This window comes from Heteronotia binoei, unplaced genomic scaffold (assembly GCF_032191835.1).
Source record: "Heteronotia binoei isolate CCM8104 ecotype False Entrance Well unplaced genomic scaffold, APGP_CSIRO_Hbin_v1 ptg000881l, whole genome shotgun sequence".
Lineage (NCBI taxonomy): Eukaryota > Metazoa > Chordata > Lepidosauria > Squamata > Gekkonidae > Heteronotia > Heteronotia binoei.
This window is the reverse complement of record NW_026800117.1, coordinates 1-276623: the sequence shown is the minus strand read 5'-3', so window position 1 is coordinate 276623 and position 276623 is coordinate 1. Positions and strand designations below refer to the sequence as shown.

General features: G+C 55.2%; 10 protein-coding genes across 11 annotated transcripts in view; 6 read left to right on the top strand and 4 right to left on the bottom strand.

Annotated features, from left to right (window-relative positions):
• The window catches only part of LOC132590857 (axoneme-associated protein mst101(2)-like), a 4417-nt gene extending 4209 nt beyond the window's left edge, over window positions 1-208 (top strand). The window contains exon 1 of the mRNA XM_060263787.1: window positions 1-208. This exon is cut by the window's left edge and continues 4209 nt beyond it. Coding sequence (XP_060119770.1) covers window positions 1-208 — 208 coding nt within the window.
• Window positions 209-8505: 8297 nt separating this feature from the next.
• Window positions 8506-21066, bottom strand: LCMT2 (leucine carboxyl methyltransferase 2). The gene is made up of 11 exons (XM_060263789.1): window positions 20881-21066; window positions 20414-20570; window positions 19295-19484; window positions 17065-17172; window positions 15124-15220; window positions 14114-14356; window positions 13034-13267; window positions 9893-9990; window positions 9543-9730; window positions 9310-9445; window positions 8506-8931 (listed from the first exon to the last, which is right to left on the bottom strand). The coding sequence occupies exons 1-11, from the start codon at window positions 20912-20914 to the stop codon at window positions 8764-8766; spliced, it is 1653 nt and encodes a 550-aa protein (XP_060119772.1). The 5' UTR covers window positions 20915-21066; the 3' UTR covers window positions 8506-8763.
• A 41581-nt stretch (window positions 21067-62647) lies between these two features.
• Window positions 62648-117636, top strand: DCHS1 (dachsous cadherin-related 1). Its single transcript, XM_060263794.1, has 20 exons — window positions 62648-64390; window positions 85237-85425; window positions 85631-85862; window positions 86219-86455; window positions 90910-91914; window positions 92038-92225; window positions 92604-92700; window positions 94498-94655; window positions 95187-96024; window positions 101083-101322; window positions 102532-102657; window positions 103059-103268; window positions 103507-104374; window positions 107135-107244; window positions 107949-108160; window positions 113030-113184; window positions 113504-113634; window positions 113990-114276; window positions 114701-114839; window positions 115088-117636. Exons 1-20 carry the CDS (start codon window positions 62648-62650, stop codon window positions 117634-117636), a joined length of 9714 nt encoding a protein of 3237 aa, XP_060119777.1.
• Window positions 117637-127446: 9810 nt separating this feature from the next.
• TPP1 (tripeptidyl peptidase 1) lies at window positions 127447-141099 on the top strand. Its single transcript, XM_060263786.1, is given in 19 exon segments — window positions 127447-127466; window positions 127609-127695; window positions 127800-127977; window positions 131249-131439; window positions 131527-131651; window positions 131809-131832; window positions 131873-132012; window positions 132638-132691; window positions 132693-132837; window positions 138635-138678; window positions 138680-138824; window positions 139186-139258; window positions 139794-139828; window positions 139831-139919; window positions 140151-140303; window positions 140399-140536; window positions 140957-141010; window positions 141012-141056; window positions 141058-141099. Coding segments are annotated over 19 exon segments (1782 nt in total).
• An 8960-nt stretch (window positions 141100-150059) lies between these two features.
• On the top strand, window positions 150060-152742 carry TAF10 (TATA-box binding protein associated factor 10). The gene is made up of 5 exons (XM_060263795.1): window positions 150060-150279; window positions 150333-150508; window positions 150597-150661; window positions 150858-150972; window positions 152085-152742. Exons 1-5 carry the CDS (start codon window positions 150060-150062, stop codon window positions 152172-152174), a joined length of 666 nt encoding a protein of 221 aa, XP_060119778.1. The 3' UTR covers window positions 152175-152742.
• Window positions 152743-153973: 1231 nt separating this feature from the next.
• On the bottom strand, window positions 153974-161451 carry ILK (integrin linked kinase). The gene is made up of 12 exons (XM_060263790.1): window positions 161280-161451; window positions 160698-160863; window positions 160426-160521; window positions 160224-160320; window positions 159996-160079; window positions 159772-159857; window positions 159498-159607; window positions 159279-159406; window positions 155088-155209; window positions 154907-155006; window positions 154574-154704; window positions 153974-154479 (listed from the first exon to the last, which is right to left on the bottom strand). Exons 1-12 carry the CDS (start codon window positions 161366-161368, stop codon window positions 154330-154332), a joined length of 1359 nt encoding a protein of 452 aa, XP_060119773.1. The 5' UTR covers window positions 161369-161451; the 3' UTR covers window positions 153974-154329.
• Window positions 161452-161586: 135 nt separating this feature from the next.
• Window positions 161587-163770, top strand: RRP8 (ribosomal RNA processing 8). The gene is made up of 5 exons (XM_060263785.1): window positions 161587-162266; window positions 162433-162562; window positions 162747-162853; window positions 163399-163495; window positions 163594-163770. The coding sequence occupies exons 1-5, from the start codon at window positions 161587-161589 to the stop codon at window positions 163705-163707; spliced, it is 1128 nt and encodes a 375-aa protein (XP_060119768.1). The 3' UTR covers window positions 163708-163770.
• Window positions 163771-163919: 149 nt separating this feature from the next.
• On the top strand, window positions 163920-174799 carry LOC132590854 (F-box/WD repeat-containing protein 7-like). Its single transcript, XM_060263784.1, has 13 exons — window positions 163920-164048; window positions 164844-165011; window positions 165108-165323; window positions 168399-168481; window positions 168591-168729; window positions 168974-169108; window positions 169833-169956; window positions 170036-170172; window positions 173053-173166; window positions 173240-173421; window positions 173500-173725; window positions 173812-174022; window positions 174370-174799. Exons 1-13 carry the CDS (start codon window positions 163920-163922, stop codon window positions 174636-174638), a joined length of 2133 nt encoding a protein of 710 aa, XP_060119767.1. The 3' UTR covers window positions 174639-174799.
• Window positions 174800-174829: 30 nt separating this feature from the next.
• On the bottom strand, window positions 174830-269957 carry DNHD1 (dynein heavy chain domain 1). Its single transcript, XM_060263783.1, has 42 exons — window positions 269816-269957; window positions 262092-262764; window positions 261787-261972; window positions 261201-261404; window positions 261007-261117; window positions 260757-260913; window positions 255143-255394; window positions 254824-254967; window positions 254338-254730; window positions 252305-252548; window positions 252057-252214; window positions 249046-249171; window positions 247039-247315; window positions 246815-246942; window positions 246254-246452; window positions 244692-244783; window positions 244375-244588; window positions 242903-243028; window positions 242543-242640; window positions 239327-242391; window positions 239150-239266; window positions 237546-237738; window positions 221412-221703; window positions 219471-221262; window positions 219157-219380; window positions 218871-219075; window positions 216172-216274; window positions 209262-209411; window positions 209001-209183; window positions 200770-201201; window positions 200236-200677; window positions 199998-200144; window positions 199718-199885; window positions 183829-184007; window positions 182783-183745; window positions 182525-182699; window positions 176899-176985; window positions 176511-176712; window positions 176323-176414; window positions 176065-176217; window positions 175254-175978; window positions 174830-175177 (listed from the first exon to the last, which is right to left on the bottom strand). The coding sequence occupies exons 1-42, from the start codon at window positions 269955-269957 to the stop codon at window positions 174830-174832; spliced, it is 14361 nt and encodes a 4786-aa protein (XP_060119766.1).
• A 2787-nt stretch (window positions 269958-272744) lies between these two features.
• On the bottom strand, window positions 272745-273924 carry TIMM10B (translocase of inner mitochondrial membrane 10B). Of its 2 annotated transcripts, XM_060263793.1 has the most exons (3): window positions 273839-273924; window positions 273640-273735; window positions 272745-273543 (listed from the first exon to the last, which is right to left on the bottom strand). In XM_060263793.1, the coding sequence occupies exons 1-3, from the start codon at window positions 273884-273886 to the stop codon at window positions 273385-273387; spliced, it is 303 nt and encodes a 100-aa protein (XP_060119776.1). In that variant the 5' UTR covers window positions 273887-273924; the 3' UTR covers window positions 272745-273384. The 2 variants fall into 2 exon arrangements, with proteins under 2 accessions (XP_060119776.1, XP_060119774.1); XM_060263791.1 differs by having other exon boundaries at window positions 272745-273735; window positions 273839-273906.
• Between the last annotated feature and the right edge of the window lie 2699 nt (window positions 273925-276623).

The following is a 276623-nucleotide window of genomic DNA, read 5'->3' as shown; positions in this document are numbered from 1 at the left end:
TCCTGAGGAAAGCAACATGATTTCCAAAGCAGGTCCTAAGGAACCAGAAAGCATGCAGAAGCAAGGCCCAGAGCACAGCATCATTTACAAAAAGATCTGTATCGAACAAGCCAAGAAAGAACAGCCACAAGCCAAGAAGGCAGCAGAGCTTGGAAAGAGTTCAAGACCTTTAGCAAAGTCCGTTTTGGACTTTCTTGACACTGAATGAGCTCCAGGCTCAGGAAAGCAAGGAATGCAGCCTTGGAGGTCACCTACAAGCCTTTGTGTTCATGAAAGTAAAATTGGGAAGGAAGGAATGGAAAGAGAGTTATGTCTTTATTTTATTATATTCCGTTTTTATTCCTTGCAAGCAGGGCTCAGGACAGTGTACAACAGCATGTTAAAACAATGTATCCTATTAAATAAACACAGTAGGGAGGGAAAGGATCAGTGTTAGAGGCAGCAGTGGTCATAACAACTATGTTTACCGGAGGTCCTTTGCTTGAGTCGCAGTGGCCTTGGTCAGGAATTTCCCCTGCCAGCATTCGATGGAGTGCTGTTGAAGAAAGCCTGGGGTTACTATTGCTGTTGATGAAAGCCTGGGGTTACTATTGGAGCCGCCTTTGACAACGTAGGCCCAGATAGCAGCCACTGCCAAATCGGCCTTTTATCATCTTCGGCAGATAAGGCAGTTGGTCCCCTTCCTTGAGTGCGGAGACCTGGCAACTGTGATCCCTGCTACAGTCACCTCAAGACTGGGCTACTGGTTGCCCTTGTATCAAATTCGGAAGCTGCAGCTGGTGCAGAATGCAGTAGCTTGACTGCTGCTAGGGCTCTCCATGCAGGACAACCTGGATTGAAAGCGCTGCACTGGCTGCCTGTTGCATACTGGATTCGCTACAAGGTGCTGGTTATTACCTTTTAGGCCCTATATGGCCTGGGACCTGTCTACCTTAGGGACCGCCTTTCTCCACACGCTAGCCACAGGGTACTACGTTCACAACATTTGATGTCAATCCCCAGGCCGAAGGAGGCAAAGCCATGAATTGCCAGAGCTTTCTAAATAGCCACCCTGTTGGCGAAATGAACTCCTGGATGATGTCAGAGCCTTGTGGGACTTTCCCAGTTCTGCAAGACCTGCAAGAGTGCACTTTTCTATCTTGCATTTAACTGCTAAATACAGAACCAGAAGAAGCGATTGTACAAACTACTTGAGGGAAATATCACCTAGCACTAGGCCACAGGGTGTCAACTGTGATCATAAAGATACCCCTGGATCCCGCCTAGAGGTCCCTTTTAACTCTATGATTCTATGATTTTAACTGTAAAGTAGCACAAACTGTAATTTGTGTTTTATTGTCTTATGTTATTATATGCACTTGTTTGACTATTGCTGTTTTTATATTGCCAACTGGCCAGTGAGCTGCTTGGAGCTTGCCTTGGTGGGAAGGGCGGGATGTAAATCAAATAAAATACAATAAACACAAGTTAGCTAACAAACCAGGCCACAACTAGGCCTCAGTAACGCTAATTCCTCCTCCAGTTCTGGTCACAAGAGCTGAGCCTCTCCTTTCCAGAGAGCCCTGGGACTTGTCTGAAAGACCACAAAGAAGGCATTTCTATTTCCAAAGCGATTTCCCCTGCAAAAAGCATTTCTGTTTGTTCTTGAGGCTCAGGAATCCCCCTTTGCCCAGGGACATGCCATGATGGCTTTTCGCCATGGCATCAGGGGTGCTGATTCCTGGGGGATCCCTTGCCTCCCACTGGAACCCCCCCCCCAACAGTGACATTATGTGGTGACATCCGCAATGCACTGGTGCCACTCAGAAGTGATGTCATCAAGCTGATGCTGATCATAGAATCATAGAGTTGGAAGGGACCTTTAGGGTTATCTAGTCCAACCCCCTGCACAATGCAGGAAACTCACAAATACCTCCCCCTAAATTCACAAGATCTTCATTGCTGCAATATGGCCATCTAGCCTCTGCTTAAAAACCTCCAAGGAAGGAGAGCCCACCACCTCCCGAGGAGGAAGCCTGTTCCACTGAGGAACCGCTCTAACGGTCAGGAAGTTCTTCCTAATGTTGAGCCGGAAACTCTTTTGATCTAATTTCATCCCAATGGTTCTGGTCCTTCCTTCCGGGACCACAGAAAACAATTCCACACCCTCCTCTATAGGACAGCCCCTCAAGTCCTCGAAGATGATGATCCTATCACCTCTCAGCCGTCTCCTCCTGATGATCATGATTTGCTTTTGGGGCAAAACTCTGTGGTTTGAGGATGATTGTAATAGTCTTTTGCCCCAAAAGCATAATGTCCCCATGCAATGCCCCCGATGTGATGACTTCACTTCCAAGTGATGTCATGTGATGTCCCCGCCCCCTTCAGGAATGTCCCCCAAATCTCCCCGCTGGTGTGAAGGCAGGGTCTAGAAACCCTGGCCAGGGCTCAGCTCAATGCAGGATCAGCCTAGAGCAGCAGTGGCCAAACTGTGGCTCTTGAAGCCCCCACCACCCCATTAGAGAAGGCATTTCTCTCTTTAAATCACTTCTCCAAGCCAAGCCAGTCTGCAGCTTGGAGAATGCATTTACAGTTGCTTTCTTTCCACCTCTCCTTCCTTCCATCTAGCTGCCTTTATTCCTTCCTTCTTGTGGCTCTGACATCTATTCTATGTGGCTCTTATGTTAAGCAAGTTTATCCACCCCTGGCCTAGAGGATGCCTGACAAGTGTTAATCCAGCCACTGCTTCAAGACTGCCAGGGAAGGGGCGGGGAGCTCACCCACTCCTTAGGCAGCTGATTCTAGTGGTGAACAACTCTGAATGCAAATAAAGTTTTCCCTAATATCCCAACCTTCATTTAAGCCCATTCTTGAGTCCTCTCCTCCTCTGCTGCCAACAGGATCAGCTCCCTGCCCCCCTCCTCTAAGCGAGCCATTCTGACCCCCTCCACCTCCTCCCAGACTGAACCTTCCCAAGTCCCTCCCAGGGCTGCTTGGTCTGAGCAAACAGACACAGCTCCTCCTTCCTGAACTGCTCAATAGCACTCCTTGACATCATGTTGTGGTTGGCTCCGCCTCCTGTGGCAGCCATTTTACTTATTTGTTTACTTTAGATTTATATGCCACCCTCTCTGCAAGTGGACTCTGGGCAGCTAAGTCATAGCAAAAACAATTCAAATTACAATTATAAAAGAACAAAATTATTAGGTGCTATAAGATTTCATAACAAAGGCGTTCTCCATATCTCAGTTCTTTATTACTCTATTAGCGGTCTTACAGATGATCTTATTCAGCGACAGCCTCCTCCCATGTTAGTTGTTGTGAGCCTGACAATAAAGTTCGGTTTTGCAGGCCCTGAGGAATTGGGAGAGGTCCCTCAGGGCTCTCGTGGCCTCTGGGAGAGCATTCCATAACATTGGTGCTGCCACCAAGAAGGCCCTAGCTCATGTAGAACTTAGTCTGGCCTCCCTCGGTCTCAGGATAGAGAACAGATTTTGCCCTCCCGAACGCAGTGCTCTCTGGGGTATGTATGGGGAAAGGCGGTCCCTTAGATAGGCTGGTCCTCGACCATATAGGGCTTTAAAGGTCAATACCAACACTTTGAAGCGGATTCGGTACACAATAGGCAGTCAGTAAAGCTCTTTTAGCACCGGTTGAATATGCTCCCACTGAGGGAGCCCCAATAACTGCACTGCACCATTCTGCACTAGCTGCATTTTCCGAGTCAGTCAAAGGTAGCCCCATGTAGAGGGCATTATAGTAGTCTATCCTCAAGGTGACTATCGCATTGCTAAGTTGTGGTGCTCCAAGAAAGGGGCCAGCTGCAGTACCCACTGATGGAAAAAGGCGGACTTAGCAGTAGCAGCTACCTGGCCCTCCATAGTCAACGAGGACTCCAGGACACTCCCAGTCTCCTGACCTTAGGGGTCGGAATTAGTGGGGCCCCGTCAAAGGCTGACAAGGGGATCTCTTTTCCCAGGACTCAGAGAACCTCCATCTTTCTGGATGCGCCCACCACTCTGAGTGGATAAAACAAAATGATTTAACTTTTTATTTCGAGTTCTTTCCCACATTGCTCTGTGAGGATTCTATTACACAAGCCTGCAGAATACGGCTTGTTGTTCGCCTTTGCACCTTTTAATCTGGGCCTTTTGTTGCTAGAGTTGCCAGCTATGGGTTGGGAAACATCTGGGAATCATAGGGGTGGAGTCTGAGGAGGGCGGGGCTTGCGGCTATGATGGACCGTGTCCACTTCCGTCCCTCAGAGGCTGCGTTTCCCCTTTTCCTGTCTCCTCACTGACTGAGCAGCCCTGCTAACATGCTTTCTTCTCCTTTGAAAAAACTTTGGCCATCCCACCCTGGGCCAGGAAAGTATAGCAGCTAAATGCTCAGCCCCAGGAACCTGAAGAGACAATCACCCTTTACCTTAAATCACTGAAAATGGCACTTGAGACGCTTGTTTGGTATCGTGGTTAAGTGGGTGGGCTCTTATCTGAAAATAAGAGAAGCCATGTTGGATCAGGCCAATGGCCCATCCAGTCCAACACTCTGTGTCACACAGTGGCCAAAAATATATATATATATATATATACACACACACACACACACACTCTGTGGCTAATAGCCACTGATGAACGTCTGCTCCATATTTTTATCTAACTCCCTCTTGAAGCCGGCTATGCTTGTAGCCGCCACCAACTCCTGCAGCAGTGAATTCCATGTTAATCACCCTTTGGGTGAAGAAGTGCTTCCTTTTATCCATTTTAACCCGACTGCTCAGCAATTTCATTGAATGCCCACGAGTTCTTGTATTGTGAGAAAGGGAGAAAAGGACTTCTCTACTTTCTCCATCCCATGCATAATGTTGTAAACCTCTATCATGTAACCCCGCAGTCGACGTTTCTCCAAGCTAAAGAGCCCCAAGCATTTTAACCTTTCTTCATAGGGAAAGCGTTCCAACCCTTTAATCATTCTAGTTGCCCTTTTCCCAATGCTATAATATCCTTTTTGAGGTGCAGTTACCAGAATTGTACGCACTATTCCAAATGAGACTGTACCATCAATTTATACAGGGGCATTATGATACTGGCTGATTTGTTTTCAGTTCCCTTCCTAATAATTCCCAGCATGGAATTATTTATTGCAATCGCACACTGTCTTGACATTTTCAGTGATTTATCTACCACGACACCAAGATCTCTCTCTTGGTCAGTCTCTGCCAGTTCACACCCCGTCAACTTGTATTTGTAGCTGGGATTCTTGGCCCCAATGTGCATTACTTTGCACTTGACCACATTGAACCTCATTTGCCACGTTGACGCCCACTCACCCAGCCTCAACAGATCCCTTTGGAGTGGCTCACAATGCTCTCTGGTTCTCACCACCCTGAACAATTTAGTGTCATCTGCAAACTTGGCCACTTCACTGCTCACTCCCAACTCTAAATCATTTATGAACAAGTTAAAGAGCATGGGACCCAGTACTGAGCCCTGCAGCACCCCTCTGAGAGAACTGGGTTTGATTCCCCACTCCTCCACATGCAACTATTGGAGCAACCCTGAGTCAGTCATAAGTTCTCTCAGAGCTGTTCTCTCAAGAGCAGCTCTCAGAGCTCTCTCAGCCTCACCTACCTCACAGGGGGTCTGTTGTAGGGAGGGGAAAGGAAAACTGAGATCTGAGTGAAGGGCAGGATAGAAATCCAATCTATTCTTCAAAAGTTCAAAAATAGCAAAGGTTAGGTATTATTTAACACCCAGGGGAAATTGGGGGTTGAAAATACTGATGTAAAACTAATATAAGCACAGATTGTTGTTCTTATACATCAGAATCACAGAGCTTGAAGGGGCCAATGCAGGATCAATCTAGAGCATCCAGCAAAGTGTTTACCCAGTCCCTACTTGAAGACTGCCAGTGAGGGGGAGGGAGCCGATTCCACTGCTGAACAACTCTGTGAAAAATGTTTCCTAATATCCAGTCAATACCTTCCCACCCTTAATTAAACCCTCTTGTGAGTCCTCTCCTTTGCTCCCTGCCCTCCTCTGAGTGACAGCAGGCCTTCAAAGAGAGCCCCCCTGCCCCCTCTCCAGACTGAACCTTCCCAAGCCCCTCCTCCGCCTTCCCTGCTGGGGCTTCTTGGTCTCCAGGCCCCTGAGCATCCTCCTGGCTCTCCATCCTGCCCACCTCCTCCTTAGAATGAGGTTTCCAGAACTGCACACGAGACTTTGGGGGCTGTCTGACCCATGCAGCGCAGTGGGATCAGGAGCCTCCCTCTCAGCTGCGGAGTCTTGTGAAAAAAAACTCCCCTTTCTGAGCTCCTGCATAAATTGGTTTGCTCTGGGGTCCTCCTTTCTGAGCTAAGACAAAAATGTGTGATCTGGAGGCTAAAAAACTGTGAGCTAGCTCACCATAACTCAGCTTAGCGGGAACACTGATTAGGAGAACTTGCAGCGCAGCGGGATCAGGAGCCTCCCTCTCAGCTGCGGAGTCTTGTGAGAAAAAACTCCACTTTGTGAGCTCCTGCATAAATTGGTTTGCTCTGGGGTCATCCTTCCTGAGCTAAGACAAAAATGTGTGAGCTGGAGGCTAAAAAACTGTGAGCTTGCTCACCCTAACTCAGCTTAGTGGGAACACTGATTAGGAGAACTTGCAATTTGGATCTTGTGCCTCAAGAACATTTTAGCCTTTAACTCACGGCCCACCCACGCCCCAAGATCTTGTTCACACCCACGGCTCCCCAGAAGTGCATCTTCCATCCAGTCTGCACGTTCTTCCTTCTTGTCACCCAGATGTAGAACTCGACACTTATCCTTGTTACATTGCATCCTGTTCACATCTGCCCACTTTCCCAGTGCTCAGATCTCACTGACTCCTCTCTCTATCTTCTGGTGTATTCGCTGTTTGGTGTCATCTGCAAATTTAATTTAATGAATCATAGACCCCAGAAGGTAGGACCAGAACCAATGGGTTGAAATGAAATCAAAAGTTTCCGGTTCAACATTAGGAAGAACTTCCTGAGTGTTAGAGTGATTCCTCAGTGGAACAGGCTTCCTCCTCAGGAGGTGGTGAGCTCCCTTCCTTGGAGGTTTTTAAACAGAGGCTAGATGGCCATCTGACAGCAAGGAAGATACTGTGAATTGAGAGGAGGGCGGTATTTGCAAATTTCCTGCATTGTGCAGGGGGTTGGACTAAATGACCCTGGAAGTCCCTTCCAGCTCTATGATTCTAACACTGAAAAGTACAGGGCCCAGAACTGAGCCCCGTGGCCCCCCACGGACACCTCCCTCCCTTCAGACACAAGGCCATTGCCAACTACTCTTTGAGTGTGGTTCTCCAATCAGTTCCCTACCCACCTCACTCTCCTAGAGTCCAGTCTACAGTCCTCTACAGGGGGACCCTGTCAAAAGCTTTACTGAAATCCAGGTAAACAACATCAACAGCATTCCCTTGATCCAGTGAGCTCATCACTTGATCAAAGGAAAGGAGGTTGGTCTGGCAAGGCGTGTTAGGGAAGAATCTGTGCTGACACCTCCCCCCAGCCCCCGCCCCAATCACCAAGTTCTCCTTTAGGTGCTCACAGATTGATCCCTTTAAGATCCGCTCCAGGATCTTCCCTGGGACAGAGGTCAGACTGACTGGCCTGCAGTTTCCTGGGTCTCCCTCCTCCCTTTTTTGCAAACTGTAACCTCGGCATTCTTCCAGTCTCATGATGGCACAACTCCCATCCCCTAAGAGAAAAAGAAGATATTGGATTTATACCCCGTCTCCACTCTGATTCTCAGAATGGCTCACAATCCCCTTCATCTTCCTCCCCCACAACAGACCCCCTGTGAGGTAGGTGGGGCTGAGAGAGCTCTCCCAGAAGCTGCTCTTTCAAGGACAGCTCTGCGAGAACCATGACTGACCCAAGGCCATTCCAGCAGCTACAGGTGGAGGAGTGGGAAATCAAACCTGGTTTTTCCCAGATAAGAGTCCACACACTTAACCACTACACCAAATTGGCTCTCACGAGGTCTGGAAGATGATGGACAAAGGTTCTGCAAGCTCTCTAGAAAGTTCTTTGAGCACTTTGGGGGGCATGCCATCCATCCAGCCAGGTGCTTCTCAACTACCTCTGCCCACATCTGTCTACTAGCAGCCCAGGTGTTCCTTGCCTACTACCATTTCTAGATGAGCCTGTTCTCTTCTTTAGGGAAAAGACTGAGCCCCAATAGGGGCCAGAGGGAGTATGGCGGTGGGAGGAGGACTAAAATTGGAAGGGGAAGGAGATACGGTCATGCATGGTCCCTTTCTGGGATGTTTCCCATCAGGTGGGGCCTTAGGCGCTGGCAACACCTTCCTTTGGAGGGAGGGGCCTCCAGCTCAGTGTAGATCCCTTGGGCCCCTCCCGTGGCAGGCCCCAGCTTCTGGGATGGACTGGCAGGAAAAGACATGAAGGCAGCTTCTCAGACTCCCAAAGTCAAACAACCAGCTAGAGGCAGAGCTTTTGGAAGCTTCCTGCCATAAACCTTTCTCTTTCTTGCACGTGGATTAGTGGTAACAGTCAACAATTTTAAAATGGAATGTTTCAAAGGATTTTAAAAACCCTGTATTGATGTGAAACTGTGTGCGTTTCTCTGCATTGCACTGTGAGCCATCTTGAACACAGGGAAAGTGGACAAGAAATAAGCTACCCAGCTGTTGCCCAGAGGCTCACAATATATCCTTGGCCAGCAGTTATGCAGCAGAGACCCTCTCCAGCACACACACTTCAGCCAAGCTGATCCGGTTCTGCACTCTGCAAAGGCATCAGGGCCCACTCAAAATGTCCCCGAGGGCCAGGCGGACAGGATGCCAGTTCAGATGACTCCCAAAGGAGAAGCAGTTGCCGCCGCCACCAATCACAAGAACCTCCTGCTCTTCTGGCATAAAGACGCTGCTGTGGTTGTGCAGCATCAGAGGCCACTCCAGTGCTGCCTGGAAGAGAAGAGGGACAGGTGAGCGCAGCAAGGAACCCAGGCCTCCTCTTCCACAGACAGACCTGCTTCTCTGCACAGGCCCTTCAAAGGGAAAGGACGTTTCCCCAAGCAGCAAGGGACTGGGATGGAAAGGCAGCAGAATAAGGTTTCCAACAAAGAGAAATTAAATAGCAGTGAATACAGCTTTGGAAGTCCCAGAAACAGAGTTTGGAATGCTGCAGTGCCTGCAGAAGTCCCCGATCAAACCCCACCCACCCCATGTGAGGATCCGGCACGGGGGCCACTTGAGGGAACAAAGACCGGGGTCTAGAGCTGAGCACCTGGGCCAGAACACGGAGAGGCCCAACGGTTCCCTCTCCACATTGCTGCCACTCACCCTGTCAACGCAATATTCAGCGGTGAAGCCGGTCGTCAGATCAATCACGGCCACCCCAGGCACCGAAGGAGCCTGACGCCACACTCCGCCCACCAGCAGCAGCTTCCCGTGGTGCACGTGAGCTGTGTGCGAGTACCTGAGACACAAGGTGAGGACAGGGGGGTGAGGGCACTTCCTCAGCTGGGTAGCCACAGCCCCACAGCAGACGGCTGCCTCAGATGCCAGTCACTGACCGAGGGGTGAGCGGGGGACGGGTCTCAACAGGGCACCACTGGAAGCCCCTCTCGCTGGGCTTCAGGTAGAGGACGCTGCCCAGGGCACGTTCGCCTGCATCCAGACCGCCTGCAACGACAGCACCCCCTGCCCAGCCACAGGCACTGTGAGAATGGCGGCCAACCGGCAAAGGACCCCCCACAGGAATCTGAGGAAGAGGAGGAGGAGGAGGTGAAATAGAGGCGGGGGGACATAACCTGCTCCCCTCCCCTCCTCCCAGCCAAAAGACCCCCTTCCATTGAGCTGCTGCCCCCCCCCCCGCCCCGCATCCCTCCAGGGCAGGAGGAGGAAGAGCCGCCTGGCCTCATACCTCTCGACAACGGAGCTCCTCCAGGTGCAGGAAGCCCCAGCTTGCCCAGACAGCCTGCCCAGGCCCACAGCCACCATAAATGAACAGGTATCTCTCACCTGGAAGAAGAAGACGATGATAACACTGGATTTATATTCCACCTTCCACTCAAGAGTCTCAGAGCAGCTCACAATCTCCTTTATCTCCCTCCCCCACAACAGACACCCTGGGAAGCAGGTGGGGCTGAGAAGGCTCTCACAGCAGCTGCCCCTTCAAGGACAACCTCTGCCAGAGCAATGACTGACCCAAGGCCATTCCAGCAGCTGCAAGTGGAGGAGGGGGGAATCAAACCTGGTTCTCCCAGATAAGAGAGCTCTGGCTGACCCAAGGCCATTCCAGCAGGTGCAAGTGGAGGAGTGGGGAATCAAACCTGGTTCTCCCAGATAAGAGAGCTCTGGCTGACCCAAGGCCATTCCAGCAGCTGCAAGTGGAGGAGGGGGGAATCAAACCTGGTTCTCCCAGATTAAGAGTCCGCACATTTAACCACTACACCAAACTGGCTCTCTCACAACAAAGGACAACAAAATGCAGCGCCAGTGGAGTCCAGTGGGAAGGGGGCACAGGCCCGTCCCACCCCCTTGTATGCGCCAGCCACAAATCCCCACCTCTCACCCCCCAAGGCCACTCTTATGCCAGCACCTTACGATGACACCGTCTCCTGCAAGTCAGAGGACAGGTCTGTCAAGGTCGTCATCGTCTCCTTGGCCTGAGAGTGACATGACCCAGTACCTGAGCCTTCCCACTGGAGAACACCTTCTGCAGGCCAAGCAGAGGCTCTTCCACTGAGCAGCCACGGCCCTGCCCTTCACAATGCTTCCTCCTGCTGGGTCAGGCCGCTGATCTGCCAGTGCTCACGTTGTCGTCCCCTCCTCCTCTGGCTCCAGAGTCTCAGGCAGAGGTCTAGCACGGCACCCCTTCCAGAGGTCACCAACCTTTTTGAGCCTGGGGGCACCTCTGGGATTCTGACACAGAACGGTGGTGGGAGCAGCTCAAAATGGCTGCCACGGAGGGTGGAGCCAGGCACAAGATGGCTGCAGCAGCAACAGCGGACTTTCAGGCACACCCTACAGAACTCTGTGAAGTGGCAGCAAGGTCTTTAAAAACCTGCACAACCAACCAAATCTCCAACAGTGTGTCAGAAGACTTGCTCGCTAAAAGCCCCCTGGCCGCATCCGCTTCCTAAAAATACCTGGCAGGCACCAGGAAAGCTGTGTGTGTGTGCCCCAGTGCCCCCAGACCTATTCCTTGACTCAGCCTGGAACCTTCTGCAGGCCAAGCCAAGCGGAGGATTTGCCACCCAACCCACACGTGCGACTCCGCTGTGAACATAAGAACATAAGAGAAGCCATGTTGGATCAGGCCAACGGCCCATCAAGTCCAACACTCTGTGTCACACAGTGGCAAAAAATGTTATATACACACATACACTGTGGCTAATAGCCACTGATGGACCTGTGCTCCATATTTTTATCTAAACCCCTCTTGAAGGTGGCTATACTTGTGGCCGCCACCACCTCCTGTGGCAGTGAATTCCACATGTTAATCACCCTTTGGGTGAAGAAGTACTTCCTTTTATCCGTCTTAACCTGTCTGCTCAGCAATTTCATCGAATGCCCACGAGTTCTTGTATTGTGAGAAAGGGAGAAAAGTACTTCTTTCTCTACTTTCTCCATTCCATGCATTATCTTGTAAACCTCTATCATGTCACCCCGCAGTCGACGTTTCTCCAAGCTAAAGAGTCCCAAGCGTTTCAACCTTTCTTCATAGGGAAAGTGCTCCAGCCCTTTAATCATTCTAGTTGCCCTTCTCTGCACCTTCTCTAAAGCTATAATATCCTTTTTGAGGTGCGGCGACCAGAACTGCACACAGTACTCCAAATGAGACCGCACCATCGATTTATACAGGGGCATTATGATACTGGCTGATTTGTTTTCAATTCCCTTCCTAATAATTCCCAGCATGGCATTGGCCTTTTTTATTGCAAACGCACACTGTCTTGACACTTTCAGTGAGTTATCTATCATGACCCCAAGATCTCGCTCTTGATCAGTCTCTGCCAGTTCACACCCCATCAACTTGTATTTGTAGCTGGGATTCTTAGCCCCAATGTGCATTACTTTGCACTTGGCCACATTGAACCGCATCTGCCACGTTGACGCCCACTCACCCAGCCTCAACAGATCCCTTTGGAGTTCCTCACAATCCTCTCTGGTTCTCACCACCCTGAACAATTTAGTGTCATCCGCAAACTTGGCCACTTCACTGCTCACTCCCAACTCTAAATCATTTATGAACAAGTTAAAGAGCATGGGACCCAGTACCGAGCCCTGCGGCACCCCACTGCTTACCGTCCTCCACTGCGAAGACTGCCCATTTATACTCACTCTCTGCTTCCTATTACTCAGCCAGTTTTTGATCCACAAGAGGACCTGTCCTTTTACTCCATGATTCTCAAGCTTTCTAAGGAGCCTTTGATGAGGAACTTTATCAAAAGCTTTCTGGAAGTCAAGGTAAACAACATCTATCGGGTCTCCTTTGTCCACATGTTTGTTCACCCCCTCAAAGAAATGCAACAGGTTAGTGAGGCAAGATCTTCCCTTGCAGAACCCATGCTGAGTCTTCCTCAATAACCCGTGTTCATCAATGTGCCTACTCATTCTGTCCTTGATAATGGTTTCTACCAACTTTCCCGGTATTGAAGTCAGACTGACTGGCCTGTAATTTCCCGGATCTCCTCTGGAACCTTTTTTAAAGATGGGGGTGACATTTGCTACCTTCCAGTCCTCAGGAATGGAGGCAGATTTCAATGAAAGATTACAGATTTTTGTTAGAAGATCCACAAGTTCAACTTTGAGTTCCTTCAGAACTCTCGGATGTATGCCATCCGGACCCGGTGACTTATTAGTTATTAGCTGTGCTTCTGGACAAGCGGGCTATTGGGGGAGGGAGACCGGACTGCCCCCTCCCATCCCCTACTGAGCAGAAAGCAACACGCAGGAGCCTTTTAAATCACGTCCCATCCGGGCTCGCTTCACTGCAGAGATGTGATTACACAAAGCACCACTCAACCGTTCAGCAAAGGGGGTGGCCGGCCATTTTTACCTTGATGCACAACTTCCGTGGCTGTGTGTCTCCAGCGTGGCACAGCCAGGTCCTCAGCAGGTGGCAGTCGAGTGAGCTCCACAGCCAGGCCGCTCGAGGGAGCTGAGCTGCGGCCAGCCTCCAAAAGCCTCAAGCAACGAACCTCCAGAGCAGGGCTTGCCGGAGACAGGCGCCCCCCCACCACCACCGCCCAGCCGGCCTGCAGCAACGTCACCGTGTGGAACAGCCGTCCATCTGCAGAAAGGAAGGAAGTTCCTGGTCACCCGGGCGGCAGCTCCAGGGAAGGAGGCCCTGCCCCCCGTGGGGCCCAGGCGTAGCCGCTCCAGCAGTTGTGGTCTGCAGGGCCTGAGGGGCCCCAATCCTTCCCCACGCTTACAAGGAGGCCCTGTGGGCTAGCGGCTCCCTCCTGGCCACGCCCCCACCCTGGCACTCTCTGAGGGGCTCTCTCCTCGGGAGCCAGGCCAGGGGAAGGGCAAAGGGCTGGTGCCCCATGCAGGGCAGACAGCACCGCGCCAGCTGCACTCACACCCTGCTGGGATACGGACAGCTCCCTGTCAGGCTCTTCTGTGTGGGGGCGGGGGTGGGGGCAGGGTCTTGCTTGTTCAGCCATTGTCTTTACTTGGCATTGCATCCCAATATAACCTGCACTAAGTAGCCAAGTCACACTCCACTCAAATGTGTCTCTCATTGAACATGCTTTGGCATTTTGCTTGCTGTAACTTTCTCAAGACGCACAGGAGGAAGACACAGGAAGTAGGACGTTATCTAGTAACCGTGGCAGCATCTGCCTTCGGCCAGACGACCTTGAGCATCCGGCTTGCTATACTGCCCGCCTAACCCTGGGAACCTGACTGCTGGGGCGGCTTAATTTATGTGCCTTTCTGCCGGTCCTGTTCATATGCAATCCTCTTCTCCACAAAGGGCCCTTGCTCTGTATTGATCCTGAATAAACAAGTGACCATTTCCATATGGGACTGCTCACTGGCAACCCTTCAGTCCCCAGAGCATCCCTTAATGAAAGCCGATCTCAGGGAGGAACCGAGGCCGTGGCCCACAGCCACACGCCATTCCCAAGCTTACCCCAGGCTCCCCCAGACTGGGCCCAGCAGACATCGCCGTTTGTCCATGTGCCTCCACGGCTGACCAGCGCATGCAGATCAGTCAAGCGGCAGTGACGTCCACTGCAGTCGCCAAACCCTCCTGTAGTGAGGATCACGTCTGGTGCAATGCGTACAGAGCGGTGGCCATATCGTCTCAGGCCGGTGACTCCAGCGTCCGCGGCGCCGACCGAGGCAGCAACTGTCCCAGCAAAGCCTGAGAACGCTGCAAGCAGGAGAGAACCAGGCTGTCAAACCCCACCCCCCCACCATCACTTTGCCTCAGGTTACTACTAAGCACAAGCCCCGTCCCTGTCCCCCTTCAAAATCAAAGGCCATTGCGCTGTTCTTTCAGGGTCCAACAACACTCCGCTCTCAGGCCAGGGAGCGACATCCGGAAGGTTTCCAATCAGGGCCCCGCCATGCATTAAAATGTCATCTCAGCCGCAGCCCAGGAGAGGAGAAGTGAACTGTTACCACACGGCTTTCTCTTGTGGCTCCCTTCCAAAGTCACCCTCTGCTAGTCCTGGCCACAGTCCACCACCATGACACCCCTCAACAGGTCTTGGGCATTTGCTGTGCTGCTCTGTGCAGGACAGACACATCCCAGCACCTCAGAGCCCTCCAGCGATTCCAGGCTACAAGCAGCTCTGAGGAGTCAATGCTTCCTCCTCCATCGCATCCCACATGCCTCTGATAAAGGCCCCCTGGGGGGGGCAGCTCCCAGGGTAGGGGAAATGATGGTACGGAAGGGCTGGAGCTTCTTCACCACTTGAGTGCCAAGTGAGGATCCTGCTGGGGCCTCCCATCCCAGCCTTCCTCGACTGAAGTGGAGGCCAGCCAAGGCCTTGTTTGCCTAGGGTGGGGCTGCCAGCGCTCTCAGCCAGGAAGGGAGGGGGAGACCTTCCCACCCACCCCCCACGCCCACGTGGAGATGGCATCGCTCAGCAGCTCTCAGCCTCACTGACCCAATGAAGCAGCAGGTTACTGCACCTTTTTCTTCCACACCGGGAAATGCAGGAGCCCGACACAACTCCTCTCCTTTCGATGCAACCAGGATGAAATAGTGGGAACATTTCAAGTGCCATTCCTGTCAGAAGAGAGAGGGGGGGGGGGGCTTCTGTCAGCACCCGAGATCCCCGGCTTTGCTCCGAGCTCCCTCTGGGAAACTTTCCACTGCCACAAACAAATGAATTGGCAGCTTGCTTCCATGAGACCCCCACCCCTTGGCCTGCTCTGAACCCTCTTACTGCACCAAACACACCCTCTGCAGCAGCCTGGAGGGGCCTCTTCTGCTAACTGAAGAGCCTGCAGCCGACTGAAGGCAGAAGTGCTGCCAGTTAGAGGAGGCTCAGCCAGGGCTCCAGACCTCATCTGTCAAGGAGGGCTCAGTGGGAAAGAAAGCCAAGACGTCGGCACAACCACATCACACAGACACACTGCCCCCCTCCCCAAAACAAAGTGGCCGGAAATCCTCAGACTCTGCCCTGTGGCACAGTCGGAAGGCGGCAAGCACAGGAGTCCCTCTCCAGATCAGTTCTAGTCTTGCTTTGGCTGTAGCTGCCCAAACAACTCTGGGGAAGCTCATCCGACTTCTAGACAGACTCAGAGGGCCTTGGCTGGTTTTGCTGCAGGACAGGAAGGGCTAAACAAAGGACAAGGCCTAAAACTGAGGACACGAGGCTGGCTGAAACTCCAAGGTCACTTTGAAACGTCTTACACCTACACATTTAGGCAATTATAAGAGCCAGGGGCAGCGAGTTCTCTGGTAAGGCAAAACCTTAGGCAGGTTTTTGGAACAGAAAAAGGAAACACGAACTGCAGATAGGGTTTAAGGGTCCAGTTTTAATTGAAATCTAAATTTTTAAGCTGTCGGGTTTTTTAAAGGGGGGGGTTTCCTACAAAAAACAATCCAAGCCTAGAAAGGCTCAATTACGGTAACATTTGGAATTAAAGGAGCCTCTGAAGTGAAGGCAGCCTGAGAAGGAGAGAGGTCTGAGCCTCCCCTGTTTCGCAAGAAAGAGCTGCTGCTCCTCCTCCTCCTCGATGAACAGCCATTCAGTGCGATTGGCTGGGTGGGGTGGAGTTTTTGGCCCAAGCTACTTACTTGGGGTTCCAATGAGCAAAATCAGGTAGCAGGCTATGCTCCACTGATGAGCCGTCTCAGCTCCAGAGACAAAGTGTCTGGAACAAGGGAATAAAGGGGCGAGTTTAGCAATGCTGATTCTGCGAACTTCGGCAGATCAGATGAGGAGGAGGGCAGGGGGAGGTCCTTGTGATTTTCCTGCACTGTGCAGGGGGTTGGACTAGATGACCCTGGAGGTCCCTTTCAACTCTAGGATTCTAAACCAAGGAACTGCTCTGTCAGGAAATTCTTCCTAATGTCGAGATGGAAACTCTTGATTAAATTTCAGTCCTTGGTTCTGGTCCAACCTGGGGCCACAGAAAACAACTCTGCAGCATCATCCAACATGGCTTCCCTTGTGCTTTTATGTTCAGAGAACTTACACAAAACTCCTCTGCTGCCACACCTTAAGGCACACACGTAGCAGAAGCACAGCCCGTGAGCAACTGAACACCAGGTCAGAAGCCGAGTTTCCTGATGTTCCCACCCATTCTGCATCCCACGTGCCAAACAACTGGATCATCTGAGAGGCTCCTTGTCTGGACAGCTTCAGGGCCAAAAGATGAATTGTCTGAGCTCCAGAAACATCCAGCCACCAGAACAAAAGACAGCAGGGCAAAGCATGCAAGCAAGGGCCAGCCGTGGCCAACACCGGAGCTTCACAGGTAGCATAGGTGATGAGCCACCACCCCCTTCCTTCAGGAGCACCTGCTCTGTCGACGACAACCGCCCCAACGGACACCGGGGGCCACATCCCCCTGGAAGCCCAACCTCAGCTGCAGCAGGGGAGGGGGGGGTAGAAGAATCACCTCAAACTCATCAAAGGGCTCCAAGGCCTGGATCCTCCGTCGCTCATCTCCAGAGACAAAGCAGTCGTAGAACTCATTCATGTCAATGGCATGACATTCAGCCCAGCCCTACAGAGAGAAAAGTAGGGCTCTAAAAAGTGAAGTTTAAGTGGGAAATGGGGAATGAAGGGGGATAAAACGTCCCAATTTTGCTTTATGCAGATGATGCGGCCCTATTGTCCCAAGTAGGTTTACTTCGGCTATTAAATCCCTGTCAAGAGTACAGTAAAATCAACCAATTAGAATTAAATTATGAGAAATCGAAAGTATTAGTCTTCTCCAAATCTAGGAAGCAATTTACTTGGAGGGTGGGTGATCACGAGCTCCAACAAGCAAAACACTTTAAGTAATTCGGTTTGCATTTCCAGGCTACCACATCATGGACCCAACAACACAAAGTAACAATAATAATGCTAAAGCAAATGTTAACGCACTTCTGCACTTTTATTTCTCTGTAAGAGGGAACCAATATGTTCCAGCTGCGCTAAAAGTTTTTAATTTGAAAAATGGCCCTCATTTACTCTATGGAGTCCCTATTTGGAGTGATTCAATGGATAAAGCAGTTGAAGAGGTACACTCAGGCTTCCTATGGAAGATCTTAGGCGTCTCATCCCATATGCAGCCTTATGCCTGTAATGTGGCCAGACTCTTATGACCACAAGAGCATGGTCTATGACCTTTAAATTCTGGCTTCAATTGCACTACAGATCTGAGCCCTCTAGTTACTGCGCCCAATTTTTGACAGCATCTAACTTTTCCCCATAGCCGGTTAATATTGAAAACAAACTAAGAACACTGAATATCTCCTTGGAATCTCTTCTCTCCCTTTCAGAATCAGAGGCAACCAGAGGCAATAAGGGACAGATTAATCGAGGTAGAGCTATCTGAACTGTACAATGCAGCTAACAAGACAATTCTCACAATGGACAGAAACAGCAGTGGAGTCCCACAAGGATCGGTATGGTGGCCCGTACTGTTTAGTTTGTCCATAAATGATCTGGAACTGGGGGTGATCAGTACAGTGGCCAAATCTGCAGATGACACAAAATTATTTGGGATGGTAAAAACCAAGGCTGACTGCAAAAAGCTCCCTTCAAGAGAACTTCCACAAACTGGGTGAGTGGGCGCCAATGTAGCCAATGCACTTCAGTGTTGGGAAGCGTAAAGTGATGCCCGCATGGGGACAAAACATCGCAGCTTCAAGTGTACTGGCTGAGCCTGAGCGGAAAAGGGACCTGGGGGTCGTGCTGGATAACTCAATGAGAGTGTCCACCCAGTGTGCTGCAGTGTGTGTGTATGGCGGGGGGGGGGGGGAGGCAGACTCTGGGTCAGGAGTTATTAAGAAGAGACGGAATAGGAAATGGCTGCTGTTTTGCTCTCAGCTGAGGCCAGAAAAGCCGTTCACCTCCATGGACTGGCCTGAGGTTCCTGAAGTAAGATGTTCCAAGAGAAACCAAACGTTACTATTTTTCGGTCAGAACCACCCACACGGCGGCCATGAGCTCCTCCTCAGGACCTTTTGTTCTTGTGCTTGTCTCCGTAAATAAAACAGTCCCAATGTCCTTTGGTATTGGAAAGGACAAGATCCAAAGGCCTCAACCTGACCAATCCGACAGACAGCAGCCAGTGGGCAGGTGTGCTGACCGGCAGTGGAGCATCTGCAGGAGGAGGAAGCACCTTCATCCCCCACGGGGCAGGGCACAGCAAGAGCTTCCCAGAGGCAAGCCTCCCGAGCCTGGCCCACCCTGGAGGGAGGAGCCCTGACTCCCAAAAGCCTTCGCCTTAGAAGTCCTGCTGGTTGGTCATCCAGGCATGACTGGACTCCAACGGAGCTCACTGTGCAAGTCAGTGTAGAAAAACCCTTTCCTGGGTCCAGGTGCATCCTGCCCCATCAGTGATCAAACCTGATGCACCTCATTGGGGAAGATACAGGCAACGGTTTTTTTCCTCTCACGTTCCTGTTATCCTGGGAAGCAATTTTGAGGCTTCTGTGCCCTGGATTCTGTGGTGGACTGGGCACCAGTTAGGGGGTAGGCCCCAGGAGGGGGAGGCCCAGGCGTGGGATTTGTCCTAATCCATTCACTGACTTTGTTATGCTCACCATTATGGCTGCCCCACCCCTACAAAACAGAGTCTCCTTTGAAAAGGGCACCCTCCTCTTCCAGACCCCAAGAGAGAACCCTGCACCAACCTTCTGCACAAAGCGTGTCTGCTGGGCTTGGAGGTCAGGGTACCGGGCCAAGGAGCAGAGCTGCGAGTTGCACCGTCTGAAATGCTTTTGCATCACATGTCCAAAAGGGTCCTCCGGATGGATCTGCTCATACAAGACGAACCAGGCCTGTGAGAAATGCCTGGCTGCCCACTGAATCAGGGCATCTGATCTGGAAGATGTCACCATGCAAAGAAAGAGAGATCCCAACCAACTTTTAAGACAAACTCTTTAAATGTAGCAATAACAGAAGAAAGCAGCACTAAATGTAAAATGCTTCTATCAGAAGCAAATAAAAATAACCAGATATAGCAATCCCTGTTCTATTTATTTAAAACGTTTTAATGCCACCTTTCCACACCATCAGCAATTACAAAGACCAGGCAGGGGGGTGATATGAAAGACCTCTGCCTGAGATTCTGGAGAGCCACTGCCAGTCAAAGTAGACAATATTGATCTTAACAGATAAATGACCTGATCCAGTATGAGGCAGGTTCATGGTTTCACTGCTTTGATCCAGCAGGGTTCTTTTTTAAGCTCTTGCATGTTTAGCCAACACGTATACAACACCCCGAACAGCTCTTCACTTTCACCCAAGAAATAGTCCTACCTGCTAAACACTGTATGCGTAAGTATGTATTTACACTGGGCTTTTTTTGAGTAGGAATGCAGTTCCGGTTGACTGGGCAGGAGGGGGTGTGGCTTAATAAGCAAATGAGTTCCTGCTGGGGTTTTTCTGCAAAAAAAGACCTGAATCTGCATAACATCGCTGTTTACAAACTCAGCAGTTTCTCTGATGATACCAACAACTCACACTGTCTCTCTCTTTCCTTGGGTTTTTCTACAGCTTTCAGACTAAGCAGAACACACAAAGTACTTCTGCAGCTCTTTCAGGACACTCACAGCAGCACACTAACTTCACTCTGTAGTACCAAGAATGTATCTGTGACAATGCCAGCTAGCCTATAAGAACATAGCCAGCATCTGACAAAGTCTGACCACTCAAATAGTTCAAGTTTAAGTTCGACTTTATTTATATCCCGCCCTTCCCACCGAAGTGGCTCAGGGTGGCTCACAACACGCGTGCCCAACACTCCATACCTTTCGACTTCCATATATGTAAGCACCACTTCTGCCAGCAGCAGGGTGGGCACTTGGGGATCGAGGCCAGCACAGCGCAAGGCTTCCTCCAGCTTTGGAAGCTCAGCAAGATCCACTCCCAGCAGCCTGTAATCTTCTCCTGCAAAATGAACTGCTCCTAGGAAAAAAGGTCACAGCGTTATCAACCTTCATGACAGCAACTTATGAGCTGAGCTCAAATTGCTTCCCAGTATTCTCAGCACTAGGAGACATCTGTCACCACAGAAGCAGAACAGCCCAGGGAAAAGCCACATTCCTCTGGAAAGAAAACTTTCAACCTCTGCACACGGGAGTGCTTGTCAGCAAAGCAGCAACTTAACCACGCATCCATGACCTATGCGGTGCATTTACTAATTAAAGTAGCTACTTCACATTTCATGCTGTTCTGACCAATACCAACACCTTCTGTTCCAATCTTTTCTTCTTACCAGACTCTTGCTCCCGAGCTCTGTGCCCAGCCATGGTGGCCAACTCCTCCTGCCCTGTGATCAGGGCTGCTTTGTGGGCTGCCACGTCCGCAAAGTCCACTTCCAGGAAGGTGGCCTGCCCCAGGAGGCCCTGGTCCTTGAGGCAGAAGTACAGCGAGTCCAGGCCTGCGCCCAAGGAGAGGACCTGCGAGGAAGAAAGGAAAAAAAGAAGGAAGGAGAGGCAGCCTGGCACAGTGTCACCAGCTCACGCCCAGCCTCCCCACACCGGCCCTGGGAACTCACCTGCCGATGGCCTCCAGGGGCCTGCAGGAAGGCGGCCGCACAATGGCCCACTGCTTGGGCCCGGACATAATAGCCTCTGCAGCAGGAGAGCAATGAGAGGAGGCTCAGGGGGCAGGTGGGTGGACAGGGGAGCAGCCCTACCCGGGCCGCCACCACTTCTGCCCACCCTCCCGGCTCACCGGTGGATGGCTGGCGCCCGTCGGCCGGCTGGGGGCACGAGGCGCAGGATGAAGCGGTCCTCTGTGTAGCCGAGCTGGGCGGCTGACCTCTTGCTGCTGGCGCTGCTGCCCCCTGTGCCCCGCACCTGCCCCGGGGGGGAGTAGAGGTCAGCGGGGGGGGGCTCTCCTCCCCCGCCCCATCCCTGCTTCCCCCACCCCATCCCTGCTTCCCCCACCTCCATCCCATCCTCACACCCCAGACCTCTTGCTGCTGGCGCTGCTGCCACCTGTGCCCCGCACCTGCCCCGGGGGGGAGTAGAGGTCAGCGGGGGGGGCTCTCTCCTCCCCCACCCCATCCCCGCTTCCCCCACCTCCATCCCATCCTCACACCCCAGACCTCTTGCTGCTGGCGCTGCTGCCCCCTGTGCCCCGCACCTGCCCCGGGGGGGAGTAGAGGTCAGCGGGGGGGCTCTCTCCCCCCCACCCCATCCCTGCTTCCCCCACCTCCATCCCATCCTCACACCCCAGACCTCTTGCTGCTGGCGCTGCTGCCCCCTGTGCCCCGCACCTGCCCCGGGGGGGAGTAGAGGTCAGCGGGGGGGCTCTCTCCTCCCCCACCCCATCCCTGCTTCCCCCACCTCCATCCCATCCTCACACCCCAGACCTCTTGCTGCTGGCGCTGCTGCCCCCTGTGCCCCGCACCTGCCCCGGGGGGGAGTAGAGGTCAGCGGGGGGGCTCTCTCCCCCCCACCCCATCCCATCCTCACACCCCAGACCTCTTGCTGCTGGCGCTGCGGCCCCCACGTGCCCTGGAGGGAGGGAGGAGAGGTCTCCCCCCACCCCGTCCCCGCTTCCCCCACCCGGTCCCTGCCCCGAGTCTCTTGCAGGTGGCGCCCCCGCCCCCCCCTCACCGCCGCCTGCCGGGAGCGCCGCTTGGGCCGGCCCATGAGGAGAGCGGGAGAGGCGGGGCGGAAGTGGGCGGCCTCACGTGCAGAGGGCCCGCGCCATAGAGACAGGCTGCTGCGGCCCAGAGCGCTTCCGGCAGCGCAAGGCGCCTTTCCCAGAGTCTCGCGAGACTCTCCCTCCGCCGGCGAGATTCCGAGGCCAGAGCCAGGAGAGGGCGAGTGCGCCTGCGCGCCGCTCCAGCTCCCGCCCCGCCCCGCCCTCCTCGTCCTGGGCGCCGGGCTGGGGCGTGGCCTCTTCTCCCGGAGGTCCCCCAAAGCCCCGCCTGGCTGCCTCCGGGAGCGGCCTGGAGATCTCCCGGGCGGGGCTGGCCCGTCTATTGTCTCCAGTCCCGCGTCACTCTCCCCCCTCCCCCGAATTAAATCCAAGCAATGGCGACCTCACAACCCGCTTGGCTTGCTCTCCCTGCCCGCCCCTGTCACGAAGCGCCTTCATTCTGCGGAGGGCCGGGAGTTCCGCTTCCTTGTATCTGCCCGCCTGCCTGCTGCACCTGCCATCAGCTCAGGCCCACCTTGAATAAAGCTGGGTTGGGCTTCCAGGTGCCCCACTGAACCTGAGCTTTGTTCCTCTGCTCCTGCGGGCACTGGCACCACGTCTTGCAGCAGTGAATTCCACCGGTTAATAATCACCCTTGGGGGAAGAAGGACTTCCTTTCATCTGCTCCACACCTACTGCTCATTAATTTCTTTGTGTTCTCACAAGCTCTTGTATTGTGAGAAAGGGAGAAAAGGCCTCCTTTATCTCCTAGTCTAGAGAGGGAAGAAAAGGCCCTTGCCACTTGTGTTCTTGTCATGCAGTTAACAGCACAGCAGTGCAACCCAGAGCGAACAATGGTCATGGCACCCTGTGAAAAGGCAGAGGAAGGGGTGTTTCCTTTTGTTGAAATACAAGGTATTCCTTTCCTTCCAGAGGCATGGGGAAAGAATGTGCCTACAATGCTATGTCAGAAAAGAAAAGCTTTTTTTCAGGATTAAAACCCAAAGTTCTTAGTGGGCAAACTCACACCATTCACAACTTGTGAATGACAAGAGCTGCTGATCCCTGAAAAGCCCTGTAGAATCAGCCAGAAGGGTCTGTGGAGAAGATCTGCAGTTGTACATTCACAAGTTGTACAGGAATGGAGAATGATGTTGAGTGGAAAGAAGACAGAAAAGGCACGTGATGACAAAAGGCACGTGATGACAAGAAGGAGGGAGAGGAACGACCAGACGGACTGCTGAAGGGCGAGGGGGGGTTCTGGTACTATGAAGGGAAACTGTACGTCCCCAAGAGCTTGGGCTGGAGGTTTTACAACACTGCCACACTAACAAGCTCTCCGGTCACTTTGGTTACGTAAAAACCCTCCACCTAGTGAACCGGCAGTTCTGGTGGCCCCAGATGAAAAAGGACATCTCCGACTTTGTGCAAACCTGCCCAACATGCCTCATGGCTAAAAGAAGGGGGGGCAAAGTGCCTGGGCAACTGCAGCCCCTCCCCACGGCGGACAGGCCCTGGTCAGTGGTGTCAATGGACTTTATTGTAGAGTTGCCCCCCTCTCAAGGGCGGACGGTGATCCTTGTCCTGGTGGACACGTTCTCTAAGCAAGCTCACTTCGTCCCGTGCCGCAAACTACCCACGGCTAAGGAATTAGCGAACCTATTCTTCCTGCATGTGGTCCGGGTCCACTCATTCCCTGACAAGGTCATTAGCGACCGCGGGCCGCAGTTCGTTGTCAACTTCTGGCGGGAGTTTTGCAAATTGACAGGAATGGAGCAGGGACTAAGCTCAGCCTACCACCCGCAAACTGACAGATAAAGTGAGCGGGTGAATGGGTTTTTAGAACAGTACTTAAGGTGCTACATAAACTTCCAACAGTCCAATTGGGTGGAGCTGCTACCATTTGCCGAGTATGGATACAACAATAGCCTTCACAGTTCCACCAATATGACTCCATTTCAGGCGGTTAATGGCTATGAGGGGAAGCCGTTCCCTTAGCTACCAGGAGGGGCGGACAACTCCAAGCCCACAGACTGTCAGCAGTGGTGGGGCCGCCTGGAAAAAACTTGGAAAGTAATCCAGGAGAACCTGGAAATGGCAAAGAAGGATTACAAAGTTCAGTTTGACAAAAAGCACAGCCCAAGCTAGGATTTCAAAGTGGGAGAGACTGTGTTTCTTTCAACTAAAAACTTACCGTTACCACAAGCCTCCAGGAAACTGGCTTACAAGTTCCTGGGGCCCTTTAAAATAAAGAGAGTGATCAACCAAGTGACTGTAGAACTGGATTTGCCCAAACTGTTTCGTAAAGTGCACCCTGTTTTCCATTGCAGCCTTTTGCGTCGTAATCCGGGTGGGTCGAGGTGGCACCCTCGTGGCCCGGAGCCTAAGCCCATCTTGGTGAAGGGGCAGAAGCACCACGAAGTCAAGGAGATCCTGGACTCTAAGATCCAGAGGGGAGTGCTTTACTACTTAGTACGCTGGCGCTACTTCCCGCCCAGCTGCGACGAGTGGGTTAAAGCCTCCGATCTAAACGCTCCGCAACTGCTTAAGCAATTTTACCTACTGCACCCAGACAAACCCCGAGCAAGAGCTTAGGAGGGGCAGTATGTCAGGCTCTGTTCATTTATGATATTAATAAAAGCTGCTACTAATCATATTAAGTAATGCATAGAAATGCCTACTAACATAGAAGCCGGGGTAGTAAGGAGGGAGGGGGAAGAGGAGAGAACAACTTCCCAGGAATATCAAAGGTTGCCAAGGTCTCTTTGAGGTAGACAGTATGTGCCAGATTCTCACCTCCTCTCCGGAGGCCCCAAGGACATTGCCTCCGAGAAAAGTAACCACCAACTGAAAAAATAAGGGGTAGAAATGATTGCTTTGATGTAGAAGGTTAAAAGACAATGGTTCGAGCTGATCTCCATCAGTTCCAATGCCTGCCTTGCTGGAGTAACTCTGAAGTATCCAATAAATGCAACTTTGTTTCAAAATACTAAGTCTGCTTACTTGTGAGCTTCAGTCTCGCCACAGTGTTTTGTGCCATCTGCCACTTTCAAGCGCTCTTCAGGGAGGGCCCAAGGAGAGTACTTTGCATTAGGCCGGCCTAGAGGCAACTAAGGCATGGCTCACTGGGGCTAGGCCAGATTGCGCAACTGGTGCGCCAGCCAAAGTTGGGCAAAAGCAGCCACCTGGTTTCCTAAGATGACTCCTGTGCCCAGCACTGCAAACCTTCTCCCAGGCAGTAGGGCACCGGTGCCCTGACTCGGTAGCCCAGGCTAACCCTGTCTCCATCCTTAGGCCTCGGAAGCTGCACAGGGCTGGCGCTGGGCAATAATTGGGAGGGAGACCACTGAAGAAGACAACCACTTGCCTCGAAAGCCCTTAATGGGCTGCTATAAGTCAGGTGAGACTTGATGTTAAAAAAAATAAAAGCAAAGATCCAAGAAAGGATAAATCTTTTCCCTGCTCTGTCATCTGGGAAAGGATGGAGAGGAAAGGCATAGCATGGTCATAGGTGTGCATGTCACCCGAGTAGGAGGAGATGAGATTTATGCCCCGCCCTTCACTACCCGAAGAAGAAGTCTCCTTCCTTCCCCTCCCCACAACAGACACCCTGTCAGGTGGGTGGGACTGAGAGAGCTCTGACAGAAACTGCTTAAAAGAGCACCTCTTCAAAAACTGTGACTGTCCCATGGTCACATCAGGAGGTGCATGTGAAGGAGTGGGAAATCAAACTTGGTTCTCCCGGATAAGAGTCTGCACACTTAACCACGACACCAAACCCTAACCCTAAAAGCAGAACTGGAAGGAATATCAAGGGTCATCTCGGCTAACACAGGAAATTCACAGCCATCTTCCCCAGCAAGCCTTGCTCTATGCCCAGAGAAAGGGGGGAGCCTCCGTGATCCCAGGGCCACCCTGGCCCAGAGGAAAATCCCTTCCTGACCCCCGAAGTGGCAACCAGCATTTCCCTGGGCACGTAGGAGGGGTGAGCACGGATGCAACCCTTCCTGCCCTCCCTTTCATGCAAAGTGAATGGGCTGCCAAAAGTGACTAGTGCTTGCGTTTTATCGTTTCACTATCTGATATTGCTGTCCTTTCACTTTCCTTTGCTATGCTGTATCTGGGCTAGGAGAATAAAGTTATTTTCTGTAGGAGCAGCTGTCTCTTCTCCTCTCACACCTCCAGGCTGGCGTGTGCCTTGACACAGACAGGGACCGCGTGGAGTCTGGCATGTGCCACAAGACAAGGCCCATCTGCCAGCCAGGTATGGCGGGGGAGTTCCGGTCACCCGTAAAGACTTTTCAAAGGCGGCCACTAGATGGCAGCAGAGTGCACGGGGAGACTTTGGGCGGAATTCTCCGGAAAGTGTCGTCGGCCCGGGGCAGGCGGAGCTGCTGCCAGGCCTGGCTTCTTTTCTGCCTCTCATGGAGACCGGGGGGGGGGGGGGGGGGGGGAGGCGGCCTTTCCTAGCTTGCGGGGGGTGGGCTGCACCTGCCTGCCTGCGCGTGGCCTGGACGTCCTTCCCCGGGAGTCTCTGCTCGCTCGCTCGCTTCCCCTTCCAAGCAAAATGGTTGCCCACCTGAAGCAGCATCAGCCGGTTCCGAGGCAAGAGACTTGGCTGCACTGCGCTGCTGTTTGAGGCCATCGCCCGCGCCCCCCGCCTCGCTTCCCTTGGCCAGTTCTCGGCGCAGGTCCCTGAAAGGCCAGCCGGCCTCCTTCCACCCCACCCCTAGTGTGTGTCTCCAGGCGGGCCCGGGAGGCGGGCGGGGGGGGTCAGTCTCCCTGGCTGGGATTTGCGCCAGACGCGCGTAGGCTCCACCCCGTCTGACTGCAGCGCTGGCAGGAGCGCGGGGGGGAGACTGGCGGAGCTGCAGCGGGCCCGTTTCCCGCCACTGCCGGGCTTCTGCCTCCGGAGGAGCGCGTCACCCCATTGCCCGCCCCGCCGCGGTGGCATCCGGGGGAGAGGGGAGCGCTGCCAGGCTGCGGGCGTTGCTGCCCAGAAGGGGGGAAGCCGCCGCCGCCGCCGCCTCCTGGTCGGAGAGGAAAGGAGAAGCAGGAAAAGGCTTGGCTGCCTTCCCCTTCCGCTCGGCCAGGCCGCCGCCGCAGCTGGCTGCTTTCCTCATCATCCCCGCTTCCCCTCCTCCTCCTCCTCCTCCTCGTTCAGCTGCTGAAACCGGAGCATCCCGGAGCGAGCAGCAGGAGCCGCTGGGCTGGAGTTTCCCCGGCCTCCCTGCGCGCGAAGGGCCTTTTGCAGCTCCAGAGTTCCAAGCAGCTGCCAGCACGGGCCCGGAGCCTGGAACTGAAAGGGTCAGGAGGCGTCCATCTTGGGCCCTGAGCTTCCACTTGCTGGACTGGCCGGTGAAGGCATCTCTCATGCTGTGCTGCTTCTCAGCACATGGGGCAGGAGGACTCCGTCGGTGGGGCAGCTTTCAGGAGCCTCCTCCTGGGCGCCTTTGGGCAGGCCCGCAGCTAGGGGGGTCCGTGGGGGTCCAGGCCCCACCATTCAGAACCTGGATAACGTTTCTGACCCCACCGTAGGGCTGAGGCTTACTCCCTGGCTAGTGCTGCCCTCAAGTTCTTTGTGCAGGGGGTGGGGGACAAGGCTGCCCCCCCCCCCAGAAGCAGGCATGGGGCAAGTGAGCCAGGCTGCCTCCTCCTGCACTCTGAGATGCTGGCTCGCCCACCCGCCTCCCTCCCTCCAGCCTGCCAGGCAGCAATGGGGGCACCAGGGCAGAGGTGCAGGACTGAGCCCAGGAGAGGTGGAAGAGGGAAGGGGCAGAGGCAGCCAATGAGAACAAGGCCTGCATGCTGACCTGGCAGTTGCCGAGTGGAAGAGCCCCAGAATGCAGCCGGAGCAGCAGCAGATGGGAGGCGAAGTCATCCCAGCAGCATCTTGTTTCCTGTGCTGCTCCTGAGACCCCTGGGGAGGGAGGAAGGGCTGCCTTCTGGGGCTCTGCTGCTGGAGGAGGTCGCTCTCTATGGCACTTCTAGTTTGGCACACTCTCTCTATGGGATGTCATTTTGACCCCCATGGCCTCCTGGCCCCCCAAGCAAAAATGTTGGCTGTGTGCCCCACCAGATCTGAAATCCTGGCCCACCTTTTGAAGACGAGCAGCAACCTAATTGGCCTATTAGGATCACCATCTTCAAGTCCTTGAAGAGCTGTCCTATAGAGGATGCTGCGGAATTGTTTTCTATGGCCCCAGAGAGTAGGGCCAGAACCAACGGGTTGAAATTAAATCAAAAGAGTTTCTGGCTCAACATTAGGAAGAACTTCCTGACCGTTAGAGTGGTTCCTCAGTGGAACAGGCTTCCTTGGGAGGTGGTGGGCTCTCCTTCCTTGGAGGTTTTTCAACAGAGACTGGATAACCATCTGACAACAATGAAGTTCCTGTGGATTTAGGGGGGGTAGTATTTGTGAATTTCCTGCATTGTGCAGGGGGTTGGACTAGATGACCCTGGAGGGTCATGATTCTATGGACAAGCTGGAACGGATCCAGAGGAGGGCGAGGAAGATGGTGAGGGGTCTGGAGACCAAGTCCTATGAGGAAAGGTGGAAGGAGCTGGGGGTGTTTAGCCTGGAGAGGAGGCGGCTGAGAGGTGATAGGATCACCATCTTCAAGTGCTTGAAGGGCTGTCATCTAGAGGATGGTGTGGAATTGTTTTCTGTGGCCCCAGAAGGTAGGATCAGAACCCTTGGGTTGAAATTAAGACCAGAACCAATGGGTTGAGTTTCCAGCTCAACATCAGGAAGAACTTCCTGACCATTAGAGCGATTCCTCAGTGGAACAGGCTTCCTCCTCAGGTGGTTGGCTCTCCTTCCTTGGAGGTTTTTAAACAGGCTAGATGGCCATCAGACAGCAATTAGGATCCTGTGAACTTAAGGGGAGGTCTTTGTGAATTTCCTGTATTGTACGTGGGTTGAACTAGATGACCCTTGAGGTCCTTCCAACTATGATTCTATGATTCTAAAGCTTTTCCCTTTCCCAAGACTGTAAATTCCAAAATCACATGGTCACTACTGCCCAGGATGCCCACTACTTCCACCTCATTGACGAGTGGTGAGAATCAAATCCAGGATAGAAGATCACCTTGTTTCCTCCTCCACTTTCTGGAAAGTTGTCAGCAAGACAAGTCAGGAATTCATTTGACCTTTCATTTTTAATAAAGTTGGATTTCCAACAGATGTTCGGGTAATTGAAATCTCCCATGACCACTGCATCCCTTCTCTTGGAGAACTTTGCAATGTGTTGTAGGAGTATCTCATTCAAGTCCTCTGCCTGGCTTGGTGGTCTATGTCAAGAGTCTACCCCTACACTGTATCCTCTTGCCATAAACTACTCAGACAATGTATATCAGTAACCCTGAACACTTTTGTAACTGATGAGTGAAACTGCCTGCATTTCAGTCTGAAATATATCATTGCTGCTTTGCTTTGGGGCCACGGATGCATCCCCAAAAAGCTCACGCTGGAGGAGATCAGGGGAGCTAGCAGATAGAGCACCTGGACTGAAGGGGGAAGGAAGAGGGATGTAGAAAACCCACCAAATGTACCCGCTATTTTTTGCCGCGCTTTGCTTGAATTCTTAATGGTCCACCAAGGATATATAGGTGATGCCTCTAGGCTGAGATCTCAATTTCAGCAACTTCTTGTATTGCCTAAGATGCTTGGAATAAATGTCTGAATTCAGCCTCTGAGTGTTCCTTGACTCTGGGGTCTGACAGTCTATAGCAGACCTACACAATAATAGCACTGTTATTTCTTACTCCTTTTATTTTTACCCAGACACTCCCAACAACTGCCATGCTCAAATTCACACATTTCCTCACAACTGTAATTCTCCTTCACATATAATGCAACTCCTCTGCCTTTCCTTATTTGTCTGCCCCTTTTAAATAAGTTGCACCCCTCAATCCTAATATTCCAATTGTGTCAGTAAGTTTCAGTAATCTTTAGTCAGAAAGTACTTAATGTAAACCCTTTGGTTCTGGTCTGACCTTCTGGGGCCACAGAAAACAATTCTGCACCTTTCTCTACATGATAGCCCCTCAAGTATTTGAAGATGGTGATCCTATCACCTCTCAGGCATCTCCTCTCCAGGCTAAACATGCCCAGCTCCTTCAACCTTTCCTCAGAGGACTTGGCCTCCAGACCCCTCACCATCTTAATTACCCTCTTCTGGACACATTCCACTTGTCTATATCTTTCTTAAATTATGGTGCCCAAAACTGAACACAATACTCCAGGTGAGGTTTAACCAGAGCAGAGTAAAGTGATTCCATCACTTCACGTGATCTGGACACTAGACTTCTGTTGATACAGGCCAAAATCGCATTGGCCTCTTTAGCTACCACATCACAATGCTGACTCATGTAAAAAGCACAGCAATAGCAGCAGAGAAGAAAACCCTTCTCCATCAGCCTCCCTTGCAGATGGTGTCCTTAACCACACCCAATTCATAAAGAGAGAGCCAGGTCATAGAGTTGGAAGGGATCCCCAGGGTCACCTAATGCAACCCCCTGCACTCACAACCCCCCCCACACACACACACACCCTAGCGACCCCTGTCCCACGGCCAGAAGATGGTAAAAAACCTCCAAGATTCCTGGCCAAACTAGCCTGGAGAAAAATTGCTGCCTCCCCGCCCCTCCCCCCACACAAAATGGTGGACAGCATTTCCCTGGGCATGTCAGAAAGGGCCACGAGAACTGGTGAATTAAACATTCCTTCTTATGATCTGCCTCAGTTCACAGGATCCTCATTGCTGTCAGACGGCCATCTAACCTCTGTTGAAAAACCTCCAAGGAAGGAGAGCCCAGCACCTCCCGAGGAGGAAGCCTGTTCATAGAATCCTAGAGCTGGAAGGGACCTACAGGGTCATCCAGTCCAACCCCCTGCACAATGCAGGAAACTCACAAACCCCTCCCCCTAAATTCACAGGATCCTCATTGCTGTCAGGTGGCCATTTAAAAACCTCCAAGGAAGGAGAGTCCACCACCTCCCGAGGAAGCCTGTTCCACTGAGGAATCGCTGTAACGGTCAGGAAGTTCTTCCTCATGTTGAGCCGGAAACTCTTCTAATTTAATTTCAACCCGTTGGCTCTGGTCCGACCTTCTGATACTTTCTAGTGCTTTCTAATTTTTGTAATCCTGGTCCTACTGTATACTTATTGGCTTCCATGCTATTTGATTATATTATTTTAAACCAGGGAATCTGTTTTGACTCCTTGTGTGAAAAGCAGACAAAATGAATAAATTTCACTGGGGTGGAAGGGGTGGAGTCGTCCAAGTGTGTGAGAGACTATTTTTACATTTAAGGTCTGTGTTTGGGAGTGGAGATACTGGTTTGCAGGGGCATCTGTTTTGTGTATAGTCATCTATTTTAGGTTTGGAACATCTGCTTTCATTTGGGCTCCATGACGCAAAGCAAAGCTCTTTTCAGGCTGCTACAAATGTCAGGAACTTCGCAGCCAGAGAGAGCATTTCTTCCTTGCCAAGGCCCCGAGATGCCATGAGCCGCTCCAGAGGGTGGAGGGACAGCTGAAGGGCAGGGAGAAGGGGGTGGGTGGGGCCTGCCTGCTGCAATGGGAGTGAGGGTGGGGGCCAACCGCTGAAATGCTGCGATCCCCCCAAGGCGATTTCCTCCTCTCTTCATCTGGAATTGCTTCCATTTCAAGGATTGGGGGGGCGGGGTTGCAACCTTGAGTGGGAAGTGACTTTGGAGGGGAGATTCAGGAGGTGAGGGACAGTTCAGGAGCCTCCTCGCACCCCCCACCCATGCTGCCCTCCCCGGCATTTTCTCTCCCCTCATATTAACAGCTGATGGAGAGAAGAAGCAGGAAGTCCCATTCTTCCAATGACGTGAGGAGGGTCGGATTCCCTTCTGGGTCGCAGGGTCTTTCTGAGAACATGCTGGTTTGATCTCCTCCTGCTGCATTCGTGCCCAGTCGCTGTCAGTCTGGGTGGGAAATGGATGGGCTCTGGAAAGAAAGAAGTCCACAGCGAGGGGGAAATGTTGCTCAGCATCACCGAGGGGATCCCAGACAGAAATGTTAGAAATGAACACCAGCCTTACACGGAAGTGCTCATTCATTCACTTTTGCATGACATTTTCTACTCCCAAAACCCTAAAGGGTAAACAAAGAATCTATTGTGAAGATGTGCTGCTTTTAAGATCTGGTCCGCGGGAAGGGAGAAGCGCCTTCCTTGCTTCATTTGTCTTCTTTGCAGTCCGCCCTTCTCCCTGAGTCTGGAGGCGGGTCACACTGCTGGCAAGACAAGCACAAGCAACGATCCAGTGAGCAATGGGGGAGGGGGGGAGTTGCAGCAGGCGTCTGAAAACTGTCAGGGATCCGATACGGGGCTGCAGGAAACCCTAAACGCGGCTCCAGCACCTAAACAGGCGGCGTTAAAAAAAACGAGAGTGCCCGTAGTAGGAGCATCCATCCATCCCGGAGGGCAACGCAGGAGTACAGACCGGAGGCCCCCCCCCCCCCCCGTCCCTCTGCTCTGAGCCACTCCCTCACAGGACAGCTCTCTTCCTCGGCAGAGTTGACAGAGAGCCAGGCGGGGAGGGGGGAGCTTTCCTGACCCCTCAGGGTGGGGGGCCCAAGGGAGAAAACGCCTGGAGGAGGCCAGGGGGCAGTCGCTGACTTTGCCCACCACCCTGAGGACCTGCCCAACACCATTGGTTGTCGTTTTTCAGGGCCGTGTGGCCGTGGTCTCGGCATTTGACCCAGAGAGAACTCCAGTTTCCTGGGTCACACCTCTGAGGATGCCAGTCACAGTTGCTGGCGAAACGTCCGGTCTCACCATGCCAAGGCCACACAGCCCGGGGAATCTACAAGGGCCCATGATGGACTCCCGCCGTGAAAGCTTTCGAGAAATTACTGCCCAAGAACCTTCTCCGATGAGCGAGGCTGTGCGGGGGGGTGGGGGGGGGGTGGGGAGCGGGGACGGACAGCCCGGTGCTGAGAGGCGGGCAGCCCCGGTGAGATTCGCCCTCTGACCGTCTGGCCCCGCCCAGTAAGAACCCAGCTGCAGGATTCTGCTGCTGCTGCGCCAAGTGCTGAAGTCGCCTTCGAGGAGGAGAAGACTGAGCAGCGGGCAGGCGGGTGGAGTCTCAGGGGAGGGCCCCCCTTGCAGGCTGTGCTGGGGGCGAAGGTGACCCTTCCTTCCTTCCTTCCTTCCTTCCTTCCTTCCTTCCTTCCTTCCTTCCTTCCTTCCTTCCTTCCTTCCTTCCTTCCTTCCTTCCTTCCTTCCTTCCTTCCTTCCTTCCTTCCTTCCTTCCTTCCTTCCTTCCTCCCTCCCTCCCTCCCTCCCTCCCTCCCTCCCTTCCTTCCTTCCTCACCCGCCGCACCAGCCCTCCTCGAGGCCTGTGCAAGAAAAAAGCGGAAAAGGGTAAAAGTCGGATCTTCATGAATTCATATGATTTTTACATTGAAATGAAATCCAACCACTTGCTGCCTGGCTGCATTCGCGCTGTTCTCGGCCTGACACTGAACGCACAAGGAGCTCCTGGCGGGTGCTTCCCAGGCCCGCTCTTTACCGGGAATTGCCGGCTGTTTCTGCCGGCCTCTTGGGTACCTGCCCGGCCATGCGCGACCCCGAGCTCTTCCCGCGCGAAGGGTTGAATCAGAACCTGGGCGGGGGGGCAAGGAGAGCACGGATGACGTCAGCAGCACAGAGTAAGAACATAAGAACATAAGAGAAGCCATGTTGGATCAGGCCAACGGCCCATCAAGTCCAACACTCTGTGTCACACAGTGGCAAAAAATGTTATATACACACATACACTGTGGCTAATAGCCACTGGTGGACCTGTGCTCCATACACTGTGGCTAATAGCCACTGATGGACCTCTGCTCCATATTTTTATCTAAATCCCTCTTGAAGGTGGCTATACTTGTGGCCGCCACCACCTCCTGTGGCAGTGAATTCCACATGTTAATCACCCTTTGGGTGAAGAAGTACTTCCTTTTATCCGTCTTAACCTGTCTGCTCAGCAATTTCATCGAATGCCCACGAGTTCTTGTATTGTGAGAAAGGGAGAAAAGTACTTCTTTCTCTACTTTCTCCATTCCATGCATTATCTTGTAAACCTCTATCATGTCACCCCGCAGTCGACGTTTCTCCAAGCTAAAGAGTCCCAAGCGTTTCAACCTTTCTTCATAGGGAAAGTGCTCCAGCCCTTTAATCATTCTAGTTGCCCTTCTCTGCACCTTCTCTAAAGCTATAATATCCTTTCTGAGGTGCGGCGACCAGAACTGCACACAGTACTCCAAATGAGACCGCACCATCGATTTATACAGGGGCATTATGATACTGGCTGATTTGTTTTCAATTCCCTTCCTAATAATTCCCAGCATGGCATTGGCCTTTTTTATTGCAAACGCACACTGTCTTGACACTTTCAGTGAGTTATCTATCATGACCCCAAGATCTCTCTCTTGATCAGTCTCTGCCAGTTCACACCCCATCAACTTGTATTTGTAGCTGGGATTCTTAGCCCCAATGTGCATTACTTTGCACTTGGCCACATTGAACCGCATCTGCCACGTTGACGCCCACTCACCCAGCCTCAACAGATCCCTTTGGAGTTCCTCACAATCCTCTCTGGTTCTCACCACCCTGAACAATTTAGTGTCATCCGCAAACTTGGCCACTTCACTGCTCACTCCGAACTCTAAATCATTTATGAACAAGTTAAAAAGCATGGGACCCAGTACCGAGCCCTGCGGCACTCCACTGCTTACCGTCCTCCACTGCGAAGACTGCCCATTTATACTCACTCTCTGCTTCCTATTACTCAGCCAGTTTTTGATCCACAAGAGGACCTGTCCTTTTACTCCATGATTCTCAAGCTTTCTAAGGAGCCTTTGATGAGGAACTTTATCAAAAGCTTTCTGGAAGTCAAGGTAAACAACATCTATCGGGTCTCCTTTGTCCACATGTTTGTTCACCCCCTCAAAGAAATGCAACAGGTTAGTGAGGCAAGATCTTCCCTTGCAGAACCCATGCTGAGTCTTCCTCAATAACCCGTGTTCATCAATGTGCCTACTCATTCTGTCCTTGATAATGGTTTCTACCAACTTTCCCGGTATTGAAGTCAGACTGACTGGCCTGTAGTTTCCCGGATCTCCTCTGGAACCTTTTTTAAAGATGGGGGTGACATTTGCTACCTTCCAGTCCTCAGGAATGGAGGCAGATTTCAATGAAAGATTACAGATTTTTGTTAGAAGATCCACAAGTTCAACTTTGAGTTCCTTCAGAACTCTCGGATGTATGCCATCCGGACCCGGTGACTTATTAGTTTTTAATTTGTCTATCAGTTGTAGGACCTCCTCATTTGTCACCTCAATCTGACTCAGGTCTTTCAACACCCCTTCCAAAATTAGTGGTTCTGGGGCGGGCAAAAAGTTCTCGTCTTCTACAGTGAAGACGGAGGCAAAAAATTCATTTAGCTTTTCAGCCATTTCCCTATCCTCCTTCAGTAATCCTTTTACCCCATGGTCATCCAAGGGCCCCACTGCCTCCCTGGCTGGTTTCCTACTTCTAATATATTTGAAGAAAGTTTTATTGTTGGTCTTTATGTTTTTTGCAATATGCTCCTCATAGTCCCTTTTTGCCTGCCTGATCACAGTCTTGCATTTGATTTGCCACAGCCTGTGTTCCCTTTTACTAATCTCACTTGGACTGGTTTTCCACCGCTTAAAGGAGTCCTTCTTACCTTTTACAGCTTCCATTACTTTATTTGTTAACCACGCAGGCCTTTTCTTATGCCTGTTTGTGCCTTTCCTAACTTGTGGTATGTATTTTATCTGAGCTTCTAGGATTATAGTTTTAAATAGCGTCCAAGCTTTCTCAAGGGTTTTGACCGTATGTACCTTTCCTTTCAGTTTCTTCCTCACATGCCTCCTCATCTCAGTGTATTTACCCCTTTTAAAGTTAAACGTGGTTGTGGTGGTCTTTTTGGACAACTCCCTATTTATACAAACGGTGAAATCAATAACATTATGGTCACTGCTCCCAAGCGGCGCAATCACTTTTACATCTCTCACCAAGTCTTGGGCATTACTTAGGACCAAATCCAGGATCGCCCCACCCCTGGTAGGTTCTGAGACCATCTGCTCCATAGCACAGTCATTGAGAGCATCAAGATGTTGGAGCAAGAATCTACATAAACCCAGTCTGACAGCCACAGTATGACAGCTGGTGATCTAGCTGCCAGGCTAGGTCACAGTGACCTGATCAGCAGACCGGCTTGAGCCGGCAGAAGCCAAGTGATGCAATCTGCTGAGTCAGCACGGCCAGGATTGGCTGCTTGGACTATATATGATCTGTGTGTGCATCACACAGGTCTCTCCCTGTGAGATGGTGGTTAGGCGAAGCACTTTGTCCGTGGAGGTGATATTGTATAGACTGCACAAGAGAGCACTTGTTGTGTATATATGTTAATACACCTTTTGGCACTAGTTGCACGTGTCTGCCTGATTTTATTTCCTGAAGCCCTGTGTCGGGCAAGTCATCTCCCTCACTCTGCTACTCCCGCTCCGACAGGGTTATGGGCCCAGGGCGGTTCCGCTGCGCGGAGGAGAGAGTTGAGAGTTGAGCTGACTGTGAGTTTGGAAAGAGCCGGAGGCGAGGAACGCCGGTGAAGGACACAGAAGCACCACCGTTCTCTGTTTGAGAGCCAGAGGGACGTCGGCAGCCAGCTGTGAGGAGGAGTCGGCACGATGGCTCAGCAACAGCTTGGAGTAGCCGTTGAGAAGCTCACCTCAGCCAACTACGCGGTGTGGAGCCTGAGAATGCAACACTACCTCAAGCGTGAAGGGCAATGGCTGTTCGTGAGTAACCCCCCTGCTGACTTATCTCCTGCCGAGACTGTGTTATCGGATAAGGCACTGGCCAACATAGTGCTGTCTATAGGAGATGACCAGCTGGTTTATGTGCGAGGGAAGGACACTCCCAAGGCTGCCTGGGACGCGTTGAGTGCGGTGCATGTTAGCACCACTGCTGGTTCCCTCATGGCCTTGACAAGGAGGATGTTCCGCACCGTTATGCCGGCTGGAGGGTGTGTGAAAGATCACATCAAACGGCTAACGGACTGTTTCGTTGAGCTGGAGGCAAGAGGCAAGACTGTAGCTCCAGACGACAGAGTGTACATTTTGCTGTCGTCGTTGCCACCTGAGTACACTCCCCTGATAACTTCTCTGGAGACGGTGGACGTAGCGACCCTGACCATGGAATACGTCTGTGCCCACCTGCTTGACTTCCAAGAGAGAATTGCGGCCGTGAGCTGTCCGGGGGTGTCGGCCGGGCAGCGTGCTGTTATCGGTGTGTCCGGGAAGACAGCCAAGAATGAGCCAGCTTCTGCTGCTGGCAGGCGTCCGAAGGTGGAGGAAGTGGAGCCGACTGCGTTTGCAGTCCGTCGCTGCTATGGATGCGGGTCGTCGCAGCACCTGCTCCGAGCTTGCCCTGAGAGGGAGAAGAGGCGGGGGCGTGTGCGGCGAGAGCGGAGGACCGCCAGCCCGTGTGAGGAAGCAACCCGGCTGGTCACGTCTGCAGTAGAGAGCACAGGGTCTGCTTGGATTTTAGACTCCGGGGCAACGAGCCATCTCTGCTGCGAGAAGGAGTTGTTGAAAAACATTGACAGTCCTGAGCATAAGCATGTGAGATTGGCTGATGGGACCACTGCCAATTCTGTTTGCTCAGGCAATGTGGAATTTCCTGCACTGAAATGTATGTTGCAAAATGTGTTGTATGTACCCTCACTGCAGTCTAACCTGTTGAGTGTTAGCACACTGTTTGACCAGGGATACCAGGTGAGATTTGAGAAAACCTGCTGCAAAATCCTGGGAGGTGGGGGAAAGTTGCTTGTGACAGGAAAGAGGGAAGGTAAACTGTATGTGGTCCAGAGTGATTGTGCCCAGGTGGCTCAGGTGTCGAATGAGCCTGTGCACAATAATTGTATACATTTGCTCCATAGGAGACTCGGGCACTGCGGATTTAGGGCGTTAAAGAAAACCCTGGAGCTTGTGCCTAGTTTGAAAGTAAATCCTTGCAAATGTTACTTGGATTGCCAGGTCTGCAAGAAGACCAAAAGCAAGGCGTGTGCTGTTGCTAAAGAAAGCTCAAGGGAAAGCACACGAGCCCTGGAACTAGTCCATTTAGACGTTATTGGCCCATTGCCAAAGAGTCTGTCGGGGAGGAGATACTGCTTGGTGGCCACCGACGACCACACGAGGTACGCGTGGGTTTTCACCATGGTGCATAAGTCTGAGGTGTATAAGACATTCACCAAGTGGGTCAAAGCAGTGGAGAGACAATTAGGGGTTAATCTCCTAGCTGTACAAACCGACAGAGGGGGGGAATTCTTATCTAACCAGATGAAACGTTGGCTGGAAAACAAGGGCATTGCCCACCGTCTGACGAACCCAGCAACGCCCCGAGAAAATGGGCATGGGGCTGTATTGCAGAATGTGATGTATTGCATGTTAGAGGATGCACAACTGCCAATGACCTATTGGGCAGAAACCATACATGCAGCTGTTTTTTTGCAAAACAGGGTTTGGTGTAATACTGTGAAAAATGTGCCTTACAGGTTACTGTTGAACAAGACCCCAGATTTGAGTTCTTTAAAAGTCTTTGGGTCACGGGCTCGGGTTGGCATCCACTCCACGAGTAGCGGGGAGGGGGATGTCCGGGCAGAGAGCCTAATTTTTCTGGGCTACAAGCCAAGGGCCAGGTGTTATCGTTTCTGCAATAGCAAAAGCAAGATAACACTTAATAAGAGTGCCCAGTTCAATGAAGAAAGCAGCTGGCCAAGGTTGCACTCCTTGCAGAAACAATTTGTCCTGCTGCCAAGTAGCGATAACGATGTTGGAGCGCAGCCCAGAACTCCAGCCCAGGAGGTGGCACCCAGTGGGGCTGGAGAAGGTGAGCCGAATGCTGGCACAGAGCCTGACGAGCAGAGTCAGGAGGCAGAGCCCCAAATGCAGGAACTGGAGGTAAAGTGTGAGAGTCAGGAGGTTCAACACCCAATTACAGGGGCAGAGCAACCAGCCCAGGAGGTGGGAACAGAGCAACCCGAAGAAGACAAAGCTGGTCCAAGCACAGGGCCACGGGTGTCTGCCAGGTCCACCAAAGGCCAACGTCCCGCTAGGTACAAGTGTCCCTATGTCACTCTGACTGTCAATCCAGACCCACCCGGATTTGAGGAAATGTTAAAAGAAAAGGCTAAGAAATGGAAAGCCTGGGTGGCAGAGTGCGAGGCAAGGGAGAAGGAGGCTGAAGCCAAGCGTCTGAAAGAGCTGGCTGAACAGGAACACGATGATGTGTTTTACAATCATGATGAGTTCCTGAACGAATTCCGGAAAGGGTTCCGAGCTACGTAAATATGAACTGTAATGTTGCTGGTGGACATGTATGTAAACTGTGTGAAGTGTTTTGGTGCACTGGGTTTAAATAGATTAGGAGGTGTGTTGGAGCAAGAATCTACATAAACCCAGTCTGACAGCCACAGTATGACAGCTGGTGATCTAGCTGCCAGGCTAGGTCACAGTGACCTGATCAGCAGACCGGCTTGAGCCGGCAGAAGCCAAGTGATGCAATCTGCTGAGTCAGCACGGCCAGGATTGGCTGCTTGGACTATATATGATCTGTGTGTGCATCACACAGGTCTCTCCCTGTGAGATGGTGGTTAGGCGAAGCACTTTGTCCGTGGAGGTGATATTGTATAGACTGCACAAGAGAGCACTTGTTGTGTATATATGTTAATACACCTTTTGGCACTAGTTGCACGTGTCTGCCTGATTTTATTTCCTGAAGCCCTGTGTCGGGCAAGTCATCTCCCTCACTCTGCTACTCCCGCTCCGACACAAGAAACTCAATCTCTTTCTCTCGACCAGAACACATATTGACCCAATCAATCTGCGGGTAGTTAAAATCACCTATTACAACACAGTTTTTACGTTTAGCCGCTATCTTTAAGCCTTCCATCATATTATAATCGTCCTCTCTCTTTTGATTTGGTGGGCGATAACAAACTCCCATAGTTAAATTTCCTTTTGGGCCCTCTATTTCAACCCAAAGCATTTCTAAAAGTGAATCTAATTCTCTGATCTCAGCCTTACTGGACCGTATATCCTCTCTGACATACAGAGCCACCCCACCTCCAACCCTTCCCTCCCTATCCTTCCGATATAGCTTATATCCAGGAATCACCGTGTCCCACTGATTCTCCTCATTCCACCAAGTTTCTGAAATTCCCACAATGTCTATGTTTTCTCCCAGCACTAAACATTCCAATTCACCAATTTTACTTTGAACACTTCTAGCATTTGCATACAAACATCTATTATTTCCCAGGCGAGCTAGGCCCGCCACCTTCCTCCTGCCGCCTCGAGACACTGGCAGACAGTCCATATTGTTTGTCACCTTCACAGTGGACAACTCCGGTCCGTTACCCGGTAGAAAAATAGCAGCTAACCCTTCATCTCTTTGAGACGAGTCCTCCCGAACCAGAGACATTTCATCTCCTGTCGGCTTTCCCCCAAGATTTAGTTTAAAAACTGCTCTGCCACCTTTTTGATTTTAAGCGCCAGCAGCCTGGTTCCATCCGGGGACAAGTGGAGACCGTCTCTTTTGTACAGCTCCCGCTTGTTCCAGAAAGCATCCCAGTGCCTAACAAACTTAAACTCTTCCTCCTTACACCATCGTCTCATCCACACATTGAGACTTCTAATTTGTGCCTGTCTCTCCTGCCCTGCACGTGGAACAGGTAGCACTTCCGAGAAGGCTACCTTGGAGGTCCTGGCCTTAAGTCTCCCGCCTAGCAGCCTAAATTTTTCCTCCAGGACCTCACGACTGCATTTCCCCACATCGTTGGTGCCAACATGCACCACGACCACAGGCTCCTCCCCAGCACTGTCTATCAGTCTATCTACTACACGCGTAATGTCCGCTACCTTCGCACCAGGCAGGCAAGTCACCATACGGTCAGTACGCGGTTTCGCCACCCGGCTGTCTACTTGCCTAATGATCGAATCACCAACTACCAATACCCCCCTCTCCCCCTGCTCAGGGATGGTTCCTTGGCGCGAAAGGATTCCCGCTCACCGACCGAAGAAGAGGTCCCTTCTGAGGGCGCATTCCCCTTATCCTCAGCACGGTGCCCTGTTCCCTCTCGACCCTCACGCTCTCTGGCAGCAACGGGGCTGCTACGTTCAGAGCGGGGCTCATCTAATACGCCCCCGAGAGTCTTCCCCAAGTGCCTAACTGACCGTCTCTGCTTCTCCAGGGCAGTCACCTCGGCCTCAAGGGTACGAACTCGTTCCCTGAGGACCAGGAGCTCCTTGCATCGAGCACACACCCAAGACTTCTGTCCTTTGGGCAGATAGTCATACATGTGACACTCAGTGCAAAACACTGGAAAGCCCCCAACCCCCTGCTGGCATTCTATCTTCATTGTATATATATATATATATATTAAAATATACAGTCCTCTTTAAATGCTGTTTAAGTGGCTCCCCTTCTGGCGGGTCAACTTACCTAAACTTACCTTATTGGGAACTTACCTTATTTGGAGAACAAGGAAGCCAGGGATCTGGGTTCCTGCTCCTTAGAGAGCCCCTAGGCGAAGAGCCACAGGCCAAGAGCCCTTTAGCTCTCGCCCTTCGGCTCGCGCCAAAGGCTCGCGCCTTTGGCAAGGCGCAGCTTAAAATGCAAAGAGGTGGAGCAGGGCACTCCTCAGCAATCACTCTCAATCAGCAGCAATCACTCTCAATCTCTTTCACCCTTAAGGCAGTCAACCAAACAAAGAGCAGTCAACCAAACAAAGAGCAGTTCCCCAGCTATCACACCTTAGAATTTTAGGCAGCCCCACAAACCTTAGAATGTAGTCCTTCAAAACTCAGAAATTCTCAGCAATTTCTCCAGCTGTCTCAGCTATCAGAGCTGCTCTGCTCCTCCCAGACCTCTGTGAGATGTGCTCAGCCTTTGGCAAGGCGCAGCTTAAAATGCACTTAAACTGCACTCCCCCCCCCCCGCAAGTTCTGGAGGCCGCTGGGGTCTCTCCCCACCCCCCACGCGGGCAGGAACACCTCCCCCCGCCCCCGCCGCCTCCTGGCCGGCTCTGGGACGCCTCCTTCTCAGTTGGCCCCGAGACCCATGCTGCAAATCCGGCTCTGCCCCCCTTCCCCCTCCCGGTCACCTGGGGTCTCCTTCGCCCGCGGCCCAGCAGTCCATCTGTCAGGCGCCTCCCACCCCCGCATACACCCACACCTCCCACGTGTCACGACAGCTCCGGGGAAGCCAGTACGCGCCCCACGCCAGCCCTCCGGGCATCGTCTGGCCTTGGGCGAACCTGTACTGCAGGGACCTCCCCCAGACGACCCCGGTGATAGGGGGGAGGGGAGGCGAGGCCAGGGGGGACGGCAGAGGGAGGGAACCTCGCGGGACTCCCCGCCCACTCTGGGCTCCTCCGATGACCCCCCCCCCACGGAGAGTCCCCTTCTGTGACAAGGCGGGGGGGGGGCTGAGTTTGCCCAACTCAGTCCTTTGGAAACTCTCAGCCCCCCCATACAGAGGACACGGTCCTAGACCCCCCCCCCCGGTCATCTGATCCTTCCGACCAGCCCCGCAAGGTAGCCTAAGGGGAGAAGGCGGAAGTGCGACCCCCCCCCCCCGGTTCCGCGCATCCAGCCTGCTTCAGAACTGGGACTTGAAGCCCCCCGCCCGCCCAGCCCCCTCCCGCGGCTTCTCCTCCCCCTCCCCTCCCCTCCATCGGCCACACGCAGGCCGGCAGGCTGAGTCAGGTCCCCCCCCCCCCCCGCCCAGTCCGGGCAGAGCAGCAGCGGCAGCAGCAGGGGGCCCGGAGGGGGAGGGCACCGGGCGCGCCTCTGGACCAGAAGGAGCCGTCGCGGTCTGACGCGGAGCGCCGGGCCTGGGTGGGGGGAGGGATAGCGCCACCCCCCCTCCCTCCCTCTCCCCTGCCCGGCCCGGGCTGCCCAAGGGCGACTCAGGGGGCAGACTGAAGCCCAGACACCGAGCCCCGCCCCCGCAAACTGGGAGAGAGCCCAGCTCCTGCAGAAGGGGGGGGGGGGGTGGCCTCGCCCACGAGGGGGTTGTGCCAGCAGAGGGAGGCGCAGGGGAGGGTGCCGAGGTCTGGGGCGGGCCAGGCTGCTTTCCTCGGGAAGCCCATCCTCCACAGCTTCCCCTTCCCTCCTAAGAAGTGCCTCGGGCAGGCTGGCAACCCCGAGGGGTGGGGAGAGCAGCCGGCCTGACAATCAGTCCAGGGACACAGGCTTCCCTTCAAAGGGGGGGTTGGATCCCCCACGCCACTCCTCCTTCACATGCACCTGCTGGAGTGACCTTGAGTCAGTCACAAGAGACTGTTTGGTGTAGTGGTTAAGTGTGTGCACTCTTATCTGGGAGAACCAGGTTTGATTCCCCCCTCCTCCACTTGCACCTGCTGGCATGGCCTTGGGTCAGCCATAGCTCTGGCAGAGGTTATCCTTGAAAGGGCAGCTGCTGTGAGAGTCCTCTCAGCCCCACCCACTTCACAGGGTGTCTGTTGTGGGGGAGGGAGATAAAGGAGATTGTGAGTCGCACTGAGACTCTTGAGTGGAGGGTGGAATATAAATCCAATGTCTTCTTCTACAAGTTCTCTCAGAGCTGTTCTGCTCAAGAGAACATAAGAGAAGCCATGTTGGATCAGGCCAATGGCCCATCCAGTCCAACACTCTGTGTCACACAGTGGCCAAAAAAATTATATATATATATATATATATATATATATATATATATATATATATTTATACAGACTGTGGCTAATAGCCACTGATGGACCTCTGCTCCATATTTTTATCTAACCCTCTCTTGAATCTGTCTATGCTTGTAGCCGCTGCCACCTCCTGTGGCAGTGAATTCCACACGTTAATCACCCTTTGGGTGAAGAAGTACTTCCTTTTATCCGTTTTAACCTGTCTGCTCAGCAATTTCATCGAATGCCCACGAGTTCTTGTATTGTGAGAAAGGGAGAAAAGTACTTCTTTCTCTGCTTTCTCCATCCAAGCATTATCTTGTAAACCTCTCTCATGTCACCTCGCAGTCGACGTTTCTCCAAGCGAAAGAGCCCCAAGCATTTCAACCTTTCTTCATAGGGAAAGTGCTCCAGCCCTTTAATCATTCTAGTTGCTCTTCTCTGCACCTTCTCTAAAGCTATAATATCCTTTTTGAGGTGCGGCGACCAGAACTGCACACAGTATTCCAAATAAGGCTGCACCATCGATTTATGCAGGGGCATCATGATACTGGCTGATTTGTTTTCAATTCCCTTCCTAATAATTCCCATGTTAGCCAAAATGCCCTCAAAATGAGGTTGGGGAATTAGTTAGCTGAGCACCTGGCTCACTCGGGATCTTTTTACCCAATGTATACAAGGATTAGCCAACCAGAGAGTGATGCTTAAATAATGAGACTCAAATTAGTAAGAAGAAGAAGATACTGGATTTATATCCCGCCCTCCACTCCAAAGAGTCTCAGAGCGGCTCCCAATCTCCTTTACCTTCCTCCCCCACAACAGACACCCTGTGAGGTAGGTGGGGCTGGAGAGGGCTCTCACGGCAGCGGCCCTTTCAAGGACAGAGTCTCAAAGCGGCCCACAATCTCCTTTCCCTTCCTCCCCCACAACAGACACCCTGTGAGGTGGGTGGGGCTGAGAGGGCTCTCACAGCAGCTGCCCTTTCAACAACAACCTCTGCCAGGGCTATGGCTGACCCAAGGCCATTCCACAGCAGCTGCAAGTGGAGGAGTGGGAAATCAAACCTGGTTCTCCCAGATAAGAGAGCTCTGGCTGACCCAGGCCATTCCAGCAGCTGCAAGTGGAGAAGTGGGGAATCAAACCCGGTTCTCCCAGATAAGAGAGCTCTGGCTGACCCAAGGCCATTCCAGCAGCTGCAAGTGGAGGAGTGGGGAATCAAACCTGGTTCTCCCAGATAAGAGAGCTCTGGCTGACCCCAGGCCATTCCAGCAGGTGCAAGTGGAGGAGTGGGGAATCAAACCCGGTTCTCCCAGATAAGAGAGCTCTGGCTGACCCCAGGCCATTCCAGCAGCTGCAAGTGGAGAAGTGGGGAATCAAACCTGGTTCTCCCAGATAAGAGAGCTCTGGCTGACCCCAGGCCATTCCAGCAGATGCAAGTGGAGAAGTGGGGAATCAAACCCGGTTCTCCCAGATAAGAGAGCTCTGGCTGACCCAGGCCATTCCAGCAGCTGCAAGTGGAGGAGTGGGGAATCAAACCCGGTTCTCCCAGATAAGAGAGCTCTGGCTGACCCCAGGCCATTCCAGCAGCTGCAAGTGGAGGAGTGGGGAATCAAACCCGGTTCTCCCAGATAAGAGAGCTCTGCTGACCCAAGGCCATTCCAGCAGCTGCAAGTGAGGAGTGGGGAATCAAACCCGGTTCTCCCAGATAAGAGAGCTCTGGCTGAACCCCAGGCCATTCCAGCAGCTGCAAGTGGAGGAGTGGGGAATCAAACCCGGTTCTCCCAGATAAGAGAGCTCTGGCTGACCCCAGGCCATTCCAGCAGCTGCAAGTGGAGAGTGGGGAATCAAACCCGGTTCTCCCAGATAAGAGAGCTCTGGCTGACCCCAGGCCATTCCAGCAGCTGCAAGTGGAGGAGTGGGGAATCAAACCCGGTTCTCCAGATAAGAGAGCTCTGGCTGACCCCCAGGCCATTCCAGCAGCTGCAAGTGGAGGAGTGGGGAATCAAACCCGGTTCTCCCAGATAAGAGAGCTCTGGCTGACCCAAGGCCATTCCAGCAGCTGCAAGTGGAGGAGTGGGGAATCAAACCTGGTTCTCCCAGATAAGAGAGCTCTGGCTGACCCCAGGCCATTCCAGCAGGTGCAAGTGGAGGAGTGGGGAATCAAACCGGTTCTCCCAGATAAGAGAGCTCTGGCTGACCCCAGGCCATTCCAGCAGATGCAAGTGGAGAAGTGGGGAATCAAACCCGGTTCTCCCAGATAAGAGAGCTCTGGCTGACCCAAGGCCATTCCAGCAGCTGCAAGTGGAGGAGTGGGGAATCAAACCCGGTTCTCCCAGATAAGAGAGCTGCTCTGGCTGACCCCAGGCCATTCCAGCAGCTGCAAGTGGAGGAGTGGGGAATCAAACCCGGTTCTCCCAGATAAGAGAGCTCTGGCTGACCCAAGGCCATTCCAGCAGCTGCAAATGGAGGAGTGGGGAATCAAACCCGGTTCTCCCAGATAAGAGAGCTCTGGCTGACCCAAGGCCATTCCAGCAGCTGCAAGTCGAGGAGTGGGGAACCAAACCCGGTTCTCCCAGATAAGAGAGCTCTGGCTGACCCAAGGCCATTCCAGCAGCTGCAAGTGGAGGAGTGGGGAATCAAACCCAGTTCTCCCAGATAAGAGAGCTCTGGCTGACCCAAGGCCATTCCAGCAGCTGCAAGTGGAGGAGCGGGGGAATCAAACCCGGTTCTCCCAGATAAGAGAGCTCTGGCTGACCCAAGGCCATTCCAGCAGGTGCAAGTGGAGGAGTGGGGAATCAAACCCGGTTCTCCCAGATAAGAGAGCTCTGGCTGACCCAAGGCCATTCCAGCAGCTGCAAGTCGAGGAGTGGGGAACCAAAGCCGGTTCTCCCAGATAAGAGAGCTCTGGCTGACCCAAGGCCATTCCAGCAGCTGCAAGTGGAGGAGTGGGGAATCAAACCCGGTTCTCCCAGATAAGAGAGCTCTGGCTGACCCAAGGCCATTCCAGCAGCTGTGAGTGGAGGACTGGGGAATCAAACCCGGTTCTCCCAGATAAGAGAGCTCTGGCTGACCCAAGGCCATTCCAGCAGCTGCAAGTGGAGGAGTGGGGGAATCAAACCTGGTTCTCCCAGATAAGAGAGCTCTGGCTGACCCAAGGCCATTCCAGCAGGTGCAGGTGGAGGAGTGGGGAATCAAACACAGTTCGCCCAGATAAGAGAGCTCTGGCTGACCCAAGGCCATTCCAGCAGCTGCAAGTGGAGGAGTGGGGAATCAAACCCGGTTCTCCCAGATAAGAGAGCTCTGGCTGACCCAAGGCCATTCCAGCAGGTGCAAGTGGAGGAGTGGGGAATCAAACCCGGTTCTCCCAGATAAGAGAGCTCTGGCTGACCCAAGGCCATTCCAGCAGCTGCAAGTCGAGGAGTGGGGAACCAAACCTGGTTCTCCCAGATAAGAGAGCTCTGGCTGACCCCAGGCCATTCCAGCAGCTGCAAGTGGAGGAGTGGGGAATCAAACCCGGTTCTCCCAGATAAGAGAGCTCTGGCTGACCCAAGGCCATTCCAGCAGCTGCGAGTGGAGGACTGGGGAATCAAACCCGGTTCTCCCAGATAAGAGAGCTCTGGCTGACCCAAGGCCATTCCAGCAGCTGCAAGTGGAGGAGTGGGGAATCAAACCTGGTTCTCCCAGATAAGAGAGCTCTGGCTGACCCAAGGCCATTCCAGCAGGTGCAGGTGGAGGAGTGGGGAATCAAACACAGTTCGCCCAGATAAGAGAGCTCTGGCTGACCCAAGGCCATTCCAGCAGCTGCAAGTGGAGGAGTGGGGAATCAAACCCGGTTCTCCCAGATAAGAAAGCTCTGGCTGACCCAAGGCCATTCCAGCAGCTGTAAGTGGAGGAGTGGGGAATCAAACCCGGTTCTCCCAGATAAGAGTCTGCACACTTAACCACTACACCAAACTGGCTCTCTGGACCAGAAAAACCAATTACAATTTATTGAGAAAAATATAGTCTTCCATACAAGATAAAAATACACATACAATCATACACACACACAGTCCTAAGAAATATAGATAAATGGATAGGGAAACATATAAGGGTAGACACACAGGGTGATATTACCTATAGTAGGACCTGCCTGTCCCGCATTGGTCTTGTCAGCCACCAGCGAGCCTGCAGCAGACGTGGACTATTGCACCCTTCTTAAATCTTCCTTCGCGAAGCCAAGCCGAGAGAGAGAGAGAGTCTTTGAGGAAGGCTCCAATTGGCGACAAGCGAGGGAATGGGAAAGGGACCCGAAACTGATCAGGAATCGGGGATGGATCTATGCAGCGGAAGGTGGGTTACTGATAGAAGCACACATGAGTGGAGTTGGGTTAGAGGTTATATAGGCTCCCTTAGACCCTACAGGGGCTAGGAGGGAGGAGAAAGGGGAGGCTCTGCAATGACCATGAAGGCTGGACATTTGCAGAGCCAATGGCAAGTTCCTTGGTTGCACCTAATTGGGTGCCTGTCTTGACCAATGAGCTTGCCTGGATCCTGGGTACCTGAAAGAATCTTCCTGATTAGAACAGGCCATGGGGTGACAGTTGGGAAAATGAATAGAAGTGATTACTGGGTGGGGAACACTTAAGATTAGATGGACTTATCTGAAAAGGTGACAATAGGGAATCAAATATTGACCTAGGTATCCCCCCGGTTTAGACAAAAGACTTGACTCTGGACGGAGATGGTCTTCCTCTTTTTCTGTTTTCTTCCTGGCACCAGTCTTTGTTCTGGGTTTCATTAGACAAAGGCTTGAGTGGTCTGGCAGGGTATGCTTGGATAAGCTTATGCAAAAGCTGAAGCAGATGCTGGAGATGGAATCAGGAAAGCAAGATGGATTCTGGTGGTGTTAGCCCTTGGTTCATGGAATCAGGCTGGAAACATGGTGGCCTGGCTTCCCTTACTGCAGCGGCCAAGACTGGGCACACAAGGAGCAGAGTTCTGGCTAACACCCATCCAGATGTAGAATGCTGCTGCAAAGCTGAGGCTTATAGTATCCACATAAGCCTTAGAAACTGTAAGCAAAGTCCACTTCTTAGAGCAGATGTGTGAGAGACAAAACTCCAGGCACCCTGGCAACCATACTGGTGATCACGATGTCCATATGTATGAAAAGTAGGGGGCTTTCCTTACACCAGCATGGCGTTGGCCTTTTTTATTGCAATCGCACACTGTCTTGACATTTTCAGTGAGTTATCTACCACGACACCAAGATCTCTCTCTTGGTCAGTCTCTGCCAGTTCACACCCCATCAACTTGTATTTGTAGCTGGGATTCTTGGCCCCAATGTGCATTACGTTGCACTTGGCCACATTGAACCTCATCTGCCACGTTGACGCCCACTCACCCAGTCTCAACAGATCCCTTTGGAGTGCCTCACAATCCTCTCTGGTTCTCACCACCCTGAACAATTTAGTGTCATCTGCAAACTTGGCCACTTCATTGCTCACTCCCAACTCCAGAAGATCCACAAGTTGAACTGAGTTCTTTCAGAACTCTTGGATGTATGCCATCCGGACCTGGTGACTTATTAGTTTTTAATTCATCTATCAGTTGTAGGACCTCCTCCAGGCACCCAACAGCTGTATTTGCCTTTACTTAGAATCATAGAATTGGAAGGGATCTCCAGGGTCATCTAATCCAACCCCCTGCACAATGCAGGAAACTCACAAACACCTCCCCCTAAATTCACAGGGTCTTCATCGCTGTCAGATGCCCATCTAGCCTCTGTTTAAAAACCTCCAAGGAAGGAGAGCCTACCACTGCCCTAGGAGGAAGCCTGTTCTACTGAGCAATTGCTCTCACGGTCAGGAAGTTCTTCCTAATGTTGAGCTGGAAACTCTTTTGATTTAATTTCAGCCCATTGGTTCTGATCCTGCCTTCTGGGGCCACAGAAAACAATTCCACACCATCCTCTATAGGACAGCCCTTCAAGGACTTGAAGATGGTGATCTTATCACCTCTCAGCCGCCTCTTCTCCAGGTTAAACATGCCCAGCTCCTTCAACCTTTACCCTCATAGGACTTGGTCTCCAGACCCCTCACCATCTTCCTCGCCCTCCTCTGGACCCGTTCCAGCTTGTCTATATTTTTCTGCATCCACTTGCAACCATTATTTCGGTTTTGCTAATTTGTTTAAATTGGGCTTGGAATGTTCCATTCAATACACATTTCCCCAGAAAACCCACATCACTGAGGCTGAGCGGTACCCCCAGAGAAGAACTATTCCTACAATTCAGCTACGCAGCCAGAATGCCTGCTCAGGAAATGGTCTGGGCTTCTCTGGACATCCCCAAGGTATCTTCTGAGTCCTGCTCCACAGTTTTCACAGCCATAAGAACATAAGAGAAGCCATGCTGATCAGGACAACGGCCCATCCAGTCCAACACTCTGTGTCACATAAGAGAAGCCCTGTTGGATCAGGCCAGTGGCCCCTCCAGTCCAACACTCTGTGTCACATAAGAACATAAGAGAAGCCATGTTGGATCAGGCCAATGGCCCATCCAGTCCAACACTCTGTGTCACACAGGGGCCAAAAAACCCAGAAGCCATCAGGAGGTCCACCAGTGGGGCCAGGACACTAGAAGCCCTCCCACTGCACCCCCCCCCCACCCCAAGCACCAAGAATACAGAGCATCACTGCCCCAGACATAAGAACATAAGAGAATCCATGTTGGGCCAATGGCCCAGCCAGTCCAACACTCTGTGTCACACAGTGGCCAAAAAACCCCAGGTGCCATCAGAAGGTCCACCAGTGGGGACAGGACACTAGAAGCCCTCCCACTGTGCCCCCCAAGCACCAAGAAGACAGAGCATCACTGCCCCAGTCAGAGACTTTTATCTATACTTTGTGGCTAATAGCCGCTGATGCACCTCTGCTCCAGATGTTTATCCAATCTTCTCTTGAAGCTGTCTATGCTTGTAACCGCCGCCACTTCCTGTGGTAATGAATTCCATGTGTTAATCACCCTTTGGGTGAAGAAGTTCTTCAGTCTGGTGTAATGGTTAAGTGTGCGGACTCTTACCTGGGAGAACTGGGTTTGATTCCCCACTCTTCCACTTGCAGCTGCTGGCATGGCCTGGGGTCAGCCATAGCTCTGGCAGAGGTTGTCCTTGAAAGGGCAGCTGCTGTGGGAGCCCTCTCAGCCCCACCCACCTCACGGGGTGTCTGTTGTTCAGGAGGAAGATAAAGGAGATTGTGAGCCGCTCAGAGTCTCTGGGATTCATAGTGGAGGGCAGGATATAAATCCAATATCTTCTTCTTCTTCCTTGGTTGTTCGGAAATGCATTCTAAAATTCAGAGGTGTGGAGATGGCAATAATTGTAGATGAGGCTTAAGCTTATCAAAAGAAATATTTTACTATAAAACATCAGGAAAAGGTACTTGGAATAAAAGAAAAATAAACATTGCATTCTAGCATGGCTAACTACATCCTATCTGCTTCATGGCTACATTTACAACATCTTTGTTAGCTGGTTCTTCTCCCCAGAGAACTTTGTGACAGGAAAAAGAGCAATTCAACTTGCATATAACATCAAAGGAGTTTTAGGCACAAGGTGCCAACTGACCTCCCCTCTTAGAAGAGCCAGGACCTAATTGGGTTTAAGGTACAATACATCACTTCCTCTTTTACAGATAAACAACAACAGTTAACTCTATAATGGTTGGAATGTAAATAACTTGTATTCCAACACAGGTTCTCACCACTGAACAATTTCGTGTCATCCACAAACTTAGCCACTTCACTGCTTAATCCTCACTCCAAATCATTAATGAACAAGTTAAAAAGCATTGGGCCCAGTACTGAGTCCTGCGGTACCCCACTGCTTAGCACCCTCCCCTGTGAAAATTGCCCATTTCTACTTACTTTGTTTCCTATTAATTAGCCAGTTTTTGATCCACCGGAGGACTTGTCCTTTTACCCCAGGGGTGGGGAACCTCCATCCCGAGGGCCGTATGTGGCTCTCAAGGTCACTTGGTGTGGCCCTCGGGGATTGCTGGGTTGAACCAAGCCATGTGGCAGCCTCCCTGGGGCCTGGCTGGCCAGTGAGAATCGTGAGGCCCAGCCGCGCTGTGCAGCAGCCTCCCCAGGGCCAGGCAGGGATCACAGGGCCCAGATGTACTGTGCAGCAGCCTCCCTGGGGCCTGGCTGGCCGGCCAGAATTGCTGCAGGGCCTGGAAAAGTTACTGCCACAGTTCAGTTTGCACTTGATTATCCCAGATGGTGCAACCTAATATGCTAATGTCTGTGACCTAATATGTTAATATTAGGAGATGTGGTCTAATATGCTACTGAGTTCCTGCTGGGCTTTTTCTACAAAAAAGCCCTGGACCTATGCATTTGCCTAGGGCAGCGGGCTGGGTGTGTGTGTGCGCGCCAAATTAGGCTCTCCCCACATGACTTCAAATAGAAAAACAATTATTTGCATTAATTTTTCTGGCCTGAATCATTCTCCCTTGGCGGAGCACTGTTTTTTAAGTTGATAATTTTTTATGGCCTGTGAATGATGTTATAAATATCCTTATGGCCCTTGGCAGAAAAAAGGTTCCCCCCCCCATGTTTTATCCCATGACTCTTGAGCTTACTTACAAGCCTTTGATAAGGAACTTTATCAAAAGCTTTCTGGAAGTCAAGGTAAACAACATCTATATCAGGGGTGGCCAACGGTAGCTCTCCAGTTGTTTTTTGCCTACTACTCCCATCAGCCCCAGCCAGCATGGCCAATGGCTGGGGATGATGTGAGTTGCAGACAAAAAACATATGGAGAGCTACCGTTGGCCACCCCTGATCTATATGTTTATCCAATCTCCTCTTGAAGCTGTCTATGCTCTGTATCTTCCACCACCTCCTGTGGCAGTGAGTTCCACATGTTAATCACCCTTTGGGTGAAGAAGGACTTCCTTTTATCCATTCTAACCTGACTGCTCAGCAATTTCATTGAATGCCTATGAGTTCTTGTATTGTGAGAAAGGAAGAAAAGTCCTTCTTTCTCTACTTTCTCCAACCCATACATAATTTTGTAAATCTCTGTCAGGTCACCCTTCGGTCGATATTTCTCCAAGCTAAAGAATCCTAAGTGCTTTAAATTTTTTCATAGGGAAAGTGTTCATAGTTCCCCTTGTCCACATAGTTGTTCATCCCCTCAAAAAACTCTAACAGGCTAGTGAGGCAAGACCTTCCCTTACAGAACCCATGCTGAGCCGTCCTCAATAACTTTTGATCATCAATGTGCTTACTAATTCTCTCTTTAATAATGGTTTCCACCAGTTTTCCTGGTATTGAAGTCAGACTGACTGGCCTGTAATTTCTTGGATCTCAACTGGAACCCTTTTTAAAGATGGGGGCGGCCTTTGGCGGGGGAGGGCGGGATACAAAAATAAATTTATTATTATTATTATTATTATTATTATTATTATTATTATTATTATTATTATTATTATTATTATTATTATTGTTATTATTATTATTATTATTATTATTTGCTACCTTCCAGTTCTCAGGAACGGAGGGAGATTTCAATGAAAGATTACATATTTTTGTAAGGAGATACACAAGTTCACATTTGAGCTCTTTCAGAACTCTTGGATGTATGTCATCTGGGCCTGGTGATTTATCAGTTTTTAAATTGTCTATCAGTCATAGGACCTTCTCTCTCATCACCTCAATCTGACTCAGGTCTTTCAACACCCCTCCCAACACCTAGTTTTGGACTGGACAAGCACTTCTCGTCTTCCACAGTGAAGACGGAAGCAAAAAATTCATTCAGCTTCTCAGCCATTTCCTTATTGTTCTTCAGTAATCCTTTTACCCCTTGGTCATCCAAGGGCCCCACTGCTTCCCTGGCTGGTTTCCTACTTCTAATGTATTTGAAGAAATGTTTATTGTTGGTCTTTATGTTTTTTGCATAATGCTCCTCATAGTCCCTTTTTGCCTGCCTGATCACAGTCTTGCATTTGATTTGCCACAGGCTGTGTTCCCTTTTATTAACCTCACTTGCACTAGCTTTCCACCACTTAAAGGAATCCTTATTACCTTTCACAGCTTCCACTTCTGTTAACCACACAGGCCTTTTTCTTTACCCATTTGTGCTTTTCCTAATCTGCAGTATATATTTTATCTGACCTTCTAGGATTGTAGTTTTAAACAGCCTCCAAGCTTCCCCAAGAGTTTTTATGCTTTTTACCTTTCCTTTCAGGTTCCTCTTCACTTGCCTCCTCATCTCAGAGAAGTTACCCTTTTTAAAGTTAAAAGTGGTTGTGTTGGTCTTTTTGAGCAACTACCTATTTATACAAATGGTGAAATCAACAACATTATGGTCACTGCTCCCAAGCAGTGCAATCATTTATATCTCTCACCAGGTCTTTGGCATTACTTAGGACTAAGTCCAGGATTGCCTCTCCCCTGGTAGGTTCTGTGACCATCTGCTCCATAGCACAGTCATTAAGAGTGTCTAGAAACTCAGTCTTTCTCCTGACTTGAACACATATTGGATCTATCTACATATTGACCCAATCTAGCCACTATCTTTAATTATTTTGTTTTATAATAATCCTCTATCTTTTGAGCTGGTGGGTGATAACAAACTCCCAGTTAAGCTTTCTTTTTGGCTCACTATTCCAACCCAAAGCATTTCCAGAAGTGAATCTAATTTTCTGACCTTCTCAGTCTTACTGGACTGTATACCCTCCCTGACATACAGAGCCACCCCACCTCCAACTCTTCCCTCCCTATCCTTCTGATATAATTTATATCCAGGAATCACCATTTCCCACTGATTCTCCTCATTCCACCAAGTTTCTGAAATGTCCAGAATGTCTATATTCCCCCCGCCCCCCAAACACTAAGCATTCTAACTCCTCAATTTTACCTCGGACACTTCTAGCATTTGTATATAAACCTCTATAATTTCCCAGGCAAGCTAGGCCCGCCACCTTCCTCCTGCTGCCTTGAGACTTTGCCAGGCAGCCCATACAGTTTGCCACCGTCTCAGTGGACAACTCTGATCCATTGCAGAAAAGAAACAACCACCCCTTCATCTCTTAGAGATGAGCCATCCTGAACCAGAGACATTTCATCTCCTGTCAGCTTTCCCCCAAGATTTAGTTTAAAAACTGCTCTGCCACCTTTTTGATTTTAAGTGCCAGCAGCTGGTTCCTTCTTGGGACAAGTAGAGACTGTCTCTTTTGTCAAGTGCTGCTTGTTCCAAAAAGCATCCCTGTGCCTAACAAACTTGAACCCTTCTTCCCTGCACCATCATCTCATCCATGCATTGAGACTCCTAATTTGTGCCTGTCTCTCTGGCCCCGTGGCGCAGAGTGGTAAAGCAGCAGTACTGTGGTCTGAACTCTCTGCTCACGACCTGAGTTCGATTCTGGCGGAAGCTGGTTCAGGTAGCCAGTCCAAGGTTGACTCAGCCTTCCATCCTTCCGAGGTCAGTAAAATGAATACCCAACTTGCTGGGGGGAAGTGTAAAAGACTGGGGAAGGCAATGGCAAACCACCCCGTCAAAAGTCTGCCGTGAAAATGTTGTGAAAGCAACGTCACCCCAGAGTCAGAAACAACTGGTGCTTGCCCAGGGGACCTTTCCTTTCCTGTGGCCCTGTGTGTGGAACAGGCAGGACTTCTGAGAAGGCTCCTTGGAGGCCCTGGCCTCGAGTCTCCTGCCTAGCAGCCTAATTTTTTCCTCCAGGACCTCACAGATGCATTTCCCCACATTGTTGATGCTGACATGTACCCTGTACCATGACCACTGGCTCCTCCCCAGCACTGTCTACCACTACAAACTCTTGTGGATTTCTTTTTAGGGTTGTGGATTCTTGCATTCTAATTAAAGCAGTGGTTTTATTCAATTTCCACATAGAGTTTTATTGTAAGCCACCTCCCTCCTGAACTTTTTTTTCATGGGAAGCCACATAAAATTGCATTAAATAAATGACCATGTGAATACCCAACTTCCTGCACCTGACAGAACATCTAATGGGACGTCACTTTGAGCCAACCAACATACTTTGCTTGGGAAAACTCCGGCCACAACCCATGCGCCATTTTTATATTTGATACAAGGACCCAGTCCAGGACCACCAAGCTTGCTTCTGCCCCAGATCCCACCAAGGCAAAGGGCAGCCCCAAATCACAGGGCACACAAGGCAGCAAGGGATGGAGACGGGATGGGAGGGGTGCCAGCAGCCCCTATCCACCCTCCCTTTGGCTAAGCAAAGGCTTCTCAAGCACCCCGGAGCAGTTTTTGCAGGATCTGGACCCTGCTGCTCCAAGCACCTCCAGAAGAGACTGCGTGGGCATCAGGCTTCTCATGTACAGCAATAGAAGCAGAGAGAAGGGAGAATCCTCAGGTCCCCAGGGCGGAGGAGGCGAGGTGGCGGTCCTCCTCCTGTGATGAAGCAGGGCTTGGGCCCAGAAGGAGGAGGGAGGGAGGGCAGGCAGCAAAAAGAAACAGCAGCCAGGGGCCAGATCCTGCCGAGGAGCCCTACTGGAACTGAGGAGCCCAGGCGCTGTGCCACCCCCGGCCAGGGGGAATGTGGTGGGCAAGGCAGCTCATCGGAGAGGAGAGGAGAGGAGAGGAGAGGAGAGGAGAGGAGAGGAGAGGAGAGGAGAGGAGAGGAGAGGAGAGAGAAAGGGCCTCTGCCTGTGAGGACAGCAGCCGCTTCCTTCTCAGAAGCAAGTTGGCGAGGGCTGCAATGATGGCGACTAAGCAGAAGGGTGCTGGCTCTGTGGCAGAGCTGCTGCTTGGCATGCAGAAGGCCCAGCCAGGGCCAATCCCCGCTGGTGAGAGGAAAGACCTCAACCACCAACCCTGGAGTGCTACTGGTGACCTGAGCAGACAAAGCTGATCGAGACCAGGGGTGTCAAACGCATTGCCAGTGGGCTGGATCAGGCCCCCAGAGGGCTCCTATCAGGTCCACAAGCAACTCACTGCTGTTTGCTTCTTCTCTCTCTCTTGCTTCCTTCTGCATCACAGCTTGCTTTGCCAGGCTTGCTCAATTGCACAGGAGCTACAGAGCAAAGCCTCTATTTTCTCCATTGGCTGACCAGCACATGAAGCAACTTATATACAAAAGCTTGCAGTGCCCAGCCATTTCATGTTTTCCTCTGGGTCTTAGGCTCCAAGCGCTAACCTTGAGATTTCCGTAATGAATGTCAATAACTCAAAAGTAGGTTTGCAGCTTACAGGCACACGCCTGAACAGCATACTCAACATTACTACACCACAGACATTGTATCCAGGGGTGTTAGCTATCAGAGACTGCTAAATAAACAGAATATTGCAAAAGTGCTAGTCTTTTAAGCATGTTTTAAAGTTTTTTTAAAAAAATTAAAAATCTTTAATTGTGTTTGCCTGTGTCCTTTATAAAGCTTATATCTCTGCTCCGTGGCATTACATTTTATGACACACGTGGCCCGGCCCGGCAAGGTCTCATTTATGTCAGATCCAGCCGTCATCACAAATGAGTTCGACCCCTGATAGACAGACCAAAAGGTCTAATTCAGTAGAAGGCAGCTTTGGGTGTCCAGCTGTGTCCAATATGCTGGTCGGTAGGATCCAGGCTCCAATTCTGCCTCTGCCCTGGGGGCTCACTGAGTGACCTCTACTTTGCCTACCTTGCAAGGGGGTTGCAAGACCTCTACTTTGCCTACCTCGCAAGGAGGAGAGGAGAATGACTCTGGGATAGTGAGGTGGGCAGGGAACTGGTTGGAGAGCGTCAATCAAGGAGGAGTTGTCAGCGGCATTTCCTCTGCATGAGCTGGAGGGAGGTGCCGCAGGGTTCGGGGTTGGGCCTGTTTCTTTCCCATATTTTCACCAGCGATCTGGATGAGGGTGTGGAAGGTGGAGGAATATTTGCAAATGGCACCAAATTGGGAGGCACACCAGAAGATAGCAATAGAACTCAATGAGAGATCTGAACACACTGGGGAAGTGGGCAGATGTGAAAAAGATGCAATAAATAAAATAAAATTTAACAAGGATAAATGCCGAGTTCTACATCTGGATAACAAAAATGAGGAACACGCATACTGGATGAGGGGGTACACATCTGGCTAGCAGCGTTAGGTAAACAAGATCTTGCGGTGGACTGTAAGTTAAATATGAGCAGTCAATGCGATGCAGCGACAAAAAGCGCTAATGCCATCTTGAAGCGTACCAACAGAGGCAGGACATCCGAATTGCAAGCTGTCCTGCTGAACACTGCATTCGTCAGGCTGCCCCTGGAGTCTTGTGTGCAGTTCTGGAGACCCCACTTCAGGAAGGAGGTGCGCAGGATGGAGCACGTGCAGAGGAGTACAGTTCTGTACAATATGGAATACTGTGTGCAATTCTGGTCACTGCACCTCAAAAAGGATATTATAGCATTGGAGAAAGTGCAGAAAAGGGCAACTGGAATGATTAAAGGTTTGGAACACTTTCCCTATGAAGAAAGGTTGAAACGCTTGGGACTCTTTAGCTTGGAGAAACGTCGACTGAGGGGCGACATGATAGAGGTTTACAAGAATGCATGGGATGGAGAAAGTAGAGAAAGAAGTACTTTTCTCCCTTTCTCACAATACAAGAACTCGTGGGCATTCGATGAAATTGCTGAGCAGACAGGTTAAAACGGATAAAAGGAAGTACTTCTTCACCCAAAGGGTGATTAACAGGTGGAATTCACTGCCACAGGAGGTGGTGGCGGCTACAAGTATAGCCAGCTTCAAGAGGGGGTTAGATAAATATATATATATATATATATATATATATATATATATATATATATATATATATATATATATATATATATATATATATATATATATATATATATATATATATATATATATATATATATATATATATATATATATATATATATTGGCCACTGTATGATACAGAGTGTTGGACTGGAGGGGCCACTGGCCTGATCCAACAGGGCTTCTCTTAAGTGACACAAAGTGTTGGACTGGATGGGCCATTGGCCTGATCCAACAGGGCTTCTCTTATGTTCTTATGTGACGCAGAGTGTTGGACTGGAGGGGCCACTGGCCTAATCCAACATGGCTTATCTTATGTTCTTATGTGACACAGAGTGTTGGACTGGAGGGGCCACTGGCCTGATCCAATAGGGCTTATCTTATGTTCTTATGTGACACAGAGTGTTGGACTGGAGGGGCCACTGGCCTGATCCAACAGGGCTTCTCTCATGTTCTTATGTGACACAGAGTGTTGGACTGGAGGGGCCATTGGACAGATCCAACAGGGCTTCTCTTATGTGACACAGAGTGTTGGACTGGAGGGGCCACTGGCCTGATCCAACAGGGCTTCTCTTATGTTCTTATGTGACACAGAGTGTTGGACTGGAGGGGCCATTGGCCTGATCCAACAGGGCTTCTCTCATGTTCTTATGTGACACAGAGTGTTGGACTGGAGGGGCCATTGGCCTGATCCAACAGGGCTTCTCTTATGTGACACATAGTGTTGGACTGGAGGGGCCACTGGCCTGATCCAACAGGGCTTCTCTTATGTTCTTATGTGACACAGAGTGTTGGACTGGAGGGGCCATTGGCCTGATCCAACAGGGCTTCTCTCATGTTCTTATGTGACACAGAGTGTTGGACTGGAGGGGCCATTGGCCTGATCCAACAGGGCTTCTCTTATGTGACACATAGTGTTGGACTGGAGGGGCCACTGGCCTGATCCAACAGGGCTTCTCTTATGTTCTTATGTGACACAGAGTGTTGGACTGGAGGGGCCATTGGCCTGATCCAACAGGGCTTCTCTTATGTTCTTATGTGACACAGAGTGTTGGACTGGAGGGGCCACTGGCCTGATCCAACAGGGCTTCTCTTATGTTCTTATGTGACACAGAGTGTTGGACTGGAGGGGCCACTGGCCTGATCCAACAGGGCTTCTCTTATGTTCTTATGTGACACAGAGTGTTGGACTGGAGTGGCCATTGGTCTGATCCAACAGGGCTTCTCTTCTGTTCTTATGTGACACAGAGTGTTGGACTGGAGGGGCCATTGGCCTGATCCAACAGGGCTTCTCTTCTGTTCTTATGTGACACAGAGTGTTGGACTGGAGGGGCCATTGGCCTGATCCAACAGGGCTTCTCTTATGTTCTTATGTGACACAGAGTGTTGGACTGGAGGGGCCACTGGCCTGATCCAACAGGGCTTCTCTTATGTTCTTATGTGACACAGAGTGTTGGACTGGCGGGGGCATTGGCCTGATCCAACATGGCTTCTCTTGTGTTCTCTTATGTTCTTATGAGAGCGAGGAGGATGCTCAGGGGCCTAGAGACCAAGGAGGGGCTTGGGGGTGTTCCGGTTGGAGAAGAGGAGGTGAGGTGGGGGGGTGGGACAGGATTGCTCCTTATGAGTCTTTGCAGGGCTGTCCCTTGGAGGAGGAGGAGGGCAGGGAGTTGATCCTGTCGGGAGCGGAGGAGGGAGACGACTCACACAACGGGTTTAAATGAAGGGTGGGAACTTGGTCCCAACTGAACACCAGAGAAAACTTCCACAGTCAGCGTTGTTGACCAACAGCCTTGAATCAGGGGTTGTCAGGGATGCTCTTCTAGGCTGCTCCTGCATTGAGCAGGGGGTGGACTAGGTGGCCCCTAAGGCCCCTTCCAGCTCTGGGACCTGGGTCAGCTGCTTTGGGGCTCCACTGGGAGGAAAGGAAGGTTGGGAAGGGAGGCAATCAACCAGCTCCTGTGTTCAGAGCCTGCGACTGATCGCCTAATTCCAGCGCAAAGGGCCCCCTCTCTTCCAGCAGCATCTTTGAACTGGGATGCTGGATGGGTGGACCTCGCCCCCTGCAGGGCCCCTTCTGTGCTGGCCTCCTCCTGGGCCCCTTGGCTTTCTAATTTTACAGGGGCCCCCCGCACACGCAGGGGGGAGAGGAGGCAGGGGCTTGTCTTCCTTCCCCGCCCCGACCTGTGTGTGCGGGGGGGGGGGGCTCCAGAAGTGCAAAGGAGGCGGCGGGTGGCTCCCTTTAAAGGGGGCGGCGATGGGGTGGCGGGAGGCGCTGGCTGGCGGGGAAGGCCCCCCTCCCAGCCCCGGAGTGCGCGAGGGCGGGGGGGGGGGGCTCCTGCGTTGCAATCCCGGCTGGCCGGAGCGGAGGAGCGGAAGGCTCCGGGGCTGCTGCTGGCGATCCCTCGGTGGCTGGCCGGGTGGGTGGGGGGAGAAGGGGGCTGTCGGGGACGCGCCGAGGGGAGGGGAGGGGAGGGGGCGCGGCTGGGCCGAGCGCAGGAAGGGCCGTGCGGGAGGGAGCGGGAGCGGCGCCGAGTTCCAGCCCGCCCGCCCGGATCGGGTTTCAGGCGAGGAGCCTCGGCTCGCTGCAGCCGCCCATCGCAGCCTGCGCATCTCCCTCCTCTCGGGCTGCCCGCCCGCCCGCCTCTCGGAGACCCCCCCCCCAGCTCCGGATGGCCAGCGGCGGAGATGGACGGAGGTGACCCCCCTTGGGCCGCTCGGGAGGGAGGGGGACGGGGGGAGGGGGCTGGCCCGGCGGCCGCTCGGAATCCGGGGGCGGGGAGGGGAGCGGCGGCGCCTCCCCCCTCCCCCCCGGCTCTGCTCTGCTGAAAGGACCCGGGAGGGGGGAGCGGGGGCGCCGGGCCTGGGAGGGAAGGGGAGCCCCCGACTCGCGTTTCAGAAGCCGGTCCTCGCCCCCCCCCCTCCCGCGTCAGGCGCTGCGCAAATTGGAAGCAGCTGTGGCGACGCCGCCGCAGAGGGCGCCCCTGCCTGGCCGCCCCGTCTCAGCCAGGCGCCCGCCCGAGGGACGGAGACAACCTGAGCCTGGCCCGGGAGGGGGGGAGGGGCTTCCTTCCGTCGAGGACGCCTCCTTCCCGGCAGGTCAGAGCGGAGCCGCGGCCCCATGCCCTCCCTCCCTCCCGGTGCGCGCCCTCCAGTGGGAGCTTCTGCCCGCCTCCCCCCGCTCCGTTGCCGCCGGGGAGCTGTCGGGGGGGGGGGGGGCGGCAGAGGCAGGGGCAGCGGGAGCGAGCGAGGGGCGGGGCGGGGGGAGCCCAGAGCCCGAGCCGAGGAGAGCCGCGGCGGAGACAAAAGGCGGGGGGGGGGGCAGAAGGAGCGAGGCAGGCAGGCAGGCGAGGAAGCGGGCGGGGGGGGGGCGGGAGGCGGAGAAGGCAGCGGCGGAGACAAAGCCGGGCTGTGGCCAGCGCGCTCTCGCCCGCGCCCCCCCCCCCACCCCGCCGCCGTCCGCGGCCTCTCCTGGGCAGCAGAGCAGCGGCGCCCCCGCTGGGGTCTCTCTTCCCTCCGTGGTGGAGGAGGGGGGCGGGCAGGGCGGCTGGGGGGCATCTCCCTCCTCCCCGCGGCATTCCTTCCCAGCCCCTTGGGCACCAGGCCCCGGGGTGCTCCCTGCCAGCCCGCCCGCCAGACCCCCTCGCATCCCGCAGTCCCCGGCTCCGAGGGCGGGAGGGGGGAGCCTGGAGGGGGGGCACTCAGGGAGCGGGTCTGGGCAGCTTCTGGCCCTTTCTGTCTCTCTCTGCCCCCCTTCTTTCCTGCATTGCTGACCCCCAGCTTTCCCTGCGCTTTCCTTGCAGGGCTCAGGCAACTGCTGGGCAGAGGAGAGGCCCCGATCCGGGCATGGCCCCGCTTGCCCTGCTGCTGCTCTTCCTGCTGGGGGGCCTGGCACAGGGGGGGCAGCAGGCCTCAGCCACCGTGGGGACCCTCGACCTGCAGATCGACGAGGAGCAGCCGGCGGGGACCATCATCGGGGACATCAGCGCGGGCCTCCCGCCCGGCACCCACACCTACATGTATTTCATTTCCGCCCAGGAGGGCAGCGGTGTGACCACAGACCTCGAGATCGACGAGAACACAGGCATCATCAAGGCGGCTCGGGTCTTGGACCACGAGAGCCGGGACCACTACAGCTTCATCGCAGTCACCCCGGAAGGGGCCACCGTGGAGGTGCATGTGCAGGTCAATGACATCAACGACCACGCCCCCACCTTTCCCAAGCAGTGGGGGGCCCTCCAGATCCCCGAGCACACCCCTCTGGGGAGCCGCTTCCCCCTCGAGCCAGCCTTCGACGCAGACAGCGGCCTGCTGGGTACGCAGGGCTATGCCCTCAAGGGGGGGGACGTGGGCCAGGCCTTCTGGCTGGAGACCCGCCGTGGGCCAGACGGAGTCCTGCACCCAGAGCTGGTGGTGGCCAGCATGCTCGACCGGGAGACCCGCTCCGCCTACACGTTGCTCCTCGAGGCCTACGATGGCGGATCCCCCCCTCGGAGCTCCCAGATGACCCTGGCCGTGTCCCTCCAGGACACGAATGACAACGCCCCCGCCTTCAACCAGAGCCGCTACCACACGCTCATCCCGGAGAACCTGCAGCCGGGAAGCAGCATCATGCAGGTCTTTGCCGTGGACATGGACGAGGGGGACAACGGGGCCGTGGTGTACGAGATCAACCGTCGCCAAAGCGACCCGGAGCAGTACTTTGTCATCGATGCCTCGACGGGGGTCATCAAGCTCAACAAGGGCCTGGACTACGAGCTGCGGAAGGTGCATGAGCTGGTGGTGCAGGCCCGCGACAAGGCCCTGCACCCGGAGGTGTCCACGGCCTTCGTCACCATCCAAGTGCGAGACTACAATGACAACCAGCCCACCATGACCATCATCTTCCTCAGCGAGGACGGCTCCCCTCGCATCTCCGAGGGGGCCCAGCCTGGGCAGTTTGTGGCACGGATCTCCGTCTCAGACCCGGACTACGGCGAGTATGCCAATGTCAACGTTTCCTTGGAGGGGGGCGAAGGCAAGTTTGCCCTCACCACCAAAGACAACATCATCTACCTGATCTGTGTGGACCAGCTGCTGGACCGCGAGGAGCGGGACTCCTATGCGCTGCGGGTGACGGCCACGGATGCAGGGACGCCCCCGCTGCGCGCTGAGTCTGCCTTTGTGCTCCAAGTGATGGATGTCAATGACAACCCTCCCCTCTTCGATGCCCAGGAGTACGAGCAGACGGTCCCCGAGGTGGTCTATCCGGGCAGCTTTGTGTTCCAAGTGACGGCCCGGGACAAAGACCAGGGTCCCAACGGGGAGGTCTTCTACAGTATCCTGCACACGCCCCACACCCACTCCCACTGGTTTGCCATTGACCCTGCGACGGGCATTGTCACCACGGCCTCCCCCTTGGACTACGAGGTCAATCCCCAGCCCCAGCTCACCGTGCTGGCCACTGACCGGGGCAAGCCCGCCCTCTCCTCCACCGCCGTGGTCCACGTGGCCCTGCAAGACGTCAATGACAACGAGCCCCTCTTCGAGACCCCCTTCTACAACGTCTCCCTGAAGGAGGACGTGGCCCCCGGCACCTGCTTCCTCCAGGTGAGTGCTGCTGAGGGGTGTCGCACTCAGAAGGGCCTGATGGGGGGAGATTTGGTGGGGCGGTCTGCCCCGTCTCCCCCTGTCTTACTCTAGAGATCTCCTCACAACCTCTGCTCCTCTCTTGGCACACACCAGGTGGGTCTCTGGTCAGGGCAAACCCCTCTGTTGCTCATGACCCTGCATGCTTTGGGTGGTGTGTGGGAGACCTCTGGGGGGTTCACAGAGCCCTGGGGGAGGGCTGAGGGCTGTCATTTAGAGGATAGGGCAGAATTGTTTTCTCTGGCCCCGAAGGTGGAAATTAAATCAAAGAGTTTTTGACTAAACTTGAGGAAGAACTTCCTGACCCTTAGAGCAGTTCCTCAGTGGAACAGGCTTCCTCCTTGGGAGGTGGTGGGCTCGCCTTCCTCGGAGGTCTTTCCACAGAGGCTGGATGGCCATCTGACAGAAAGGCGGATCCTGTGAATTAGGCAGATCATGAGAAGGACGGCAGAAGGGGTTGCATCAGGGCCTAGTTCTTGTGGCCTTTCTTAGAGACCCAGGGAATGCTGATTTTCACTCTGGGGTCAGTCAGCAATTTTCCTCCAGGCCAATTTGGCCCCAGGGATCCTGGAGGGTTTGTTTGCTTTGCCATATTCTGGACATGGAACAGATGTCAGTTGGGTGGGTGTGGGAGAGTATTTGTGAGTTTCCTGCCTGGTGCACGGGGTTGGACTAGATGTCCAGCACCTTGATTCTATGAGGGTCTGGCCCCCCCTCGGAAGAAGGCAGCTTCAGAACCAACCGGGAGGGGCCGGTCACACAAGTGACTCCCCCGAAGGACAGAAGCTGTGTGGGGTGGTGGGATTACTCTGCTGGGGTTCCTTCTGCTGCTGGACTTGCAGCTTTTGTCACTGTCACCTCAGACGGTGCCCATGGGTTTCCTCCAGGTCAGGAGTGGTGAGAAGAGTAGCATGTTCCTGCACACAAAGGAGTGACACGGCTACACTCATGCAAGGGACTCATTTCAGGCGCCTTGGCGTCAGGGCCCAGGGCAAGAGGGGGGAGGGCTTTGGTGCTCCCTGAGTCTGGCTGGGGGCTGTGGCCAAGGCGACAGGAGAGAACTTGTGAGGGGGCTGGCTCATGATGCGTCCTGCATGGATCTCGTGGCTTGCACCTGGGGAGTGTTTGGTCCAAAGCAAGAGAAATATTTCTGGAGGTGTTGTCTGGTCCTTTGGTGGTGGCGGCCACAAGTATAGCCACCTTCAAGAAGGGTTTAGATAAATATATGGAGCACAGGTCCATCAGTGGCCAATTTGGCCCCAGGGATCTTGGTCCATCAGTGGCTATTAGCCACAGTGTATGTGTGTATATAAATTTTTTTATATACAAAAAAATATATAAAATTTATATATAAAATATATATAAAATTTAATATATAAAATTTTATATATAAAAAAATATATAAAATTTTTTGCCACTGTGTGACACAGAGTGTTGGACTTGATGGGCCGTTGGCCTCATCCAACATTGCTTCTCTTATGTTCTTATGTTCTTATGTTTGTGCCACTGTTGATAGCTTGACCCTCCCTTTACTTCCTGTGCCTTTCCCTTGCTGGTCAGGGCATGTGGGAGTGCCTCTTTCCATTCTTTGCCTCCTTACCTTTATGTCATCAGCGCCTGCCCCTTGCTCCAGGCGCTTCCTGACCCCTGACCTTGAAAGCACCTTTTCTGGCCAGCAGCCAGCAGGGGGGGCTTCCTTGCATGGTTGTCATCCCTCTGACAAAAAGGGACTTTCTGGTGAAGGAAACCCCCCCTGGTGAATGCCCCCCCCCCCTCTGCAACAGCTGCACCCCAGCACTGTCCCCCTTAGATGTGGCCGTGGCTCTGTCTTCATAGATGCCTCTTCTTTTAAAGAGGGGGGGACACATTAGACCACAGGAGGGGGGCACAAAGGCCCTTTAAAAAGGAATTTCCAAAGAGGCATTTTCAAATGAACTGTCTTGAGCTGCTCTGGCTTCTGTTTTGCAGAGCCCAGGACAGTGGAGGGCAGTGGCCAATACAGAAGCCACATTCTGTTCTTTTGGATTTAGCTGTTCCTCCCCTGCTCTTCTCCTTGGGGGGGGGGGGGGGCAAAGCAGCTGGCAGCATCCTCCTTCCTCTTCCATTCTCCTCTTGACAACAGCCCTGTGAAGTGGCCTTGTTTGAGAGGGCCCAGGCACGCACATGCGGGGTGGGGGCAGCCTTTGCAGAGTTCCCAACATGAAGATCCACACATGAGTGCATTGGCAGGGTGGGGGGGACTGTATTGGCATTGCCATGCCTCGTGCCCTTCTGGCCCTGCCTTCCTCTTTAGAGCATTGGGGGGGGGGGGGGATGGAGGACATGTTGTTCCTGGATGAATCCTTTTGGGGTTTTTTAAAAACCCTTGTGATGGTGTGTGTGTGTGTGTGGGGGGGGTGAGCAGAGACTTGTTGGGGGAAGTGCTGTTGTGGTTTGGGCCCCTCAGAAGGTGCTTTCTCCCCAGCACAGGAACTGTCTTCTTCAGGCACGACGGACGGCTGGGTTCCCTCGGAGCGCAGCCAGAAACCGATTTTGGGAAGGTTCTCAGACTCCGCGAGCTCTTCCCTTTGTCCTCCTCCCCATCCCCATTTTCTCAGCTGTCCCATAATTCTCTCCCCTTCCCCCTCCTTCCCTGAAACGTTTCTCCTCTTCGTGTCCAAACCCACAGCTTGCTCCCCTGGCTCCCTTCCCGCCTGGCTCTGTGCCTCTCCTCTCCTCTCCTCTCTTCTCCTCTCCTTCCCTCCCCGGCCCATCTTCCTTCCCTTGCAGACAGTCTGCATTGAGAGTCCCAGCAGCAGCTGTGTCCTGCAGCCTGTGCTCAGCATCAGGCAGGAGCTGTGAGCCGTGCAAAGGAGTGACTAGTAGAGCCTCTGGGCCCGTGCAGAGTGCCTTGTCTCAGTGCTCAGTGGCATAATCATTCAGCCCTGCCCGGATCCCTGTGGGTCTTCCTGCCCTTCTCCTCTTTCTCCACGGCCAGTCCCACAGAGATGGCCTGCCTGGTCAGTCTGTGGCCCTCCTCAGTGGCTCTCTTGTCCCTTGGCCAAAATCCAGCTGAAGGGAAATTCTGGCGAAGGAGCCACCCACCATGGTGGGGTCACGTTGTCAGACCCGGGTTCAAATCCCCTCCCTGCTGTGGGCCTGACTTATCTCACAAGGTTGTTGTGAGCGTGAAGTGGAGGGGGGGGGGAAGGTGTAAACTGCTTTGGGACTCCACGGGGAAGAAAAGTCTCCACTGGGTAGAAATGGAGCCAAGGAGAGGTGAGTTCCAGACGAATTTATGTGGAGGTCTTGGGAAGAGGCCAGGCGGTCGTCACATGGAAGGGGGGGCATTGTTTGTTCTTAACAGTTTATCTTTATTCTTTTAAGTAGTTGTACCCAGCTTTTCACTCCGGTGGGGACTCAAACTCGCTTCTCACTTTGTTCTCCCCTCCTGTGTTTTATCCTCAGAAGAGCCTCCAAGTCAGGCAAGTTAGGCTGAAGGGGAGAGGGAGAGAATTGGCTAGGCTCACCACCAATGAGCTTCCATGGCATGGATTTGAATCCAGGCCTCCCTGGTCTTAGCCCCGCCCTCTGATCTCTGAGGGTGTTTCCACACAGCTGGTTTGTTCTGCCTGGATTTGCTTTCAGCAGCGTCTTGGGTTGCATGTTGGGGAAGCCGCTGTGTGAATGCTCTGTGCATTTGCATTTGCAGCAGCAACGAAAGCCACACAGGGAACTAAACACCACGGGCCAGAAGCGGCTTTGGAGCGGTATGGTTTACAACGAGGTTATTCGTGTTTAATCTTTCATGTTTGGCTTTGAGGCTACTCAAAAGCCTCTTGTGTGTTCTCTGCCCAGACTTGTGCTTGCAGTGACAGCAAAGAGCCTCAGAACATGTGCAGAGTGCCTTGCCTCAGTGCTCAGCCCCTGTGAAACATCAGATCTCCCCTCTCCTTTGCCTTTGCCGTGGGGAAGTGGTGGGTTTGCAGCTCTAGGGTGCCCAAGAGGACGACAGCTGGGGGTCCTTGGTCTGGAAGGCAGAGAGTGAAGCTGAGCTTAAAAAGGTGGGATCTTCAGCAAAAGCCTGAAGGAAGATCAACACTTGACTTCCAGGCTGAGGGGCCACCACTAGAAGTCTTGCCTGCGGCCACCAGCTAGGGGCACAGAGCTTGTGCGGGGGGGATGGGAGGAGGCAGTCCCTCTGGGGTCTTTGCCCCAAGCCGTTTAAGGCCTGCAAAGTGAAAACCTGCCCTTTGGATTGGGCCTGGACACGGGTGGGCAGCCACTGTACAGTGTGCAGCACGGGGGCAATGTGATCCCAGCTCTGACAACAGCCTGGCCACAGCGCTTTGAACCAGCTGGGCAGTTGTCAAGGCAGCCCTCAGAGAGAGAGAGGGTGACAGTCGCCTAACCTGAATGTGCTCAGAGTGTGGATTACCACGGCCAGGTCCCGTGGCCATTTCTGTGTGCTGCGGCAGCACATTCTGTCATTAGGAGAGCAGTCCTCAGCAGCTCTGCTCCCACGAAAGCGTTCTTACCACAGCAACCTCGATTACTCCATTTACTAACATTTCCCTTTGTCTGTCTTTACTGGATCTGAAGAACAAGACCGTAGTTTTATACCCAGCCCTTCTGTCTGAATCAGAGTCTCAGAGCAGCTCACAATCTCCTTTACCTACTGCCCTGACAAAAGACACCCTGTGAGGTGGGTGGGGCTGAGAGAGCTATGACAGAAGCTGCCCTTTCAAGGACAGCTCTGCGAGAGCTAGGACTGACCCCAGGCCATTCCAGCAGGTGCAAGTGGAGGAGTGGGGAATCAAACCTGGTTCTCCTAGATAAGAATCCACACACTTAACCATGACACCAAACTGGACTTCCTGCCCATCAGCTTCCCTGGATGCTCCGGAGTTCTAGTATGAGGAGAGACAGAGAGAAAGCCCTTTCAGCCTGCTTTCCTTCACACAGTGCATAGCTTTATAGACCTCTGCTGGATCAGACCAGTCCACCTGGTTTGCAAATGTAGTGATCAAGAACTTTGCACGCAGCCTTGAGCTTTCCAAACCCCCCCCCCCCATAGATCTACCTATTTGTTGGTAGCCTGTTTTTCTTCCTGAGGCTCAAAGCAGAATACAGGGTTTAAAAGAGTGCCCCAGAGGCCAAGTGAGACATGCCCTAAGAATGGATTGTAACATTAGAAAACAATGCAAGAAAAAATATACAAAGCATGACATACATACGAAATAAAAAGCCCACTGCATGTCCAGGAATGGGAAAACAACGCAGTTGCACATCAGCAGCAGCAGCAGTGTCGTAAGCGAGAGCCTTTGTCTCCTGCTAAACAATTCCAGCTCCCCACAGCTCAATTCCCTTCCGAACATTCCTGTTCTGCACATGCCGTAGGATGATGGGAGGGGGGTGGGGGGCTCCTCAGGCAGGCCGTTCCAGAAGGTGGGTGCTGCCAGGTGAACCGGCAGCTGCCAGTTTTGCCCACTGGCAGGGTGGCACCTTCAGAGGGCTGCCGTAGCGAGTCAGTTGGGTCTGTGGGTTGAAGCCATGCTGGGATTTGCTTGCTCAGTGCACAGGACGGTTGCCAGCTATGGGATGGGGAAGAGTGGGGGACTGGGGGTGGAGCCTGTGGAGGGTTGGGGGAGGAGGGGAGGGGCGTCAGCGGGGCACGATGCCCCAGAGTTCTCCCTCCAGTCGTTTTCTCCAGGGGACCTGCTCTCTGCAGTGGAGGCTTGTCTGAAGCTAGCCCTGGCTGGAGGGCCAAGATTACCTGGAAGCCGTTCCCATCTGGCAGGAGCCTCCAGCCCCTGGCATCATCTTGTGTTTGCTGTCTTGCTGCCTTTTCTGGAAGGGCCCCCTCTCCTTCTGCCTATGCCTGCCTTCTGGTCTCCCTCTCCCCCCCCCCCCAACCCCCATGGCCACCCTCCCTCATGTCCCCACAGTCTCTTCCCCCCCTCATTTCATCCATCTGACACAGACTGGCAGCCTCTGAGCAGGGGAGCTGGTGCAGTAGCTGTTGCTGCACTGTTGGGCTCTGAGTCAGGCGAGCCTGGACCAAAGCTCTTCTCATCCATGAAGCTCCCATGGAGAATGTGGTTTGATCACTGTCAGTCTGCCTCACCGCAGAACACAAGAACCTAAGAGCCCTTCTGCCCCAGACCAGTGAAGGTCTATCTCCTTCAGCATCCTAAGAGAAGCCATGTTGGCTCAGGCCAGTAGCCCATCCAGGCCAACACTCTGTGTCACACAGTGGCCAAAACCCAGGGGCCATCAGGAGGTCCACCAGTGGGACCAAATGCTAGAAGCCTTCCCATTGGTGCTCCCCCAGGCACCAAGAATACAGAGCATCACTGCCCCAGACAGAGAGTCTTCCATCTATACCAGGGGTCCTCAACCTTTTTAAATAGGGGGCCAGTTCACTGTCCCTCAGACTGTTGGAGGGCCGGACTGCCGTTACTGTACAAGGCCGCGGGCCGTCAGTTCTCCGTCTTCTGCATCTCTCTCCCTTCCCCACACCACACACCCTGGCCTGGGAACTCACCTCACCTCGGTATCACCTCACACTCTGTCTCCGCCGCCTCAGCCCAGTGCCGGAAGTGTGCGTTGCTAACGCAAGTTTAGGTCGAACGTCACTTCCGGTCTGATTTTTCCATAACCCGGCGGGCCGCATAAACGTCCTCAGCGGGCCGCATCTGGCCCGCGGGCCGTAGGTTGAGGACCCCTGATCTATACCTTGTGGCTAATAGCTACCTCTTCTCCATGGGATTATCCAATCTCTTCTTGAAGCTGTCCACGCTTGTAGCTGCCACCACTTCCTATGGCAATGAATTCCACATGTTAATTCTTCTTTGGGTGAAGAAGTATTTCTTTTTATCTGTTATAAATCTACTGCTCATTAAATTCATTGAATGTCCACAAGTTCTTCTATTGTGAGAAAAATACTTAAAACCATGGAATCACAGAGTTGGAAAGGTCCATAGAGGCCATCTAGTCCAACCCCCTGCACAATAAAGGATCAGCCTAGAGTATCCCAGAAAAGTGTTTCTCCCGCCCTGCTTGAAGACTGCCAGTGAGGGGGGGGGGGTGCTCACCCCCTCCCTCAGTAGTTGATTCCACTGTTGAACCAACTCTGGCTGTAAAAAGGTTTTCCTAATATCCATCTGGTACCTTCGTGCCCTTAATTTAGACCCATTCTCATGAGTCCTATGCCACCCACAGGAACAGCTCCCTGCCCTCCTCTAAGGGACAGCCCTTCAAAGACTTCAAGAGAGCCATTCTGCCCCCCCCCTCCACCTCCTCTTCTCCAGACTGAAAGTCCCTCTGCCTCCCCCCCCCCCCTGGGACTTCTTGGTCTCCAAGCCCCTGATTCTCCTCCTCGCTCTCCTCTGCACCTGCTCCATTCTGCCCACCTCCTTCTTGAAGGGAGGCCTCCAGAACTGCACACAGGACTCCAGGGGCAGCCTGACCAATGCAGTGTGTAGTGGGACCAGGACGTCTTGTGATCTGGATGTTCTGCCTCTCTGGATAACACCCCAAGATGGCATTAGCCCTTTTTGTCGCTGCATCACACTGGCTGCTTATATCTAATTCATGGGCCACCTGTACCCCAAGATCTTGTTCCCACACACCAGGAACAATAAAGCTATGCATAGTGTGGAGGAAAGTAGACGGAAAGAAATTTATCTCCTCTCCCAGTTCGAGAACTGAGGAATACTTCTTTTTCTACCATCTCTATTCCATGCATAATTTTGTAAACCTCTATCGTGTCACCCCTCAGTCATACCCAGGGAAGCTAATGCGTGATGGGAAGTCATCACTGTCAGAAAAAGATATTACAGCAATGAGGAAAGTGCAGAAAAGAGCAAAGTTATTGTATTGTGAGGAAGGAAGAAAAGTACCATATGGAGAGAAGCACAGGCAGGCACAATAAGTAGGTTAGCAGCAGATTTTGACATCAAATTATTTATTATAATAATAAGAATACTGAACTTTTAAATAATGTATTATCATCGAACAAGTTATCACACATTAACTGTTGACAGAATTATGTCTAAACAATAAACATATTGAAAATATATTGTCTGTTTATGGCATATATACCACCTTATAGCATATATACCACCTAATATTGTAGATTCTTTTATAAAAATTTTCATGCTAAGCTTTTTGAGTAAAACCTTGGTCGTTAATTTTTTGTAATCATTCCAAAAAGGAGGGGGGAAGTAAAAACAGCAGATTTCTTCCATGTTGTCCAACATTTCCAGCCTTTTACCCATGCTATAGACTTTTTCATGCTATATATTGGGAGATGGTATCATCTTGTTTTAATAAGCATTTTACCATTTCAAAAGGGAAAATATTGCAGATGATGTTCCCCCCAGTGTCCCCCCCCCAATCTCCCAGTTTTCTGTTAGATAAAATGGGGGGGGGCATCAGACTTGAATGAGAAAACCCTTAAGAACCATTTCCTTGATTCCAAAAGAGTAAAATATGTCACAAGAGTTTCTTGTTCCAGTACTCATGGAGGAAAAGTCCTCAGAAAAAAAAGATAAGAATTTGTGGTTTGTTTCTCTGAACTTTCCCTGTTTTTCTTCTGGATCTTCTTCTAGACATCTCTCCTCTTGCACCAGTATTGAGATGTTTTCTGCCTCTGAATATGGCGCCATGTCCAGCAACCATGGATGGATCTGTCCTCCATGAATCTGATTGCCTCTTGAAGTCCTTTATGCTCATGGCCATCTCAAGGTTCTCGGGCAGTGATTTCCACAATTGAATTATTCATAGAGTAAATAATTTGCCCATCAATTTCATTGGAGGCCCCCAAATTCTAGGATTATGGGAAAGAAAGAAAAATGCATTTTCTCTACCCTGTGTATAATTTCATAGATCTTTATCATGCGACCCCTAGGTCATTTTTTTCTAACCCGAAACACCCTGGATTTTCTAGCCTTTCCTCATAAGAAATGTGTTCCAGTCCCCTGATCATCTTTGCTGCCCTCCTGTGTCCTTTCCCCAGGTCTGTAATACCCTCTATGAGATGCGGCAACCAGGACTCCACATAATATTCCAATTTAAGCCATGTCATAGATCTGTATGGCGGCTTTCTAGCATTGCCTGTTTTGTGTTCAGTTCCTAGCATGGAGTTTGCCTTTGTCATCTGTCACACGGGGTGGGGGGTGTGGAGAGCACTTTCTTCAATCTCTCTGGTTCAACCACAAGACCTCCTTCAAACTCAGCCTCAATCTGTCCAGCCACATCAACACATCTTTAAAGTTGGGAGGGGGGATTCCTTCCAGTGTGCATCCCCCCCCCCCACTTAATCTGCCCTCTGCCCCGTTGGAAGACCTCCTCCTGTAACTCTTCAGACTTGTAAAGTCCTAAATGATTATTTTATCATCTGCAAACTTGGTCACAATGCGGCTGACTCTGACTTCCAGATCCTTGATTCACAAATCCACTGGTCCTGGGTCCCTCGGATGGACTCCGCTCTTTGCTTCTCTCCGATAGGAGAACTGTGCATTTCTTTCAAATCTGCGCTTCCTTCTGTCACTGAAGCAATCTGAATCCATCCTGTGTCCACTGACGGCTCAGCTCTTTCTTTGGGCAGCTGCCTTGTCAAAAGTCTTGTGGGAGTCCAAGCATATGATCCTGTCTCCCTCCCTTCCGGCCGGCCATGATCCACCAGCTTCTTGCTCAGCTGCTCCTAGAACTCCCAGAGGCTGGGGGGATGGAGACCGCAGGGGGCGGCCAGAAGCCTGCAGAGCTCCAGGGCTGTGCTGCAGTAGGAAAGGCAGAGAAATGGCTCCACCGGCCTCTTGCCCTCCTGGTGCCAGAGAAGGAGGGATTCCTCTGTGCAGGCAGCCCCCCCCCCCCACACACCCTAGCCGTGGGGCTTCTCCAGTCAGGTGTTGGTCTTGGTGAGCAGGAAGGCCTGGGCCAGCTCTTCCTCTGCCTGAGCCCCGCATGGCCAGTGCTGGGGGCGGGGCAGACCTTTGGTCTGAGTGGGCAGAAGGCTGCTTGGGGGAAGCTCCTGAGGCTTAGTCCTGGGCCCCCAAAAAGGCTCCGAGCCCCCCCCCCCGCCGCTGCCCCTTTTAGAGGGAAGCCGGATCATCTGCAGCCCCCCCCCCCCGTCCCCGTTGTGTGGGCATTGCAAGCACACCGCCGAAGGGCCCTGCCTTCGGTCCCCAGAGGAGTTCTGCACCTTGGCCCGGGCATCTCTGCGGTGCCACCAGCCCGCTCCCTCAGGGCTCGTAATCTGGCCGTTGGGAACGACCCTGGCTGGCAAGGGGGGGAGGCCAGAGGGGGCAGGGTCCGGCTCTCCTCCCAGGCCCGTCCCGTGAGAGCGCGTCCCCCCCCCCCGCCCTTCCTTCGCGCCTCCCGGGAGCTCCCCGCAGCAGCAGCCGCCGCCGCCGCCGCCCGCGGTGCACGCGATGCCCGTCGGCTGTGAGCCCCCCGCGGGGCCTGGCTCTCGTGGCCCGGCCGCCGCCCCCCGCCCTGTCTGGCTGCCCTTCCTGGGCCGCGGCGCCGCTGCTGCTGCTGCTGTTGGGCGGGCGGTGGGGCGCGTGGGAGGAGGGCTGACCACAGTGGCGCCAGCCAGCCAGCGCGCCTCGCCTCCCTCCCCGGGCCTGCCCCGGCCCGCCCGCCCGCCCGCCCTCCACATCTGCAGCCCAGGCTCTGCTGCTGCCCTGCAGCCTCCCGCCCGGGGCCCGCCAGCTGGGCAGGGCAGCATCGGCAGAAGGAGCCGCCGCCGCCCCCGCCGGGCTGGCAAAACGCTCTCCTCCTCCAGTTTCCAGTCCGGCCCCCCCTGGCCCTCCTGCTGCGCGGGGGGGGGGGATGGCTGGTGGAGGGGCGGCGACCTCTGCTCCGCTGGGCCAGCCTAGGGTGCCAGCAGCCTCCCCCGGAATTCCAGCTCATCTCCGGGCCCCACAGATCAATTCCCTCGGGAGCGGGGGTGTGTGTGTGCTGTGTAGGCTTGTGCCCCCCAGCCCCCACCCCCACCTCTCCAGGAGCCAGAGCAGCCCCCCTGCTGCCCCCACCCCCCCACTGGCAGCGCTGCTCATCCCAGGCCCTGGACCTGCCAGCCTCGCTTCCCGGGGGGGGGGGGATCCAAGGAGAGTCCCAGCAGGCACCGCCCCCCCCCCCGCCTGGGCGAGGACTGTGGCCCTGGCGTCCAGTCTCAAGGGGCGGGGGGGGGGCAGCGTCACGGGATGAGAGCAGCGCAGCCTCGGGCAGGGGGCTCAGGGGTGGGCCAAGGCAGGTGGGCAGTTCCGCGTCCCCCGCCTTCTTTCCCAACCGCCCGCTAAGGAGGAGACGGGCCTGCCTCCCCCCCCCTCCCATCCCAGCGGATCTCTCGGATGATGTCAGTTCCCCAGAGAATGGCTGTCATCGCTGCTTGAAAACCTGCCCAAAGGTCAATGCGAATTTCGCACTCCGTTTCCCCAGCCAATCTTGCCCATCCTTCGTGATGACACAAAACAAGCCAGTTGGAACACGCATAACTGTCCAAAGCAGATGATTCAGAAGGGCCTGAGGCTCTCAGGGGTGCAGCGAAGTGGGGGGTGGGAGGAACCCATGTGGATGTTGCTGGTCCCACACAGACTGGCATCATTTCCCCCACCTCAATGCCTGGGACAGCCATTTCCCATCCCGGCCACTGGATGGCTTTGCAGAGGTTTCCTGGGTTTTTAAACGGGAGATTAGCATATCATTATAGCATCATAGCACTCTGTCAGGGTTTCTTCTCTGGCATATTCCTCTCCATTCCTTCTCTCTCTCTCTTTAAAAAAAGTAAGTCTCTAGTCTCATGCCTTGGGAGAGATGCCGGTTCCCCACCCCATATCTGTGCATAGGTGGCTTTGCAAGGAGGTTAGCCAGATTCGTGGAGGCCCCTCAGATCCTGCCACCATGGTGAGGGAAGGCAGCCTCCATGGTCAGAGGCAAGAGACCCCTGAATCCCAGCGCTGGGGGGGAAGCTGGGGGGAAGGCCCTGCTGGTCCATCGTCTGCCTGGGAACTAGCTGCCCACCAGTGAGGGCGGAGGGGGGGACACAAGAGGCTGGACTAGATGGACCCTCACTGGTCTGATGCAGGAAGGCCCTTGTGTTCGCCGCAAAGAAAGGGACTAGATGCTTACGTTAAGAAAAGAAAAGAAAACTGGGAACTCAGAGAACCTGGTTCACATATTATTATAACATTACAATGCTATAAAGACACACCATTCGTGATAAGAAGAAAAAGCGCCCTGTTGGCGTGGGGGAATTGGGGGGGGGGCTGCTGCTGGGGAGTGGGGCAGGGAAGTGGCATCCAAACCTGCCAGGAGGAGGAGGAGGAGTTGGTTTATACCCTGCCCTTCACTCCCCAAAGGAGTCTCAGAGCAGCTTGCAGCCTCCTTCCCTTCCTCTCCTCACAACAGGCAGGTGGGTGGGGCTGAGAGAGCTCTGAGAGAACAGGGACTGGCCCAAGGTCACCCAGCTGGAGGGGGGAATCAAACCCAGTTCTCCACATTAGAGTCTGTGCTCCTAGCCACGACACCGCTCAGGCTTGCTTTGAACATATATGAACATATGAAGCTGCCTTCTACTGAATCAGACCCTTGGTCCATCAAAGTCAGTATTGTCTTCTCAGACTGGCAGTGGCTCTCCAGGGGCTCAAGCTGAGGTTTTTCACACCTATTTGCCTGGACCCTTTTTTGGAGATGCTGGGGATTGAACCTGGGACCTTCTGCTTCCCAAGCAGATGCTCTGCCACTGAGCCACCGTCCACTTGTGGAAGCCCCTTTGCCACTGTGCTGTTTCAGCAGCCCTGGGGAAATCACTCAGACATGTCCCCTGCCTTGAGGAAAACATCTATGCAGTTTTCCAAGTAACTCCAGCCTTGCTTAAGTATTCTCCATTACGGGCATCAACTGGGTGGCCTGGGGGACGTCCAGCCCTTGGAAGGCAGGTATCCAGGAGCTGCTGACCGTCCCCTGCGTCCTTCTCCTGGCTGATACTGCTGCTGTGTGGAAAAGCCCCTCTAAGGTTTTAGTGGAGACTATGGTATAGATAGGGCTTCTGAAGTGTTTGTAACATTTTATGGACTAGAGGGTTTTGAGCAGAGGCTAGATGGCCATCTGACAGTGATGGAGATCCTGTGAATTTGGGGGGAGATGTTTGTGTGTTCCTGCATTGTGCAGGGGGTTGGACTAGATGACCCTGGAGGTCCCTTCCAACTCTATGATTCTATATGATTTTGACTCTATGATTCTATGCTTTTAGAATGACCTGCATTTGGTGTTGTTCAGTCATCTGAAGGTTCATGTGACAAAGGTTATGAGTTATCCTGATCACCTAGACTAGGCTTTGTATATTGTTTTTTTATTATAATTTGGTTTTTAAACCACCTACGTGGTTGCAAGATACACTACTCTTGGACAGGCATCTCAGTCTCAGGGCAAGGCAATCTATGCCACAGCACCCCGGGAATCAGATAGTAGGACATAGAGCAGTGTCTCTGTTGCCCCTTGCAGGGAGCTGGTCCTTTAAGCCCAACGCAAAGCTCCCAGCCTTTCCTCCAGGAGAGCCAGGTTGCTGTAGTGGTGAAGTGCGCGGATTCTTATCTGGGGGAACCGGCCTTGATTCCCCACTCCTCCACTTGCAGCTGCTGGAATGGCCTTGGGTCAGCCAGAGCTCTGGCAGAGGTTGTCCTTGAAAGGGTAGCTTTTGTCAGAGATCTCTCAGCCCCACCCACCTCACATTCTAAGATTGTGAGCCGCTATGAGACTCTTTGGAGTGGAGGGCGGGATATAAATCCAATATCTTCATCTACCTCACAGGGTGTCTGTTGTAGGGGAGGAAGGGAAAGGAGATTGTGAGCTGCTCTGAGTCTCTTCGGAGTGGAGGGCGGGATATAAATCTAATATCTTCATCTACCTCACAGGGTGTCTGTTGTGGGAGGGGAGGGAAAGGAGATTGTGAGCCGCTCTGAGACTCTTCGGAGTGGAGGGCGGGATATAAATCCAATATCTTCATCTACCTCACAGAGTGTCTGTTGGGGGGGAGGAAGGTAAAGGAGATTGGGAGCTGCTCTGAGACTATTCGGAGTGGAGGGCGGGATATAAATCCAATATTTTCATCTACCTCACAGAGTGTCTGTTGTGGGGGAGGAAGGTAAAGGAGATTGGGAGCCGCTCTGAGACTATTCGGAGTGGAGGGTGGGATATAAATCCAATATCTTCATCTACCTCACAGGGTGTCTGTTGTGGGGGGGAAAGTAAAGGAGATTGAGAGCCGCTCTGAGACTCTTCAGAGTGGAGGGTGGGATATAAATCCAATATCTTTATCTACCTCACAGGGTGTCTGTTGTGGATGGAGGAAGGGAAAGGAGATTGTGAGCCGCTCTGAGACTCTTTGGAGTGGAGGGCGGGATATAAATCCAGTATCTCCATCTACCTCACAGGGTGTCTGTTGTGGGAGAGGAAGGGAAAGGAGATTGTTAGCCGCTCTGAGACTCTTCGGAGTGGAGGGCGGGATATAAATCCAATATCTTCATCTACCTCACAGGGTGTCTGTTGTAGAGGAGGAAGAGAAAGGAGATTGTGAGCCGCTCTGAGACTCTTCGGAGTGGAGGGCAGGATATAAATCCAATATCTTCATCTACCTCACAGGGTGTCTGTTGTGGGGGAGGAAGGGAAAGGAGATTGTGAGCCGCTCTGAGACTCTTCGGAGTGGAGGGCGGGATATATATCCAATATCTTCATCTACCTCACAGGGTGTCTGTTGTGGATGGAGGAAGGGAAAGGAGATTGTGAGCCGCTCTGAGACTCTTCGGAGTGGAGGGCGGGATATAAATCCAGTATCTCCATCTACCTCACAGGGTGTCTGTTGTGGGAGAGGAAGGGAAAGGAGATTGTTAGCCGCTCTGGGACTCTTTGGAGTGGAGGGCGGGATATAAATCCAATATCTTCATCTACCTCACAGGGTGTCTGTTGTAGGGGAGGAAGGGAAAGGAGATTGTGAGCCGCTCTGAGACTCTTCGGAGTGGAGGGCAGGATATAAATCCAATATCTTCATCTACCTCACAGGGTGTCTGTTGTGGGGGAGGAAGGGAAAGGAGATTGTGAGCTGCTCTGAGACTCTTTGGAGTGGAGGGCGGGATATATATCCAATATCTTCATCTACCTCACAGGGTGTCTGTTGTGGGGGAGGAAGGGAAAGGAGATTGAGAGCCGCTCTGAGACTCTTCGGAGTGGAGGGTGGGGTATAAATCCAATCTCATCTCCACAGCAGTTGCTGTGGCTTTATTGCCCAGCCTTTCTGCCCTCCTTTGGAGAGGGAGGGGGAAGGAGAGACAGAGAGAGAGCACCTTTAAGAGCAACAAAGTTTTATTCCAGGTGTCAGCTTTCCTGTTCATGCATACGTCATCTGGTGGGGGGAGGGGGGATTCTTCTGAGAACTTCTGCTCTGTTGTTTTCCTTGAATCCTCACTCATGTTAAAAAAGGAAGTGGGGGGGGGGCAAGAAAGAGCTGCATGTGGGTTAAGGGGAATTAAAGAAAAAATATTTTTGCTTATTCTGAAAAGGATTTTTTTTTAAAAAAATAGATTTCTATGTGCATATCTGGGGTATTATTCTCTTTTTAAAAAGACCCTGTTTAGGAATTAGAACACTTGGATTGGATTGCATGGTTTAATGACTGGAAGTAGATGGCCAGGTATTTAATAATACATTCCTAGTTCCATATATCCCAGTTCAGCTCCTGGTCTCCCACTCTCCCCTCCCATCTCACTGGCTGCCTTTCATCACAAATCCCCCCCCCCCCCATTTTTAAACTTTTATCATCATCTCTAGCAGGGAGTGAGTTTTGTCCAGGCTGAAAGCAACACGTGATTTCACTTGGAGAGAGCCTAATTTTCAGTTCCAAAAGATAAAATTAATAAAAGAAACCTAACAGCACAGCTTGTGATATATGAGGAAGGACGGTGGCTCAGTGGTAGAGCATCTGCTTAGTAAGCAGAAGGTCTTAGGTTCAATCTCTGGCATCTCCAACTAAAAAGGGTCTGTGGCTCAGTGGTAGAGCATCTGCTTGGTAAAAGGGTCCAGGCAAATTGGTGTGAAAAACCTCAGCTTGAGACCCTGGAGAGCCGCTGCCAGTCTGAGAAGACAATACTGACTTTGATGGACCAAAGGTCTGATTCAGTATAAGGCAGCTTCATATGTTCATATGTTCAGAAGGTCCTCGGTTCAATCCCCGGCATCTCCAACTAAAAAGGGTCCAGGCAAGGAGGCATGAAAAACCTCAGCTTGAGGCCCTGGAGAGCCATGAATGGGGCTGTGGCTCAGTGGTAGAGCATCTGCTTGGGAAGCAGAAGGTTCCAGGTTCAATCCCTGGCATCTCCAACTAAAAAGGGTCTAGGCAAATAGGCATGGAAAACCTCAGGTGGAGACCCTGGAGAGCCATGAATGGGGCTGTGGCTCAGTAGTAGAGCATCTGCTTGGGAAGCAGAAGGTCCCAGGTTCAATCCCAGGCATTTCCAACTAAAAAGGAGCCAGGCAAAGTAGGCGTTGAAAAACCTCAGCTTGAGACCCTGGAGAGCCACTACCAGTCTGAGTAGCCAATACTGACTTTGATGGACCAAGGAGGATCTGATTTAGTAGAAGGCAGCTTCATATGTTCATATGAGATTGTTGCTATTCCTTTTTATGATTCTCTACCAAGAGTATTTCTATGGAGCTCCCCCACCCCAGTGCCTGCATGGCAGAGCCTGTCTTGCTTCTCTCTCTCTCTCCCCGGGCCAGACTGCAGGTGCCCACAGGAGACACTGGCCTGAAAGACTTCCTGTCTCTCTAGGAGGCCTCCTCAGAATGGCTGCTTCCAGATCGGAGGGGAAGGGAGGCGAGAGGAGGAAGAGAATAAGCCTCAAAGCCTTGCCTAGAGCTTGATGGCCTCTTCCTGCCAACTCCCAAATAACCATAGCCTAAAACGGCGTTTTTCCACAGAGCTCCCCGCACCCCAGTGCCTGCATGGCAGAGCCTGTCTTGCCTCTCTCTTTCTCTCCCCGGGACAGACTGCAGCTGCCCACAGGAGACATGGGCCCATCCTGTGCCCCCTCCCCCCGCCATTTTATGCCTTTGTCATTCTTTAAAAATTGCTGCTCTGGATTAGGCAAGGAGGGGGACAAGAATGCTGTGGGCTGCACCACCACATGCCTGAGTCGCTTCAGAACTTTGTGGCAATTTTAAAGAACTACAGCTGCTTCTAAGATGGGTCGACTGTCGTGGAAGCATGGCTGGTGCAGAGTTCCTGGTGCCCTACGCCTGTCCTGGCTCTGCCCTGGGCAGACCCTGGAAGTTGTGGGTGAGGGGGGGGAAGCAGCCTGTGCGCTTCTCTGAGCCCACCAAAGGAGGGCACACATTGCCGCCCTGCCCTGCTGCTCTTGGCTTCCCAGGTCTGCGCAGACCCGGGAAGCTGTGAGTGGAGGGGCGGGGCGTGCTCTCCTCTGAGCCCACCTTCCCTTGCAAAGGCTTGGAGGAGTGCACATGTCGCCACCCTGCCCTGCTGCTCTTGGTTTCCCAGGTCTGTGCAGACCTGGGAAGCTGCGAGTAGAGGCGGGGGCATGATCTCCTCTGAGCCCACCTTCCCTTGCAAAGGCTTGGAGGAGTGCTCATGTCGCCACCCTGCCCTGCTGCTCTTGGCTTCCCAGGTCTGCGCAGACCCGGAAGCTGCGAGTGGAGGGGGGGGGCGATCTCCTCTGAGTCCACCTTCCCTTGCAAAGGCTTGGAGGAGTGCACATGTCGCCACCCTGCCCTGCTGCTCTTGGCTTCCCAGGTCTGTGCAGACCTGGGAAGCTGCGAGTGGAGGTGGGGCGTGCTCTCCTCTAAGCCCACCTTCCCTTGCAAAGGCTTGGAGGAGTGCACATGTCGCCACCCTGCCCTGCTGCTCTTGGCTTCCCAGGTCTGTGCAGACCCGGGAAGCTGCGAGTGGAGGCGGGGGCGTGATCTCTTCTGAGCCCACCTTCCCTTGCAAAGGCTTGGAGGAGTGCTCATGTTGCCACCCTGCCCTGCTGCTCTTGGCTTCCCAGGTCTGTGCAGACCTGGGAAGCTGCGAGTGGAGGGGGGGGGCGTGCTCTCCTCTGAGCCCAACTTCCCTTGCAAAGGCTTGGAGGAGTGCACATGTCGCCACCCTGCCCGGCTGCTCTTGGCTTCCCAGGTCTGCGCAGACCTGGGAAGCTGCGAGTGGAAGAAGGGCATGCTCTCCTCTGAGCCCACCTTCCCTTGCAAAGGCTTGGAGGAGTGCACATGTCGCCACCCTGCCCTGCTGCTCTTGGCTTCCCAGGTCTGTGCAGACCTGGGAAGCTGCGAGTAGAGGCGGGGGCATGATCTCCTCTGATCCCACCTTCCCTTGCAAAGGCTTGGAGGAGTGCTCATGTCACCACCCTGCCCTGCTGCTCTTGGCTTCCCAGGTCTGCGCAGACCCGGAAGCTGCGAGTGGAGGGGGGGGGGCGATCTCCTCTGAGTCCACCTTCCCTTGCAAAGGCTTGGAGGAGTGCACATGTCGCCACCCTGCCCTGCTGCTCTTGGCTTCCCAGGTCTGTGCAGACCTGGGAAGCTGCGAGTGGAGGTGGGGCGTGCTCTCCTCTAAGCCCACCTTCCCTTGCAAAGGCTTGGAGGAGTGCACATGTCGCCACCCTGCCCTGCTGCTCTTGGCTTCCCAGGTCTGTGCAGACCCGGGAAGCTGCGAGTGGAGGCGGGGGCGTGATCTCTTCTGAGCCCACCTTCCCTTGCAAAGGCTTGGAGGAGTGCTCATGTTGCCACCCTGCCCTGCTGCTCTTGGCTTCCCAGGTCTGTGCAGACCCGGGAAGCTGCGAGTGGAGGGGGGGGGCGTGCTCTCCTCTGAGCCCAACTTCCCTTGCAAAGGCTTGGAGGAGTGCACATGTCGCCACCCTGCCCGGCTGCTCTTGGCTTCCCAGGTCTGCGCAGACCTGGGAAGCTGCGAGTGGAAGAAGGGCGTGCTCTCCTCTGAGCCCACCTTCCCTTGCAAAGGCTTGGAGGAGTGCACATGTCGCCACCCTGCCCTGCTGCTCTTGGCTTCCCAGGTCTGCGCAGACCTGGGAAGCTGCGAGTGGAAGAAGGGCGTGCTCTCCTCTGAGCCCACCTTCCCTTACAAATGCTTGGAGGAGTGCACATGTCGCCACCCTGCCCTGCTGCTCTTGGCTTCCCAGGTCTGCGCAGACCCGGGAAGCTGCGAGTGGAGGGAAGGGTGGGCTCTCCTCTGAACCCACCTTCCCTTGCAAAGGCCTGGAGGAGTGCACATGCCACCACCCTGCCCTGCTGCTCTTGGCTTCCCAGGTCTGCGCAGACCTGGGAAGCTGTGAGTAGAGGGGGGGGGGCGTGCTCTCCTCTGAGCCCACCTTCCCTTGCAAAGGCTTGGAGGAGTGCACATGTCACCACCCTGCCCTGCTGCTCTTGGCTTCCCAGGTCTGCGCAGACCTGGGAAGCTGAGAGTGCAGGAGGGGCGTGCTCTCCTCTGAGCCCACCTTCCCTTACAAAGGCTTGGAGGAGTGCACATGTCGCCACCCTGCCCTGCTGCTCTTGGCTTCCCAGGTCTGCGCAGACCTGGGAAGCTGTGAGTGGAGGGGGGGGCGTGCTCTCCTCTGAGCCCACCTTCCCTTGCAAAGGCTTGGAGAAGTGCACATGTCACCATCCTGCTCTGCTGCTCTTGGCTTCCCAGGTCTGCGCAGACCTGGGAAGCTGCGAGTGGAGGGAAGGGTGGGCTCTCCTCTGAGCCCACCTTCCCTTGCAAAGGCTTGGAGGAGTGCACGTCGCCACCCAGCCCTGCTGCTCTTGGCTTCCCAAGTCTGTGCAGACCTGGGAAGCTGTGAGTGGAGGGGGGGCATGCTCTCCTCTGAGCCCACCTTCCCTTGGAAAGGCTTGGAGGAGTGCACATGTCGCCACCCTGCCCTGCTGCTCTTGGCTTCCCAGGTCTGCACAGACCCGGGAAGCTGCGAGTGGAGGCGGGGTCATGATCTCCTCTGAGCCCACCTTCCTATGCAAAGACTTGGAGGAGTGCACATGTCGCCACCCTGCCCTGCTGCTCTTGGCTTCCCAGGTCTGCACAGACCCGGGAAGCTGCTAGTGGAGGCGGGGGCATGATCTCCTCTCAGCCCACCTTCCCTTGCAAAGGCTTGGAGGAGTGCTCATGTCGCCAGCCTGCCCTGCTGCTCTTGGCTTCCCAGGTCTGTGCAGACCCGGGAAGCTGCGAGTGGAGGAGGGGGCATGCTCTCCTCTGAGCCCACCTTCCCTTGCAAAGGCTTGGAGGAGGCTCAGCTGCTCTCCTTAGCGGTAGTGGAGGAGGAGTTGTGCGGTTTGCTCATGTGCAGTTGCTGCTGGCCTTCTGGGACCTTGTGCCAACACTGCTTGCAATGTTCCGTGGATGGGTGGGTGGGTGGGGTTGACAAAGAGTTTTGGATTGGCTGAAGAACCTTTGCCAGGAGAACTATTGGAGGCCCAGCCAGTCATTCATGGAGAATCGATGCCTCTCCACTGAGCTGTTTGTGAAGTGCAGCTCCCCCCCAGCCTTTGCATTGGGGCAGCACACCAGAGGGTACCCGGAGGCCTCTCTCAGTCCCTCTGAAGCGGAGTCCTGAGCCTGGTGTGAGAAAGGGACTAGCACAGAGGGGCTTCTTGGGCCAGAGGAAGTGGGGGGGGGAGGGACAGCAGGCCAAGTCTGAAGGGGAGGAAGTGCGATGGCACCGCTGGCTCCTGCAGGAAGCCCAGAGGGCCCCACCCCCACCCCGCTGTGCTCCTTCGTGGGACTCAGAGGGGTGCTTCCACCTTCTTCCCCGCAGGTGACGGCTATGGACGCTGACAGTGGCTCCTTGGGCTCTGTCACTTACTCCCTGGGCATGGGCATCAGCAGCTTTGCCCCCTCTGCCTTCAGCCTGGGGGAGGAGACCGGCCAGCTCTGCACTGCGGGGGCCTTGGACCGGGACGAGGGCATCACTTCCTATGACTGCACCATCACTGCCATGGATGGGGTGAGCGGCAGAGCCAGCCAGTGGGCGGAGCTCCTTGGAGGGGGAGGAGAAGAGGAGGGTCCCAGAGGGGCCTGCTCAGTGCCTGGCAGCTCCCCCCTCCAGGGCACCACCCTGAGTGGGGCTGAGAGACCCGCCTGCCCGTCTTTGGGAGAGGAGACGCTTGCTCTCCGGCTTGGTGTCGAGGGTCTCTTCTCTCCCTGCCCAGGGGGGGCTCAGCTCCATGGCATACGTCAAGATCTTCCTGGAAGACATCAATGACAACGCGCCCACTTTCTACCCCCTGGAATACGCCACCAGCATCAGCACCCAGAGTCAGCCGGGCTCCGCTGTGCTGCGAGTCAGCGCCCATGACAAGGACGAAGGGCTCTTTGGACGGGTGACATACCAGATTGCGGCTGGCAACTCCCCATCGCTCTTTGCCATAAATCCAGACACTGGTAAGAGGACTGGGAGTGGTCCGGCAGAAGGGCATGCTGGGAGTGAGGCAGAGCAGCTGTTGGCATGGACTTCCTTCCTTCCTTCCTTCCTTCCTTCCTTCCTTCCTTCCTTCCTTCCTTCCTTCCTTCCTTCCTTCCTTCCTTCCTTCCTTCCTTCCTTCCTTCCTTCCTTCCTTCCTTCCTTCCTTCCTTCCTTCCTTCCTTCCCTCCCTCCCTCCCTCCCTCCCTCCCTCCCTCCTTTTTCTGCCAGCCTCAATGCGTGGCAGAGTCTTTGCCCAGCCTCCCCCTGTATGAGCCGGTCTCCCTGTGTGCCAGGAGTGAGATTAGACTCTGCCCACCTTCCTCTCTTGCTGCAGGTGCCCTCTCTCTGCTGCGGAGCTTGGCAGGCAAAGCCAACAGCTTGGTGCACCTGGAGATTGCGGCTTGGGACGGAGGGGGTCTGGCCGCTCAGCCCAACGCTCAGCTCAACATCAGCATCGTTGCTGGCACCATTTCCCCTCCGAGCTTTGAGCAGGCTCAGTACTACTTCGCGGTCCCAGAAGACATCCGGCCAGGCAGCAGTGTTGGTGCTGTCTATGCCCACAACCCCCCAGGTACAACGCCAAGGGCATGCCTTGAGTCCCCCCCCCCCCCACAGGCAGCCAAAGGCCTGAGCCAGCGTTCCCAGCAGAGAGTTCCACAGAGGCCCAGGCAGGATGGGTGGGAAGGGACTGGGTGGTCCCACCTGGATGCCCCCCCCCTGCAGCTGTGTTCCTCTCCTTCGGGGGCCGGGGGATCCAGGGACTGGCCAGTTCAGGAAGTGCTTGGCCATCTTCTCTCCCTCTTCTTGGGTCCAGGGGCCAAAACAGAGCCCCGAGCTACAGAAATCTCTCCCTGTGTCTGCTGGCCTGCCCAGCGGGTCAGCTGGGCCACTAGGCAAACGAGGTGCATGCATCGGGCTCTGGGCACCCCCCATGTGACACAGTGATGTCAGCAGTGCAGGGGGGGCGCCAGGTGTTAGCCTTGCATGGGGGCCAGACGGCCTGGGGCCAGCCCTGGGGGGGCCCCCTCAGGGAAAGGGACTCGGCTGAGATGTGGGGTGGGTGAGAGGGTTGCCCAGGGCTGGTTTTGTAAGAGCACATTGGCATATTAGGCCACACCCAGCCTGCTGGCCTGGGAACCTGTGGCAGTCGCATGGCGGGTGGGGCCAGCCCAGCTGAGATCCAGTTGAGTGTGATGGTTCAGTGTGCGGACTCTTGTCTGGGAGAACCGGGTTTGATTCCCCACTCCTCCACTTGCACCTGCTGGAATGGCCTTGGGTCAGCCAGAGCTCTCTTGTCTGGGAGAACCGGGTTTGATTCCCCCCTCCTCCACTTGCACCTGCTGGAATGGCCTTGGGTCAGCCAGAGCTCTCTTATCTGGGAGAACCGGGCTTGATTCCCCACTCCTCCACTTGCACCTGCTGGAATGGTCTTGGGTCAGCCAGAGCTCTCTTATCTGGGAGAACCGGGTTTGATTCCCCACTCCTCCACTTGCAGCTGCTGGAATGGCCTTGGGTCAGCCAGAGCTCTCTTATCTGGGAGAACCGGGTTTGATTCCCCACTCCTCCACTTGCAGCTGCTGGAATGGCCTTGGGTCAGCCAGACCTCTCTTATCTGGGAGAACCGGGTTTGATTCCCCACTCCTCCACTTGCAGCTGCTGGAATGGCCTTGGGTCAGCCATAGCTCTCTTATCTGGGAGAACCGGGTTTGATTCCCCACTGCTCCACTTGCACCTGCTGGAATGGCCTTGGGTCAGCCAGAGCTCTCTCATCTGGGAGAACCGGGTTTGATTCCCCACTCCTCCACTTGCAGCTGCTGGGTCCCCACTCCTCCACTGGCTGCCATGGGTCAGCCAGAGCTCTCTTATCTGGGAGAACCGGGTTTGATTCCCCACTCCTCCAATTGCAGCTGCTGGAATGGCCTTGGGTCAGCCAGAGCTCTCTCATCTGGGAGAACCGGGTTTGATTCCCCACTCCTTCACTTGCAGCTGTTGCAATGGCCTTGGGTCAGCCAGAGCTCTCTTATCTGGGAGAACCAGGTTTGATTCCTCCCTCCTCCACTTGCAGCTGCTGGAATGGCCTTGGGTCAGCCAGAGCTCTCTTATCTGGGAGAACCGGGTTGGATTCCCCACTCCTCCACTTGCAGCTGTTGCAATGGCCTTGGGTCAGCCAGAGCTCTCTTATCTGGGAGAACCGGGTTTGATTCCCCACTCCTCAACTTGCACCTGCTGGAATGGCCTTGGGTCAGCCAGAGCTCTCTCATCTGGGAGAACCGGGTTTGATTCCCCACTCCTTCACTTGCAGCTGTTGCAATGGCCTTGGGTCAGCCAGAGCTCTCTCATCTGGGAGAACCGGGTTTGATTCCCCACTCCTCCACTTGCAGCTGTTGCAATGGCCTTGGGTCAGCCAGAGCTCTCTTATCTGGGAGAACCGGGTTTGATTCCCCACTCCTCCAATTGCAGCTGCTGGAATGGCCTTGGGTCAGCCAGAGCTCTCTCATCTGGGAGAACCGGGTTTGATTCCCCACTCCTTCACTTGCAGCTGTTGCAATGGCCTTGGGACAGCCAGAGCTCTCTTATCTGGGAGAACCAGGTTTGATTCCTCCCTCCTCCACTTGCAGCTGCTGGAATGGCCTTGGGTCAGCCAGAGCTCTCTTATCCGGGAGAACCGGGTTTGATTCCCCACTCCTCCAATTGCAGCTGCTGGAATGGCCTTGGGTCAGCCAGAGCTCTCTCATCTGGGAGAACCGGGTTTGATTCCCCACTCCTTCACTTGCAGCTGTTGCAATGGCCTTGGGTCAGCCAGAGCTCTCTTATCTGGGAGACCCAGGTTTGATTCCTCCCTCCTCCACTTGCAGCTGCTGGAATGGCCTTGGGTCAGCCAGAGCTCTCTTATCTGGGAGAACCGGGTTGGATTCCCCACTCCTCCACTTGCAGCTGTTGCAATGGCCTTGGGTCAGCCAGAGCTCTCTTATCTGGGAGAACCGGGTTTGATTCCCCACTCCTCAACTTGCACCTGCTGGAATGGCCTTGGGTCAGCCAGAGCTCTCTCATCTGGGAGAACCGGGTTTGATTCCCCACTCCTCCACTTGCAGCTGCTGGGTCCCCACTCCTCCACTGGCTGCCATGGGTCAGCCAGAGCTCTCTTATCTGGGAGAACCGGGTTTGATTCCCCACTCCTCCAATTGCAGCTGCTGGAATGGCCTTGGGTCAGCCAGAGCTCTCTCATCTGGGAGAACCGGGTTTGATTCCCCACTCCTCCACTTGCACCTGCTGGAATGGCCTTGGGTCAGCCAGAGCTCTCTCATCTGGGAGAACCGGGTTTGATTCCCCACTCCTCCACTTGCAGCTGCTGGGTCCCCACTCCTCCACTGGCTGCCATGGGTCAGCCAGAGCTCTCTCATCTGGGAGAACCGGGTTTGATTCCCCACTCCTTCACTTGCAGCTGTTGCAATGGCCTTGGGTCAGCCAGAGCTCTCTTATCTGGGAGAACCAGGTTTGATTCCTCCTTCCTCCACTTGCAGCTGCTGGAATGGCCTTGGGTCAGCCAGAGCTCTCTTATCTGGGAGAACCGGGTTTGATTCCCCACTCCTCCAATTGCAGCTGCTGGAATGGCCTTGGGTCAGCCAGAGCTCTCTCATCTGGGAGAACCGGGTTTGATTCCCCACTCCTTCACTTGCAGCTGTTGCAATGGCCTTGGGTCAGCCAGAGCTCTCTTATCTGGGAGACCCAGGTTTGATTCCTCCCTCCTCCACTTGCAGCTGCTGGAATGGCCTTGGGTCAGCCAGAGCTCTCTTATCTGGGAGAACCGGGTTGGATTCCCCACTCCTCCACTTGCAGCTGTTGCAATGGCCTTGGGTCAGCCAGAGCTCTCTTATCTGGGAGAACCGGGTTTGATTCCCCACTCCTCAACTTGCACCTGCTGGAATGGCCTTGGGTCAGCCAGAGCTCTCTCATCTGGGAGAACCGGGTTTGATTCCCCACTCCTCCACTTGCAGCTGCTGGGTCCCCACTCCTCCACTGGCTGCCATGGGTCAGCCAGAGCTCTCTTATCTGGGAGAACCGGGTTTGATTCCCCACTCCTCCAATTGCAGCTGCTGGAATGGCCTTGGGTCAGCCAGAGCTCTCTCATCTGGGAGAACCGGGTTTGATTCCCCACTCCTCCACTTGCACCTGCTGGAATGGCCTTGGGTCAGCCAGAGCTCTCTCATCTGGGAGAACCGGGTTTGATTCCCCACTCCTCCACTTGCACCTGCTGGAATGGCCTTGGGTCAGCCAGAGCTCTCTCATCTGGGAGAACCGGGTTTGATTTCCCACTCCTCCACCTGCAGCTGCTGGGATGGCCTTGGGTCAGCCAGAGCTCTCTTATCTGGGAGAACCAGGTTTGATTCCCCACTCCTCCACTTGCAGCTGCTGGAATGGCCTTGGGTCAGCCAGAGCTCTCTTATCTGGGAGAACCGGGTTTGATTCCCCACTCCTCCACTTGCAGGTGCTGGAATGGCCTTGGGTCAGCCAGAGCTCTCTCATCTGGGAGAACCGGGTTTGATTCCCCACTCCTCCACTTGCACCTGCTGGAATGGCCTTGGGTCAGCCATAGCCCTGGCAGAGGTTGTCCTTGAAAGGGCAGCTGCTGAGAGAGCCCTCTCCAGCCCCACTCACCTCTTAGGGTGTCTGTTGTGGGGGAGGGGGGAAGGTAAAGGAGATTGTGAGCCGCTCTGAGACTCTGAGATTCAGAGTATAGGGTAGTATATAAATGCAATTCTTGTGGGCTCCAAATGTCCTGGGGTTGCCGAATCCCCCCAGCCACTGGCAGGGGGTGGGGGTTCCAGGGTTCCAGCAGCACACAAGAGCATTCCCCTGATCTAAATCAGCCCGCACCAACTCAAGCTCTAAATCGCTCAAAGGAAACCCCATAAAACCAAGCGGGGGGGGGGGGGGTCTCTGACTGCTGCTCCCCTGCAGCTGGCTCTGGGGCTCCTTTTGCCCCTCCTGGGGGCTCACCCAGGCTGTGCTTGTCTCTGATCCCAGGCCAGTCGGAGGGGGTGTTTTACTCCATCTCCTCGGGAGACCCGCACGGCTCCTTCTCCATCGACCCGGCCTCAGGAGAGCTGCACACCAGCCTGGCCCTGGATCACGAGGCTCAGGCGGCCGTGGTCCTGGAGGTGCAGGCCCGCAGCGGCTCCCCACCTGCATACAGCAGTGCCCGGGTGCAAATCAGCGTGGCTGACGTGAACGACAACGCCCCTGCCTTCCCAGTCCCGCTGGATTCTGTGCTGCTGCCGGAGGGGGCGGCCCCAGGCACGGTCGTGTACACGGTGCGCGCAGAGGACCGGGACAGCGGGGCCAACGGGCAGGTGCACTTTGAGCTGGCCCCTGGGGGGTCGAGTGCCTTCACGGTTGAGCATTTCTCAGGTAAGGTGCGGCTCGTGGGGGCCCTGCAGCGAGACACGAGCACGCCCTACAGGCTGGTCATTCTGGCCCACGATGGCGGGGTCCCACGGCTCAGTGCCACGTTCACGCTGCTGGTGCACGTGCAGACAGAAGATGGGCACGGCCCAGTCTTCGACACGCTCACTTACCGCGTGGAGGTGCGTGAAGGGGTGCTCGTGGGCACTCATTTCCTGCAAGTGCGTGCATTGGCACGGGAGTCGCACCTGCCTCTCACCTACCACTTGCGGGCCGATGGAGATGCCGCCAGCTTTGGCATTGTGCCGGACACAGGATGGCTTCACGTACGCAGCACGCTGGACCGGGAGCTGCAGGAGCTCTACCTGCTGACGGTTCTGGCTGTGGCAGGAGAGGGTGAGGGGCGTCAGACGGGCACCACCACTGTACGAGTCACCATCACGGACGAGAACGACAACAGCCCCCGGCTTAGTGAGGAGCGCTACTTCTTCGCTGTGGCCGAGAACCAGCCTGCTGGGAGCAGCGTGGGCCGAGTGACAGCCAGTGACCGGGACGCCGGGCAGAACAGCCGCCTTTCCTACCGCCTGCTTCCGCCTGAGGGCAGCTTCCTGATCCACTCACAGACAGGTGAGGAAGCTTGGGCGGGGGGGGGGGGGGAGCGGAGGGGGCTCTGTCCCAGCATGGGGGGGGGGGAGAAGGCCGGCCTCCGCACAGGCAACCTCTCAGCTGAGCCGGGCCGATGTTCTGCAGGTGAGCTGAGCTGCAGGCAGAGCCTGGACAGGGAGCAGCAAGCCAGCTACCAGTTGCTCATCCTTGTCCAAGATGGGGGCACCCCGCCACGCAGCGCCACGGGCACAGTCTACGTCACCGTGCTGGATGAGAACGACAACGCCCCTGCCTTCTTGCATGTGGCTGAGGGCCGGGAGCTCTTGCTGCAGGTAGGGCTGGGGCTGGGTCAGAGGGAAGGGGCCCAAGGAGGCCTGATCAAGGTGTGGAGACTCGGTGCCCATGCAGGAGAAATGGGGCCTCCAACCTGCCCCCCTCCCGCAGCCTCTTGCTCAGGGTCTGCGCAGGTCTCTGAGTAATGCCAGCGGCACAGACATGGCGCTCCCTTGGGCCTCTGAAGGGACGTGGGGCCGCAGGACTGTGGTGGTGGTGGTGGGAACGTTCTGCATCCGCCCTCCTGGCCCCCAGCTCTGGGACCCTAGGAGGCAAGGGGCCGTCTGGCTTGGGAAGGCCAGGCTGGGGGGTGGGGAGTGCAGGAGGTCCTTGGCTGCGGCCTCTTCCAGCTGCTCCCCCGGCTGTCTTTGCGGCAGGTCCTGGAGGAGAAGCCAGCAGGGCTGCTGGTCGCTTCATTGCAGGCCAAGGACCCCGATGAGGGTGAAAACGGAACTGTCTTCTACTCGCTGGCAGGTAACTGAGCCCTCCGGAGAGTGTGTGGGGTGCAATCGCTGTGTGGCTCCCAGAGCTTTAGCCTGCTTGTGCAGGGATGGGAGCAGAGCTGATAGTGAGACAGTTGGGCTGCCCCTCAGTCCTGAAGCTCAGTGGGTGATGATGACCTTGGTTGGTCAGTGGATCCTGGGCAGGGTCAGTAGTACCCTCAGGAGAAGGCCTGGGCTTGTTGGCCCTTCAAGCAGGAACAGAAGGCCAGAATAGACAGATGACTACTCTGACCCAGCAGGCTTGTCTCCTGCTTGTGCGGTGTAGGACAGTCGTGCCTAAATCTACCTCACAAGGTTGTTGTGGGGATAAAACAGAAGGGAGGAATCAGGTCTCCCACCAGAGTCCCTTGGAGGAGGAGGAAAGGGGGATACAAATGCAACAGGAAGTTTGGAGCGTTATAAAACGTGCCACAAAGCCAGTTAGAACCAAAATGAAAACATATTTTGCAAACAAGCAATTAAAGCATAGGACAGGAAGGCGACCACAGAAAGTGGTGCCCGACGGAAGAGAGACGTCTTCTCCTGACAGTGGAGCACAGAGGACAAATACCTCTGGGGAGGGAACGGCACCCTCTGGACCTCTCTCCAGTTGCCCCCCGGCCTGACCCAAGGAGGCTGGGGGCTAAGGTTGCCGAGTCCTCTTCGTCCCGGAGTGGGAGACTTTCATGCGCGCGATGCAATGACATCACCTGGAAGTGATGTCATAGCACCATCGACAAGGCGCAGCAGCCGCACTAGGTGTTTCCGATGCTCTAGCCATTTGGGAGGGGGGAAACTCTATGGTACCTAATGTACCACAGAGTTTCCCCTTCCAAATGGCTAAAGCATCCGGGAACACCATAGAGTTTTCCTGGAAACGCCTAGAGTGGCCGCTGCACTCCATCGCTAGCGTGATGATGTCACTTCCGGGTGACATCATGCCAGCGGCATTGGGGGAGGTTCACGCCAGTGGCCTAATGTGGGCTGGCGGGTTGGGAACCTCCCGAGCAAGGACACCTTGGAGGACAGCCAGAGCAGGCAGGCAGACTTGCCCAGGAGAATGAAGGCAGTTCTGAAGACCGCCTCTTCCTGGGCCCAGGAACAGGCTGGGAGAAGAAGCCAGTGGAGATGGGCCAAGCCGGGGGAATCATCTGGTCCTGAGAAGGCCCACTCGGGTCTGCATTCTGGCTGCTGCAGCTTTATGGTCTCCCTGACCTTTCTGACCACTTTTCAAGGGCAGCCCCTTGTGGCACCATTGTTGTAGTCCTCCTCTCTGGGGGTTTACGTGGCCACAGGGGAGTCCGCAGCCAAGGTACTAGTTGAAGCTCCACATGCAGGCCCCCTGCTGCTGGAGACGCCACCCAAACTAGGGGACTGCCCCCTTGCCCAGATTGTCCAAATGGTCAAGCTTAAAGCTTCAGTCTACTAGCCTGCATCCACCCGAACACTACTGCCCGGGTCTGAGTGCGAGACAGAGGTGGGTGTCACCTGCATCTTGGGGGTGGCCCCGGCCTAAACCTCCAGGCGATGCTCTTCATGTCGATGTTGCTGAGTGGGGTCCCGAGGGCCTGTCTGGGCCAAGGCACACAGCAGCCGCTCCCCAGTGAACAGACCTTTCAGGCGGAACCACAGCCCCCCCGCCCCCCCTGTCAACCACTGCCTCCTGGTCCCATCCCAGGCCTGGCCAAGTGCGCTTTGGCCTCCGCCTTTCCTCTGTTTTATCCTGCAATGCAGGTGAGACTTAGCACGGGACCCCCTTCCTGGGATTGTTCTCCTTCTTCCCCGGCAGGTGCACGGGTGGAGCGCTTCTCCCTGCACGTGGCCACAGGGGAACTGCGCACAGCCAGCAGGTTGCACCAGGCAGACTGTGGCGAATACACCTTCACTGCAACGGCAAGCGACCGAGGCGCCAGTCCCCGTAGCACGACAGCAGCCGTGCGCATCCAGGTAGTGGCCGTGGCCTCCCTCAGCCCACTCTTGCCCAGCTCAGCTGCCCTTTGCCCTGCACGGCTTCTCCCTGGGGCTGGCTGGCAGAACCACACAGGAGATGGACCACGTTCCCTTGCTGTAGCAGGTGCCAAGGGATGCCCATCCTTTAGGGCTGCTTAAAGAAGTGGCAGAAGGCTTGGGGAGAGGGAGGGGGAGGGGTTGGGGGGGACCCCAGGCCCAGCCAGAGCAGCCAAAGGGGCTGAGCCCAAGTGGCTTCTTTGGACCACCTCCTGCCCGCAGCAGCTGAGCAGAACCAGTGGCACCCCGAATGCAAGAGAGAAGGAGACAGGGGCTCACTTCAAGGGGTGGGGGTGGGGGTGCTCCTACAGTGAACTGGGAGTTGCAGGGCAAAGTGCATTTGGGGTGAGGGGATGGAGCAGCATATCGGGGTGCCACTGGGTTCAGCACTTTTGTGTTGGATTGCGCTGTGAAATCCTGTTGAAAGACCAGAATAACCTGAAGAGCTCTCCTACACCTTTTCTTCCACAGGTGGTGTCTGCAGCCCGTCTGCTTCCCCGACCAGACACCACCGTCCTGACTCTCTATCCCACAGAGGGCCTGCAGCCTGGCTCCATCATTGGCTCCGTGGCCTCCCCAGAGCCCCTTCCTCCTGGGCAGGTGACCTACCTGTTGGTGGGAGGCAGTGGTGGAGGCGGCACCTTTGTGGTGGACGCAGCCACAGGAGAAATCTACACTGCCCAAGCCCTGGATTATGAGTCTGGGCCCCGGCACACTCTGCAAGTGAGCGTGGAGGACACGTCCCGGGGCTCCCCCAGCCAGCGCCTGGTGCTGGTCGAGATCCACGTGCAGGACAGCAACGACCACACGCCCACCTGGCCCCAGGACCCCGTGACGGTGGTGGTGCCGGAGAGTGCCACCTTGGGCGCCTCCCTCTTCACTTTCCAGGCTCTGGATGGAGACGGGCCGGGCCCCAACAGCCAGCTGAGCTACAGCCTCCTGTCTCCAGAGGCGAGGGAGTCCCCCTTCCAGCTGGACCCCCACAGTGGGGAGCTGAGCCTGAGGGGCCCCCTGGACCGCGAGCGCCAGGCGGCCTACCTGCTGGTGGTGCAGGCCATGGACCAGGCACACAACATCAGCCAGCGCCGCTCTGCTGCCCTCACTGCACACGTTTTCGTCATGGATGAGAACGACAATGGGCCAGAGTTCCTGTCTCCGGCCAGAGTGGACCTTCCCGAGGACCAGCCCACGGGCTTCCTGGTGCTGCAGGTGCTGGCGAGGGACAGCGACCTGGGAGAGAACGGGCGCCTCAGCTACACACTGCGAGCAGGGAATGCTGATGGGAGATTCCACCTCAACCCTGGCACAGGTGCGGGGGGGAGGGGGGCAGGGAGCAGGCAGCACTGGGGTGCCACAGGAAGGACGGTGCCTACTCTGCACGGCTAGCAGCCTTCCTTGCCAGCAGAGGGCTTCACAGCACCTCTTTTTAAAAAGCTGTCTGTCCTTCATGGCTTCGTACTGCGTGGGCCGTGGGCACTGCCATCTTGGCACAGAGGAGGTGCCATGAGCTGGAGAGGGGTGCTTTGCTTCTGTGAGAGCCAGTTTGGTGTAGTGGTGAAGTGTGCGGACTCTTACCTGGGAGAACTGGGTTTGATTCCCCACTCCTCCACTTGAAGCTGCTGGAATGGCCTTGGGTCAACCAGAGCTCTCTTATCTGGGAGAACAGGGTTTGATTCCCCACTCCTCCACTTGCAGCTGCTGGAATGGCCTTGGGTCAGCCAGAGCTCTCTTATCTGGGAGAACCGGGTTTATTCCCCACTCCTCCACTTGCACCTGCTGGAATGGCCTTGGGTCAGCCAGAGCTCTCTTATCTGGGAGAATCGGGTTTGATTCCCCACTCCTCCACTTGCAGCTGCTGGAATGGCCTTGGGTCAGCCAGAGCTCTCTTGTCTGGGAGAACCGGGTTTGATTCCCCCCTCCTTCACTTGCAGCTGCTGGAATGGCCTTGGGTCATCCAGAGCTCTCTTATCTGGGAGAACAGGGTTTGATTCCCCCCTCCTCCACTTGCAGCTGCTGGAATGGCCTTGGGTCAGCCGTAGCTCTCTTATCTGGGAGAACTGGGTTTGATTCTCCACTCCTCTACTTGCAGCTGCTGGAATGGCCTTGGGTCAGCCATAGCTCTCTTATCTGGGAGAACCGGGTTTGATTCCCCCCTCCTCCACTTGCAGCTGCTGGAATGGCCTTGGGTCAACCAGAGCTCTCTTATCTGGGAGAACAGGGTTTGATTCCCCACTCCTCCACTTGCAGCTGCTGGAATGGCCTTGGGTCAGCCATAGCTCTCTTATCTGGGAGAACCGGGTTTGATTCCCCACTCCTCCACTTGAAGCTGTTGGAATGGCCTTGGGTCAATCAGAGCTCTCTTATCTGGGAGAACCGGGTTTGATTCCGCACTCCTCCACTTGCACCTGCTGGAATGGCCTTGGGTCAGCCAGAGCTCTCTTATCTGGGAGAACAGGGTTTGATTCCCCCCTCCTCCACTTGCAGCTGCTGGAATAGCCTTGGGTCAGCCAGAGCTCTCTTATCTGGGAGAACCGGGTTTGATTCCCCACTCCTCCACTTGCAGCTGCTGGAATGGCCTTGGGTCCACCATAGCTCTCTTATCTGAGAGAACTGGGTTTGTTTCCCCACTCCTCCACTTGCACCTGCTGGAATGGCCTTGGGTCAGCCATGGCTCTCTTATCTGGGAGAACTGGGTTTGATTCCCCACGCCTCCACTTGAACCTGCTGGAATGGCCTTGCGTCAATCAGAGCTCTCTTATCTGGGAGAACCGGGTTTGATTCCGCACTCCTCCACTTGCACCTGCTGGAATGGCCTTGGGTCAGCCAGAGCTCTCTTATCTGGGAGAACAGGGTTTGATTCCCCTCTCCTCCACTTGCAGCTGCTGGAATAGCCTTGGGTCAGCCAGAGCTCTCTTATCTGGGAGAACCGGGTTTGATTCCCCACTCCTCAACTTGCAGCTGCTGGAATGGCCTTGGGTCCACCATAGCTCTCTTATCTGGGAGAACCGGGTTTGTTTCCCCACTCCTCCACTTGCAGCTGCTGGAATGGCCTTGGGTCAGCCATAGCTCTCTTATCTGGGAGAACCGGGTTTGATTCCCCACTCCTCCACTTGAAGCTGTTGGAATGGCCTTGGGTCAATCAGAGCTCTCTTATCTGGGAGAACCGGGTTTGATTCCGCACTCCTCCACTTGCACCTGCTGGAATGGCCTTGGGTCAGCCAGAGCTCTCTTATCTGGGAGAACAGGGTTTGATTCCCCCCTCCTCCACTTGCAGCTGCTGGAATAGCCTTGGGTCAGCCAGAGCTCTCTTATCTGGGAGAACCGGGTTTGATTCCCCACTCCTCCACTTGCAGCTGCTGGAATGGCCTTGGGTCCACCATAGTTCTCTTATCTGAGAGAACTGGGTTTGTTTCCCCACTCCTCCACTTGCACCTGCTGGAATGGCCTTGGGTCAGCCATGGCTCTCTTATCTGGGAGAACTGGGTTTGATTCCGCACTCCTCCACTTGCACCTGCTGGAATGGCCTTGGGTCAGCCAGAGCTCTCTTATCTGGGAGAACAGGGTTTGATTCCCCTCTCCTCCACTTGCAGCTGCTGGAATAGCCTTGGGTCAGCCAGAGCTCTCTTATCTGGGAGAACCGGGTTTGATTCCCCACTCCTCCACTTGCAGCTGCTGGAATGGCCTTGGGTCCACCATAGCTCTCTTATCTGGGAGAACCGGGTTTGTTTCCCCACTCCTCCACTTGCACCTGCTGGAATGGCCTTGGGTCAGCCATGGCTCTCTTATCTGGGAGAACTGGGTTTGATTCCCCACGCCTCCACTTGAACCTGCTGGAATGGCCTTGGGTCAGCCAGAGCTCTCTTATCTGGGAGAACTGGGTTTGATTCCGCACTCCTCCACTTGCAGCTGCTGGAATGGCCTTGGGTCCACCATAGCTCTCTTATCTGGGAGAACCGGGTTTGTTTCCCCCCTCCTCCACTCGCACCTGCTGGAATGGCCTTGGGTCAGCCAGAGCTCTCTTATCTGGGAGAACTGGGTTTGATTCCCCACTCCTCCACTTGAACCTGCTGGAATGGCCTTGGGTCAGCCAGAGCTCTCTTATCTGGGAGAAGTGGGTTTGATTCCGCACTCCTCCACTTGCAGCTGCTGGAATGGCCTTGGGTCAGCCAGAGCTCTCGCAGAGTTGTCCTTGAATGGGCAGCTGCTGTAAGAGCTCTCTCAGCCCCACCCACCTCACAGGGTGTCTGTTGTGGGGGGAGAAAATGTTGGAGATTGTGAGCCACTCTGGGGCTCTGAGATTCAGAGTATAGGGCAGGATATAAATCCAATATCTTCTTCTTCCCCTCAGAGTCACAGTGGAGTCATTGGTCAAAGGAGGAAGGCAGCGGCACTTTGCCTTTGCCGTGGGGTGGGGGGGTAGGAAGCACGTCAGGGCCACTCTCATTGTGCCCCCATTCTAGTTTCGGGGGGGGGGGTGCTCGTGTCTCAGCCAAGCAGAATGGGTGGAATCAGCTCCCGAGGGAGGCGATGAGCCTCCCCCCTCCGTGGCAGCCTTGAAGCAGCAGCTGGGCATGCTCTTGGCCAAGGGTGACAAACTCTTCTCTTCCATGGGCCGGATCTGACCTCAATGAGACTTGGTGGAGCGGTCCACACGGCAGGTAGCAGAGATATAGACTTTATTAAGGGTACAGATAAACACAAAAGATATAATTTTTTTTTTACTTAAAATACAAACATGCTTAAAATTCTTCGATATTTTGTTTAAATAGAAAGACAGGGGAATAGTGAGATTTGGCAATGCAATTTAAAAAATAAAACATGAGAAAAAGCACAGGGATCACAACAGAAACTAAAAATATAAAATGCTCTGAGCATGGGAAAACAATGAAATGACTGGACATTGCAAGCTTCTACCCCCACCCCCCCTGGTCTGCTCAGACTGGCAATGTCTCTCCTGCGTAATGCCCCCCTTTAGTTGTGGGTTCCCAGCTGGGAGTCCTCAGTAGGCTCCAGTTCTCAGGTCCATTCAGCAGAGACAAGCTGGCTCAAAGCATCAAGCCTTTATTTGCAAGGAGACAACTCCAGGAAGCAACAGCTTCAACTGGCTGCACAAACACTGGAAAGTGAAACTACTTGAGCTCCACTCCATTGAAATACATTGCAGCACAGATAAAGTGGCAAAGAAAACGTGGAATGGATCTATCTGGGTGTAGAGACCTTCATGGAAAGTCCATTCTGCATTTTCTTTGCAGCTTTGCAAGGCCAGAAGAGCTTCCTGCAGGAGCTGGCAGAGAGAAGGCAGAAGGAGCTGGGAACTTTGGCAGCCTCAAAGGGTGCTGGACGGGAGAGGGGAGGAAAGAGCTGTGAGCCTGATTAATGCCCTGGGTGGACTGGGTGCGGCCCGCAGGCCACACTTTTGACACCCCTGCTCTAGGCTGATTCTGCATGGGGTGGGGTTTGGACTAGGCAGCCTGTATCATGGCCCCGCCAACTCTGTGTGATTCTCTGGTTCTACAACATGTCCCTCCACCCACAGGGGCTGTGTTGAAGGATGCGAGTGCCGCGGGGACTCCTGGGTGTTAGATCACCTGATCCTTCAAGGCAGATCAAAACGCCTCCCCTCTCCATCGTAGCGATTGTTCAGGGAGCCTCAAGCGAGGAAGCAGAATTTCAGGCAGGAGTGGGTGCCTGGATCGGTCCTGTTCAAGAGCATTTGCTAGCAGTCATTATCCAAAGATGAAACATGGAACCCCAGGGGTGACTGAGAAGCTCCACAACGTGCATTCCCAGTGGCAGCAGCTTGCCACCCTCCCCCCACGGCCACTGCCAGCTCCACCCTGCTAAGCGGAGGCCTTTCCTGGGACCTGCCCGGGGTTCTTAGAGGGAGGGCAAGGGTAGGCGGGCCTCTGGCTGGCCTCCAGAGAGCCAATTGGCTGCAGAGGTTTTTGAAAGAGGTGCTGCAGCAGCAGCAGCAGCACAGGGGTCTTCTCCGAGGAGTGACTGAAGGAAAGCTGTGGGGAGGGCAGGAAACAGGAAGTGCATTTAGGAGGCCCGCTGTTCAAGAGGGCGTCTGCCTAAAGTGCTGAACAGCCACTCTTCCAGGTGTGCATGACCTCACTCCCTGAGGCTTGGTGGTTGACTTTGCCTCCTGCAGCAGCCATTTTGGGTTGTGGCTACTGCCCTCTGTTGGAATCCCAAAGGTGCCCAGAAGGGGCTCAGGAGACTTGCCTGGCTCTGTAGAAGGCTCAGTAGGTGGCAGCTTTATCTGCCCTGTGTTCTGCCACTGCAAGGATCTGCAGAGGAGGGAGCAATTCCGCCCTTCTCCCACACCAGCTTCCCTTCCCTTCCCTTCCCTCCTCTGCCACAGGAGCGTTAACCACCGTAAGGACTCTGGACCGGGAGGAGGTGTCGCAGCATCACTTGACCATCGTGGCCACAGACCACGGCTCCCCACGGCGTTCTGCCACGCAGCTGCTGACGGTGCATGTGCGAGATGTGAACGACGAGGAGCCAGTCTTCCCGAGGAAGCACTACGAGGCCAGCGTGGCAGAGAATTTGCCTCCCGGGGTCCCCGTGTTGCAGCTGCTGGCCACCGACCGTGACCTAGGTAAGGCCGTGGCCTGCCTGTGCTGCCCAGAATCACAGGGGTGGAGGAGCAACTGGCCCCACTGTGAAGTGACCCAGACAGTGGAGGGCTCATGGTGAAAAGCTCCCTTTCCTGTGCCCCGTGCCCCAGGACACCTCTGGCCGCAGGGTGGAGAAGTGGGCGGGCCACTGGGCATGAACCAGCCAAGCAGGCTGTTGCTCTCTTCTGAAGCTGTGCTGCTATAGGGTGGCTGTTTGGGGAGAAGGTCCAGAGCCCACTTGAGCTCAGGGGAGGGAGGGGGGGAGAGGGTGGGACTTCCATGCCCCAGCCAGAGAGCTGGTTGGGCTGTGGGGCGTCCCCTCCTGTCCCCAGACCAGGCAGGAGGAAGCAGGAGAGCCCAGTAGAAGCTCCTCCTGGCATCCCGGCCATCCTCCCTTCCTCCTCCCAGCCCTCACCTGGCCCAACCGGCCCCCCTCGCCATCCTCCTCGAAGCAGGTGCCCGGGTGTCAGGTGGCTGGCCCTGAACAGCCGGAGGACGCAGGCCCTTGTGTGGAAATGAGGCCAGCTTGGCCCTGATGCCGCTGAGAGCCATGGGGGGAGGGGGGGCAGGACCTGGGAGGCCTGGGTTCGGATCCCCACTCCATCACATTAGCTGGCCCAGCCATGCTCTCTCAGCCAGGCCCGCCTCACAGGTATGTTGTGTGGATAAAATGGAGGCAAGAAGAAAAAGGTCAGCCCCTCCCTCTGCACCCCGCTGGGCAGAAAGGCACAGGAAGGAAATTAAACTTCCCCTTCACTGTGGTCTTGGGGGGTGGGATTGCTGCAGGCCATGCATCCCCCCTCCCCGCCCCAGCCTTCTACCCACAGGTCCCCAAGGCCCCTGGAATGGGACACGAGGCCAGGGGAAAGCTTCAGGCACCCATTTCGTTTGGCAGCTGGGCGGACGTGCAAGGGGTGTGATGTGGCCACAGCGTTAAGGGGTGTGCATGTGAGAGACCAACCTCCAGAGGGTCTTTGGGAGGCGAGTTTGTGCAGAGCACTGAGGTGTTGGATCTGTTCCTCTTTGCTGGGCAGGGGGTGGGGGCAGGAGATGTGTTTTCTCCAAATCCCACTCTCACAAACGGTCTCCAGTCCAATGGCAAGCAAATATGTTGCTGTTTATCTGCTCCACTGCCACTGCCCCCCTCTGGCTCTCGCTGGGGATCCCCGTCTGATCCCCTCTCTCCACAGGAGCCAACGGGCAGGTATCCTACGGTGGTGTCTCTGGCGACGACTTCTCCATTGACCCCGCCACGGGCCTCATCAGCACCCGGCACGCCTTAGACCGCGAGGAGCAGGCAGAGCACCTGCTGACAGGTAACGGGCTCACGGATTCAGGGCTGCCTCTCCCCACACACCAGCTGTGGGCATCTGTGCTGCAGAGGACAGAGTTTGGGGGGGGAGGGGGGGGAGAATTCAGGGCTACAGGAAGCTCAGCTTGAATTTTGTGGCAATGCCTGTTTCCCCACCTCACACACACACTTGCAAGGGCTTGGGTATGGCCTGGCCAAAGGGCAGAAGTTCCCTGGGAGAGGGCTGGATTGGCATGCCCAGTCCTTTGTTTGAGCTTTCTGCATGATTAGCAGAAGCAAAGGCAGAAGAGGCGAATGTGCAGGTTGTAGGAATCTGCTTCCCTCTGGTGCCTCGTGGGTTGGTGTCACCTGTGGCCCTCCCCGGAGGCCTCCCAAAGTCACAGCTGCCCTTCCTCCCCTCTCCAGTGTATGCACGTGATGGGGGGGTGCCTCCACACCAGACCAAGGCTTCCGTGCGCATCCTGGTTGCCGATGAGAATGACAATGCCCCCGCCTTCCAGAGGGACACGTATGCCTTGGAGGTGCCGGAGAACCAGAGCCAGGCGGAAGTGATCACCGTGTGTGCCACGGACCACGACGCAGGGGAAAATGGCCGGCTCTCTTACCAGCTGACAGGTGAGTCCTCCTCCCAGCCCCCCCAGTGAGGGCTGAAGAGGCTGCGGCCCCCTCTTCCCATGTGGGCCCACCCCACCAAATGATCTCCCCCCTTGGTCGTGTTTCACGCCTTACAGATCTGTTTGAGGACAATATTCTAGACGCGGTTTGGTTGGGGACCCTCTGCCTTGGGGCAGCTCCTTCCTTCCTTCCTTCCCCTTTGCATCCCCTGTTCCTTCTCTTGCCCTCCTCGCTGCAGCTGGCGATCCCGAGAAAGACTTTGCCCTCAACCCTGTCTCTGGCAAGCTGTACACAACGCAGGGGCTGGACCGGGAGCGGGTGCCAAGATACGTGCTGACTGTGGAGGCCTGTGACCACGGCTCCCCCCCTCGCTGCGCCAGTCTGGCTCTCCACGTGCAAGTGCTGGACCTGAACGACCATGCCCCCCGCTTTGCCCAGGAGGCCTACGCAGCCGAGGTGCCCGAGGACCTCCCCGTGGGTTCCCTGCTGCTGCAGCTGGCCGCTCTGGACCCCGACGAGGGTGCCAACGGGCAGGTCTCCTACTTCCTGGCGAAGGACTCCTTGGGCACCTTCCAGGTGGAGCCCCAGACAGGCCACCTCACGCTCACCCAGGCCCTGGACCGGGAGGTCCGAGCAACCTACAGCTTCTTGGCCTTGGCTGTAGACGCCTCCCCGCTCAACCCGCAGAGCGCCTCCGTGACCATCACGGTCACCGTCCAGGACGTCAACGACCATTTCCCCACCTTCCCGCTCAGCCCGCTGGTCGTCACGCTGCCTCGCAACACGCCGGGCAAGAGGGTGGTGGCCACACTGCGCGCCGAAGACCACGATGCCGGGGCCAACGCCTCCATCCTCTACCGCTTGGCCTCCCCCACCCCGGCCTTTGCCATCAACACCTACACGGGGGTGATCCAGCTGCTGCAGCCCCTCTCCGCCCTCGCCCAGCGCCAGCGCACCTTGTTCATCATCGCCAGCGACCTGGGGCAGCCTGCCCTGTCTTCCACGGGGGTGGTGGTCATTCGCCTGCAGGACGAGGGCTACCGGGGGGTGCGCTTCCCCCGCAGCAGCAGTGACGTGGCTCTTCCGGAGAACGCTGCTCCAGGTACCTCTAAGCGGGGCTCCGTGGGGAGGGCGGGGCTAGGCCAGGGGCCCACAGCCTTCCACGTCATGTATTTCTTCCCATTATGCATCACCCACCTTTCTCACAGCGACCTGCAATAAGCAGTGCATTAGGATTGTAGACATCTGGAACCGCCAGAAAGAACTGAAGAAGAAGCTTCAGTGTTCCTATGTCCCACTAAGTGGTGCAGAAATTCCACAAATCGGATCCCACTCATGTGACGCTGCACACAGCAGCAGAGACCAGGCGGTCCCCGATCCTTCATCCCAGCAAGTCTGCCAGACCAGTGTGTGTGGCCCTGCCCCACTGCCTCCAGAAGAGCTTGGGGTTTTTTTCACAGCTGGCAGAAGGCTGGCAGAACTGCAGCTTCCCTGACCACCCCCCCCCCCAGCAAGAGAAAGGCACTGTGTGGGGAGGGGCAGCTGCGGATCTGGCCCATTTGTGGGTTGGTCCCTGCTGCAGAATCCCCTGAAGACTTGAGCAAAGCTGTCGGGGTGGGTGGGGCCGAGGGAGAGAGGTGCTCTGGCAGATCAGTGGGACCCAGGCCATGGGGAGGGGCTTGGGGTGCTGGGAGGAGCCTGAGCCTGGCAACAGGTGGGAACCAAGGGCATGAGCACACCTGCTCCGTCTGGCTCCCGTGGAGAGCAGGGGGGGGGTCCTCTGGGATTGCAGGAGAGGATGGTGAGCGTCACCCCAAAATGGCTGCCTCAGGAGGTGGAGCCAAATGCCTCCTCACACTTCTGGGGAAAAGGAACTCTTTAAGGGCAGATGGAGGAAGAAGGGCTTCTAGTGTCCTGGCCCCACTGGTTGACCTCCTGAGGGCACCTGGGTTTTTTTGGCCACTGTGTGACACAGAGTGTTGGACTGGAGGGGCCACTGCCCTGATCCAACATGGCTTCTCTTAAATTCTCAATGCCACAGGAAGTGGTGGCAGTTACAAGCATAGGCAGCTTCAAGAGGGGATTGGATAAACATATGGAGCAGAGGTCCATCAGTGGCTCTTAGCCACAGCGTATTGTTGGAGCTTTCTGTCTGGGACATGGAAGCTGTGTTTGAGGGGGGGGGGGCACAGTGGGAGGGCTTCCCGTATCCTGGCCCCACCTGTGGACCTCCTGATGGCATCTGGTTTTTTTGGCCTCTGTGTGACACAGAGTGTTGGACTGGATGGGCCATTGGCCTGATCCAACATGGCTTCTCTTATACTCTTATGTCTGGGACAGGGATGCTCTGTGTTTTTGAAATTTGGGGGGGCAACAGTGGGAGGGCTTCTAGTGTCCTGGCCCACTGGTGGAGCTCCTGATGGCACCTGGTTTTTTTGGCCACTGTGTGACACAGAGTGTTGGACTTGATGGGCCATGGGCCTGATCCAACAGGGCTTCTCTTAGGTTCTTCTGTCTGGGGCAGTGATTCTCTGTATTTCTGGTGCTTTGGGGGCCACAGTGGGATGGCTTCTGGTGTCCTGACCCCACTGATGGACCTCTTGATGGCACCTGGGTTGTTTGGCCTCTGTGTGACACAGAGTGTTGGACTGGATGGGCCACGTGCCTGATCCAACATGGCTTCTCTTGTGTTCTTATGTCTGGGGCAGTGATTCTCTGTATTCTTGGTTTTGGGGGGAGCACAGTGGGAGGGCTTCTAGTGTCCTGGCACCGCTGGTGGACCTCCTGATGGCATCTGGGTTTTTTGGCCTCTCTGTGACACAGAGTGTTGGACTGGATGGGCCATTGGCCTGATCCAACATGGCTTCTCTTATACTCTTATGTCTGGGACAGGGATGCTCTGTGTTTTTGATGTTTGGGGGGGCAACAGTGGGAGGGCTTCTAGTGTCCTGGTCCACTGGTGGAGCTCCTGATGGCACCTGGGTTTTTTGGCCACTGTGTGACACAGAGTGTTGGACTGGATGGGCCATGGGCCTGATCCAACAGGGCTTCTCTTAGGTTCTTCTGTCTGGGGCAGTGATTTTCTGTATTCTTGGTGCTTGGGGGGCCACAGTGGGATGGCTTCTGGTGTCCTGACCCCACTGATGGACCTCTTGATGGCACCTGGGTTTTTTGGCCTCTGTGTGACACAGAGTGTTGGGCTGGATGGGCCATGTGCCTGATCCAACATGGCTTCTCTTGTGTTCTTATGTCTGGGGCAGTAATTCTCTTTCTTGGTGCTTGTGGGGGGCAGCAGTGGGAAGACTTCTAGTGTCCTGGCCCCACTGATGGATCTCCTGATGGCATCTGGGTTTTTTGGCCACTGCATGACACAGAGTGTTGGACTGGATGGGCCATGGGCCTGATCCAACAGGGCTTCTCTTGTGTTCTTCAGAAGGAGGGCAGCCAGTCATGTGCCCCAGGTTTGGGGGGAGGGCTGTGGCCACCACTGCTGCAGAAACGAAGCCCCAAAGAGATCCTTCTCTCCTGGTGAACTTGCCCAGTGTGAGGACTCCTGTCTCTCCCTTTGGCCCGAATGTGAGGGGTGCTTCTGGTCTACACCCTGGAGGGGGTTGTGTCTGTTGCAACACTGGCTGAAAGGGAAGAGAAGGAGGTACTGAGAGGAGCGCTGGGGCCTGGGGAGAGGAGAAGGGCCTTTTGCCTGTCTAAATTGCCACGGCTGCTGTGACTCCCCTGCCCCTCCCACAAAAGCCCAGCTGAATCACGTGGATGACTCTTTGCCTCCTTTGCCCTGCTGCTGTGCTTGTGCAGAGGAGTCCTTTGCTGTGCCCCACGCTGACCGTGCCCCTGCCTCCCCCTGCAGGGACCCCCGTGGTGAGCATCCCAGCCACTCACACCACGGGCTCCTCGGGCCGCATCACCTACAGCATCCTCAGTGGCAACGAGAGGCCAGCCTTCCGCATCCAGCCCTCCACAGGTACCCGGCCAGGAGACGCCCCAGGGAGGGGGGCGGGGCTCTGGCACTCCTGTGGCTTGTGGGGCACCAACCCCGGCCCAGCCTCCAAAAGCTGCCCCTCTTCCGAGGGAGGGGATGGGGCCGGAGGGTTTCCTGGGGAGCCTCCCTGACTCACTCCCCCCAGGCCTCTCACTTTGCCCCCCCCCAAGCCTGGAGCTACAGCCAGACCATGCCCCAGTTATGGGGGGTCCTCCACCGCACCCCTCCTCAGGCCCTTTGCCTTCTGGCATCCCAGGGCAGTGTTGGCACTTGGCCAGAGGCTTGGGGGTCCGCCACACTCCAGGAAGTGCCCTTGGAAGCCCCTTCTGGGGCGGGGGAGGAGGAGGCCAGCAGGGCTGGCCCTGGAGAAGTGGCGGGGAGTTCCCAGAGGCCGGGCTTCAAGGACCTTGTTCCTCCTGGCCCCATTAAGCCGGGCTTGGTTGAGGGGGTCATTTCCTTCTTTGGAGCATATTCTCCTCCTCCCTCTGGACAGCTGCCTCCCTCAATAGACCACTGGCACTGGGGGGGGGGGGGGGAGGCAGCAGCCCCAAAGATGCCCCTTCCCTCTGAGCCTCTGCAGAGTGCCAGCAGCAGAGTCTGTATGTGAGGCAGCGACTCCCCCTTTCCATGGGCAATGGATTTATGGCCTGCATCAACTGAAGCTGCCCCCCCCCCTGCCTCTCCAGGTGTGGTTTCTGTGCAAAATCCAGAGGTGCTAGACTTTGAGGCGACCCCCCGCTTGCGGCTGGTGCTGCAGGCCGAGTCAGCCTCCTCCTTCGGCTTCCTGGCGGTTCAGGTCAACCTGCAGGATGTGAACGACAACCAACCACGCTTCCAGCTGCAGAATTACGTGGCTTTCATCCGAGAGGCCCAAGGCTATGATTCACCTGTCATCCAGGTACCCCCCCTCACTGGGTGCAGTGGGAGGGGGAGGGACCTCTGATTCTGGTGCAGCATGAGAGACCGTATACTTACGTAATGTTACTTATGTAATGTCGATACTGCCCAAAATTGCATTTGACTTTTTAGCCACCGCATCACACTGCTGACTCATGTTCAATGTATGGTCCGCTAAGACTCCTAGATCCTTTTCGCACAGACTACTGCTAAGACAAGTCTCCCCCATTCTATAACCATGCATTGGATTTTTCCTACCTAAATGCAGAACTTTACATTTATCCCTGTTAAAATTCATTTTATTGGCTTTAGCCCAGTTTTCCAGCCTGCCAAGGTCATCCTGTAACCTGTTTCTGTCTTCTATTGTATTTGCAACCCCTCCCAATTTAGTATCAGCTGCAAATTTAATAAGCATTTCCTCTATTCTGTCATCAAAATCATTTACAAAGATATTAAACAAAACAGGTCTCAGGACAGACTCCTTTCCAGGGGGATGAGGAACCATTCACAAGCATTCTTTGGGTGCAATCTGTCTATCAGTCACAGATCCACCTAACGGTAACAGGATCCAAACTACATTTTACAAACTTGTCAATAAGAGTAGCATGTGAAACTTTACCAAATGCCTTACTGAAATCAAGATAAACTATGTCTACAGCATTCCCCTGATCCAGCAAGGTAGTCACTTTCTCAAAAAAAAGAGACCAGGTTAGTCTGACATGACTGGCTCTTGAGAAACCCATGCTGGCTCTTAGTAATCACAGCCAGCTTTTCTAAATGCTGAAGGACTGACTGACTCACTGAAGATATGTTCTAAAACTGTTGCAGGGATAGAAGTCAAGTTGACAGGTCAGTAGTTACTCAGATCCTCCTTTTTCCCCTTTTTGAAGACGGGGACATTTTTCCACTTCCAGTCTTCCAGCACCTCTCCTGTTCTCCAAGAATTCTCAAAAAACAAAATGGCCAGAGGCTCAGAAAGTACATCTGCAAGTTCTTTTAGTACCCTTGGATGCAGTTCCCCTGGCCCTGAGGACTTAGTTTCATTTAAAGAAATGAGCAGCCCAATCCAGAGATAAGGGGCGGCTGGCCACGGCGTAGCTGCCACGCCGCTAGTAGACTTCCTGAGGACTTTGGCATGCTGGAGTGTAAGGAGGGGAGAGGCGTAGCTTGCCGTGAGGGGGACAGTTGCCATGGCAACACTGCTGGCATAGGCACAAGGGAGGCAGAGGCAGCTAAAGGGGAGGCCCAGCCCACCCACCCCCCATTGGCCAGTCCTGGCGCATGCGCCACGGCTCATGACAGTCAGGGATGGGGAGAGGCGGCCCCAGAGAGGCTGATAGCCGTCCCCAACCCGCCCCCAAATGGAGCCAATGATGGGCAGACCATCACAGGCAAAGGAGAGACGGCCCACCAACACGGGGAGGGAACAGGAGTGAGGCTGGGCATGCGCGCACGAGAAGCCTGGCTTGGTGGTGAGGCGGGGGTGGGGGCGAGACAGGCCCGCACGGGACCACAGAGATGCCGTCAATCCCCTCATACCCTCCTGCTGTCAGAGACTCTACCAATGGCAGACAGGCAAGCAGGAAGTACCAACTGCAGGAGTTCGCTGTCATAGACAGCGGCTGGAATGTGTGTCTGGGAGTGAGCAGCCCAGCAGCAGACCCCCCTACCCAGAGACCCCCTGTGCTGCCCTGACGTCCCCTGCCATGTTCACGGAACACCTCCCTCGGGGGCTGCAGAACTCAGAGTGCGAGTGCATCAGCCACAGAACTCTGAGTCCACTTCATCAGCCCCCCCCCTTAGTGCTCTGCGCACAACAGCCCGGTGGGGTCGGGTGGGCTGAGGGGCGGCACTCCCCTCCCCTGTCCAGCCACGTGGGGGCAGCGTGGTGGCTCATAGACCGTTTCCCCCAAAAAACCCAAGTCTGCCCACCCTCCCAGGCACTCCCTCGGAGAGGCCACTGATGGGGGGTGGGTTGCCCAGGGAACATGCAGCAGATGCCAAGCAGGAGAGACAACAGAGGGCACAGCTCAGACTTTATTTTTCCGGAACAGAGTGCAACAGTCTCCGTGGCGTGCTCTGGCCAGTCTCGCCATGGGCGGGGCTCTGTTCTGAGCGGCGGACAGAAACAGCTGAGGGAGTGGGGGGCGGTGGAGCGGCACACGCAAAAGCCTTTGTGCTGGAGTCCCACCTGCAAAACGCAGACAGAGATCAAGAGCACCTTCAGGGGCGGCGGCTGGAAGAGCAGTCTGCGTTTCAGCCGGGCGCTCTCTTAAAGGGACAGTCCCTGACCCACCTCCCCGTAACGGGGCAGCTGCCACACACAGACACCTCGTGCCTTGCCAGGGGTTGGGAACGTGGCAAAGGGCAGACCAAGGGAAGGGAGCAGGCGGCAGCAAAGGGGAGCAGGGTCAGCAAATGCCCCCTGCTGGAGCCCACTGCCTGGTTCAAGTGCCAGAGACGCTCACACACCAAGCGGTCGAGAGTGAGGGGAGGGGGAGGCTGGGGGGTGGACAGTGGAACTTACCCAGCCATGGGCGACAGACCTCACATGCAGAGCCTCCAAGAGCCCGGAACCTGTGGAGACCTGGAAACAAGAACAGTTAGCCTCGCAAGTCAAAGATACCGTCAAAGCAACCGTGAGGTGCAAAACCTGTCACCAACGTGCCTGCCTGTCCCTCACTCTAAGTCTGTATGGCTGGGAGCTCGCCAGCAGAGATTTTCCCCACGCGCTCCTCTCCCCAACAACTGAGTTGTGCGAGACCAGAGCGGAAGTATTTCTAGGAGAAGGGAGACCGCGATTGGGTGCTGGGGAGGGAGCTTGTCTGCTTGAGACGCGAGGGGATTGGTGAAGCAATCACGCTGCTCCCTAAGGGGTTTCTGAGCTTCCGCACCGGCGGCACCGACCTTTGTTTTTGGTTTCAACGAGTGCCTATAGGGCACGCCGCCGTTTCTGCAGGTGTAAAGTTGCACCTCTCGGGGGGGGGGGCATATCATGGGCCAAAGTGCTCAGGAAGCCGCCTAAGCCTGGCCACGCCCCCAACTCCACTCCTTCCTCTGCCTGAACGCCACGCTCCGCCTTACTTCCACCCGCGCTTGGGTGAAGCCCACAGGCAGCACTGCCCTAGGGCAGGGCGCTGCTCGGGTGGCCCCCCGCCCACATACCTCCCCTCCGCTCTGGCAGCACCGGTCGTACATTGGCGCACACCCTTCCTGCACCCACGTACTGGCTCGTCTGCTTCCAAAAGACTTTCTGCCCCACCCTCTGGATCATGTACTACCCCCACGCTGATCCTGGGCTGCAACTCCCTCCCCTCTTTATATGTTCTGTTTTAGCCATGTTAAACACTGTTTCCCTCAGAAGAGAAGACTGAGGAAAAGTAGGAATTGAGCAGTTCCGCCCTCTCTTCGTCACCCGTTACCATTTCACTATCCTGTCCTCACAATGGGCCTACCACGCCCTTGCTCTTTTCCTTACTCTGAACATAAGGAAAGAACCCTTTTTGTTGTTGTTGTTTTAGTATCTTTGACCAGCCTAAGCTCATACTGAGCTTTAGCTTTCCTAACTCTTTCTCTACAAGCACTGGTGATTTGTTTATATTCATCTTTGGTTCTAAGGCCCTCCTTCGATTTCCTAAATGAGTCCTTTTTATTTTGCAGAAAGCTGTTTATGGATCCATCTTGGCTTCTTTAGGCTCCTCCCATTTTTCCTTCTCATGGGAATTCTTTGTGTCTTCAATATTTCACTTTTAAGGAATTCCCATCCTTCTTCAACTCCCTTCTCCTTCAGTATTTCTAGCCATGATTCTACCCAGCATAACTTCTAAGTTTGTCAAAATTTGTTTTCCTGAAGTTTAACCTATATGCCCATGTAAAGCTTTTCTCTTCCCCAAGACTGTAAATTCCTAAATTATATGGTCACTACTACACAGGGTGCCCACTACTTCCACCTTGTCAATCAGGAGTTTCTTTCACCTTTTGTCTTTAGCAGAGTTGGACTTCCAATAGATGTCCAGGTAATTGAAATCTCCCATGACCAATATGTCCCATCTCTTTGAGGATTTCGTAATCTGCTCTAGGAGTGTCATGGAATTCACTGCCACAGGAGGTGGCGGCTACATGCATAAATGGCTTCAAGAGGGGATTGGATAACCTTATGGAGCAGAGGTCCATCAGTGGCTATTAGCTACACAGCATATTGATGGAACTCTGTGTCTGGGGCAGTGATGCTCTCTATGCTTGGGAGGGGCAACAGTGGGAGGGCTTCTAGTGGCCCCAGTGATGGACCTCCTGATGTCACCTGGTTTTTTGGCCACTGTGTGTCACAGAGCATTGGACTGGATGAGCCATTGGCCTGATCCAACATGGCTTTTCTTATGTTATGTTAGTGTCTCATCCCTCTGCCTGGCTTGGTGGTCTACAGCAGACCCCCACCATAATATTACTGTTATTTCTTACTCCTTTTATTTTTACCCAGAGACTCTCAACTGAGCTGCCATGCTCAGATTCACGTATTTCCTCTCAAGTATGTACCTCCTTCACATATACTGCTATGCCTCTGCCCTTTCTCGTCCTAAGCCACGGCCTTTGACAGGAAGAACTGATGTAAACACCACCTGTGCTCCTCCCAGGCCTTCACCTTCTTGCCCAGAGCCACGTAGTCGCCTTTCATAGGCACATTCAGGGCTCCCTGGAGGCAGAGGCTGCGCTGTGGTGGTGGGGGGGAGACTTTTGTTCCAGGCCAGGTGAGGGTGAAAAAGGTGGGAGGGCAGAGCGTGGGAGACAACAGAAGGAAATGGGCAAGGAGAGCTGCTTGGGTGGGGGGGAGCAGTGAGTGACCGCGGGACCCACACCGTCCCTCTCATGGCAGGTTGTTGCTGATGACATGGATCAGGGCCCCAACGGGCAGGTAACCTATATGATCAACCACACGCTGCCCATGAACGGCCTCTATCACATCAATGCCCAGACGGGCTCCATCACCACAGCTGCCATTCTGGACCGAGAGATCTGGGCCCAGACGCGGTAAGGTGGACCTTCTCCTCCTCCTCCTCAGTTGTGTTCTTGGGATCCCCGTGCCCACGGCAGCCAAGGAATGGGCCCTCTGGTGGTGGTGGTGGAAGGGGTTGGCTGGAGCATTGTGGGCCCCATGGCCCTCCAGCACAAGGGGCCCTGCAGGGGCAAGGCTCCCAGAGGGCCGACCCAGACGGGATCTCTCCCAGACCTGCCATCTGTCTACTCAGGAGCCACCTCTGCAGGGGCTCCATGCTGACCTGTCTCAGGGGGCGGGGGGGAGGCTTCAGCCATCCCCTGAGGCCCTGCGGTGGTCGTGTTTCCTCCACAGGCTAGTGCTGACAGCAACGGACAGAGGCAGCCCTCCCCTCGTGGGCTCGGCCACGCTGACGGTGGTGGTGATAGATGTAAATGACAACAGCCCCACCATCCCTGCGCCCTGGGAGGTGCGGGTGCCCGAGAGTGAGTGGAGGGCAGGGCAGGGAGAGGTGGTGGGCAAGGGAGGCTCCAGGCAGCATGCCCGGGAGGGGGGCGTTCTCTGGGGCAAATGCAGAGGGGGCAGCCCACCCCGGCAGAGACCAGGTGTCGTTGCAGAGTGCCCTTCAGCCTTTCAGGGAGGGCGGTCCCTTGAATCATGCCCCTGGGGGTGGGGGGGCAGCACCCTCAGCCTGCTGAGGGCCACTTGTATCCAGGAGCTCCCCCCCTCCGGCCCGGAGCGCCTGTCTCCAGCCCCCAAGAGGCTCCCTGGGGCTCTTGCACTCTCCCTTGTGTGTGGGGGGGATGAGTGCCCCACCCTGACTCACTCCCCCCCCCACAGACACCCTGCTGGGCACGGAGATCACCATGGTGACGGGCAACGACGTGGACTCTGGCCCCCTCCTCTCCTACCTGCTGGTGCTCGACAGCAGCGCCAGGGGGACCTTTGGCATCCTGCGCTACGGGGGCCGCATCTCGCTGATGGGGCCCTTGGACTATGAGCAGCGCCGCCAGTACACCCTCACCGTGCGTGCCTCCGACTCCCAGCATGAGACCGAGGCCAACCTCACTGTCCTGGTGGAAGACATCAACGACAACGCGCCCCACTTCGCCCAAGCCCTCTACCAGGTATGTCTCTCCGGGGGCGGCTTCTGGGCTGGTGTGGGAGCCAGAGGCCGAAGCCCGGCCATATCCGGCTGGAAGGCAGGCTGCTGCAGACCCCTTGGGGGGCAGGGGGGGTGCTGAGCACTTGCTGGCCTGTGGGATGCAGCCGCCTTGGCATGCAGGGCCAGCAGGGGGGGCTGGCAGGGCACTGCTGGTGCTCAGAGTGCAGGGGAAGCCCCAGGCTGGAGGGGGAGGGCAGGCCCCCTGTGTTGGCTTCGTGAAGGCGGCCTAGAAGGTCTCGCTTTCTCCACCACCCCATCCGCAGGCCTTTCCCCACAGCTGCCTCTAAAGGGCTGGACTTTGAGGAGCCTCTGGAGACAGTAGCCACCCCACAGTGTAGGACACACTCCCAGGGGTCACGCTGAGGCTGTCCTCTCCCTTCTCCCAGGTGCTGGTGCCAGAGCACACCCCGGCCGGCAGCCCCCTCCTGGCCCTGAGTGCCACAGATCTGGACTCCGGCCCCAATGGGGAGGTCACCTACCAGCTGGCCACCCCCAGCCAGGCCGTCGCCATCGACCCGCACAACGGTAAGCGAGCAGGGCGGGGAGAGGAAGACTGGGCAGCGGGGGAGGTCTGCTCTTGCCTTTGCTCTTCCCGGTTATTGTTTGCAGACAGGCATGTCATCGGGGCTCATGGTGAGCGTGAGGGGGCTGGGATTCAGAGCGCCTTCCCACTCCCCCCCCAGTGGAGGGGCTGGGGGTTCCCCTTCCTGTCTGTTCCCGCGGCCCCTTCTTCTCTCCAGACTCTCATGGCGGCTCCCCCTTCTGCCTTACAGGGACCCTCTTCACCACGCAGCACCTCGTTCTGGAGCCAGGGCACTCCATGCTGGATATCCGGGTGGAGGCCCACGACGGGGGCTCTCCCAAACTCTCGGCCTGGACCACAGTGCAAGTCCAGGTGCTGGACGTGAACGACCACGGGCCACAGTTCTTGGAGCCACACTACAATGCCAGCGTGCCTGAAGACCAGCGACCAGGCACCACAGTGCTCACCCTGCATGCCACAGACGGCGATGTGGCCCGAGACAACACCGCTTTGGACTACACCATCGTCAGCGGCAACAGCGGGCACGCTTTCCAGCTGGAGGGGCAGGGGGATGGGGCCAGCGCCCTGGTCCTCGTGGAGCCCCTGGACTTCGAGGCGGTGGCTGTGTACAACCTGACGGTGGCCGTGACCGACCGAGGCGTGCCCCAGCACAGGGCCGTGGTGCCGGTTGTCCTCACCGTACTGGATGCCAACGACAACCCCCCGGTGTTTGGCCGCCCCGCCTACCACATGGCTGTGAGCGAGAGCGCCTTCCCCGGAACAGAGCTGCTCCGCGTGGCCGCCCACGACCCCGACTCAGGCAGCCATGGCCAGGTCCACTACCGCATCAGCTCTGGCGACCCCGGCGGCTTCTTCCACCTGCACCCCTCCAGCGGAGCCCTTCGCCTCTCCAAGGGCCTGGACTGTGAGGAGCAGGCCCAACACACCCTGGTGGTGCGGGCCTCTGACGGGGCGGGCGGGCACTTTGCGCTGGCCTCGGTCACCGTGGAGGTGAAGGACGTCAACGACAATGCCCCCTATTTCCCTGTGGAGGTGCTGAGCACCAGCCTGAGGGAGAACCTGCCCCCGGGCAGCCTGGTCACCACCGTGCATGCTGTAGACACAGACGTGGGCGTCTTTGGGGAGCTGCGCTATGCCCTGCTGCAGCAAACAGAGGGGTGGGAGGCCTTCAGCATCAACGCCTCTTCCGGGGAGCTGCACGCCCGGCGGCCTTTTGACTACGAGCGCAGCAAGGCGTTCCGGCTGCAGGTTCAGGCCACGGACGCAGGCAACGCCTCGGCCACAGCCACCGTGCGCGTCCTGGTGACTGGAGAGGACGAGTACGACCCAGTCTTCCTCAGCCCCACCTCCAGCTTCGAGGTTCCTCACGGGGCACGCAAGGGGCACAGCATCGGGCACGTGGTGGCCACGGATGAGGACGAGGGCCTCGATGGGGTGGTGCTCTACACTTTGGCCAAACCGTCTCCCTTCTTTGCGATCAACCAGACGAGCGGCACCATCTACCTGCGCGTCGACAGCCAGGTGCCAGCGGGCGGCCCTCCCGAGCGGGAGCCCCGGGAGATGGTGCTGGAGGTGCAGGCACACAGCCCCCTGCCCGCCTCCCGCTCCGCTGCCACCCAGGTCACCATCGACGTCACCCACACCTCCTTCGGGCTGGTGCCCGACCTCAACCTGCTGCTGGTGGTGGCCGTGGCTGCTTCGCTGGGCGTGGTGGTGGTGCTGGCTGCCGTGGCCATCGTGCTCGCCCTCGTCCGGTCTCGGCACAGCCGTGGCCGCAAGGAGGCGGACGTGGCCCACGTGAAGAGCGGCTCTTTGCAGAAGCTGGGTCACGCCGAGCCGGTGCTCCCGGGGGGGGACTGCCTCTACCACGAGGCCCTGCCTGGCTATGGGACGGAGCCCGCCGGGCCCTACGCTCGGGGTGGCTCGCTGGACCCCTCCCACTCAAGCGGCCGTGGTTCTGCTGAGGCAGCCGAGGACGACGAGATCCGCATGATCAACGAGTGCCCCCGCATGTCCAGCGTCACCTCCTCCCTGCAGGAGCATCTGGCTGCCCGGGGGCCGGACTCTGGGATCCAGACAGATCCCGACCGTCTCTCTGACATGTCTTGTGAGCCAGCCGCTGTCGACGCCTCCCATTGGTTCAAGAACAGGAAGGGACCGAGCCTCCTGCTGCCCGGGCAACCCCCCCAGCTGTACCGAGAGGACGGGGGCGGTGCCTACTTGGGGGCCGGCTGCGGCCTCAACGTCTCCGCCCCCAAAGACTATTCCTTCCCTGAGGACGGGAAGCCCTGCGTGGACGGCTCGCTCACAGCCATCGTGGCCAGCGACGAGGAGCTCCGTGGTAGCTACAACTGGGATTACCTTCTCAACTGGTGCCCCCAGTTCCAGCCTCTGGCCAGCGTCTTCACAGAGATCGCGCGCCTCAAGGATGAGAGCTCCCTGCGCAAGCCCCTCCCCGCCAAGCCCAAGCCCCGCATAGACCCTCCGCCCCTCATCACCTCGGTTGCCCACCCTGGCGCCAAGTCTGTGCCCCCCAAGCCTGCTGTGGGCCGGGCCTTCCCCCACCTCTCCTCGCTGCGGCGTTCCCCCATCAGCCACGAGGGCTCGCTCTCTTCGGCAGCCATGTCACCCAGCTTTTCACCCTCGCTCTCACCGTTGGCTGCCCGCTCCCCGGTTGTCTCACCCTTTGGGGTTTCCCAGGGCCCCTCGGCATCCGCCATCAGCACTGAGCACTCACCGGAGGCAGCCCCTGATGCGGGCGCTGAGCTCCGCATCTAGGCTGGGCCATGTGTGCTGTCCTCAGGTGGGGCAGGAGACCCACGGGGAACAGGCCTGCTCTTGTGAGACTCTGACAGGCCGGTAGCCCCCCTGGGGCTGTGGCACCTCCCGGAATCCTCCTCTGCCGTGTGAGGTGGGCGGAGACACTTCCCTTTCCAGACGAGGAGGCCCCTGCGGAGGCCCAGGGGGACGCTCTGGAAGCTGCACACGGGAGGCCCCTGCCCATCGCACAGCCCTTCCCCCACACCATGTACAGAAGCCACTGTTTGTAACCCCGCTTCTTCCCAGCCCTGGCCCCCTTCGCACAGATCACGAACTGCTGGCTGGGCCTCACTACTGCCTCCTGCTGCCAGAGCAGCGGACGGATGGATTCCGGTTGACTGCAGCAGCAGAGACACTGCTTCCCCCCACCCACCCACCATGGCGTTGAGAAGCACGGCTGCCCTTCCAGACGGCGGGAGCAGGGCAGGCCTGGAGACCAGGGGCTGGCCGGAGCCTCTCTTGCCAGGGCCAGGAGCATCAATTCTGGCAGCCACACCACAGCCCCTGTAGCCTCCCCACCTGCCGCCTTCAGCTCTCCCCGTGCGCCAAAGAGCCCGGAGGCCCTGCGTGGCTGACACAGGCACAGCCAGAGATGGGAGGGCTGGTTCCCCCCCAAGAGGGTGCCTTGGCCCACCTGTGAGTGCCTGGAAGGGTGGCCTCCAGTTGCCCCAGGGCTGCCGGGTGGGTCCACGCAACCACAGGCAGAAGCCGAGATCCCTGCGGCCTCCTCTGAGCTGGGGGTTCTTTCCTCCTCTAGAGCAATAACCCCACCCCCAGCACAGAGAGCCATTTTGCAGTCATGGTCTGCCTCCTGGGGCAGCTGGAGCTCCAAGCACCCCTCTCTGATAACGGGGAACAAGCTGTGGCCACCGCAGCAGCCACGGACAGCCCCGCCCCTCCCCTGCCACGCTGGCAGACAGAGGGGGAGGAAGTGGAAAGAAGGTGCACCTCCCCAGGGGCCAAGGGGTAAAATGGGAGGCAGCAGCAGCCCCAAGAGGGAGGCGGGAAGGTCCGGGGGGGAATGACCAGTCCATGTGCCACAGCGTTATTCCGTGCCACAAATGTTGACAGTTCTTGGTGCTATTGACTGCTCAGCATGTCACGTTTTCCCTATCAGTGCAGGTCCACACAGGGTCCCACCCAGGCACACCTCTCTTTGAGGGCCTTAGAATCTCAGAGTTGGGAGGGACCCCCAGGGTCACCTAGTCCAACCCCTGCACAATGCAGGAAATTCACAAATGCCTCCCCTCCCCCCCACACACTCAGTGACCCCTGCAGGCTCCACGCCCAGAAGATGGCACAAAAGCCCTCCAGGACCCCCGGCCAAACTGGCCTGCAGAAAAAATGCTGCCTGACCCACATTTCCCTGGGCATGTAAGAAAGGACCACAAGAGCAAAGCCCTGATGCAGCCCTTCCTGCCCTCCCTCTCAGGATCTGCCTCATTCACAGAATCAGCGTTGAGCTGAGGCCATCTAGCCTCTACTTAAAAATCTCCAAGGAAGGGGAGCCCAACACCTCCCAAGGAGGAAGCCTGTTCCACTGAGGAACTGCTCTGTCTGTCAGGAAGTTCTTCCTCATGTTTGGCCAGAAACTCTTTTGATTTGATTTCAGCCTATTGGTTTTGGTGTGACCTTCTTGGACAACAGAAAGCAATTCCACCCCATCCTCCAGATGATAGCCCTTCAAGTCGTTGAAGATGGTGATCCTATCACCTCTCAGCTGCCTCCTCTCCAGGCTAAGCATCCCCAGCTCCTTCAACCTTTCCTCATAGGACTTGGTCTCCAGACCCCTCACCAGGGCTTTTTTTTTCTAGCAGGAACTCCTTTGCATATTAGGCAACACCTGTCAAGCATGCGGTTTCAATGACGAGTCAAGTTTGATACAAAACTACGTTTATTGATAGACCAATACTTTCTGTGTAACAGATTCTTGAGAGTGATGCTAAAGATACATTGATACAATACTTTTAAGGCATACTTCAAAAGGATTCCAAAAGGTGGGGGCGAGGGATGTGCTCTCACACATAAACTATCATAAATGTCTACATTCTCATAGCGTTATCAGGACTCCGTCCTTGCTGTCCCCAGATGTGCCACACTCCCTAACAGGAATGTATGGGAAGGTGCTAATTACTCTTTCTCAAGTTAGTTTCGTTTCTCTCTACTTCTACTTTGCAAGCAATAAACAAGAAGGGGGAGGGGGGGGAAGAATAACAGAGTTAATAGACCTTGGTCCTCCATGATATTTCACAGGCCAGCTCTATGGAGGACCCTAAAACAATCAATTACCAGTGGAATTTTACCATGCTTGACATACTGCCCCCCCTTAACATCAACGTCGGGGTTTTTGAGGGAATGCTTTATAGAACTTGTTTACTAATTCGGGCTAAGACATTTTGTTCTGCCACCCATTCATTCTGGCTGGCAGGGAAATGTTTCCACTTAATCAGATAATACAAAAAACTCCACGTTTCACTTTAGCATCTAAAATTTCTTCTACTTCATGATGACTCTGATTCCCAATCTGGATAGGTTGTGGAGCTGGTGGTCGAGGGTGCCAAGGAGTACCACCCGGGTCTCTTTGCAAAAGACTGCAATGAAAGACAGGGTGTATTTTACTAAACATCTTGGGTAACTCCAGTTCTACTGTCACTTTATTGATTAGCCTTTTTATTTTGAATGGACCCAGAAACCTATAAGCCAACTTCTTTGAAGGCTGATTCAGCGGGAGGTTTTTTTGTTGACACCAATACAGAGTCACCCACTTTGAAATCCCACACGGGCACATGGGATTTATCATATTGCTTTTTATAAGCTTCCTTGGCCAGTTCTAGATTCTCTTGGATTCCCTTCCAGCTTCCCTCCAATTTGCTCCACCATTGTTCGAAAGAGGTGGGGTCTTGGGCCCTCTCTCCCTGGCAACAATGGGACAGGCCTTAATTCATTGGGGTGACTCAAGACTGGCTCGCTGGTGAACAGTCTCTTAAGCTTATTGAATGCTTCCTGACATTTAGGCGTCCAATTTAGCTTTGTTCCCGTTTTTTTTTAGTCTGGACCCCTCCCCTTTGTCTACAATAATTCAGTGAGGGGCAATGTTATTTGAGCAAACCCCAGTATGAAGGTGCGGTAGAAATTGGCGAACCCAAGGAACGATTGGAGCTGTCTACGTGTCCTCGGGGGAGCCCAATCTAGTACCGCCTGAACCTTACTCGGGTCCATGGCCAGTCCCTGCCCAGACACCCTGAAACCCAAGAAATTGAGTTCGGTTTTATGGAACTTGCATTTGGACAACTTAGCATACAATTTGTGCTTTAGCAGTGTGCTGAGAATTTCCCTCACTACTTCACCTGTGATTGGCGGTCTTGAGAATAGATAATTATGTCATCAAGGTACACCACCACCCCCTTAAACAAATATTCTCTTAGCACTTCATTGATAAAGTTCATGAACACTCTCGGCACTCCTTGCAACCCAAATGGCATCACCAAGTACTCAAATTGTCCCATTGGTGTATTGAACGCTATTTTCCACTCGTCCCTCTCTTTGATGTGCACCCTGAAGTACGTATCTCTCAAGTGCAATTTAGTAAAGATTTTCTCCTCCGAAACTGTACTGAGTAAGTCCTTGATGAGGGGTATTGGATATGCATTAGAAGTGGAAATCCCATTGATCCCGCGAAAATCAGTACAAAGTCTAAGCGAGCCATCCTTTTTCCTAAAGAGGACGGGGGCTGCGTGGGGGGACGTGGCAGGTCGTATGAAGCCTCTCTTCAGGTTCTTATCTAGGAACTTCCTCAGTTCCACCTTTTCAGCCCACCCCATTGAGTACAGCTTTGCCTTGGGCAGGGTTTGCCTCGGGATCAGTTCAATGGCACAGTCCATGTCCCTATGGGGCAGGAGTTCATCGGCTCCCTGTTCACTGAATACCCCCCTTAAGTCTCGATATGCCTTAGGGATCATCTGGACTTCTTCCATTGTCAGGCAAACCGTCTCATTTTGGGGCGGCGGACTGGGGCCCCACTCCTTTTTCCAATGATGGGCTTGGCACCTCGTATCATTGAACTCTATTGTCTGGTCCCCCCAGCGGATGTCTGGCTCGTTCTTTGCCAGCCACTCCACTCCTAACACTACATCGTAAGAGGAGGATGGGGCTATTACAAAAGCCTCCCGGTCCCAGTGGTCATTAATGCCCACTGGCACCGATTGAGTCTCTAATACGCATGGCTCCCCCCTCATCACTGACCCATCCATTTGCTCAAATTGGATGGCATGCGGCAAAGCCCCAATGCGTCCACTAATTTAGGGGTGATTATGTGCCTCGTGCACCCCGAGTCAATCAAGGCTTTCACCTGTATGAACCTCCTGAGTCTGCTGTTTAACAAAATCAGTGGTACAAAATATAGCGACCCCGTTACTCTCACCATGAGTGGTGTCGGTTTGTTGGCGACCTGCTGATTGGCACCATTTAGAGCAGGTTGTCCTCGTTTCCCGCCGGCTCGTCCTCCCAGGACATCTCACTCAGCTCATCGATAACGATGGTCTTCTCGTCCAGCACCAAGCTCGTGGCTGTGCTGCTCTTTGCTGCATCCTTAGGGCGGCTGGTCTGCTTTCTTGGAGTTGGAGTGCTTGTCTTGGCCTAGAGAGGTTAGGGCAGCTGCTGGCCAGGTGGTTCGGGTCCCCGCAACGGAAACATTTGCAGATCGCTGCAGACTTCCCTGCTCCTCCCCCCACTTGGGTCTTCTTCGCCTCCATCTTCACCCCTGGTTTCTGATCGCAGCCCGTCTTGCCGCTCTGCTGCTGGCGATGCATGGCCACTCTCTTCATGTTGGTCTCTACCTCTCCCGCCAGCTGTATCCACCCCACCAGGGTGGTTGGCCTCGGTTGCTGCAGGGCTCGATCCAGAACACTCGCATTCAGCCCCCAGGTGAAATGCTCTATCTTCATCAGCTCACTCCTCCCCCTCACTTTAGCCACGTTGGTGCAGAACTCAGCAGCGTACTTACGGATCGACTTAGAGCCATGTTGTATGTCCCTTAGGGCGGCCAATGCGCGGGTCTCCTGTAGGGGGTCCTCATACTGGGCCAGTAATGCTTGGAGGAAGGTGGCCACGTCGTCCAGTTCCGGGTTCATGGCCTCATACAAACTCACATACCATCGCTTAGCGGCTCCCTTCAGTTTTGATCCCAGGTAGTCCACATGGCTAAATTCGTCAGGGAAGGTGTTTCCCCAATAATGCATGTAGCTATTGGCCTGGATCGTGAAGTACTCCACCTCTTTGGGGTCCCCGTCGAAGGTAACCTCCAACTCCCTCCCTCGGCTGCTCTCTCGAGGGGCCAGAGGTGCTGCCGGTTGCGCCCGGGGTGGTATTGCCGAGGGTCTAGCCGCAGGCGGTCGTGGGGCTCTTCTCGGGTCAGTTGTCCTCAGAATATGGTCGACTTGCCTGTTGAATTCTCCGGCCATCATGGTGGTCATCGCTTGCATCTCATCCCGCAACCCCTTGACGACCTCTTCAACTTCCTTTCTTACCATGGAACGGAATTCTCGAGCGATCTCGTCTTCCTCATCCCCCGGGCCCATTATTTCATGGGTCCCAGCCGCTTCCACCTCTACCAAAGGTGGATCGATTTCCGAGCAGGTCGCTGCTGCGCTCCCCTCCTCTCCAGGCTCAGCCGCCTCGCCTGCTCCTGCGGCCATCTTCACCCAGTGCATGTGCCTGGTCAGGATGGCATCTCTGCGCGCCGGGGCCTCGTTCATCGTGGTGGTAGAAGTGCGCGGTTGCCACTGGTGCGGGGTGACCGAGAGTTGTTGAATATGGAAAGGGGAGCTCTTCCCAGCGACTCTCTGGGTGTCCAGCATGTGCCACGGTGGTGTTGGTGCTCTCGCCCCTTCTTCAGGTTTTGGAAGTTCACTGCTCACTGGAATCTTTTCAGCCATCCAGTTACAAAGTTGCCACAGCTGTTAATCTTCTTATGGGATCACTCTCAAAATGTCAAGCATGCAGTTTCAGTGACAGTCAGGTTTGATACAAAACTATATTTATTGATAGACCGATACTTCCTGTGTAACAGATTCTTAAGAGTGATGGTAAAGATACATTGATACAATACTTTTAAGGCATACTTCAAAAGGATTCCAAAAGGTGGGGGCGAGGGATGCGCTCTCACACATAAACTATCATAAATGTCCACATTCTCAAAGAGTTATCAGGACTCCGTCCTTGCTTTCCCCAGATGTGCTACACTCCCTAACAGGAATGTATGGGAAGGTGCTGATTACTCTTTCTCAAGTTAGTTTCGTTTCTTTCTACTTCTATTTTGCAAGCAATAAGCAAGAAGGGGGAGGGGGGAAAGAATAACAGAGTTAATAGACCTTGGTCCTCCATGATATTTCACAGGCCAGCTCTATGGAGGACCCTAAAACAATCAATTACCAGTGGAATTCTACCTTGCTTGACAACACCCCTCTTATGCAGCCAATCCTCCAAGAGCTTACAGGGCCTCCTGTAAGCTCCAGGCGGATTGGCTACAGCAGGGGTGTGTGGCCTAATATGCAAAGGAGTTCCTGCTACAAAAAAAGCCCTTGCCCCACACCATCTTTGTTGCCTTCCCAAACTTTGCTGTGGGAAGGCGAGGGCAGCTGTGGCAGGCAGGAGTGGCCCACAGCCGGGAAGAGGCAAACCAGGAACCAGCTCTGCTGTGTGGGGGGCGGGGTTATTAACTATTTCAGCCAGCCCCTGCTTGTGCCTGTGTCCAAAGCACAGCCCCTCCAACTGCACATATGCCCCCCCTCAGCCTGGCCCCCCTCTATTTATTGCAGTCTCTTTCCTGTTTCAGTCATTTGTATCTTTTTTGTATCACGGAGGCGCACACGAGGAGTCTTGGGCGCTGCTCACCTGGCCCTCCCTTTTTATGGGGTGGGGGAGGGAGCCCAATCCTAAGTGCCAACTTTTCTAAGTACTGCCTTAATAAACTACACCATGTTTGTACTGACTCGGCCTCTTCCCTGGTGGGGGGGGGGAGGGCAGGCTTGAAAGGAGCAAGTGGAGACGTAGGGGCGGTCCAGCCCAGCCCAGCCCAGGTATGTCAGCCTCTTTGGGAGGAGTGGGCGGGGTGCCGGCAGCTGGGTGCCTCCTGGATTGTGCCATCTCCCTGCATGCGGGGGGGTGGGGTGGGGGGTGGCTGAGGTTCCTTTGGAGATCCAGGTGGAGATAGCAGACAGTGGGCATGAGAAGATGGCCTCCCAGCACCCCTTCCTCACTTGTGGGCTGCTCTGGACCAATGCCGCAGGGCACAACACCCAGCCAGGGGAGCCGCCTGTCATTCCTGGGCACCAGGGAAGCCTTTGTCTGAGCCTAGTAGGAGTTGGGCATCCTTCCACGTGGCAAATACCTTGGTAGGCAGTAGCTGGGTTAGCGGCATGGGGGGTGGGGGAGGAGACAGTAAAAGGCTTTTGAGATGGATTGTGGGCCCAAGAAGGTCAACGACTGCCATGACCGCCAAAGGGGGTGGACGGGGCCAGACGCTTTTCTGGTGCCAGGGCTGTGGCGGATGGTGTTGGCATTTTTCTCCAGCGGCAGCTCTTCTCAGAGCCTCCATTGCTGGGTCTCTCCAGACATGGGCAGCCCACCCCAGCAATGGGAAAGAGGGGCCAAAGCTGCAGGAGCAGGAAGCAGTCTGCCTTGGCAGGCCAGCCTGGACAACTTGTGCAGAGCCCCTCACAAGGGTTGCAGTTCCAGCAGCCCCCGAGAGTCTCCGATGGTAGGACAAAGCCAGTGTGATTCTGGACAGCGCCACAGAGACCCTGAGCAAGAAACCAGAGGCAACTGAGATGTGGTAGAGATACGGTGACCAGAACTGCACCAGTGCTTCAAATGAGGCCACCCCCCAAATCCATGCAGGGGCCACTTTGGTTTCAGCCCCTTTCCAAATAACCTTTGGCACAAGAGTTTACCTTTCTGACTTGTGCGGGGGGGGGATGTGCCAGGCAGGGAAGCTGCTGCTGTCGCCTCCCCTGTCAAGAACTGCAGAGGGAACCACCCTGTAGCACCACTAGAACGCTGGCCACTGGCTGCCTCCACCATAGCTGCTCTCAGGAATGGGCTGCAACCGTTAATGGCAGCACCTTCCCTTGGGACTAGACACAGACTGGCAGCCAATACGGAGGCCTCTGCGATAAGACAGGTTTCAAATGATCCCACCAACAGAGTTGCTACATTTTACATGAGTGGAAGTATCTGGGTTGTCTTCAAGGGTAGCCCCACACAGAGCACATTGTGGCAATCCAGCCCTGAGTTACAGTAGCACAGATCAATGTGTAGCCAAACTGGCCAGATCTCAGAGAGGGCCAACATCAGATCGAGAGGTAAATGGGAAAAGGGCATTCTTGGCTCCACCCACCGGCTTCTTCACCCACAAAGCCCAGCCCGGGGGATTGCTGAGCTCATCATCATAGAGTAGGAAGGAGCCAGATAGGCCGCCTAGTCCAGCTGCCTCCTCAGTGCAGGATCAGCCTACAGCAGGGGCAGCCAAACTAGCTTAATGTAAGAGCCATGCAGAATAAGGTTCAGATGTTTGAGAGCTGAAAGATATGGACATCAGATGTTTGAGAGCCGCAAGGCAGGAAGGGAGGGATGGTGGAAAGAAAGCAACTTTAAATGTATTCTCTAAACCCCCCGCTGGCTTGGCATGGAGAAGTGATTTGAAGAGACAAATGCCTTCTCTAAGTGGTCCTGTGGAGACCCGGAGGCTTTGAGAGGCGCACAAAGTGTGTGCCAGAGCCACATGTGGCTGGCCTGGAGCATCCCAGATGGGTTGTCAGCTGCTGCTTCAAGACTGCTGGGGGGGGGGGCTCACCACCGCCTTCGGGGGCTGATTCCACTGCTGAAGCTAAGGTCCAGCCAGCATCTTCCTGCCCTTAATTTCAGCCCCTTCCTGTGAGTCCTCTCAGCTCCCTGCCCTCCTCCCTTCAGATACTTCCAGAGAGGAATCATGTCCCCCCTCTTCTGCAGCCCGAACACGCCTCTCTCAGCCTTTGCTGCTGGGCTTCCTCCTCCTCCGCGCTCTCCTCTGCACCTGCTCCGTTCCGCCCACCTCCAGAACGGCACCCAGGACTCCCGCTGGGGCCAGGGCTCCTGCCTCTGTTAACAGGTCACGGCAGCCGCCACCTTCTTCGGCATCTGCTCACTCTTCCAGCTGGTTCAGATCTCCTTGACTTCTGTCTCCTGGGGTGTTCCCTGCTCCTGCAATGTGATGTGGCCCCTGCCTGCACACGCTCCGCCAGGTCAACTGCGCCCTCCCTCCAGATGCAACCAGGCCGCTGACAGCTTCTCTTGGCCGGGCGGAAGCTGCCCCTCCCCTCCCCGTTGGCCAAGCAAGCTTCCCCACAGCAGCAGCCAGCCAGCCAGCAGGATCCCTCCTGCCTTGCCCACCCGGCCTGGTGCAACAGCCCAGCCGAGGCTCCTGAAGCGCCGTGCCTTCCCCAGAGCGGGGCGGGACCTGCAGGCTCCTCGCAAAGACTTGCTCCGCCCCGCCCGCCCGCCATGGCCTTGAAGGGCCGCAGCCGCAGGAGCCTTGGGACAGGGCCTGTCGGGCTGCCCGGGAGTGGCCCCCAAGGCGCGCGTGGGCAGGGCCGGCCGGGAGGCGTTTCCTTCGGGGGGCGGGGCGAGCGAGGGGGCGGTCCAGGCAGCGGCTCAGTCACCTGACGGGGCCGCCCCCCCCCCCCGCTGCCCTGCCCGCCCAGTCGAGAGAGGCGCTGCTCCTGCCTGCCTGCCATGGCCCTGCTGCGGCTCCGGTACCGGGGGGGGGGGGCGGGCTGGGCTGCCGAGCCCGGGGGGGGGGGGCGGGAGGAGGAGGGGGAGGAAGCAGCGGCAGCGGCGGCGGCGTTCTCCTCCTGAGCGCCCCCCCCCGTCTCTCTCTCTCTGTCTCCCGCCCAGGTGGGCGCTGCTGCTGCTGCCGCCGCTGCTCTTGCCGCCCGCCCGCCCCGCCGCCCCCCGGAGCCCGGAGCCCGACCAGCCCTTCCGGTAAGGGGGGAGGGTGCCGCGGGCGGGGCTCTGCAGAGCGGGGGCAGCGGCGCCCCCCGGCCTGACTGCCCCCCGCCCGTCTTCCTTCTTCTCCCTCCTCGCAGGGTGCCGTCGGGGTGGCGTCGGGTGGGGCGCGTGGCCCCCTCCGAGCGGCTGAGCCTGACCTTCGCCCTCCGGCAGCAGGGAGTGGGGCGCCTGGCCCAATGGGTGGAGCGCCTCGCCGACCCCCGCTCCCCCCACTACGGTCAGTCCTGCCCGCCCCCCCTCTCCTGCTCAGCAAAGGTGCCGCGCGAGTCCTGCCGCTTCTCTGAGCCCCGCGGAGGGGGCATCCCAAGGAAAGACCTTCCCCCCTTTCCTAGCGGGGGCGGGAGGGTGACTTAATGGACGGAGCCTCCACCTCCCGGGGCTCCTGGCTGCTGCAACTGGACTGGCGGCAGGGGTGGGGGGGAGTGGGCTTGGCCTTGTGTGACCCCTTGAGGGAGGTCTGGTCAGCAGCCTGGAAACCTCTGGCAGACCCCACCCTCCTGGCTGGGCACTCTTCCTGCTGGCAACTGGAGGGAGGGGGAGTCTCGCAAGCTCGGAGCAGACACTGCGGACTTCAGTTCACATTTTAAAAGTTTTGTTCCGCACGCACGGGGTCATTTCTGTTCTGGCAGGTTTGCTCCTTGGGGGGTTAAAAAGGTTAACTGCTTCACTGAGTTTTTACCTTTTCACTTTTTGTACAGCAACACGTAGGTGGAGGAAGACATTCATAACCTCTTCTAAATGGGTCAGATTCCTGCATTCTCTGAGAAGGGAAAGGTCCCGGGGGGGGGGGGGGGGCAGAGGGTTCCATTCCCCACTTCTGAGGACCAGGCAGGAGATCAGGTGGAAGATGGAGACCCTGGAGAGCAGCTGCCACCCTGAGTGGATGATGCCGGCTCTGCCAGACCAAGGGCCTGAGTTCCACCTCAGACGGCTTCATGCACTGGGCAGGTCTCCGCTCCAGCCCCCCCAGCATTTCCAGCTCACTGGGCAGCGGGTGACGGGGTAGAGACCAACATTCCCTCTAAGGTGCAGAGTCTTGTGAGCAAAACTCCACTTTGGGAGCTCCTGCCTCCATGAGTGTGCTCTGGGGCCATTTTCCCTGAGCTAAGACAAAACTGTGTGAGCTGGAGGCTACAAACTTGTGAGCTAATTCACCCTCACTCAGCTTAGAGGGAGGACTGGTAGAGACGTCGTCTGCCTGGAACCCCAGAGAGCTCCTGCTGGTCAGAGTAAAAAGTGACTTTGGTGGACAGAAGGTCTGGTTGAGAATGTGAACGGTCATCTTCAGGTTTCTGAAAGTGTGTGTGTGTGGGTCAGTGAGGGGTCTATGTATGTGTGGCGATGGGGGGAGAAAAGAGAGGTTTTCTCCTCCTTTCCCCATAGGAGAAGCTGAGGAGGTGGCTGAAAGTCAGGCATGAGAACTTCTGCCCGAGACATTGCTAGGAAGAGCTGGCGATGGCCACCAGCTGTGGAGGAGGAGAGGGAAGGTCTTCTCCTGCCCTACGGACTGCCTGGGCCAGCCGCATTCAGAAAGATGTGCTGCGGAGAGCAATAGACAGGCTTCCTTGTATTTGGCATGCGCTGCTCTCCTGCTTGAAGGTGCGCATTGAAAACACATGAATGGGCCTGTGGCAAAACAAGCGTCATCGCGAGTGGCTACAATTAGCAGCAGAGGCACCCAGACTGATGAAAGGGCAGATAAAGGAATTAACATCCTTGGGACAGGCTCTTGGCTACGTCACTGGCTGAGGGAGTGTCGCTGTGGGGCTTTCCAGAAGAAGCAGGTCATTGCCCAGAGAGTAGCGGTGTGGAGACAGGCCAGGGTGCCCCTGCGGGGGGTGGGCTGTGGCTGTGGAGGAGAGATGTGTGGAGCCCTTCTCCTCCTTCCTCCCACTGGGAGAGCAGGGATCCCAGAAGCTGGGAAAGGATGCTTCATGGCCAGACTGTGCCTCCTGCAGAACGGCAGATGTGCTCCAGAGGAGCCTCTTGCCAGGCTGACCAGCTCCCCCGAGAAGGAGAGGGGCAGTTCTCTCTGTGGCAGCGGAAGAGGCCAGTTCCATGTGGTGGGGGGGGGGGGCGGAGGAAGGATCTCAGAGTCACCCCCAATGGGATGGGGGGCGTACATCCAGGCATCCCGCTCTGACTCCAGGATCCCCCCCTTCTCTCTCTCTGTTGGGGGGGTCCAAGGCTCCTGGGGCAAGGAGGGCAGAGCAGAGGGTCCTGCCCGCCCACCCCAGCAGCTGGAAGAGGAGCCAACGCGGCCGAGGGGCTGGAGACCCTTTCTTGCAAGGAAAGGCTGAGGTCGCAGGCATTTCGAAAGAGATAGCTCGGCCAGGCTGGTGCTCAGAGACGCTCTGTGCTGGCTTGAGGGAGGATGGAAAGCTGCGTTCCCCAGGCTCCTGACAGTGGGAAGGAACCAGCAGGTGCACAACGGGTTCTTCTGAGGGGGGAAGACAACCTCTCCGGGGCTGTGGTCATTGCAGCAAAGGGGAACCTCCCAGCTCTGCAGGGCAGCAGATGAAAGAGAGTGGAGAGAGAGCAAGACTTGCTTCAGAGACTCTGTCAGCTTTGGGAGGACTTCTCCTTTGAGCTGTTTTCTGTTCTGCTTCTCGCTGTCTGGATGTTTCTCAGGGTCTGGAGTGGTGGAGTCAGGTCCCTCCGCATGTTTTGCTTTGACCCAGAAGATCTGCGAGGTCCCTTCGGACTGCATGGCAGCCCAGTCCTTCCCTCAGTCAGGGCCGGTCCTGGGGTGGCCCCAGCCGCTGGGAGGGGGGCTGCTCTGGCCCTTTGATCACCGCGGGGAGGGGGAGGGGAGCGTCCAGAGAGGGATGCAGCAGGGCCCGGCGTGTCGGTCTGAAGCAGCAGAGCAAAGCCTGAGCCCAGCCAGGGACGCCGTGAAGACCAGCAGGGTTTAACTCCGGGCAGTGGGGGGCCTTGGGCCAGGGACACCTCCCAGCTGGACCCACCTCACAGGGTTGTTGTGATGAGAACAAGATGGGGGAGGGGAGGGAGCTGTGTTGTGGGCTGCTTTGTGTCCTCGTTCAGGAGACAGACAAGGCTGTGAGTGAAGTGAAGGCCAGATCTGCACCTGACCCCTTGATGGGGGGGGGGGGGTGAGGCAGGTATCTGCTCTGCCCTGAGGCTGGGGGGTGGGAGGAGCGCTGGGGCAGAGGGCTCTTCTTCCAGGGGAGCTGGCGTGGTGAGGAGCTGCCCCAGCCCTTTGGCTTCCTGGACAGGCCTTGGACCGGCCCTTGTTCTGCAGCAGAAGGTTGGCCAGCCCACCCCCCCTCCCCGCGCAGCATCTTCAGTGAACAGGACCAGGCAGGAGGGGAAGGGCAGGGCTCCTTTGCTGGAGACGCTGGGCAGAGCAGACCGAAGGGCCCCCGGGGTGCTGCTGCTGAGTTAGCAGGAGGCAGGTCTGGGTGCATGGGCAAGGGGCGTGTTTGCAGGGGAGGCCTGCTGCCCTGAGGCATTGGGAGGTGGCTGATGGGATGGCAGGCCCCAGGCTGCTGTGGGGCCCTGTCAGAAAGGCCTCTCCTCTCCTGTGCCTCCTCCTGGCCTTCTAGGGCAGTTCCTGACGCTGGCTGAGGTGGGGGCCTTGGTCAAGCCATCTTCCCTAGCACTGGACACTGTCCACAAGTGGCTGGAGGCTTCCGGTGTCCGAGATTGCCAGGAGTTGCAGACCAGGGATTTCTTGCAGTGCCAGATGGCAGCAAGGTGAGTTGGGGGGGGGGGGCAGCAGAGGGAGACACACCCCTCCCCTTGTCGGTCCTGAGCGGCTGCGGCCTGACCTTCTCTCTGCAGTGTTGCGGAGCAGCTCCTGCCAGGTGCTCAGTTCCACCGCTACAGGGATGGCGAGGAGCGCAGTGTGGTGCGGTCACCTTTCCCCTACGCTCTGAAGGAGGAGCTGGCTGAGCATGTGGAGTTCGGTAGGGAAAGGGGGATCTGCGGGGCACGGTTCCTCCCCGCCTGGACACCAGGCCTTCCAGGCTGTCCCTCCCTCCCCCCCAAGGGGCTTGCTGAGCTCTGGTGTTTGAGAGTCAAGTTACCAGATGTGCATCTTTGTCTTCCCCCCTTGATCCCCAGTGGGGGGCCTTCACCGGTTCCCCAGCTGACAAGAAGGCGGTGGTCCGGGGGGGGTGGGGCGCAGAGAAGGCTTCCTCCTGGCGGGGGCTGTCCCCCTCCTCCTCCTTCCACCTGGGCGTCACGCCAGCTGTGATCCGCAAACGCTACAATCTGACCGAGCAGGATGTGGGGGCCGCAGCCAACAACAGCCAAGCCTGTGCCCAGGTAACATGGCTGGGGAGAGCTCTCCCACCCACCCCCCCGCCACCTTCCTCTAAGCAGCCAGGACTGCCCAAGGAGCCTGCTCTCAGCGCCTTCCAAGAGGTCACCCTGGACAGCTACCCCAGTGGGGGGGGGGGGGCGCACAGCCGGCATCCACAGATGAGCAGCCATCAGCCCATCAGCCTCCCCTCCTGTGGCACAGGCTGGATGCCCACAGGCCCTTGACCGAGGCAGGCTGTTGATCAGAGAAAGGAGGCCCCTTAGCTGAGCATGCCACCAGGGACTGAGCCCGGGGCATCGGGAGTGCCGGGTCGATGTGGATGCGCTGAGCCCGTGGCCCCAGACATACCTGTTCTTCCTTCCTGCAGAAGGCTCTGCTCTGCTCTGCCTCCCTTTGTTATGTCAAGTGAGATGAGCAAGAGAGGCGGGGCTCTTTCTGCTCGTCGCACGCCTGGCCTGGTGGCCTCAGCGGGGTGCTCTGGGGGCCAGCCTGCTTTGCAGGGCCGTGTCCGAGGGCTAATGGGGTCAGAAGTTGTCCCCAAGCCTTGGCAGGTGGATAGTTTGTGGCCAGAGCCTCCTGCCCCGAGGCACCAGCCGGGCTCACGCCGCTCTCTCCTTCCCTCGGCAGTTCCTGGAGCAGTACTTCCACCAGGCGGACTTGGCCGAGTTCATGCAGCTCTTTGGGGGGGGGCTTCCCGCACCGCTCGAACGTGGACCAGGTCATCGGGCGCCAGGGCTGGGGCAAGGCTGGCATTGAAGCCAGCCTGGACGTGGAGTATCTCATGAGCACGGGGGCGAACATCTCCACCTGGGTCTTCAGCAATGGAGGTAACCCCCCCTTCCCAGCTGGGTGGTCAACTGCGTTGTGCTGCCCTCCCCCTCTTCAGCCTTGGGAGGACCGCCCCCCCCATGAAGGTCTCCTCCTCTCTGGGCTCTGGCCTTGTGTGGAGCCTTCTGGAACAACAAGGGGTCAGCGACTTTTTGTAATGAAAGAACCAAACGGTTTCAATTGTCAGAGGAAGAGAGAGACAAGCAGCTGGCATTGTCTGTTTGCATTATGGGAAACATACAGCCTGACTTCTCTGATAATCCGTCGTGTTTCTGCTGCCCAAACGCTGGTTCTTGTGAGGCCTTCATTAATGTGGGACGCACAAGGAGGTTTTTGCAGTCAAGAAGGAGTTTGGACAGGAGCTCTGGCCTGAATTGGTGCATGGCTGGCCTTGGGCTCCTGATGGCCACACGTTACTCCGGTTGTTTTTTCTTCCAGAATAGCATCACTAAGAAGCTCTTTAGCCCCATAAGCCTTTGCCTGATCTTTTCTTCACAGACTGTTCTTTCTAGTATTCCCCCTCACCTCTAATCTGCTGTAAAGATTTCCCTTTATTTTCTAATTGGCCCCATCTGGCTTCTGCCCACTTCCCGTCCTTCCCCCGTTTCAGGCCAGCAAGTCCAAACTGACTTGGGATGGTGACCCAGCCAGAGCTGGCCTGGCGCTTCTTGGTCCCCTGGGCAGTTCTCCCATCACCCATCTGGTTCAGCATCCCATTTTCTATTGCGGCTGGCCAGATGTGTTTGAGAAAGCAGCTCTCCTTGTACCACAAGCCCCAAGCAAGTTGCCTTCTGACTGTGGGGATGTGGCAAGATCTAAACTTCAGCCATTAACACATTCGTTGTGATTGCAGCGGAGGCCTGACCTGGAAGTACAACCTGGCCCAGAGCCAATCCTGGGTGTTAATTGGTGTGTTTGAGAAACTGTCTGGATGGTTTAGCTTATCAGTGTTTTCTGTTGGCGGAGGAGTTAAGCTGCTTCTTGTGACGGCAGGCAGAAAAGAGGTTAATTGCCTATTCGCCTCTACCTGTCTGCCTGTACCTCATTATCTCTTGTGGCCGCTGCCCTTGTTTTATGCATTAGCCCACTTGTACAGCAAATACATAGTTTTAAGAACCTTTGTATTTTCCTTAGGACCGTTTCATTCCTTCCCCTTCCTAATAGAAAAAAGAGCTTTATTTTAAATAACGATCCATGGCTTCCCCTTCCTGATATTACCCAGCAGAGCCATTGCAGATGGGGGTGAGATTCCAGTCCTTTGCCCCCCCCCTCTCTATGACTCCCTCTAATCCCTCCTCCCCCGCCAGATGCCCGGAGATTCTCTCCAGGACATCAGGATAAGTTTGTCTGAATCCACATACATGTCTGGACAGGGAAGAAGCCAAGCCCAACGCATGCGTGACGTGGAAGACATCCCATTTCCAGGGTCAGAGCTGGTTTCCAGGAGGGCTGGGCTGTGACCCACTTTCTGAGGCTTCATGACCCACTTTTGGGTCCTGGCCCAAAGCTTGGGAAACACTGCTCTACTTCATGCCTGTGGAGAGATGGGAGAATACTGGGTGCTTACATAAGAACATGAGAGAAGCCATGTTGGATCAGGCCAATGGCCCATCCAGTCCAACACTCTGTCACACAGTGGCCAAAAAAACCAGGTGTCATCAGGAGATTCATCAGTGGGGCCAGGACACTATAAGCCCTCCCACTGTGCCCCCCCCCAAGCACCAAGAATACAGAGCATCACTGCCCCAGGCAGAGAGTTCCAACAATATGCTGTGACTAATAGCCACTTATGGACTTCTGGTCCATATGCTTATCCAATCTCCTCTTGAAGCTGTCTATGCTTGTAGCTGCCGCCACCTCCCATGGCAGTGAAGTCCATGTGTTAATCACCCTTTGGGTGAAGAAGGACTTCCTTTTATCCGTTCTAACCCGACTGCTCAGCAATTTCATTGAATGCCCATGAGTTCTCAATATTGTGAGAAAGGGGGAAGAGTACTTCTTTCTCTGCCTTCTCTATCACATGCATAATCTTGTAAACCTCTATCATGTCAGTCGACATTTCTCCAAGCTAAAGAGCCCCAAGCGTTTTAACATTTCTTCATAGGGAAAGTGTTCCCAACCCTTGAATCATTCTTGTTGCCCTTTTCTGCACTTTTCCAATGCTGTAATATATTTTTTGAGGTGTGGGTGACCAAGATTGTACACAGTACTCTGAATGAGACCGCACCATCAATTTATACAGGGGTATTATGATACTGGCTGATCTGTTTTCAGTTCCCTTCCTGATAATTCCTAGCATAGCATTGGCCTTTTTTAAATTGCAGTCGCACACTGTCTTGACATTTTCAGTGAATTATCTACCACGACCCCAAGATCTCTCTCTTGGTCAGTCTCCTCCAGTTCACACCCCATCAATGTATTTATAGTTAGGATTTTTGGCCCCAATGTGCATTACTTTGCACTTAGCCACACTGAGCCTCATCTGTCACATTGATGCCCACTTGCCCAGCCCCGACAGATCCCTTTGGAGTGCCTCACAGTCCTCTCTGGTTCTCACCACCCTGTATAATTTAGTGTCATCCACAAACTTAGCCCCTTCACTGCTTACTCCCAACTCCAAATCATTAATGAACAAGTTAAAGAGCATGGGACCCCAGTACCGAGCCCTGCGGCACCCCACTGCTTACCATCTTCCACTGAGAAAATTACCCATTTCTACTCACTCTCTGTTTCCTATTAATTAGCCAGTTTTTGATCCACAAGAGGACTTGTGCTTTTACCCCATGACTCTGTCAAGCATGTGGTTTCAATGACAAGTTGAGTTTGATACTTTCGAGACTGATACTTTCAGTGTAACAGATTCTTGAGAGTGATGCTAAAGATACATTGATGCAATACTTTTAAGGCTTACTTCAAAAGGATTCCAAAAGGTGGGGGCGAGGGATGCGCTCTCACACATTATCATAAATGTCTACATTCTCATGGCGTTATCAGGACTCCATCCTTGCTTTCCCCAGATGTGTCACACTCCCTAACAGGAATGTATGGGAAGGTGCTGATTACTCTTTCTCAAGTTAGTTTCGTTTCTCTCTACTTCTACTTTGCAAGCAATAAAGCAAGAAGGGGGAGGGGGAAAGAATAACAGAGCTAACAGACCTTGGTCCTCCATGATATTTCACAGACCAGCTTTATGGAGGACCCTAAAACAATCAATTACCAATGGAATTCTACCATGCTTGACATACTCTTGAGCTTCCTTAGGAGCCTTTGAGGAGGAACTTTAGACATACACGATGCTTGAAATGCACTTTGCATTTGATGGGGAAGAGCCAGGGCTGGGCCTTGAATCTCAGACTGACAAGCAAGCTGGGGGGGGGGGGCGTTATTTGGGGGGGTCTTCCTGAGCCACTGGCCACTTTGCTGCTTGTTCTGTGATGCTCTGTTCTTTCTGCTCTGTACTGCTGTTTATGGATCGCACGGCCCCTCTTCTGAAAGATCTGTACTGTTGTCTGATTCTGGGCACAATTCAAGGTGCAGAGTTTCACCAAGAATCCTAGAATCACAGAGGTAGAAGAGGCCATCTAGCCCAACCTCTGCTGAGTGCAGGATCAGCCTAGAGCACCCCAGCCACTGCTGAAAGACTGCCAGGAGGGGAAACTCACCACCTCCCTTGGGAGCTGATTCCACTCTAGAACTCTGACTATATAAAAAAAGTTTTTTCCTACTATCCAGCCACTACCTTCCCGCCCTGAATTTAAACCCATTCTTGCTAGTCCTCTCGTCTGCTGCCAAGTGGAACATCTCCCTGCCCTCCTCTAAGGGACAGCCCTTCAAAGACTTCAGCAGAGCAATCCTGTCCCCCACCTCCTCCAGACTGAGCCTCCCCAAGTCCCTCCGCCTCCCCCCCTGGGACTTCTTGGTCTCCAGGCCCCTGAGCATCCTTGTCGCTCTTCTCTGCACCTGCTCCATTCTGCCCACCTCCTCCTTGAAGGGAGGCCTCCAGAACTGCACACAAGACTCCAGGGGTGGCCTGACGAATGCAGTGTACAGCGGTACTAGGACATCTTGCAATTTGGATGTTATGCCTCTCTTGCTACACCTCAAGATCACATTAGCCTTTTTTGTTGCTGCATCACACTGGCAGCTCAGTGCTATTTAACTTGCAGTCCACCTGTACCCCAAGACCCTGTTCATACCCGCTGCTACCCAGAAGTGAATCCCCTATCCAGTATGCATGTTCCTCCTTTTTGTTATCCAGATGTAGAACACAGCGCTTATCCTTTTAAATTGCATCTTATTCACATCTGCCCACTTTCCCAGTGTGTTCAAATCTCATTGAATTTTATCTTCTATTTCATGGAAAGGACCTCCAGTCATCTAGTCCAACCCCCTGGGGTGTTTGCTGCTCTTCCCAATTTGGCGTCATTTGCAAATTTAATGAGTTGCTCCTCAGCACTCTCATCCAAATCAATAAAAATATTGAAAACGACTGGGCCCAGAGCAGAACCCTGTGGCTCCCCATTGGACATCTCCCGCCAGTCAGATGAAATTTGCGTCTTAGCTTCTGCTTATAGCCTGCCCTCTCTGAGTGATTCTCCAACCAGTTCCCTACCCACCTCACTATCCTGCAGTCCTCAGTCCTTGGTATACCTGTAAGGACGTCATGAGGGACCCTATAAAAAGCTTTAAACGATTTGGGTCCAGCGTTCTTCAAGGACCACCTTTCCCCCTTAATGTCCCACTCACCAATGAAGGCCTCTTCCCAGTCCCTTCTCTCTGCACAAGTCTAGTGGTTGCCAGGACAGGGCCTTTTCAGTGATGGCATGTCTTCTTTAAAACACACTTCCCTTTGAGGGTTGCCTTACGCCCGCCTGTATTTTAGAGATGTGATGAAGCTCTTTGAAATCTCCCCAGCTATTCCCCACTCCTCCACTTGCACCTGCTGGAATGGCCTTGGGTCAGCCAGAGCTCTTGCTGAGTTGTCCTTGAAAGGGCAGCTTCTGGGAGAGCTCTCTCAGCCCCACCCACCTCACAGGGTGTCTGTTGTGGGGGGAGGAGATAGAGGTGATTGTGAGCCACTCTGAGTCTCTGATTCAGAGAGAAGCGCGGGGTATAAATCTGCAATTCTTCTTCTCTTTGCGTATTTTTATAACAACATCAATAGTTCTATGCATTTCCATTTCACTATCGCATTCTTATTGTTTATTAAAATATATATTCCTAGGGATTCAAGAAGGCTTGCAAACTGCACCCTCTGCAATTTAAAACATACAGGCCTCCCCCCCCGTCCCCAGTGTCATTCTGTACGCTGTAAGGAGAAGGCCAAACATCTGGGCGGGGCCTTGCCGGCCCTCCTGAGGAAGTTCCCCTCTGCGGATGCTGCCCCCCCTGGGAGCCTGTCTCACAGTGGGGGGGGGGAGATTTAAGAGAAGAGGCTCGGCCTCCTCCGGTCGGTGCCAGGCAGCCCCCCTTTCGTGGGGGTGGGGGGCTGGCAGGAGGTAGCAGGGGAAGGCCCCAGGAGACAGGTGGTCCTTTCGGCCCCCAGGCCGTGGGCTGGAATGGCCCTGAGTACCCCCTTGCTGGTCTCTGGAGGGGTGGGCTGGGCACAGACCCTTGGCCGGTAGGTCATGGCTGCTGCTGCCACTGGTGGTGGTTGTGTGCGTACAATTCCCCTCCTCTGTGGGTTTATGAACCTCCTGGAAGGTTAAGGAGATGGACATGCAGGGCCGGCCAGTGTCCCACTGCCCATCAGGCCCCCAGCTGAGCCAGATGCCCCCTTCTCTCCCCCCCCCCTAGGGAGGCACGAGAGCCAGGAGCCCTTCCTGGACTGGCTGCTGGTGCCTGAGCAACACGTCGGCCTTGCCCTGGGTGCACACCGTCAGCTACGGCGACGACGAGGACAGCCTCTCCCAGGCCTACATGGCCCGCGTCAATGTGGAGTTCATGAAGGCGGCAGCCCGGGGGATCAGCATCCTCTTTGCCTCAGGTACGGGGCAGGGGGGAGGGGGAGCAGCAGCCTCTGCCAAGGACGGAGCGCTTTGCGCATGTGCCTGGGCACCCCTGCACACCCCCCCTTGCCAATGGAACCCTTGTTGTTGTCTGAGAGAGTCAGACGCAGCGGCCAGGTTGTGCCCCCCTCCTCCCCACACTCCCCAGCAGGGCTGCCGTGCAGGCGGGGGGAGGGCCTCCGTCTTCCTTCCCATCTTCCCCGCGGGGCTTTAGAGGGCAGCACGGGGGGAGGGCGGGGGGCTGCTTTGGGTGCCCTCTCTCCAAGTCTCTCGGGGTCATGTCCAGCAGTGGGGGAGCTGGGGTTTGAGAGCTGGCCGTTTGCTTTTTGGTGTGTCCAGGTGACTCAGGGGCAGGTTGCCGCAAGGTCTCCGGGGAAAGCACGTGTTCCGGCCTCAGCTTCCCAGCCTCCAGGTGAGGGGCAGCTAGTGCCTGCTGCTGCTGAGGGGGGGGGGCGTGGGGAAGAGGAGTGAGTCTTTGTCCGCCAGGCTCTCTGGACCCCTCCCTGGGAAGGGCTCGGGAAGCCCTGCAGTGAAGGTGGCCTGAGGGGCCCTTTGTGCGTCATTGCATAGACCAGCAGGCCCTTGGGGGCCGAGGACGACTCGAAGGAAGGGCCTTTTGTCCACAGCAGCGCCTGCGGTTGGGGCCACTGTGGGTTGTGGCCCCCCCATCCGGCTGTGCAGAAGAGTGCCTCAGTTGTCACTGGGGGGGGAGCCTCCCCCTTCTTCCTTTGGAGCTGCTGGTGGGGGAGGGGGGAGGCCACGTCAAGCACCCAATTCACAGCGGGTGGAAGAGATTCTCCGTGAGTGGACTCAGTCCTTGGAGGGAGTCTGGCTGGAAACCTTTCACTAAGAAACAAAAGGCATTGGGGTCCTGGGGAGGCAGGAGCAGCCCAGGTGAGCCTCGGCCCGACCGGCTGGGCAGGACTTCCTTCTTCCTGTGTCCACAGTCCTTACGTGACAACAGTGGGCGGGACGTCCTTCCAGCACCCTTCCTGGTGAGTGCCGAAGTGGTCGACTACATCAGTGGAGGCGGCTTCAGCAACATCTTCCCCATGCCGGGTTACCAGGTGCAGGCCTCCCCCCCCCCGTCCCTTGCTCCCTTCCCCTGAGCTCTCTGCTGCTCACCGGGCCACAAGGTGGGCGGGGCAGGGAGATACCCTGGGCTCCAGCAGCCTGGTGCCAGAGAGCCCCGTGACGGCCAGGCTTCTGTGGAGCCCAGTAGTGAGCAGCTGGGCCAGGCAGCTTCTCCTTGTGCCTCAGGCAGCTGCCCCAGACGGTCTCCCTTTTGCCACGCAGGTCGGACCGCAGTGAAACGGTTCCTGAGCACAGCCTCCAAGCTGCCGCCCTCCTCTTACTACAACACCAGCGGGCGAGCCTACCCGGACCTGGCGGCCCTTTCCGACAACTACTGGGTGGTGATCAACCGCATCCCTATGCCGTGGGTCTCCGGCACCTCGGTGAGCTTCCCCCCGGCCTCTTTCGCCTTGTGCCCGGCCCCTCAGGGTGCATCTCCAGGCCAGGGCTCACTCGCCTCCCTCCCTCTCCGGGACAGGCCTCGACTCCTGTGGTGGGGGGCATCCTTGCCCTGATCAACGACCGGCGTCTCCAGCGAGGGCTGCCCCCTCTGGGCTTCCTCAACCCTGCCCTCTACCGGCTGCAGGAGGGAGGGGCGTCCGCTGCCTTCTATGATGTGAGTGGTGGAGGAGCGGGCGGGGGGAGGCCTCTGGCACTCCAGGGCTGGGCAGTGGAGCAGGCGAATCCTTGGCCTAGAGAGCCAGGTTCGATTCCCCACTCCACCTCCTCCTCCAGGGGAGGCCTGCTGCTGGGTGACTGAGGACCAGGCCCAGTTTTCTCAGAGCTCTCTCAGGTTTCCTTCAGGTAGAGCACGTGGGGTGTAAACCGACTCCTCTGGTAGCTGGGATGAGACTCCCGACTTTAGTCTCCAAGATCCCTTTCCTGGTTTTTCCACCGTGACTCTGGAGGAGTTTGTGGGTCCTGGGTCAGAGCGGACTCAGGTTGTCTTCAGACGCTACATATGCTGGACCTGGGGAGGAGGGGGTCTTCATGAGCAGGCTCTCCATCCCCCTCTCTCTCTGTCTCGGCTTTGTAGGTGACGGAGGGGTGCCACTTGTCGTGCCTGGATGCCACCGTGGAGGGCCAGGGTTCTGTGCTGCTACCCCGCCTGGGACCCTGTGACAGGCTGGGGGACAGCCCAACTTCCCAGAGCTCCTGCGTGCCCTTCTGGGCCACTGAGGGACGTGTGGGGTGGAAGGCCTTCTGGGCCGAGCTGTGGAGCCTTTGGGTGTGGGGGCGGGGACATGTGCTTCGGAAGAGGGATATCTGTCTTTGGGTGGGCGCCTGCTCTGCGCAGGCCTTGCCTCTGCTGCCCCCCCACATCAAGGAGACCCCTCCTCTTCTGCTTCCAGGAATGCGACCCCCAGGCCCGAGGCCGAGCCGCTCTGGCTTTCTTTTAGCACCCCGTCCTGAAGAAGGGAGAGCGGGGCAAGCGTCCATGGGGGGGCAGGAAATGGGACTCCTTTCCGAGCTGGCCAAGGCTTCCTTGTGGAGGAGGGGTCCCTCCTTCCCCCCATGGAGGCTCCGCTGCCTGCAGACTCTCCGCCTGAGGGGAAGGACCGGCTGCCTCGTGGCGGGATCCTCTGGGCGGGTGTGTGTGTGTGTGGAGGGTTGAGTGGGCCCCCTCGTGGCTGGGGAGGGGTCTCTATCTCTGGATGGTTGCTGTGTCTTCTGGATGCACAGGCAGGGAGCCATGGGGGGGGGGGCACCGGGAAGCAGGCACCCGCTTTCTTTCCCGGGCTTTAGGGGGAGCTGTAGCTAGCTGGAGAGGAGTGGGCTGTCTCTGCTTGGGCCTCTCCCGTCCTAGGAATCCATCCTCCAGGATCCGGGTGGGGGGGAGGAGAAGGCCAACTCTGCACGCAGCTTCTTTCCCTCCAGCTGCCAGACTTACTGGGAAACTATGATTCAAAATGTGTTTGCAGCCATCAGTCTTTTCAAAACGTATCTGATGCCAGAAACTAAATTTTCTTGGCTCGCGTGGAATTCATTGTGAAGCTCTGTCCTGATCTTTGACTTCTCTCTGACTCTTCTTTTGGGACGCTGGCGCGTCTCGGATGTCAAGGTGAGCTGGAAGCGCAGAGCCATACAGGAGAGACAGGTTTCCTTGCAGGGCAGGGCTGGCGGGGGTGGGACTTTGCTTCTCTCACTCCCTCACTTTCCTCTCTGGCTCTGCTCACCGTATGCACTGGACTTGCACTGGATGCACACCCTCCCACAGGGTGGGAATGCTGCTGTGACACCCTGTATTTTCTTCACCTGGATCCCTGTGAGGTTTCAGCAGCGCATTCCACTGAATGTGCACAGAAAGCAACATGAGCCTGACTCAGCAGAGGTGTAAAGGAAAATCCAGTGCACGCTGGACAGGGGCTTGGGTATGCATTCACTGCAAGTTGTAGCAGAGCTTCTGTCTTCCTCCCCTCTCTCTCTCTCACACACACATCCCCCGCCACCTTCCTGGCCCTGTTGCACCCCCTTCCTAGCCAGCTCTCTAGCCACCTGGGTCCCCCTCAGCTGGGAGCAGAGAGGTGCTGCTCTGTGCAATGTCTCTGCTCTCCAGCCAGCAGGGAAACAAGGGGGGTCTCCTGGCAAGCTTGTGGGGTGTTGAGCAGAGGCGGGGCTTGCCATTGCTGCCTCCGTCTTCCTGCGGGGGGAGGGGGGGAGGCGGGACCATCCACTTCCTGACTCTGGCTAGCTTCCAAGCCTGGCATAAGCTCTTGGGGCTTCAGGCCCCTAAAATCACAGGGACCAGGCAGCTTCGTGCAAAAAGGGGGGCAAGTGTCGCTCAGGGGAGAGAGAATGCAGTTTTCCAGTTTTGCTCCCTGGAGAGAATCCTGTGTGTGTGTGTGTGTTTTGTTCTTTTAGGAAACCTTTATGGTTTTAGTTAGAAGTCCGATTTCTGCTCCCTGCTGGCCTGCCGAAGAAGGCAGAGGAGGGGCAGCTGAGCCTGAGGCGTGAGTGGCCCACAGAGGAGCTTCCCGCAGTGGAGTCTGTCAGCCGCCCCACAGACAGAGAATGAGGGGGGGGGGGTCCTCCTAGGCCTCCAGCCGGCCCCTCTGAGAACTGACTGGGTGACAGCAGGGAGGGAGGGAGGCGGCCAGGGGCACAGCCAGGCAGCCAGAGACGTGGAGCTTCTGATCTCCAGGTGGGGAAGGAAACTGCAGCCCCAGAGGAGACTGTTTCCCCACAGACAGGGAGGTGCTGGTTGTGGGGGAGGAGTCATGACGAATGCTGATGCCTTTATATAGAACTCTGGTATGGCCACATCTGGAATAAAGTATACACTGGTCTTGTGGGTGGAAGTTTGCTTCATTCCTTCACATTTGCTATTCATTCCGCTTTGGTTTGTTGTTTCTTTCATTATGATCTTTGTTATGTCCCCGCTGGTTTCAATGGAAGACCCCCCCCCCTTTCCTCAGGTCTGTGCCTTCATGGTTTCCATCCAACCTGGACAGAACTTGTGACGATTGCAGTTCTCCCAGGGGGACAGTCACACTGCCAAGTTTCAGACATATCCTGAACCGAAGCGTCCCAGTGGGGGAGGGGAAGGAAGGGGGACGAGTGACAGGAAGGGCTGCCCAGAGAGCAGGAACTGCAGCGTGCAGCGAGGGGGCCGGAGGCCACCGAAGGGTCACAAAAGGAAGAGGCAAACTGACAAGATCAGGAAGGGCATTTGGGGGCACGAGGAGAGCATCGGGGCAGGCAGGCAGGCAGTTGAGAAGGGCTTCCCCCCCCCCCCCCAGAAGAGAACATGCCACATGTCGTCCTGAGGAAAAGGCTGCCTGTCTCCTGAAAGGGAACCTGGCTGAGTCAGAGGAAGGCAAGTCTGCAAGAGCCGAAGAAGAACCGAAATCATGGGGGGATGCCCCACCCCTCTCCATTATAGGCTGTTCAGTTAGGGTGTTAAAAGTAGAACTTCCCCATTTTGTAATTGTGATGAAGGATGAAAGAAATGCACAAGTCTAGTTTGCATCTCTCAAAGGATCCTGTGGAGCCGGGAAAGGGAATGGAGAAGGATGCAGACGCACTTTGGACTGGAGCACTTCCACAAGAAAAGGCTGCAGCATCATTTGGGGCTTTTCCTTTGGAAAGATCACTAAAGGCGGCAGGGTGTGACTGAGGCTTCTAGCGCTATGCGCTGTGTGGAGAGTTCTTGCTCAGGGGAACTCCAGGGCAGACACTGCATGAGTAATTAGCTCTGCCCCAAGAGACCCTCGGGAGGGCAGGATAGAAGTGTGATTAAAAATAAGCAAATGCTCAGTGATAGTCACTGGGCTAGATGGCTGGGGGAAAGGATACGACTAATCCACCATCAGGAGAAAGGCCAAGGAGATTCCTGTCGGTATGAAATGGTGCACACGTCTGCTCACCCTGATTGGGACTTCCTAGCAAGGACTGTCCAGGGACTATCATGGTGGACAATGCAACAGTGCCAGTGGTTTTGGTGTGTTGCTGCTGGAAGAACTAAACCCTAAGTGACTGAAAGGGACCAGTGCAGTTCTGGTTGCCCCAGCCCCAGAAAGCTCTGACAAAGCAGGGAAAGATGCAGAGTTTGGCAACCCACACAATGCGGTGGAGAATGGCAGACAGAGCAGAGCCATCAAGCTCATTTGTTACCAGGGCCAGAGCTGACATAAACGTCGCTTTGTTGGGCTGGGCCAGGCGTGCCATGAAATGTAACACAAAGTGCAGGGAAGAGAAACTTCCCAAAAGTGATTTCAGAAGTCGAATGGCACATCCTCCTGGACTGAACTGAGAGCTGGTTACCCATGTGCACTATTGCCATTTGGCGTCTGAAATCACTCCAGTTCTCCAAGGTATAAAGACCAATCCAAGTGTTCTGATTCCTAATCAGGGTCATTTTGAAAGGGAACAAATCCCTCCCCAAAAGAGGAGAAGCAGCCCTGGAGAAGGAAGCAGAAGTGGTGCGTGCGAGAGGGAGACAGGAAGCAGCCACGGAGCTCTGGGTGTGAGAGGGGAGGCAAGAGGCAGGAGGGAAACAGCCGCTGGGGGAGGGGGACAAACCAGGGTGCAGCTGGAAAAGGAAGCAGAAGAAGGAAGTTGCTTGGGGGACAGATGTGAACCCTGTGGCAGCCGGAGAAGGGTTAGGGTATTCTTGGTGCTTGGAGGGGGGCAACAGTGGGAGGGCTTCTAGTCTCCTGGCCCCACTGGTGGACCTCCTGATGGCACCTGTGAGAGAGGGTATTCCTCCACATACACATCCCAGCACTAGCTGTTAAGACCGTACATCTGGGATCTGATCACACAATACCTACTGGGTGGGAATTGCTGCTGCAAGGTATGCTGAGGGCCACTGGCTTCAATAGCTTTACAAGGGCTAAAAGTTTACAAGCCATGAGGACACAGTTAACTGCGTTCATGTTCAGAATGAAGGAGGGAGGAAGATGGCCACTGAGCAAGGACTTTTGATGGCGCAGGAGATGGTATCCTGGCTCTTCCTGGAGAATGCATCCCCGAAGATGGCACTGGGGGAGTTTCCGTCCTTTTCTCACAATACAAGAACTCGTGGGCGCTCCAGGAAATTGCTGAGCAGTTGGGTTAGAAGGGATAAAAGGAAGTCCTTCACCCAAAGGGAGATTAACATGTGGAATTCACTGCTACAAGCATAGCCAGCTTCAAGAGGGGATCGGATCAACATCTGGAGCAGAGGTCCATCAGTGGCTCTTCACCACAGGGGATAGATGGAACTCCCTCTCTGGGGCAGGGATGCTTGGGGGGAGGCAGTGGGAGGGCTTCTGGAATTCTGACCCTCTGGGTGAGGGGTTTTGGCCCCTGTGTGACCCAGAGTGTTGGGCTGGAGCGGCCACTGGCCTGATCCAACGGGGCTTCTCTTATGTTCTTCTGTCTGCGGCAGTGATGCTCTGTATTCTTGGTGCTTGGGTGGGGGCAACAGTGGGAGGACTTCTAGTCTCCTGGCCCCACTGGTGGACCTCCTGATGGCACCTGGCTTTTTGGCCCCTGTGTGACACAGAGTGTTGGGTTGGAGGGGCCACTGGCCTGATCCAACAGGGCTTCTCTGATGTTCTTCTGTCTGGGACAGTGATGCTCTGTATTCCTGGTGCTTGGGTGGGGGCAACAGTGGGAGGACTTCTAGTCCCCTGGCCCCACTGGTGGACCTCCTGATGGCATCTGCTTTTGGGGGGCAACAGTGGGAGGGCTTCTAGTCTCCTGGCCCCACTGGTGGACCTCCTGATGGCATCTGCTTTTTGGCCACTGTGTGACACAGAGTGTTGGACTGGATGGGCCACTGGCCTGATTCAGCAGGGCCTCTTATGTTCTGGTGTCTGGAGAGGGGGGGAAGAGTGGGAGGGCTTCTATGTAATCTTTCACTGAAATCTGCCTCCATTCCTGAGGACTGGAAGGAAGCAAATGTCACCCCGATCTTTAAAAAGGGTTCCAGAGGAAATTACAGGCCAGTCAGTCTGACTTCAATACCGGGAAAGTTGGTAGAAACCATTATCAAGGACAGAATGAGTAGGCACAATGATGAACACAAGTTATAGAGGAATACTCAGCATGGGTTCTGTAAGGGAAGATCTTGCCTCACTAACCTGTTACAGTTCTTTCAGGGGGTTAACAAACATGTGGACAAAGGGGACACAATAGATGTTGTTTACCTTGACTTCCAGAAAGCTTTTGATAAAGTTCCTCATCAAAGGCTCCTTAGTAAGCTCGAGAGTCATGGAGTCAAAGGACAGGTCCTCTTGTGGATCAAAAACTGGCTAATTAATAGGAAGCAGAGAATGAGTGTAAATGGGCAGTCTTCGCAGTGGGGGACGGTAAGCAGTGGGGTGCCACAGGATAAACACTTTGCTGGGATGCTCTAGATTGATCCTGCATTGGCCCCTTCTAGCTCTGTGATTCTGATGTATAAGAACAAAAATCTGTGCTTATATTAGTTTTATATCAGTATTTTCAACCCCCAATTTCCCCTGGATGTTAAATAATACCTAACCTTTGCTATTTTCGAACTTTTGAAGAAGAGATTGGATTTCTATCCTGCCCTTCACTCAGATTTCAGAGCAGTTTTCCTTTCCCCTCCCTACAACAGACCCCCTGTGAAGTAGGTGAGGCTGAGAGAGCTCTGAGAGAACTGCTCTTGAGAGAACAGCTCTGACAGAACTTATGACTGACTCCGGGTTGCTCCAACAGTTGCATGTGGAGGAGTGGGGAATCAAACCCAGTTCTCTCAGTGGGGTGCTGCAGGGCTCAGTACTGGGTCCCATGCTCTTTAACTTGTTCATAAATGATTTGGAGTTGGGAGTGAGCAGTGAAGTGGCCAAGTTTGCGGATGACACTAAATTGTTCAGGGTGGTGAGAACCAGAGAGGATTGTGAGACACTCCAAAGGGATCTGTTGAGACTGGGTGAGTGGGCATCAACGTGGCAGATGTGGTTCAATGTGGCCAAGTGCAAAATAATGCACATTGGGGCCAAGAATCCCAGCTACAAATACAAGTTGATGCGGTGTGAACTGGCAGAGACTGACCAAGAGAGAGATCTTGGGGTCATAAGAACATAAGAGAAGCCATGTTGGATCAGGCCAACAGCCCATCCAGTCCAACACTCTGTGTCACACAGTGGCAAAAAATTTTATATATACACACACACTGTGGCTAATAGCCACTGATGGACCTGTGCTCCATATTTTTATCTAAAACCCTCTTGAAGGTGGCTATACTTGTGGTAGATAAGGTCGTGGTAGATAACTCACTGAAATGTCAAGACAGTGCGCGATTGCAATAAAAAAGGCCAACACCATGCTGGGAATTATTAGGAAGGGAATTGAAAACAAATCAGCCAGTATCATGCCCCTGTATAAATCGATGGTGCGGTCTCATTTGGAATAGTGCGTGCAATTCTGGTCACTGCACCTCAAAAAGAATATTATAGCATTGGGAAAAGGGCAACTAGAATGATTAAAGGGCTGGAACACTTTCCCTATGAAGAAAGGTTGAAACGCTTGGGGCTCTTTCGCTTGGAGAAAGGTCGACTGCGGGGTGACATGATAGAGGTTTACAAGATAATGCATGGGATGGAGAAAGTAGAGAAAGAAGGACTTTTCTCCCTTTCTCACAATACAAGAACTCGTGGGCATTCGATGAAATTGCTGAGCAGATAGGTTAAAACAGATAAAAGGAAGTACTTCTTCACCCAAAGGGTGATCAACATGTGGAATTCACTGCCACAGGAGGTGGTGGCGGCCACAAGCATAGCCACCTTCAAGAGGGGGTTAGATAAAAATATGGAGCAGAGGTCCATCAGTGGCTATTAGCCACAGTGTGTATATATATATTTTTTGGCCACTGTGTGACAGAGTGCTGGACTGGAGGGGCCACTGGCCTGATCCAACAGGGCTTCTCTTATGTTCTTATGTGACACAGATTGTTGGACTGGATGGGCCATTGGCCTGATCCAATAGGGCTTCTCTTCTGTTCTTATGTGACACAAAGTGTTGAACTGGAGGGGCCACTGGCCTGATACAACACTGCTTCTCTTATGTTCTTCTGTGACTCAGAGTGTTGGACTGGAGGGGCCATTGGCCTGATCCAACAGGGCTTCTCTTATGTGACACAGAGTGTTGGACTGGAGGGGCCATTGGCCTGATCCAACAGGGCTTCTCTTATGTTCTTATGTGACCTAGAGTGTTGGACTGGAGGGGCCATTGGCCTGATCCAACAGGGCTTCTCTTATGTGACACAGAGTGTTGGACTGGAGGGGCCACTGGCCTGATCCAACAGGGCTTCTCTTATGTTCTTATGTGACACATAGTGTTAGACTGGAGGGGCCATTGGCCTGATCCAGCATGGCATCTCTTATGTTCTTATGTGACAGAGTGTTGGAATGGAGGGGCCACTGGCCTGATCCAACAGGGCTTCTCTTATGTTCTTATGTGACACAGAGTGTTGGAATGGATGGGCCACTGGCCTGATCCAACAGGGCTTCTCTTATGTTGTTCTGTGACTCAGAGTGTGGGACTGAATGGGCCATTGGCCTGGACCAACAGGGCTTCTCTTATGTTCTTATGTGACACAGAGTGTTGGACTGGAGGGGCCACTGGCCTGATCCAACAGGGCTTCTCTTATGTTCTTATGTGACACAGAGTGTTGGACTGGAGGGGCCACTGGCCTGATCCAACAGGGCTTCTCTTATGTTCTTATGTGACACAGAGTGTTGGACTGGAGGGGCCACTGGCCTGATCCAACAGGGCTTCTCTTATGTTCTTATGTGACACAGAGTGTTGGACTGGAGGGGCCATTGGCCTGGACCAACAGGGCTTCTCTTATGTTCTTATGTGACACAGAGTGCTGGACTGGAGGGGCCACTGGCCTGATCCAACAGGGCTTCTCTTATGTTCTTATGTGACACAGAGTGTTGGACTGGAGGGGCCACTGGCCTGATCCAACAGGGCTTCTCTTATGTTCTCATGTGACACAGAGTGTTGGACTGGAGGAGCCACTGGCCTGATCCAACAGGGCTTCTCTTATGTTCTTATGTGACACAGAGTGTTGGACTGGATGGGCCATTGGCCTGGACCAACAGGGCTTCTCTTATGTTCTTATGTGACACAGAGTGTTGGACTGGAGGGGCCACTGGCCTGATCCAACAGGGCTTCTCTTATGTTCTGGGGGAGCTATTTTTTGAGATAGAGGCACCATATTTTCTGTATAGTATCTAGTGCCCCTCCACAAAATAGCCTCCAAGTTTGAAAACGATTGGACCAGGGAGTCCAGTTCTAAGAGCCCCAAAAGAAGGCGCCCCTATCCTTCATTGTTTCCTATGGAAGGAAAATATTTTGAAAGGTGTGCTGCCCCTTTAAACGTGATGGCCAGAACTCCCTCGGAGTTGAATTATGCTCGCCACACCCTTGTTCCTGGCTCCGCCCCCAATGTCTCCTGGCTCCGCCCCCAGGTGCCCAGATATTTCTTGAATTGGACTCGGCGACCGTCGTTCTCAAGGGGCCGCTGGGGGGGCGGAGCCGACTGAGGCTCTTCCGGCCCCGCCCCCGTCTCCGCGCTCCCTCCCTCCCTCGGCAGGCAGGCAGGCAGGCAGGCGGGCGGGACAGGAAGTGACGGCGGAGGGCCTTCCCGGAGCACTTCCGGGGCAGGGCGGCCAAGGCGCATGCGCCCCGCTGCCTTTCCCGCCGCGATGAGCGCCGCCGCCGGGAGCCTCCTGGAGTCCGACCCCCCCGCCGGCCCCCCCGCCCCCCCGCCGGCGCCGCCCCCCGCCCCCCCCGCGGAAGCCGCCGCCGCCAAGGGCAGCCCCGCCGCCTCCGCCGCCCCCGCAGGAGCCGCAGCCGCAGCAGCAGCCGGTGGGTGGGGGGGGGAGTGGGGGCGGGGCCGCCTCCCCTCGAAGGTCGCTGACTCCGCCCCCTCCCTCCCTCCCCCCCCGCAGGTGCCGCCGCCTCCCCCCCCGAGGGCCCCGCCGCCGCCATCCTCTCCAACGGGGTCTTCGTGCCGCCCGCAGGAGCCCCCAACGGGGACGCCAAGAGCGCCGCCCCCCCCGCCGCCGCCCCCTCCAGCGCCCCCCTCGTCGACTTCCTGCTGCAGCTGGAGGACTACACGCCCACGGTGCCCCCCCCCGCCCCGGGGAAGGGAGGGAGGGGGGAGGGAGAAGGGGCCCCCACCCCTCTAACCCCCCCCCCCTCTCTGCCCGCAGATCCCCGACGCCGTCACCGGCTACTACCTCAACCGCGCAGGCTTCGAGGCTGCAGACCCCCGCATGTAAGGCGGCCAGGCCCCCCCCCCCCCGTGGGGAGGGGAGGGAGGAGGAGGCCCCCTGCAGACCCCGTGGCAGCCCTCTCCCACCGCGGAGGAGAGATGGGGAAGGGTCTGGGCCCACAGGCCTTCCCTGCCCCCCCCCCCCCCCCCAAGAAGCGGCTCTGTAGCCCTCTGCTTCACCCGGAGCTTTTGCCCACAGCATCCGCCTCATCTCCTTGGCTGCCCAGAAGTTCATCTCGGACATCGCCAACGACGCCCTGCAGCACTGCAAGATGAAGGGCACTGCCTCGGGGAGCTCCCGCAACAAGGCAAAGGTCAGCGCTCCAAAGCCGCTCCCTGGGGTCTCAAGGGGCCTCCTGCCTGAATCAGGTTGACCACACTCTCCTCAGCCTTGCTGCTAGAAGCTTAAACCTTCATGCTGGCAGTATGTATGGGATGAGATGTAGGGCTGCCCTTCAAAAGCGCTCACAAATCTCAGGTGCTATAGAATGCTGGCACTGGGCGATTGACCAGTTCACGTCCCAGTGACCGTGTGACGTGTGCTTGGGCAGCTTCACAGTTCAAGGTGCTGGTTGGGGAGGGAGGCTGGCTCAGTGGTAGAGCACCTGCTCGGTAAGCAGAAGGTCCCAGGTTCAATCCCCAGCATCTCCAGCTAAAAAGGCTCCAGGCAAGTAAGCGTGAAAAACCTCAGCTGGAGGCCCTGGAGAGCTACAGTGACCCAGTGGCAGAGCATCTGCTTGGGAAACAGAAGGTCCCCGGTTCAATCCCCGGCATCTCCAGCTAAAAAGGGTCCGGGCAAGTAGGCGTGAAAAACCTCAGCTGCAGACCCTGGAGAGCAGCTGTCAGTCTAAGTAGACAAGACTGACTTGGATAGACCCAGGGGGTCTGATTCAGTAGAAGGCAGCTCCAGGTGTTCTTATGTGGTTGTTGCTTTTGAATTCCTTTGTGGCGTGGGGCATACACAGTTAATGGGACCCCCTTTTCCCATATGATCCTGGGTGCCAGCTGAGGGCAATGGGCCCCTCTTTACCAGTGGTCCCCTCTGCTTGTGAAAGCCACTCAATCACCACCACCACCACCCCTCCGCAGTTGTGAATGGCTGCTCTCCCTCTGAGGAAGAGGACAGAAAGCTCCAGCACTCACTTTCATAAAAAGCACAAAGTGGAATCATGCTGATGTGACTGGCAAGTGGTGGTCACAAACACTGCCAGAGTTGTGGTTTCAACTTGATGTGTGTCACCTGTTTTAACTGCGCCTGTTTCCTTGTGATAAGCTGCTTTGAGCATTGTGTGACAGAGGCAAGCCTCTTGCATCGGCAGCCAGCGGCACACTTCTCAGGCTTCCTCCAGGGAGCAGAAAGGCGGCATGGGGGGGGGGGGGGAAGTGGCACGCTGCCCTTCTCTGAGCCAGCTCTTCCTCCCCGCAGGACAAGAAGTACACGCTGACCATGGAGGACCTGGCTCCAGCGCTGGCAGAGTACGGGATCAACGTCAAGAAGCCGCACTACTTCACTTAGGTGCAGAGCAGCACAGGCACCTTCTGGACTCCTGGCGCTCCCCCCGCTCCCGGTGGTGCTGGTCACCATAACATTAAAGTGCTTTCCTGAGACCACGTGGATCTGCATCCCCTCCCCCCTTCTGGCTGCTGCTGCTAGGAGCAAGGGACCCTGGGCCAGGATGTGTGGCTTGTCGTGCCCTCCCCAGCACCCGTTATCTCCCCCAGACTGTTGGCAGCAGGTTTGTTTGTGTTCTCCTAGAGCTGTTTGACCCCAACGACCACCGAGGCTGAATTGCCTTCTAGGCAGGCTGCTCAGAGAGGAAGTGGTCTTGCGCTTGGGTGAGCATTTCTCATGTAACCGTGGGGCTGTTCCCAGTGAGCAGGGGCCAGGATGCCTCTGCTGGGTTCTTTCGCTAAGGAGGAGCTTCCACTGAGTGCAGGTTGGTGTGCTGGGGGGGGGGCAGTCTGTATTCTAGTTCCTTCACAAGGGAGCTGTCCAGACGCCTCGCATGGGAGCATTTAAGTGGCCAGCTGATGTCTTTTTGTGTGTGTGATGATGCTATTAAAGGGCGACACCTGTTTTTGAATAGGCGGTGGAGTGAATTGACTTTGCTTGAGCTCCTTCCCCGCCCCCCCCCCCCCCCCGCATGCCTTTAACTCTGCCCCTGAACCACAGAATCAGAGTTGGAAGGAGCCAGACAGGCCAGCCTCCTGCTCTCAGTGCAGGGTCAGCCTAGAGCAGGGGTGGCCAAACGGGAGCCACATGTGGCTCTTGAAGCCCCCCTCGGTTGGCTTTGAGAAGTTGATTTCTTCCCATCTGCTTTTTCCTTTCCTCTTTCTTTCCTGTCTTGTGGCTCTCCCACATCTGAGGTTTATTCCACTTGGCTCTTGTGTTGGGCAAGTTTGGCCACCCCTGACTAGGGCTTGTCCAGCTGCTGCTTCAAGACTGCCAGGGAGGGGGGGAGCTCACCACCTGAGGGAGCTGATTCTACTCCTCCTGCAATTTCCCCCCTTAACATCCAGCCTGTACCTTCCCAGTCTTAATTTAAACCCACTGTTGTGAGTCCTCTCCTCGTCTGCTGCTGACAGGAACAGCTCCCTGCCCCCCTCCTCAGCCTCTCCTGCTGGGGCTGCTTGGTCTCCAGGCCCCTGAGCATCCTTGTCACCCTCCTCTGCACCCGCTTCATTTTGCCCACCTCCTTCTTGAAGGGAGGCCTCCAGAACTACACACAAGACTCCAGGGGCAGCCTGAACCACGCGCTGTGCAGCAGGACGTGGACATTATGTCTCTGTTGAGCACATTAGCCTTTTTTGTTGCAGCACCCCACTGGCTGCTCAGGAGGTCCGACAGGAGGGCCCCTTCCAGCTGCGTCCTCCTCAAACCAGTGGAAAAGGAAAGCAAGAGGGCGGAGGGGGCTGGTCTGCAGCACAACGGGGTTTGTGAGGGCCGCCCAGTGGAGTGGCAGAGGGCCCGTTAACCTCTTTTGGCAGAAGTGCCCATGCAGGCTGAGGCTTGCGCTTGCCCTGCAAACTACACGGCCTCCTGGCAGAGGAAGGGGATGGCAGGCCACCTCTGCTTCTCCCTCCATCGGCTGTGATGGCAGGGGGGGGGCACTTGATGCGTGTGCCTGAGCAGCCAAGCAGGCACCCTCTCCGAGAAGCTCACCCTGCCCACTGCTGCCCTGCTGAGGAAGGAGGGCACACGACTCCACTGCTGCCCTGGCTGAGCCCTCCTGCCCATGGGGCGGCTTCAAGGGCTGTGACACGCTGGCTGTCGTGCGCCCCACCATGGGAAGGGAAGGGAAGCGACCCACAGAGTGTCCTTTAATAATAACCGTTTATTTCGTGGCCTCAGAGCTGCGTAGAAAAAGTAAAAACAGTCACAGACGGAGGCAGTGGCTGCAGGCGGCAGAGCGTGAGCTTGCCTTATGGGGGGGGCATGTTGAAGCAGTGAGGGGGGGCTGGTTACAAGGGACTGAAGGACAAGGCAGCTACAGCAAGCAAGCCCCCCGGCTCCTGCAAGAGGGGGGCCAGGCAGTGGCTCCAGCTGTACCGTATGGTCTCAGGGAAGGGGCTGCACTGTGGTGGCACCTCCCCCCCCCCCCCGAAAGGCACTTCTTGGGCAGGGCAGGGCGCAAGCGTCGCAGAAGAGGGAGGCAGACTCCCCCCGCCCCTCACTTCTCCTGCATCTTCTCCAGGATGGGGACGATCATGTCGAACTTGGGGCGCTTGGCTGGGTCCTCGTTCATGCAGATCTTCATCAACTTGCAAATGTGGGGGGAGATGCCGGGGGGGATGGTGGGCCGCAGGCCCTCCAGGGCAACCTAGGAAAGAAAGGCAGACACACACAGGAGGGAAGTGCGGCAGGCCCCGGGGGGGGGGGGGGTTGAGCACCCCCCCCCTTGGTGCCCCCCTCACCTTCATGCCAATCTCCATGTTGGAAAGATCCGCGAAGGGCACCTCCCGCGTCACCAGCTCCCAGAGCAGCACGGCAAAACTCCACATGTCTGCAGAGCGGCGGTTGATCTCCTCGGCCTTCTTCTGCAGAGCTGGAAGCGGCAAGCAGGGAGGAAGGGGGGGCAGGCCGGCCGGCCAGCAGGAGACAGGAGCCCCCCCTCAGGGGTCAGCGTGGCTGTTGGGCCTGCCCCAGGTCTCCCTCCCACCCACCCTGTTCATTCCTGCCCCTCCACCTGCCTGAGCCAGGCTGCCCAGAAAAGAGGGCCGAGCTGAGACCCCCCCCCCGCCACTCACCCTCCGGCGCCACCCACGCAGGGGCATACATCCTGCCTGGGCACTGGAAGGAGAACTTGACGTCCGCCATGCTGATTCGTGCAGTCATGTCCTCATCAATCTGGCGGAGAAGACAGGCTGCTGCTGCGTCTGAGCTCCCCGGAGGCCCCCTCCGGTGCCCAAAGCCCCCCCCCCCACTCACCATGATGCTGCGGCTGTTCAGGTGGTGGCGAGGGATGAGCGGCTCCAGGGTGTGCAGGAAGGCCATGCCCCGTGCCACGTCCAGGGCAAACTTCACCGCCTGGCTCTGGTCCACCACAAAGTCTGCCCCGAGAGGAGAGAGAGGAGAGGTGCCTTAGAGGCACTCAGAGCAGAACCCTTGAGAAGCAGCTGCTGCTGGTGGAGGGCCCACCACTCCCCTCCCCTCCCCTCCCACCAGGAGGATGCTGGGGGGGGGCGCTGTTCCTCTGCCAGCAAGTGACTGTCCTCCCCCCACCCCTGGCAGGCCCCCAGACGCCTGGAGGGGAGCAGAAGGCGGTTGTGCCCTCCTGCTGACCGGGCAGCACCACATCCGGAGGAGGAGATGGGATTTATATCCTGCCATGCACTGCCTGAAAGACTCTCAGAGCAGCTTCCAGTCTCCTTTCCTTCCTCTCCCCCCAGCAAACAGCCTGTGAGGTTCTTGAGAGGAACAGCTCTGAGAGAGTTATGAGAGAACCAAGGCCATTCCAGCAGGTGCAAGTGGAGAAGTGGGGAATCCAACCCGGTTCTCCCAGATAAGAGAGCTCTGGCTGACCCAAGGCCATTCCAGCAGCTGCAAGTGGAGAAGTGGGGAATCCAACCCGGTTCTCCCAGATAAGAGAGCTCTGGCTGACCCAAGGCCATTCCAGCAGCTGCAAGGGGAGGAGTGGGGAATCAAACCCGGTTCTCCCTGATAAGAGAGCTCTGGCTGACCCAAGGCCATTCCAGCAGGTGCAAGTGGAGGAGTGGGGAATCAAACCCAGTTCTCCAGATAAGAGAGCTCTGGCTGACCCAGGGCCATTCCAGCAGGTGCAAGTGGAGGAGTGGGGAATCAAACCCAGTTCTCCCAGATAAGAGAGCTCTGGCTGACCCAAGGCCATTCCAGCAGGTGCAAGTGGAGGAGTGGGGAATCAAACCTGGTTCTCCCAGATAAGAGAGCTCTGGCTGACCCAAGGCCATTCCAGCAGGTGCAAGTGGAGGAGTGGGGAATCAAACCCGGTTCTCCCAGATAAGAGAGCTCTGGCTGACCCAAGGTCATTCCAGCAGCTACAAGTAGAGGAGTGGGGTATCAAATCCAGTTCTCCCAGATAACAGTCCATGCATTTAACCATGACACCAGACTGGCTCTCAACCTCAGCAAAATTGTGGTGACCAGAGAGGAATCTCTAGACCTATTGGGGAAATTAAAAACCATGAAGTCTCTGGGTCCTGAGGGCAGACACTCCGGCGTTCTCAAGGAACTCTGTGTGAGAAACTTGATCCTATTAACCTGCATATATAATCCTATCGCTAAATTCAGTCCCTGGACTAGAAGGCTGGAGAGTAGCAGATGTGACACTAATTTTTAAAAAGAAATCCCGGGGGGAGCTCAGAAATTATAGACGGGGCCACCTAATGTTTGTCCCAGGCCAGTTAGTAGAAACTGTCACAGAATCAGTCCAACCCCCAGCACAATGCGGGATTTCACAAATACCTCCCCCCCCTCCCACACACACACCGCCAGTGACCCCTGCAGGCCCTATGCTCAGAAGATGGCAGAAGCCTCCAGGATCCCTGGGCAAACTGGCCTGGAGAAGAATTTCTGACTGACCCCCAAGTGTCAATCAGCATTTCCCTGGGTCCTTGTGGGAAGGGGTCACAAGAACTAAGCACTGATGCAGCCTTCCTGTCCTCCTCCCCTGGATCTGCCTAAGTCAAAGAGAATTGTTAGGCCCACAGAAAAGATCAGCAGGGCTTCTGCAGAGGGCAGTCCTGCCTCATCAGCCTTTCTTGAGTTCTCTGAGAAAGAGAACGACAAGGGTGACCTGGTGGACATTATATACCTGGACTTTCAAACTAGGCACCTCCCCTAAGACTCCTGAGTGAACTTAGCAGTTGTGAGATAACAGGAAGAGTTCTTATGGCTTAAAAGCTGGTTAAATGACTGGAAGCAAAGAGTAGGAATCCATGGACAGTTCTTACAGGGGAGGGAAGGAAGGAAGCAGTGGGGTCCCACAAAACTAATATTGGGGCAGCCATTTCCCCCCCCAAGAGGAGCTCCACAAACTGAGCGAGGGAGTGAAGATCTAGCAAGTGAAGTCCACTGATGGTGTCAGGTGATGCACACTGGGACAAAACATCCTAACTTGGAGGCTAGGCTAGCGGGGCCAAACATGCTGACCTCTCTTCACCATCTTCAAGTACTTGAAGGGCTGTCATATAAAGGATGGTGCAGAATTGTTTTCTGTGGCCCCAGAAGGTAGGGTCAGAACCAGTGGGTTGAAATTAAATCAAAAGAGTTTCCGGTTCCACATCAGGAAGATGTTCCTGACTGTTAGAGCGGTTCCTCAGTGGAACAGGCTCTCTCGGGAGGTGGTGGGCTCTCCTTCCTCGGAGGTTTTTAAGTAGAGGCCAGATGGCCATCTGACAGCAATGCTGACCCTGTGAATTTGGGGAGGGGTGGAATTTCTGAGTTTCCTGCATTCTGCAGGGGGTTGGACTAGATGACCCTGGAGGTCCCTTCCAACTCTATATGATTTTCCTTCCATGGAGGTTTTTCAACAGAGGCTAGATGGCCATCTGACAGCAATGAAGATTCTGTGGATTGAGGGGGAGGTGTTTGTGAGTTTCCTGCATTCTGCAGGGGGTTGGACTAGATGACCCTGGAGATCCCTTCCAACTCTAGGATTCTATGACCCTCGCTGGTCTGATCCAGCAAGGCTCTTCTGACATTCTTATGAAAGCCTTGGTCTCTCTGCCCTGTTGCTGGCCCTCCAGAGGAACTGACTGGCCCCTGTGTGAGAGAGGAGGCTGGACTAGATGGACCCTCCCTGGTCTGACCCAGCAGGGCTCTTCTGATGTTCTTCTCAGGGGAAGGCCTCGACCTCTCTGCCCTGTTGTTGGCCCTTAAGAGGAACTAGGTGGCCACTGTGTGAGACAGGAGGCTGGACTAGATGGACCCTCCCTGGTCTGACCCAGCAGGGCTCTTCTGATGTTCTTCTCATGGGAAGGACTCGGCCTCTCTGCCCTGTTGTTGGCTCTCCAGAGGAACTGACTGGCCCCTGTGCGAGACAGGATGCTGGACTAGATGGACCCTCCCTGGTCTGACCCAGAAGGGCTCTTCTGAGGTTCTTCTCAGGGGAAGGCCTCGGCCTCTCTGCCCTGTTGTTGGCCCTCCAGAGGAACTGGCTGGCCACTGTGTGAGATGGGAGGCTGGACTAGATGGACCCTCCCTGGTCTGACCCAGCAGGGCTCTTCTGATGCTCTTCTCAGGGGAAGGCCTCAGCCTCTCTGCCCTGTTACTGGCCCTCCAGAGGAACTGGCTGGCCCCTGTGCGAGACAGGATGCTGGACTAGATGGACCCTCCCTGGTCTGACCCAGCAGGACTCTTCTGATGCTCTTCTCAGGGGAAGGCCTCAGCCTCTCTGCCCTGTTACTGGCCCTCCAGAGGAACTGGCTGGCCCCTGTGCGAGACAGGATGCTGGACTAGATGGACCCTCGCTGGTCTGACCCAGCACGCCTCTTCTGATTTTCTTCTTAGGGGAAGGCCTCAGCCTCTCTGCCCTGTTACTGGCCCTCCAGAGGAACTGGCTGGCCCCTGTGCGAGACAGGATGCTGGACTAGATGGACCCTCCCTGGTCTGACCCAGCAGGGCTCTTCTGAGGTTCTTCTCAGGGGAAGGCCTCGGCCTCTCTGCCCTGTTGTTGGCCCTCCAGAGGAACTGGCTGGCCACTGTGTGAGATGGGAGGCTGGACTAGATGGACCCTCCCTGGTCTGACCCAGCAGGGCTCTTCTGATGCTCTTCTCAGGGGAAGGCCTCAGCCTCTCTGCCCTGTTACTGGCCCTCCAGAGGAACTGGCTGGCCCCTGTGCGAGACAGGATGCTGGACTAGATGGACCCTCCCTGGTCTGACCCAGCAGGACTCTTCTGATGCTCTTCTCAGGGGAAGGCCTCAGCCTCTCTGCCCTGTTGTTGGCCCTCCAGAGGAACTGGCTGGCCACTGTGTGAGACAGGAGGCTGGACTAGATGGCCCCTCCCTGGTCTGAACCTGCAGGGCTCCTCTTCTGTTCTTTCTCCTGCAGCCACATTTCCAGCTGTGCACCTGAGAGAGGAAGGGGTTCTTGCCCTAGTGGGGCTGAGGCATCCCATCCCGCCCCCCGAAGGACCAACTCACTCGTGCCTTCGTGGAGCACGTTGTAGAGGGAGCCGTAGGGCATCCAGTGGGTGATGATGATGGGGTGGGGGGCAGGTGGAGCCTGGCAGGCCCCGAGTACAGGCAGCACGTTGGGGTGTGAGAAGATCCTGCCGAGCAGAGAAAAGGACACCGGTGAAGCGGGAAGGATTCAGCAGCTCCCACCCAGAGTGGCCCCACCCCCACCCCACCCCACCCCACCTGAGCTTCGGGTACTCCTCGTTGAAATCGCGGCTCTTCCGTGTCGTCCAGTCCCGGATCTTCAGCACCTTGATGACGATGTCGTTGCCTTGCCAGCGCCCCTTCCACAGCTGTGGGGAAGCCAGGGGGTCACGATGGGAACGGGCAGAGAAGCCTGGACTGTGGGGAATCGGCCACAGGGACAGAGTGGCCAACTGGGAGGAGTAGGGTGGGGGGGGCACACACTTCACAGTAAGCCTCCCTCTGAGCTATCCGGGGAGGGAAAGTTCAGCACCTCTCCTGATTGGTTCTCGTTGAGTTTTTGGCCCAGGCTCAGCTGCCGGAAGTCGATCCCAGCCAGTTTATTTAAAGTCCCGTTGCCTGGAAGATACAGGAAGCCAAGTCTCAAGACTCAGCTGCTGCAAGAGGAGCTGCCCCGACAGAGGGCTCCCAGCCTCCCCAGTCTCTCCCCCCCCCCCCACAATTCCTCCCTCTGCATGGTAGGAAGAGGTCTCTTACGGGGCCGCGTCCGTGTCGTGCCCTTCCAGAAGGTGTCTTTGTATGGAATGCGGGTCAGGCTTTGGCCCAGCTTCTCTGCACGTTCTGCAGGGAGAAAGCAGTCAGGGAAGAGGAAGCTCCCCCCACTCAGACCCCCGTCTCCACAGGGCGCCTGCCCATCCCCGCTTCAAAGGCTGGCCCTGCTCATGCCCTCGCAGCCCCCTGCCCCAGGAGCCAGAGCTCCCTCACCTCTCAGCAAGTCCCGCAGGGGCGCCTTGGCCTTGTCCAGGGGCGTCTCCCCGTATTTGTTGCAGATGCTGACAAGGGCCCCGCTGCTCACCAGGTCCTGATGAGGAAAGAGCACCTCACTCACCCCGCCTGCAGCCTCACCGCAACGCCCCAGCTGACCCCAGCGGGCTTCACCACACCCCCCCCCTCCCCGTGTCCTCACCTCGGCCACCTGCTCCTGACCCCAAAAGCAGGCATAGTGAAGCGGGGTGTTTCCGTGCTCGTTCACCGCGTTGATGTCAGCTTTGAACTGGATGAGCTGGGCAGGAGGAGGAAGGCAGAAGGGCTGAGGAGGGCCTGGCCCCAGCTGTGCGTGCACTTCCTCCCTCTCCCCGCAGGGGGCATCTCGGGGGGGGGGGGGGGAGGAGCCAGGGCTGGTCCCAGGGGGAGGACGGTGGAGTTCTTTGGGACCAGGCGGCTGGCAGGGCCTCCTACCTTCTGCACGATGTCGCGGTGGCCGTGGCTGGCCGCCAGGTGCAGGGGGCTGTCATCGCCACGGTTCATGACATTGATGCGCGCGCCTCGCATGACCAGCATGTCCACCACGCTGGAGCGGCCCTCCCGGCAGGCCCAGTGCAGGGGGCTGAAGCCGTGGTCATCTCTAAGGGGAGAGAGAGAGCCGGGCTCAGCACCAGCCCGGGAGGGGGGGGAGGCAGGCCTGAGGAAGAGCCCCAACCTGTGCCCAGCCCCCCCCCCCTGCCTGAGGTGACATCATCGCGTGGGGCACTGAGACCAGGAAGACCCTGTAGGGCCTCCCCCCCTTGGCGTCTCCGAGGGTGGAAGGAGGGCTCCGGGACGGTGCGAGTGGGGAGGGGCGCCCTAGGCGATCGCCTAGGTCCCGGAGGGGGGGCGCCTTGCTCGGAAGGCCAAAGGCCCCCCCCCTCGATCCCGCTCAGCCTGGGGCGGCGGCAGGAGAGGAGCGGGAGCGGGCCGGCCCTTAAAAGGGCATCAGCAGCAGCCGCGGGGGGGGGGGGTCCGGGGTCCGGCCAGAGCGGGTGCAGGTTCGAATCCTCCCACCCCTGGTTGAGGTCGTTCTCGGTGTTGTCGAGCCAGAGGCGGACGGCCACGGCGTTGCCCTCCCGGCACTGCGTGAAGATGTCGTCCATGGCGAGGGCGGGCGGGCGGGAGAAGGCTGCTGCTGGTGCTGGTGCCGCTGCTCGGGCGCCTCCCTCCTCCCCCCTCCCTCTGCAGCGGCAGCGCCCTCTGGCGGCAGGGCCTCCGGGCGGCAGGGGGCGCTGTGGCGGGCGGGCGACGGGGCGTGACGTCACTGGTCGGCGCCGCGCCGGCCCGGAAGTGGCAGACCCTGCGCCCCCAGTCCCGGGCCATGTTCGCCGAGGCCGCCTGGAGCGACGCCGAAGCACCGGCCGCCCCCTCCGCCCCCTGCCCGCGGCCCAGGCCCCTCCCCCGCAGGGCGCTCCTCGCCGTCCTCCGGCGCCTCCAGGCCGCGGCCAGGCCCAGCCCCTCCCGCCCGGAGCCTGCCCTCGCGGAGGAGGGGGACCGAGGTGGGCCAGCCGAGGGGCGGGCGGGGGCGCCCTCCGACACAGCCTCTCTTTCTCCCCCAGGGGAAGCTGCAGCTGGAGCAGGCCCCGTGCCTGGGGACAAGCGGAAGAACACGCCTGCAGAAGAGGAGGAGGAGGAGGAGAAGCCAAAGCAGCTGCTGACCAGGAAGCAATGGAGGAACCGGCAAAAGAACAAGAGGCGGCAGAAGAACAAGTTCAAGGTCGGCAGGGACGCCTTGGCACTGCCCCTCGAAGCCTCTCCGCCACCCCAGGAGCCTCTCGACAGGCGAGCAGCTGCCCTGCGGCTGCAGGTGGAGGAGCGCCTGGATTCTGCCCGCTTCCGCTACATTAACCAGCAGCTGTACACCCGCCCCAGCCGCGAGGCAGCCCGTCTCTTCCAGGAAGACCCCGAAGCCTTTGCTATCTATCACCGTGGCTTTGCCCAACAGGTGGCACGTTGGCCTGAAAACCCCGTGCAGCGCTTTGTGCGTTATCTCCGGAAAAGGTAACGGGGGTGGGAGGCTCTTTGGCTGCAGGTTGAGCAAGCACTCAGGCAGGATGAGACTGTGACTGCCACATGTGCATACTTGCAGCCCAACAAGAAAAAGTGCTTGAGAGCGCGTCTTGGCTTCAGTTTTTGCCACCACTACTGCTTCCTTTTTCCTTGGCAGGCCGGCTTCATTGGTGGTGGCAGATTTTGGCTGTGGCGATTGCACACTGGCCCGCAGCATTCAAAACAAAGTGCACTGCTTTGACTTGGTGGCCCTGGACCCTCGTGTCATCATCTGTGACATGTCCCAGGTATCTCAGAGAAGGCGGGGGTGGACACTCCCTGGACCTTAGCAGACTAGGCTCCTGCCACCCTGTGTCTCCCAACCCCGGCCCCATTCTTCCCCTGCCCTCTCACACCCTGTCTTGGGGCATCATCTCATTCTCTCCTCCCCCCCCCCCCCCCCACCATTGTTCCTGGCTTCTCCTGCTACAGGTGCCCCTGGAAGCTGAATCAGTGGACGTGGTGGTTTTCTGCTTGGCACTCATGGGGACTAATCTGTGTGAGATCCTGGAAGAGGCCAACCGGGTGCTGCGAACTGGGTAATTGGGGTTACGACGGCTGTGGGGACAAGAGAGAGAGCTGGTTCTGGGGGTGATGGTAGGGTCGGGGTGCAGCAGACCGTGACTTTGCTCCTTTATCTGAGCACAGCCTGGGAAGGTGGTTCTGACCAGCCTTGCATCACTTTCCTGTGAAACAATCTGCCTCTTAGGGCTGTGAGTAAGGGTGCCTTTAACCAAAGCTAGGCTTCTGTTTGCATCCTCTGCTGTGATGGAGTGGTAGGAATCAGAGCTCTCACCAGTTAAAACTGTGCCTTTCCAAATGGCAGAGCCATTGTCTTTAAAATTGCTCCCCCCTCTTTTGACGATCCGCCAGAGCTTCAGCTGCTTCCTTTTGTGACTTCTGCAGACTGCAGACGTTCTTTGAAGGAGCAGGCTGGGCAGGGGGAGGGGAGGGAGGTGGGTGGGTAGCTTGACCCTCTGAATGCTGACTGTCCATCAGTGCCGCATTTCCCCATGGGACCTCCCAGGGGCTCACTCTCTCCCTTGTGCAGGCCTTGGTGACGGGGTGTACTCTTTTCCTGCAGGGGCACCCTGCTAGTGGCCGAGGTGGCCAGTCGTTTTGCAGACCTGCGGGCCTTTTTGGGGGCGCTGTCCAGGCTGGGCTTCCAGCTGATCTCCAAGGTGAGCAGGGGAGGGGTGGCCTGCGTTTTCTCCGGGGTGCGGTGGGACAGGGCGTTCTGCCTGACTGGCGAGCTCCCCCTTCTCTCTCCCCCTTGCAGGACGTCTCTGGCTCCCATTTCTACGCGCTGGAGCTGCGGAAGACGAGCGGCGCTAGGACCGGGAAGGCGCCGGCGGGCTTGGCGCTGCTGCCGTGCCTGTACAAGCGACGCTGAGGGGCGGGGCGGGGGCGCGATGACGTCAGTGGCGTGCGTGTTGAATAAAGTGCCTGGGCTGGAGTCTGTCGTGTGGCGTGTGATTGGTGGCGGGCGGGAGGGGAGCGGGACGCGCGGTGGCTGCCGGGGGTTGTAGTGCGGGCGGCGGGGCGCAGGCGCAGTGCGGGTGGTGGGCAGGGAAGGGCAGGGAGGCGAGCAGAGGCGCGGCGGCGATGTCGGGCGGGGGTCCCGTCGGGGGGTCGGGGCGGCTGGACATCAACCGGGCGGGGGCGGCGGAGCTGGAGCGGGCGCTGGTGGGCATCGGGCGCCGCCGGGCCAGGGGCATCGTGCGCAAGAGGGAGGTGAGCGGCAGGGGGAGGCCTGGCGGGGGGGGGGGGGCTCCGTTGCAAGGAGGAGGTGAGCGGCGGGGGGGGGCGAAGGGAGCCGGGGGGGGGCTCCGTTGCTGGAGGGAGGTGAGCAGCAGGAGGAGGAGACGGGGGGGGGGGGCTCCGTTGCTGGAGGGAGGGGAGCGCCTGGGGGGGAGGGGGGCTCCGTTACTGGAGGGAGGTGAGCAGGACGAGAGACGGGGGGGGGCTCCCTTGCAAGAGGGAGGTGAGCGCCTGGGGGGGGAGGGGGGCTCCGTTGCTGGAGGGAGGTGAGCAGCAGGAGGAGGAGACGGGGGGGGGGGGCTCCGTTGCTGGAGGGAGGGGAGCGCCTGGGGGGGAGGGGGGCTCCGTTACTGGAGGGAGGTGAGCAGCAGGAGGAGGAGACGGGGGGGGGGCTCCGTTGCTGGAGGGAGGTGAGCGCCTGGGGGGGGAGGGGGGCTCCGTTGCTGGAGGGAGGTGAGCAGCAGGAGGAGGAGACGGGGGGGGGGGCTCCGTTGCTGGAGGGAGGGGAGCGCCTGGGGGGGAGGGGGGCTCCGTTACTGGAGGGAGGTGAGCAGGACGAGAGACGGGGGGGGGGGCTCCCTTGCAAGAGGGAGGTGAGCGCCTGGGGGGGAGGGGGGCTCCGTTGCTGGAGGGAGGTGAGCAGGAGGAGGAGAACTGGGGGGGGGGGCTCCGTTGCAAGAGGGAGGTGAGCGCCTGGGGGGGGGGGGCTCCGTTGCTGGAGGGAGGCGGGTGTCTGAGCCGCCGTCTGGTGTCCGCCGCCCGGTGCAGGAGCTGAAGGGCTTCGTGTCGCTGGAGGACCTGCTGCGCGTCAAGGGCATCACCGCCCGCACCCTGGAGCTCAACAGCCACCGCCTGGCCTGCAGCTGCACCCGCCACGGCCCCGGCGCCCAGGTAGACACCCCCGCGGGCAGGGCAGAGCCGAGGGGGCGGGCGGGCGTCGGGCTGTGCTCGGCTCCTCTTCCTCGCCCGGCCTCCTTGCCGGGGCGGCGGCGGCTGCCTTCTGGCCGGGGCGGCTCCGAGGGGGGGCAGCAGGCCGGCAGTTCTTGCGCCCCGCGGGGGGCCGCCGAGGCCGAGCAGAGCGGCGGCGGCAGCAGCAGCAGCAGCGAGGACGACGATGAAGATGGTGGCGATGGCGGCGGCAGCGCGGGGGGAGGGGACGTCTACTTTTACTGCACGGTGGACGAGCGCTGGATCGACTACCTGGAGCGCACCGAGGGCGGCGGCCTCATCCGCCACGCCCGCCCCAAGGTACGGGGGTGGGGGGGGGAGCGGAGGGGAAGGTGCTCAGTTGCTGGGGTGGGGGGCGAGGCTGGGCGAGGGGGCCAGAGCAAAGGCCTGCTCACTGAGGAGGAGCCGAGGGGGTCTGCACTGGCCAGGAGGGAGGGAGTCCTTGGCCCAGAGCTCCCTCCCCCTGAAGGGAGGTGATGGTGAGGATGCCCACTCCCAGCCCTGCAGAGGGGGCCAGTGTTCTGCTGGGGGGCCTTAGGAAGGAGATCAGAAGGCCCCTGCAGGGATCCACGGGGCTGCCTCCTTTGAGACAACTGTAGGCACTTTTGGTTCCCATATGTCAAAAAGGCATTATAGCGTTAGGAAAAAGGCAAAGAAAGGCTGAAGTGGTGTGGGCACCTCAGCTTGGAGAAACGGCCGTGGGTGGGGACATGGCATATAAAGGTTTACAAAATCAAGCGTGGGGCAGAGGCAGAAGTATGATGACCTGTAAATTTAGAACAGGTATAAGGGAATCCTTCACACAAAGAGTAATTCATGCGTAGAACTCGCTGCCAGAGGGAGGTGGTGGTGGTTACAGGCAGGGATTGAGCTTCAAGAGAGGACTGGGGGAGCAGCTGGAGCAGAGGTCCATCAGCGTAGATGGAAGGCTCTGTCTGGGGCAGGGGTGCTCCATCTTGGTGGGGCAGCATTGGGGGGCTTCTGGAGTTCTGACCCCACTAGTGGGCTTCCTGATGGCACCAGGGTTTGGGCCACTGTGTGACTGAAGGTGTTGGACTGGATGGGCCACTGGGCTAACTCAGCACAGCTTATGTTCTTATGGGTTGGTCCTGGGAGCCCGGCATCCACAGGTTCGGTTGTATCTCAACTGGGGAGTTTGTTTTGTCTCTGAAGTGGCTCAGGTCTGTTCATCTGCTCTCCTGCAGCCTGATTTTGCCGGGACGGGTAGGCTTCCCTTTCTCTGCTTTGTTGTTAGAAGAGTTTGCCCGGTGGGTGAGGCAGCCATTAGCTGGGCAAAGGGTGTTTGGGGTTCTCTTAGGCCCTCTTGTTAGACACTCTAGTTCCAGCTCTCTGAAGGCATGCAAGTTTCCAGCCGGTAGGAGAGACCAGTGTGAACTGTGGGTTCTGGACTTGGTCCCACACCAGTTCTGTGCTCGCATCTTTCCTGTGGAGACAGGCCCACACTGCAACTTTCAGAAAAAATTCTTAATACTATAATTATTTGAGACAATGAGTATATACTCATAACTAGAATATAAAGGTAAAGGTATTCCCCTGTGCAAACTGTCATTTTCAACTCCGGAATGACATCGCATCATGACATTTTCACGGCAGACTTTTTACGTGGTGGTTTGCCATTGCCTTCCCCAGACATCTACACTTTCCTCCCAGCAAGCTGGGGACTCCTTTGACTGACCTTGGAAGGATGGGAGGCTGAGTCAGGTCGTGAGTAGAGAGCTTGGACTGCAGTCCTGCAGCTTTACTGCTCTGCAGCACTGGGCTCTAACTGTAATACACTTGTGACTATAAGTAGGATTGTGATTCTTAAAGTCAGGGGAGAGGAATCAAAGGCAAAAATAGAGTTGTTTCTATGGACCACATTCCCCCCACCCCCGGTAGCATAGGAAGGCATGTCCCACTAAAGTAGGGTGGGTACGTCTGAAGCTGCCTTCTACTGAATCAGACCCCCCAAGTCAGTCTTCTCTAATCAGACTGGCAGTGGCTCTCCAGGGTCTCCAGCTGAGGTTTTCACACCTATTTGCCTGGACCCTTTTTAGTTGGAGATGCCGGGATTGAACCTGGGACCTTCTGCTTCCCAAGCAGTTGCTCTGCCACTGAGCCACCATTCCTCTCCTTAGACATATGACTATATATGAACATATGAAGCTGCCTTCTTCTACTGAATCGGACCCCTCTTGGTCCATCAAAGTCAGTCTTGTTTACTCAGACTGGCACTCCGGGGTCTCCAGCTGGAGGGTCCAGGCAAATAGGCATGAAAAACCTCAGCTGGAGACCCCGGAGAGCCAACTAAATTCATGCCTATTTGCCTGGAACCTTTTTAGTTGGAGATGCCGGGGATTGAACCTGGGACCTTCTGCTTCCCAAACAGATGCTCTACCACTGAGCCACCATCAGTCTTGTCTACTCAGACTGGCAGCGGCTCTCCATGGTCTCAAGCTGAGGTTTTTCACGCCTACCTGCCTGAACCCTTTATAGTTGGAGATGCTGGGGATTGAACTTGGAAACTTTTGCTTCCCAAGCAGATGCTCTGCCACTGAGCCACTGTGGCTCTCCAGGATATCAAGCTGAGGTTTTCCATGCCTACTTGCCTGGACCCTTTTTAGTTGGAAATGCTGGGGATTGAACCTGGGACCCTTCGCTTCCCAAGCAGATGCTCTACCACAGAGCCACCGTGGCTCTCCAGGGTCTCCAGCTGAGGTTTTTCACGCCTATTTGCCTGGACCCTTCTTAGTTGGAGATGCCAGGGATTGAACCTGGGACCTTCTGCTTACCAAGCAGAGGCTCTACCACACTGAGCCACCGTCTCTCCTCTCTATCTATCTATCATCTATCTATCTCTACATCTGAAGCTGCCTTCTACTGAATCAGACCCCCCTGGGTCCATCCAAGTCAGTCTTGTCTACTCAGACTGGCAGCGGCTCTCCATGGTCTCAAGCTGAGGTTTTCCATGCCTACTTGAGCCGCCCTGAGTCCGCTTGCGGAGAGGGCGGGATATAAATGCAAAGTAATAAATAAATAAATAAATAAATAAATAAATACTTGCCTGGACCCTTTTTAGTTGGAGATGCTGGGGATTGAACCTGGGACCTTCTGCTTCCCAAGCAGATGCTCTGCCACTGAGCCACTGTGGCTCTGCATGGTCTCAAGCTGAGGTTTTCCATGCCTACTTGCCTGGACCCTTTTTAGTTGGAGATGCTGGGGATTGAACCTGGGACCTTCTGCTTCCCAAGCAGAGGCTCTGCTACTGAGCCACTGCCCCTCCCCTCTTTTTGGAAGCCCAGGAGCCATTAAGAGTGGAGTGTTGGGGAGGAGGGTGCTTTGGAGGCCTCCTGTTCATTCCCTGCTTTGCTGCAGATGAAGCGGAAGTCGGAGGGCAGTCCGGACAGCAGAGCCCAGTCCCCTGGGAAGAAGCTGTGCAAGAGTTCTGAGCTTGGCAGGTGAGGGGGAGGGGGAGGGAGGCCTAGCCTTCAACGGGGGCTTGGAGCAGCTGTCGGGGGGGGGGAGGAGCTACCAACCATCTTTTACCTGCCCTTGCTTCCCATTTAGGGTGTTGGGCCCCTGTGTGGCAAGCCCGACAGCGACCTTTGGCGACCTGCGAAATGCCAAGGCGGCTCAGGCCCGCTGCCGCCATGTCCCCTCCGTGACTCCCCCCCCTGAGCTCCAGGACTGGCTGCGCACCTTCCAGGTGAGGGGCAGTGAAGGTGGCGGAAGGGGCTGGTCCAGCTAGTAGGAGCAGGGCCTTCAGGCTGGTGGCCTGTAAAGTATCCAGGTGCGGCTGGCTCAGCGTTGTTCTTCGGGAGCTGGTGGAGCTACTCAAAGGCTTTTGGGGGCAGCTGGATTGGGGCAGGTTTCGTCCTCTCGAGGGGTGTTGTGAGCAGGACGCGTCCTCTGGGTGGGGAGTCCTGATTCCGTGTCTCTTCTGCCTGCAGCGTTGGAGTGGCCCTGAGAAGCTGCTGGCCCTGGATGAGCTCATAGACCGTTGTGAGCCCCCCCAGATCAAGCACATGATGCAAGTGATAGAGCCCCAGTTCCAGCGGGACTTCATCTCGCTTCTGCCCAAGGAGGTGAGTGGCTGGCTGCGGTGTCTCTGGGGTGCCTTGGGGCTGCAGGGGGGGCTGGCAGAGGCAGCAGAAGCCGCATGAGCAAGTGCAGAGGATTGGCACAGACAGGCCCCGGCTGTGAATCCAAGCAGTTGGCGCGGGTGAGGATTCTGGGCGTGGGGAGAGCAGAAGATGATGGCAGTGCTGGGGGCTGGGCCAGGTGTGTGGTGAAGAGGCTGAAGCCGGCAGCGTTTAAGGGGGGAGCCGATCTGGCCCTTGCTGGATGGGGGGGATGCGAGAGAGGCCGGGCCCCGGGACTGCAGGGGTCCTTTGGGCAGGGCCGCTGGATCGAAGTGGCCGTCCCACCTCCTGTGTCCAGAGCAGCCTCTTGCTTCCTGCCTCTCCTTTCAGCTTTCCTGACTTTGAGTACGGAGGGGGGGCCGCTTTGGGAAACTTCTTTGGGAGGGGGGTTTCCAGTGGAAGTTTGCATTGCTGGGAATTCAGGCACAGGGAGTTGTTGTGCCGAAGAGCAGTTATCTTGCAGCGTGACCTTCCTCGCCAGCTTGCTGCAAGGGCAAACGAGGGGGTGGAGAGTAACACGAGAGAGTAGCATGAGCTCCCGCCCATCTCACTCTTCCTGCTTGCTGGGGGGTCCCGGAGCAGAGGAGTTGTGCCGCTGGGCCGGTGCTTTTGGTGAGAGGTGGGCTTGGGGGCTGCAGCTCCTACTTCTGGCCCCCTTCTTTTACAGTTGGCGCTCTACGTGCTCTCCTTCCTGGAGCCCCGGGACCTGCTCCGTGCTGCCCAGACGTGCCGGTACTGGCGCATCTTGGCCGAGGATAACCTGCTCTGGCGGGAGAAGTGCCGTGATGTGGGTGAGGCCTTGCCCAGCTCCCTTCTGCTCCAGGGGCCCTCTCTCTCTCTCTCTCTGATGGCTCCTTTGCGTTCCTGCAGGCATCGAAGAGCCCTTGAGTCTGCGCAAGCGGCGGCTGCTCAGCCCAGGCTTCATGTACAGCCCCTGGAAACTGGCCTTCCTGAGGCAGCACCGGATCGACATGAACTGGCGCAGTGGGGATGCCCGGCACCCAAAGGTAAGTGCTCCAGGGGCAGAGGCTTCTCCGCTCGCTGTGGTGGGCGCCCATGGCAGGAGGGTATTATAGCATTGGAGAAAGTTCAGAAAAGGGCAACTAGAATGATTAAAGGGCTGGAGCACTTTCCCTATGAAGAAAGGTTGAAACGCTCGGGACTCTTTAGCTTGGAGAAACGTCGACTGCGGGGTGACATGATAGAGGTTTACAAGATAATGCATGGAATGGAGAAAGTAGAGAAAGAAGTCCTTATCTCCCTTTCTCACAATACAAGAACTCGTGGGCATTCGATGAAATTGCTGAGCAGACAGATAAAAGGAAGTACTTCTACACCCAAAGGGTGATTAACATGTGGAACTCACTGCCACAGGAGATGGTGGCGGCCACAAGCATAGCCACCTTCAAGAGGGGTTTAGATAAAAATATGGAGCACAGGTCCATCAGTGGCTATTAGCCACAGTGTGTGTGTGTGTGTGTATTTGGCCGCTGTGTGACACAGAGTGTTGGACTGGATGGGCCATTAGCCTGATCCAATATGGCTTCTCTTATGTTCTTATGTGACACAGAGTGTTGGACTGGAGGGGCCATTGGCCTGATCTATCATGGCTCCTCTTATGTTCTTCTGTGACACAGAGTGTTGGACTGGATGGGCCATTGGCCTGATCCAACAGGCCTTCTCTTCTGTTCTTATGTGACACAGAGTGTTGGACTGGAGGGGCCATTGGCCTGATGCAACAGGGCTTCTCTTATGTTCTCATGTGACACAGAGGGTTGGACTGGATGGGCCTTTGGCCTGATCCAACAGGGCTTCTCTTATGTTCTCATGTGACACAGAGTGTTGGACTGGATGGGCCATTGGCCTGATCCAAAATGGCTTCTCTTATGTTCTTCTGTGACACAGAGTGTTGGACTGGAGGGGCCACTGGCCTGATCCAACATGGCTTCTCTTATGTGACACAGAGTGTTGGACTGGAGGGGCCACTGGCCTGATCCAACAGGGCTTCTCTTATGTTCTTATGTGACAGAGTGTTGGACTGGAGGGGCCATTGGCCTGATCCAACAGGGCTTCTCTTATGTTCTTATGTGACACAGAGTGTTTGACTGGAAGGGCCACTGGCCTGATCCAACAGGGCTTCTCTTATGTTCTTATGTGACACAGAGTGTTGGACTGGAGGGGCCACTGGCCTGATCCAACAGGGCTTCTCTTATGTTCTTATGTGACACAGAGTGTTGGACTGGAGGGCCCATTGGCCTGATCCAACAGGGCTTCTCTTATGTTCTTATGTGACACAGAGTGTTGGACTGGATGGGCCACTGGCCTGATCTAACATGGCTTCTCTTATGTTCTTATGAGTAGAGGGTTGTGGGGAAGGCCACGGGATATTTGCTGACCTTCCTCTGACATTTGCTGATTCTCAGGTCCAAGAGCGACAGGTAGTGGAACGCCCCAGAGCCCAAATTGGCTGCGTTATTCTCTGGGGGGCTGTGTTGTCTTGGGGGCTGGATTCTGGCCAGGGTTGCAGGGTCTTGCACGGAGGCAGGGCAGGGGTGCTCAGCTGCGCTGCTTCTGGAACTTGGCACCAGTTTCTGACTGATCACAGCAGAGCTGGGAATCCACAAAATCCCCAGCATGCATTAGATTCGCAGAGGCACCGTTTTAAGTGCTATGAAAAGGTCACCTAAATGCAGTAGTCTGTTCTGTGTTTTGATAGTCAAGGAGACCAGCAAGCAAGGCAAACTACAGTGGGTTGTATCCTGTGCACCACGGGTGGCTGTGGGGCAAGTGGGCCTTCCCTGTAACTGTCCCCCAGCTGCAGAAAGGGGTGGGTGGGGCAGTAGGGGGCTTATCTTTGGGCCCTGTATGCCTTCCTCTGACACCAGTGGGCAGAGCCAGGAGATCCAGGCTCTTCTGCAGACAGACACATTTATGGGGTGTTTGTGCCACCCAGACACATCTGCACAGGGAGGTATCTTCTTTAGCAAGTTCTGTGTGTGTTTGTGAATGTGTCTGTTTACTGCGAAGAAGCAGGAAAGCTGTAGGAGAGAGAGAGTCGCGGATTTCATTCTTGGTTGGGATTGGTGTGTCTGTGGAATGCTGGAACGGAGTTCTGCCTCCTCCTTTGGATTCCTTTTCATGGGCATGAAGCGCCCCTCACAAGTCATGCCCTCATCGATTGTTGGCAAGTGTGGCATGCGCAAAGCGCTCCTGTGCCGTGACCTTCAGGGAAAACGGACAAGATACTTGGGTTCGTTATTAACTGGTCCCTGTAAAGACCTTCTAAGGCCCTTGCAGGGAGAGGCGGGCAGGAAACGCAGGCTGTCTGGCCAGGAGTCAAGGAGAGGCTTGGCTGGTGCTTCTGCTTTGGGGCCACGGCGGGGGGCTGTTGCCAGTGACCTCTAGAAGGCGTGGGCTGGCAGGAAGACCTTCCTTGGCTGCTGGATGTTTTGCTCCGCAGCGCACAGCAGCTTCATGGTTCAATTTTTTGGGAACGTCGTGTATTAATTGTTTTGAAGTTAGTATATTCACAAATGTTAGCAAACCTCAGGCCCAAATAGAGATTTATCCTCGTGGGAAAACCAGACCAGCAAATGAATTGATTGTCAGACTGCGTTGGCTGCATGTGCTTCATTCCAAAACTTAGCCAGGCCCTGCCACAGTGTGATCTCACAAACCCGGCCGCCAGCACCCGGTCCTTTCTCTCAGACAGGCCAGGTTTTGTGACATGACCCCTCTGAGGCATTGTGGGAAGGGGAGGGAGCCCCCCCTCCTGCGCCGAGGAGCCTTCTTCCTCTCCCCTTTCCTGGGCCATCCCATTGCAGTGCCCCTGGGAAGGGGATTCTGGGCTCCCACCCCCCACCGGCAGCCTCCTCTCTCCTGGCCAGGTTCTGAAAGGGCACGACGACCACGTCATCACCTGCCTCCAGTTCTGTGGCAACCGCATCGTCAGCGGCTCGGATGACAACACGCTCAAGGTGTGGTCGGCTGTCACGGGGGAGGTAAGCCTGGCTCCTGTGTTCTTCCTGGGGCACCCCTTGCTCCTCCTGCTCTGAGCATCCCTTCTTCTGCCAGTGCGTGCAGACTCTCGTGGGCCACACGGGCGGCGTCTGGTCCTCTCAGATGAGGGACAACATTGTCATCAGCGGCTCCACCGACCGGACCTTGAAGGTGTGGAATGCGGACACGGGGGAGTGCGTGCACACCCTCTATGGGCACACGTCCACTGTGCGCTGCATGCATCTGCACGGCACCAGGTAGGTGAACTGGGGGAGGCGGAAGGAGGCGCCTCTGGTGAGGCTCGGCCCAAGACGCTGCCTTCCCTTCCTGCGCAGGGTGGTGAGTGGGTCTCGGGATGCCACTCTCCGCTTGTGGGACATCGAGACGGGGCAGTGTCTGCACGTGCTGATGGGCCACGTGGCGGCTGTGCGCTGTGTCCAGTACGACGGGCAGAAGGTGGTGAGCGGGGCCTACGACTACACGGTGAAGGTCTGGGACCCGGAGACCGAGAGCTGCATCCATACCCTGCAAGGCCACACAAACCGGGTCTACTCCCTGCAGGCAAGTGAGCGGAGCTGCCCCCTTCCTCCCCAGAGCCACTGCTGCCGCCCCGCTGAGCTCCTGCTGCTTTGCTCTCCCCCCTCCAGTTCGACGGGATCCACATCGTCAGCGGCTCTCTGGACACGTCGATCCGGGTGTGGGATGCGGAGAGCGGCAACTGCCTCCACACCCTGATGGGGCACCAGTCCCTGACGAGCGGCATGGAGCTGCGGGACAACATCTTGGTCTCCGGCAACGCCGACTCCACGGTCAAAATCTGGGACATCAAGACGGGCCAGTGCCTGCAGACGCTGCAAGGTGGGGAGGCCATCCCGGGCGGGGGGTGGGGGAGAGAACACCCTTTGGGTCACAGGAGGCAGGGGAGAATATTATCCTCTAAGCAGAGAGCTTGAACACACAACTGTATTGTCGACTCACACTGGCAGCCGCTGTCCAAGGTCCTTCCCATCTCCTGCTGCCTGGGCCTGCGAACTGGATTGGGGTTGGGGCCTCCCCCCTGCAGTGTGGCAGGCAGAGGCTCTGTTTGGGAGCCCCCAGGGCCCTTCCTCTCTAGCCGGCCTGAGTGCCATGTTGGGAGGTCTGGCCCTTTCTCGCGTCTGAGCCTGCTGGCAGCTGCCTTCCTCCTCTCCTCTCCTCTCCTGCAGGTCCCAGCAAGCACCAGAGTGCCGTGACGTGCTTGCAGTTCAGCTCGAAGTTTGTGGTCACCAGCTCCGATGACGGCACGGTCAAGCTGTGGGACCTGAAGACGGGGGACTTTGTGCGCAACCTGGTGGCCCTGGGGAGTGGCGGCAGTGGAGGGGTCGTGTGGCGCATCCGGGCCTCCAACACCAAGCTGGTCTGTGCTGTTGGAAGCCGCAACGGGACGGAGGAGACGAAGCTGCTGGTGCTGGACTTTGACGTGCCTCTGAAATGAGGCTGGGGGGGAGGGGGGAAGACCCTGCAGGACGGGGGCAGTGGGGGGGGATGGCGGGTGCTGCCGGTCTTTGAAGCACCTTATTTATAGGGGGGGGCAAAGCGGAGGAGCACAGGGGGGCCTGGTTTTGTACACATGAATAATATATCTCTTTATTTCTGTACTTGTGTGCTGGGGTGTGTCTCTTGGCTTCACGAAGGCAGCACACTGACGGCATGGACCCGTCGCTGGGCACACACCTCCGGGGCCAGCTGAGAAGGCAGGGCCACGTGCATGACCACCTCCTGGCTGCGGAGGGGCACAAAGGCAGCGGGTGTCCCCAGGAACACGGGGCACTGGTAGGTGGCTTCCTCCGAGGGCGTCTCCCAGGGCTGGAAGGTGGCTTGCACCCTCACGGCGGGCAGCTGGCAGGGCTGGCCTGAGCGGGTCTCCTGCAGGCGGCAGCTGTGGGTGTCCCAGAGCGCGTGGTGGAGCTCCAGCCCCATCAGGTACAGCCCCTTGTCCGGAGCGTTGCTGGGCGGGAGCATCGTGGGCAGGACCTGGGGAGCCGGGGGGGGGGGGAGGGTCAGGGTCTGGGAGCCCAGCAGCCCCTCCCCCCCCCCTGGCCCAGCCTACCTGCACTTCCAGGGAGTAGCGGTCCATCTCCTGCTTCTCAGCCCGGGCCATCTCCTGCCGCAGTGCCAGGAAGAGGCGTTGGGGGTGGTGGAAGGCGGCCAGGTGGTAGGGAGCCCCGCTGTGGGCCCGCAGGTAGTGGCAGAGGAGCTGGGAGCGGCAGCGCAGGGCCTGGAGCCAGGCGGGGGGCGGGTGCGGGGGGCTGGTGGGGGTGTAGTGCAGCCAGCGCTGGGGCACCCTGCCCTGCTTCAGCTCCCGCAGGAGGGTGGCACAGCGGGGGGAGGAGCACGGGGAGCCCCGCAGGTGTTCCTGGCCGCACTGCAGGTCTCGCTGCATCTGCTGCAGCAGTGCCAGGAAGCTGCCGGCCTCCTCCAGCAGGAAGCGCTGCAGGGGGCGGGGCTTGGGGCGGGGCTGCCCCATGGGGGGGTGCCCGCGGGCCCCCACCTCCCACCCGCACTGCTCCAGCTGCTCCTGCAGCTCCTGCATCAGCTCCAGCGCCTGGCCCACCAGCTCCTCCAAGGCCCCTCCTTCTTGCTGGAGGCTGGGCAGGCGGGGGGGCTGCCACCTCCCCTGGGCCACTTGCAGGGCCTCCAGCATGGCCCGGCTGCGGCTGGCCAACAGTTCCCGCTGCAGGCCGTTGCAGAGGCCCACCCAGGCCGGTTCCATGGGGCTGGGGAGATGCTGGATGCGCGCCTGGGTGGCTGCCGCCGCCTCTTCCTCAGACAGCCCTGCAGGGGAGAGGAGGAGAGAGAGCTGCTGGCCACCCTGCGTGGCTCGGGGGGGGAGGGGAGGGGGGGTCTGGCAGGTCGCTCACGTGGGTTGGGAGTGCCACGGACAGCAGCCAAGAGGCTTGGGAGGCCAGGCCTCGGCCGCTGGGGCCTGTCGGAAGCCAGGCACTGCCGGCTCAGGCTCTGCACAGCCTCTGCATCTCCACGGTCCAGGATGTGGCCCCCGTAAGGGATTATTCCTGCAGGCAACACCCAGAAGGGGGACGGGGGGGGGGGTTAGCAGCAGGCCCTATGGGGAAGCTGCCTCCTCTCCCCCCCCCCCCCGCACCGCCCCGGCTCTGTACCTGCCAGTTCCTGCAGGGCCTCCTTGGGGCTGTCCGGCAGCCTGCCCAGCCGCTCCTGAGCCTTGAAGCCTTCCCAGAGTTCCACGTGGCTCCTGTGGGGGGGGGGAGGGAGGGAGGGGCTGAGGGCTCTGCAAGTGCAGCTGCCTCCCATCACTGGGGCCTCCGGGCTGCCCAGGCCTTGCTCTCACCACAGGTAAGACTCTGCCTGCGTCCAGCGGCTGTAGGCCTGCCTGTAGTGCAGAATGGCGTAGAGGAGCAGCAGCAGCAGCCTCTGGTCTGTGTCGAGGCCTTGCACCTGGCCCTGCAGCAGCTGGTGGGTCTGGGCCAAGATGCCCTTGAGCTCCAGGGCCATCTCGCAGAAGAGGACCACGGCGGTCCGCTGGACAGGCCCTGAGGGGGGGGGGGAGGCAGGGTCAGGCCCAGGGACTGGGGAGGGCGCCTGCTCCACAGACCGGCTGCAGTGGAGGGCGGAGCTGCCTGTCCCCCAGGAAGGGCCCCCCGCGCTGCTTCCTGCTGGTCAGGGCTTCTCCCTGCCCCAGCCGGTGTGAGTGCCCGGATGCCCGAGGGAAGCAGTACCTGGCACAGAGCCCGGGGCATCAGCTGCCGTGATGAGCCAGAGTCGGAACTTGGGGTGGATTTCCAGAGCTGCCCCTTCCACGTCCCCTGCCGGGCAAAGGAGGAGATGAGAGCAGGGACGCCAGCAGGCCGCCTTGCCAGACCTGGGCAGCAGTTTGAGCACAGAACTTGCTTGAGTCGATGGCTTTTATTTAAAAGAAACAAACCTGTTTATTAAGAAAGCAAGCAGGAAGTACAGACACAAGGAAGTCATGTACGTAGCTGTACTCCTGGCGTTCTGCATCTCGTGTGATTCCTTGGGGGTTCCCGTCCCTTTAAGAGGAACGCAAGCCGTGTTTGGACTGGGGTGTGGAGTGGGGGAGCCCCCCCAGGCAGGTGTCTGATGAGAGGGAGCCTCTTCCACCCTGGACTCCTGCTTCCCCTTGAACGGAAGGGAGGCCAGAAGCGAATTATTCCTCATGCACAGGAGTCTTTGGCTACCCCTGGACAGCACTGCATCATCAACCAATTCGAATGAGATGCTGTTGAAGTGCCTTCTCCAGAAGCCTTGTTCCATGGCAAACAGACAGCACGAGGCTGCACAGAAGCCCCTTCTTCCTGGCTGATGTGGCTCCCCCCTCCCAGCTCCATCTCTCTGTCCACCTGCTCTGGCAGCCTTGAACAGCTGAGCCCTGGCAAGAGGGAGGGAAGGCTGGCTGGGAGGCCTCAGAGGGCACTGCCCTTTCCCATTTCGATGGGGCTCAACCGACCTTTGCTAATTCAGTTGAGAGCCTCAGGTTATGCTGCTGGGATCCAGAAGTCGCTGTGTCTGGACATGGAGAGCGCTTCCAGGCCCCTTGGCTAGTATGTGGCCCTTGGTTGCCAGCCAGTGACTAGGTCAAATCCAAGGTCCTGTGCAGCCTCCAACCCACATAGCTGCGGGGCCTCCTGCTACGTTCCATCACAACCGCTCAGCTGCTGTTTGTGGCCCTGCCGAAGCCTCGGTGCCTTTGAGCAAAATGGCCCCTGAGTCTCGCTCCCTTGCTTCCCATTCGAAACAGAGACTGCCATTTCCCATCACCTCCTACCTGGCCCTTTCAACCACAATGGCAGGGATGGGACCTGGGAACTTCTGCACACCAAGCAGAGAGCCAGCCTGCTGTGCATGGACTCTTGATCTGGGAGAACCGGGTTTGATTCCCCAGTCCCCCTCCCCCCACAACTGCTGGTGTGACCGTGGGTCAGCCATAGCTCTTGCAGAGCTGTCCTCTTAAGAGCAGTTTGTCAGAGCTCTCTCAGCCCCACCTGCCTCACAGGATGTCTGTCTATTGTGGGGAAAGGAGATTGGGAGCCACTCTGAGACTCCTTTGGGGGTATAAATCCCATTTCCTCCTCTTCCACTGAGCTCCATCTCCCCCTCTGCAGTGGGGACTGACTTGGAGCTGCCCTCCTCCCCTTCTGTGGTCCTGGGCCTCTCCCATCCATGCCACGTATTCCTGTGATCGGGCCCCTGATGCAGTTTGCATCCACAGGGTGCCTTCCAAGGAACCGCTTCATCCGTGTCTCTTGCTCCTGACCCTGGCGCTGGGCAGAGAGAAGCCCACAGGAACGGAGGCCTCCTGCATAGGGGACCAAACTAATCCTGCAAAAGGGCAAGGTCAGCAACTGCCCAACCACCACCATCAGTCTACAGTCTGTGTAAACTGGACTCGAGTGCGAGAGAACACTGAAGGAGGGGGCTGCAAGAGGTTTATAAGGCTTGAACTCAAGAGAAGCCATGCTGGATCAGGCCAGTGGCCCATCCAGTCCAACACTCTGTGTCACACAGGGGCCAAAACCCAGGTGCCATTAGGAGGTCCATCAGTGGGGCCAGGACACTAGAAGTCCTCCCACTGTGCCCCCCTCCAAACACAAGGAATACGGAGCATCATTGCCCCAGACATAAGAGAAGCCCTGCTGGATCAGGCCAATGGCCCCTCCAGTCCAACACTCTGTCACACAGTGGCCAAAAACCCAGGTGCCATCAGGAGGTCCATCAGTGGGGCCAGGAAACTAGAAGCCCTTCCACTGTTGCCCTCGAAGCACTAAGAAGACAGAGCATCACTGCCACAGACAGAGTTCCAACAATAAGCTGTGGCTAAGAGCTACTGATGGACCTCTGCTCCAGATGTTCATCCAATCCTCTCCTGAAGCTGGCTATGCCTGTAGCCGCCACTACCTCCTGTGGCAGTGCATTCCGCATGTTAATCACCCTTTGGATGAAGAAGGACTTCCTTTTATCCGTTCTAACCCAACTGCTCAGCAATTTCATTGAGTGCCCATGAGTTCTTGTATTGTGAGAAGGGAGAAAAATACTTCTTTCTCTACTTTCTCCATGCCATGCATAATCTTGTAAACCTCTCTCATGTCACCCCGCAGTCAACGTTTCTTCAAGCTGAAGAGCCCCACGGGTTTTAACCTTTCTTCACAGGGAAAGTGTTCCTTGAGATCTCTCTCTTGGTCAGTCTCCTCCACTTGTATTTCTATGATTTCCATCCCTTCCCTTCAGCCCCCCAGTGGGGTGTGGGGGCAGCTGCTGCCAAAGCAACCTTTTCAATAATCTGCACAACAGCCCCCCAGATCTGCTGTAGCCATCCACTTCTGCTCCTCCATCCTCCTTGGAGTTGCCCTTCATTTACCTTCCTTGCCTTCGCTCTCCCAAATGACAGGAAGGGACTCCCAGAGGTTAGGCGCAGCTTCCTGCCCTCACTGGCCCCGCAGCTCGCGGCTCAGAGCGGAGATGGTGCTTGTTGGGCTGGAAGCCCTCCTCAGAGGGTGACGGAACCCCGGCTCTCCTGGGCCACCCAGGGCCATGGAAGCCTTTGGGGGGCTGGAGTGGTTTCAGCCCAGGAAGACACCACGGGGGGGGGGGGGCAGGTGACGCTGAGGCAGACTCTGAGGTGCTCTTTGTGGCACAGAGCACAACGGCTCCCCCGCTGTACAGAGCCTGGAGGCAGACCCCATCAGCTGACTGAGGGGCACGCTGCAGGCCCCATTCAGGAGGCAAAGTTTGGTGAGAGCCAGTTTGGTGTAGTGGTTAAGTGTGCGGACTCTTATCTGGGAGAACCAGGTTTGATTCCCCACTCCTCCACTTGCACCTGCTGGAATGGCCTTGGGTCCGCCAGAGCTCTCTTATCTGGGAGAACCGGGTTGGATTCCCCACTCCCCCACTTGCACCTGCTGGAGTGGCCTTGGGTCAGCCAGAGCTCTTATCTGGGAGAGCTGGGTTTGATTCCCCACTCCTCCACTTGCACCTGCTAGCATGGCCTTGGGTCAGCCATAGCTCTGGCAGAGGTTGTCCTTGAAAGGGCAGCTGCTGGGAGAGCTCTCTCAGCCCCACCCACCTCACAGGGTGTCTGTTGTGGGGGAGGAAGGGAAAGGAGATAGTGAGCCGCTCTGAGACTCTTCGGAGTGGAGGGCGGGATATAAATCCAATATCTTCATCTACCTCATGGTGTGTGTTGTGGGGGAGGAAGGGAAAGCAGATTGTGAGCCGCTCTGAGACTCTTCGGAGTGGAGGGCGGGATATAAATCCAGTGTCTTCATCTACCTCATGGTGTGTGTTGTGGGGGAGGAAGGGAAAGCAGATTGTGAGCCGCTCTGAGACTCTTCGGAGTGGAGGGCGGGATATAAATCCAGTGTCTTCATCTACCTCATGGTGTGTGTTGTGGGGGAGGAAGGGAAAGCAGATTGTGAGCCGCTCTGAGACTCTTTGGAGTGGAGGGCGGGATATAAATCCAATATCTTCATCTACCTCACAGGGTGTCTGTTGTGGGGGGGGGAGGAAGGGAAAGGAGATTGTGAGCTGCTCTGAGACTCTTCGGAGTGGAGGGCGGGATATAAATCCAGTATCTTCATCTACCTCACAGGGTGTCTGTTGTGGGGGAGGAAGGGAAAGGAGATTGTGAGCCGCTCTGAGACTCTTCGGAGTGGAGGGCGGGATATAAATCCAGTATCTTCATCTACCTCACGGTGTCTGTTGTGGGGGAGGAAGGGAAAGGAGATTGTGAGCCGCTCTGAGACTCTTTGGAGTGGAGGGCGGGATATAAATCCAATATCTTCATCTACCTCACAGGGTGTCTATTGTGGGGGAGGAAGGGAAAGGAGATTGTGATCCGCTCTGAGACTCTTCGGAGTGGAGGGCGGGATATAAATCCAATATCTTCATCTACCTCACAGGGTGTCTGTTGTGGGGGAGGAAGGGAAAGGAGACTGTGAGCCGCTCTGAGACTCTTGGGAGTGGAGGGCGGGATTTAAATCCAATATCTTCATCTACCTCACAGGGTGTCTGTTGTGGGGGGGGGGAGAAGGGAAAGGAGATTGTGAGCCGCTCTGAGACTCTTCGGAGTGGAGGGCAGGATATAAATCCAATATCTTCATCTACCTCACAGGGTGTCTATTGTGGGGGAGGAAGGGAAAGGAGATTGGGAGCCACTCTGAGACTCTTCGGAGTGGAGGGCGGGATATAAATCCAATATCTTCTTCTGTGTCTCCCCTGCCACGCCCCACAGGCCACCTCAGGGCTTCTCCCCGTTCCCGCCTCTTCCCCACAGGCCACAGCTTGGATGCAAGGGGGGGGGGGAGGCGGTTGCTGTTGCCCGCTGGGACTTTCTCCTTGAGCAAGGGCTTTGTGCTCTCCAGTCTGCCTTATTAACAGGAGCAAGACACCCTTTTGAGGCGGTGGGGGGGGGGGAGGTGTGGATGGAGTAGATTTTTACACTCCTTTCTTCTGCTTTTAAGAAGACTCGAAGCAGCTTCTTTACCTCTCCCCACACTTTGTGCGGTAGGTGGCGAGGAAAGGGTTCGGAGAGGACTGAGACTGGTCCAAGCAGACTTCATGTGGAGGAGGAGGCGGCGGGGGGGATCAAGCCCAGTTCTCTGTTGCTCTTAACCATGACACACCATGCATGCTGGGAGGGTCCTCCAGGGTCATCTAGCCCAACCCCTGCACAAGGCAGGGAAGTCACAAACACGGCCCCCTCCTCAAATTCACAGGATCTGCATCGTGTCACATGGCCATCTGTTTAAAAACCTCCAGGGAAGGAGAGCCCACCACCTCCAAAGGAGAAAGCCTGTTCCACTGAGGAACCGCTCTAACGGTCAATAAATTCTTCCTAATTGTGAGCCAGAAACTATTCTGATTTAATTTCAACCCATTAGTTCTGGTCTGACCTGGAGCTACAGAAAACAATTCCACACCATCCTCTAGATGACAGCAAGTACTTGAAGATGGTTATCCTATGACCTCTCAGCCGCCTCCTCTCCAGGCTAAACATCCCCAGCTCCTTCAACCTTTCCTCATAGGACTTGGTCTCCAGACCCCTCACCAGCTTGTCTATATCCTTCTTAAAATGCGATGCCCAAAACTGAACACAGTACTCCAAGGGAGGTCTTACCAGAGCAGAGTAAAGCGATACCATTCCATCACGTGATCTGGACACTAGACTTCTGTTGAAACAGCCCAAAACTGCATTTGCCTTTTTGGCCACCGCATCACACTGTTGACTCATGTTCAGTTATGGTCCAGTAGGGAGGGAGGGGAGGGAAGGGCTGGCTCCAGCCAGTGTGTCTGGGATTGCACCGAGATCTGCCCTCCGTGAAGCCTCACCTGCTGGCACGTTCAGCACCTGGTCGAGCTGCAGCAGCACCTCGGGGTCCCACTGCTCCTGCAGGTGGCAGTTGTTGAGCACTAGCCATTTGCCTTTCCTGGCGCAGAAGGGCAGCATCCGCCACACGCGGTTGCCAGCATCAGAGGTGCCAAAGGAGATGACCACGACCTTCCCCTGCAGGTGCCATAGGATGGCCTCAGCGGGGGGGCCCTAGCCTGGGATGGGCCTCCATGCCCCCCTGCCTGCCCCTAACTCACCGCCCGTCCTCGCTGCTGGGCCATCTGCTCGATCCAGTGGAGCGGGTGCGTGAAGGCCAGCGAGCCGGCTGGGGGCGTGAGGAAGATGACGGGCTTGTTGGCCCGGCTGTAGGCATAGGCTTGGGTGATGACCACGTTCTCCGTGGGGGTCCAGCCCAGCAGGCAGGTGGTGAGGTCGCAGATGACGCTGCTCATGGCCTCTGGGCAGAGGATGCGCCACAGAATGGCCCGCTGGAAGGGGCTGAGGTGGGTGTGGCTGGGACAGAGGGCCAGCCCCACCACCGTGGAGGGCAGGCGGAAGTACTCCTGCCACTGATCGGGGCGCTCGGCCAGGGAAGCCGGCAGCCCCTGAAAGCCCGGCAGGCTCTCCAGCAAGCGGCACTCTTCCCAGGCCTCCTCGCTCACCCAGTCCGGGCGCGGCACACCAGCCTGGGGCTGCAGGAGCTCCTTGGCCATGGGCTCGCGGAAGCCCTGGAAGAAGGCCAGGTGCTCGAGAGGGCTGATGTCGCCGGCCGCCTGCAGGCTGGCCAGGGCCCCAAGGAAGAGGTAGACAAGGCGGTCCATCACCCGCAGGCTGGGCAGGGCCTCCATGAGCTGGTGGCGCAGCACCGCCCGGCTGAGCTCCAGCAGGTGGGCCTCCAGAGTCTCCTGCTTGTTGAGGTCGGGGCGCTTGGTGGAGAGCAGAGCCTGGCGCATGCTGCGGATGCAGTCCTCGAAGGGGAAGTGGTAGAGCGGGTGGAGGCGGCCCACCTGCAGGAGTGCCTGGCGAAGCACCAGCCCCAGGTGGGCTACAGGCCGGTACTTGTTGCACAGGGCAGCCTGGTCCTGGTAGAGGGAGACCATGTGCTGGTGGGTGGCCCGCAGGGCTTGGATCTGCGTCTGCAGCAGCTGCACCATCGGCATGAAGTTCTCCTCCTCCAGCAGGGAGCGCTGCGGCTGCGAGATCAGCTCCACCAGCTCCTCCTGCGGGGGAGAGGGAGGGGGAGGTGGGGGGCCTGGCTGCCAGGGCCTCGGCCTCCCTGTGCTGCACAGGGGCGGGGGCTCACCTCCGTGGCCTCCAGCTTGGCCTCCAGCTGCACGACTCCCAGCTGCAGGGCCTGGCGGTGCTTCAGGATCTCTCGGCGCTCAAGACACAGCACCTCCCCCAGCAGCAGCTCCTCCAGGGCCGCCGGGCCCAGGCTCAGGTCGATCACGTTCAGGCTCTTCAGCACCCGTGGGTCCATCTCTGCAAGGAGGGGAGCAGCTGCTGAGGGGCTCCAGGGCCCCCCCGGCCCTTGCTTGCAGCCGAGGAGGAGGGGGGGTCACGTGGCTGCCAACTCAGCTGGGCATGGAGCCAGGCATCCCTCCCCACTGCCCCCTGGCAGCAGGCTCCACCACTTCGGGCAGACAGGCGGGGGGGGGGGGGCTCCATTCCCCAGCAGGAGAGAAGGGGAGGGGGCTGTCCCTTGTGGCCTCTAAGGTGTAAAGAGCACCCAGAATCAGAGCATGCCTTGCGGGCAAGCGGAACCTGGCTGGCTGGCGCACACACGTCTTTAGGGACTTGCTACCCAAATAACCATAGTAATTAATTAAATCTATTTCACTGATGGGTTGCCTTTCTTGCTGAGGCTCACGGTCCAGTACAAAATTCCAAACAATGCCACAGGAACAATGGAAAACATAAACCGTGCAATAAGAATGGATTGCAAAGTTAGGAAACAGTGTGTGTGTTGGGGGAGGGGGGACATAACATACATAGGAAATGCAAAAAACCCCTGGCTTACAGAAATGAGGAGACAATGCATTAACACACACAATAAGCAGTCCTTGTCCCTTGTTGGCGGGCAGCCCCGTTCCCTTTGCAAAAACAGCACAGGCTCTCACGTCCAGGCCAGTCTCTTCAAGGAAGGGAACGGTCTTCTCAGGGAAGCCGCCGCAGCAGCAGCATTTCCTTCAGCTGAACCCACTGGTTTCTCCAGCAGCATAATTCCTGTGCTCACCTGGACCCCATCAACCGCGGGAAGGGCAACACTGTCAGGCGATGGAGACTCAAGGCCGTGTTCATTGATAAAAACGGACACTTTATTGGAAACTCATTGCAAAATATAGAAGTTGAGACTAATGCCAGAGACTAGGGGTCCCTGGGTCTTATGGAATTCTACATCAAAGTATTATCTAAACAAAGTGATTCTCATAACAAAAGGGAATGAAGGTGCAAACTTTCACATGAGAGCTCCCCCTTATCTCTTTGCCTAAGGGAGGATGCTGGCCGGACATGGTATCTATTAACGGCCACATTCTTTTACTCCTTTCACACTCTGCACAAGGTTAACACTTCAAACAGTCTCTCTTTGATATGCACACTAGCTACAACACAACAAAGGCTTTGGGGTTAGTATGAAGAGTCCATTTGGTTAGTATTATATGGCTTTTATTATAGGAAAGTTACAGAGCCTGACATACTGCCCCCCCTAAGCTCTTGCTCGGGGTTTGTCTGGGTGCAGTCGGTAAAATTTTTTAAAAGAAGTGGGGCCTTTAAATCTGTTGATTTGACCCACTCATCACAAGATGGGGGAAAGTATTTCCAACGAACTAGGAAGTGCAGGGTTCCCCTTTTGAATTTGGCATCCAGTATCTCTTGCACTTCATGATGACTGTGACCCCTCACTTGAATAGGGGTGGGGGTCATTGGGCGTGGATACCAAGACGTAGCTCCAGGGTCCTTTTTCAAAAGACTGCAATGGAAAACAGGGTGTATTTTACTAAACATCTTAGGCAGTTCTAGCTCGACTGTTACAGCATTTATTACTTTTTCGATTTTGAACGGTCCCAAGTACTTGTATGCTAATTTTCTGGATGATTGGGGCAAAGGTAGGTTTTTTGTTGACAGGAATACTGTGTCCCCCACCTTGAAAGTCCATTCGGGGGAGTGTTTTTTTATCGAATTGAGCCTTGTAATCCCTCTTCACTATTTCCAAGTTTTCCTGGATCAATTCCCACCCCTTAGTCAGAGTTTCCCGCCACTGACAACAAGAAGAGGGGGAACTGGTAGTGTCAGTGGCTGGTAAATTAGGGAAGGGTTTCCCCTCGTATCCATTCACGATTTGGAAGAGGGTGGATTTTGTTGAGCTGTGCAAACTGTTGCTGTAGCCGTATTCAGCAAAAGGCAATAAATCCACCCAATTGTCTTGTTGGTAACTGATAAAGCACCTAAGGTATTGCTGGAGAAGAGAGTTTACGCGTTCCGTCTGTCCGTCCGTTTGGGGGTGGTAGGCGGAACTGAAGCCTAGTTCAATCCCAGTTAGTTTACAAAACTCCCGCCAGAAGTTGGCAATGAACTGTGAGCCGCGGTCGCTAATGACCTTGTCTGGGCATGAGTGGAGTTTCACAATGTGCTGGAAAAAAGAGCCCTGCTAGTTTTTTGGCCGTGGGGAGCCGTTTGCAGGGGATAAAATTTGCTTGCTTTGAAAATGTATCCACCACCACCAAAATCACCGTTCGCCCCTTAGAGGTGGGCAGTTCGACTATAAAGTCCAAGGATACTACCACCCAGGGGCGCCCTGCTGTCGAGGTGGGGCGTAGTAACCCTGGGGTTTTTCCACCTCTTCCTTTGGCCATTATACAGGTAGGGCAAGAGGCTACAAATTCTGAAACGTCCTTTTTCATTTGTAGCCACCAAAATTGTCGGTTTACTAAGTGCAGCGTTTTCACATAACCAAAATGTCCGGCTAATTTGCTGCTGTGGCAATGCATCAGTACTTCTTGGCGGAGGGTTTTTGGGACGTACAATTTCCCTTCGTGATACCAAAATCCTCCCTCTCCTTTTACTAAGCCTTCTGGTCGCTCCTCCCCCTCGCATTCTGCTTCCGTGATCAGTTTATCCCCCCCCCCCAGGGTTCTGGTTTCCGGGTCTTTTTCCCCAACCGAGTGGTCACTCTCCCTGCTACTGCCGAAGGCGGGATTAGTGAGTCTATAGTTTCCTCCCGTTGGCTTTCGTGCTGCAGCAGCCGGGAGAGGGCATCTGCCAAGAAATTCTTCGAGCCTGGGATGTGACGTAGCGTGAAGTCAAATTTTGCGAAGAATCCCGCCCACCTGATCTGTTTGGCAGTTAATTTTCCGCGCCCCGTGAGTGCCTCTAGGTTTTTGGGATCTGTCCATATTTCAAACAGCACTCTGGCCCCCTCCAGCCAGGACTGCCATGTTTTTAAGGCAAATGTTACTGCAAATGCTTCTTTGTCCCAGACTGACCAATTGCGTTGCTCATTGGAAAATTTCCCAGACTGACCAGTTGCGTTGCTCATTGGAAAATTTCTTAGATATATACGCACATGGCTCTCGCTGTATTAATATTGCCCCGACGGCTACATCGGAGGCGTCACATTGCACCACGAAAGGCTTCAGCTCGTTGGGGTGCATTAAGATGGGTTCACTAGTGAACAGCTGTTGGAGTTTTTTGAACGCCTTTTGACATTCGGGGGACCAGGCTAGTTTCGAGCTTGGTTTCTTTGCCTCGGGACCTTGCCCCTTCGTCTTTAACAGGTCTGTTAATGGCAGCATAACTTTAGCGAACCCCTCAATGAACTCCCTGTAAAAATTTGCAAACCCGATGAAGGATTGGAGCTGTCTACGTGTTTTCGGGGGTTCCCAGTCTAATACTGCTTGAATTTTCACTGGGTCCATGGCCAACCCCTTCCCCGACACCCGGAAGCCTAAATAGTCCAGCTCTTTCTGATGGAATTCACATTTAGACAGTTGTGCATAAAGTTTGTGCTCTAGTAAGGTATCGAGAACCTTCCTCACCAACTTTATGTGGGAGGGTAGATCTTTAGAATAGATAATGATGTCATCCAGATACACCACCACCCTTTGTACAGGTATTCTCTTAACTCTTCATTGATAAAGTTCATAAACACTCCGGGGGCCCCCTGCAGTCCGAACGGCATTACTAAGTATTCAAATTGCCCCATCGGGGTGTTGAATGCTGTCTTCCACTTGTCTCCTTCTTTAATCCTGACTCGGAAGTAGGCGTCTCTCAGGTCTAATTTGGTGAAGATGCGCCCTTCCGACACTGTGCTTAGTAAGTCTTTGATCAGTGGGATGGGGTAGGCATTGGACATGGATATGGTGTTTATCCCACGAAAATCTGTGCAAAGTCTAAGCCCCGTCCTTCTTCTTCCTAAATAGTACCAGAGCCGCGTGCGGCGCCGTGGCGGGTCTAATAAACTCCCGGCTTAAATTTTTGTCCAGGAACTTCCTTAGCTCTGCTTTCTCTGCCCAGCCCATCGAGTACAGTTTCGCTTTGGGTAATTCTTGCCCTGGTATGAGTTCGATAGCACAATCCGTGCTCCTGTGGGGGGGAAGTTTGTCCGCTTCTCTTTCACTAAACACCCTACATAAGTCCCGGTACTCTTGGGGGATGGACTTTACTTCTTCTATTGTTAGACATAGTCTCTCGTTCCGGGGAGGGGGAGAGGGGCCCCAATCCCCCGACCATTTGTGGTTGGTGCACTTTTGGCTGTCAAAGTCTATAGTTTGTTCTGCCCACTGGATGTTTGGTTGGTGTCTTGCTAACCACCCCACCCCCACTACTACATCGAATAATGAGGAAGGGGCAATCACGAACACTTCTAGGTCCCAGTGTTCCTTAATTCCTACCGGGAAAAGTTGGGTCTCCTCTATGCACAGTTCCCCCCTCATCACTGACCCGCCCATCTGTTCAAATTGCAGTGGGTGGGGTAGGGGGCTCTTAGCTAAGCCTAGTGCTTCCAATAGCCTTGGGGTGATTATCTCTCTCGTGCACCCCAAGTCAATTAACGCTCTGACGTGCATGAATCTTTTAGAGTTAGGGTTCAGTAAAGTCACAGGGACCAGGAACAGTTCTCCTGATATTCTCACCCATAGTGGTGCCGGTGTGGCGTCGACCTGCCTTTCGGCACCACTTAGGACAGGTCATGCTCGTTTCCCGCCGGCTCCGCTTTGTCTCCGGACTCGTCCCCTCTGAAGGTAAAATCCTCGTCAACACCACCGAAAGTGCGGTGCTGCCCCAACTGGGCTCCTTGGGTCGTCCTGGTATTTTCTTCATCTTGGGACCTGCGGACTTCGGTGCGGGGGGGGGGCTTGAGGTTTCTCTGGGCATTCCCCTATGAGGTGCCCCGGGTCTCCACATTGGTAGCACCTGCGGGTGGTCGGCCCCTTTGCGGTGCCGCCCGGGGGGTTAGGTTTTTTTGGACTCAGTCTTTGCCCCTGACTGAGCCTCATGTCCCCCATCCCCCCCGTTGCCTTCTCGTTGCCGTTGCAGTGCCACTCGATCCATGTTGGTCTCCACTTTGCCTGCTAGCTGGACCCACCCCACTAGTGTGGTCGGTCGAGCTTGGTGGAGGGCCCGATCCAGTAGTGCGGATCTGAGGCCACTTTGGTAGGCCTCGATTTTCATTATTTCGTTCCAGCCTCTCACCCGGGCGCAGTGGGTTTGGAACTCCGCCGTGTATTCTCTCACTGAGCGGTTTCCTTGCTTCAGGTCTTTCAGCACGTTGAGGGCACGAGCCTCTCGGAGGGGATCTTCGTATTGCCGTAGCATAGCTTGCAAAAAGGCATGCACGCTCCCCAACTCCGGTGCTCTCGATTCATACAGGCTCACATACCATCTCCGGGCGGCTCCTGTTAGCTTCGAGCCCAGGTAGTCCACTCTGCTGGGCTCATCGGGGAAGGAGTTCCCCCAATAGTGCATGTAGCTGGTCGCCTGGATCGTGAAGTATTCCACTTCCTCTGGATCCCCGTCGAACTTGAGGTCGAGTTCACGGGGCTTTCCTGGTTCTCGGGGTGCTGGACCTCCCGGAGGAGGTGCTGGTGGGGCTGGGGCTCCTCCGCTGTCGCTTCCACCTGGGTTCACTGGTGGCGCGGGCTGCCCCCCACCTCGGGGCGGCCGTCGTTCTAGTTCCCATAGGGCCTGCAGGCGGTCTATCTGTCTCCCGATCTCCCGGCCGCCTGCCTGGGTGTTGCTTTGGATCTCGCTTCAGAGGTCCCTCACCAGCCCTTGAATCTGGGTTTTCACCTTTTTCAGGATTTTCTCCTCCAGCAGGGCGACTTCATCCGCTCCTTTTGGATCACTGCTCCCGTTCTCCTCCTCCTCCAAGTCGAGCGGGCTCCTGGGCGCATCCTCTCCCTCCTCTCTGGATCCTCCGGCCAATGGGCAGATGAGGACGGTCTCATGTTGCGCCGGGGCTGCGTCCATCAGTGCCGTGGAGGTTCTTGGCTTCCACTGCGGTGGGCTGATGAACAGCGTTTGGGTGTAGGTAGGGGAGTCAATCCCCGTGGCTCACCTAGTTCCAAGGACGTGCCAAGGGGGAGTTTTCGGTTCCCCTGTAGGTTCTCTGTTTTCCAGAACTTTTTCAGCCATCCGACTTCAAAGTGGCCGGTTCAGATAAACCTTTTTCAAAGGATTCGTCTCAAAATGTCAGGCAATAGAGACTCAAGGCTGTGTTCATTGATAAAAATGGACACTTTATTGGGAACTCATTGCAAGATACAGAAGTTGAGACTAATGCCAGAGACTAGGGGTCCCTGGATCTTATGGAATTCTACATCAAAGTATTATCTAAACAAAGTGATTCTCATAACAAAAGAAACTGAAGGTGCAAACTTTCACATGAGAGCTCTCCCTTATCTCTTTGAAGAAGAAGATGATATTGGATTTATATCCCGCCCTCCACTCCGAAGAGTCTCAGAGCGGCTCACAATCTCCTTTCCCTTCCTCCCCCACAACAGACACCCTGTGAGGTAGATGAAGATATTGGATTTATATCCTGCCCTCCACTCCGAAGAGTCTCAGAGCGGCTCACAATCTCCTTTACCTTCCTCCCCCACAACAGACACCCTGTGAGGTAGATGAAGATATTGGATTTATATCCTGCCCTCCACTCCAAAGAGTCTCAGAGCGGCTCACAATCTCCTTTACCTTCCTCCCCCACAACAGACACCCTGTGAGGTGGGTGGGGCTGGAGAGGGCTCTCACAGCAGCTGCCCTTTCAAGGACAACCTCTGCCAGAGCTATGGCTGACCCAAGGCCTATCCAGCAGGTGCAAGTGGAGGAGTGGGGAATCAAACCCGGTTCTCCCGGATAAGAGTCCGCACACTTAACCACTAAGTGTCCAAGGGAGGATGCTGGCCGGACATTCTTTTACTCCTTTCACACTCTACACAAGGTTAACACTTCAAACAGTCTCTCTTTGATATGCCTACTAGCTACAACACAACAAAGGCTTTTGGGGTTAGTATGAAGAGTCCATTTGGTTAGTATTATATGGCTTTTATTATAGGAAAGTTACAGAGCCTGACAAACAACCCCCCTGCCTTCCCAATCAGTTTCACTGCCTCTGCCTCCTTTGCCTTTACTTGTCTAACTGCAGCAACGGCCACCAGCCCAGCCCACACAGCAGCAACAGCACTGAGCTGTCTGAGCAAAGAAATCGGGGCTGGCCATCATCTGCCCTCTGGTGCCACCTAAGTGCAAAGCCCCAGGGGAGCTGGAGTGGAGTCATGGAACAGCTGGGCAGGATGCCTTCGGAACGGGACAGGACTGCCCTCAAGGATTGTCTGAGGTGTCCCCGTGAGGTTTACCGCATTGTCTGGTGGCTTTGTCATGCCGTTTTCTGCATGGGGGGGGGGGGGGCGGTGGTAGATCCTGCCTCAGGCAGTTTGTAGTTTGCCTTGTTCTCTAATTCTGTATTCCTAGTCCGATGGCATTGCCCATTAGTTCTAGGATGGCATCTGTCTGCCTTGTTTCACATTCTGTAAACAGCCCTGAGACTCCGCAAGTAAGGTGGTCAATAAATAAGGGACACACAGATGTCTTTCCTTAGCGATCCAAGAGCACCGGGAAGAAGAAGGCCTGCCTTACCACAGCCGTCTCCAGCAGCCACTCACAGAACGATTTAACTCAGTCCAAAAGACAGGCCTGTACTTCTGCCTCCACACCCCAAAACATGGTGGCAGATCCAGCAGAGATCGTTCTCTCAAACTGCCAGCGCTGACTCCGTCCCAACCCAGCCTGAGACCACACTGCAGGCCTGGAGCAGCAGCAACCAATCCCAACTAAGAAGAAGAGGAGGGAAAGAAGGGAGGGAGGGAGGATTCAAGCCAGGGAGGGCAGGCAGGCTCTCTGCCAGAAGGTTCTAGAGCAGATGAGTTATCCAGGAAGAAGAAGGGAGAACTGCCCTCTCCACCACCACCTGGCCCAGGAAGGCCAGATCACAGACTGAAGGATAACTGGCCGCTTCACTCCTCTGTTGCAAAAGGGATTGTGGTTTGTTTTGGGGAAGTAGTGGACAGAGAGCCACTTCTGGTTTGGTGTAGTGGTTAAGTGTGCGGACTCTTATCTGGGAGAACCGGGTTTGATTCCCCACTCCTCCACTTGCACCTGCTGGAATGGCCTTGGGTCAGCCATAGCTCTGGCAGAGGTTGTCCTTGAAAGGGCAGCTGCTGTGAGAGCCCTCTCCAGCCCCACCCACCTCACAGGGTGTCTGTTGTGGGGGAGGAAGGTAAAGGAGATTGTGAGCCGCTCTGAGACTCTTCGGAGTGGAGAGCGGGATATAAATCCAATATCTTCTTCTTCTTCTTCTTTGAGCAGCTGAGGGAAGGCACCCTGAGTTGGAAGTCCAGGAGTGCCTTAACAAAGAGCCTTAACATTCACCCCACTTTGGTCTTCAAGCTGCCCCTGGACTTCTGTTTTGTTTGGCTACAACAGACTAGCAGCACAGCTCCCCACAGGGCTGATGAGGGAGGGACCCCGAGAGCAGGGACTCCTTCATGTCACCCTGGCATAGCTTCAGCCATCAGGATGGACCAGAAACCGGAACACAACGGGTGGCTTTCATAGATCACAAGGCCCATCATGAGAACCAGATCAACATCATCCGAGACTTGCCCTGGGAGGAGTCAGCAAGGGCTGAGGAGGAATATATCAAGCCCCTGACCTGGTGACGGGAGCCCTGGAACGAGATTTCTCAGCCGCTGCTCCGCTCTGCCAGACGAGCTCCAAGTCTCCTGACTCGAGTCACCCGCTGCCTCCTAGTATGGGCAGCAGAGGGAGTCCCCCTGAGAGCCTTGTCTGGGACTGCTATTAGCAGCTAGGGGGTCACACCCTCCCTCTGCTCCCATGGGAAAGCAAACTTTTACTGCATAGAATGAGGCATCTGGCAAGGAACTAATTGGCAGTGCAGTTAAACAAAAGTCTGGAAGAGCTTGAATCGGGAAATTATGTTTTCTTAAGGAGAAGTTGAGAGCAATTAATAGGAGAATATATATATAGTTAGAAGTTAGCTAAAGATATGATAAATGGGGTAGGACTTCCGGTTTGCGGCGGGGCGGTGTGGCAGCGTCTTCGAGCTCGCTACGGAGACGGGCTGAACAGAGGCTTCTAGGGGGACCCTCGGGTCCGCACAAACCTCAGTCGGGAGGTTAAAGTGCACAGAAGGGGCGAGGGGAGCGGATGGGGGAGCTATTTGACCCCAGACTGCTTCGCCTCTTACCTTGGTCCCGAAGCCGACTGGCGTCCTTGGACGAGACAGCCCCAGCCACCGGAACACGGGGCGGGTGCTGGAAGCCGGTGCAGGAAAATGCTCATCGGACTGGTGTTTTTGTTTTGTTCTGTTTGTTTATTTTTGTTTCGCTGGACTTAATTTTGGCTGCTCAGGCAGCGGGTAGCTGTGACACCCGCGCTGGAGTATTTGTAAGTCTTTTTTGGAGATTTTTTTTTTTTGACGGCATAGAAGAAGAAGGTTGAGCGGAGTGAGTGCAGATGGACTGGGCTTGAGTCTTTGTGGAGCAGAGGCGTATTTACAGGGCCATGAGCCAACTGAGTGCCTTTGTTAGCGGCCTGAAGAATAAAAAGACTCAGCATAAAGGCGGAAGTGAGTCGAGCAGAGTGGAGTGGGGCGGAGTCGAGAGTGGAGCATGGAAAGACGAGGCGACGGTGAGACGGAGAGGACGGAGTGAATGAGTAACGGGGCCTGAGTTTAAGAGACTAAAGTGTTTAATCTGGTGGCTGATATAAAAGGTGGGACTGTCGGATTGTGGTGCTGTTGGTGCAAGAGAGACGTTGCTCTTCGGCGTGGTGGTCGATAGTTTGTGGAAGAAGAGGAAGCAGTGGTGACAATTCAAGTGTCTTACCACCAAGAACTGGGGTTTGCGGACTTTTTTTTTTTTTGGAGGGGGGGTGTTGTCCAGCTGTGGCTTTAGTGTAAAGTATTTAAAGTATTCAAAACAAGGAAGGGAGTTTAAAAGAGGTATCTTTAGCAGTATAATTGGGCTAAGAAGAAGAGCTGAGAAGAGTTTAAACACAAGTTTTAAGAGCTAAGATCTCAAGTCTGAATTCTAAGTTTAAGGGTTAAGGTCCTAGACCAGGTGGTGTCTGTTGTGGTTCTCCCTTATTATAACTGTACACGATAGGTGGATACAGGGTCTGGTCAAGATCTTCATAAACTTTTAAATTTAAATTTACTTGTGAAGGTTATAAAAATGTCTCAGCAAGTTAAGTCAAAACTGTCACCTGGCCAACCGAAATCAGTGGGAGCAGGAATATCTTTGAGGATGCCCTCAAAGATATACAACAAACTTTTTTGGATGCACTGAATCAGATGCAGTTGACTCTAACCTCTCAGATGGAGGGATTAGCGGACAAATTGGAAGGCTTGGATAATAAGTTTAAAGATACCAAAAAAGACATATCAGAGGTAGTTAAAATCACGAAGTCGATTGAAGACAAACTTAAACTAACAGAGAATCGTGTAGGTGATATTGAGCAAAAACAGGAAGAAGTTATTGGAAAGGTAGCCCAAATCGAGATGGGCCAAGCAGATTATACTCTCAGATTTCTGAATATACCAGAGGACAAAAATGAGAATTTAACCAAGATAATGGTGGAAGCATTGATGGGTATATTGGACCTGAAAAAGGATGAAATAGATAAGGAAATAGATTATGTTCATAGAGTCCATACTCAGTATGCTAAAAATAACGGTTTACCTAGAGAGGTACATTTGAAATTTGTCCGGAAGGGTATAAAAGAGAGAGTTTGGAGCGAGGTTAGGGAACAGTCGTTTATGATTAAGGGGACTAAAATCAAAGTTATGAAAGAAATTCCCTGGTTAATAAGATCCAAGAGAAGAGATTATATGAAATTGGCAGTGATCCTACAGGAAAAAGGGATAATGATGGCTGATCCCAGAAGGTCTGCTGTTCACTCACGCAGGTTGTAGATATAAGATTGATACAATTTTTAAATTAGAAGAATTTCTTAAAAATCAAGCTAGACACTGGTCTAAAAGAGGACGGAGGAATTCAAAGGAGATAGAGGATAAGACAGGACAGAAGGACACTTTAGATTTTGTGGACCTATCATATCCGAATGAGCAAGGGGAAGACCTGAATCAAAGAGAAACAAGGTCACAGAGAAAGAAAAAGACTCAACAAAGTGAACGTTAGGAATTTTGAATTTTAGTAATGATTAATCAACTGAAGATATTATCTTTAAATGTCAGTGGCTTAAACTCCCCACAGAAAAGGAGGCGTGTATTTTTGCAAATAAAAAAATTGAAAGCGGATATCATCTGTTTGCAAGAGACGCATATTAAGAAAAAAGATGAATCTTTGTTAGTGGAGAAAAGTTTTGGGAAAGCAATAATAACCTCAGAATTAGATAAGAAAAAAAGAGGACTTGTAACGTATGTCAAGGAAGGTCTGCAGGCTGAATTGATATTTTACGCTAAAGATGCCAGATTTCAAGGGATTGAAATAACAAGAGAGCAACAAAAATTTTAATTGGTAAATGTTTATGCCCCCAATGACAAGCAGGTTATATTTTATAGAGATCTATACTCTGAAGTAAGCAAATGTAAAATTGAACATATCTGCTTAATTGGAGACTTCAATGCGGTGGATAACCCGGAAATAGATAGAAGTCCTAGAACAAGTAATATAAAACATGGCCTGGCAAGCAGTAATGCTCTACCAGAAATTTTCTACAGAATGGCTGATGAATTCTTATTAGTTGATGCTTGGCGTACATTAAATCCGCATAGAAAGGATTTTACTTTTTTTTCTAACAGACACACCTCTTGGTCCCGTATTGATATGGTCTGGATAACAGCGGGATCAATGAAATTAATTGAAGATGTAGAAATTCTCCCTCGCACTATAGTGGATCATAATCCCATTATGTTATGTATGAGGGGGGAAACAAAAAAAAAGGGGGTTGGAGAATGAATTTAAATTTAATAAAAGATAAGAAATTTCTTGAATACATAGACCGAGAGATGAAATGGTTTTTTAAGATAAACGTACAGAAAGAGATCTCTCATAGAATCGTGTGGGAAACAAGTAAAGCGTTCTTCAGAGGGTTAGCTATCAGTTTTGATGCTCTCAAGAGACGCGAAGAAAATAAAACTTTAATAGAATTGACCGAATTATTAAAAAGAAAAGAAAGGCAATTAAAGGCAAAACCAACACTGACAGAAATTAAAAACGATATTAAATTTTTGCAGCATAAGATTCACTTAGTATTTTTGGAGGAAATGGAGAGTAAAATACGTTATACCAGACAACAATACTTTGAGAATGCTAATAAACCAGGGAAGTGGTTGGCATACAAGATTAGAAAAAGCATGAAAAAAAGACTATAAAGGTTCTGAAAGACAAGGATGGAAAACATAGATCTTTGTTAGAGGAAATGAAAACAATAGTGAGAGATTTTTATATGAAATTATATAGTCCGGCTGAGATAAATAGGGAGATACAGGAGGAATACTTACTGAATAAAGTTTCTCAAAAACTAACGGAAGAGCAAAAGCTGATCATGAACAGTCCATTTTCTATGTTCGAAATAGAAGAAGCATGGGGTAAGTTAAAGAAGAACAAAGCGCCTGGACCAGATGGTATACCGGCGGAGTATTATATTGCTTTCAAAGAGGTTCTTATAAATCAGTTCAAAAAGCTTATTGAGGAGGTATGGGTTTCAGCAAAGCTGCCAGATTCATGGAGACATGCAAATGTTGTTCTCATCCCAAAAATGGAAAAAGATTTAGATGATGTTAAGAATTATCGACCAATATCTTTACTTAATGTCGATTATAAGATATACGCTGCAATATTAGCTCACCGAATAAAGAAGGTTCTTAACACTATAATTCATCCTGATCAAACGGGCTTCCTCCCCAAGAGGTACATGAGAACTAATGTTCGAATACTTTCTGATATATTGGAGTACTATGAACTGCATAGAGATAAACAAGTGGGGTTATTTTTTTTAGATGCCGAGAAAGCTTTCGACAATTTAAATTGGGAATTTATGTTTTTACTATTAAGAATAATGGATTTTGGAGACGGCTTTACTAAAAATGTCCGAGCAATTTATACTGATCAAATAGCTAAAATAATTATTAACGGTGAGCTGACGGAGGAGATTAAGTTAGGTAAAGGTACGAGACAAGGTTGCCCTTTATCGCCACTATTATTTATTCTATCTTTGGAGATCTTAAACGACGCTCTTAGAAGTAACAATAGAATTAGCGGGTTGAAGGTAAAAGGTTTTAGCCTACGCAGACGATATGGTTACGATCTTGCAAAACCCGTTAGACTCCATCGATGAGATGTTAAACGAATTAGATGAATATGGAAAGTAGCTGGTTTAATTATGAATAAACAAAAATCAAAAATAGTTACCAAAAACATGCCAGCCAAAAATGTTTGGAAGCTAGAAAGAAAAACGGAATTCAAAGTGGAAAAAAAAGTAAAATATTTGGGCATAATAATGACTAGTAAATGTAGTGACATCTATAATAATAATTTCATACCCCTACTAAAAAAGATCAATTCGGACTTGAAAAAATGGAGTAACTTTAGACTATCTTTTATGGGAAGAATTGTGCTGGTCAAAATGAACATTCTCCCAAAAATGATGTTTTTATTCCAAATGATTAATTTTGCTGTTAAGAAATTATTAAAGATTTCAGGTTTTCACGGCTGGTAACATCATTAGGGTTTGTAGACTCTTTCGGGATCAAGTGCCGTGTTCTACTGGAGAAAGTTCTCCTTCCAGACGTTTCATTCTCAGCTGCGGAGAACATCCTCAGTGGCGTTGCAGCCGGAGCAGGCGCTCAGACCTTCTTGGCTGCTGTGCATTGAGTGGGGCCAGGGCTGCTGGAGAACTGCTATTTGTAGGCTGGAGGGGGTGTGATGAAAGGGCAATAGGTTTGTGGGTGTGCCCATTGTTTGGTGGGGCTTCCTGGAAGGGTAGTGATAAGGAAACTGGCTGTTGAATGTGACCATTGTTCTGTGTTAATTGCTGGGAAGGTTGGAAGGGGTTTGAAGATAAGGAAGATGGTTGTTGACTGTGCTGATTGTTCTGTGGAATTTGCTAGTTGTTCTGAGACTTTCTGCAATTTATAGTCTCAATTTATATTACAAGCCGCAGAGATGGATGTTTTATCTAATTTGTTGAAAGGGGTGTCAAAATATGATGCTCTTAAAAAATGGGAAAAATTTTATAACTGGATGAAGAAATATCAATTGGGATGAGAAAATGTTCAGGGTTTTTTATGATGGTATATCAGGGCATAATACTTTTCTTTTCTCAATTCCAAATATAATAATTATTGAAACTTTTTGTTATGACCACACTTACGCTCCTCTTGCATGAATTTTTCGGTGTGTTTTTTTTTCTTTCTGTTTTATTCAATATAGTAAGTTGTATTTTGAATGAACCAATAAAAGAATAATTTAAAAAAAAAAAAAAGATATGATAAATGGGAATGGAAAATGCAGACTGAATTGTTAAAGCCAATGGATTAGTCCCCCCAGACCTCTGACTGTAGAGATTTTTCTGCAGCAAGCAGCTTTGGAGGTAACCCTGTCTAGCTTTCTTTTGCAGGCACGAGAGAAGATAGTTAAAGTTTTAAAAATTGTGTAAAAACATGTATGTGAAAGAATTAGTTTTAGAAACAAAAAGAATATAATTAGGATTAGAACAAGAACAAGGAAAAGTGGTACGGGGATTGGGTGAAATTGGGTAAAGAAAGGGAATAAGATAAAGAGTAAGGAGTTTGTTGTTCGTATATGTACACTTAATAAAATATTAATTTAAACAATACACCCCCGTGACTGGGCCCAGTTCAAGGTCCTGGGCATGGCCTACAAAGCCCTTCATGCCCTTGGAGCCTGGCATCCAGGCATGACCCAAGGTCTCCTCCCTCTGCTCCCCAGCTGAAAAGGGCTCTCAGCAGGGGCCACCTGCAAGCAGGCCAAGTGCAGAATTGCCTGGGCAGGTGTGCACCTCCCCCACCCTCTGGGATGGGCTCTGCCTGAGGCGAGCAGAGCAGAAAGGCTCCCCGCAAACCACAAAAGACACCACTGTTGAGGAGGGCCTTTTTGCAAAGGGAAGGGGCCTGCATTAGGGGAGAGTGATTTCCATAGAGAGAGCTGGACTGTGGACGATACTACCAGTATGCTGTATGTTTCCATCTTTGTCTCATCTTATTGTGTTTCTACTCTCCTAGTGCCATTTCCAGCACATTTAATTCTTTGCCTTGTTTCAGATTTCTGCAATCCTCGTTTTCCTGCCTTGTTTATTCTACGGGCCCTTCTCTTGGATTATGCTGATTTGCAGCCTGTAATCTGCTTTCAGTGAGAAAAGTAGAATAATACAATTAAGCAAATAAAATTTTTAAAAGTTTGGGATGCAAAGTATTTCTGATAATGAAATTTGATAAATAAATGCAGGTTCCTCTTGGAATGTCCTGATGGCAGGAAGGAAGAGAGGGAGGGAGCGGCATAAGGACTGTCTTAAGCAAAGGAATGGCTCTTCGGTTTGCGGCCATCGCAGAAGTGCCACCACGAAGACATTTATTCTTTTTAATGCCATAAACAGACTGAAGACAGGTTTGTTCGCAAAGTGCTCTCTCCTACCTGCAGCCAAGGCCTCCAGAGGTAGTTTGGTGCACAGGTAGAGCTCGAAGGAGGGTGCCACGGACATCTCCTGGGAGGCCTCCTGCAGCGTCTCCTTCTGCATCAGTTGCTGGAGCACTGGGCTCCAGGGGATGTTCTTCTCAAAGTCCACCAGCAGCACAGGGGTGCCTGTGTGGGCAAGGAGAGGCTGCCCAGTTGGGTCCCACCAGAGGGGCCCCCGTGCCCCACTCTGGTGCCCCTGCTGCTCCCCCCCCCCTGCCACCGCCTCTCCAGGGCTCACCCACACGGGCTGCAGTCAGGAGGTTCTGCTCCAGGTCAGGGTCGGTCAGCGACAGCACCTCCACATTGTCCTCGGGCAATTCCTCGAAGTCTCCTTGCTCCCCCATGTCCGGCACCAGCTCAGGACTGAGCAAGGTCTGGGAGTCCTCTGGAAGGAGGAGGCGGGCTGCTGAGGAGCGGTGGCTGGGGAAGAGCATAGCAGCCAGCCTCCAGCCCCGCCCCCCGCTCCTTGTGCCTACCGTCTCCCAGAGTGGAGGCCATCAGCAACCAGATGGTGGCCTGCTTATCGGGGTCCACCAGCAGAAGCCAGCGGTGCCCCTGCCGATGGGCCTCGGAGTACAGCAGCAGGGCAGCCAGGCGGCTCTCGGGGTCCTCGGGCTTGCGGGTGCGATCCCAGCAGCGCTGTTCTCTGGCTGAGCTGAGCAGAGAGGCCGGGCGGAAGGGCTGCTGCACGGGCAGCAGAGGCGGGCCACAGGAGGCGGAGCCAGGGCAGGGGAGCTCCTGCTGCAGCAGCTGGCTGACATCGTCTGGCCCCAGGGAGACCCGAGACCCGGCACACAAGGCCTGCCACTTCCTGAGCAGCTCTGCCCGCCTCGCAGGGGGGAACGGGCCCAAGTAGGTGACGGTGGCTGCGCAGAGCAAGGAGTCCCCAAACACCGTGCTCTGCTGATGCTCCAGGACCTGGCGGGGGGGGGGGGGGGGAGAAGCACGGTCAGAGGGAGGGGGACCTGCGGGCAGCCTCCCCTCCTCCTGCTGCTGCTGCCGGCCACTACCTGCGTGGCCACCGTCCAGTTGGCCAAATGCTCTGCCACGGAGTTCTCCACGGTAGAGGCCTCCTCTCTGGCCTGCAGGGACTGGGTCAGCTGGTGGAGCAGCCGCTGCTGGTGCCGTTGGGTCTCCTTCAGCTCCTTGATCCGGGCCTGGGTGGCATCCCGCAGGTGCTCCGAGCGCAGGCGGCTGTGGCCCAGCTGCATTTTCTCTGAGTTGATCTGCGCGTCGCAGCGCTCCAGCCTCTCCAGGGACGGCTGCCAGCTGCGCAGGGCCCGGTGGTAGAAGTAGATGGCACAGATCCACTGCCAGAGGGACATCGCTGCGTGGCTGGCTCTCCTGATGGAGGGCACGCGGAGGGGACTCTGGGCCACCGCCATGCCCAGCGCCTGGAAGAGGTCTGTCGAGATGGTGTCCTTGGGGTAGAAGACCAGCTCCTGCAGGAGGGAGCAGAAGGAGGGAGGAGCAGTGATCTTCCCAGCTCCAAAGTCTTTTATTTCCAAATGTACTTGAAGAATTCTGAGAAATAGCCTGAAGAGAGTCAGCTGAAGATGTAGAAACATCTCATATAAATTAATGGCGTTATTAATTTCAACAGAAAATGATACAGCAAATCAAATTAATATCAGAACAAATATTCATTAAATGGTGTACACAATACTAAAATTTAAAAACCGGGCCTGAATATCAGGCTGCATTAAAAGTTGGAACACGCTCTACATCCGCTGTAAAAATCTTCCATAGGAGGTTGATGAACGTGTCAATTAACCAACACCAGGCCAGCCTCAAGGGCCTTCCTCAGCAGACAACAACACACACTTCACTTTTAAAAACACAGAAAACAACACACAGCAGTCCTGACCGGGTGTCGCTGTCTCAAATATCATGTGGTTTGATTGGGGTCGCCAGGTCTCGTGATCACACCAGTGGGGGAGGGGTGCTGCAACATGCTGACATCGTGCACAAGTGACGTCATCACAATGGTGATGTCACATGGTGATGTCCTGCTTTTTGCCCAAAACTCTATGGTGAAATTGCCCTCAAACCATAGAGTTTTGCCCCCAAAACATAAGAACATAAGAGATGCCATGTTAGATCAGGCCAATGGCCCATCCAGTCCAACATTCTGTGTCACACAGCGGCCAAATATATATATATATATACACACACGCACACACACACACACACACACTGTGGCTAATAGCCACTGATGGACCTCTGCTCCATATTTTTATCTAACCCCCTCTTGAAGGTGGCCATGCTTGTGGCCGCCACCACCTCCTGTGGCAGTGAATTTCACATGTTAATCACCCTTTGGGTGAAGAAGTACTTCCTTTTATCTGTTTTAACCTGTCTGCTCAGCAATTTCATCGAATGCCCACGAGTTCTTGTATTGTGAGAAAGGGAGAAAAATACTTCTTTCTCTACTTTCTCCATCCCATGCATTATCTTGTAAACCTCTATCATGTCATCCCTCAGTCGACGTTTCTCCAAGCTAAAGAGCCCTAAGCGTTTCAACCTTTCTTCATAGGGAAGGTGTTCCAGCCCTTTAATCATTCTAGTTGCCCTTTTCTGAACTTTCTCCAATGCTATAATATCCTTTTTGAGGTGCGGCGACCAGAACTGCACACAGTACTCCAAATGAGACCGCACCATAGATTTATACAGGGGCATTATGATACTGGCTGATTTGTTTTCAATTCCCTTCCTAATAATTCCCAGCATGGCATTGGCCCTTTTTATTGCAAACGCACACTGTCTTGACATTTTCAGTGAATTATCTACCATGACCCCAAGATCTCTCTCATGGTCAGTCTCTGCCAGTTCACACCCCATCAACTTGTATTTGTAGCTGGGATTCTTGGCCCCAATGTGCATTACTTTGCACTTGGCCACATTGAACCACATCTGCCACGTTGACGCCCACTCACCCAGCCTCAACAGATCCCTTTGGAGTTCCTCACAATCCTCTCTGGTTCTCACCACCCTGAACAATTTAGTGTCATCTGCAAATTTGGCCACTTCACTGCTCACTCCCAACTCTAAATCATTTATGAACAAGTTAAAGAGCATGGGACCCAGTACCGAGCCCTGCGGCACCCCACTGCTTACCGTCCTCCACTGCAGAGTGTTGTGATGAGACATCGCCAACACAATGATGCCACTTGCATTTGGGGGCAGGATTCCCCCTCACTGACCAGCTGGCCAGAGGCAGGCAGCAGCCTGGAAAACTGGGAGACGAGTGGCGGGGAGGGGTGTCAGCCAGACCTTCCTCCTTGAGACCAGCTCTAGCCAAGGGACCTTTCCTCAGGACCACTGCTGGAAGTGTGTGTGTGTCTGTGTGTGTGTGTGTGTGGTGTGGAGGGGTGTCACTGTATTTCTGAGCTCTCTTCATCACTATTATTCTGCCAACAGGAACAAAGAAAGAAACAAAAGGGGTGGGAGAACTTAACCCAAAAATATTAGGATCAAGAACCACAAAGGTCGTTGCAAACCAAATCAAGGGCCTTTTCTTAAAAATGGTACATATGACTTTAGTTTTATCCAGATACATGTATTTATTTTAAAATGGTTAAAAGCATTTAAGGATTCAACATTTGCCTCATTGCAAATGAAAATATATGAAACACAAGTGGAAACAAATGCAACCCAACATGTTAATGAGACCTCTTTCAGTAAAGCATAACTCACTGAAAATGTTGGGACAGTGTGTGACTGCAATAAAAAAGGCCAATGCCATGCTGCGAATTATTAGGAAGGGAACTGAAAACAAATCAGCCAGTATCATCATGCCCCCGTATAAATCGATGGTGTGGTCTCATAGTAACACCCGTGAAAGGCCCCCGCTGATCAGCTGATTGGTGGGGTCTTCAAATGGCTCAGGGAGGCCTGTGGCTGCTTTTGCATGGGAAGAGCGGCAGGAGCAGCCTCCCTCCCTCCCTGTGCCACTTAAGAGCCCAGCTGGTCAGTGGGCTCTTGAAAGGGAGAGGGAGTCTGGCCCAGCTGCTTCTGCCAGTGCTCCCTGTGCCACTGGAAGGTCCCGTGGATCAGCTGATCGTGGGGACCTTTCACTGGCGTGGGGAGGGGAAGGGCTGCTCCTGGGGCCCTCCTGCACCATGGGTGTGCCCCCCCTCCCTGCCCCGGGTGCCAGGAAGCCTGTTTGCAGCAGAGGATGGGACTTGCAAAAATGGGTTTACATTATGGAACCAGCTGGATATTAGGAATTTCTTTTCCCAGTAAGAATATTTCAGCAGTGGAGCCGGCTGCCTCAGGAGTGGTGAGCTCCTCCTCCCCCCCGGCAGCTTTCAAGCAGCAGCTGGGCAAACCCTCGCCAAGGATGCTCTAAGCCGATCCTACACTGAGCAGGGGGCTGGATTAGATGGCCTCTCTGCCCCTTTCCAACACGATGATTCCATTATGCTTTCTATGAACCTGAGAAAAGCCCCAAGTTTGCAAAAAACCCTTTAAAATACACTGGAGAGGTTAAAACTTTGCAAAATGATAAAAGGAGTGCTGTAACTGTGTTTTTTTAACCTTCCGTGGTCGTGGCTTGGCAGCCACACTACTTCCAGCCTTCGAGTCTTGGCTTCTGTCAATGAAAGGGAGGGGGAGGCGGCACCTACCCTGTGGCTCCTCAGCTGCCGCCCCACCAAAGCCAGGAGGGAGTCCTGGAGAGCGCCTCAGACCCCGAGGCTGCCCTGGAAGCTCACGAGTGCCTCTGGGCCCCCCACTGCTCGCCTGGCCCCTCCCGGGGGGGGGCGGGGCTGCTGCAAGGATGAACGGGAGGGGAGGAGAGTAATGTGGAGAAAGGTGGGTATCAAGACCTCCTCATAAATACAGCAGGAGATGGACCCCATCTGCAAGGTTGGTTGGTGGGTGGGAAGGAGAGAAGGAAGCAGGGAACGGGGAAAAGCTATGGGGGCTGCCAGGGAAGAGAAGGAGGGAATAGTGGGAAAGGGGGAAATAAAACGCCCCCCACAAGTCCTTGTGGACCCCCCCCCCCCTTGTAAGACTGTTCCCTCCCTGCTTGCACTTCCCCTAAGAGGCTGGGGGCAGACAGCTTAGCCAACTGACCCACATCCCGACACAGCTTCTTGCTGGGAGAGCTCAGAGGATGCCGGTGGCCCTCCCAAAGCCAGGGCTGTGAGCAAACAATCCAGCTCCTTCAGCTGACACTGCCTGCCCCCCCAGCCCCAGCACTGCTCAGACCTGCCCTCTGCCTGGAAGGAAGGCTGCGAAAGCCCCCAGCCCAAAACAGCCCTGCAGGCCTCTCCCTGGGAAGGAGGGGTTTACTCTCCAGGCCTCAGTCTCAAGGTGCTAGCTCTCATGAGGAGTTCACACACACACTCAGAGCCGTTCCCTTGTGCTTGCAGGCACTAGAAGCAAGAACCTCTTCCCAACATCAGAATCTCAGCCCAGAAGAATCATCCTAGAAGGAGGAGGAGGAGGAATCCTGGGACATCTCACTTGTTACAGGCATCCCCCACCAGATAAGCCTGAACCAGAGCCTGAGACTTTGCCCAGGGCTGCAGGAGAAATTATCTTTAGCAGCAACAAGGAGAAGCCCACAGAGAGGGGGCAGGGGTGGGGGGAAGCTGCCTTCTGCTGACTCATGCATGGGCCCCTCCAGGTCAGGGTCTCGGGCCTTTCCCGCCACCTCCTGCTGGGCCCCTTTAACGGGAGGCTAGACCTGAAACCTTCTGCATGCCCAGCAAAGGCTCTACCGCTCAGCCACACCCCCTTCCCCAAATAGGCTTCCCAACCCCCCTGCCCTGGCGGGGGGCCCTTGAATTGGCAGCCTCCTCCCCCGCTTTCCAAAAATCCGGAAGCGGGGGGGGGGAGAGAACATACTTGTAGGCATCATGTTGTTGTAGAGCTCCTGATCCCTTTGTAAAATGTGTGCCCCTTTAAGGCTGCGCAGGAAACAGGAAGGGCTTCATTGGAAAGGGTCAGTAAGTTTCCATGGAGAACGGCCCCTCCCTTTCTTTTGCTTTCGTTTTCACAGCAAGTAGAGTTCTGCAGGAAGACGCAGTAAGTATTTGTGTGTGTGAGAGAGGGAGGGGCCAGGGGATTCCCTGGTTTGGAGGCGGGGAGGGAAATGTCTACTGGGCACTCTATTATTCCCTATGGAAAATGATTCCCATAGGGAATAATAGGGAATTGATCCGTAGGTATTGGGGGCTCTGGGGGGGCTATTTTTTGAGGTAGAGGCACCAAATTTTTAGTACAGCATATAGTGCCTCTCCCCAAAATACCCCCCAAGTTTCAAAATGATTGGACCAGAGGGTCAAATTCTATGAGCCCCAAAAGATGGTGCCCCTATCCTTAATTATTTCCTATGAAAGAAAGGCATTTGAAAAGGTGTGCTGTCCCTTTAAATGTGATGGCCAGAACTCCCTTGGAGTTCAATTATGCTTGTCACACCCTTGTTCCTGGCTCTGCCCCCAATGTCTCCTGGCTCCACCCCCAAAGTCCCCAGATTTTTCTTTAATTGGACTTGGCAACCCTATCCCCAAAAGACCGCAGCATCTCAGCCCCCCAGGAGAATCAAAAAGACATTAACACAATCCTCTTTCTCCAGGTCCCGCCCCCCAGGGTTCCAGGCTTAGGCTTCCCAATCCCCAGGTCCCAGAGGGGGATCCCCCAGTTTTACAGGCTTCCCCCCTCCTCCAGCGAGCTGGCCGGTGGGGGAAGCCCCACCCCCACAGTCATCATGCACCTCCATGAACGATTCCCATAGGGAATGATGGGGAATTGAACCGTGGGTATCAGGGGCTCTGGGGGGGCTGTTTTTTGAGATGGAGGCACCAAATTTTCAGTATAGCATCTAGTGCCTCTCCCCAAAATACCTCCCAAGTTTCAAAAAGATTGGACCAGGGGGTCCAATTCTGTGAGCCCCAAAAGAAGGTGCCGCTATCCTTCATTATTTCCTATGGAAGGAAGGCATTTAAAAAGGTGTTCCGTCCCTTTAAATGTGATGTCCAGAACTCCCTTGAAGTTCAGTTATGCTTGTCACACCCTTGCTCTTGGCTCTGCCCCCAAAGTCTCCAGGCTCCACCCCCAAAGTCCACAGATATTTCCTAAATTGGACTTGGCAACCCTATCCAGGCTTGCTGTTAAGGCTTTGACCATCTCAGCGCTCCCTTCTCCCTCCATCTGGCTGCAGCCCTCAGAAGGGCAGCTGGAGCAAAAGCCCTGGGCACTCACAGAGGGCCCCCCCCAACGTGCTTCACCCCCCTTCCCCAGCAAGGAGCCACCTTGGGGCAGTGCTGCCATCCTTTTCCTGCTCACTACTCACTACACGCAAGGGCTTCTGGGAGCTCATGACCTCTCACAAGGGATTTCTCTCTCTTAGGACCACAGCTGACAAGAGCGCAACACAGAGGCCCACCACAGCCCCCCACCCTGCCAACCCTCTGGCTGCAAGGGAAAACCCTTCTCTGAAGAAGAAGAAGAAGAAGAAGATATTGGATTTATATCCCGCCCTCCACTCTGAAGAGTCTCAGAGCGGCTCACAATCTCCTTCCCCTTCCTCCCCCACAACAGACACCCTGTGAGGTAGATGAAGATATTGGATTTATATCCCGCCCTCCACTCCGAAGAGTCTCAGAGCGGCTCACAATCTCCTTTCCCTTCCTCCCCCACAACAGACACCCTGTGAGGTAGATGAAGATATTGGATTTATATCCCGCCCTCCACTCTGAAGAGTCTCAGAGCGGCTCACAATCTCCTTTCCCTTCCTCCCCCACAACAGACACCCTGTGAGGTAGATGAAGATATTGGATTTATATCCCGCCCTCCACTCCGAAGAGTCTCAGAGCGGCTCACAATCTCCTTCCCCTTCCTCCCCCACAACAGACACCCTGTGAGGTAGATGAAGATATTGGATTTATATCCCGCCCTCCACTCCGAAGAGTCTCAGAGCGGCTCACAATCTCCTTTCCCTTCCTCCCCCACAACAGACACCCTGTGAGGTAGATGAAGATATTGGATTTATATCCCGCCCTCCACTCTGAAGAGTCTCAGAGCGGCTCACAATCTCCTTTCCCTTCCTCCCCCACAACAGACACCCTGTGAGGTAGATGACGGTATTGGATTTATATCCTGCCCTCAATTCCGAAGAGTCTCAGAGCGGCTCACATTCTCCTTTCCCTTCCTCCCCCACAACAGACACCTTGTGAGGTAGATGAAGATATTGGATTTATATCCCGCCCTCCACTCTGAAGAGTCTCAGAGCGGCTCACAATCTCCTTTCCCTTCCTCCCCCCACAACAGACACCCTGTGAGGTAGATGAAGATATTGGATTTATATCCCGCCCTCCACTCCGAAGAGTCACAGAGCGGCTCACAATCTCCTTTCCCTTCCTCCCCCCCACAACAGACACCCTGTGATATTGGATTTATATCCCGCCCTCCACTCCAAAGAGTCTCAGAGCGGCTCACACTCTCCTTTCCCTTCCTCCCCCACAACAGACACCCTGTGAAGTAGATGAAGATATTGGATTTATATCCCGCCCTCCACTCCAAAGAGTCTCAGAGCGGCTCACACTCTGCTTTACCTTCCTCCCCCACAACAGACACCCTGTGAGGTAGATGAAGATATTGGATTTATATCCCGCCCTCCACTCCGAAGAGTCTCAGAGCGGCTCAAAATCTCCTTTACCTTCCTCCCCCACAACAGACACCCTGTGAAGTAGATGAAGATATTGGATTTATATCCTACCCTCCACTCCGAAGAGTCTCAGAGCAGCTGACAATCTCCTTTCCCTTCTTTCCCCACAACAGACACCCTGTGAGGGGGATGGGGCTGAGAGGGCTCTCCCAGCAGCTGCCCTTTGAAGGACAGTTCTGTGAGAGCTATTGCTGACCCAAGGCCATTCCAGCAGGTACAATTGGAGGAGTGGGGAATCAAACCCGGTTCTCCCAGATAAGAGAGCTCTGGCTGACCCAAGGCCATTCCAGCAGGTGCAAGTGGAGGAGTGGGGAATCCAACCCGGTTCTCCCAGATAAGAGAGCTCTGGCTGACCCAAGGGCATTCCAGCAGCTGCAGGTGGAGGAGGGGGGAATCAAACCTGGTTCTCCCAGATAAGAGAGCTATGGCTGACCCAAGGCCATTCCAGCAGCTGCCAGTGGAGGAGTGGGGAATCCAACCCAGTTCTCTGGGAATCCAACCCAGTTCTCACCACAACACCAAACTGGCTCTCCGGAGACCCCTCCCTCCCTCCTGGGGCCTTACTTGGTAGAAGTCCTCCCTGCTGAGCATCTCCTTGGCGGCCTCCCAGCCTGGCTTCTCCCCAAACAACTTGCAGAGGATGTCCGTCACCCAGACCACTTGCTCGGGGGGCTGGCGGTAGCTCCGCAGCTCCTCCACGTCCTGCGCCCGCAGCCCCGCCAGGGCTTCTCGGTAGTCTTTGCTCATCTGGGGAGAGAGGGCTGCCGTTGGCATCAAGGCCTCTCGCTCCCGTCCCACCCATGCCCCCCCCCCCGCGCCCCACACCTTCTTCATGGCCAGTTCCTTGGCCTTCTCCAGCTCGTCCCGCTCCTTGGTGAGGGCATCGATGCGCTCCTCGTACTGCTGGCATTCCTTCTCCTGCTGCTGCAGCACTAACTGCTGCTGCTCCACCTCCTGCTGGCTCTCCAACATTTGCTGCAGAAGACAGGAAGGAGACCATGGCCAGGGGTGCAGCCAGCCTCCCTTGCCCAAAAGACCCCCACGCAAAGGGAGGCTGCCTGCAAACAGGCACTTCTTTCCTTTGAGTGGTTATCGTCTGCACAGCCACACAAAGCAAAGATGCAGGAAGTTCTACGCAAAAACAGCCAGGCACAGAAACCTCCTCCCCTCACAACTTTGTAACTTTGGGCTGTGCGTGCTCAAGGGGCATTGAGCAAGCCAGTGGGAAAGAGCCTCTCCTTGGCCTGCGGAAGGTCCCAGGTTCAGCCCCTGGTGGCAGCAGCAGCATCTCCAGGTGATGGAAAGACCTTTTTCTGCGCGAGAGCCACTCCCACTTCTTGGAGCTGACAGTCCTAACCCTGACACCCTGAAAGGCAGCTGCTTTGCCTGTTCGTCGCCATCGTCATTTCCAAGGGGAGCCCTGTTGGCTGCAGCATCCAGGAGCACCTTTCAGATCAGCCAGACTTTGACAGAGGGGCAGAAGCTGTCAAGAGTCCCTTCTCAGCGGTCTCTGCTGGAGGGAGCTTTGACTCTCCTGCTGCTGCTCTCTGAAGGGCTCCTGGACTCACATCTAGCTGCTGTTCCTGTGTCCGAGTCAAAGGCCCCTGTCACAGGGGGAAGGTGGGTTAGAGTGGATGCACAGATGACCTTTTGAAATACAACAAGAATAGATGAACACCCTGGTTTTACTTCTTGGTGGTCTCTGTGCCGCACAGTGAGAGGGGCAGAGCAGTGGACTGGCCTACCTGGTGGCCGCTGCAGGTGCATCCACCAAAAAGAGAATGAAGTACAGTTTTTCAAAGGGATGTGTTACACCTGACATGCACCTCAAGGACAGCTCCCGTCTGAGCTGCAACTGAAGGCCACTGATGTTGCTAGAGTTCTGGTGGAAGGAGCTCAGATGTTCTGTGGACATGGCTTGTGCACCCATTTTGGCACTGGAGGTTCAGTGACTCAGGTTTGAGATGAAGCGCGCTAATAATAATAACAATATTTAATTTGTATCCCGCAGGCTCAGGGAGGCTCACAGAGCATAACATAAAATACCAACATTACAATAATAAAAGCACACTGGTTTCACAACGTATTACATAAATTCACTTATATATATGATTACATTAAAACCATCAAATTCAATTCCAGCAAATGCTGCCTTTCTTTGGTCCAGAACAGCAAACCAAGAGTGCTGGATATTGACAGAAATGGCTCGTCTGGTCTACACAGAGCAGGCCTGGCCCCATCCAAGGAATGAAGACTCTTGTCAGCCTCAGAGAAGGGCCAGATCTTGGTTTCAAGAGGGTTTCTGATGCCGTCTGAGGCAGGAGAGAGAGTATAGGCTTTTTAAAAATTATTATTCGTATTTATAGTTTATTGAAATACATTATATAAATAAATCATATACCATATTAAAAAAACCAAATACAGATAAAACAGAGATCAAAGGTAGATTCCCACATTCTTATTCACTTGCAATGTTAACTCTATCTATTCACTAATAACTGCGTTCACCTTCACTATTACATTCCGATTTAAACCTGAATGTTTCTCATTTACACAGCAACTTCTTGCTTCCATGGTCCTGCAACCACTTATGAGAGATGATAGGCTTGATTGAGGACTACTATACTCCTGTGGAGGGTCTGATTGGACTGCAGAGAGCTCACGAGTCCTCCAGGGCACAAGCGGCAGGAGCTCTGGATGGGGGACTCTGTCCTAAGGTTGTCTGAGATCTGTGGTTAGTTGATATACCTGTCAGAGGGCAGCTGCAGAATCTTTGTGTGCCACGGCTGCTGTGGCCGCTGCACAGTGGATAGGCTGCAGAGCATGGTCTCCCTCCCGTGGAGCAGGGGGAAGGAAGGGAGGGAGGGAGGGGTGCTAGAAGAGGCATCCTGAGCGCTCCTGCAGGAAGGCATCTCCCAGGGACAACCAGAGCACAGCTGTCCTCTGCTTCCTAGCAAATGGACTGCTTATGGTGGGAAAGCCCCGTCTCTAGAACCCTGCATGTCGATACGGACAAAGTCTGAGTCCAGTCAGGCACCTTTCAGAGCAGCAAAGTTTGGTTCTGGGTAGAAGTTTTCGTGTGCGCCCACTTCCTCAGGGGCCTCCATCTGAAGCTTTCCATCCACAAAACCTTCTATCCAGAATCAAACTGGACCACCAGAACTTTGTTCTGTTGCTTCAGACCCACGCAGCTACCTACCTGGATCTACCTGGATATGCCTAAGTGACCCCTCTGCCCTGAAGCCTGAGGGCAGCCACCTGTTCACTGCAACATGGGTGACGATGAGACTGAAGAAGGTGGCAACGTGTTTGTCATGGACTCAGGCAACTTAGCCTGAGAAGCTGGGAACAGCCTTGCCACGATTGGCTGAGACACAGCCATGGTAACTGAAATGTAGTGAAATGAAGGGGCTCCAGAAGAAAAAAACACCTCAGAGAGTTTTTTAGTCTTCAAGAGGAAGTCTTCAGAAAAAGCCTGGAGTGTGAAGACTGGGACGTAGGCTGGTCAGTTGTGGTGTGAAGCAACTGGACAAGGAGCTGAGGACAGCCAGCGGGGCTGAGTTCCTTGTGGAACAGAGCTGGGTTGAGCTTCTGTCTGAGAGTCTGAAGTCAGAAGGGGGCAAAACCAGGCACCTTCTGTGAGGGAAACACTCCGTGGGAGTTCTGCCAGCACATCTAGGAAGACTCCTTGTACAAACTGAGATCACTCAAACACTGGAAGGAGGACTGGATGCTGATGGCTGGAAGGGAATCCCAAGACTCAAGGAATCTAGCTGGGGCTGAGACACACAGGAGTGAGGGGCTGGTATTGGCTCTCAGAGGTGTGAGTCCTGGAGGCTAGTGTGTATCTCTGTGTGGGAGAATTAATCTGGCACTAGTCAGGAGTTCTCAGTGTGGAAAAAAGTGACTGTCAGTTTTATTATTTTCATGATTTAAAGAAGCCTGAGCTTAGGGCTATTCCAACCCTGCCAAATGTCCTGAGTGCCCAGTAGGCATAGTTATTAAGCCTGCCTGTTTATATTTTGAACTACTTCAGCCTGACAAATCTCTGGAGTGTAGAGATTGATTATTTTGAATTTCTGCCTGCCCACTGATTTGCCTTTTTAATTAGCCTAATCAATATTATTTTATCCCTCTCCTTTACCTTTGGTGAACCAATAAATATTCTTTGTGGTTTTTAAACTTTAAAATGTCTGGTGCCTAGTCTTTATATTTTTCTGACAGGATTTCTGTGTGTGTGCCTGGGGAAGAATTTATAGTGGTCACCCTCCCAAGCTGACCCTTGCTCACAGTGTTTACTTCACAGAGTACATAACCAGAAGCACCAAGTAGTTGATAAGGAACTTCTGGTAGGACTACGTGGGTTGGCTGAAGGAACCCATGCTGTGGTGGGCACTTCAACCTCAGGCAAAAGCTTCCATCACCACAGCAAAGTCCAAACTACTCCCTCGCAGGAAGGACTGTAACAGGAGGAATTTGTTTTGAAAGTCCAACATCAATTAGAAGTGCTGGAAAAACATGACTTGTAAAAGTCTCATGTCTAATTTGGCATAGTGGATGACTGAGAAGGTGGTTGCCTTGAGTCCCAAAACTCTTTGGATATTGATTACCTGTTGTTGGGGTGGTGGATGGAAGTCATGATACGTCCAAGGGGAGATGAACCCTGCCAGTGGGGAAGCCCAGTAATGCACCTGTGAATTGGAAGATTCTTGCAGATGGAAGGACGGATCTCTCAGGTATAATCACTGCCATGCACTTGGTGAGAACTCTCTGAGAAGCCAAAGGGCAACACCTTGTATTGGAAGCAGCAGGCATCTCCCACAACGTACCACAGAATCCGAAGATGCTGAGGTTGCACAGAGACGTGGAAACAATCCACATCCGTGAGGTCAACAGACACAACTAGGCTCCTGGATGGAGAAAGGGCAGGATGGAAGTTAGAGTCACTGTCCACAGTCTTGGCTCCCCAAGATCAACAGCGGGTGGAGACTTCTGTCTTTTTTCAAGACGGTGAAGTATCTGCAGCAAAGCCCTGGGGCCGTCTGGGTGGTGGAAGAGAAGTAAACCAAGCTGCACATTCCAGCCTGATGATCAAGGGGAGGGGCGGGTCCAAGGCTATCACCTCCCAGGCTGGAAGATGTGACTGGAGAAAAGCACTGATGAGAGGATGGAGGCAGCAGGGGCTTTAAACCCCCACCCCCACCAAAAACTGCCATGGGCTGGTTGGAGACAACTGGATTTAGGCAGGATGAGGCCTGCAAGTCCAAGAGTCTTCAGGCAGGAAGAACTGAGGTGCTTCGTTGCAGGACAGAACACTGTTTCCATGTAAAAGAAGCTGCCCATGAAGCACGCTGTAGATGTCTGTGTTTGCATTTTCCCCAGCAAGTCTCGTCCACCTGAGTGATGGAAAGTTGTCCCCTCCCAGAGCTAACCTCTGGCGGAAGGGCGACTGATGCAGCCAGGCCTGGCCATGGATCGTGACTATGGCAGCCATCCTCTCTGCTCCACAAAAGGCCATGCTCCTCGCTGCTGTTAAGCAAGGCACAGAGACTCCTTACCCCAGTAGAACATTGGAGCCATTTGCTTCACGTTGGAGAGAAACTGGTCAGAAAGTGGGGCAGCCTTCTTCTGAAATGGTCACACCATCTAAGATGTAAGAAACCTTCAGGGGCTGAGCTGTGGCTCCACAGAAACTGTGCCCTTCCTGCCCAGCAGCCTGTCTTCTGTGCCTGCAGGGGCTGCATGTGAAACCTGCCGGTTTCTGCCCACGACTACTGGGTGGGGGCATCATTCCCTGGCCATGCCTCTCAGAGCCTTCTGGGCTGCTTTGGGGCAGGAGGTGTGGTCTCCCCCAGCTGCCTTCTTCTTCCATGAATGCAGGGTGAGCCAGAAGACACCATCTCAGAGACAGATCCGGACAGGGCGGGGGGGGGGGGGGGGAGCAGCCGCCATGTTGGTCTCAAGTGGCAGAACAAAGTCTGAGTCCAGTGGGGCACCTGGAAGACCATCCAAGTTTTATGCCACATGTGAGCTTCTGTCCTCAGATACAATGGAGTGGAATTTACCAGTCCATACATATCAGCAGAGGGTGGGCATTAAATCTGCATGCAACAGAATGAAGGGATTTATCAGATTCAGCTTAGTTTACATGGTTGCCATTTAACACAATGAAGATCATAGAATCAGAGTTGGAAGGGACGTCCAGGGTCATCTAGTCCAACCCCCTGCACAATGCAGGAAACTCACAAACACCTCCCCCTAAATTCACAGGATCTTCATTGCTCTCAGATGGCCATCTAGCCTCTGTTTAAAAATCTCCAAGGAAGGAGAGCCCACCACCTCCCAAGGAGGAAGCCTGTTCCACTGAGGAACCGCTCTAACAATCAGGAAGTTCTTCCTAAGGTTGAGCCGGAAACTCTTTTGATTTAATTTCAACCCATTAGTTCTGGTCCTACTTTCTGGGGCCACAGAAAACAATTCCACACCATCCTCTAGATGAGGACTTGAAGATAGTGATCATATCACCTCTCAGCTGCCTCCTCTCCAGGCTAAACATCCCCAGCTCCTTCAACCTTTCCTCATAGGACTTGGTCTCCAGGCACCTCACCATCTTCGTCGCCCTCCTCTGGACGCATTCCAGCTTGTCTATATCCTTCTTAACATGTGGTGCCCAAAACAGAGCACAATACTCCAGGTGAGGTCTTACCAGAGCAGGTCTTCTTGTCTCCTTCCTCTCTCCTTCTTCTTCTTCTGTGGTTCTCTCCAACACGGAGGGTGGCAGGTTGCAGCCCCCTCGCCGAAGGCCATGCCTGGGTCCTGACCCCCCTGCTCCTGGTCTCAGGTGGCCACGTTTCCCAGAGGTCTCAGGCAAGAGGAGTTTCCAAAAAGCCCCACCCGGGTGATGCAGAGTCCATGACAAAGCCACTATCTCTGCCAGTGCAGAGCCCCTTTTGTGCAACAGAGAGACCGCCCAGAAGGAAACCAGACAGGCCCCAGGAAGGACCCTCCCCCTCTCTGACAAACCACAGAGGCTGGAGTCCCACTTCCAGAAGGACCAAGAAGACTCCTGGCTGCTCCAGGAAGCACCTCAAGACCGGGCATCTTTATTCCCAGGGCAAAGAGGGGCAGGTGCTACAAGAGCAGACCAGCCGTGCTCCTGCCAGCCCAGCCTTCTCAGGGGACTACTGCTGTGCACCAACCGGAGGAGCCCCAAGGAGATGGCAGTGAGCCCACACAAAGTTTGCTAACGCTTCCTGCCACTCTTCCACATGCACCACTTCACTGCTCTGCGGAAGAGCATAGCCGCTTCCTTGCCACCACCTGGCCTGGCCTTTGGATCACAGGGACATCTGCCCTCCCCCCATCCCCAGCCAAGATCAGTCTGGTCTCTCCAAAAGGGCAGGCCACCATTGGCTGAGGCAGATGCCCTGGCTGGCTGCAGAGGCTGTGGCAGTCCTGGCCCCTTCTTTCCTTCCTCCCCCCCCCCTTTGCAGCAGATATCCAAACTGTGCTGCTGCATACTTGCTCCCCCATCCCACCGCCTCCTCCTACCCCAGGGAAACAGAATTCCACTCCCACAGCCAGTGCTCCAACCCAGAAGGTTTCCACCTGGGAAAGAAGCCTGGTGAACCCCTGGGAGGTCCCCCCCCCTGGGCCAGGTACTGGCTCTTGCAGTGGGCAGGAGATCGACCATCACGACTGATGCTCCTGTGGCCAGAGCAGGAAGGGAGCTCACCTGCTTGATCCTGTTCAGCTTCTCCTGGAGGGCGTGCACGTCCCGGGAGTGGGCTTGCTGCTTCTCACTGACTTCCCCCATCTTGTGCAGAGCCAGCCTCATCCTGCAGGAAGGGAAGGGAAGGAGCTGTGGGGCAGCGTCTGGCCCCTGCCTCCCCCAGGGCCCCCCGGCCGGCCAGCCAACCAGTCTCTCTCTCTCAATGGGGGGGGGAGGAACCTGCAGCCACCCTGAGCAGCCTCTTCAGGGAGAGATTAAAATGGCCGGAGGGCCAGACAGGCAAACGACATGCCAAGGGAATAAATGCTGCATGCGGAATCCATTCCCTTTTCTCTGTGCAGGTTTCCTTCTCAATGACTTGATTTCAAGAGAAGGAGAAGGAAGGACACAGAAGGCGCAGCCTTGGCCCACAGGCCAGCGAGCTCATCGACATCAGGGAAAGGAAGATGAAGAATCCAGCTGGATCCGCACTCAGAGCCCCATTTCCAACAATAGCCAGGAAGGTGCTTCACGGAAGCCCCCCAACGAGAGGGCCTGAAGGCAGTAGCCTCCCTCATTCCCCACCAGAGACAGGCTGCATCTCACGGAGGAGGAGGAGGTGGACCGCCCTGCTTTCACCTGCCTGATCTCTTGTGGCCATCCACACATCCTGGACCAGCCCAGTTCACATAGCACCTGCTGCGCCAGGAAGTCCACATTTCTTCCTGCCTTGACCACCAGTTTCATGGGGCACCCAGAAGTTTCACTCCCTCCACACTGCACATCCTTTCCTAAAACCTGGCTGTGTCTCACTGGCCCTCAGGGAGACCTTGTTCCTCAGCTCCAGCCCCGGCAGCCTGTCCTTGTTCCAGCAGCCTCTCGGGCAGCCCGGCTGCCTTTCCCAGCACTCCAAGCCCCCCCCCCCCCAAGAACTCTCAAGGGGCAGGGAGGGGTCCTGTCGGTCTCTAGGGGACTGGCCATTCTGATGCCTTTCCTGCCCTCCAGTGCTTCCTCCCTCATTCATTCTCCGGTCTCTCTCTCTGGAGCCAGGGTTTCAGCCACAAACGGGCACCTTTATACTTAGTTACCCTGAAGGAGATCTGAGTTATATGCTGGCAATTTCCTTCTGCACAAGGGTGAACTTAGACTAATGTATCTTTGAACCATTGTTTCTGAAACAGATCTACTGATTAGAATAAGTTGTTTTTTTACAAGGAGCCTGACAAGCTCTTTCTGTCTTCTCCCCACAACAGGCACCTTGTGAGTAGGTGGGGCTAAGAGAGTCCACAGAGACTGACTCAAGGTCACCCAGTGGACTGCATGCCAAGAAGAAGACGACTGCAGATTTATACCCCGCCCTTCTCTCTGAATCAGAGACTCAGAGCAGCTTACAATTTCCTATCTCTTCTCCCCCCACAACAGACACCCTGTGAGGTGGGTGAGGCTGAGAGGGCTCTCAGAGAAGCTGCCCTTTCAAGGACAACTCCCAGATAAGAGAGCTCTGGCTGACCCAAGGCCATTCCAGCAGCTGCAAGTGGAGGAGTGGGGAATCTAACCCGGTTCTCCCAGATAAGACAGCTCTGGCTGACCCAAGGCCATTCCAGCAGCTGCAAGTGGAGGAGGGGGGAATCAAACCCGGTTCTCCCAGATAAGACAGCTCTGGCTGACCCAAGGCCATTCCAGCAGCTGCAAGTGGAGGAGTGGGGAATCTAACCCGGTTCTCCCAGATAAGACAGCTCTGGCTGACCCAAGGCCATTCCAGCAGGTGCAAGTGGAGGAGGGGGGAATCAAACCAGGTTCTCCCAGATAAGAGAGCTCTGGCTGACCCAAGGCCATTCCAGCAGCTGCAAGTGGAGGAGTGGGGAATCCAACCCGGTTCTCCTAGATAAGAGAGCTCTGGCTGACCCAAGGCCATTCCAGCAGCTGCAAGTGGAGGAGGGGGGAATCAAACCCGGTTCTCCCAGATAAGAGAGCTCTGGCTGACCCAAGGCCATTCCAGCAGCTGCAAGTGGAGGAGTGGGGAATCCAACCCGGTTCTCCCAGATAAGAGAGCTCTGGCTGACCCAAGGCCATTCCAGCAGCTGCAAGTGGAGGAGTGGGGAATCCAACCCGGTTCTCCCAGATAAGAGAGCTCTGGCTGACCCAAGGCCATTCCAGCAGCTGCAAGTGGAGGAGTGGGGAATCCAACCCGGTTCTCCCAGATAAGAGAGCTCTGGCTGACCCAAGGCCATTCCAGCAGCTGCAAGTGGAGGAGTGGGGAATCCAACCCGGTTCTCCCAGATAAGAGAGCTCTGGCTGACCCAAGGCCATTCCAGCAGCTGCAAGTGGAGGAGTGGGGAATCCAACCCGGTTCTCCCAGATAAGAGAGCTCTGGCTGACCCAAGGCCATTCCAGCAGCTGCAAGCGGAGGAGTGGGGAATCCAACCTGGTTCTCCCAGATAGGAGAGCGCTGGCTGACCCAAGGCCATTCCTGCAGCTGCAAGCGGAGGAGTGGGGAATCAAACCTGGTTCTCCCAGATAAGAGTCCGCACACTTAACCACTACACCAAACTGGCTGTGGAGGAGGAGGAGGAGTGGGGAATGAACCTTGCTCTTCCCACCACTCTTAAGCACAGACACAAACACGCCCTCTGAAGCAGCGTCAGGTCTGCTGCTCAAACTCCCAGGCTGCTGGGGGGGCGGGGAGGGCCATTGCTGGGCACTGCAGGGGCAAAGGGACTTACTGGTCTAAGCGCTTGCCGGTCTTCTCCTTCAAGTGAAAGAGGAGCCACACAAAGATGTTGAGAAGGTCCAGGAAGCTCCTTGGCGTGACGAGAGGCAGGTGAGGATCCAGGTAGGTGCTGTAGGTGGCGGCTGAACTGTGGATCAGGGCTGCAACCTTGGCAACGCACAGCACCAGGTTCTGATGGGCTTGCAGGGAGCTGGCCGCTACAGGAGCACGCAGGAGGGATGTCAGAGAGCAGAGGGGGGGGGGCAGAGGAGACCCCCCTGAGAGAACTCGGCACGCACCGGGGGAGATCCAGGAGGCCTGGCCCAGCCTGCTCTGGAGGTGCTTGGAGGCCACTTCCCGCAGGGCCTTGAGGCTCCAGGCCTGGCAGACCTTCAGGCTGCCCAGCAAGTGGGAGAGGACCGTGCTGGTGAGGGGGGGCAGCCCCAGGCTGCTCGAGCCCTGCCGGCTGGGAGCCCCCAGGAGCAGGACCACATGAAGATTGTGGCGCACAGACTGGAAGAACCTGCAACAGAGCAAGCAGCCCGCTGGAGGGAGAGAGGGAGGGAGGGAGGGCCTGGAGGCTGCCCCCGCCTGCTCCCCTCCCTCCTCTCACCTCTGCAGGACGAGATCTTCCCGCATGGTGCGCTTGAGGGCCTGCTGCTCCTGCAGCAGGGCCTGGACGATGGGTGCAGTGTCTTCGGCTTCGTAGAGTCCCGGGCAGGTCCCCTCGGCCATGAGGGCCAGCACCAGGTGCAGGGGGCCCAGGCCCAAGGCGGGGGGCACCAGCAGCAGCACCCGCTGGCCCTGGACCCCCGCCTTCCAGCTGGCCAGTCGCAGCAGCGCCAGCACCTGCCCCTCGCTGGCCTCCGCAGGCAGCTCCATCAGCACGGAGGCGGTGGCCTGGGCGGCCAGGGCCACGAGGGTCTGTCTCCCCGTGTTCCTCCGGAAGGCCACCAAGGCCCCGTGCTGCTCCACGCCACACAGCAGGCGGCTCAGGTGCACCACGTGCCTCAGCACTGCGGAGGAGAGCAGGAAGTGGGGGGGCAGCGAGGGGGCCAGCTGGCTCTCCAGAGCCCTCCAGAGCCTCTCCTGGTACGGGTTGTGGGCACCGGGGCTGCGGCGTTCCAGGTCCAGCTCCTTGCTGAAGACGATGTCTCCCGGCAACTCGCCTGGCGACAAGAGCAAGTGGGCGGGCAGAAGCGGGCCAGAACTCTCCTTCTTGGAGGATGGGCGGCGCTTGGCCCTGGCGTGGCGCAAGGGCGGGTGGTGCTCGTGCTGTGGTTGGCGTCGGTCAGGGGTCGGCCCTGACGGGACTCTCTCGACCTTCCTGCCCCCCTCCCCCTCCTCCTCCTCCTCCTTCTCGGGCTCTGCCTTGGGGCCTTCCCTCTCCAGCTCCCCCAGGGCAGTGCCTCCCCCGCCCCCCCACTGGGCAGGCTCCAGGGCCAGGGGCGGGGCTTGCAGCACGGGGTCCCAGGGGTCAGGCTGCTCCGCTTCCACGCTGCTGCCAGGGAAGTCCAGAAGGGCCTGTGGGTCAGGGAGGAAGTCCCTGTCCTCCGGCTCCAGCCCCTCCTCCTCCCCCTCCTCCTCTGACCCCAGGGCCCAGGTGGCGCAGGACCTGGAGAGGCTGGAGGGGTAGAAGGAGACGTGGCTGTGGCTGGGGGGGTGCTCAGCAGCACTCAGGGCGCCCAGGGAGGGGATGATGCGCAGGAAAGGGCGCCTGGTGCAGAAGTGGGCCATGGCGATCTCCAAGAGCAGCTGCCCACAGGCCGCCTGCAGGTGCTCCCCCCGCAGCGGGTCCCCAAAGATGCGCAAGGCCTCGTGCAGCCAGAGGCGCACAATCAGCCGGACGATGAGCACCACGGTGTAGCTGGGGCCGATGGCCATGCGGGATCCTGCAGAGCTGCGCCTGCTGAAGATCATCTTGACCCCCTGCTCCTCCAGGGGGCAGCTGAGGTGGATGCCTGGGCGGGGCCGCAGCAGGAAGAGCCCCTTGAAGAGCTGCCGGAGGCTGTGCAGGGAGAAGTGGAAGAGACAGCAGGCCGGCGAGGGCGGGAACTGGCTCTTCACCGCCTCGTAGGCGTCCAGGCTGGCCTTCACCAGGGCGGCAGCCAAGTCGTTGTGCCGGGTCAGCAGTGGGAATTTCTCCAGCCAGGCCAAGGTGGCGGGCGTGTGCATGCTGAGCAGGGCTTCTCTGGTCAGAGGAGGCAGCACCACAGTGCTGAAGAGCCGGCCAAAGCGGGGGCACAGCGGCATCGCCCCCAGCACCGGGACGGAAAGCGTGCCAAAGCAGTTGAAGCCCACGGCTGGGCAGTGCTGCAGCTCCAGCGTGTCGGGATGATAGAACTGCTGGTGTGCCAGGGCCTGGCGCAGAGTCTCCACCATGGGGCTTGTCCCTCGCCCTGGATCTGATGGGAGGAAGAAGAGCAGGGTGAAAGGAGCGGGTGCCCCCCCCCCCGTCCCAGCTCTCAGGGCCTGTCTGAGGAGGCCTCAGGCAAAGAGGGAGACCAACTAACACAGCTTCCCACCCCCCCGCCCCGGAGTGCTTGGCACTCACCCAGGGGGGACAAGTGGAGGTCCTCCACCAAGAAGAGGCAGCGCCCCTTCAGGGCCAGGGCCCAGGCAGGCTTGCTGAGGGGCGAAGGGCCCTTCTCGCGGGACTTCTTCAGCAGCAGCCGGCGCAGGTGAGCAGCCTTCAGCACCAAGGAGACGCACACCCGCTGGCACGAGTGGTTGGGCTGCACCAGCATCTCCGCAAAGGATGTCTTCCCACCGCCGGGCTCCCCAGTGAGGAGGACTGGCTGGTTGGCCCCCAGGAGCAGGTCCAGGACATAGAGCACTCGCTCGTACTGCAAAGGGAAAGGCACGCTGGCCTCAACCCGGCTGGGCTCTCTGATGCCCGCCTCCCACCCAGACAGGCAGGCAGGCAGGCGGGCGGTGCTGCTGCTGTGGCCCAGGTTTATTGATTTACTTCCTGAGAGGTTTGACCACCCCTCCCGATAGCCGGGCCCAGGGCACTTCACTGCAATTTACATTTCAAAAACAAATAAAACCAAGTTAAATAACAACCAAATATTCTGATTCCCTGCAAACTGGACGGTGTCCAGAGCAGATGGTGCTGGTATCCCACGGGTGAGAGCAGAAGTGGGAGGGCCAGATATAAACCACTGCTGCTGCCCACACCACACACCTGCCAGAGCATCTCTGCCTTGCAGGCCCTGCAGAATGCATGAGGGCAGCCATTCCCCAGGGCCTGAGCAGAAGGACCCCATCACACCAAAGGCGGCCGCCCACCACCCACTTGCCTCTAGGAAGCCCGCAAGCAGGACGACTGCAACAGCATGCCCCCACCCCAGCAACTGAGACCAAGGGGCATCATATTGCTGCCTGCCTGCTGCTGCTGCTGCTGGGGGAATGATAACAAATCAATAGACTTCTAGGAGTCAATTAACGAACGAAACACACACACACGTTCTTTTCCTTTCTCATACCCCCCCAATATACTTATTAATAACATCTCTAGATGAGTCATAGAACCACAGTTTTAAGGGGCCACAACCCCCTTGCTCAATGCAGGATCCGCCCAGTGTTCCTCCAGCCACTGCTGCCAGACTGCCGGGGGGGGGGATTCCACTATTGAACTGCTGAAGTTTTCCTCCCCGCCCTTCACTGAGACCCCTTCTTGTGAGTGCTCTCATCCTCTGCTGCCTGCCCCCCTCCTCCTTCAGAGACAGTTTATGAACAATGTTGTTTTGCATTGGCTATTTCCGGATATTATGAGAAGCATAATGAAATGCAACTGGCATCGGTTTTTCTAGATGATGAGAAAGCATTGGATAATTTGAAGTGGATTTTTTTAAAAAATTAAGAAAAATGAATTTTGGAGATAATTTTGAGAAATAGGTGAAGTCAATTTATACTTCTCAGACTGCTAGAATAATTATTGACGTCATTGCTAAAAATGTATGAATTGTTGAAATATGAAACCGAGGGACAGGTGAAAGACTGTATGATAAAATGGGCTAAGAACTTTGGACATGATATTCTAATGGCACAGTGGGAAAGATTATGGCTGAAGGGATTTGAGTTTACATTAGATGTTAATCGATAGGAACATTTTTATAAAATTATGTTTTGTTGATATAACCAGATAAGCTGGCTGGAATGTATAAGAGAGGCCCAGGGTTGCCGAGAGCTTCAATGAGAGTCTAAAATAAAGCTCTTGGGGAAGCAGCCTGGCCACTAGGGCAGGAGGCAAAATTGCTGCTCTTCCTCATATAATTCAACTTCTTCTTTAACGGAAGAGAAGGCTGAGAATCCCCTGCTGCTCACTCAACAGAGGGCTGCGATCCCTAGGGGCCTGTGGTTTGTTTTGTCCAACTCTTTACCCACCCCCTCCTCTCTGCCCCATTTCTTGGGCTCAAAGAATCTGTCTCTGTCTTGGAGCCCTCTTTCCAAAGGTCTCAGCAGCCCTGCCTGACTCAGCCTACAGCCACGAAGATGACTGGCTTTGGCAGCTTCCTCTGAAATAGTCATGGTTTGACTCTCAAGCTGTGTCTCATTATGGGATGAAGGGGAAGTTGGCAGCTAGAAGTCACCGGTTGAGTCTCTGGCCTGCAACTGAAAGTGACAGCAGCCCCTCCTCAGCCTGAAGCCTTAACCCCTCTAGGATCCAGGGGCTGAGTCAGGAGAAGGCTGCTCCTAACATGGCTGCCTTTCCCTCTCGAAGCCCAAGGGAACAAAGGGGCCTCATCACCCAGGGAGAAACAAACCTCCGGCTCCCAACCACACCAGAAGGGAGGGAGGAAGGAAATGTCTTAGTCAACAGCCCACCCAGTTCCCTTTCCAAATGAATAAAACTGGGGCCCAGGCAGAAGAAAGTGGAAAGTGCTGGATCAGTGCCCAGGACACAACCCCACCAAGGGTTGCTGAGTCTCCCGCAGCCTCTGGTGGAGGACTTCCTTCGCGCGCGGTGCAGTGACATCACCCGCGAGTGGCGTTATCGCGCCAGCAACATCACATGCCAGCTGCTCCAGGCGTTTCTGGGGAAACTCTATGGTTTCCCTGGTCACTTGCGGGTAGGGTTGCCAAGTCCAATTCAAGAAATATCTGGGGCCTCTGGGGGTGGAGCCAGGAGACTTTGGGGGTGGAGTCAGGAGACACTGGGGGTGGAGCCTGGAGCAAGGGTGCGACAAGTGTCATTGCACTCCACGGGGAGTGCTGGCCATCACACTGAAGGGACCACTGCACACCTTTTCAATGCCTTCCCTCCACTGGAAATAATGAAGGACAGGGGCACCTTCTTTGGGGGCTCATAGAATTGGACCCCCTGGTCCAATCTTTTTGAAACCTGGGGGGTATTTTGGGGAAAGGCACTGGATGCTATACTGAAAATCTGGTGCCTTTACCTCAAAAAACATCCCTCCCAGAGACCCGCAGATCAATTTTCCATTATTTCCTATGGGAATAAGTCTCCATAGGGAATAATAGAGTTCCCGGCAGACATTTCCCTCCCCTCCCCCCGCTTTCTGATGACCCTGAAGCGAGGGGAGGGCCTCCAAACCGGGGTATCCCCTGCCCCCACCCACAAGTAGGGATTGGCAACCCTACTTGTGGGTGACATCATTGCACTGGTGACATTAAGGGAGCTTCTCCCCACTGGCACAATGTAGGCCGGCAGGTTGGAACCTCCATGGCAGTAGAGCCCTGCTTGGCCCAGGAGCCTGACAGCCCAAACCCTACCCTGTTTGCAGGGTGCAGCCAGCTTGGACCTCCACTGGCTCTGAATAAATCGTCTTCACTGGGAGCGATGAGGGAAATGATTTTGACATTTGAGCTGAAGTGAAACCCAATGTGCAAGGGTTAACTTTAGCCAACAGAGAAGCAAGAGTGAAACTTAGGGATGCTGCATATTACAGCGAAGTCTCTGTGTTGGACAGAGCTCGATACATCTCAAGGCCATCTTGGCAGCGAGAAATAAAAGTGGGACCACTGAGCATGCTTAACAGCTTTATGCATATTCAGTTCCATGCCCAGCATAGGCAACTGCTTCATTTGCATGGACATGAAATACATGTTGAAGGTGGGGGTTCATATTAAGGAGCTGATATGTAAATTGTGTGTGTGAGGCGTACCAGAAAGTTGTAAACCTTGCTGTCTCATCCAATGAGATGGCAGGGGAGGAACCTATCATTCGGCATCAGGATAAATTGCATGGAATTCTGTGAATGAGCCGAGCTTGCCTGATGTATGCTCCTGCTGATATCAGTAAATCTATGAAATGAATCCATATGACTAAGACTTCCGGGGTTGGAAAGATTGGGAACTGACGCATCTCTCTTTCGTGGAGTGGACCAACGCCTTTGTTCTGGGCATAAAAGGTGTTTTTATCACCTGCTGCCTACCCTCCCAGACATGCTTGCAATATTTTGAGGAGTTTAACATTGGCTGGCGAGGAGTCCCGCTGGGGCTCCTTTTCGGCTTTGAAGAATCTCCCGTGAAAAATCGCATAACAACGTCTACAAAGGCTTTCTGGAGTCATTAAGTTGACATAAGTTCACCCAACCCCAACTTTCTATGGACTATAGACTACTGAAGATTGGAACGAACGGTGTAAGGAAGTTTTGGACACTTGATAAGGTACAATTCTTATCTTTCATTCCGGGACTAAAAGAATGTTTTTAAACTAAAGAAACAAAGATTTGGAACTATTTGCAAAGAAGTAAAGCTGTGTTACAAAGGCTGGGGGTGAAATCATGGCTTTGGGACTTTAATAGGTGCTGTAAAATTCAAAAAACCAAGATTTGTTTACCTTTGTGGCTTCTGCAAAAAAAAATCCCCCGTCATAACAAAGCCTCAGCTTGCAATTGCAAAACAGGAAGTGACGATCGAACTATCGCGAGAATGGAAACCATTGAGAATGGGACTTCATTTCCAGAGAGTCAGGAAACAGCGCTGGGAGAAGAGGGACATATGCTAGACCTCCAGGCCTACTCTAGCCCAAAAAATCATAGAGTTGGGGCCTGAATAAGTTGCGGCCACCATTTTGAATGTTTATAAAACTTTAAGTATTAATATCCTGGCCCAAGAAGCTCTGAGGATGGCGATTTTGGGCTTGCTGAAGAGGGCATGCTCTAATCTATTTAACCCTGTTATCAGTTTGTAGTTTGGTGAGGTCATCTTGGGGCCTATTATATGCTATGGGAAGACTGACGTCTGATGTCTGATCCAAAATACGAACTAAGAACGCGTGGAAGAGCTGGTTCAGTGGAGGGCAAAATGTCTAAGATTGCCCAAGAACAAGCTGGATGTTGTGGAGGCCAGACTAACAAAGGCAATGAAAGATTTGATAACTACAAGTGAGAAAAAGTTGACTAAAGAAACTAAAGAAATAACAAAAGAGATAACTAAGAAACTAACAAAAGAAATAAATTCCAGTGCTGACGCTGTTAAGAAAGAGATTAAGAAAGAAACTGAAGATCTGAGGAAGGAGTCACAAGCAACAGCACAGACAAGGTGGAAAATAGAGTTACAAATCAAGATGTTACAATAAAGAGGTGGAAAATAGAGTTACAAATCAAGATGTTACAATAAAGAAGATTCAGGAAAAAGTTCTACTACAAGACTGTAAGCTGATGGAGAACTTTGTACGGGGGGTGCCAGAAAACAATCGAGGACTTAAAGAAATATATCATGACTATTATTGTTGAATATTTGGGTGAAGATCCATAGAAGACTGAAGATCAATGTGATTACGTGTACAGGGTCAATTCAGAGTTTGCCAGAAGGCGTAAATTGCCAAGAGACACAGTAATTAAATTTGCCACTAGAGATATAGTGGGAAGGATCTTGAGCCAACAATTTGCAAAAGAATTGGTGGTGGAGGAGAGCAGAGACAGAATAATGAAGGAACTACCAAGGAAGGTCATCAGTGACAGAAGACAATTTAAACCTTTGACGGATAAATTAAGGGCAAAAAGTACAAGATATAGATGGATTTTACCAGCCGGACTTACTTTTGAGTATAAAGGGCTGAAGTATTCCATAATAGACTGTCAGCTTGTATACATTGAAGCTTTGTTTTATGACTTGACCTGTTTATTTACTGTGAACTAACATTAGGCCATTTGCTACACTAACCCTAGAATTGTAGAAGGCTCATCGGGCGGGGGGGGGGAGGCCAGTACTCCAACAGGCCTTTGAAATGTAAAACATCTAGCCGTTCCCAGGCGCCTGGAAGAGACAAGCAAGGCCATCGAGGCGGAGGAGAGGCGGCTATGTAGGTGGGAGATAACAGATAACTGCCCTGGCTCTTCTCAGCCAAGAAGTCCCAGGTTTATGGTGGGGAATGATTTAAACCCCCTAGCCTTTGATGTGTATCCTTATATACTCATGCTTGCACCCTTTTCGTTATTAGTATCAACGACCCTGCGTTGTGGTATGCATTGCTGTAATCAATAAACAGAAACTTTGTTTTCAACAAAGCTAGCCTGTCTCATATTGAAATCTTCAATGTCCCTACGCTGACATAGACATTCAAGGCATGAAAGGGTTTTTGGCGGACAATATGGATTTTGGGGACACAGCTTAATTGAAGAAACATTATGGATTACAAATTAATTTATTGGAATGTTAATGGCCTAAATTCGCTGCAGAAATGAAGAGCAACATTTCATTGGATTACAAAACAAAAATGTAATATAATTTGTTTACAAGAAGTACACATTAGACAGTCGGATTACAGATTTTTACATAACAAATTTTTAGGGGAAGAATTTGGTTCATTGGCTAAAGAAAAAAAAGGGGGAATGATTTTTTACATAAAGAAGGAGCTGGAGCCAAAACTGATTTTTAAAGATAATGAAGGTAGAGATTTGGCAGTAGAAGTTTTGATGTATGGCAAAAGGACTCTGTTGTTGGGACTTTATGCTCCTAATGGGGCTAAGAGTGACTTTTTCAATGATATTATGAAACAACTGGATCAAGTAACATACGATCAGATAATGCTTATGGGTGACTTTAATGGAACTATCCAGAACTCCTTAGATAGATCTGGGGGGGGGGGGGGGGGGATGCCGATGGGAAACTACCTAAAGCATTTTTGAACTAATCAAACAAGAGAGCTTAAAAGATGTGTGGAGAAAATTCAACCCCAAGGTACGAGACTATACCTTTTTTTCAGCCAGACATAATACCTTTTCTAGGATTGATATGTTATGGGCTATAAAAGAGCTGGGGTTGATCACAAAAAAAGTAGAGATTCTTCCGAAAATAGGTGCAGACCATAACCCGTTGATGTGGTTGGCTAAAGGGAGGAAAAAAGAGAGGAGGTGGAGGATTGATGACTTATTACAGATAGTGGAGGTAGTGGCATCTCTAGAAAAAGAAACTAAAGCTTTTTTTCCAAATAAATGACAACCAAGAGGTACAATTTCAAACGGTTTGGGATGCCTATAAGGCTGTGATGAGAGGAATATTAATTACATTGAATAATAAGGATAGAAGGGCAAATGAAAAGCAATTATTGGACTTACAAAAGAAAATAAGTAAAAAAGAAATTGAATTAAGAAAGAGACCGGGGAAAAAAGAAAATTTTGCGAGAAATTACAATTTTACAGAGTCAGTTAAGTCATTTACTGAATAAAGAGATGGAGTGGAATTTGAAAAGACTCCAACAAAAATCTTTTGAAGGGGCAAACAAACCTGGAAAGTATTTGGCGTGGCAAATGAAGAAAAGAAGGGAAAATAAATACATAAACAAGATTAAAACCGGTGGCAAAGAAATTGTAGATCTGGAAGGCATCAAAAGGGAATTCTACAAGTACTATGCTAACTTATTTAAAGGCCAGCAAGTTGATAAAGCAAGAATAGAAGCTTATTTACAAAATGTGAAGGTAAATCCAACAACAGAAATGATGAAAGAAACATTGAATGATCCAATTGAAAAAGGTGAAATAGAAGCTGCAATCAGTTCAATGAAAATAGGGAAAGTACCAGGACCGGATGGCTTTTCAATAAAATTTTACAAAGTTCTTATAAATATATTAGTTCCAATGTTCCAAAAATTGATGAATAATATCCGTTTGGATGGGCAAGTGCCAAATACTTGGAAAGAAGCAGTTAGATCTTTCCAAATACTTGGAAAGAAGCACCGGGACGGAGACGGTGCTGGTCGCCCTGGTAGATGACCTTCGGCGACATCTGGATCAAGGCGGCTCGGCGGTGCTGATGTTGCTGGACCTATCGGCAGCGTTCGATATGGTCGACCATCGGCTTCTGGCGTGCCGCCTTGCCGACGCAGGGATTCAGGGGTTGGCCTTGCAATGGCTTTCCTCTTTCCTTGACGGTCGGGGACAAAGGGTGGCGATTGGGGAGGAACTGTCCCGGAGACACACGCTTGAGTGTGGGGTGCCTCAAGGGGCGGTGCTTTCCCCGATGTTATTTAACATCTATATGCGCCCCCTTGCCCAGATGGCCCGAGGGTATGGGCTGGGTTGCCATCAATATGCTGATGACACCCAGCTCTATCTGCTTATGGACGGCCGGCCTGCCTGCGCCCCAGAAAATCTGGACCGGGCGTTACAGGCAGTGGCTAGGTGGCTTAGGCTGAGTGGGCTGAAGCTGAACCCGGCGAAGACAGAGGTCCTTTGCTTGGGTCGCTGCGGCCCGGGAAGGGAACTCCCCCTGCCAGTTTTTGACGGCGCTCCATTAACAGCGTCGGGCAGGGTTAAGAGCCTGGGGGTGCTGTTGGAGCCTTCATTGACGATGGAGGCTCAGATAGCAGCCACTGCCAAGTCCGCTTTTTTTCATCTTAGGCGGGCGAGGCAGTTGGCCCCCTTCCTGGAACGTGACGACCTGGCAACAGTGATTCATGCTACGGTCACCTCGAGGCTGGACTACTGTAATGCCCTCTACATGGGGCTACCCTTGTGCCGGACCCGGAAACTGCAGTTAGTGCAGAACGCTGCTGCCCGGCTGTTATTAGAGCTCCCAAGATGGGAGCACATTCAGCCAGGGCTCCAGGGTCTGCACTGGCTGCCAGTAATATTCCGAGTCCGGTACAAGGTGTTGGTTATTACCTTTAAAGCCCTATATGGCCTAGGACCTGCCTACCTTAGGGACCGTCTCTCCCCACACGTTCCCCAGAGAGTACTACGCTCAGGTTCACAAAACCTGTTGGTAGTCCCCGGGCCAAAGGAGGCCCGTCTAAAATCCACCAGGGATCGGGCCTACTCAATAACGGCACCTTATTGGTGGAACCAGCTGCCGGAGGAGGTGCGGGCCCTGCGGGATCTAGGGCAATTCCGCAGGGCCTGTAAGACAGTCCTCTTCCGGCAGGCCTATGACATTAACTGACAATGTAAAATATCTTGGATGGAACAAAATGTATCTATAGGCCGCCGGTTTTATTCCATCTTGTTTTTATTAATTTATGGTTTAATTGTATTTTTAAATGTTTAAACTGAAGTTGTTTTAATTATTATGTTGTAAGCCGCCCTGAGACACTTAGGTGAGAAGGGCGGGATATAAATCTTAATATAAATAAAATAAATTTCATTGTTACCAAAAGAAGATAGAGATGCTACAAATGTGAAAAATTATAGACCGATTTCATTGCTTAACAATGACTACAAAATCTTTGCAAAAAAATTGGTGGAAAGACTAAAACAATACCTGCATAGGTTATCTGTGAGGAGCAAGCAGGTTTTCTCCCGAAGAGGCAAATTAGAGACAATATCAGAATAGTGCTGGACATTGCAGAGTATTATGAAAAACACCCGGAAAAAGAAGTGGCACTCTTTTTTGCTGATGCGGAGAAAGCCTTTGACAATCTTAATTGGGACTTTTTGTTTGCTGTGATGGAAAAAGTAGAGTTGGGAAAAGACTTTATAAGAATGGTGAAGGCAATATATACTGAACATTGAGCTAAGCTATGTGTTAATTCAGATTTAACGGAGCAAATGGTTGCCCTCTATCTCCATTGCTATTTATAATGACTCTAGAGATTTTGTTGTTGCAAATAACAGAAGATAAGGAAATAGAGGGGCTAAAATTGAAAGGATGTACTTATAAATACAGAGCCTTTGTAGATGATGTGATGTTTATTACTGAAAATCCAATACAAGTATTACCATTGTTATTGGAAAAAATTAGAGAATATGGTGACCTTGCTGGGTTTTACATAAATAAAGAAAAATCGCAAATTTTAAGTAAAAATGCATCATTGTGCAAACAGTAAGAACTTCAAAATGCAACTGGATGTGAAGTCACCTCGAAAGTAAGATATTTGGGTGTAGAGATCATGATGAAAAATATAGATCTGTTTAAATATAACTATGATAAACTTTGGCGTAAAATTGAAGCTGATTTGTTGAAATGGAATATCTTTTGGGCAGGACAGCTGCCGTGAAAATGAATGTCTTACCAAGAATGTTGTTCCTCTTCCAAACAATTTCAATTGTGAAAGATGTTCAACAATTCAATAGATGGCAAAAAAAGATTTCTGAATTTGTATGGGCGGGAAAAAAACCAAGAATCAAAAGGAAAATACTAATTGATGCAAAAGAACGAGGAGGTTTTCAACTGCCGGATCTTAAATTATATCATGAAGCAGTATGTTTAGTATGGCTCAAGGACTAGATAACCCTATCCAACCAGAAGTTATTGGTGATAGAAGGTCATGAAAATCTATTTGGTTGGCATGCATATTTGTATTATGGGAAGGAGAAGATGGATGGTTTCTTTTGGCATCATTTTATAAGAAGAAGTTTGTTGAATACTTGGAAAAAATATTTTAAATATGGTGATGAGAGGAAACCACTGTGGATTGTACCAATGGAAGTTATAAAATGGATTTTTGACTCACAGGAAAACAAATGGGTTACATACAAACAATTGCTAAAAATTAAGGGTGGCAAAGTAGAATTAAAAGCGGAGAAGAACTGCAAGCCGAATTTAATTGGTTCCAGATGTTACAAATTAAAAGTTTAGCGGATAAAGATATCAGGACTACAGGTATAAGGCAAGATCAGACAGAAATGGAAAAAGTGTTATTAGGGGAATACAAAAGTTGATTGCAAAGATGTATAAATGGTTATTGAAATGGGCTACAGAAGATGAAGTAGTAAAATCTCAAATGATTAAATGGGCAATAAATATGAATAAAGAAATTTAAATGGAGACATGGGAACACCTATGGAAGAACTCTATGAAAATATTGACATGTAATAATATAAAAGAAAACTGTTTGAAAATGCAATACAGGTGGTATATGACACCTAAGAAGTTAGCAAAAATGAACAAGCAGGCATCTGATCGGTGTTGGAAATGTAAAAAGCATGAAGGCTCTTTTTACCATATGTGGTGGACATGTGAAAAAGCGAGACAATTTTGGCAAATGATTCAACAAGAGATGTCGAAGATTTTGGGATATGCAGTTAAAAGGGCACCAGATACCTTTCTGGCAGGATTACAAATGGAAAGTTTTCCGAAGCAAGACAGGACTTTGGTGTGGTATATGTTGTCAGCTGCAACAGCATTGTTTGCACAAAGGTGGAAGCAAGCTGAAATATTAGATAAATGGGACTGGATTTTAAGAACTTTACATTGGAGTAAAATGGATAGACTTACTAGAATCTTGAAAGACAGTGATGCAGAAAAATTTAAAGATGAATGGAAGAAGTTTCAGGACTATATTGAAAAGTAATGGAGAGTAAAGAGACATTTGGTGGTTTTTGAAAGTATAACCTGAAATTGGGGAAAATGGGGGAGATAGATGATTAGAAAGAATTTTTTGAATCAATATACGATAGCTCTTTTTAGAAAATATAGAGATAATTACAACAAACAGTTATAATTGTGTGATAATAGATTGATGAAAGATAAGTGTAATACTAAAAAAGACTTAAATAGCTATAACTGGTATGATAATAAATGAAAAATAAGTGTAATACTATGGGTGAACAAAAACGTTAAGGTGATATGATTTAGTATATTGAGATAAATAAGTTCAGGATGTGCTAACAATGTCCTGAAGGAAAGCTAGAAGACCAAATTGTAAATAGAGATATAGATATGTTATTAGATTATATGTAAGTTTTATAGTGCAAGATTCTAAAACAGATGGTACCTTAATTGTTTTTTCTCAATAGCTTGAAACACCGACGGAGGTCAAAGAAAAGAGGTGGGGGAAGTGAGAAAAAAAAGAAAATGTGTAATGTATTGATAAGGGTTGAATTACTGTTTTTTTGGGGGGGGGGTTCTTATTTGAAATGCATTTCAATATATTGCAAAATTTAATAAATTTGGTTAATATAAAAAAGGAAATGAATCCATCTGACTGACTTCATTTTTCTTTTGGAGGTTCAGGAGGAACCCATTTATTGCAGTGATGAGATCACAGTGTTCTGGGCTAGCACCTTATTCACAGGGTGCAGCCTTGGACCTCCACTGGCTCTGAATAAATCGTCTATGCCTGGATTGATGAGGTCTCAGCCTTCCAGGCTAGAACCTTATTCACAGGGTGCAGACTTGGACATATATATGAACATATGAAGCTGCCTTATACTGAATCAGACCCTTGGTCCATCAAAGTCAGTATTGTCTTCTCAGACTGGCAGCGGCTCTCCAGGATCTCAAGCTGAGGTTTTTCACACCTATATGCCTGGACCCTTCTTTGGAGATGCCAGGGATTGAACCTGGGACCTTCTGCTTCCCAAGCAGATGCTCTACCACTGAGCCACCATCCCTCCACCAATTCTGAATAAATCGTCTATGCTGGGAGTGATGAGACCTCAGCCTTTGGGCTAGCACCTTATTCACAGGGTGCAGCCTTGGACCTCCTCCGGTTCTGAATAAATTGTCGATGCTGGGAGTTATGAGACCTCAGCCTTCCGGGCTAGCACCTTATTCACAGAGTGCAACCTTGGACCTCCACTGGCTCTGAATAAATCGTCTACTCTGGGAGTGATAAGACCTCAGCCTTCCGGGCTAGCACCTTATTCACAGGGTGCAGCCTTGGACCTCCGCTGGCTCTGAATAAATCGTCGATGCTGGGAGTTATGAGACCTCAGCCTTCCAGGCTAGCACCTTATTCACAGGGTGCAACCTTGGACCTCCGCTGGCTCTGAATAAATCGTCGACGCTGGAAGCGATGAGGTCTTAGCCTTCTGGACTATCGTGCCTGGGCAACGCAGCACCAGATACTGTTGCTGACTCAACTGCTCACTTCTGAGTCCCAACAAGTGTAGGATCATGAAGGAATCAGCCAGGAGGGATACTGGTGGCAAATGCAGGAGTCACTGAAGCTCCAAGCCCTCTGAGGGACCAGCCTCTGGCTTCAGTGTCAAAGGAGCCATGCAGCTGGCTGCTGCAGCGAAGGACGGGATACCAGAGAGGCTTGGGTGCCTGTCTGGTTCCCTGGTCGCCTCAATTTCTTTCTTCTTATCAGGATCTTCGAGCTCAACAGAGGTCAAGCCAACCACCCTGCTTCAAGGGCAGGGCCGGTAAGACTGGGGAACTAGGGGATAAGTCCCTCCCCTCCAGAATCAAGTTTAAGCCGGCCCTATCCTGGAAAAGGAGGAGCTACATTCCCAGTAGTGAGGACTGGCCCACTAGCAGGAGCTCCAGAGAAAGGCTGGGGGAAAGATGACAGTTAAGAGCAATAAATTGGACTGTGGAAATAAGTGACTGTATTTTGCCAAGATATGTCTTAGATTTGGTAAAACTGTAAAGTTATGTTTTTCTGCATTTTTGTCTTGCTTTTCTTATTCCTAATTTTTTTATATTTTTCTTTTTAAAAATGTATATACCTGAAAATTCAATAAAAATATTAATACAAAGAGAGCAGTCAGGTCCCGCCATTCCGCCTCCTCTTTGACCCAACTCCTATCCCTCCACTGCTACATTCCAGCCACAGGAATCATCCCACCCAGTCTCTGGAATGCCCACTGAATCCTATCCCTCTGCCTGCATTCGAAGCTCAAGCTCTTCCTTCTTATTGCTCAAGCTTTGGGCATTGGAGCACAGACACCTTTGGCTCCCCTCTAAGAGGGCCTCTCTTTCGTTTGAACCCCTATGTTGGTCGCCTCCTTCCCCTCGTGGTGTCAGTTTGAAGTCCTCTTGAGGCATCTCTCTGCCAAACACCTTCTTCCCTGACCTTGACAGCTGAAGCCAGTCGCGTGCTAGAAGGTTATCATCCAGAAAAACCTATCCCATGGTCCCAGAATCTAAGTCGCTCCTGCTGGCACCACCAACGCAGCCAGTGGTTCACCTCCGTTATCGTCTGCTCCTGCCATACTCCCCTCCCTACGACAGAAAGGATCGAAGAGAACACCACCTGGGCCCCCAGTCCCTTCAGCTTCCTCCCAAGAGCTTCATGGTCAGCCTTAAAGCTTTCGATGGTGGTCACGGCCATCTTGTTGGTTCCCACATGGACCATCACAAATGGGTAGTGCTCTGGGGGTTTGATGCAGTATCTTTCATTTTTGCGCCTGGCAAGTAACACACCTCTCGGGCCAGGGGGTCTGGCCTGGACTCATGACCTTCCATCCCCCTCAGCAGGAGGTCCCCAGTGACCAACACCTTTCTTCTCCTTCCTGTGCTATTTCTTCGTATCTCCCTGTCCGCCTCCCTCTGTCTCCCTTGTGTTTGTGATGCTTCCTCTGGCAGCGTTTCCATCTCTGCCTCCACCACAAGGGCCTGGAATCGATTCCTTAGTTCTAGTGGCGCTGAGCGTTGCCATGCTCCACGCCTTTGGGGTAGGGCTGTAGCACTCGTAAAGACTCTTGTCAACTGCACCATTGTCCCTTTGACTGGTCTCTCCTTCCCTACGCATGACATCAAGGCTTCTGTTTATGAACTCCTCCTCTTCCTTGATTCCACGGAGAACAGTAATTCCTTCCTCCAGGCACCAAACCTTCTCCTCTAAGAGTCCTATCAACTTCTGACAAGTGCGGTCCATTTGGTCCTCAGGGAGGAAAACAAACATGGCGCAATCCCCACAGGTGACTGGAGATGGTCTGTGAGCACTCAGCATCACTTCCCAAGCGGAGTCTTGCATCTAGAAACACCTTGGAGTGTTGACGTATCCTGGAGCTAGAGAGCTGACCAAATGGCTACTGGAGCCGAAAGGGTAAGAGCTACAGAGCAGTAGATTCATTATGATTCGTTATGAAGCAGCCCTCATCAGGTAAGGGGACAGGCAGCTGCAGCTGGCTCTGAGCCAGAGAGAGAACAACCAGAGATCAGGTTCCCGGCAGATCAGGAGGCACAGCCAACAGCTGCAAGGGAGCCGACACAAGCCACTTCCAGCCCATCCGGCTCACCCACATCCTTGCAGCGCCAACGCTGCTGTCAGAGACGCTTAGAGTTGCAAGAGAGGAGGAGACGCTGTAGACTCGGGGCCCACTGTCAGTTGAAGAGATGAGTCACCAATTCCAGGATAACTGCCAAGGAATTGGCTGGGAGTTTAGCTCATAAAGACGGGTATAAATTCAGCCAGGAGAAGCCGCCGTTTGTGGATGCAACAAGGACATTTGGCTACTGTGCCACCGGCCTTGCTCTTACTGGACCTATGCAGCCTCGAACTGGACCTGACAACCGGCTTTTCTGGAACCCCTGACCCTGGACTGGATTTGGACTTGCTGCCTGGAACTTCCTGACCCTAGACTGGGCTTTGAACATATAAACATCTGAAGCTGCCTTCTACTGAATCAGACTTCCCCCTGGGTCCATCAAAGTCAGTCTTGTCTACTCAGACTGGCAGTGGCTCTCCAGGGTCTCAAGCGGAGGTTTTCACACCTATTTGCCTGGACCCTTTTTAGTTGGAGATACCGGGGCTTGAACCTGGGACCTTCTGCTTCCCAAGCAGATGCTCTACCACTGAGCCACAGCCCCATTCATGGCTCCCCAGGGTCTCAAGTGGAGGTTTTTCACACCTACTTGCCTGGACCCTTTTAGTTGGAGATGCCGGGGATTGAACCTGGGACCTTCTGCTTACCGAGCAGGTGCTCTGCCACTGAGCCACCCTCCCTTCCCTACTTTGGTTACTCTCTGCAGCCCTGCCTGTGTCCTGCCCTGCCCTGCCCTGCGGGGAAAGCTGCCCCAGTACAGAGGGCTTCCTTCCTTGTGCCTGTCCTGCCTCTTCAGTGGATGACCGGGGCGAGGGGGGGTGGTTCTACTGTTATGGGAGAGGGAGGAGAGTTTCTCCACACCCGGCACAATGTCATGAACCCCTCATCCTGTCTCTCCTTCCTCGCCTCTGTTCAAGGCTGAACAGCCCCTGAGCCTTTTGCCCGATCCTCAGAGGGCTGCTGCTGCTGCTGCTGCAGTCCCCGGATCCTGTCCTGCACCTTTCCCAGCTCTGCAGTACCCCTTTCCAGAGGCTGCTGCCCACAGGATTCCCAGTGAGGCCCCACCACAGACGGGTAGGAGGACCACAGGACAGCCGCAGTTTTGCTCTCAGTCCCTGTTGTCATTACTGCCAGCCTGCTGCCCCCTGAAAGGCCATCGAGCCCAAGCATGTGAAAGTCAAAAGACCCAGGCCAGGATCCTGTTTCGGGCAGGGGTTGCCAGGCCTGAGTGTCTCCTCCTCCCACCCAAGCCAGCGCCAGATCCCGGTCCCAGGTCTCCCAGCTCTGGGAAACATCACAGTCATGCACAGAGGTGGTCTGATTCCCTGGCTCCATCATACCTGTGGCAGGACACAGAAGGCGGCAGGGACGTTCTTGACGCGGCAGGAAAGGAACCGCCCATCCAATGGTTGCAGGGAGCCATCCTCCGGCAGAGGGCAGAGGTCAAAAGCAGAAGCCGCGGAGGGAAGTTCTATGGGGTGGCGGCTGCTGAGGAGGGTCTGTCGGGCAAACTGCTCGAAGAGCGGCCAGTGCCTGCACAAAGAGGGGCGGGGAGCTGCTCTGGCCTCACGTCCTCCTCTCTGACCCCCAGCCCAGCAGGAGCCCCTCTGCCACTCTCAATCAAATGCGGTGGGGAGGGCAGCAAGGGAAACGGGCCGTGCCAGTGGGCAAAGGCCTGGGCCGGCTGCCTGACAGTGAGGCTCTTGGGAGCTCCTGGCAGCCGAGGGAACGGGGCTCGTGTCCCTCCTGCCCAGAACCCGCAAGCCCCCCCCCCCGGCCTCCACAAAAGCCTTGTGTCCCTCCTGCCCAGAACCCGCAAGCCCCCCCCCCCCGGCCTCCACAAAAGCCTCTCTGCCAGTCTTCAGTGAGCTGGTCTTTTAAAATCAACGCACATGGCACCTCATGTGGTTTCCTAGGCCAAGGAGACGGGGCTCTGCCCTCAAGGAGCTTACAATCAACATGTCTTTGTTCTTGGGCTTGCTAAGGTGAAGTCAGATGCACTGTGAAGCAAGAATCCAGAGAGCGAGCCCAGACTCCTGCCAACAAGCTGAGCACTGCTTCAGCAGTCATTCTTGCCTGCACCCCCCCCCACCGCCTTCAGGAGTCTGCCCTGAGAAAGGGGGTAGATTTCCTGGGGAGCCCATTGCCTCCAGGCAGCTCCATCCGGGCTGCTTTATCCAGAGCACTGCCTGTGTGAGAGAGGTGGCAGCAGACGCCAGGTCTGCAGGTCCTGCTCTGAAGGGTGACCAGGGCTCCCCCGCCCCCCTGGATCTGGGTCTGCCTGCCCTGCTGCCCCTCTGGCAAGGCTGAGGGAACCCGCGTGTTCAGGCATCCGGCCACAATTCCTGGACTCCGAACCAAAGTCAGTTTTTAGCTTTGGGGCTAAACGCTCCCCCCTTGCTCGGCCACAAGCAGCGCTGGGTCACCCACGTGCCGTTTCTCCTGCTTGGGTTAAACTGGGCTCCTAAAAGGACATGTATTCCTCTCACGCGGAAACCCTGAGACGGCCAAAGGCTGCTGAGGGTCTGCTCTGCACAGCCGAGACAGCAGTCCCTTCATTAGCGGATTAATGGCAACACCTCTCCCCCCACCCGCAAATGGCAGCCCCAGGGAAACAGCACACACACACACACCCACCCCTGGGGTCTCTGGAGTCAAGTCTCTGCCTGCAGAAGGCAGGAAGCCTGTGCATGGAGCCCTGGCTGGCAGCCCCCCACCGCCTGGCTTCGTCCTCCCCCCAGGGGGCTCTCGCAGCCTCTGATGCCGCAGGGGATGGAGAGAAGCGCAACTGCCTTCCTTTGTCCTTCTGAGCACACAGAACCCAGAATTCTCCTCTGGGGCAGAAGATGCTCCCCCCCCCCGGGCCTTCCCTCCGGGCACAAACAGGCACAGGACTTGGGCTTCCTCCCAGCCCCAGGCCCCAGCCCCCACATGGGGGGAGTACCTGGGATGAAGGTGGCCCCCAAAGCCCCAGATGTAGGCAAAGGCAAAGAAGCTCTTGGCCGTCGTGTGGTGATGCGCAGGGACGGCCTCGTCTAGCCGGCTGGTGAACGAGGAAGAGCTGGCTCCAAGGGATGGGCTCTTGGAGGCTGGAGGAAGAAAAGGCCTCAAGAGGTAAGACCCATCCAGCTTCGCTCCCGAGGGGGACTGGCTGCCACCCCAGCCCGGCGGCTGCTCACCTTTCAGCTCCTGGGCAGGCACGCTCCTGACCTTCTCTCGGCGCAGGTGCTGCTCCAGCAGGGCCCGGAGTATCCTGGTGAAGACCGTAGTCTCCTGGACACCCTGTGCCACCAGGCTGCGTGGACTGGCGTGGGGGACCAGGATGGAGGAGCAGTGCTGCTGCAGGAAGGCGAGCGTCGGGGGGAAGACGTCTTCAGCCAGCTCCTGCAGCATGGCCAGGCTCTGCTGGGTCAGGCTGTAGGGCCGGTAGAGGGGGCCCATAGCGGAGGCCAGCACCCCCTGCCAGAGGTTGGAGCCCCTGCAGTGCAGGACGGCACAGTGGGTGCAGATGGAGGGCAGCATCCCGGAAGCATCGGGCATCTCAAAGAGGACCTTGATGTTCTCGGGGGGCTGCAGCTTCTGCCCGCTGGACAGGCTGAGTGAGGGCCGGGGGCTGAAGAGGGAGGAGATGGGCTCCAGCCACTCTGCGCTGCCAGCGCCGTCCAGCACCACCCACTTCTGGGCGCTCTCCTCCCCCACCCCCCCCGCCAGGGCGGAGGCGGCCGTTCTCTGCAGGAGCCGGGAGAGGACGCCGTCTCGCCACACGCCCTCCTCCAGGCTGCCGAGGAACTCCGCCACGCTCAGGCTGTTGGGCCAGACACAGACGGCGTGGACCGGCACGAAGGCGATGGGGGCTGCAGACCCGCTGACCTTGCGCACCACGGCGGCGGCCTCGTTGGCCGCCAGCCTGCTCAGCGCCTTGGCCAGCATTTGCCAGGTGGTGGTCTTGCCGCTGCCCGGGGGCCCCAGCAGGAGGACGCTGGAGGTGCTCCGCAGGGCCTGGAAGAGCTGGAGAGCGGTGCTGAGGAAGTGGGGCTCCGGGTGCAGCTTGTTCTCGTGGAGCTGGGCGACCAGGACGTTGTGGAGCCGCGGGAAGGCCGGGAGCTCCGGCAGCTGCAGGGCGGCCGTGGGGAAGATGCCCCGCAGCAAGTCCCACGTGTGGTGCAGGCGCGGGCACTCGGGGCCGCTGAACAGGGTGGAGAGGCACACGGCCTTGATGATGGCGGGCTCCTCCTCCAGCCCCAGGAAGAAGGTGGTGCGAGGGGAGGGCCGGGCCTTGGCGAGGAGCAGGTCCTGCCGAGGGCCCGGGCTGAAGAGGATGTTGATGGCCCTGCTCACCACCTCCCGGATGAGGGCCGCGCGGCTGGCCGGGGAGCCCGGGCCCAGCGCCGCCTCCAGGCTCAGGAAGGCGCTCAGCTTCCCCGCCAGGCGGGAGGCCTCCCGGAAGCCCGCGGCCAGAAGACTCACCTCCGCGAGCTTGGCCAGGTCCGGGGGCAGGACGACCAGGGGGCGCAGGGCCAGGCGCAGGGGCTCCGGGAGGCGCTCCAGGGTGGCCACGCAGCCGTACGTTTCCCGCACCCGCAGCAGCCGCCCCCCAAAGAGGATGTTGCCCACCACCCGGGGATGGAACGGCTCGGCCTCGTCCATCCCCAGCTCCGGCACCGCAGCCATGGGCTGCCCCTCGCTGTCACTGCTGCCGTCAGAGTCCGCGGAGGCCTGGCTGGCGGAAGAGGGGCCTGCGGCGCTCCCCCTCCCCTCCTTCACGCCCAAGCACAGCTGGCGGAGGTCGGCCAGGCGCTGGCTGAAGGCAGAGAGCACGGCCGGCTCCAGCCGCTCGGCCGACTCCAGCAGCAGCAGGGCCCCGGCGTGCACGGCCCCGCAGAGGTAGTGGTTAAGGCAGCTGATGGACACTTGGGCCGAGCACTGCAGGGTGACCAGCTGGCGGCCGAGGGCCTGCGCCAGGCCCTGCACGGTGTAGGACTTGCCTGCCCCCTGGTGGCCCAGCAGCCCCCCGCAGTAGAAGTCCTCCAGGGCCAGCAGCAGGCCCAGGAAGGTCCTGTCCAGGTTGGGGCTGCCCAGGAAGCGCACGCTGGGCCCCAGGTACTCGTAGTCGTAAGGGAAGCAGCTGTCCAGGACCTCTGCCCAGCAGCCGGGGGGGTTGCCCACCCACCGCTCCGGAGACAGGCGGGCAGCCTTGGCTTTCTCGGCCTTCATGGCCACGCGGTACTTGAAGCGCCGGGCCCACTCAAAGGCCTGCGGGGAACTCACCTTCTGCCCCCGCAGCTGGGAGAGCACGTCGCGCTGCTGCACCGTGATGATGAGGAGCCCCCCCAGCAGGACCCCCAGGAAGTCGCTCTCGGGCTGCCAGGAGTGGACGCTGCGGTAGTTGCGGATGTAGTGGGTCAGCGCCTCCACCTTAAGGTTCAGCTTGCGCTCCAAGCCCGACCAGCTGCCGGACTCCGCCAGGGCCTCCTCCATGTCGGAGCGCCACAAGGCCTCCTCGGCCAGCAGGACGCACTGGACGGGGAAGTTGGCCCCCAGGCTGGCCCAGTGCTCCGCCAGCAGGTGAAGGGGCAGCTCCGTGGGCCCGGGGGGCTGCTCGAAGGCCACGTCCAGCTCCGGCCGCAGGGCCAGCCGCTGGGCCAAGCAGTCCTGCAGCTTGTGGAAGAGGGTCTCCTTCATGCGTTGCTCCAGCGTGCAGAGCCACTGGGTGGCCTTCTGGCTGAGGGGCACCGCGGCACACAGCTTCAGCTTCTCTCCATGGTCCCCCACCAGCCCCGTCACCTGCATCTCCTGTGCCTGGGCGGAGAAGGCGCTGACGGTCTGCACCGTAGACGGCAACCGCAGCTGAAGCTGCCGCACTCCCGGGAAGCAGCGCTGGGACCAGGCGGAAGCATCCGCGGGCTCGGCAGCCGTGGCCACCATGGCCACCAGCTCTTCGTTGCTGAGGAAGAAGAGGCGGGGGAAGCCCATGCGGGTGGCCTCCAGCACGTAGTCCAGGGCCCGCATGATGCTCTGCAGCTCCCCGGAGGCCTCCGTCAGCGCCGCCTGCAAGGACCCCCCCACAAAGCCACTCTCCCGGCTGGAGCCCAGGGCCGGCCGCACGCTGGACAGCACCAGGGGGTCCTGGCAGGTCACCTGCATCAGCTCCCGGAAGTGGGCGTCCACCTGCTGGAAGCGAGACTCCTGCACACGAGGAGGAGAGGAGAGCGTCATGGGCAAAGGAAGGGAAGCCGGCCGCAGGGGGCAAGGGCCAGCCACCAGCCAAGGGGGCCCTCCAGAGCAGGCTGGGGCAGCAGGCGGCCGAAGGAAAGCATTGCCAAGACAAGTGACTCACCAGCTCTAAGCTGGGCAGGCTGATGTCCATCTCATAGAGCACGATGTTCAAGAAGACCCATTTCTGCTGGAAACCCACCCAGGCCTCCAGGAGGGATTCTTCCGGCCCAGAAGAAGGAGGGGGCAGGGGGTAGGGGAGGAGAGGAAAGAAGGTGACTAGCTGCAGCGTACAACCACGTGAGTCCATCCTTGCCGCAACACAAAAGCAGCAAACGTCACTCACGGAAGGTGCTTTCTGCTTGCCAGTCCCAGCCCACAGCCTCCCCCCACCCCCACCCCAGGTCTTGCAAGGGGCCTCCTCCACCCTCACCCAGAGCACCCAGGACTTCTCCCCCCCCCCCCACGCTCCCTGCCTCCTCACCAAAGGAACGCAGTATGGAAGTCCAGCTCACAGCTTCCTCCCGGAGCTCGGAGGAGTAGGGGGACACAATCATGTTCTGAAGGGTCAAGAGACTCTGCTCCACAGTGGCCTTCAACTCCGCAGTGTCTGAGGAAGAGAGAAGAGGTCATGTGCCAGGGGCATGCCAGGTCACGAATGGCACATGGCTGTCAGTGCCACCACCACAGAGCTCTGCTCTGCTCCCCTAGACGTCGGCCTGGCCTGGCCGGCTCCCTCATTGCCTTGAGGGCTCCTGGCGTCTTCACTCGGCTTGGGAGAGAATTCCTGGCCCAGCAGTCTGCAGCACTGTGGCTCATTCTCAAATAAATCAATTTTGCTGCCCGGGAAAGATAGTGACTGGATGTTTTTTAGAAGATCTAAATTCACTTTCATCTGCCACTGGTTTTATTTCCTGGAATGATCTTTTTAAATTCTCTTGCCAGCTGCTCCTAACTTTATGAAAAGTGCAAAACGACTATTAGGGGAGGGACAGTGGCTCAGTGGTAGAGCATCTGCTTGGTAAGCAAAAGGTCCCAGGTTCAATCCCCGGCATCTCCAACTAAAAAGGGTCCAGGCAAATAGGTGTGAAAAACCTCAGCTGGAGACCCTGGAGAGCCGCTGCCAGTCTGAGAAGACAAGACTGACTTTGATGGACCAAGGGGGGGTCTGATTCAGTAGAAGGCAGCTTCAGATGTTCAAATATGTTCAAAAACTATTTCCGAGCAAACAAATGCAAACCCTGCTGGGCTGGCAATGGCTTGGGCTGGGTTGCAGCTGCACCAGCTGCTTCTTGTGCGCTGAGCAAGACTGGCCGCTGGAAAGGCTGCCTGGGAGCTCTGGCAGAACTTCCAGCTCAAGACACTGAATCCCACACCACACCAGACCACAGTTCATGGCTCCTCTCCCACGGCCTGTGCCGCTGGGAAACAGAATCCTGTCCCCATTTTTAAGGCAGAAATGGCCTCCTTCCGCGACATCAAACACAATTCCAAAGACTCCTTAAAGTTATTCCAATACTGAAATAAGTGGGGTTGGCCCTTGAGGTTCCACGGGGCTTCTGCTTAGTTTTGCTGCTCCTGCAAGCACACGGGCAGCGGCCTCCAGGGAACCAGTCTGTCCAGGGCAGCCTTGTCTGCTCAGACCGGCAGCCGCTCTCCTCTCCTCCAGGCCTAAGGCAGGGAGAGAAGGGGCTTCCCCACCCGCCACCCCACCGCCTGGTCCTTTTCACTGCAGGCGGGATTGAACAGGGACCTTCCGCAGGCCAAGCAGAGGCTCTGCCACTGCCCCACCAGGAAGGGCCCCTCTGCTTCACCTGACTGGAAACAACCACTGTGGATGTGCTTTATTCATCGCCCGCCTTTCTGAGAGACCTCCCACCCCAAGTGACCCCAGGGGGGCTTCAGCATGAGTCCCACCCTCACAAGACACAGGCAAAAGCCAGCCCAGGGCCTCACCAGACAGTATGAAGGTGCCACTGTCCTTGGAGATGTATTCCCGCTTGGCTGGGCGTTGGCGGCTGCTGGCCAGCCGGCGGAAGCGTTCAGCCTGTGGCTGGTAGGGCACGTTAAGGATAAAGTTGACGAGGCGGAATTGCTTCTCAGACCAGAACCGCTGCAGGCGATTCAGGGTGTCCCTGGAGCGATAGCGGCCCTTCTCACAGGCATAGATCTGGAGAACATAGGGGCCCTCTGAGACAGCCGCCTCTCCCTCCGCAGCCCACAGAAGGCTGGGGCTGGCCAGCGTGCCCCACCCCACACGACGCACGGCTCACCCGCAAGATGTTCTCGCTGTGCTCCAGCAGGGGGTGTGCGAGGAGCTGCCCCAGCGTGAACTGCATGTTCACAGGGCATTTGGCACCCATGGCTGGAAGAGAGCAAGCCGCAGACATCAGTGGGCCACACTCCTCCAAGACTTCCCCAACTGCCGCCTTACCCCTCAGCGAGCGGCTGCTCCCCACAGTGTTACTATTCCGGCCCCTCACCCCACACTGCACCCCACAGTGTTACACTTCTGGCCCCTCACCCCACACTGCACCCCACTCTTCTACTCTTCCAGCCCCTCACCGCACACTGCACCCCACAGTGTTACATGTCCAGCCCCTCACCCCACACTGTACCCCACAGTGTTACTCGTCCAGCCCCTCACCCCACACTGCACCCCACACTGCTACTCTTTCATCCCCTCACCCCACACTGCACACCACAGTGTTACCCTTCCGGCCCCTCACCCCACACTCCACCCCACAGTGTTACCCTTCCGGCCCCTCACCCCACATTGCACCCAAAAGTGTTACCCTTCCGGGCCCTCACCCCACACTGCACCCCACAGTGTTACACTTCTGGCCCCTTACCCCACACTGCACCCCACACTTCTACTCTTCCAGCCCCTCACCGCACACTGCACCCCACAGTGTTACACTTCTGGCCCCTCACCCCACACTGCACCCCACACTTCTACTCTTCCAGCCCCTCACCGCACACTGCACCCCACAGTGTTACTCTTCTGGCCCCTCACCCCACACTGCACCCCACACTTCTACTCTTCCAGCCCCTCATCGCACACTGCACCCCACAGTGTTACACTTCTGGCCCCTCACCCCACACTGCACCCCACAGTGTTACTTGTCCAGCCCCTCACCCCACACTGCACCCCACAGTGTTACACTTCTGGCCCCTCACCCCACACTGCACCCCACTCTTCTACTCTTCCAGCCCCTCATCGCACACTGCACCCCACAGTGTTACACTTCTGGCCCCTCACCCCACACTGCACCCCACAGTGTTACTTGTCCAGCCCCTCACCCCACACTGCACCCCACAGTGTTACACTTCTGGCCCCTCACCCCACACTGCACCCCACAGTGTTACTTGTCCAGCCCCTCACCCCACACTGCACCCCACAGTGTTACACTTCTGGCCCCTCACCCCACACTGCACCCCACAGTGTTACTTGTCCAGCCCCTCACTGCACCCCACAGTGTTACTCGTCCAGCCCCTCACCCCAAACTGCACCCCACACTGCTACTCTTTCATCCCCTCACCCCACACTGCACCCCACAGTGTTACCCTTCCAGCCCCTCACCCCACACTGCACCCCACAGTGTTACTTGTCCAGCCCCTCACCCCACACTGCACCCCACACTGCTACTCTTCCGGCCCCTCACCCCACACTGCACCCCACAGTGTTACTCGTCCAGCCCCTAGCAGAGGGAAGAAACCAACAAAAGAACGCTCTCCCTTCTCTCCCCCCCCCCGCCCACTGAGGCCACAGCAGCCCCTGCTGCTGGCGACACCCCAAGTGGCTCCCAGTTTCCCGAGCGCACGGCTCGCTCACCAGCAAAGATCTCCTTCCAGCAGCTGACCTTGACGAAATGGCTGCCCAGCTTCCGTAGCAAGGGAAGGTACTTCTGCAGGTTCTTGATGGCCCGCATGCATGCCTGGATGACGGGGTGGCTGGCCGGCAGGCTGTCCTCGATGTGGAAGGCCTCCGTGAGCCACTCGTCCGTCCTCTCCATGGCCAAAGTGGCGTTGAACTGCCAGCGCAAGGGAGGAGAAGGTCACACTACCTCTGTCTGCCCCACTGGAAGGGGCAGAGCAGTGTCACTGAAGGAAGTCCAGTGGTGGAGGGGGAGGAGTGCAGAGAGCCCCAAGCAGGCTGCATTCCCGAGGGACAGCAGAGGGGGGGGGAGTGCTGAGCAGGAGACTACTGGGGGGGGGCATTACTGTCATGGAAATATGAAGAGCAAACAGCATCAGGCCACCCCTCCTCCCAATCCACTTCAGCAGTCTGTTTCACTCCTCCAGAAACTCCCTGGGAAGTCTTGGTCACTCTTTGCCGAAGCTTTTCTCTCTCCTCATGTGCCAAGTGAGGAGGCTCCGAACCCCCCCGTTTTACCTTGAAGAAAGCCAGGCACTTCCATTCTGTGATCTGCTCAGACACAATGCGGAAGAGCTGCCAGATGCGCAGGTGGACGTCAAGGATCCCCTGGTTCCCAGTGACAAAGGAGACATCCATGCATTCCCCTGCAGAGGGAGGGAAGAGACACTGGAAGCTTCTGCAGAAGAGGGGGCTGTGACACCCCCCACACAGCCCCCGCTCCCCCCCAGCCTCACACACACCTGTCAGGATCCGCTGGGAACGGCAGAGTTCAGCCACACGCACCACCGTAGCCTGGAAGTGTTGGAGGAGACTGCACAGCTCCTCTTCCATGGTGCGAGGGTTTTGGACGGGGTCCCGGAAACGGCCCACTGTGACCGTGGCCAGCATCTCCTGGAGTTCCCGCGTGGCCTTTTGGAGGGAGCTGCTGAGCTCTGCAATGATGCTCAGGCGCCGGGAGACAATGAAGTCAGAGACCTCTCGCTGCTGGTACACAAAGGCGTCCCAGGTGTCCAGGAGCTGTGAGGGGAAGCCTGGGGCTCAGAGGGCATCCATCACACCCTGCCCACCCCAATGCATCAGCCAGGGCCCCAGCAGCCAGCCACAAAGGCCCTGCTAGATGACCGACAGGGACCTGCGTCTAGACCAGTGCCCTGGCCCTTGCATGCTGGGACCCCTCTTCCGCTCCCTCAGCGGAAGGAGGCAGATCTCTCCAGCAGCACCTTCTGGCCAGCAGAGCAGACCGAGAGCATCACTCCCTTCATCCAAGCCAGCTGACCAGCTCCCCTTCCTCCAGAGGGCCTTCTCTGGCTGGCTCCTCTCTCTCTGCTGGAGATGACTACAAGGGCTGAAGTTCTAGCCTGCCCAGAAGAGGCACAACCACTCCTCAGCGTCTCTCCACGACCACCCCCTCCCCATCTGCCTGCCTCGCCAGTCCTCTGAGGCAAGGTGGGCGGCAACCAGCGCAGGGGCCTTCTCAGGCCAAAACATTTCTTAGTCTCCCCCCCGCCCATTTTTCGGGGGGGGGGTTTCCTGCCAGAGAACTGCTCTGAGGTTCCTTTTAAGCTGTTTGTTGTTTTAGGATGTTTTTGTGCCCTGGCTGGGCTTTAGGGCTGCCAAGTCCAATTCTAGAAATATCTGGGGACTTTGGAGGTGGAGCCAGGAGACTCTGGGGATGCAGTCAGCAGACATTGGGGGCAGGCCAGGAGCAAGGCTGTGAGAGGCATCATTGAACTCCAAAGGGCGTTCTGGCCATCACATTCAAAGGGACTGCGCACCTTTTCAATGCCTTCCCTCCACTGGAAAGAATGAAGAATACGGGCACCTTCTTTTGCGGCACATAGAATTGGTCCAATCAATTTGAAACTTGGAGGGTATTTTGGGGAGAGGCAAATGCTTTGCTGAAAATTTGATGCCTCTACCTCAAAAAACAGCCCCCCACTCCAATACCCATGGATCAGTTCTCTATTATGCCCTATGGAAATCAGTCTCCCTAGGGAATAATGGAGTGCCCAGCAGACATTTCCCCCCACCCTCCTTTCTGAGGACCCTGAAGTGGGGGGAGGGCCTCCAAACCAGGGGATCCCTGCCCCCACCTGGGGATTGGCAACTCCACCGGGCTTTTAAAACAGGGTTTTTAATTGGTAACTTAGTACTGCGCTGTGTTTTTAATTGTTTTATTTTGCAACCTCCTTCAAGCAGGCACTTTTCTAACTAAAATAAATGAAGGACCAGTTGGGAATATCCCACCCCAAAGGGTCTGTGCTTCCTTCTCTGCAGTGCCTGGCTGAGGGGGGGGGGGGTCTCCTTATGAGATGGAAGCCCCTGGAGGCTTGTGAGTGCTGCTGCAGGATGAAGCCAGGCCAGACCCAGGGGAGGGGAGGGGGTCACATTCTGCCCTCCAGTTGTCTTTCACAGAGTGGAAAGCTCTCCACCCTCCTTGCTTCCAAAAACAGCCACCAGGAGAGAGAGACCCTTGGGGAGGGGCTGTGGCCCTTAGTTCAAAGGACAAGGCAGCATGGTGTGAACAACCCCTGAAGAGTCACAAAACCGACCTTGATGGTCCAAGCAGCGGGGAGGGGGGGGTAAGACAGCCTGCGTGTGGCTCCCCATCAACAGCTAGGCTAGAAAGGACAACCCACGTTCCAGCTTCCCCTTGTCACAGCCGGCTCAAGGCAAGCACCTTGGTGGCACGGAGCAACCTCCTCTCACCAGAAGCGCCCCTCCCCCGCCCAGCACAGGGCCCTCACCGAGTTTTCCAGGCTCTCTTCGCTGGAGCTGAGTGGGCGGAAGCACTGCTGGATGACCTCATTGAGGCCCCGCACGTAGTCCACGGACTCCTGCAGCTCCAGCAGCTGTCCTTGGTACTGCTCTAGCTGCAGAAAAGCAAGCACAGCCCCCTCTCAGTGGGTCTGACTCCTGACAGTGTGCCATGTGAGAGCCCCCCATGTTCCCCTACGCAGCAGCATTCCCAAGCAACTTTACCTAAAGACTGAAATGGCTTGGGAGGTAAGAATGTCAGAGAAGCCTTGTCGGATTAGGCCAATGGCCCATCCAGTCCAACACTGTGTCACACAGGGGCCAAAAAACAGTGGCCATCAGGAAGTCCACCAGCAGGTCCAGAACTCCAGAAACACTCCCACTGTGGTCCCCAAAGCACCAAGAAGACAGAGTATCACTGCCCCAGGTATAAGAACATAAGAGAAGCCATGTTGGATCACACCAGTGGCCCCTCCAGTCCAACACTCTGTTTCACATAAGAGAAGCCCTGTTGGATCAGGCCAATGGCCCATCCAGTCCAACACTCTGTATCACGCAGGGGCCAAAAAACAGTGGCCATCAGGAGGTCCACCAGCAGGTCCAGAACTCCAGAAACACTCCCACTGTGGCCCCCCAAGCACCAAGAAGACAGAGTATCACTGCCCCAGGTATAAGAACATAAGAGAAGCCATGTTGGATCACGCCAGTGGCCCCTCCAGTCCAACACTCTGTTTCACATAAGAACATAAGAGAAGCCCTGTTGCATCAGGCCAATGGCCCATCCAGTCCAACACTCTGTGTCACACAGGGGCCAAAAAACCTAGATGCCATCAGGAGGTCCACCAGTGGGGCCAGGACACTAGAAGCCCTCCCACTGCCCCCCCAAGCACCAAGAATACAGAGCATCACTGCCCCAGACATAAGAACATAAGAGAATCTATGCTGAGCCAATGGCCCATCCAGTCCAACACTCTGTGTCACACAGTGGCCAAAAAACCCCAGGGACTATCAGGAGGTCCATCAGTGGACTACAGGTTGACATCTTTACTGGAACAGTTTTAGAACAAATCAGCAGTCAGTCCTTGCGCATTTAGAAAGGACAGCTGTGATCACTAACAGCGAGCATGGGGTTCTCAAGAACAAGTCAAGTCAGACTAACCTGGTCTTTTTTTGAGAAAGTGACTACCTTGCTGGATCAGGGGAATGCTGTAGACATCGTTTATTGTGATTTCAGTAAGGCTTTTGATAAGGTTCCACATACTATCCTTGTTGACAAGTTGGTAAAATGTGGTCTGGATCCTGTTACAGTTAGGTGGATCTGTGACTGATTATCAGATGGCGCCCAAAGAGTGCTTGTGAATGGTTCCTCATCCTCTAGGAGAGGAGTGACAAGTGGAGTGCCTCAAGGATCTGTCCTGGGACCTGTTTTGTTCAACATCTTTATCAAGGATTTTGATGGAATAGAGGCAACTTGCTGATGATACTAAATTGGGAAGGGTTGCAAATATAGTAGGAGACAGAGACAAGATACAGGATGACCTTGATAGGTTGGAAAACTGGGCTAAAACCAATAAAATGAATTTTAATAGGGATAAATGTAAAGTTCTGCATTCAGGTAGGGAAAATCCAATACATCATTATAGGATGGGGGAGACTTCTCTTGGCAGTAGTATGTGCAAAAAGGATCTAGGGGTCTTAGTGGACCATACACTGAACATGAGTCAACAGTGTGATGTGGCAGCTAAAAGGGCAAATTCAATTTTGGGCTATTTGAACAGAAGTATAGTGTCCAGATCACAAGAAGCAATGGTATCACTTTACTCTGCTCTGGTTAGACCTTACCTAAAGTATTGTTCTCAGTTTTGGGCACCACATTTTAAGAAGGATACAGACAATCTGGAACGTGTCCAAAAGAGGGAAATGAAGATGGTGAGGCCAAGGTCTATGAGGAAAGGCTGAAGAAGCTGGTATATTTAGCCTAGAAAGGAGACAACTGAGAGGTGATATGATCACCATCTTCAAGTTCCTCAAAGGGCTGTCACATAGAGGAGGCTGCAGAATTGTTTTCTGTGGCCCCAGAAGGTAGGACCAGAACCAACAGATTGAAATTAAGAGTTTCCGGCTCAACATGAGGAAGAACTTTCTGACAGAGCAGCTCCTCAGTGGAACAGGCTTCCTCCTCGGGAGGTGGTGGGCTCTCCTTCCTTGAAGGTTTTTCAACAGAGGCTGGATGGCCATCTGACAGCAATGCAGATCCTGTGAACTTATGGGGAGGTGTTTGTGAGTTTCCTGCACTGTGCAGGAGGTTGGACTAGATGACCCTGGAGGTCCCTTCCAACTCTGTGATGCTGTGATAGGGAAGCATCCACCCCGCCCCAGTGAAGCCTAAAAGTTCTGCAGGACTCAGAAGGCTGCACACCCTCCAAGCCCTGCTGCTCACCCCAGATCTCCACAGGGGCTGGCAGTGATGGTGGGGAGAGACATCCACATGCTCAGAGGCACTCTTGGGTAATCTAAAAGGCTACAGGCATCTATGTAATAACTTCATCTGATGTTACTGTGAACATGCGCTGCAGTCCGGTGGCTCTTGAGAGTGCTTGAGGTCACAAACATGGCTCTATAAATGAGTGTGGTGCTGTGGCTGAGTGTGTGGACTCTTTGGATTCCCCACTCATTTGGCTCCCCACTTACTGACTCCTGCACTGGTTTGATTCCCCACTCCTCCTCCACATGCACCTGCTGGTGTGATGTTGGGTCAGCCACAAGTTCTCTCACAAGCCCTGTTCTGCTCAAGAACAGTTTCTGTCAGAGCTCTCTCACCCCCACCTGCCTCACAGGGTGTCTGTTGTGGGGAGGGGAAGGGAAAGGAGGCTGGAAGCTGCTCTGAGCGTCTTTGGGTAGTGAAGGGCGGGATATAAATCCAATCTCTTCTCTCCTTCTTCTTCTGTCAGCTGTGGACCACAGGCTTGGCCCCAATCCTGCCTGCTAGGAAGAAGGTTACCTTCTGGGAGCACTTGGCAATGGTGAAGATGTCACTGCTGACATTCAGGTAGAGCTGCAGAACGGCTGACATCTCCGCGATCAAAAGCTCGCTGCGCTGCGTGGTCTCCCTCAGCAAGAGGGAGAGGATGTCCTCGCTGATGGAGGCCAGGAGGGGCACTGCCAGGACAGAGGGAGCCAAGGCGGGTGAGGGCACCTGCAGGTGAGGGGTCCCTCCCCCACAGCCCCCACCCCTCCTGCGCCACGTACAGAGGTTCTGGTGAATGCCAGCGCAGTCCACAAAGAGGAGGCAGTTGGACGTGACAACAGACCGGGGCACTTGCGTGACACGGCTCCTCCACGTGCGCAGCTTGGTAATCCGGTTCACGTACTCCTCGGACGGCCAGCCCTTCATGTCTTCCAGCTGCCCAGCCCCCCAGCTGTGGACAAAGCGGTAGATCTCGGCCAGCCAGGAGTACTCGTGGCACAGGTGCTGTGTCTCTGACAGTGCGGCCTGGGGGAGGGTCAGGGAAAGCTGTCAGCCGCTGGCCTGAGACCCCCCTCCTATGGGCACCCCCCTCCCTGCAGCCCTGGAGCAGGCAAGGGACCCCCCCCATACACACCCACACCCACGCTGCCACACTCCTCCCCCCCCCCACACACCCGCCTTGGGCAAAGAGGGGGAGGAGGGACCACCCCCCTTCCTCCCCTCCTCGGGGGGGGGGCAGCTTCTGCTGTTCTCTCAAGCAGGCCCCGCCTCCTGGCCTATGGTTGGCCTCCGCTTTCCCTCCATTTCCCCCTGGCCCAATCACGAGGCTTAGCAGGGCCTGCCTGGGAGATGTGGGTCTTGAGGGGAAATCCCCCCCAGCAAGGCCTGATGGGTGGGTGGCGACTCCCCCCCCCCCCGGCAGAGAGAGGGAGAGAGCAGCTCCCTCCCACCTGAAAGCCCCCCCTCAGCCCTCAGGACTTATAGGTGGGGGGCCAGGCTGCCACTCCCCAGGTGGGGGCAGGAGATCCCCCAGTTTGGAGCCCCCCCCCCCACTTCAGGGTTATCAGAAAGCCCCGGGGGGGGGGGAGGGAAATGTCTGCTGGGCACTCCATTCTTCCCTAGGGAGACCAATTCCCATAGGGTAGAATGGGGAATTGGCCTGTGGGTATCTGGGGCTGCACACCATCCAATGCCTCTCCCCAAAACACCCTCCAAGTTTCGCAAAGACTGGACCAATTCTATGCACCCCCAAAGAAGGTGCCCCCATCCTTCATTATTTCCAAGGGAGGGAAGGCACTGAAAAGGTGTGCAGAGGTCCCTTCAGTGTGATGCCAGCAGTGCTCCTGGCTCCGCCCCCAAAGGCCCCAGATATTTCTTGAATTGGACCTGCCCCCCCCCCCCACAGTGGGGAGTCCTTCACTGGGCAGTGCTGAGGGGGGGCCTTGTCCTCCTTGCAGCCAGGGGGAAAGACCTGCTGCCGGAAGCAGAGGGATCTGTTCCTGAGCCAGCCACATGGGGCTCCGTGGCAAAGCCTCTAAGCCCCTGCAGCCCGCTGAAGCGCCTGGACAAGCAAGCAGCCTTCGTCCTCGTGAGCAGCAGGCAAGGCAAGGGGCAAAGGCGGAAAGGGCTGCTGCAGGCCTCGTCCAGAGACTGAACCGGAGGGAGACCTGCGAGGCTGTCCGTAGCCTGGGGCCGCTGCGCCACTGCAAGGGAACGCCTGCGCAGCCCAACTTTTCCGGCTCTGGGGCTGCTCTCGTTTCTCGCTTCAGCTCCAGCTCCACAGCACACTAGGATTCTCTACACTAGAATCACAGTCTCATACGGTTGGTTCCTTTGAGTGTAGTGCAGAATGTCAGTTTGGGGGTGGGGTTGAAGGCCTAGTGAGCATCTCCTCTCTGCTGCCTGCTCTCATGGCACAGCCGAGCTAGAGGACTGGCGGGCATGCGGGGGGCGAATATGAAGCCGGAGTGCCAGGCAGCAGCAGGCTCCGCCTCCTCAGCCCCACCACCCACCCAAGTGCAGGCGGCAGTCCCAAGAAGGGAGAGAGGAGGGGGAGAAAGAAGAAGAACTGTGGCAGACCTCTCCCTCAGCTCCCGCCCCCCGCCCTGCCATTGGTCCTCTTCTCTCCTCTGATGGGCAGCTGCTCTCCTGGGTCTCATACAGAGCCCCTTCTCCTTATCACCTATGGCCTCTTTCCATCCGCAGGAGATGCTCTGCCACTGAGCCACAGCCCCTCTCTCTGCCACGGCCATGGCCATCAACCTCTGACCCACAGCTCCTCCCCAAGACAAGGCAAGCCACACCAGGCTCTTACCTCCAGCTGGGCCTGCTGCTTGCCCCAGGCGTTCTGGATGATGCTGTCTGAGCGCAGATCCTTCTCCAGCTGCTCCCGGGACAGCAAGGGGTACTGCCCACGCAGCCGGTGGCCAACCACCTCCAGCCCTCCCACCACCTTCAGGTCCAGGTGGTGCACCAGCTGCGGCTCCTCCCCGGACAGCGGCTCCACTGGCAACCTCTGGACAGCTGCGAGAGAAGGAAGGTCCAAAGCGCAGGCAAGAGAATGGCAGGGAGGGGGGGACCGCCACAGAGGGAGGGGTGCCCCTCTGCCCCCCCCCCAGCATTGCTCACCATCTTCCTCACTTGCAGACACAGCCAGAGGCAGCTGCATTGCGGGAGTGCGGGGAGTCTCACTGTTGATCCGCGTCACCTGGAGGGAAGGAGAAGCCTGCCAGGTCTCCCCCAGGCCCCTGCCTGCTCAGCCTGGGCTGCCCCCCCCCCCGGCCCTCAGTCAGCCACCCACCAGCAGAACAGACTCCACCATGGTGTCCAGGGCCCCGACCAAGCAGGACTCCAGCTCCGGCGGGGAGGGAAAGAGCGCCAGCTGCTCCTCTGGGCCAAACACCACCTCCACCCGGAGGACAGCCTTCCTCCTGGTGCCATCCACCTGCAGGGGGAGAGGGCACAACGCGGCGGGGTGAGCAGGAGCCCCCGCCCCCCACTCCTCCCTCCGGAGAGAGCCCCGTTTCCTCAGGCACAGGACCTGCAGGGGGCCCCACACGCACAGCCCCCGCCCCCCACTCCTCCCTCCGGAGAGAGCCCCGTTTCCTCAGGCACAGGACCTGCATGGTGCGGCTGACGAAGGTGGAGGCCTCTTCCTGCACGATGGAGACCAGGTTCTGGCAGATGAGGAAGTTCACCAGGAGGGCCAGGAAGCCCAGTTGCTGCAGCCATGACTCGGCCTCCCGGAGGCGCTGCCGCAGCCGCTCGGCCTCCATCCGCTGCTGGTACAAGGACTCCTTGGTGACATACAGCTTTTGGCCCTGCACCTGAGTCTGCAGCCTGTGCACCATCTTGTACGTGTCCTCCCGCACCTGCACGTCAAAAGGCAGAATCCCACTGGCGACTCCGGGCAGGCCGCCTCTCCCAGGGAAGAGGGCTGGAGGAGGAGGAGGCTCCCTGCCTATGGGGCTCTGAGGTGCCCGACTGGTCTCCTGCCAACCGCAGCGACCGTTAGACAAGCGCCAGCAATCTCTCCACCCTCCTGATCCAGGAGCCAGCCTGCCTGCACCCTCCATCAGTGGCTGGGAAAGTGAGGCCCGGGACACTCCGCCTGTGGCCACGACCTCCTGGACTGCTGGCACCAAAGGGGGGGCTGGAGCCTTCTCTAGGAGGAAAGGCTGAAGAGGCTCTGGCTGTTCGGTTTAGAAAAGAGACAGCTGAGAGGTTTATAAAATTACATACACTGCGAAGAAAGCGGACAAGGAGAAAGGTTTCTCCCTCTCCCAACATCAGATGGGCAGGAGGGACAGAAGGAAATAGTTCTTTACAGAGAGAATGATTAATGTGTAATTCTCTCCCAGAGGATGTCGTGATGGACACAGCAATAAACAACTTTCAAAGGGGATTTCAGAAATTGAGAGAAGAAGTCTATCAATGGCTACTAGCCATCTTGACCAAAGGGAACCGGCACATTCAGAGGCACAAATCCCAGGGCCAGGAGGCAACTTCAGGGGAAGGCCTTGGCTTCTATGCCCCATTGCTGCCCCTCCAGAGGAATTGGCTGGCCTCTGTGTGAGGCAGGAGGCTGGACTAGATGGACCCTCACTGGTCTGACCCAGCAGGGTTCTTCTGAGGTTCTTATGAAGGCCTCAGCCTCTCTGCCCTGTGGTTGGCCCTCCAGAGGAACTGGCTGGCCCCTGTGTGAGACAGGAGGATGGACTAGGTGGACCCTCCCTGGTCTGAACCAGCAGGGCTCTTCTGATGTTCTTCTCAGAGGAAGGCCTCAGCCTCTCTGCCCTGTTGTTGGCCCTCCAGAGGAACTGGCTGGCCACTGTGTGAGACAGGAGGCTGGACTAGATGGACCCTCCCTGGTCTGATCTAGCAGGGCTCTTCTGATGTTCTTCTCAGGGGAAGGCCTCAGCCTCTCTGCCCTGTTGTTGGCCCTCCAGAGGAACTGGCTGGCCCCTGTGTGAGGCAGGAGGATGGACTAGGTGGACCCTCCCTGGTCTGACCCAGCAGGGCTCTTCTGAGGTTCTTCTCAGGGGAAGGACTCGGCCTCTCTGCCCTGTTGAAGGCCCTCCAGAGGAACTGACTGGCCCCTGTGTGAGACAGGATGCTGGACTAGGTGGACCCTCCCTGGTCTGACCCAGCAGGGCTCTTCTGATGTTCTTCTCAGGGGAAGGACTCAGCCTCTCTGCCCTTTTGTTGGCCCTCCAGAGGAACTGACTGGCCCCTGTGTGAGACAGGAGGCTGGACTAGATGGACCCTCCCTGGTCTGATTAAGCAGGGCTCTTCTGAGGTTCTTCTCAGGGGAAGGCCTCAGTCTCTCTGCCCTGTTGTTGGCCCTCCAAAGGAACTGGCTGGCCACTGTGTGAGACAGGAGGCTGGACTAGATGGACCCTCCCTGGTCTGACCCAGCAGGGCTCTTCTGAGGTTCTTCTCAGGGGAAGGCTTCGGCCTCTCTGCCCTGTTGATGGCCCTCCAGAGGAACTGACTGGCCCCTGTGTGAGACAGGATGCTGGACTAGGTGGACCCTCCCTGGTCTGACCCAGCAGGGCTCTTCTGAGGTTCTTCTCAGGGGAAGGACTCTGCCCTGTTGTTGGCCCTCCAGAGGAACTGACTGGCCCCTGTGTGAGACAGGAGGCTGGACTAGATGGACCCTCCCTGGTCTGATCAAGGAAAGCTCTTCTGAGGTTCTTCTCAGGGGAAGGCCTCAGCCTCTCTGCCCTGTTGTTGGCCCTCCAGAGGAACTGGCTGGCCACTGTGTGACACAGGAGGCTGGACTAGATGGACCCTCCCTGGTCTGACCCAGCAGGGCTCTTCTGATGTTCTTCTCAGGGGAAGGCCTCGGCCTCTCTGCCCTGTTTCTGGCCCTCCAGAGGAACTGCCTGGCCACTGTGTGAGACAGGAGGCTGGACTAGATGGACCCTCCCTGGTCTGACCCAGCAGGGCACTTCTGATGTTCTTCTCAGGGGAAGGCCTCAGCCTCTCTGCCCTGTTGTTGGCCCTCCAGAGGAACTGGCTGGCCCCTGTGTGAGGCAGGAGGCTGGACTTGACAGACCTTCCCTGGTCTGACCCAGCAGGGCTCCTCTGATGTTCTTCTCATGGGAAGGCCTCAGCATCTCTGCCCTGTTGTTGGCCCTCCAGAGCAACTGGCTGGCCATTGTGTGAGACAGAAGGCTGGACTAGATGGACCCTCCCTGGTCTGATCCAGCAGGGCTCTTCTGAGGTTCTTCTCAGGGAAAGGCCTTGGCCTCTCTGCCCTCCTGTTGGCCCTCCAGAGGAACTGGCTGGCCACTGTGTGAGACAGGAGGCTGGACTAGATGGACCCTCCCTGGTCTGATCCAGCAGGGCTCTTCTGAGGTTCTTCTCAGGGGAAGGACTCGGTCTCTCTGCCCTGTTGCTGGCTCTCCAAAAGAACTGGCTGGCCACTGTGTGAGACAGGAGGCTGGGCTAGATGGACCCTCACTGGTCTGACCCAGCAGGGCTCTTCTGATGTTCTTCTCAGGGGAAGGCCTCGGCCTCTCTGCCCCGTTGTTGGCCCTCCAGAGGGACTGGCTGGCCACTGTGTGAGACAGGAGGCTGGACTAGATGGACCCTCCCTGGTCTGATCCAGCAGGGCTCTTCTGAGGTTCTTCTCAGGGGAAGGCCTCGGCCTCTCTGCCCCGTTGTTGGCCCTCCAGAGGAACTGGCTGGCCACTGTGTGAGACAGGAAGCTGGACTAGATGGACGCTCCCTGGTCTGATCCAGCAGGGCTCTTCTGATGTTCTTCTCAGGGGAAGGCCTCGGCCTCTCTGCCCTGTTGTTGGCCCTCCAGAGGAACTGGCTGGCCACTGTGTGAGACAGGAAGCTGGACTAGATGGACGCTCCCTGGTCTGACCCAGCAGGGCTCTTCTGATGTTCTTCTTAGGGGAAGGCCTCAGCCTCTCTGCCCTGTTGTTGGCCCTCCAGAGGAACTGGCTGGCCACTGTGTGAGACAGGAGGCTGGACTAGATGGCCCCTCACTGGTCTGATCCAGCAGGGCTCTTCTGATGCTCTTCTCAAAGGAAGGCCTCGGCCTCTGCCCTGTTGCTGGCCCTCCAGAGGAACTGGCTGGCCACTGTGGGAGACAGGAGGCTGGCCTAGATAGATTTGCATGCGTCTGATCCTGCAGGGTTCTTCTTATGAGGTAGGAAAAGGCTGGCTGCGGCTCCTAGATGGGTTTTTCCTCCCCCCCCCCTGGAGTTTGGGATTTGGAGAAAAGGAAGTTTTTAGCAGCGGGGAGCTGAGGGGGCTGAGCCACAAGCTGACCCCTCCATGCCGCAGGCCCGGCCCCTGCAACAGAGGGATGCAAATACTGGCCGGCCGAATGGGCCTGTTAGAAGGATGCCCACATGCCGAGGGGTCTGCAGCTCTGAGGACAGAGAGTGCTCCGGGAAGGCAGAGGGACATCATGGGGCTCGACAGGTGTGTTCCTGTGCTCCCCCCCTGTGTCCAGCTGACTTCCCTTTGGTCTCACGGAACTCCACAAAAGGGGGACCCAGAAAGCTCGGGTCCAAATTTGATGGCAATTTATAGCCACCTCTCTGGTTCAGTGCTCCCCCCCCCCCAAAACAGACAGTTATTTACTCTCACATCACGCCCCAAAGGGGGGAGACCCCTCCCCAGTTCTCACCCCAGGGAGCACTGATGTCTGTTGTCCCTCCCCCCCCCCCCGCCTCCTTATGGTTTGGGGCAGAGTGCAGAATTCTTAGCAGCCCAAAGGTGACTGGGAAACGCCTGAGTTCCCCCTTCCCTTCAGCCTGGTGAGTGAGGCACACGGGGGAGCACCTCTTCTCTGGTTTGTGGCTCACTTCAGAAAGAAAAAACATCCCACCTTGTCATAAAGTGCTTAAGGCAGCTTGAGAAATTTAAGCCACAGAATCATAGAATCGTTTGGAAGGGGCCACAGAGGCCATCTAGCCCAACCCCCTGCTCAATGCAGGATCAGCCTAGAGCGCCCCTGACAAGGGCTTGTCCAGCCAGGAGGGGAAACTCACCACCTCCCTTGGGAGCTGATTCCACTCTTGAACAACTCAGACTGTCAAGAAGTTTTTCCTAAGATCCAAGCAGCACCTTCCTACCCGTAATTTAGAGCCATTGTTGCGAGTCCTCTCCAACAGCCCCCTGCCCTCCTGTAGCTGATGGTCCTTCAAATGCTTATAGAGAGCCATCCTGCCCCCCCCCCCTAGGCCTCCTCTTCTCCAGACTGAACCTCCCCAAGTCCCTCAGCCTCTCCTCCTGGGGCTTCTTGGTCTCCAGGCCCCTGAGCATCTTTGTCGCTCTCCTCTGCACCTGCTTGAGAGCCAGTTTGGTGTAGTGGTTAAGTGTGAGGACTCTTATCTGGGAGAACCGGGTTTGATTCCCCACTCCTCCACTTGCACCTGCTGGAATGGCCTTGGGTCAGCCATAGCTCTGGCAGAGGTTGTCCTTGAAAGGGCAGCTGCTGTGAGAGCCCTCTCCAGCCCCACCTACCTCACAGGGTGTCTGTTGTGGGGGAGGAAGGTAAAGGAGATTGTGAGCCGCTCTGAGACTCTTCGGAGTGGAGGGCGGGATATAAATCCAATATCATCATCATCATCATCATCTCCATTCTGCCCACCTCCTTCTTGAAGGGAGGCCTCCAGAACGGCACACGAAACTCCAGGGGTGGCCTGATCAATGCAGTGTGCAGTGGGGCCAGGACATCTTGTGATCTGGATGTTCTGCCTCTCTGTATAACACCCCAAGATCGCATTGGCCCTTTTTGTCACTGCATCACACTGGCTGCTTATATTTACTTATGGTCCACCCGTACCATAAGTACTTGTTCACACCCACTCCTCTAACAACCATCATAAAATAACCAACAATTCTACTAACATAAAAAAAATCATATATTTCACCAGGAGTTCCAGAAGCAAGACATAAAATATCGCAAATCAGAATATCAAAAAGGCAAAAGTGCCACCTCCAGTTCTGGAGTATCTCATTCAGCAGAGAATTCCAGACACATCTTTCCAATCATCACTCAGCATCCTCCACACAGAGAGCATCACCTGACAGTAACTAAAAAATAAAACCATTTTCATCAGGTTCTGAATATAAAGTTGATGCCAGGAAGACGCCCTGAGGAAGGCCAGGCCACAGGCAGTGGGGCTGCTACCCAAAAGGCCCTTTCCCCCCCCAGGAGCCCCCTGCTCCCCCACCCCGAATCCCAGCCCCTGCCTTCCTTACCAGCTCGAGGATGGAGGAGCAGAGGGTGAGGAACCTGTGGAGCAGGTCTTGGGCACAGCTGTTCTCCTGGGCCAGGCTCTGTTGGAGCTCCACAAAGCTGTAGCACCTGTTGGTGGTGTGGGGCAGCCAGTGGACAGCCCGCAGCTCTTGCAAGAGCCTGCAAGGGACAAGGAGGCAGGGAACAGGCTGCTGGGAGGGGCAGCACCCGAGAGCCTTCCAGTCGCAGAGGGCCCCAACCAAGCAGCCTTACCTGGAAATATGAAGCAACGCTGCTGCAAAGTGAGGCACCGCCTGCAGCAACTGGCAGCTCAGCATCTGCCGCTGCTTCAGGAGGTGAAGGTGTTTCGTGCTGCAGCACCAGCTGAGGACAGCAAAGGAGCTCCGGTGAGGCTGGCCCGGGCCCAGCAAGCCGAGCAAGGGGGGGCCCTTCAGCAGCAGGCTTACCGGACAAAGGCTTTGCGGACCAGGAAGAGGCGGAAGAAGGGGACGTGCTGCAGGAGCTGCCACAGCATAGCCTCGCGGTGCCAGGCGCCCAGCGTCAGGGCCTCCGAGCCCTCCTCGGGGTGGACGTGCAGCACGCCAAAGGGAGAGAAGATGTAGTGCTCGGGGTCGGCCAGCCTCTTGGGAACCACCAGGAGGTCGTAGGGCCTGCCGACAAGAGGCGCCACAAGACCCAGCATCAGCTCAGGTTGGGGCCAGGCAGGCCGGAAGAGGGGAAAGGACTGCCCTCTGCGCCCTCCACTCACACACCTGCAGGCAGGAACCGCCTCCTCCCTCCCCTCCTTTCCCAGCGTCTCCCCTTCTTGGGGAGGGGACATCACCCCAAGGACCAGCCACGGAAGCCACACAGGCTGGAGAGAGGCAGCAGAAGGCAGGGGAGCCCACCCAGGCAGACTGCTCTTGAGAAGGGGAGCCCTTCTGCCAGCCCCCAAAGGTGAGAAGGGGAGCCCCTCTGCCAGCCCCCAAAGGTGCCGGGGGGGAGGGATCTACCTGCAACCACCTGGGGAATCAGGGCAGAAAGTGTAGCCACCTGAAATGCCGGTTGGGGGCAACATTCAGATACAAGAAGTGCATCCGCCCCGCATGTCGGTTCTCGACAAAGGCCTCCACTGCCTGCAGACCGGTCATGGGGTGCCCCTTGCCCCATGCCCCCTTCTTCCCACGCACAGGGACGGGCACGGCCAGGGGGGCTGCTGGGCACTGCTCTGAAGAAGGCCTGCCGCGGAGGGGGGGAGAGCGGAGAGCGTCAGGAAGGCCTCCTGGCCACAAGCAGCCCTGCAAGGCACTCCCGCCTGCCCTCCCGGGCCTTACGCTGCTGCCGCCTCGTCTTTGGGCTCCGCACAGGGTGAGTATTCCACTGGCACGTCTGTGGCCAAGGACAGGGCCATGAGGCCCAGGCAGCTGGCCCAGGGGGCCTCCTCCATGCAGACTGCACTGCCGACCGCCCCCAAGGACCTCTGCAGCTCCTGGAGAGACACGGGGGCCGGGGGCTCCAAGCCAGAGGCGCCTTCCAGTCGCCAGTCAGAAGCAAAAGGGCAGGGCAGGCCGGCAAAGACCGGCTCGGGGCCTGAGGGCAGCCACTTGCCCAGGGGCATAGGCTCTCGGGGGCAAGCGGCCTGTGGAAGAGCCTGCAGCACAGAGCGGTCCTGGGGGAAGGCCCGCCCCATGGCTCCCAGGACATCCAGGTCAGAGACCAAGGCCTGGCTGCTCCGATACTGATAGTAGAGGCCCTCCAGGTAGGGCAGGAGGTCCACCCGGCCGGCCAGGAGCTGGCGGAAGGGGGCCAGCAGCCGGAGCACCTCCATCAGGTGCAGCCAGGCCCTGCGGCTGCTCTTCTGCAGCACCGTGGCAAAGACAGCCACCAGCTCAGCCACCAGCGCCTCCACCTGCTGGGGCTCAGCATGGCCCGTCTCCTGGAGCTGCGTGGCAAGGCGCCGGCGCACAGAAAAGGCCCACCAGCCATCTACCACCTGCGGCGGCAGCGGCCTCTCCTGGGGCTCTGTGGTACCTGCCGAGAGAGACAGAAGAAACAACAACCTCAGAACAGAGCCATATAAATCTTTTGCATGGAAGAAGGAGATGATGATGATGATATTGGATTTATATCCAGCTTTCCACTCTGAATCTCACAGTCTCAGAGTGGCTCACAATCTCCTTTCCCTTCCTCCCCCACAACAAACATCCTGTGAGGTGAGTGGAGCTGAGAGAACTCTCGCAGAAGCTGCCATTTCAAGGACAGCTCTGCGAGAGCTATGGCTGACCCAAGGCCATTCCAGCAAGTGCAAGCGGAGGAGTGAGGAATCAAATCCAAATTCTCCCAGATAAGAGTCTGCACACTTCACCACTACACCAAACTGGCTCTCTATAACTTTACAATACTACAAAGAAATGTCCACCCAATGAGCACCGGGATATAGGCTCATTTTGTCAAAGTCTTCCTCAGGATTCCTATTTCCCTCAAGGCTGTCAAACGCCAGTTATAATTCAGTGTTGATACTGGGAGCCAGCCAGCCAGCCCTTAACCTCATCTCTAAACAGATGTGAAAGCTTTCTGAATTTGGCTGAAAAAATGCTCTCTGCAGCTTCATTATTTCCTTCAAAATCTCTCATCCTCTCAATACCACTTAGGAGCAAGCCAGCCCTGAACCTCTTCTTTAACCAGATGCAAAAGCCTTCTGAATGTTGATGGCAAAATGCTCTCTGCAACCTCTTTATGTTCTTCAAAATTTGGCCTCCTGGAATAAACCATGGTAATTATGAGATACTACACAAAGCTGAATGGAAGTGAATTATTAAAATATATTATTGAAAGCGACTTGGCGACTGTGGACTGTCACCTTGAGGATAGACTACTGTAACACCCTCCACATGGGGCTGCCCTTGTCTCAAATCTGGAAGCTGCAGCTGGTGCAAAATGCAGGTCATTAGAGCTCCCGATATAGGAGCATATTCAACCTGTGCTGAAAACGCTGCACTGGCTGCCTGTGTGCTGGTGCAGAGCTGGATTAACAATTAGGCCAAGTAGGCACCGGCCTATGGGCCCCCACACCTTTAGGGGCCCCGGGCCGGCTCCCCCCCACTTCCCCCTGCTTGCAGCCCTCCCAGCCTGTGCACAACCAGCAACTGAGCCGCTCTTTGCCTGACTTGCCCAGTGCTGCTGCTGGCGGCATTGCCAAGTTTGCCTCTCTCTGCCTCTCCCTCACAGCTTTGTCAGAGGGGCTTTTGGGAAAGTGCTTGCAGCTGCAGTGGGGTGGCAGGGTGGTACCCCGACTCTGAGTTAATTTGCAAGGGGCCCCCCATGATTTTGACTGCCACAGGGTTTAATCTGGCACTGTGCTGGTGTTAACCTTTAAAGGCCTATATGGCCTGGGACCTGTGTACCTTCGAGACTGCCTTTCCCCACATGTGCCCCAGAGAGCACTGTGCTCAGGATCTCCAAAACTTCTAACAATTCCCAGACTGAAGGAAGTCTAGCTGACTACCACCAAAGTCAGGGCTTTCTCTGTGGCAGCTCCCACAAGGTGGCATGTGCCACCGGAAAACATCAGAGCCCTGCGGGACCTCTCGCAGTTCCACAGGGCTTGTAAGACCAAACTATTCTGCCTTGCATTTAATAACTAATGGGAGATAGCTGTTAAGTCACCCCATAACTGACAGTCTTGACCAACATTACTGTAACAACGTCATGACTGTCATATTTGACAAGAACTTTGTGTAATCTTAATTGTTTGTTTTATGATAGTAATTTCTTGATTGTTTATATTTTATATTCTGTGTTTTATTGATGGTTAACCGCCTTGATCCTGTTACAGAGAGGGAGAGATATAAATCGAATAAAATAAACATATTAGGAGCAAACCAGTTCTGAACCTCTCTTCTAAAAAGTTGCAAAAGCCTTCTGGATTTTGCTGGCAAACTGCTCTCTGCTACAAGCTTTAAAACTAACTCTACTCAAAGAAACTCTAGATAAAACTCCATGCGGCTCTGTGTTGGACATCTCTTGCTTAAGGGTATAAAACACAGTATAACACTGAGAGGGCTGGCCCTACACTGTCTGGCACCCCCCCCACACACTGATAAGTCACCAAGACACATTTGTTGTTGTTCAGTCGCACAGTCGAGTCTGACTCTTTGCGACCCCATGGACAAAGTCACGCCAGGCCCTCCTGTCTTCCACCATCCTCTGAAGTCTGCTCAAATTCATGTTTGTGACATCAGTAATGCTGTCCAGCTATCTCCTCTTTTGCCGTCCCCTTCTTCTTTTGCCTTCGGTCTTTCCCAGCATCAGGATCTTCTCCAGGGAGTGCTCCCTTCTGATTGGGTGGCCAAAGTATTTGAGCTTCAGCTTCAGCATCTGACCTTCCAGGGAACAGTCTGGGTTGATTTCCCTTAGGACTGGCTGATTGGATCTTCTTGCAGTCCAAGGGGCTCTCAAGAGACTTCTCCAGGGAGTGCTCCCTTCTCATTGGGTGGCCAAAGGATTTGAGCTTCAGCTTCAGCATCTGACCTTCCAGGGAACAGTCTGGGTTGATTTCCCTTAGGACTGACTGATTGGATCTTCTTGCAGTCCAAGGGGCTCTCAAGAGACTTCTCCAGGGAGTGCTCCTTCTCATTGGGTGGCCAAAGGATTTGAGCTTCAGCATCTGACCTTCCAGGGAACAGTCTGGGTTGATTTCCCTTAGGACTGACTGATTGGATCTTCTTGCAGTCCAAGGGGCTCTCAAGAGTCTTCTCCAGGGAGTGCTCCCTTCTCATTTGGTGGCCAAAGGATGTGAGCTTCAGCTTCAGCATCTGACCTTCCAGGGAACAGTCTGGGTTGATTTCCCTTAGGACTGACTGACTGGATCTTCTTACAGTCCAAGGGACTCTCAGGGGTCTTCTCCAGTGAGTGCTCCCTTCTCATTTGGTGGCCAAAAGATTTGAGTTTCAGCTTCAGCATCTGACCTTCCAGGGAACAGTCTGGGTTGATTTCCCTTAGGACTGACTGATTGGATCTTCTTGCAGTCCAAGGGACTCTCAAGGGTCTTCTCCAGGGAGTGCTTCCTTCTCGTTTAGTGGCCAAAGTATTGGAGCTTCAGCTTCAGCATCTGACCTTCCAAGGAACAGTCTGGACTGATTTCCCTTAGGACTGACTGATTGGATCTTCTTGCAGTCCAAGGGACTCTCAAGATTCTTCTCCAGCACCACAGCTCAAAAGCATCTATTCTTCTGTGCTCAGCCTTCCTTATGGTCCAGCTCTCACAGCCATACATTACTACTGGGAATACCATCGCTCTGACTATACGGACTTTTGTTGGCAGGCTGATGTCTCTACTTTTTATTACACTGCCCAGGTTTGCACCAGGGGGTGCCCAGTCTGGCACCCCAGAAGGCAGCGCCCTATACAATCACCAAGCTTGATATGTAATACTTCCACTTAAATACACTTTTAAGAGATGAACTAGGGTCTATTTCTTACATTTACTAACTAACTGCAGAATTCCTAATATAAATGTAGAGAGCAGTTTGCCAGCCAAATCCAGAAGGCTTTTCCTTCTGGTTAGAGAAGAGGTTCAGGCCTGGCTTGTTCCTAATATAAAAATAACTTAAGTGGTACTGAGAGGAAAGTTCTTAATAATAATCAATATACAGTATACTTAAAAATGGTTCACTTCCATTCAGCTTTATACTGTATCTTGTTATAGTCGCCATGGTCTATTCCAGGGGAATAACTTTTGAAGGAAAGAAAGAGGTTGCCAAGCGCATTTTGCCGGCCAAATCCAGAAGGCTTCTGCATCTGTTTAGAGAAGAGGTTCAGACCTGGCTGGAGCGCCGCATCAACCCTGAATTGTAATCAGAGGAAGACTTTGAGGAAATGAACAGTACTTTGGTGCTCATTGGATGGGCTTTTCCTCATAGTAGCTGTATTTCGTTGCTCTCATTTTCCTTTTTTGAGAACAATGACAATAAATTTATCTATTTCTCCATGATGTGTACCAAAGATTTCTATGACTTCCCAACATGCATGCCACAGTGCGCGTCTTCCCTGCGGGGCCATCTGGAGGTGGAGGAGGAAGACCTGCCCCAAGCAAGCAGCCCTCCCCCCCTCGCCCGGAAAACCTGGGCTTATCTTTGGGGCCAGGCAGAGCCCCCCTCCCCGAACAAAGGCAGCAAGAGAAGGCGCCGGGCGGGGGGCAGAGCCCCTCCCCAGGAACTGCCCCCCCACCCCGGCCTCGGCAGGGCGGGCGCCGCCCGGCACTCTGCGCCAGCTCAGGGGCACCCTCACCCTCGGCGGAGGGCAGCGAGGAAGGCGACTCCATGCAGATGCCGGCAGGGCGGCGCTGAGCCGCGGCGGAGGAGGCGCCCGCAAGACCCACCGACGGGGCGGCCGTTGCTCCAGGAGGGACTCCGCGCTCCCCCCTCCCCCGCCGCCCGGCCAACCGCCTCCTCCGCCGCCCCCGCAGCCCGGCAGGCGCCGCCCCCTCCCCTCCCCTGCCCTGGAAGCGCCGCGGGGCTGAGCCGCCCGACCGAGCTTCTGCGCTCCCTGCCCCCGCCGCCCCTTGCCTGCCTTCCTCCGGATCCAGCCGCTCCGTGGAGACCCCCCCTCCGCCCCCCGGCGGCTTCCTTCAGTCCTCGGCCCTCTCTCCTGGGGGGCCCTGCTAGAGAGAGACCTCCCGGAAAACCAGCTGGTCTCCAGGGGGCAGCGGGAGAAGAAGAAGAAGATGATGATGATGATGATATTGCATTGATATCCCGCCCTCCACTCTGAATCGCAGAGTCTCAGGGTGGCTCACAATCTCCTTGACCTTCATCCCCATAACAGACACCTTGCGAGGTGGGTGGGGCTGAGAGGGCTCTCCCTGAAGCTGTCCTTTCAAAGACAACTCCAATGAGAGCTCCGGCTGACCCAAGGCCATTCCAGCAGCTGCAAGTGGAGGAGTGGGGAATCCAACCCGGTTCTCCCAGATAAGAGAGCTCTGGCTGACCCAAGGCCATTCCAGCAGCTGCAAGTGGAGGAGGGGGGAATCAAACCCTGTGAGGTGGGTGGGGCTGAGAGAGATATCTCAGAAGCTATCCTTTCAAGGAGAACTCCAACGAGAGCTCTGGCTGACCCGAGGCCATTCCAGCAGCTGCAAGTAGAGGAGTGGGGAATCAAACCGGTTCTCCCAGATAAGAGAGCTCTGGCTGACCCAAGGCCGTTCCAGCAGCTGCAAGTGGAGGAGTGGGGAATCAAACCCGGTTCTCCCAGATAAGAGAGCCATGGCTGACCCAAGGCCATTCCAGCAGGTGCAAGGGGAGGAGTGGGGGATCCAACCCGGTTCTCCCAGATAAGAGAGCTCTGGCTGACCCAAGGCTGTTCCAGCAGCTGCAAGTGGAGGAGTGGGGAATCAAACCCGGTTCTCCCAGATAAGAGAGCCATGGCTGACCCAAGGCCATTCCAGCAGGTGCAAGGGGAGGAGTGGGGGATCCAACCCGGTTCTCCCAGATAAGAGAGCTCTGGCTGACCCAAGGGCATTCCAGCAGCTGCAAGTGGAGGAGTGGGGAATCAAACCCGGTTCTCCCAGATAAGAGAGCTATGGCTGACCCGAGGCCATTCCAGCAGCTGCAAGTGGAGGAGTGGGGAATCAAACCCGGTTCTCCCAGATAAGAGAGCTCTGGCTGACCCAAGGCCATTCCAGCAGGTGCAAGTGGAGGAGGGGGGAATCAAACCCGGTTCACCCAGATAAGAGAGCTCTGGCTGACCCAAGGCCATTCCAACAGCTGCAAGTGGAGGAGTCGGGAATCAAACCCGGTTCTCCCAGATAAGAGAGCTCCAGCTGACCCAAGGCCATTCCAGCAGGTGCAAGTGGAGGAGCGGGGAATCAAACCCGGTTCTCCCAGATAAGAAAGCTATGGCTGACCCAAGGCCATTCCAGCAGCTGCAAGTGGAGGAGTGGGGAATCAAACCCGGCTCTCCCAGATAAGAGAGCTATGGCTGACCCAAGGCCATTCCAGCAGCTGCAAGTGGAGGAGGGGGGAATCAAACCTAGTTCTCCCAGATAAGAGAGCTCTGGCTGACTCAAGGCCATTCCAACAGCTGCAAGTGGAGGAGTGGGGAATCAAACCAGGTTCTCCCAGATAAGAGAGCTCTGGCTGACCCAAGGCCATTCCAGCAGCTGCAAGTGGAGGAGTGGGGAATCAAACCCGGTTCTCCCAGATAAGAGATCTCTGGCTGACCCAAGACCATTCCAGCAGGTGCAAGTGGAGGAGTGGGGAATCACACCCGGTTCTCCCAGATAAGAGAGCTCTGGCTGACCCAAGGCCATTCCAGCAGGTGCAAGTGGAGGAGTGGGGAATCAAACCCGGTTCTCCCAGATAAGAGAGCTCTGGCTGACCCAAGGCCATTCCAGCAGCTTCAAGTGGAGGAGTGGGGAATCAAACCCGGTTCTCCCAGATAAGAGATCTCTGGCTGACCCAAGGCCATTCCAGCAGGTGCAAGTGGAGGAGTGGGGAATCACACCCGGTTCTCCCAGATAAGAGAGCTCTGGCTGACCCAAGGCCATTCCAGCAGGTGCAAGTAGAGGAGTGGGGAATCAAACCCGGTTCTCCCAGATAAGAGAGCTCTGGCTGACCCATGGCCCTTCCAGCAGCTGCAAGTGGAGGAGGGGGGAATCAAACCCGATTCTCCCAGATAAGAGAGCTCTGGCTGACCCAAGGCCATTCCAGCAGGTGCAAGTGGAGGAGTGGGGAATCACACCCGGTTCTCCCAGATAAGAGAGCTCTGGCTGACCCAAGGCCATTCCAGCAGCTGCAAGGGGAGGAGTGGGGAATCAAACCCGGTTCTCCCAGATAAGAGAGCTCTGGCTGACCCAAGGCCATTCCAGCAGGTGCAAGTGGAGGAGTGGGGAATCAAACCTGGTTCTCCCAAAGAGTCGGTGCACTTCACCACAACAGCCACACTGGCTTTTCTTTAGGCGGGGGCAGGCCGGCAGTGCCCTCCAGTCCAGACTATCCTAAGGTGTGGCAGCAGCAGGGGAGGGGCTCTCGAGGGTCGCTGCCACTGCCTGGAGCAGAGGGTGGGTTTGATGGCTACCGATTACCCTTCCCAAATCCCCAGGGATTTCCCACCTCAATGGCCCTGCTGGAAGAGTGGATGGGCGGCTGGGCCGGCAGGACAATCAAGTGGCAGGACTGCTGGTCAGTGACGCAGGTGGTGAGCAGGCGCTCCTTGCCAGAGCCCATTCCTCCAGCCCCTTCACTTAGCACAACAACCCCTCAGGATGCTGGAGGGATGGAACCTTCCCCCCCAGAAGCCCTGCATCTCAGGGCTGTTCCTAAGGATTCCCTTCCTTCCTCACTTCCCGTCAATGAATACAGTGCTTCCGTGTCCCCCTGCTGATGTCCACCCCCATCCAAGAACGAGGACCATCAGCGGTTGCATCAATGACTACTCTGGCTACCCACCTGGGGCCACCTCCCTGCCCCCATCGCCAAAGGCAGAATGGGACCCAGAAGCAAATGGTGGAACTGGAGCAACACCCCCAAAGCCACAGCTGACGCAGGCCCCTCCGGAAGACCCAGCAATAAAATCTGCAGTAGTCCTGCAATGCCCGGGTTTCCATCCAGGGAATGAATGGGTGTGAGCAGGAGGGTGGGTGTTGCGGCTGCGCAAGGGACGGAGGGCAGGTGGCTCAGAGAAGGCAGGGAGGCTTGGGCCTCTTTGCAAGTACAAAGGACCAAGCCCTGGAAATCAACTCACACCAATAGTCAAAAAGATTCCAGATATATTCCATAATCACAATGATCAATCTGGAGCAATCGCATATGTGGAACAGGCCCTGTGAAGCTTCAAAAAGTTCCTAAAAAGTGCATCCCTCCATCCGTAGCCGAAATAGGTCAGTCTTCCATCCCATCCCTCTGTTCTTCTTCGAAAGTGCTTGCGCAGTCCTGAGGTTCGACCAAGACCTTGTAGGCCACCCAGACAAAGTCGGGTCTCATCCATTTCACTTGTCAACCCTCAGAAGCAGGCAGGGGGGGACTCTTTTTAAAAAAACTCTGATGGTCTTGCCAACAGAATCACCGTTTCTCCTCATGTCTTTATCTAAGAGGCAGCTTCAGTAGCCCATCTCTGTAATATACAAACAGAGAACCAAGGCAACACACAAAAGACAGAAGGACAAGACTCAAGACGTTTGCAAGAATCTTACCATTCCAAGCAGCGACAATTATTCCGCAAGCAGCTCTGCGGAGAGAGATTCTCCTTTCATTCCCACAGCGTCAAGACCTAGATACCATCTCAGTTCACTCCCACCATGTCTCTAGACCGATAGATTAGTAACACCTGCAAATTTCCTTGGAAGTACATCCATATAGTAACATGTGATAGGCCAACATCCACAATCCATAAATAACATGAAAAGTCAATCTGAGAATTCAAAGCAGTTGGGGCGAGAGAGTTCAATTTATATGTCGGTGTTAATTAATTTTCACAGCTTGGTTCTTTGTATTTACCCTTCTGTGATTCTCATTTGGCCCATTTGTGGCAGGGCCAGCCGGGGCTTTCAGGATGGCTAATAGAATGCAAGCAGCCGATGGCAGCTGCACAGACCTGTTGTTTAAATGGGGCATAACACCAGGGCCCAAATGTGATTGTGCTGCAGCCTGCCAGAATATTCCCCGTCCGTCTCAGGAACGTGAGCATCCTGCTTTCCAGAGAGATGCCATAGAGCTCTTTGAACTCTCCCCAGCTGCAACTGAGTGGATTGAAAACCAGCCTGCATACCCATCGTATCGACCTGGCTATGTATCGTATATTACTATACACTTGCTGTGGGTAACTCTGCCATCAGATAAACAATCCCATGTAGGCCTCTGCCTCTCACTTGAACTGAGGAGAGCTCCAGCTGGAATCCCAGCCTTGGAGGGACCAGTCCTGCCTCTTTCTGCTGCCTGGGTGGCTGACACCGCTGAGGGCTTCCCTCTCCTGAGGAGGCAAAGGTGGCCGGACAGACTTGGAATGGCCGCTAGGGATGGTGTGGCGGCCACAGGGGCAACACTGGGAGGAGAGTCGGGCAGCAAAGGAGGGCGGTGTGTGGAAATCAGAGGGCAGAAGGCGGTGGAGACCCTGAGGAAGAGCAATGAGGCGCAGAGGCCTGTATGCAGCGCTAGACGTCTCCCAGCCGAGATGGCAGGGAGCTGGAGTGCTTGGTGCTCAGTGGCAAGACAGACATGTGGGATGTTTCAGAAACATGGTAAGATGGGGAAGATCAATGGGACTTGGTTGTCCCTGGATATAAACGCCACACGAGACAGGGAAGGGTGTGCTGTTCTGTACATGAAAGAAAGCAGAGACTCAGACAAGTTGCTAGAAAATATTACAGGGAGGAGCTCTCCCACAGAATTGCTCTGGGTGGAACTACTGAGCCATCAAGGTTGCTGAAAGGTGGGCTGGGGAGGGACGGTGGCTCAGTGGTAGAGCATCTGCTTGGGAAGCAGAAGGTCCCAGGTTCAATCCCCGGCATCTCCAAAAAAGGGTCCAGGCAAATAGGTGTGAAAAACCTCAGCTTGAGACCCTGGAGAGCCGCTGCCAGTCTGGGAAGACAATACTGACTTTGATGGACCAAGTGTCTGATTCAGTATAAGGCAGCTTCATATGTTCATATGTTCAAAACCATCAAGACAGGAGGAAACGATGAGGCGACTGAAGGGGCACCTATTGTAACAGTGGGCAGCTTCAACTCCCCTTGTGTTGCTTGAGTCAGACTGCAGAAAGGAGTCCCCTGGACATCCTCAGAGCCACCTAGAAATGGAGCAACCTCAGGGCCTGGTTTTGTGGGACAGGCAGCAGCTGCAGCAGCTGGGGACCATGCCCACAACACCACTCAGCTCAGCACTTGTGCAAATGGAAAGACGTCCTCCAAAGTCCAAAGCAATCGCTTTTTATTTTAAAAGAGGCAGCTTTGCTGAAAGGGGTGGGGTGGGGGCTGGTTACAAGGAGGCGCAGAGAGAGGATGAAGGAAATCAAACCGCTCCAGGTTTTTAAAGTACTTTACTTAAAGCCTCTGTCCACAAACATCAGAAATCCAGAGCAGCCTGTCTGGTCCGTCCCACTTATTTGGTGGGGGGCAGGGAAGGTGCTGGTGGGCCCCGCATTTGGGGGGGGGGGGGAGGGGGGCTGCGTTTCTTCAGACTTCCTCAGAGTGACTGCTCTTCAGAGTTTGAAACATTCATTTTCTTTAGGTCAGTTAGGGATCACGTTTATCCTAAAGTCACACAGAGCCTGCTTTGAAATATTCTGCTGTTATAAACTTGCCACCAACTTCTGCAGCACTGAAAGGCCTGCTTGCTGCGGGGGGGGGGGGGGGGGGGGACGCTGGCGGAGGGCGTTGGGCGCCAAGGGAGCAGCACTGCAGGAGAAATGCGGGAGCCCACGGCCCCGTTCCGGGCTTCAGCGAGGGGCCGGCCGTTCCCACGCCGTTTGTCCAGCCCAGCCACGTCCGCGGCGGCTTTGGAGGATCTCTGCGGAGTCTCCCGCCCAGGACGGCTGAGGCCCTCGGGAGACAGGAGCAAGGGGAGAAGGCCAACTCGGGGCCTGGAGGTCCCCGGGCGCTCCTCTTGCAGGGCCACTCTCTGGAGCAGAGGGCCCCCCCACCCCCCACCCCCGGGGAGCCTAGGGTCCGGCGAGGGCGTCGGCGGGCCGGCTGGCGTCGGCGGCTTCGTAGTCGGCCAGGCGGCGCTGGAGCAGGGCGGGCATGAGGTCGACGTAGGCGGCCATCAGGCGGTGGTTGGAGCGCACCAGCTTCCCGGCGCAGCCCTCCAGGCAGGCCTCCTGCGGGCGGAGAGAGCGAGAGGGGCAGGTGGGGGGGCGCCTCGGGGGCTGGGGGGGGCGCCGCCTCGCCTCGCCTCCCCTCCCGTCGGGGCTCACCTCTTCCCGGGCCAGGGCGCGGTAGTTGAGGTTGCAGACGCAGCGCTGGAAGCACAGCTCCGTCATGCGGTTGTAGACGAGCAGGAAGTCCCGCAGCTGCAACGAGACCCAACCCCGCCCCGTCGGTCAAGCAAGCCCCCCGGCCGCCCCTCCCCCCCTCCCCTCCCCTCCCCTCCCGGCCGGCCGGCGGGCCGCTCACGCTGCGCAGTTGCTGCTGGTGCTGGTGCTGGGCCGCCGGCAGCTCCATGGCCGCTCCTCCTCCGCCTCCTTCTCGCTGCTTCCGGCCCCCCCGACGGCGGCGGCTGTCGTGACGCTGCTTCCGGCCGTCCCCCCGCCCCATTGGAGCTCTCGCCCCATTGGATCTCTCGCCCGGAGGCTCCGGGACGGGCCCGGCTGCAGCAGCAGCACCGACGCCGCCGCCGACGCCACCCGCAGCAGGTGAGCCGGCCGGCCCAGGCAGGGATGCAGGCGGGGATGCAGGCGGGGGGGGGGGGGCTGCTCTCCTCCCCCCTTGCCCGGGCGGGCTGCTGGGCGGGCGGCGCCGGACTGGAGACGTGGCGGTGGCGTCGGGCCAGGAGGCGGCGGCGGGTTGCGCGCCCTGCCCGGCGGGCCCCTTTTTCGGCCGCCCCCCCCCCCCCCCGCGCGGCCTCAGCCTTGTCCGCAGCCGCCCGTCGAGCCCTGCCTGCCTGCGGGAGAGAAGGGTCTCTTTGGCCTGGGCAGGGCGCCGCAGACCCCCCCCCCCCCGCCTGGCCTCTGCATCGGCACGCCGGCCCTGCGAGGGCTGCCCGTCCCGGAGGGCACCAGCTGGGGATGCCCGGAGCAGCGCAGCAGCCTGCCTGGCGGCATCCCGACTCCCACAAGCCGGCTCCTTCCCGAAAAGCAGCTCCCAGAAGCAGCCCTCTTCCGCCACAGCTTAGCTGTGCCCAGTGTGCAGAGCTGTGGGGCAGGCAGGTGGGGGGCCATGGCACAGGTCCTCGCTCGCGCCCCTTGGCGGGTGTGGCTGGACACGGGCGCCCTAGTCGGGGTGGGGGTCCCGCAGCCAGCCCCCTGAGCCAAAGCTGCGCCCGGGCTGGAAGGGCAGACCTGTGAGGAGCTCAGGTGTTCCCAGGCGGGGATCCAGAGCTGAGGGGCAGGGGGCTGTAGCTGCATCCCTTGGCCTCTTCTGCCCCTAGTGCAGCCTGTAGGCTTGTGACCAGGTCGGCTAAATCCCACCCAGAGCAGGAGGCAGGCCCAGGCCCTTCGAGATCCCTCCCGCGTGGGTTGCGGTTGTCGCCACCAGCCTGCTCTTGCTTCCCCCGGGGATCGGGGGGGGGGGGGGCGAGAGAGAGCAGGTTGTTGTCAACATATGGAGGGCACCCGGTTCCCCAAACCCAAAGGGTGAAGGAGCTGTGGATTCTTTGTCACGGGGAGAGAGGGGCTAGCGTGGGGATAGGGCCCTGGGACTGGGGCATGAGCGGGGTGGGGGGAGGCTGCTTGTGTTGCCTGTAAATACTCCGCTGCACTGCTTGCCTGGGCAGGGAGCCGGGCGTGTTCCTGGGAGCGAAGGAAGGCAAACTTCCTGCATACCTGGGCAGGGCTGCTGGCCCTCCGTCTTCTCCTGGCTGTGGGGGTGGGTTGGCCTCCTGGGAAGAGAGCTGGCGCCCTCCCACCCATTGGAGTCTTTTTGGTTGAGCCGACGAAGCTGGTGCTTGATAGGAAAGGCCTCCCCTTCCTCTCCTCTCTCCACTGCCCTGTGTGGGGCGGCAGCAGCAAAGGGAAGCTGGGTTGGGGTGCAGCTGAACAGCTGATATCTGACAAAGGGAACTTGAACTCTCAAGAAAGTTTATTCCCTCCGCCCCCCCTTTGTAGACCTCCAAGATGCTGCTGGACTTGGATGTTGGGGTGTGGTGGATCTCTTGGCGGCTCCGACATTGACGCCCCCCCCCCACCAGGAGCAAGTCTGCTTCTGCTTTCCAGGCAGGGAGGTGCTCGAGCACCTGGGTGGAGTGTTTTGACCTGGTGGCTGTGGATGCCACCTGAGTACTTCTGGCCCACCTGTGTCCTTTTCCTGGGGATCGGTTGTGATGGGATCCCCAGAGCTCTTGTGGCACACATGCTGTAGCCCGGGGTGTCAAGCTCATTTGTTATGAGGGCCAGATCTGACATAAAGGAGACTTTGTTGGGCCAGGCTGGGCAATGCGGGTACCTACTTAAGATTAAGTAGCAGAGGTAAACCTTTAAGGTACACAGACAAACACGAGTAAAGATTTTTTTAAAAAAACCCTTAAAACATTAGCACTTGTTGGTCTTAAAGGTACTTTCTTTGTATTTCTCCCCTGAGATCCAGGGAACTGGGCAAAGGAAGCTCTGGCTCTTTCCTTCCTTCCCCAGGGGACCAGGAGGGGGAGGAGCCTCAACCAATGGAGAAAAATTGAGGTTTTGCTCTGTAGCTCCTGTGCGATTGAGCAAGCCTTACAAAGCAAGCTGAGATGCAGAAGGAGGCAAGAGAGAGGTAGAAGGGAGCAGACAAGAGCCATTAGGGTTTGTAGAAGAGCCAGTTGCACAGGGGCCTCATTTGGCCCCCAGGCCGGATGTTTGACACCCCTGCTCTAGCTGTAGTTTTCCCATATATTTTGTGCTTAGTTCAGCTGCTGCTAAGTAATATAATGAGCATCTCATATTCATGGAAGTGGCATAAATGTAATAGTGAGGATTCTTATTGTCTTTAGTGACGATGGTTCCTAGAGGAATTCCAGCTCTGCTGAGGTCTGTCCTCCGTCTGCTCCTCCAAGGGCTGGGGGAAGTCACCAGACGAGCTGAAAGATGATTCTGGTCTCAGATCCTCCAGGGGGGGGGGGGTTTAGGGGGCAGCTGGTTCAGGAGATGTATCCCTTCTGCATTTTGGAGGCGCGCTTGCATGGCAGGGGTGCAAAGTTTCTGGGATGTTTGGGGGAGGGGGAGGAATGGAGGACTATGCCGTGCTGACTTCCTTATCATGCATGTCG

What these genes read in the sequence shown, in the direction of transcription:
- TIMM10B (XM_060263791.1), bottom strand. Translation starts at nt 273,886, where the DNA reads ATGGAGCTGCCGGCGGCCCAGCACCAGCACCAGCAGCAACTGCGCAGC. An exon ending in ACCAGCAGCAACTGCGCAGC is followed by an intron (nt 273,736 to 273,838) that starts GTGAGCGGCCCG and finishes GTCTCGTTGCAG; the next exon opens with CTGCGGGACTTCCTGCTCGT.
- ILK (XM_060263790.1), bottom strand. Translation starts at nt 161,368, where the DNA reads ATGGACGACATCTTCACGCAGTGCCGGGAGGGCAACGCCGTGGCCGTC. An exon ending in GTCAGGAGCAGGTGGCCGAG is followed by an intron (nt 160,321 to 160,425) that starts GTGAGGACACGG and finishes TTTCCTCATCAG; the next exon opens with GACCTGGTGAGCAGCGGGGC. An exon ending in CCTGCGGGACTTGCTGAGAG is followed by an intron (nt 160,080 to 160,223) that starts GTGAGGGAGCTC and finishes TTCTCCCTGCAG; the next exon opens with AACGTGCAGAGAAGCTGGGC.
- DCHS1 (XM_060263794.1), top strand. Translation starts at nt 62,648, where the DNA reads ATGGCCCCGCTTGCCCTGCTGCTGCTCTTCCTGCTGGGGGGCCTGGCA. An exon ending in CCATCACTGCCATGGATGGG is followed by an intron (nt 85,426 to 85,630) that starts GTGAGCGGCAGA and finishes CTCCCTGCCCAG; the next exon opens with GGGGGGCTCAGCTCCATGGC. An exon ending in TGCCATAAATCCAGACACTG is followed by an intron (nt 85,863 to 86,218) that starts GTAAGAGGACTG and finishes CTCTTGCTGCAG; the next exon opens with GTGCCCTCTCTCTGCTGCGG.
- LOC132590854 (XM_060263784.1), top strand. Translation starts at nt 163,920, where the DNA reads ATGTCGGGCGGGGGTCCCGTCGGGGGGTCGGGGCGGCTGGACATCAAC. An exon ending in GGTCGGCTGTCACGGGGGAG is followed by an intron (nt 173,167 to 173,239) that starts GTAAGCCTGGCT and finishes TTCTTCTGCCAG; the next exon opens with TGCGTGCAGACTCTCGTGGG. An exon ending in ACCGGGTCTACTCCCTGCAG is followed by an intron (nt 173,726 to 173,811) that starts GCAAGTGAGCGG and finishes TCCCCCCTCCAG; the next exon opens with TTCGACGGGATCCACATCGT.
- RRP8 (XM_060263785.1), top strand. Translation starts at nt 161,587, where the DNA reads ATGTTCGCCGAGGCCGCCTGGAGCGACGCCGAAGCACCGGCCGCCCCC. An exon ending in TCATCTGTGACATGTCCCAG is followed by an intron (nt 162,563 to 162,746) that starts GTATCTCAGAGA and finishes CTCCTGCTACAG; the next exon opens with GTGCCCCTGGAAGCTGAATC. An exon ending in AACCGGGTGCTGCGAACTGG is followed by an intron (nt 162,854 to 163,398) that starts GTAATTGGGGTT and finishes CTTTTCCTGCAG; the next exon opens with GGGCACCCTGCTAGTGGCCG.
- LCMT2 (XM_060263789.1), bottom strand. Translation starts at nt 20,914, where the DNA reads ATGGCTGGGCACAGAGCTCGGGAGCAAGAGTCTG. An exon ending in AGCCCTTTGATGAGTTTGAG is followed by an intron (nt 15,221 to 17,064) that starts GTGATTCTTCTA and finishes CTCTTCTGACAG; the next exon opens with GAATGGCACTTGAAATGTTC. An exon ending in CTGAATATTGCGTTGACAGG is followed by an intron (nt 8,932 to 9,309) that starts GTGAGTGGCAGC and finishes CTTCTCTTCCAG; the next exon opens with GCAGCACTGGAGTGGCCTCT.
- DNHD1 (XM_060263783.1), bottom strand. Translation starts at nt 269,957, where the DNA reads ATGGGCTCTGGCAAGGAGCGCCTGCTCACCACCTGCGTCACTGACCAG. An exon ending in AGCAGCAGGCCCAGCTGGAG is followed by an intron (nt 252,549 to 254,337) that starts GTAAGAGCCTGG and finishes ACCCTCCCCCAG; the next exon opens with GCCGCACTGTCAGAGACACA. An exon ending in CCGTGGCACTCCCAACCCAC is followed by an intron (nt 175,979 to 176,064) that starts GTGAGCGACCTG and finishes TCTCCCCTGCAG; the next exon opens with GGCTGTCTGAGGAAGAGGCG.
- TAF10 (XM_060263795.1), top strand. Translation starts at nt 150,060, where the DNA reads ATGCGCCCCGCTGCCTTTCCCGCCGCGATGAGCGCCGCCGCCGGGAGC. An exon ending in TGGAGGACTACACGCCCACG is followed by an intron (nt 150,509 to 150,596) that starts GTGCCCCCCCCC and finishes CTCTGCCCGCAG; the next exon opens with ATCCCCGACGCCGTCACCGG. An exon ending in GCTCCCGCAACAAGGCAAAG is followed by an intron (nt 150,973 to 152,084) that starts GTCAGCGCTCCA and finishes TCCTCCCCGCAG; the next exon opens with GACAAGAAGTACACGCTGAC.